The 288,358-nt window shown below is 47.8% G+C and overlaps 2 protein-coding genes and 1 non-coding gene across 11 annotated transcripts; 2 read left to right on the forward strand and 1 right to left on the reverse strand.

The window, feature by feature from the left end:
- The first annotated feature begins 250 nt into the window (after positions 1 to 250).
- ZRANB1 (zinc finger RANBP2-type containing 1) lies at positions 251 to 75,316 on the forward strand. Of its 3 annotated transcripts, XM_032607323.1 has the most exons (11): positions 251 to 533; positions 27,186 to 27,360; positions 28,673 to 29,523; positions 49,622 to 49,809; positions 56,272 to 56,425; positions 58,602 to 58,673; positions 60,955 to 61,153; positions 68,729 to 68,849; positions 70,360 to 70,489; positions 70,594 to 70,823; positions 71,990 to 75,316. In XM_032607323.1, the coding sequence occupies exons 2-11, from the start codon at positions 27,320 to 27,322 to the stop codon at positions 72,206 to 72,208; spliced, it is 2,205 nt and encodes a 734-aa protein (XP_032463214.1). In that variant the 5' UTR covers positions 251 to 533; positions 27,186 to 27,319; the 3' UTR covers positions 72,209 to 75,316. The 3 variants fall into 3 exon arrangements, with proteins under 3 accessions (XP_032463214.1, XP_032463215.1, XP_032463216.1); XM_032607324.1 differs by lacking the exon at positions 27,186 to 27,360 and having other exon boundaries at positions 71,990 to 72,805; XM_032607325.1 differs by lacking the exons at positions 251 to 533; positions 27,186 to 27,360 and adding an exon at positions 44,917 to 45,038 and having other exon boundaries at positions 29,386 to 29,523.
- Positions 75,317 to 75,614: 298 nt separating this feature from the next.
- On the reverse strand, positions 75,615 to 240,765 carry CTBP2 (C-terminal binding protein 2). Of its 7 annotated transcripts, XM_032607315.1 has the most exons (12): positions 240,515 to 240,765; positions 239,323 to 239,533; positions 190,947 to 191,050; positions 127,247 to 127,406; positions 90,220 to 90,374; positions 89,714 to 89,858; positions 84,560 to 84,766; positions 80,820 to 81,034; positions 80,209 to 80,339; positions 79,553 to 79,680; positions 79,006 to 79,123; positions 75,615 to 76,999 (listed from the first exon to the last, which is right to left on the reverse strand). In XM_032607315.1, the coding sequence occupies exons 4-12, from the start codon at positions 127,302 to 127,304 to the stop codon at positions 76,819 to 76,821; spliced, it is 1,338 nt and encodes a 445-aa protein (XP_032463206.1). In that variant the 5' UTR covers positions 127,305 to 127,406; positions 190,947 to 191,050; positions 239,323 to 239,533; positions 240,515 to 240,765; the 3' UTR covers positions 75,615 to 76,818. The 7 variants fall into 7 exon arrangements, with proteins under 7 accessions (XP_032463206.1, XP_032463213.1, XP_032463207.1 ...); XM_032607322.1 differs by lacking the exon at positions 239,323 to 239,533; XM_032607316.1 differs by lacking the exon at positions 240,515 to 240,765 and having other exon boundaries at positions 239,323 to 239,578.
- LOC116742088 lies at positions 141,765 to 141,871 on the forward strand. The gene has a single exon (XR_004346359.1). It is a non-coding gene; the product is annotated as a U6 spliceosomal RNA (small nuclear RNA).
- Positions 240,766 to 288,358: the final 47,593 nt, after the last annotated feature.

Consider the following 288,358-nt stretch of genomic DNA (forward strand, 5'->3'; position numbering starts at 1 on the left):
AATCGGGGCCCGGCGCCGGCGTGACGTCTCCCTTCCGCGGCCCACCTTCTGCGCCCGGAAAGAGGCGGCCGACCATTGGCTGCGCCGCTGGCGGCCTCGGGGCCAATGACACGGCGACGAGCGGCGGGGTCTGGCCTTGACGTTGTGCTGCTTGCCGTGGGTTTTTTTTGGCTCCGGGGCCCCTCACCGCCGCCATTAGGAGCCCGCTGCTCCCGAGGCCACCCCCCCCTCCTCTCTCCCCCCTCCCCCCCTGTGTCCCCCCGCCTCCGTGCCTGCTCTCCGCCCCTCTGCCCCCGCCTCCGGCAGCGGGAGTCGCGCGCGGGCCCGCGGTGACCATGTCCTGACTGAGGGGAGAGGGCGGAGGCGGCAGCAGCGGGGCGGGCGGCGGCGCGGAGGGAGGCGGAGAGGGGCCGGGCTCGGCTCGTCGCCGCGGGCTGCTCGGGGAGTCGCTGCCGCCGCCGCTGCCGCCGGGCGCCGACCGTCGGACGGGGAGGAGGAGCAGGAGCTGGAGGAAGAGCCACCGCCGCCGCCAGGTAACCGGGCCCCGGGAGGACGCCCCGCTGCAGGCCCCTCGCGGCTCTGCCGCGGCCTGCCCGGGCCCCTCGCTCCCTGATGGCGCCCAGGCCGCTGGGTCTCCCGGGCCGTCCGCCAGCGACCCCCGGGTAGGCGTCGCAGGCGAGGAGAGGGGAGGCGGCAAGGTCTGGCCCCTCCACGCTTCCATCTTGGGCTTTCCCGATGCGGGGACAGGCCCGGGGCTGTGGGAGGGTGGGTCCGCTCGGCTTGTTTACCGACCATGGATCAGCCGCGGCTGGACGCGCCGCCTGCCTTGCCACCTCTCTTCCGCCAGATGACCCCCCTTCCCCCCGACTTCTTTTCCTGCCACCTCCGGGCTGGGGAGTGGGGTTGCGCTCGCGCTCTGCGGTAGGCCCTAAATACTTGGGTCCATCGCCACAAGTTGGTACTGGGCCCCAAACTTCGGTCCCTTGGCCGCTTCCTCTTCGCCTCCCGCGGTGGCCTTCCGTTGTTGCCTTTTCTGTCCTAGAAAGATGGGGGGCGATGGGGGTGGGCTGGGGAGGAGGAGCTGGAACTCGTGGCAAGATCGTCTGGCTCTTTCGCTCGCGATAACGATGGTTCCGTGCAACTCTCTCTTATTTTCTCCGCTGTGGTTTGGTGTGGGTCGTTTCACAGACAAAAGGACTGTAATGAATACTTGGGTTAAGCACAAGGGACCAGCAGTTTAGGTTCAGCCTGGAAGTTTGAACCGGCCCATTATCTTTGAGATAACACTGGTGTTTTGAAACTCTGGCTGAGAATTTGGTATTTCAGTCAATTGATTCCATAACTCCGTAGGCTATGAGGTTAAACGCCGTCCCCTCTATCCAATATTTTGGTCTGTTTGCTCACCGTATGATCTGTTATGTTGTCAATAAATTTAATGTACAGTTGAAGAGAAATCTTTACCTCGTGGAAACGTTATATGAGTGTTTTTTCTAAAGTCTCTTTTTTTAGTTGACTTCTTTATCACTTGTGCGACCTCAAGGGTACCCATGTTTTGATCAAACGTGGATGACTCAGTATTCAAAGTATAAGCCAGGGGAAACCATAAGGAATATTGATCTTGGCTTGTGCCAGGGGTCTTAGGAAAGTCATTAAACTAGGTTTGTGAAAAATTAAGCTGGATCTCTCCTCCTGGTTATTAACATTATTAATTAAATGAGGAAGTTGTAAAGAAATCTAGAATCCTGATTCCCCCTTGATTTCTGGATCTTATGATATGCAGTCACCTGCTTATACTAAAGTTTCATAACATTGTTTTTATAGGCTGTCAGGGGGACTGAGAGGACAGTAATGGCACATTTTAATCTTTGGGGAGGATATTATTTGAATGTCATGAGGGATTTTTATTTCTGTTGATGTTTCAACACCTTTTGTTAATGCTTCAGAACATTGAGACACCCATTTATTTACTCTTGAAATGTGCTTGGGTTAGTATGATGAGCTCATTCATGGTAGCTTATGGCTTTGATCCAGCTCTGTATGCTGATGAGGGTTTGGCATATTGCATTTAAAGTCAGAGGATTAGCATAGTTTTGGAACTCATGATCCAGATGTAGGATATTTGAGGTAAATTGCCTCCTGTGTGTAACTGATACAGTGAGAGCTCTTCAATGTGCTTTATACTTATATCGCTTTTATAGTAGATGGAGGCTTTAAATAAATGGGAGCTGCAAAAGTAGACCACTGTAGCTTTTTATTTAACTTGGTTCAGTGTTATTATTTGAGCATTGCTGCTCACTTCCCTCCTTCCCCAATAATAAGCTTTTGCACCTGGGCTTTGAATACGTTTTCTCCCAGTGATGTGTTTCACCTGGACTATTTGTGCTCCGCTAATGCCTTGGGTAAATAATACCTTGCACATTTTAACACTCACCTTCTCACATCACAACATAAAAAGTTCCGGAACTCTCCTTGTTACATGCAAAGTAAGGTTTAAGCTCCTTGGTGTGGTTTTCAGGTTTCTCTGTAATCTGGCCCTGATCCATTCTTCAGTCTTAACACATTTCTTCCCTTTGTGAATCTTTAGTTCCAGCCAAACTAACTTGTTTGTTGTTCCTGTGAAGTCCCTCCTCTTGGCCTTTCTTTGTGCCTTTCTTTCTGTTTGAAACTCTTTTCTGCTTGTATTCACGGATACTCCCTTTACTCTGGGCCCAGTCTCTTGAGAAGCCTTTTTGACTAGTTCAACCCCAAGGGATCTATTCATACCTCTCCTGTGTGGGACTGTTTTCTTCTTTTTTTTTTTTCTTAGCATATGCTAGCCTGGATTTCAGTTTATCTTTTAATGTCTTTATTCGGCTTCCCAGTTAGATTTTTAAGACCTTTGAGGAGTGGGTATGAATCCTAAACCATGTATCTGTGGAGACCGTATATTAAGTACTGAAAATATGAATACGTTGACAAAGTATTTTGGTTATAGAGTTGTTCTAGAATATGAAGTTTGTACTCCTCTGAGTATTGGAGTTGCTGATTTCAAAGTTGGACTTTGATGGGTTTTTTAAAAAAATTTTATTTTATTTATTTATTTTTGGCTGCGTTGGGTCTTCGTTGCTGCGCCCAGGCTTTCTAGTTGTGGCGAGCGGGGTCTACTCTTTGTTGCGGTGCATGGGCTTCTCATTGTGGTGGCTTCTCTTGTTGCGGAGCACGGGCTATAGGCGTGTGGGCTTCCGTAGTTGTGGCACGCGGGCTTAGTAGTTGCGGCTCGCGGGCTCTAGAGCGCAGGCTCAGTAGTTGTGGCACACGGGCTTAGTTGCTCCGTGGCGTGTGGGATCTTCCCGGACCAGGGCTCGAACGCGTGTCCCCTGCATTGGCAGGCGGATTCTTAACCACTGCACCACCAGGGAAGCCCGGGCTTTGATGATTTAATGAGACAAAATATTTGAAACCATGGCTGTCTCTAAAAAGTTTTTTTTGGCCAGTATGTTTATATCTATTATCAGCATGGTTCTCTTTCTGTAGAGGATGCTCAACATTTTGATAATGGTATAAGTGGTACAGATCTGTAGTTTACTTCAGATTTGAGTTTGGGGCGGTTACTTTGGTTTGAGTTTGGCACCAGTGGCACTGTTGTCGTTCCATATTTGTACATAGGTAACATTTAGCATCATGGGCAGGAGACAGTAATCTGCAGTCTCAGTTTGCATCCTTAACCTCAGATGTTGGCGGCATGTGTCATTGATCATGAGGCAGATGAGACTCAGGAGAATGTGTGATTCACTGCTACCTGTCAACACTGTTGGAAGAAACACAAACAAGCCCATCCATAGTATTTTTGTATCCCAAGGATAATTACGTGTAATTATGTAGCACATGGGTGGTTGCTGATGTAGTTGGAAAACAGGTGTGTACGTTCCTCTTGTGTTGTATGTGTGAGTGAGAGGCCTGATGTTTTATGGATACAGAGTCTCCTAGCAGTAAATCATCTAGATTTATCCACTGCATCTTTGTGGAAACTTGTGTTCTTCCTCCAGTTCATCAAAATATTTTTTTCCCCCTGAAATTGACTGGTTTTTAGAAACTAGTTTACATAAAAACTTTTTTTTAAGCTTCAGAAACCTTTTTAGTATAATTGAAGCTAAAATTAATCTGTTAACTTTCCAGAAATACTAAGCATTTTTACTTAGGCTACTTGCATTTGTAAAAGGGACTTTCACAGAATTACATCAGTAATTTCACCACTTGAGAAATCTGGATCAGTAAGCATTCATTCTTTGCTCTCTGGGAGGGTGGTATTTTGGTTAAGATTAAATTTTTGAAAAGAGTCATTAGTTTGAATTTTAAAGTGGAGGTTGGTCAGGAACATAAAATTTATTTTTCAGGTGCTTAATGAATTGAACTTTTTAGTAATGAAAAAACTAATTTCCTTTATTTATTATTTTTTTTTTGCGGAACGCGGGCCTCTCACTGTTGTGGCCTCACCCCTTGTGGAGCACAGGCTCCGGATGCGCAGGCTCGGGCCCAGCCGCTCTGCGGCATGTGGGATCTTCCCGGACCGGGGCACGAACCCGTGTCCCCTGCATCGGCAGGCGGACTCTCAACCACTGCGCCACCAGGGAAGCCCAATTTCCTTTATTTTTATAGTTTATTTATTGAGGGAAAATTGCCCTACCCCCTCTCAGCCAGCACAACACACTTTTGGCTTTTTTTTTTTTTTTTTTTTTTTTTTGCGGTACACGGCCCTCTCACTGTTGTGGCCTCTCCCCTTGCGGAGCACAGGCTCCGGACGCGCAGGCTCAGTGGCCATGGCTCATGGGCCCAGCCGCTCTGCGGCATGTGGGATCCTCCCAGACCGGGGCACGAACCCATGTCCCCTGCATCGGCAGGCAGACTCTCAACCACTGCGCCACCAGGGAAGCCCCTCACACTTTTGGCTTTTTATTTTGTACAGTTTGGCAAGTCAGATTTTTATGTGGATTGAATTTACATAAATAAAAAATATTCGAGCGGATGAGGCATTGTTGGAAATCAGTTGCATATATCTCCGTCTTTTAAAATTTTTTAAACAATAACAGCTTAATTGAGGTTTAGTTCATCAAACAAAAAATTCACCCTTTTAAAGTATGGAATTCATTGGTTTTTAGTGTATTGATAAAGTTATGTAACCATCACCACTATTCAGAACATGTTCATCACCCCCAAAATAGACCTTGTACCCATTAGCAGTCATTCCCTCTTTGCCCCAGTTCCTGGCAACAAGTAATCTGCTTCTGGCTTTATGGATTTACCTGTTTTGTACATTTCATATAAATGGAATCAAACAATACAGTTGTCCTTTGGTATCTGTGGGGGATTGGTTCCAGGATCCCTCTTGGATCCCCAAATCCAGGGATACTCAATTCCCTCATACAAAATGGCAAAATATTTGCATATAACCTACACACAACCTCCTGTATACTTTAAATCATATCTATATTACTTATAATACCTAATGCAATATAAATGCTATGTAAATAGTTGTCAGTGCGTGAAAATTCAAGTTTTGCTTTTTGGAACTTTCTCTATATGACCTTTGGTATCTGGCTTTGTTCACTTCACTTATCGTTTTCAAGGTTTATCCATCTTGTAGCATGTATCAGTACTTCATTCCTTTTTATGGCTGAATAATATTCCATGTATGGGTACATACCACATTTTGTTTGTATTTTATTCATTGATTGATGGGCATTTGAGTAGTTTCCACTTTTTGGCTTTTTATGAAATATGCTGCTGTGAGCATTTGTGTACAAACTTGTGTGTGGACATAAGTTTTCATTTTTGGGGGGGTATATATTGATACCTAGGATGGAATTGCCGGTTCATATGGTAACTCTGTGTTTAACCTTTGAGCAACTTTGTGACTGTTTTCTAAAGTGGTTGTACCATTTTTGCATTTATACCAGCAATGTATGAGGGTTCCATTTCTCTACATCCTCATCAACACTTGTTATTGTCTGTCTTTTTTATTATAGCTGTCTTAGTGAAGTGGAATATCCTAGTTTTTATTTGCATTCCCTAATGGCTGGTGGTATCGAGCATCTTTTCATGTGCTTACTGGTCATTTGTGTATCTTTAGAGAATGTCTACTCCAATCCTTTGCCCATTTTTCAGTTGGGTTATTTGTCTTTTTATTGTTGAGTTGTGAGAGTTTTTTATATATTCTGGATACAAGTCAGATGACTTGCAAATACTTTCTCCTGTTCTGTAGGTTATCTCTTTATTGATGGTGTACTTTGAAACGCAAAAGATTTTAATTTTGATGTCCAATTTATCTGTTTTCTTTTGTCACTTGTGCTTTTGGTGTCATCTCTAAGAAGCCATTGTGTAATCCAAGGTCAAGAAGATTTGCATTTCTTCTAAGAATTTTACAGTTCTTAGCTCTTACATTTAGGTCTTTGATAATTTTGAGTTAAGTTTTGTATTTAGTATGAGATAGGGATGCAAATTTATTCTTTTGCAGAGGGCTGTCAAGTTGTCCCAGCATCATTGGCTGAAATTCAGTTAGCTTTAGTAACATAATTATTCTCAGCCATCAATTGATTATTGCAAGACAGCATTCCCTGGATGTATGAAGAAATTATCCTTACTTTGCAGATGGAGAAAAGGATTTCTACTGAGTGTTGCTCATTAAGTTGCAGCAGTACGCTTGTGATTGGAATTCTGAAGGCAAGACATCATTTCTGTAATGGTTTTTTTTTTTTTTTTTTTTTTGGCCTCGCCGTGAGGCCTATCATTTCTGTAATTTTTAACAAACCACTTTTAAATCCTTTTCTGGTTGGGGTGGGTAATTAACTTCATTTTTTGGTATTTAATGAAGTTAAAGTTTGTTTTTAAACGGGAACGACAGGAATTTGTAGAACTTTAGACTAATCTTTGTTTGGAATACTATCCTTTGATACCAGGAGAATATTGAATTGCTTTTTATTGTCTAAATGATTAGTGAGCAACTGTTTTACAGCAAACACTGTTTATAGAGACGTAAAAGTGAATTTTTCAGTTGATCATTAGAAAGAAACCTTATTCCACAAAACTAAGTACTATGAAGTGGTAAAGAAGTGACTAAATTAGCACAAGATTAGGTTTGGGTCAAGAAGGGTTTTACAGAAGTGTGAACATTTGAGCTAGTCTTTGAAGAAGGAGTGACAAGTTTCTAGGTATATATAGAACCAGGTAAGAATGGGAGGTGGGAGTGGGAGAACATCGTGTGCAGAAGCAATTGTAAGTGAAGGCATGGAGATATGAAAATTACATGCCACATATAAGGACCAGCAGAGGGTACAGTATGGCTAAAGCATGTGGATGAGGTTGGAATGGTGCTCATAGCGCCTGGATATGAATGCCTTATTCCTTCTCCAGTCCCTGATCCTCTTTTTCCCCTTGAGCTAGTATTGTCAAGGAGCTGGGAAATAGAAAGGAGAAGTGATCCTCTTCAGTGTGGATCATCTTTACAGGTGGGAAGAAGGAAGGGTTCTCTGTCTCCGTGTGTGTGTGTGTGTGTGTGTGTGTGTGTGTGTGTGTGTGTGTGTGTGTGTAGGGGGATTTGTTTGAGGATATTTGTTGTATTAAGCTTAAAATCTGAAGGCCTTGTTTTTATAGAAATTCATTCAAATTAAGTTAATAATTGTTGGGCACCTGCTGTGTGATCTGAGATTGTTGAGGATTTTCAAAAAAGTAGATTACATGAAATACTGTTACAAAGACTACCGAGTTAAAACATTTAGTAACGACTTGTTCAGTGTTAAGCATTTTAGGAAGTAATTGTACTGGATGTTCAGATAACTCTACAAACAAGACAAAGTCTCTGTTACTTGTATTTACATTCTAGTATAGAGAGAGAGCAAACAAGGAAAAACAAAAATAAAAACAAAAAAACAAAAAAACCGAAACCAAACCCAAGTAGTGATAAGTGCTCTGCAGATAATATAATGAAAGTAGGGTAATGTGGTGGAGAATGACATCAGTCTGGTGAGGGAAAATCTTTCTGAGGTGTTATTTAAACCTGGCTTTCGATGACAAGAGCTGACCATGTGAAAATATGGGGAAAGAGAATTCTAGGCAGAGAGATTTCTAATACAAAACTCCTATGGTGAGAATGAGCTTGCTTGTAAAAGGAACAGAACAAAATCCGCTTTTATGTAAAGATTTGCAAGAAAGACTGGGGAATTTTAATTTTATTCTGAGTGGGTTGGGAAGCCATTAGAGGATTTTAAGTCCTTGTGTTGTGACCTGGTTTATGTTTCTAAAGGATCCACCTGGCTTCCATGCGAGGATGATGGATAGAATAGAAGCAGCAAGATTAGTGGGGAGGTTATGTAGTAATCGTGAGAGTTGATGGTGGCTTGGACTAGGGGTATGGTAGGGTAATCTGGAGAAAAATTCAGATTTTGGGATTTGTTTTGGAGGTAGTGTCAGTGTCTTGTTGTAGATAGAGACAGTAACTATATACAGTCAGTCCATCTTGTAACCTAATATTCACATTTCGTTCTAGGGAAATAAGTTTTTGTAACTCTGGAAGGCTGTGGTGCATTTGTCAGAGAAAACAGGAGTCAGAATCTGGGCTTTACTTCCTAAAGCTTTGTAAGTGTGGACAAGTCATTTCACCTTTCCTGAAGCCACAGATTCCTTGTCATTAAAATGAAGATACTTGTACCTCAGAAGGATCCTGGGGTACCTTACAGGAAATTACCTGAGGGTTCCGAAGATGAAGTGAAATAATAGAAGTTTTCTGTGACCTGAAGCTTCATATAAAATTTAAGGTGGTGTTATTTCACGCTGACATTTGTTCATAATATTAATTATTGGATGTGGATCTTGACATTGGTGTTAGCCCTCGTGTAAGGACAGGTAAGGCATTACCATAATTTTTTCAGATGAAGAGGCTTGGATCTTAAGGGTTTGGCTAATATCCCTGACTTAGAGGTGGAGAGGGACATGAACTCACATCTAAAAAGTGCAGTACATTTTTCTCTATATAAAATAACAAGAGATGGAACTGATCTTCCCACAGTAAAATAAAGTAGATTTCCCCTTAATAATGCTTTGGTGAAAGGCAGTAAATCGCTGAAGGGAAATATTGTAGGATATTCTTGACACACACGTGTGTTTGTGTTTGGAAGGTTCTTTTATGTCCTGTTTAGGATTTTTCACCTTAGTGTTAGGGTGTTGAAATTTTTAAAGCTGCTGAATAACAACACCAGACTTTTTTTTTTGGGGGGGGGACAGATTACTCTGGCAGAGATGTGGAGTATGAAGGTTGGAAGACCAGTTAGAATAATAAATAAAATATTTGAGAGAAATGATGAACTAGGGCTTGGTTGTAGGGGTAGAAAAAACAGACAATTCTTTAGAAATTTTTAGATATAGGAGGCCACATTTACTCTCATATAAAAGGACTGTTGTGTACCTATTTCTTGGTTTTTGTCAGAATAACAATGATGTATGTGAAAGTATTTTGTAAATTATAAGGTTTATTGTGTGATGTGGACATATATAAGTACAAATGTATTTTTCTCCCAGAACTGTTTGAAAGTAAATTGCAGACTTGATACCCCTTAATCTCTAAATATTTCAGTGTGTATTTCCTAAAAACAAGGTCTTTCTCTTATGTAACCACAATAGAGTTATCAAACTCTGGAAATTAACATTGCATGATTAATTCTTATAAGAATAAGATTCTATAAATCTTATTTAAATTTTGTCAGTTCCATTAATATTCTTTATAAAGACAAAAGAAAATCTCAGATCATGAGTTGCAGTCTATTGCCATGTTTTTTATAGGTTCCTCTAACTGGAACAAAAAAGTCCTTGTTTTTCATGATATTGATGTTTTTGAAGAATATAGGACTAGTAATTTTGTAGAAGGTCTCTTAATATTGGCATTTCTGATATTTTTGCATAATCAGAGTCAGAGTATGTACTTTTTAGCAAGAATGCCACAGAGGTGATGTTTTGTTCTTAGTACAACATATCAAGAGGCAAACGATGTCATTACTGGTGTGGTTAACTTTGATTACTTGGTTAAGGTGTCTACCAGGTTTTGTAACATACCAGTTATTGTTGGGAGATACTTGGAGACTATTTAAATATCCTGTTAATTCTCAAATTTTCACCCACGAGTTTTAACATTCAGTGATGATTTTCTGAATCTGTTGTAGAGATTGCCTAATGGTGAATTTCTAATCCAGTTATTCATTTTGCATTTATTAGTTTGATTTCTGTTGTAAGGAAGAACTTTCTCCTCCATTATTTATCTGTTAGTTTGTGTGTAGAGTTTTGTATATTTGTCTTAGTCAGTGCTTTAAAAATCCTTTACTGTTGTTATTTATGTGGATGCTTGAGTTGATCCAGATTTGGCCAGTGTGAGCCCTTCATGCTAATTTCTCTCTCTTTTTTTTTTTGCCGTACGCCGGCCTCTCACTGTTGCGGCCTCTCCCGTTGCGGAGCACAGGCTCCGGACGCGCAGGCTCAGCGGCCATGGCTCACGGGCCCAGCTGCTCCGTGGCATGTGGGATCCTCCCGGACCAGGGCATGAACCCGTTTCCCCTGCATCGGCAGGCAGACTCTCAACCACTGTGCCACCAGCGAAGCCCTCTATGTCTTTTTTTAATTAAAAATTTTAGGTGTGAACATATTTCAGATTTTATTTTAATTTTTTAGAGCAGTTTTAGGTTCACACCAAAAGTTCTTGTGTCCTTTTTTTAAAACTTCCCATCATTCTTTGAGAACTGATTTTTTCAAAAAAATGTTTCCTGGATATAGTGACTAAAAACATTGTTAAGAAGTAGATTTTTAAAAATAATCTTTAGTTTTTAGAGCAGTTTAGGTTCACAGCAAAATTGAGCAGAAAGTACAGAGAGTTCTTATACCCCCCCTCCCCCCACACACATGCATAACGTCTCCCACTGTCAGCATCCTGCAACTGAGTGGTACATTTGTTACGTTGATGAATCTACCATGACACATAATTATCAACCAGAGTCCATAGTTTACATTAAGGTTCGCTCTTGGTATGTACACTTTATGGGTTTTGACAAATGTAGGATGACACGTATCTACCATTATAGTATCATACAGAATAGTTTCACTGCCCTAAAAATCCTCTGTGTTCTGTTTATTCATCCCTCCCCCTCGCCATCCCCTGGCAACCACTGATCTTTGTCTCCATAGTTTTGCCTTTTCCAGAATGTTATATAGTTGGAATCAAACAGTATATAGCCATTTCAGATGGGCTTCTTTCACTTAGTAATATGCATTTAAGGTTCCTCCATGTCTCTTCATGGCTTGCTGGCTCGTTTCTCTTTAGTGCTGAATAATATTTCCTTGTCTGGATGTACCACAGTTTATTTATCCATTCACTTATACTGAACTTTGGTTGCTTGCAAGTTTTGGTAGTTGTGAATGAAGCTGCATCCATGTGCAGGTTTTTGTGTGGACATAAAGTTTCAACTCCTTTGAGTAAATACAAGATGCACAATTGCTAGGACATATGGTAAGAGTATGTTTAGTTTTGTAAGAAACTGCCAAACTCTCTTCCTAACTTGGCTATACCACTTTGCATTCCTATCAGCAATGAATGAGAGGTCTTGTTGATCTATATCGTCAGCATTTGGTGTTGTCAGTGTTCTGGATTTCGGCCTATCTAATTGGTGTAAAGTGGTATCTCATTGCTGTTTTAATTTGCAGTTCTCTAATGAGGTATTGTTTGCCATCTGTATACCTTCCCGTGAAGTGTCTGTTCAGGTCTCTGCCCATGTTTTAATTAGGTTGTTTATTTTTTTTTTATTGAGTTTCAAGAGTTCTTTGTATAGTTTGGATAACAGTCCTTTATCAGATATGTGTTTTGCAAATATTTTCTCCTATTTTTTTGGCTTATCTTGTCATTCTCTTGACAATGTCTTTTGTAGAACAGAATTTTCAAATTTTAACAAATCTAGTTTCTCAAGTATATTTTTCATGGATTGTGTCTTTGGTGTTTTATCTAAAAAGTCATTGACATAGTCAAGGTCATCTAGATTTCCTCTTAGGTTACCTTCATAACAGGAATTTTATAATTCTGCATTTTACATTTAGGTCTGTGATCCATTTTGAGTTAATTTTTGTGAAGGGTATGAGGTCTGTGTCTAAGTCTTTTTTTTTTTTTTTGCGTGTGGATGTCCAGTGCTTTCAGCACCATTTTTTGAAAAGACTTTCTTTTTTCCATTGTATTGCCTTTACTTCTTTGTCAAATATCAGTTGACTCTATATATGTGGGTGTATTTCTGAGCTCTCTGTTCTATTCCATTGATCTGTTTGTCCATTCTTTCACCAGTGTTTTGATTACTGTAGTTGTATAGTAAGTGTAGAAGTCAGGGTAGTTAGTCCCCTGACTTTTTTTTTTCCTTCGGTACTGTGTTGGTTATTCTTACTGTTTGGTTATTCTGGATATTATGCTTCTCCATATAAACTTGAGAATCAATTTGTCAGTACCCACAAACTTGCTGGAATTTTGATTGGGGTCGCATTGAATCTTTTGATCAAGCTGGGGAGAACTGAGATTTTGACAATATTGAGTCTTCTTATCCATGAACGTGAAGTATCTCTCCATTTATTTAGTTCTCGGATTTCTTTCATCAGAGTTTTGTAGTTTTCCTGATATAGATCTTGTACATATTTTGTTAGATTTATACTTACGTAATTCAGTTTTGGGAGTGCTAATGTAAATGGCGATGTGTTTTAAATTTCAAATTCCATTTGTTCATTGCTGGTATATAGGAAAGCAATTTACTTATTTAACCTGTATCCTGCAATCTTGTTATAATTCTGTATTAGCTGCAGGAGTTTTGTCGATTCTTTTGGATTTTCTTCACAGACAGTCACGTCATCTGCAAATAAAAACAATTTTATTTCTTACTTTCCAATCTGTATTTTTATTTCCTTTTCTTGTTTTACAGTATTAGCAGGAATTTCCAGTTTAACACTGAAAAGGAGTAGTGAGAGGGGACGTCCTTGCCTTATTACTGATATCAGCTGGAAAGTTTCTAGTTTCTCACCATTAAGTTAGGTGTAGGTTTTTTTTTTTTTTTCCTTTCTCTTGGTACGCGGGCCTCTCACTGTTGTGGCCCCTCCCGCTGCGGAGCACAGGCTCCGGACGGGCAGGCTCAGTGGCCATGGCCCACAGGCCCAGCCGCTCCGCGGCACGCCGGATCCTCCCGGACCGGGGCACGAACCCGCGTCCCCTGCATCGGCAGGCGGACTCTCAACCACTGCGCCACCAGGGAAGCCCTAGTCCTTTTCTTGTACATTGTTCTGTATCCACATTCTCTGCAACGGATTGGATCCCTTGATTTTATTTCATTTTCTTTGTGACATTTTCCACAGATATATATCATTGGCTGCTGCTTTGGGTGTTGAACGTCCTTCTGGGTGTCCATTGTTTCCACGTAACACAGAGAAACTTGCCTGCTTTTCCGAACAGGTTCCGCCTCGCCGCTGTAGTTTCAGCAGTCATAAAATTATTCTGTAAAATTGCTATAAAAGTTTGTAAATGCTTACTCTCAGTTTCTCTACAGACTAGTAAACAGTTTGTACAATATCGCAGGGCCCTGGACCAAGTTTTGAGTAGCACTGTTAACAATATACAGCATACTGCTTCTTGCTCCTTTTCTAATCTTAGCAATCTAAGCCTTAATTCTTAGTCTATAATAGCATTTGTTACCTTCTTGATAGATTTTTAAAACTTTTCATTATGAAAAATTCCAAACATATATACATATAGAGAGACTAGGAGAATGAATTCTCATGTATCCATCACCCAGTTAATAACATATGGCCAGTCTTGTTTCATTTATATTCTTCTTGCTTCTTCCCAGTGGATTATTTTAAAGCAAATTCAAGCCATTTTATAACATTGTAAATAATTCAGTATGTGTCTCTTAAGGGAAAAGTACTCTTTTAGAAAAATAGGTACCATACTGTTAATCACACTTTAACATTTAAACAACTTCTTAATATCAAATCAGTGTTCAAATTAATTTTTTTTTTTTTTTTAAACATCTTTATTGGGGTATAATTGCTTTACAATGGTGTGTTAGTTTCTGCTTTACAACAAAGTGAATCAGCTATACATATACATATGTTCCCATATGTCTTCCCTCTTGCGTCTCCCTCCCTCCCACTCTCCCCATCCCACCCTTCCAGGCTGTCACAAAGCACCGAGCTAATATCCCTGTGCCTTGCGGCTGCTTCCCCCCAGCTATCTACCTTACTACGTTTGTTAGTGTGTATATGTCCATGACTCTCTCTCGCCCTGTCAAAACTCACCCTTCCCCCTCCCCATATGCTTAAGTCCGTTCTCCAGTAGGTCTGCCTCTTTATTCCTATCTTACCCCTAGGTTCTTCATGACATTTTTTTCCCTTAAATTCCATATATATGTGTTAGCATACGGTATTTGTCTTTTTCTTTCTGACTTACTTCACTCTGTATGACAGATTCTAGGTCTATCCATCTCATTACAAATAGCTCAATTTCATTTCTTTTTAAGGCTGAGTAATATTCCATTGTGTATATGTGCCACATCTTCTTTATCCATTCATCCGATGATGGGCGCTTAGGTTGTTTCCATGTCCTGGCTATTGTAAATAGAGCTGCAATGAACATTTTGGTACATGACTCTCTTTGAATTTTGGTTTTCTCAGGGTATATGCCAAGTAGTGGGATTGCTGGGTCATATGGTAATTCTATTTGTAGTTTTTTAAGGAACCTCCATACTGTTCTCCACAGTGGCTGAACCAATTCACATTCCCACCAGCAGTGCAAGAGTGTCCCCTTTTCTCCACACCCTCTCCAGCATTTATTGTTTCTTGATTTTTTGATGATGGCCATTCTGACTGGTGTGAGATGATATCTCATTGTAGTTTTGATTTGCATTTCTCTAATGATTAATGATGTTGAGCATTCTTTCATGTGTTTGTTGGCATTCTGTATATCTTCTTTGGAGAAATGTCTATTTAGGTCTTCTGCCCATTTTTGGATGGGGTTGTTTGTTTTTTTGTTATTGAGCTGCATGAGCTGCTTGTAAATTTTGGAGATTAATCCTTTGTCAGTTGCTTCATTTGCAAATGTTTTCTCCCATTCTGAGGGTTGTCTTTTGGTCTTGGTTATGGTTTCCTTTGCTGTGCAAAAGCTTTGAAGTTTCATTAGGTCCCATTTGTTTATTTTTGTTTTTATTTCCATTACTCTAGGAGGTGGGTCAGAAAGGATCTTGCTGTGATTTATGTCATAGAGTGTTCTTCCTATGTTTTCTTCTAAGAGTTTGATAGTTTCTGGCCTTACATTTAGGTCTTTAATCCATTTTGAGCTTATTTTTGTGTATGGTGTTAGGGAGTGATCTAATCTCATACTTTTACATGTACCTGTCCAGTTTTCCCAGCACCATTTATTGAAGAGGCTGTCCTTTCTCCACTGTACATTCCTGCCTCCTTTATCAAAGATAAGGTGTCCATATGTGCGTGGGTTTATCTCTGGGCTTTCTATCCTGTTCCACTGATCTGTCTTTCTGTTTTTGTGCCAGTACCATACTGTCTTGATTACTGTTGCTTTGTAATATAGTCTGAAGTCAGGGAGCCTTATTCCTCCAGCTCCTTTTTTCGTTCTAAAGATTGCTTTGGCTATTCGGGGTCTTTTGTGTTTCCATACAAATTGCGAAATTTTTTGTTCTAGTTCTGTGAAAAATGCCAGTGGTAGTTTGATAGGGATTGCATTGAATCTGTAGATTGCTTTGGGTAGTAGAGTCATTTTCACAATGTTGATTCTTCCCATCCAAGAACATGGTATATCTCTCCATCTATTTGTATCATCTTTAATTTCTTTCATCAGTGTCTTATAATTTTCTGCATACAGGTCTTTCGTATCCTTAGGTATGTTTATTCCTAGATATTTTATTCTTTTTGTTGCAATGGTAAATGGGAGTGTTTTCTTGATTTCACTTTCAGATTTTTCATCATTAGTATATAGGAATGCCAGAGATTTCTGTGCATTAATTTTGTATCCTGCTACTTTACCAAATTCATTGATTAGCTCTAGTAGTTTTCTGGTAGCATCTTTAGGATTCTCTATGTATAGTATCATGTCATCTGCAAACAGTGACAGCTTTACTTCTTCTTTTCCGATTTGGATTCCTTTTATTTCCTTTTCTTCTCTGATTGCTGTGGCTAAAACTTCCAAAACTATGTTGAATAAGAGTGGTGAGAGTGGGCAACCTTGTCTTGTTCCTGATCTTAGTGGAAATGCTTTCAGTTTTTCACCATTGAGGATGATGTTTGCTGTGGGCTTGTCATATATGGCTTTTATTATGTTTAGGAAAGTTCCCTCTATGCCTACTTTCTGGAGGGTTTTTATCATAAATGGGTGTTGAATTTTGTCGAAAGCTTTCTCTGCATCTATTGAGATGATCATATGGTTTTTCTCCTTCAATTTGTTAATATAGTTTATCACATTGATAGATTTGCGTATATTGAAGAATCCTTGCATTCCTGGAATAAACCCCACTTGATCATGGTGTATGATCCTTTTAATGTGCTGTTGGATTCTGTTTGCTAGTATTTTGTTGAGGATTTTTGCATCTATGTTCATCAGTGATATTGGCCTGTAGTTTTCTTTCTTTGTGACATCCTTGTCTGGTTTTGGTATCAAGGTGATGGTGGCTTCGTAGAAGGAATTTGGGAGTGTTCCTCCCTCTGCTATATTTTGGAAGAGTTTGAGAAGGATAGGTGTTAGCTCTTCTCTAAACGTTTGATAGAATTCACCTGTGAAGCCATCTGGTCCTGGGCTTTTGTTTGTTGGAAGGTTTTTAATCACAGTTTCAATTTCAGTGCTTGTGATTGGTCTGTTCATATTTTCTATTTCTTCCTGATTCAGTCTTGGCAGGTTGTGCATTTCTAAGAATTTGTCCATTTCTTCCAGATTGTCCATTTTATTGGCATAGAGTTGCTTGTAGTAATCTCTCATGGTTTTTTTTATTTCTGCAGTGTCAGTTGTTACTTCTCCTTTTTCATTTCTAATTCTATTGATTTGAGTCTTCTCCCTTTTTTTCTTGATGAGTCTGGCTAGTGGTTTATCTATTTTGTTTATCTTCTCAAAGAACCAGCTTTTAGTTTTATTGATCTTTGCTATTGTTTCCTTCATTTCTTTTTCATTTATTTCTGATCTGATTTTTATGTTTTCTTTCCTTCTGCTAGCTTTGGGGTTTTTTTGTTCTTCTTTCTCTAATTGCTTGAGGTGCAAGGTTAGGTTGTTTATTCGAGATGTTTCCTGCTTCTTAAGGTGGGCTTGTATTGCTATAAACTTCCCCCTTAGAACTGCTTTTGCTGCATCCCATAGGTTTTGGGTCGTTGTGTCTCCATTGTCATTTGTTTCTAGGTATTTTTTTATTTCCTCTTTGATTTCTTCAGTGATCACTTCATTATTAAGTAGTGTATTGTTTAGCCTCCATGTGTTTGTATTTTTTACAGATCTTTTCCTGTAATTGATATCTAGTCTCATGGCGTTGTGGTCGGAAAAGATACTTGATACAATTTCAGTTTTCTTAAATTTACCAAGGCTTGATTTGTGACCCAAGATATGATCTATCCTGGAGAATGTTCCATGAGCACTTGAGAAAAATGTGTATTCTGTTGTTTTTGGATGGAGTGTCCTATAAACATCAACTAAGTCCATCTTGTTTAATGTATCATTTAAAGCTTGTGTTTCCTTATTTATTTTCATTTTGGATGATCTGTCCATGGGTGAAAGTGGGGTGTTAAAGTCCCCTACTATGAATGTGTTACTGTTGATCTCCCCTTTTATGGTTGTTAGTATTTGCCTTATGTATTGAGGTGCTCCTATGTTGGGTGCATAAATATTTACAATTGTTATATCTTCTTCTTGGATCGATCCCTTGATCATTATGTAGTGTCCTTCTTTGTCCCTTTTAATAGTCCTTATTTTAAAGTCTATTTTGTCTGATATGAGAATTGCTACTCCAGCTTTCTTTTGGTTTCCATTTGCATGGAATATCTTTTTCCATCCCCTTACTTTCAGTCTGTATGTGTCTCTAGTTCTGAAGTGGGTCTCTTGTAGACAGCATATATAAGGGTCTTGTTTTTGTATCCATTCAGCCAATCTGTGTCTTTTGGTGGGAGCATTTAGTCCATTTACATTTAAGGTAATTATTGATATGTATGTTCCTATTTCCATTTTATATATTGCTTTGGGTTCGCTACTATAGGTCATTTCCTTCTCTTGTGTTTCGTGTCTAGAGAAGTTCCTTTAGCATTTGTTGTAAGGCTGGTTTGGTGGTGCTGAACTCTCTCAGCTTTTGCTTGTCTGTAAAGGTTTTAATTTCTCCATCAAATGTGAATGAGATCCTTGCTGGGTAGAGTAGTCTTGGTTTCAGGCTATTCTCCTTCATCACTTTCAGTATGTCCTGCCACTCCCTTCTGGCTTGTAGGGTTTCTGCTGAGAGATCAGCTGTTAACCTTATGGGGATTCCCTTGTGTGTTATTTGTTGTTTTTCCCTTGCTGCTTTTAATATGCTTTCTTTGTATTTAATTTTTGACAGTTTGATTAATATGTGTCTTGGCGTGTTTCTCCTTGTATTTATCCTGTATGGGACCCTCTGTGCTTCCTGGACTTGATTAACTATTTCCTTTCCCATATTAGGGAAGTTTTCAACTATAATCTCTTCAAATATTTTCTCAGTCCCTTTCTTTCTTTCTTCTTCTTCTGGAACCCCTATAATTCGAATGTTGGTGCGTTTCATGTTGTCCCAGAGGTCTCTGAGACTGTCCTCAGTTCTTTTCATTCTTTTTTCTTTATTCTGCTCTGCAGTAGTTATTTCCACTACTTTATCTTCCAGGTCACTTATCCGTTCTTCTGCCTCAGTTATTCTGCTATTGATCCTATCTAGAGTGATTTTAATTTCATTTATTGCATTGTTCATCGTTGCTTGTTTCATCTTTAGTTCTTGTAGGTCCTTGTTAACTGTTTCTTGCATTTTGTCCATTCTACTTCCAAGATTTCGGATCATCCTTACTATCATTATTCTGAATTCTTTTTCAGGTAGATTGCCTATTTCCTCTTCATTTGTTAGGTCTGGTGGGTTTTTATCTTGCTCCTTCATCTGCTGTGTGTTTTTCTGTCTTCTCATTTTGCTTATCTTACTGTGTTTGGGGTCTCCTTTTTGCAGGCTGCAGGTTCGTAGTTCCCGTTGTTTTTGATGTCTGTCTCCAGTGGCTAAGGTTGTTTCAGTGGGTTGTGTAGGCTTCCTGGTGGAGGGGACTAGTGCCTGTGTTGTGCTGGATGAGGCTGGATCTTGTCTCTCTAGTGGGCAGGTTCACGTCTGTGTCCTTTCGCCAGGATTCAGTTGCCTTAAGATCCTTAAGATACAGTACCAAGTCTCTTTGTGCCTGTAGCTGGATAAGGTTGAAGAAGGCACCTTGAGTCCTCCAGAAGTGAGGAGTCACAACAGGAAGTCCTGTGAGTGATGTAGGCAGAAGGCTTGCCAGGGCGGTTGCGGGGCCCTCAGGAGCTCAGAGTAATCCACATTAAAACGATGGTTTCCAGAAAACCTCCTTCAGAGAGAGGGTAGAACCTCCCAGAGCTGCCCCGCCCACCTCAAATTAATTTTTAACATGTATATAAGTTTTAATATACACACACCCATAGGAATTTGCTGATTGCATCTCCACGGAAATCAGTTTGTTCCTCTATCCCCTGTGATCCTGTAAACTGGTAGTTAGATCTAGAAGCTTGATCACATTCAGGTTTGATAACTCTTACTGTTATTTGGCACAGATAATTCATAGGTGGTATGATGTATGGATGTATGATATAACTTTGTTTTAGAAATAGGATTTTGTTACTGCTTAGATACATTAAGTGATCATTAATATTAAGTATATATTTTAAAATTTGAGCTTGTCACTTGTCACAGATGGAGCAGGGAAAAGTTAAAAACTTTTAATTAACTTTGGAAATAGAGTATTTGCAAAATAAATTGAATAAGCAAGATTTTAAAGTGAGTCTTTTTAAAAAAATTTTTATTGGAGTATAGTTGATTTGCAATGTTGTGTTAGTTTCAGGTGTACAGCAAAGTGAATCAATTATACATATATCCACTCTCTTTTAGATTCTTTTCCCATATATGCCATTGAAGAGTATTGAGTAGAGTTCCCTGTGCTATACAGTAGGTTCTTATTATCTATTTTATATATAAATCCCAACCTTCCAATTTATCATCCCCCCTAAAGTGAGTCCTTACATAGAAGAATGTGAGACTTTGGAGATTCTGGAGATCATCTTGTTTAACTCATTTATTTTTTCACAGATGGGAAAATGGAAGCTCTTAGAGATAAAAATAATTTATTAACTATCTCACAGATAGTCATTCTTTGCTTTTCTTTAACACAAGGTCATGTATAGGTAGTGTGATTAATACACACCTGTCATTTGGGGAGACTTTTCCCTTTTTCAGTTGTCTCAATGCAAATGGAGGGCTTTATTATTTTAATTGACATACAGTGGTTTCTTTAGTAATCTGGATTAGTGTATTGGTTTAAGAGAAGTCAGGCTGACTTTTATTAATAATATTTTCTTCCCCAGGGATTGCCTCCAAAATTAAAAATACTTAAGGCATTTTATAGTCTAAAGTCGTGATAAATACCTCAGATTGGTGGTTTTTTCTTCCACTCAATTTTACATGGAAAATTTAGTATATCTTGTTTTATAAATAACTTTTTAGGTCCTGCTTACTTAACTTTTTAGGCATTTTGCAGTAGTTCTCAATCTAGATAAGCTTTGGGAAGATTCTCTGTAATTTTGAAAAGCTAAAATGTGAGCAAAATGGGTGTTAACAAGTTTTTTTATTTTTTTAAGTTTGCTTGTTTAGATATTGTATGTTATTGGTTATCTAGGATAGACTGTTTAGTGAGGCACTACATGCAGTTTATTAATTGTCCAAATTCTGGACAGTGGGAATAAGTGACTCTGGGCTGCAGTATAAATGTATTTTCATTACATTGTCTGTCTGCTACAGACTTTGGAGCCAGAATGCCCAGGTTCAAATCCTGGCTCTGCCACTTAGTAGCTTTGTGACTTTGGGCAAGTTACTCAACTTCTCCTTTCCTGTCTCCAGTCTTTAAAATTGGAGATAATAGTAGTACCTGTTTCATAGGGTTCTGAAGATTAGATTACCTGATGTATAGGTACAGTGCTAAGAACAGTGTCTGGCACACAGTACACGCTTAAGTGTTAGCTATTTTCTTTTCTTAGTTGGATGAGGCTGACCCTGGCAAAGTTGTGAAGTAGACAGTTGGCCTGGACATACATCCATCTCTAATGGTTGGGTAAGCAGTCCTTTCAACCTGCTGCTGTCTTTGGCATTCCTTCCCAGGTTGCCCTTTGCTAAACTTTTGCCTACTTATTCTCCCTGTCTCTGCAATGAAAATCCAACTCACAAAATCCCCACCCTACTTTCCTGTTATTCATTACAGTAGGAATTGTGAAAAAAGTAATCTAATTGAATGACTTCATACTATTAATAAGTAACACTTGTAAATAATTTGCCTTTATAAAATAAGTGTTTTAATTCATCTAACTTTAGGGGATTAGATGTTAGGGAAAATGACAAAGAAATTTGAACAGGGTCGAGGCGTTGGGGACAAGATGTTTTTGGACAAGAGAGTAGCTCTGAATTGGTTTTGCCTTGGAATATTTCATTCATTTGTGCCTGCTTTTCAAATCGTTTTCTTTCTTTCTTTTGTATTAGAACTCACTGATTAGTTAAAAATTTCTACCCCTCCTTTCTCTGTCACATAGATAACATAGTGTCTGGTTAAAAAGGTAGCCTTTAGTTGGACTAGGTTTAGTAGTGACTGTTGATTGGTTCCTGTGGATATTGTTAATTGGGACTAATTTGTTCAGTGTGAACAGAGAATAGATACGATGATAAAAGAAACCAAATTCTGAATGAAGTAGTATGTTCACAGCTTTTGCGAAAGTTGTTTTATTGTATTTTAAATGCTGGCTTTATATGCAGTCTTGGAGATAATCTCTCCATTTCCATGTACGTTTAAGAAAGCCGTAGTCATCTTTCATCTATTTAAATTGCAGGTGTCCTGAGTACAAGGACAGTATTTTATCTACGTGGTTATATCTCTCCACGTTTCTGAGTGCGTAGTAGACCTTCAGTAACTTGTCATAGGTTGTTAACATTAAATTAGTTTTGTTTGGGATTATAATTTGGGGTACGTGATTGACCTGTGATGTCTCTGAAACTGTGTAAAGAAATCATGCTAAGATGGGTTCTACAGTAGCTCAAGATGGATCTATCTATCTATGTATCTATCTGTTACTCCTCCTTCCTTTCTAGTTACTGTCTAGGAACTGGAGAGTACAGGGGAAGTTGATGAAATTACAGATAAAGCCCTAGTATATAAAGAGGTAGAATTCCTCCAGAAATGACTAGAAGATAGATTTTTAAAAAGGAGCATTACTATTGTTTTGTGTAAGACTTGACACACTGTAAGTTAATTTTGTGTCCATATATCTTCTTCCATTCTAATCAGTGGATTACTAATTATCCAGCGGTTTAAAGAAAAACCATTAGCATTGTAGCTGTTATTAGTTTTCCTAATTAACACCATGTTGACTTATTGAAATGTAAACTTTGTATTTCTTGTTATATTTTAAGGACTTAGGTTTGGTGGAATGAAGTTAGATGTACTGGTTGTACTGGTAATTGACTTAGTTAATTAAGGCATAGTGCCAGTAAGGCCAAGGTCACCATGACAGGTGTTATTTAACTGTTATTATTTTAACCAGATTAATTTTGTCTAGTTTGTCCACACATTCCTTGGAAGGGGCCTTCTTAGCAAATCTCATTAGATGCAGATGACATAGATAACAGTGATCTGTATGGGAGGAAGGTCAGCATATTTTTGGGTCTCACTGATTCTTAATCATGTATACATAATTTCACAAAGATTTAGGACTTTTAATGATCACAAAGGTTTGTGCACTTGTGCCCTTAACACCACAGGACTTGAATAGTTAACCAGCTCATGCATGCCTTGCCTTGGTACCTAGGTGTTAGAGGCAGACACTTTGTACTGAGGTCTTACCACAGGAGTGGATCCCATCCTCTAGAATTTCTCCTTTTTCTTGAAATTGCTCAAAAGCTCCACTCCTTTCTTTGTTCAGGTCACTCAACATGGTCTCTTCTCTGGATTTTACTGAACATAGGGCTGGTCCACATTCCATGCCACTAGAATCCCTGAGCCTATGTATGTATGTATGTATGTGTGTGTGTATTTATTTATTTATGGCTGTTGGGTCTTTGTTGCTGCACACGAACTTTCTTTTGTTGTGGCGAGTGGGGGCTACTCTTCGTTGCGGTGTGCAGGCTTCTCATTGCGGTAGCTTCTCTTGTTGTGGAGCACGGGCTGTAGGCGCGCGGCCTGTAGGCGCGCGGCCTTCAGTCGTTGTGGTGTGTTGGGCTCAGTAGTTGTGGCTCGTGGGCTCTAGAGCGCAGGCTCAGTAGTTGTGGCGCATGGGCTTAGTTGCTCCGCGGCACGTGGAATCTTCCCGGACCAGGGCTCGAACCTGTTTTCCCCTGCATTGGCAGGCTGATTCTCAACCACTGTGCCACCAGTGAAATCCCTGAGCCATAGTTTTTGAAAGCTTGGCTACCTGATTGAAAATTGAGGGGAGGAAATGATATGGGGAAGACACACAAGTCAGTGTTCCAGAAACTAGCCCCAAGAAGACATACAGTAGGTGCCAAATGTCGATAGAAGTGTGGTTGCTTGGAGTGTACTTGAAATGATTTGAAAAAACTTTACGAGAGAGATGAGATTAGAACTGAACCTTAAAGGATGGGTAGGATTCGCCAGAACTGAGTGTGTGTCTGTTGTGCTTGTTTTTCTAAGGTAGTGCCTTCATGTGTGTATTGTGGAGGGATGGTGGTACCTGAATGAGTCTGGGGTGTGTGTGGTGTGTTTGTATGCTGGTAAGGAGTTGAGAGTTTATACTGTTACAGAAGAGCTTCAGAAAGAGGGACTTGTTATTAGGAGGATTATTTTGGTAACGGTGAGCTGGATGGATTTAGAGAGGGAAGGCGCTTAGGAGGCTATTATAGTAGTTCTGACCTGAACTGCAAAAGGGTTGATGGCAGCTGAAATGGAAAGAAAAGGACTGTTTGGACAGAAACCACTAGAAAGAATCTATGGGGAGAAGGCAGAATTCAAGGTAAGTCTGAGTTTCTATGCTGGGTGCAGTAGTATTAGTGGTGTCCTTAACGGAAACTGGAGAGAGAAGTCAGGCTAGGGGTTTGTTGTGAGAAGAGGATAAGAGGATTTTAACATAGGATGTGACAAGATATTGGAGCCCGGAAATGAGGTGAGATTTGTAGATGGAGGGTTCACCAGTGCTTCTAGTTTTAGCTCTTTTTAAAATAAATAAATTTATTTATTTTATTTATTTATTTTTGGCTGCATTGGGTCTTTGTTGCTGCACGTGGGCCTTCTCTAGTTGCGGCCAGCGGGGGCTACTCTTCGTCGCAGTGCCCAGGCTTCTCATTGCGGTGGCTTCTCTACTTGCGGAGCACGGGCTCTAGGCATGTGGGCTTCAGTAGTTGTGGCACGTGGGCTCAGTAGTCATGGCTCACGGGCTCTAGAGCACAGGCTCAGTAGTTGTTGCGCATGGGCTTAGTTGCTCCGCAGCATGTGGGATCTTCCCGGACCAGGGCTCGAACCCATGTCCCCTGCATTGGCAGGCGGATTCTTAACCACTGCGCCACCAGGAAAGCCCCACTTCTAGTTTTAGCTTTCATCTTTAGTCCCCTAAAATGCTTTCTGAGCATTTTTAAATCTTCACAGATTTATGCTAATTAATATTTATATCAACAATTTATATTAATTAATATTTATATTACTAAATATAGACTTAATAAAGCTAATATAAAATCGAAAGACTGTCAGTCCTTCCTTTGGATAACTGCTCATCATTTGACACTAACTGACAACTGAACTTCTCTCAGTTTGTTTCTCAAGGAGTCTGTGCTTGGTGAGGATCATTCCACTTCTCTAGTTCTTTCTCATAGGGTTTTTAGTAGGTGGTTGGGGGAATTTGTAGTGTAGCTACAATTTTGAGTAATTGACTTCAAAATAGGTATATTTATTCTACATTGTTTAGTAATGCTTCACAAATATGGTCTAATTAATTCACTACTAAGCATGACAGTATAAAAAATGTTCAGTTATGAGCCCCTCCCTTTCCCTAGCCATTGACCCATACATCGTAATGCTCATGCTTTTATTATTGTTTGAACTGGGAAGTATATAATCAAAAGCAGTTATGAATTTAATACTAGAAAATGGTTGCTATACTTGGAGACATTATTCAATCTGTCTACAGGTAGAGGTTGATGTATAAATAGATTCATGGACTCTTTGGTCCACAAGATGGGAACTGCTGATACTGCATTTGAACCAAGGAATATTTGTTTTAAGAGTAGCACTTGTGTCTAGATCTGCTTAAAGAAAATCCATATTATACAGATTTTATTGTTGCTTTGTGTACCGATTAATTGAAGTATGATTCACTGGCTAGAATTTGGAAATCTGTATTTTATGCAGAAGTAGACTTGTAAATTAAATTTACTTGGGTATATGAATATATGTTAACTTGAAAGATATTTAGTAATTGTTTTATTTCAATGCACAGTATTGACTCTCAGAGCTGTTTGCTATTAAAAATTATTTCATGTTCTTTTTGACATCTGGTAGAAAAAGTGTACTCAGTGTTAATTTCACCTCAATAATGCAAAATCACATAGTTGAACTGATGTTACCTTTACTCTTCCATTCCATTTACTGTTACCACAGGTACAGGTGACTCTCTCAGATAATCCTCTCCAATGAATTTTAGCTTTTGGTTATGAAAAAACAATGATCCTAAGACAACGTCTTAATTCCCTATAGAGTTGGTACCGTGTACATCGTTATCTAATATAATGCACTTACTTAAAACTCTTTTTTAATTTTTTGGCCACACCACGCAGCATGTGTGATCTTAGTTTCCCCACCAGGAATCGAACCCGTGTTCCCTGCATTGGAAGCGCATGATCTTAACCAGTGGACCACCAGGGAAGTCCCAAAACTCTTGAGCTTGGTTTTGGTATTGCTTAGTCACCTGAATTTTTGGGAGGGGTAGCCTGTTTACCAGGCATATATGACAATGATTCTGTATTTTTTGTTTGTTTTTTGTCAGACATGGACATTTAAGTATGTTATGCTGGCACATTAATTCCATGAAGATTAGTTAATGTAAGGCCACAAACTATTTAGTTGAGCCTACATCAAAGTAAGACTTAACAAAGCAAGCATGAATTTTTGAATGTGAATATTTTAACTGAAATACTGAAATTACTTGTAGCCTTGGATATGTTCATTATGTCATTTGTTTTTGTCATAAGTTTCTGCTTGCCCAGTTTAGTTTACAATAGCATGAGCAAGTAATTTATTTATATTTAATTCCTGAGAAACCAAAGGAAGAAACTGCCTAATGAATATGAAAGTTGCCGTTAAATCTCAGTTGTCCATTTTATGGATGCTTTTATGATTATAGTCTTTGCCCTTCAACACACTTTCAGATTGCTGTCAAATGGTGTTTAATCAGTATGTACAAACTAAAGTGAAAAATCTATATTACCTGGGTTAGAGGAAAATAAAGTTGCTGAAGGAGAAAAAGACTTCAACGTTAAATATAAGCTATATATTTTTGCTTTTTCTGTTTACTTGGTTTATGCCCCCTTTCCCCCTTCAATAATAACAAGTAATTCAGTAGGAATTAATTTATTAGGACTACCAATTTAAGATTAATGATAACAATAGTTCACACACACATATGTTTAAGGTTTTAGGGGAAAATATCTTTCCTATGTCTGATTTGACTCACCAGCCCAATCAGCTGATTTTATTGCTGTGTTAAATTAAAATTCTGAATATAGTAGTCCATTATTAAAATAAATGAGTAGGATTAAAATAGAGAATTTATTAAAATAAAGCCTTTTAAAAAAAATAAATACTTTTGGATGAAGTAACAGGCTTCAAGTGAAATTCAGTTTTGGTCTCCTTTACAGGAATAGCTATTCACAGTCATACAGAACCACTTATCACGTTTTGCAGTATCTCCTGAGGAAGTCAGAATCTGAGCCACCATGACGACTGAATCTTGTCTTTGGTCTGATTTATAAGCTGTATTTTTATTCTGACCATGTGCAAGGTGGAGGCTATAGCATGGAAACTAAAATCTTAGTAAGTGTGATTTTTATTTTAGCTATTAAATAGTAGCCTCTCTTAACAGTGAATTTGTCCTCTTAACAAAGTTTACACTATAAAAGGGGTGAGGACTTGGCAAGCAGGGACATAATACTAATAAAGTGAAAGATTTTGCTTTTCAGGTTCAGGAAAAATCCCTGAGAATGAGAAGGAGAAGCTTCTATTACTCTGCCTAGAATTTCTTTCACTTTTCTGGTTACAAATAGGTGGCAGGATGATACTAATTTAGTTGAGAAGGGATTTAAGAAAATGGAGAGGCTGGCTTTAGTGGCCAGTGTCTAAATTCAAGCTATTTAAAAAAAATTATTATTACATTTGCTGTGCAAGTTGCTTCATTTATAAATGATTGTCATTAAATTATAGTCTTCATTGTATTGCAGTGTTAGGAAGCCCAGTGTAGAATCCTAGGAGCCTCTTAAATAGTTAATATGTTTTTAATATGAATTGAATTTTGAGTATATTTTAAATATTGAATATTTTGAGTATAAATATTCAAAATTATATTGGAGCGATTATGCTAGTTGTTATGTCAGGGATGTTTCATCAGTTGATTGTCCCAAGTATAGGTGATGTGCAGTTTTTATGTTCTGCACTCTAGACAGAACAAGATTTTGAGGATATAGGCTATCAAGGAACTTTATCTCTGTTTCACAGTGTTACTTTGTTAATTGTAAGGATTACTACTTAACATCTTTCTTTCCTACCTGTGCTTATTAAGAGCAGTGGATAATTAGCACGTTTAGGCTGCTTTTCTCCCTTAGCAAGGATGATAGAATTGACTGTTTGATTTTCTGAATTCTTTAGTGAATCAAACATTGTGGTACTATACCTAGATAGCATAATAATCTATGTTGCTCATAATTTGAGAATGGTTATGTGTTTAAGATACTTGGTTTGTGTTCTGTCCCTTCCCTTTGAATCTTTTAACTATTGGTTGTTTTTCTAAATTGATGGTGATGACCTGGCTGAGATTAAACATTTCTGTTAGAGGATTCCTGATTTAACCTCATTCCCTCTTAGAATAAACCTCCCTTTATCTTCTGCGTTTTCTCTTGCATTCCAAAGTACAGTTTCATTAAATCCCCAGGTCTAAGATATTTCTTTGGGAACTTATGTCCAGTATCTCTCTGGAAATTTTAAGAAAAGGTAGTTGAGTGTGAAATGTTACATGCATCTTTTGAGAAATTGAGGTTTTATAAGTTGAAGGGTACTTTTATATTTTGGGCATGTTTTCAGGGGTGGGATTATGTAGTTATTGTTTTAATAACCATGTCCTAATTATTTATAGCTTCCTGCCTGACATAACTCACTTCAAGAAGTGCACAATGTCAGAACGTGGAATTAAGTGGGCTTGTGAATACTGTACGTATGAAAACTGGCCATCTGCAATCAAGTGTACTATGTGTCGTGCCCAAAGACCTAGTGGAACAATAATTACAGAAGATCCGTTTAAAAGTGGTTCAAGTGATGTCGGTAGAGATTGGGATCCTTCTGGCACCGAAGGAGGAAGTAGTCCTTTGATATGTCCAGACTCCAGTGCAAGACCAAGGGTTAAGTCTTCGTACAGCATGGAAAATGCGAATAAATGGTCATGCCACATGTGCACATATTTGAACTGGCCACGAGCAATCAGATGCACTCAGTGTTTATCCCAGCGTAGGACCAGGAGTCCCACAGAATCTCCTCAATCCTCAGGATCTGGCTCAAGACCAGTTGCTTTTTCTGTTGACCCTTGCGAGGAATACAATGATAGAAATAAACTGAACACAAGGACCCAGCATTGGACTTGTTCTATTTGCACATATGAAAACTGGGCCAAAGCTAAAAAATGTGTTGTTTGCGATCATCCCAGACCTAATAATATTGAAGCAATCGAGTTGGCAGAGACGGAAGAGGCTTCTTCAATAATAAATGAGCAAGACAGAGCTCGATGGAGAGGAAGCTGTAGCAGTGGCAACAGCCAAAGAAGATCACCGCCGACTACGAAACGGGACTCTGAGATGAAAATGGATTTTCAGAGGATTGAGTTGGCTGGTGCTGTTGGCAGCAAGGAGGAACTTGAAGTGGACTTCAAGAAACTAAAGCAAATTAAAAACAGGATGAAAAAGACCGATTGGCTATTCCTCAATGCTTGTGTGGGTAAGTTTCTTCATTTTTTGAATGGGATGGGAAAAGATATTAAAAATGACATGAAAGATATAAGGAAGGTCAGTATTATTTAGTTCATTCAGCATGATAGCTATAATCCCAGTATGCATGCATAAGAATCTCTGTATTTGTGATCTTGTCATAACGTTGTCTTAAATTGCCTCCCATTTCATTGTGCATGTGTCTTTCCGTCATTAGAAAAACTTTTAAGTTATAGCAAAGATTTTTACATATCAGTAGTAAACCGTATACCTGGAGTTTAAAACTGCTACTCTATTTATTGTAACAAGATGTGACTGAGGAACACCAGCTGCTGCTTCAGAGTGTTTGTAAACTGTGAGCATCTTGTGATGATAGAAGCTTTAGTCAGATGTTAAAAATATCACAAAAATGTGTGACTCCAAGAAGTTGAACAAACATAATATTGACCTTGAAAATACTGATGTTAATTTAACATGAATGTCATGTAGTGAATATTTGCAAACTTTATGGAACTGATTTCACGTGGCCAGCTGATTCCATAGTTCAAATTATGAATTGTGTGTTTTGTGTTTTAGTGCTTTCCTAAGGAAATTCTGGATATTGGTCTCAGTCTCTGGCTCAGAGCTGTTCAGGGACAGAGACGTGTTGAGAGAGTAAGGTTTCCTCCAGTTATTGACCTTGTGAGTTAGTTATTCGTCATGTACTTCATAGAAGCAGTTGCTTGACTCCTGTGTATTTTTTTCCCTCCCCCTCTCTTTTTTTTGAATAGGTTAGCTATTTGAATTATGTGATTTAAATTATTTGGATGGGGTGCTTACTTTGACATTAAGTTTTGTAAAGAAAATTTTGAGTAACTACTAAAGTTAAATCTGTGTGGAACAATAGCTAAGCCTTCACCATGGCTTAGCTGTATATATATATTTTTTCAGTACTAATTTCTTTTGTTTATCACCCTGAATATAGCCCCAAGAATATGGAATACATAACTATATGAACCTGCAAGTCCTAAGAGTAGATTTCAAGAAATCTCAGTTTTTTAATTTTAGTTTTGTCCTGGCCAAAAAAAAAAAAAGTCCCAGCTGATGAGCCCTTCTGAACACCAGACACAGCAGGCACTTAGTAACTGTTAGCTCCAGTGTCCTCCTGTCCTGAGGAGGAGGGATGAAAGCACACTGAGCTGTCTTCAGCCATCTGTGCTGTTCCATTACATCGCATTGATTTTTTTTCTCTCCCCAAATTGAGGTACCACAGATGGTGTGAATGTCTTTTTTTTTTTTAAACCAGGAGCTACAAAAGGGTTTTATTTATTATGAATTTTAAAAAATTGAGGTCAAATTCACATAACATAAAATTCATCGTTTTGAAAATGAACAATTCAGTGGCATTTAGTGTATCCACAGTGTTGTACTACCACCACCTCTGTCTAGTTCTGAAACATTTTCATCACCCCAAAGGAAACTCTATACCCCTTTAAACAGTACTCCACGTTTTCTCCTCCCCCAAGTCCCTGGTTATCACCAGTCTGCTTTCTGTTTCAGTGGATATACCTATTCTGAATGTTCCACATAAATGGAATCTTACATTATGTGATCTTTTGTATCTAGGTGTGATTGTCCTTTAATTACCTGTATGCCTTTTGGAACACTCTTAAAATTATTTTTGCAGGCAGTAGCATACTATGTAAATGCTAACTACAAGGTGGTGTTATAGTACATGTAAATTTATAGATGGTAATGAACTACACTGCAGTGATTTTTAACCTCTTTTGGGGTCACTTTCTTCAAGTTAGTGTATCGTATGTTAAGAACTCTTGCTTTGAATTATTTTCTCCCCTTGACACACACGTTAGACCAATCAATATATCTTTGTCTTTATGGCTATTATTTCTTGTCTTTGTGACTATTGTGTCTTCTTGGTGCTGCCTTTATTTCTTTACCTATATCTACTTCTTTTGGATAACCATCCTTGTACCTCTTTGCATTCTTACAGCTGAACAAAAACTTCTCCCAGTAGGACCGATATTAAATTTGGTCTTATTTCATTTATAAAACAGTTTCTTTGTCATTAAATCCGCATTCCCACATACTCCAGAGTTTCTAGGTTCTTAGGGCCAAGGATTGATTGTAATTGGTTCTTGGTAATGTGGATTCTGTCTTTCCTATCAGCAAATATTTTTGACTATTTCACTGCATAATATGGTTCTCAACTGTTGTAGAAAGATTATGGCTCTGTCTTTATTGGGTAGTCATATCCTGATTTGTAAATATCCTTGAAATATGTTAAAAACTTTTAGTTGTTTACATTGTATTGGGTTAACGGAAGTCCACAAGTATTGAAAATTAATCATTTTTTTTTTTGTTTTTTTGGCCACACTGTGCGGCATGTGGGATCTTAGTTCCCCGATCAGGGATCGAACCCGCGCCCCCTGCAGTGGAAGGCGGAGTCTTAACCACTGGACCGCTGGGGAAGTCTCCGAAAAGTATTCTTTACTTCTCCCTTTCTACCTGTCTTTTGCTCTCCAGATTTCATTAAATATGGTATTTTATGGTTTATCGATGTTAGGCATTTAAGAAAACTGTCTTAGTGTTTGCTCTGGCAGCACATATACTTAAAAAATCATCTCCAAAGTACATACACTAAGTATAAAATGTATAATGTGCATAAAATTTATACTAAGTATAAAATGTGAGACTTTCCCGTTTGAAATTGAAATAAAAAAATCAACCTCAGCCTTGTACCTGGTAAAATGGGAATGAGGAAGATTCAGTATTGAGAAGGGTAAAGCTAAAGCTTCCACGGTATTAAGTAAGTATCTTTTACATGACTGTTGGGTATAAGTTTCACATAGGTCACATTATCTTACGTGATGAGAGGAAGTTGGGGACGTCCAACGTCCAACATTTTACTGGTGCCAAAACCTGACACCAGTAAAAATGGAATCTGGGAGTGGGAGTGAAATGGTAATGGCAGAGGTGTGAATTTAAATGTGCTGTTGTCTCTGGAGTGTCAGCAGTGTGGTGCCAGGTTATTTTCTGGGAGGTCATGTCAGTGCTAATCATGGTCTAACTTTCCCACTGGACAGATGATAATGTCTCTAGAGATAAAGTAGCACTACCTAACATACCGTTTTAGTTCTGCTGTTGTATTGAATCAGTTGCCCTTTAGAAGAACATTTAAATTTGTGATCCCAAGTTGATCCCTTGAAAAGTTACAGGGTCAGATAAGAATCTCAAATTAAATCTGTGTAATAACTTTTGTATGCCTGAGCCCTGGACTCTCATATCCAGCGGCCGCCTATACAACATCTTCTCTTGAATATGTAATATTTCAAACTCAGTGAGGCTAAAAAACTGAACTGGTCTCTCAAATCTGTTTTCTCACTCCCCCCATTTCAGTTGATGGCAAGTTCATCGTTTTATTTGCTGCGTCCAGAGCCTTGGTCATCCTTGGTTTTCTTCTTTTTCTCTTATACTCCATTCTCACTGGCTTTGTCTTCAAAATATACCCAGAATCTGGCCACCTCTCAGTACACTGGTCCAAGCCATGATCCCCTCTATGTCTGTGTCCTCCTTTACAAACTGTTCTCTGAATAGGAGCTACTCTTCTAAAACTTTGCTTAGAACCCTCCAGTGATTCTCGCTGTGTTGCTCAGAGTAAAAGCCAATTTTATAGGCTCTCTCTGCTTTCTATCCCACTTTTATACAAACAGACGTTTTATAGGCTCTCTCTGCTTTTTCCCCACTTTTATACAAACAGACGTTTCCCTCTAACCTTATCTATTACTCTCAACCTCGCTCATTCACTCCTGCCCTCTAGCCACCTTTCTTGTCTGCAAATGAGCCTCAAGTTTTGTACTTGCTCTTTCTACTGCCCGGATTGCTTTCTCTAGATTGCAGGATTAGCTAATTTACTTCTTTCAGGTGTTTTCTCACATGTCACCTTCTCTGTGAGGCCTCAAATTTCAGCCCTGTCCTGTCCTCTCTTCCCCCAACTTTAATTTTCTTCACAACACTTGTTACCTCCTAATACACTTATTAGAAGTCACCTCATTTGTCTCTCTCTTGCTTAGAACTTAAGCTTTCTGAAGGCCAGGAATTTTGTCTGTTTTGTTCACAGCTGTTTGCTAGTACCTAAAACATTGCCTTATATATAGCAGGCATTGAAATTTTTGTTAATGAGTGAATAAACATTTGTGGAAACTGGAATTTGGACAAATAGACCTTCCAAAGACAAATAAACCTTTTTGCTTTTCTCCTAAATTTCTTAATTCTTTGCCTTCTTCCTAGCTTTCTGTACTTTTCACCTTACAGACTACCTGGAGCTCAACCCACTGGGAGCCAACTTGGCTTCTTCCTGTCAGGTGAAGACAGAGCAAGTAGGTCCCATAGGGTTTTATTGGAAAGAGTAGAGAGGCCTCAGTTTATCACTAGGCAGTCTGTGGATATGAAGAGTCTAAAGTCAGATTTCTTTATATTTAATTTCTCCGTCTTCCTGATGAATATTTGATAACTTGATGAATATATAAGGAAAAAAATCGTAGTGTTTTCTATACCTAGAGTCCTAAATCAAAGTTTTTACTTGAAAAGTTTTTATTCAGTTGTCATTGGACGTGTTGCTTCCTGTTTGGCATTTCGCCTTAAATAGCTGCATCTTTCTTCCATTTAGCTTGTCTAGTGATCCTGCTAACAAAGATGGGAAGGGTTTGAGATTGGGGGGCAGCGGGAGGGAGTGCTGTTGAAGGCGTAGGGGGAAAAGAATCATGCTCATATAACAAGTACATATTGAAACTGGAATTTTTATGCTGAAATGTTCAGTTTGCCCCATGGCAATGGCATTATAGAGAACATATGAATTAGTAACATCTCCATTGCTCCCAAGCTTTGGGGGGGCCTGCAGTATGTACTGGTATACCCTGTTGAGAATCACTGACTTACGAGCTTAACCAGAATCTCATTATCAAGGAGCATGTTGAAATGAAGTCATGAGGATTGTAGTCGTATTACTGAGCAAGATTTTGATGGTCTAAAAATATATATGATTCTTAAAACGTAGGCAGTACATTAGAATTAACTTTTTCTTGCACGTGGTCTACAAAAATATTGTTATATTTGATCTTATGTTTCCCCCTTCTCATAACTGTTGAAAATTAATATTTGTGGCAGTTGTTTATTGATGCCAATTGTATTTTGGCCCCCTTACTGGAAAGCTGTATACAGTGTTAAGTATAGGTGTCCACTCCAGAGTGTCAGATATAACTGTAGAAATATCTAAAACTTGCATGGTGTTAAACATGTCAGAATGTATTGATATTTGTTTATTTGGTTTCATTAACACGTTTTTCATTTTAACCAAAATTAGCAATGTATAGGCTTATTATATTTTAAAATGTTCTTTTCAATTTACTTTGGTATTGGTATTAAAAATCATGTATATGGGGCTTCCCTGGTGTCACAGTGGTTGAGAGTCCACCTGCCGATGCAGGGGACACGGGTTCGTGCCCCGGTCCAGGAAGATCCCACATGCCGCGGAGCGGCTGGGCCTGTGAGCCATGGCCGCTGAGCCTGCGCGTCCGGAGCCTGTGCTCCGCGATGGGAGAGGACACAACAGTGAGAGGCCCGCGTACCGCAAAAAAAAAAAAAAGATCATGTATATGGATGGTTTTTCTCAAGGAAGTAAGTTTTTAAGGTTGTATTAGTGTTACTTTTCTTCCTTTGGTGAAAAGGGTTCCCAGGCCCAGTTCCAGCATATGTGTATGTGTGTGTGTGTGTCTCTGTGCCTGTATCTGTGTGTGTGTCTGTGTGGTGGGGAGCTTCCTCATACCAACAGGCAATTCTCAGGCACCAGCAGGGTGACCGAGAATTCAGCTCAATTCTGACACTGTCTACCCAGAGGGAGAATCAGATTCCACATGTGAAGGGCTTAGCCCCACAAGACCTCCCTCCACTTCAGATGCCAGTCACAAGCCCAGGTTGTTAACCTGTACTTGTGACCAATTGGCTCTAAATCAGAGGTTCCCACGACCCCCCGCCTTGGGTTTGATTAGTTTGCTGGAACGCCCCATGAAACTCAGAGAAACAGTTTACTTACTAGGTTACTGGTTTATTATAAAAGGCTATGATAAAGGATACAGATGAACATCTAGATGGAAGGGATGTATAGAGGGCAAGGTTTGGAGAAAGGGCATGGAACTTCCATGATGCTCTTTCCAAGTGTGCCACTCTCCTCAAATCTCTGTGTGTTCACCAGCCTGAAAGCTCTCCAGACCCTGTCCTTTTGGGGTTTATGGAGGCCTCATTACATAGGCATTGTTGATTAAATCATTGGTCACTGGCGATCTCTGGCCTCTCTCCCCTCTCTGGAGGTCAGGGTGGCATAGTGGGTGGGACTGAAAGTCCCAACCCTCTAATCCCCTGGCAACCAGCTCCCACCCTGGGGGTGGGATCCAAAAGTCACCTTCCCTGAAGTGTTTTCAGGAGCTGAGGACCAGAAACCAGATACTATCCCATTACTTTTATCACTCAGGAGATTCTAAGGGTTTTGGGAAGCTGTGAGCCAGGAATTGTTCATGAAGATCAAACATATATATTTGGTCATCTGAATGACAATTTTTCCTATATCACAATATTGCATCTAGAAAAATCTGTTGCAGTGTGTAATCGTCTACGCTGACTTTTTAAATTCCTAGTTTTGAGATATAGTGTCTGGTCAAATGAAAGGAGTGTTGTGCACTAACCCGAACAGAATCAAATTAGCTTCAATGGAAGAAAAAGTCGTAGAAGGTTAGTTTTTGAGAGGTAGTAGTACTATGTACTGGAATGATAATAAGTTGATTTATACCAAGAAAACTACCACATCAAAACAAAACAAAAGGAAATTCTTGACATAAGACACAATGGTGATTTTATACATTTATTCAGATATCTTTGTGGCTGACGTTTTAACTCTAAAGGTAACTCAGGGCATATAAGTTATTGTAAAGAAAAAATTAGAAGAAACTTGTTTTCTAGTTCAGTAAGTACTCCTTTAGCCTTAAAAATTATTAATTTGCTCCACAGAGGTATTTTATTGATGACTTGTCAAAAAACACAAAACATTAGGTATCTTGAAAAATACAATATTAATGGTGAGGTAGTGTCCAAATTTGTATTTTTTACTTGCCCAGTACTTGACTTCCTTGTAGGCGCTTCTCCCCACCCCCTTTGGGTTTTCTCTGATTTACATGACTGATTTAAGTAGTGTGGCAGGTAGAATATTGCACTCTGGCCCCACAAAATGTCTAAATCCTAATCCCCAGAACCTATGAATTTGTTACTTTACTTGGCAAAAGGGATTTTGCAGATGTAATTAAGGGCCTTGAAATGGAGGGATTATCCCAGATTATCCGGGTGGGCCCAGTGTAATATGGGTCCTTAATCAGCAAAGGAGAGAGATGGGAGACTGAGATGTGACGGTGAAAAGCAGAGGTTTTAGTGATGCGGGGGGCCCTTAGCTGAGGAATGTGGGCAACCTCTAGAAGCTGGAAAAGGCAAAACTACCTTAGAGCCTCCCTGTGGAGTGCACCTTGATTTTAGCCCAGTGAGACCCATGTGGAACTTCTGACCTCTCCCAAATTTTAAGATAAAAAATTTGTATTGCTTTAAGTCACTAAATTTGTAGTAATTTGTTTGAAGCAGCAATAGGAAATTAATACAAATAACATTAAAAAAATTACAAATAGCATCTTAATTTGACAATTTCAGAAAAATTTAACTTAACCTTCACTGGTTCTGTGACAAAACAAGAGTTGTCGTTTTGTTATTTTATACAATGGAGAAGCTGAGGCGCAGAGAGGCTTACTGACTCAGTGTGATGTAAGCCATGTTATCCTTTTCTAGACAAGGTGGTATATAGGTGTGTTTGTAAGTAAAAACTCACTTCTTGTGTCTCTAGCCTTACACTACATTCATAGCAGCAATGGCCACAAATGTATGTATGTGTATCGGGGGTGGGGGGGAAGGTGGGGGCAGATTCCCAAACCAAGCTATTCTCAGATTCTCCAGACACCAGGGCATTTTACAATTTAACTCAATTCTGACTCTACCTGGAAGTAGCATCAGATCCCACAGGTAAAGGGCTCAGTCCCACAGTACTGCCTCCCTTCCTCCCTACCCCCTTCACGTGCCAGTTGCTAGTCCAGGTTGTCAGCTGTGTTTCTGATTGTAGGCTATAAATCGTAGGTTCCCACAGTCACCTCCTTGGGTTCAAATAATTTGGTGGAACAGCTTTCAGAACCTGGGAAAACATTTTACTTACTAGATTACTGGTTTATTATAAAAGGATATGACCCAGGAACAGCCAGGTGGAAGAGGTGCATAGGGCAAGCTTTCCGTGTCCTCTCTTGGCCACTACTCTTGCAGCACCTCCACATGTTCACCAACCTGGAAGCTCTCCAAACCCCATATTGGAGATTTTTATAGGAGCAAGATGGATTTAAATCATTGGACATTGGTGATTGTTTGAAACCTCAAGCCCCTCTCCTCTCCCAGGAGGTGAGGGTGGTGTGGGGCTGAAAGATACAACCTTCTAATCACTGGGTTTGTTCCCCTGGTAACCAGCCTCCATCCTTAGAGGCCTTCCAGAAGTTAACCTCATTAACATAAACTCAGAGGTGCTTGAAGGGGCTTGCTATATGAGCAACAAAAGGCTCCTATTTATTTCATCTTTATCATTCTGGAGCTATTTAGGGACTGAGAACAAAACTAAATATTACAACAAAAGACACCCTTATGGCTCTTATATAGGAAATTCCAAGGGTTTTAGGAGGTATGTGCCAGGAACAGTAGATGAAGACCATATATTCTTATTCACAGTGGTTTTTTCTTGCTTGATATGGTTGAAAGGAATACTGTTACTGGAACTTTGAATGATGTTTGATGCCTATGAATATTAATGTTTCAGTCCTTTTTTCCAAGTCAACTAAATAAGCTATGCCTATGTGAAGTTGATTGCTGTGTCCCAAGGTAATCATCACTTGCTAATTATTTCTTATCATGTCATAGCAAAAGCCCACTATTTGGGCTTGATTTTTAGTATGGCATTTCTCTAGTATTTGGTTCTGTTTGCTTTACTGTGTTTGGCTTATACTTGGTATACCTTAGCTTTGTTTGGACAATATTTTCCATCTTCAGAATTTTTCCTGCCCTGTAGAATTGCTTCATTTTAAGTTATGGTTGTATGCTGGGCCATTTTGTTTGATTATAAATTTGATTTTATATTGATACCAGACTGTTCTACTAAAAGATACTCCTATTTAGTGTCCCTTTTCCCTTCATATATTGTTTTACATATGAATGAATGTGGAGCCTGAAAGAAGTCTTCTTAGACTTTGACATTTAAAACCATCGCACTTTTTTAAAACATTAAAAAAAAAATGGTTTGAGTTAAAATATTCTATTAAAAGCTTTTAATAGAATCCAAAATATATGTGGACTCCTGCAGCAAATCTTTGGCACTGCATCCATAAAAGGAAAGTAAGCTGCTAGAATGCTGGCAATGCCTTGTATGTCCTTGGTTAACTTTGTGTGATACTCTTACATGGGATGTGTGCGTTTAGCTATAAAAACTGCGGTGACTTTTCACTCCATACACATTCTTGGTTGTGAATCTCCTTCCTGTCCCAGGTAGTTGATATTACAGGTAATAGAATTATTTTTAGCACTGTGAAAGGAGTATTACCTTCAGCTAGTTCTGTCTTGTTTTCAAGTTTCAAAGGATTTCCTCTTGTGCTTTTGGAACTCTGGATTTAAAATAACATTTTATGTCATGATTTTTAAGTGAATTGTGGGAATTCTCAGCAGTGTAAGATTCTAATCTGTAGAGAATACACACACATTTTATTCCCCCTGGCCAGTTTAGTCTGGCTTTTCAAAGTGCTTCCTGACATCTGGGATATGAAAGAAGCTTCCAGGAATGACTGTGTCAAGGCAAATGGATAGCAGTGGCAGAAATAGAGCCCCTGCAGTATCCTTCTGGTTGCCTTTAGTCTGCCTGAGACATAATTCCTGGCTTTTAGAAATGATTGATTATACAGGCCTGCCAACTAATAATGTGCCTCCTAATGCTGAGAAAAGGAATATGTGTGGTGAGCCTCGATTGTATGACAGTGACATTTGAATATGCATCATTGAGTAAAGGCTTTCATTTTTTTAAAAGCACTATATTAAATGAACACATTGAATTATGGAATCCAAAAGTATCGTTTAAATATTAAGTATAAAAAGATGTATTTAGACTCCAGAGACCTTTACTGTTTACCATAAAGTAACTTTAACTTTAAACATTAATTAAACTATGCACAGGGTTATAAAAATCAAGCAGTTATAGAAGGAGTTTATAAAGAAAAGCAAGTTTCTTTTTCTTCCCTCCACCTTCAGTCCTTATCTGTGGAGGTAACCACTGCTGTTCCCCATCAGCCTTTCATTCTGAGAAATTTCAAAACCAGTAGAGAAGTTACAAATATAATACATTGAACACCGAATGCTTTTGACCTAGGTTTTCTGATTGTTAGTACTTCGCCACATTTGCGAGCTCTATTTGTCTTTCTGTATGAGTTTTTCCTGAACTATTTGAGAGTTAGCTACAGATGTCATGACATTTTGCCCCTAAGTATTTCAGCCTTGTATTTTTATTTATTTATTTTTTTTTGTGGTACGTGGGCCTCTCACTATTGTGGCCTCTCCCGTTGCGGAGCACAGGCTCTGGACGCGCAGGCTCAGCGGCCATGGCTCACGGGCCCAGCCCCAGCCGCTCCGCGGCATGTGGGATCTTCCCGGACCTGGGCACGAACCCGTGTCCCTTGCATCGGCAGGCGGACTCTCAACCACTGCGCCGCCACCAAGGAAGCCCGTAGCCTTGTATGTTTTAAAAACACATTTTCCCTACATATTCACACAATATAATTATCCAGAAACTCTAATATTGGAAGTCCATATTCAATTTCACCAATAGTTTCACTAATAGCTATTGCTCCAACCCCATTCCATCAAGGATAATCCGTTTTATTTAGTTGTTTTATCTGTTTAATCTCTTCTAATCTAAATAGTGCCTCAGGTGGGGTTTTTTTTTTCCTGTTTACTCTTCATGTCATTAACATTTTCAGAGGCTAGGCCATTCGTTTTACAGAATAAGTCTCAATTTGGATGTGATTAGATGAAATTTAAACATTTACTTTTTCGTGGGAGGGAGGATATTACATAGGTGACGTTTGAAGCAGGACCTCTAATATCTCTGAGTAATGTCCTTTTATCCTTTTTTCCTTTTAAAAATTGTGGTAAAGCATACGTAACAAAATATGGCATCATAACTGCTTTTAAATGTACAGTTCAGTGGCTTTGGTACATTCACATTGTTGTGTAACCATCAATAACAACCATCTGTGTGCAGAACTTTTTCCACCTTGCAAAACTGAAACTGTATACAGTAACAGTAACACCCCAGTCCCCCTTTCCCAGCTCCTGGCCACCACCATTCTTTTTTCTGTCTCTGTGAATTTGACTACTCTGGGTACCTCATATAAGTGGAGTCATACGGTGGTGTTTGTCCTTTTGTGACCGGCTTATTTATTTCATTTAGTGTAATGTCTTCAAGGTTTATCCATGTTGCAACTGTCAGAATTTCCTTCCTTTTTTTAAGTGTGAATAATGTTCCATTTTATTTATATGCCACATTTTGTTTATCCATTCATCTGTTGATGGACATAGCAGTATTTCTTGTTTTATCAAATTTGGCATTATATACTGACTTCCTATAACAGTATATAAGGGTTTAATTTATTTTTAAATAATAAAAAGCAGAGCATACTCATTGCAGAGTATGTCAGAGGTGAGAAGAGCTATGAAAAAATATAGTTTATAATATTACTATCTAGAGGAAATCTCATATTTGTATTTTCAGTTTTTTAATATTTATTTTTATGTAACGGAAATAATGTACATTCTTTTTTGTTGTTGAATTTTACATTTTGAAGTAATTAAAATATTTTCATCTTTAAAAAAATGAATGTGTAATATGACTTCGAGTTGCTGTACTTTAAGTTAACATAGCCCTTATTATTGGCCTTTGGGTTATTTGAAAATTTTTTATTCTGATAGTGTTTTGATGAACAAAATCGTCAGCATTTCTAATGATTTTCTTAGGTTCCCAGAAATGGGGTAACAGGATCAAATGATGGAAACGTGTCAGAGGTATTTTGTGCATGTTGGTAAATTGCTGCGTGGAAGGACTGTACTGATTATATTCTCATCATCAGTGTAAGAGAGTACCTGTATAGCTGTATCTTTGCTGATGTTTGTTATTAATGGAGGCAAGCTATCTCATTTAATTAGTCATTTGTATTTTTTTCTGTGAATTGTTGATTTATGTCTTTTGTCCATTTTCCTTTGTGATTTTATCAAGTTGTATCAAGTCTATATGAATATAAATAATGTATATATTAAAGATATATACCAGACATATTTGCACATTTTCTTTACCTTTTTTTTGTGGGGAGAGTTATAACATTTTATCTTTGTTTTTCACAGTTTTTTGGATTGAACTAAGGATTAAAATATTTTTTACAGATAATTTCCGTTAATATGATTTATTAAATTCTTTCCCCATTGATTTGGGTGGTTCTGTCATATATAAAATGATTCTGCTTCATTTGTTTCAAGGCTCTTTAGTTAGTTTTTTTTTTTTTTTACATCAGTATCACACTTTTGCTTAAACAATTATGGCTTTATTAGATATCTTAAAATCTCAAAAGACAAATGTCCAACCTGCTCCACCCTCCACTTGCTTTTCAGAATTGTCTTCATTTTCACCTTTTATTTGTTTGTTCGTCCATTCATTTATGCATTCAGACGATCATTGAGTGTGCTTCCAAGCACCGGGAAAGAAGTCAGGGCTCTCAGTGAGCTTGTGGTCCAGTGAAGAAATAATTTAACAGGTCAATAATAGTGTGATAAGTTCAGGAGAGGAAGTATAGGGTGTTAGAGGAGGAGTATGTACCCTAATCTCATTTGGACATTTGGAGAGGGCTTTCAGGAAGAAATGACATCTAAGCCAAAACCTTAGAAGAGGGAAAAGAGTGCTTCTGTCGGAGGGAATTGCATTTGTTAAGACTCCAGAGGCAAGAGAGCATGGCCCATCCATTCAACTGAAAGAAGTCTATAGGGCTGGAGTATAGAATGGGAGCTGTGAGAAATAGCTGCAGGATAATGCTGGACCTTTCAAGGCCTGTTCATCTGGTTGAAGATTTTCGCTCTTAATGTAAGGGCAATGGTAAACATTTGGAAGGAGACTGCCTTAATCTGATTTGTGGTTTGGGAAGCTCACTCTGGTCATAGCCTAGAGACTAGATTGGGAGGGGGCAGCAGTGGAGGCAAGCAGACCTTTTAAGGAGGAAATTATAGCAATCCAGGTGAGAAAGAGTACGGCCTTACCTAAGGTGGAGGCAGTGGAAAATGGGGTAAGGGGGATGTATTTGAGAGAGACTTTAAAAAGGTAGGATGGATAAAACCTGGAAGAATTGATATTGGGGCTGAGGGGAGAGTTAAGAAAGATGCCCAGGTTTTTTGTTTGGACACTTGGGTTGGATAGCAGTATCATTTTTTCCTAAATGTAGAAAACATGAAAATCAGTTTTAGACATGCCATAGTGAGGATTCTGATGGGTTGTTGGTATGGGCCTGAAACTCTTTGGGGAAACATCTACCATTCGGTGGTAGATCCATAGTTTTATGTGGATAGTTGTGGGGCCATGAGCATTGACGGAAGCTGTGGAACCTTCTCTTGCAGTAGCGCATTATAGGGACTTTCTTGGTTTGTGCTTCTACTTGGGGACCACGTCAAGATGCACTGACTTTTAAATATCTCTTCCAATTTGATGATTCTCTGTCTTAATTCTATCAGTATTTTTGGCTAGAAGAAGAGTTATATGGACATAATCTGAATAGTATAAAGTTATGTTGTGAGAGGTTTTCTTCTTTATCCGTCCGTCCCTTTTAAAAAGCTTATTTATCCTCTAATTTTCTCACTGGTAAAAGAGAGTGGCTAGACTATTCCGTTCCTCTTAGAAGGCCAATCTAAAATAGAATAATTCTAAAAGTCTAATATTTGGTTTCAAATTTGGCCAGGATAACTTGACAGATGAAATTTTTACCTGAAGTCAAAAACTTTTGGACTTGGTTTCAGTGCAGAATGTGGTTTTGACGTATACTATTTTATTTGACCAGAACCTCAGATTTTAAGAACTTTAATATCCCTTCAGTTGACTTTTTGGCAATATTTTAAGTAACCTTTCTGATTGTAACTCACATTCATCTTTAACCCATTAACACTGATCCTCATCTCTGATCACCTTCCCAAAGATAACTTTGTGACATGTTCCTTTATATCCTTCCATTGTGCTTTTAGCAGTAATTCTTCCTGCATGGCAAGATCTTCTTTCTTATGAATGTACTCTATCAATTCAGGTATTTTTTTTCATGACTTTGGGGATTTATATTTTCACAGCAGTTTGGTTGTTAACAATCTGATCAAAGATTTAAGGAGGTAAGAGCACCAAAGTATAAGCTGCATTTGGCATAGTTTGTCATGGTTAATAATAGAACATTTAAAGGCCTTATTTAGAGATTATTTTGACTTCCCTATAATTTGAGTTTTTAATTTTTCTGAAGAGGATATTTTCAGGAGTTCCCTGGTGGCCTGGTGGTTAGGATTCTGGGCTTTCACTGCTTTCAATCCCTGGTTGGGGAACTGAGATCCTGCAAGCCGCACGGTGTGGCAATCAATCAGTCAATCAATAAATGTTTTCATAATGGAGTAAGTTTATTGAATGAATTGAATAGAAACCCATCGTGATAAAGCATAGATTAGATTAAGAATTTATTTCCAATTTGTGGTTTTCATCTCTTGGTTTTTTTGAAAAGATTGTTATTCAGTAGCACTATTCTAGGAATAGAAATGGTAGATTTTAACTTGTTGCCTTTGGTTATTATGTAAAAAATGCATCTGGGAAGTGATTTGTTTGGTCTGCTCAAACTATTTTTGGGATTGCCATAGCTTGTGTCTACTTAAGATACATTTAAAAATATTGAGGTCATTTTATTTAAAAAGAAGGTCATGTTTGAGTATTGAAAGAGATTGCTGTGTCTGTCTAAGCCAAGTTTGTCTTTGAACTATAGCCAAATGGTTAGGAGTATGAAGAAAAAGTATAACTGGGTGGTATAGTTTCCTTTTTAATATGCAAAGACAGTTAAGTGAATTAAACTCTGAATAGAGGAAAACTACCCAGACCTCGTAGCCACCACATCTGCATCTTTCTACTGACCATGGTAAAGGACATTCTGAACATTACCACTTAAAACTAACTTTTCTCTTTAAGGGCTCCTGAAATTGTGCCAGCTGACTCCAAGTCCACCCTGACCCCACAGCATAAACCATGCTGTGATGTCACAGCTACCATAGAACTCCAGGGTAGTGTTGAGCTGGCCCATGTGGGCTCAGGTAAGTCCTGGCTTTTTTTTTACCATTTGGCATTCTTTTCAAAGTTAGTTACCATTATGGTTTTATGTCAAAAGAAACAAGGCAAAACTTTGAAAACGGTGCCATATATGGGGGAAAAAATAAGTCTGTTTTCTAAACATCTATGAGCCAGCTCCATATTCTAACCAACGGAGTTCCATAGTAGCTGTGAAGTGTCCCCAGTGAGTTGTGACCCGTGACTTCAAAATATGTTAAATTCTACTCCTGGCCCAGCTTACAGAACAAGATGAGCTTTTTTTTTTTTTTTTTAATAATTTCACTTACTCTCAGGTCTTTATGCTTTTAAAGTATATTAACTTTCCTTTATCTGTAATTATGCACCACCACTTAGCTAGCTGTGTAGTTCACTCAATTTTGAATGTATATTGATACAGCAGGTTAGTTTTATAAAGTTAATCTTCTTAAGAGTGCCTTCAGCTGTCTTTTTTTTTTTAAGCAGGGGGCACTTGGTTTATTTATCTTCTTGAGAATCTATTTTGAATCTCAAATAACATCCTACAGCTTGGCTTGGGTTGTTATTTTTAAATTTATTTATTGTTTATGGCTGTGTTGGGTCTTCGTTTCTGTGCGAGGGCTTTCTCTAGTTGTGGCAAGCGGGGGCCACTCTTCATCGTGGTGCGTGGGCCTCTCACTATCGCGGCCTCTCTTGTTAAGGAGCACAGGCTCCAGACGCGCAGGCTCAGTAGTTGTGGCTCACGGGCCTAGTTGCTCCGCGGCATGTGGGATCTTCCCAGACCAGGGCTCGAACCCATGTCCCCTGCATTAGCAGGCAGATTCTCAACCACTGCGCCACCAGGGAAGCCCTCAACTGTCTTTTTAATTTGCCTTCATAACATGGAAGAGGAAGGGACAGAACATGTAATATTTAACGTTTGTTAAATTTTCAAAACAACATATTAAGATGCTTTAGTTACTCTTGGAGATAGTGTGATATGTCAGTGACCTAGAAATCATGTGTACATCACCTCTTTCTCTTCTGCTGGAACTTTCCTGCTTTTTCCTGATCTTTGTTACTTTAAGTGAGGTTTTACCACTTAGATTTATTTACTGTATTTTCCTACCTACCAACTCTTTTACTTTTTTCGGCTTTCCGTTTTATTCCGTAATCTTAAAAGGTGGTAAAAACGTAATGTTATGTGAAGAACTCAAAGACATTTTCTAAGTTGTTTTGCATATAATCTGATGCTTCCCCACCCCCCCCCCCCCCAAGTAGAAAACATGTGGTAGCTAAAACTTAAATTATCTCAGTATAGGCCACATTCTTTAGACACCATGTTTACAGTGAAAACCCATCTGTGAAGAAACTTTAATCACTGGCTCCTCTTGAGCAGTGTGTAATAGAGATACAACAAAAATTAGGACAGTTCATTGACATTCTCATGAAATTTGATTTGTAATAAATTTACTCATCTTTGTAGCCAAAAACTCACCAGTAACTGAAACTGTGAGCTCTAAATTATGGTTAGTGGAAAGAATGGAATTATATATTCCCAAACATTAGACAATAAAATAGTTTTCTTTTAAATATTATTTTGTCCCTATACTTAAATTTGTGTTTTTCATGTTCTGGAAAGTTTGGAGGTTTTTTATGCTGTGATGAATAGAGAACAGAATCTATTCTGTTCTCTATTCTGTTCACCCTCCTGTGTATGTTCCATGCTAGTCGGGGCAGGATTCCCTATTTGCAGTTTAGTGCAGAGCTTGTGGTCAGGGGAAATAATTGTTTTTTATGTCTTGGATTAGGCCAAATAGAAGTCCAGTTTGTGTGTGTATATGTCAGCTTTATTGAGATACAATTCACATACCATGCAGTTCATCATTTGAAGTTCTGTTTTTATTAAAAACGTTTAGTTTGAAGGCAGACTGTAAATGATAATTCCAAAGCACAGTTGCTGACTTTGTTGTGCTGTTTGGTCTGTAATCCTCCCCACCTTCGGCTAGCTAATTAGTTTCTAATTACAGAAATCCTTCAGAAACATTAGAGAGGAAATGAATTCTTAAGCAAGTATTTCTAAGATGAGATTCTTTAAGACATCAGCTATTTGATGAGTTAGCTAAAAATAGTGAAGACAGTGATTTAAAAGATCTCCCCTTCCTCCAACCAAAAGAACAAAGTTAGTTGACGTTTACCTTTAGACTACTTCATCTTTGTCTTTGGGAAACAAAAAAATATATGTGTGTATTTACACACACACGCATATACATGTACTGTGCAGGTCTTCCTCTTTATCTTTTCAGGTAAATCAGACCTTTTGGTCCTTGTGTTGCTTTTGGAAGTGCCTAGAACATTTCTTACATCATACAAAGAAATTTTATAAATACATATTTTTAGGTTGAAGCTAAGAACTGTAAAAGGTGTGGTGATACTGCACACACCTAGAAATAGTTATTAATAGCTTTGATAGAACTGAAGTGAACAATAGTTGCCTTCATAAGGAAATATATACACACAAAAGGAAATGGAGTAGGGCATGTTCAGTTTGAAAAAAATATACAGCATTAAACTATTCAAAAAGTTATGAGCTCTACTAGATTATTCTCATCTGTTCATTAAAACAAGTTAAGCAGATTTTAGATTTGTGTGTCTGTTCTTCAGGTTTGCCCTTTTGAGAAGGTTCACCTACCCTTGTCTCATGCCAACTATATTACATTTTAGCCTTGGTGATTTCTCCAGGGCACTAAGCCTTGTAAGGGTGTGTTGAAGTCCTTTATGTATTGCAGTGGGGGCTATAGCTGTCCTTAGGTGTTTATATTGAGGAATGTATTAACCTACGTTGCTGTGAAAATAAAAATTTCTATAAGGTATTCTCATTTGAAATCATGGATTGTTAACCTGAAAAATATATGTTTCAGGGGGAGGGGGTCATTTTTCTGGCGAGAGGATCTAGTTTTGCAGAAGGGATCTTTCATCCCAGAGTTGGAAAACTTGGAAGCTGGCTTTTTGTGGCTCACAAATGTGATGAAGGACTGTTTTGAGTATAGGAATCATGTTTTTACTGTGTTTATGTTTCTCACAGTGCCCAGCATATTGCTTTATGTGTCATGGGCATTCGGTGAATGTGGAAATTATCATTTTAAAGCTTTGTTATTTTTAATAACAGGGGAACTTGTTGCATTGTACCGATCTGTAATAATCTAAGGAATAGGTCTCATTTATCTAATTCCTAAGTCAAGATAGCAGTTGAAAATGCTTTTTTTAAAGTACCCTAAGAATATTTCTAGCTAGTAGTAGCATTTTATGTAACAAATTTTTCTTGATGTAATTTAGAAAACAAACTTATTTAGTCCTACAGTCTTGTATGTGTGTGTGTGTGTGTGTGTGTGTTTAATACTATTTGTGGTAAATTTGAAGCTAACCTACACCTTCATTTTTTGCCAAGGCTCTTTATTATCCATAGATGTACTGTACTGCTTAGTGAATAGGATTTTTGTCATTACCTAGCATTAATTTGTGTTAAGAATAATAGCATGGTTCAGTGGGAATGGAAAGTTCTTTATAGATTTGGAAAAATTGATACTTGTTTTGTATCTCTACTCCCCAACTGGTTTATAGTGTTTTATTTTAGCCTGTTTCTGTTCAGAATCATCTAGCTCAAGTTTTACTATATTAATAATTCTTAATGGGTGTAAGGAAGACTTGGCTAAGAGAAATTCTGAAATCAAAATATTGCTAACTTTTACTTACATTAAAAATAGTTTTGACTGCTCTAAGTCGTCTCCAAGCTAACAAAACAGTAGTGTGGAAGGCTCAGCATTTGTTTTGATCCAGCTTTAAAAGTGCAGCATAGGGAATTCCCTGGCAGTCCAGTGGTTAGGACTTGGTGCTTTCACTGCTGTGGGCCTGGGTTTGACCCCTGGTCCAGGAACTAAGATACCGCAAAGCTGCCCAGTGCGCCAAAAAAAAAAAAAGGCAAAATAAAGGGCAAAAGCAGCCCAACACCAACAAGAAGCACATCCCTGTCTCCTTGGTTTCTGCAGAGCCAGGACCAGAACAGGAACTTAGTGTCTTTTGTGAAGTCTAGTTATTCACACTAGATTGTTGATCTTTGATCCAATTAATATATTCTAATAATTTCTCTAAACATTACCAGAGCATGGAACCAGCACTAATGTGATGGTAAGTGCCTAACTAGGCAGTTCTAATTCTGGAAGGAAATTAAAGGGAAAGGAATACACTATAATTTTCCTTATATATATATATTTTTTTCTTTTTTTTTTTTGCGGTACACGTACCTCTCACTGTTGTGGCCTCTCCCCTTGTGGAGTGCAGGCTCAGTGGCCATGGCTCACGGGCCCAGCCGCTCCCCGGCATGTGGGATCCTCCCGGACCGGGGCACAAACCCGTGTCCCCTGCATCGGCAGGCGGACTCTCAACCACTGCGCCACCAGGGAAGCCCAATTTTCCTTATATTCTATAGGACATTTAAATGATGCCCCGGGATCCAGGAAGCACAGAGAATCAGAGTTTAGAGTGAATGCTACAGGTTTATGCTTTTTGAAGAAAAATAAAATTGAACTTTTTTCTGTCTTGATGTTTGTTTTAGGGGTTGTAGAAGGTGATTTAGCTGCTATAGAAGCATACAAATCATCAGGAGGGGACATTGCCCGTCAGCTCACTGCAGATGAAGTACGCTTGCTGAACCGTCCTTCGGCTTTCGATGTTGGCTATACTCTGGTACATCTGGCTATACGTTTTCAGAGGCAGGATATGCTAGCAATATTGCTTACAGAGGTGAGTGTGACATTTTGATTAAACATTATTTTTTTTTTTTTTTTTTTTTTTGACTTTTTTTTTTTTTTTTTGCGGGACGCGGGCTTCTCACTGTTGTGGCCTCTCCCGTTGCGGAGCACAGGCTCTGGACGCGCAGGCTCAGCGGCCGTGTCTCATGGGCCCAGCCGCTCCGCGGCATGTGGGATCTTCCCAGACCGGGGCACGAACCCATGTCCCCTGCATCGGCAGGCGGACTCTCAACGACTGCGCCACCAGGGAAGCCCTAAACATTCTTTTATATGAAGGAAATGTGTTCTTTAGTTTTCATTTTTGATGTTATAATGTTTCTCAGTTCTTAAATGTTGTAGATTCAATCTTCTCTCTTCTTTTAAAAATGACATTAAACTTAGACTTTGACAGAAGTAAATAATTTTTAAGGATATGTGTTTTTAAAACAGGACATTTTGCTACAATATTTGAGTCATATGTTTGATTTAAAAAAAACTGGGATGTATCTGTCATTCATTCAACTAACATTTATTGAGTACCTACTACGTGCCAGGCACTGTGCGTAAAAGGGCTATAATTGTGAAGACATTGGCTCTTCCTTCAATGAATCTCCAGGTATAGTTACTCTATAGAGAGTGCAGGGTTTTTTTTTTTTTTTTCAAAAAAAATCTTTCTTTCTCTCTTTCTCTCCCTTTTTCTTTCTCCCCCCTCCCCCTCTCCCCCCTCCCCCTCTCCCCCCTCCCCCTCTCCCCCTCTCCCCCTCTCCCCCTCTCCCCCTCTCCCCCTCTCCCCCTCTCCCCCTCTCCCCTCTCCCCCCTCTCCCCCCTCCCCCCTCCCCCTCTCCCCCCCTCCCCCCTCCCCCCCCCCCCCCCTCCCCCTCTCCCCCTCTCCCCCTCTCCCCCTCTCCCCCTCTCCCTCGGGTCTTCGTTGCTGTGAGCGGGCTTTCTCTAGTTGTGAGCGGGGACTACTCTTCGTTGTGGTGTGCGGGCTTCTCATTGCGGTGGCTTCTCTTGTTGCAGAGCACGGACTCTAGGCATGCGGGCTTCAGTAGTTGTGGCACACAGGCTCAGTAGCTGTGGCTCACGGGCTCTAGAGCGTAGGCTCAGTAGTTGTGGCGCCTGGGCTTAGTTGCTCTGCGGCATGTAGGATCTTCCCGGACCAGGGCTTGAACCTGTATCCCCTGGATTGGAAGGCAGATTCTTAACCACTGCACCACCAGGGAAATCCCCAGAGTGCAGTTTCAGAGATGTAAATGCCAGGTGCTGTGGAGAGTGCTTGAGAAAGTGTTTTGAGGTATCTTACCTTGTTACCTGTAGCAGGTAACATTTTAGCTGAGAGTAAAATGAAGGAAGGAGTAGGAGGAATTAGCCTCAAACAGTAGGTGGAGAGAAGGGAGTTGAGGAAACATTTTATTCAGAGGCAAGGGCGGTGGTATTTGTGGCGAATTTGGAACTTGCAGGTAGCTCAGCAGGGTTGTGATGGTGAAGGGGAAGTGAGAGAAGCAAGTAAGGGACGCAGTGTGAAGGATCTTCTAGGCCAAAGAATTTGAAAATTATTCTGAGGGCAGAATAAGGCTTTAAAAAGGGTTAGGTAGAGTGGCAGGGGAGTGACAAGATCAGACTGTGTTTTGGCAGCTCACTTTATTTTTTTTTATTTTATTTTTTGCAGTATGCGGGCCTCTCACTGTTGTGGCCTCTCCCGTTGCGGAGCACAGGCTCCGGACGCGCAGGCTCAGTGGCCATGGCTCATGGGCCCAGCTGCTCCGCAGCATGTGGGATCTTCCTGGACTGGGGCATGAACCCGTGTCCCCTCCATCGGCAGGCGGACTCTCAACCACTGCGCCACCAGGGACGCCGGGCTGCTCACTTTAGAGAGGGGCAAGCGTGGTTAGCAGGACACTGCAGTGATGCTGGCAGGAACTCTGCTGGGACAGTAGTGGCAACAGCAAAGGAAAGAAGTGGGCTGGTTTGAGAGAGATGCTGGTGATGTAGGCAGAACTAAGTGGATAGATTGGCCATGGGGAGTAATGGTGAGTTAGGGGTCAGAGTTGATTCTGGGGTTTCTGGATTAGATAACGAGGTACATGTTACAAATGACAGAGGTTGCAAATGAATTAGGATGTGACTATATTATCCAGGTAATTAAAAAAAATATTCATTTATTTATTTATGCGGCTACACATCTTATTTGCGGCATGCGGGATCTTTAGTTGTGGCATGCGGGATCTTAGTTGCAGCATGTGGACTTTTTAGTTGTGGCATGCAGACTCTTAGTTGCGGCACGCGGACTGTTAGTTGCAGCATGCATGTGGGATATAGTTCCCTGACCAGGGATCAAACCCAGGCCCCCTGCCTTGAGAGTGTGGAGTCTCACCCATTGGACCACCAGGGAAGTCTCCAGGTAATTTTTTTTTTAATGATAAGAGAAATAGGGTAAAAGTGCAGAGAGTTAGATCAGTTGTGGATTCAAATCCAATTTGGTCAGTATACGCCTGTGTATGCTTACTTGCACATTTAAGTTTGCCAATATCTGGGAACATTTATGTACAAAGCATGGGGTGAGGGGATTAATAAATATGAACGTTAGATGAAAGCATGATTGAGATGGCTAGCCATGTGTTTAGTTTGGTAAGAGTCCAGTGTAACCAGGGGCACCTGATAGAGCAAAGGAGGGCTTGAGAGACAGCCATGCTGAAAACAAAGGGCAGGCTTATTGAGGATAAGGGAGAAGGGGACTGTTTGAAAAGCAGCTGTGTGATTAGAGAGACCAGAGTTCTGGAACATGGGATGGAACAGTAAGAAGTAGTTCCTGTAGTATCTGAGGTCTGGCTACATTTCTGTTGTGATGCCCAGTTGTGTACTGGAAGGGCTGGCATGTGGAGTTATAGTTGCTGGTGGTGGCTGGAGACAGGAGAGAGAAGGCAGCTGTGAACCAAGGCTCAAGTCTTTAGGGGATACATAGGTTTCTCTCAGGCTGGTAGAGGACTATGAGAAGGTTCTGGAGGGACTGGTGTAAGTCGCTGGCCTCCTAAGAGCATTCTGGGGACTAACAGCAGGAAGACGGTAGAACCCCAGTGTGTTTATTATTTACTGCTGTGTAACAAATCCCCGCAAAACTTAGCAGCTTAAGACAGCAAACACTTGTTATCACAGTTTCTGAGAGTAAGGAGTCCAGGAGCAGCTTAGCTGAATGATTTTGGCTCAAGGTCTCATGAGGTTACAAACTGCTGGGGGCTCCACAGGGACTAGAGGATCTGGTTCCAAGTACACTCACCTGGTTGTTGGCAGGAGGCTTCAAATCCTTGTTACCTGGGCCCCTCAGTAGGGCTGCTTGTGATGTGGTAGCTGGTTTCACCTAGAGCAAGTGATCCAAGAGAGGGAGAGAGCATGAGAGAATGATTCAAGTAGAAACTGTAGTGTCTTTTCTGTATAACCTAATGTAGGAAGTGATATACTATAATTTCTGCTATATTCTGTGGTACACAGAGACCACCCTGGTACAAGATGGGGGAGGTGGAAAGGAGGCTTGTTCTAGGGGAAGAACAAAATCAGTGATGGAATTTAGTCTCAATGGAGTAGGCACTCTACAGGACAGAACTGAAGGGGCCAGTAGGGAGACTGGAAGGGGGAGAGTATGAGTCTGGACTAAGGGATGTGTCTGCAAACAGGGCACAGAGCCAAGTACTTTTGAGATGGGAACAGGAGAACATTATATTTTGGAAATATGTGTCTGGGCCAGGGGGTTTAATTGGATTTTAGATAATGGATACTGTTTGTAGTCTGGTGGAACCTATGGACTTCTTCTCAAAATACTGTTTTTAAATGTATAAAATAAAAAATAGGATTACAAAGGAAATCAGTTATATTGAAATAGTTATCAGAATATTAAATACATGTGATGTAAAGAAAATGAATTTTAGGGCTTCCCTGGTGGCGCAGTGGTTGAGAGTGTGCCTGCCGATGCAGGGAACACGGGTTCGTGCCCCGGTCCGGGAAGATCCCACATGCCGTGGAGTGGCTAGGCCTGTGAGCCATGGCCACTGAGCCTGCGCGTCCGGAGCAACGGGAGAGGCCACAACAGTGAGAGGCCCGCATACAGCAAAAAAAAAAAAGAAAAGAAAATGCATTTTAAATGTAGGCAAGAGGTTAGTGAAAATGAAGGATTTAAATTTGATTGAAATTCCTATTCTAATTCATGGTCCCTTCCCAAGTTCATGGACCCTAGGTTAACCAGTAGCCTAAGGAGATGGTTGAGACTCATGAGGTTAAAGAGGCTAGAACAGCGGTCCCCAACCTTTTTGGCACCAGGGACCGGTTTCATTGAAGACAGTTTTTCCACAGACGGTGGGGAGGGGAGGCGGGAGTGGGGGATGGTTCAGGCGGTAATGAGAGCGATGGAGGCAACAGGTGAAGCATGGCTCGCTCGCTGCTCACCTCCTGCTGTACGGCCCGGTTCCTAACAGGCCGCAGACCGGTACCGGTCCATGGCCCGGGGGTTGGGGACCCCTGGGCTAGAAGATGAGAGGCAGGCCTCAGGGACATATGCTTAAGGATGGTGGCGGGAGAAGGAAGCTTAGAGGCCAATCACCAGCTGTAAGGTTTCTCTTGGGGTGTTTGCAATATTCAGGTTTCAGTCCAAGTTGTTTTTGAAAAAAATCTTCCCAGGATTTTGGAAAGGGGCCGGGGGTTAGCACATTGGGATAAGCTATTTTTGAATTTACTTTTGAGATGCATTTTAATGCTTTGACTTGAGAAATAGTCTGTTATATTCTGAAAATATTTAATATTTCGTTTCCCACAGTTTTAGTGTTGCTTAGATTGGGCTCATGGAGATAAGATGTGGTGACAATTTCATTGTTACTGGTAATCCTGGCTAGTAAAGTTTAGAATTGAATTTTTGTGTAGTTTTCAGAATAGGATGTCTAATGGTTGCATTGGGTATGCAGGGTTTTTGAAATACTGTTTACTTACCTTAATAGTAATTACAATTAAGCTGTCCACATGTGTTATGTAGATGACATTATCAGTAAAACTTATTCTTTGTGTGGCTTGTTGGAAGATCTGCTGCTCCAAGCCCCACTTGTGACTGGAAGTCTGCATTCAGGAAGGTCGTCCAGGTTAGTGGCTGCATCTGTAGTGACAGCAGAGAACAGAGCTAACTGGCTCGCTCAGGATCACACCAGACTCATTTCCTCTTTAGCAGATACTCACCTTGGATTTCAGAATTCTCTGTATATAGATTTCTTGAGCTCCACAAAAGGAGTACAAGTTAAGTGTAAGATAATGTCTTTTCATCGTTTGTTGTTATTCATCATTTAAAAAGGACAGGAAAGTTCTAGCCACCTCCTTGTTTAGAGGTTCTCTGTGGTAGTGCTCACTACACCGGTGCTCAGATTTCATTCCCCTTGAATTGTACTACTGCAGAGATTTGTTGTCTGTTTTACACTCGGAGAAGCCAGATGCTTTTTTAAAAAATTAAGAATTATAGGGACTTCCCTGGTGGTCCAGTGGTTAAGATGCCATGCTTCCACAGCAGGGGGTGCGGGTTTGATCCCTGGTCGGGGAACTAAGATCCCGCATGCTGTGTGGTGTGGCCAAAAAACACAAAAAAAAAAAAAAAAAAAAAAAAACAGAATTGTAACAAGTGGGGAGGGATTTGAAGTCATTGGGAACTAACCCTTTAAAGGTTGGGAATCCGCCTGCCAGTGCAGGGGACATGGATTTGACCCCTGGTCCAGGGAGATCCCACATGCCGTGGAGCAACTAAGCCCGTGCGCCACAACTGCTGAACCTGTGCTCTAGATCCCGCGCTACTGAAGCCCGCGTGCCTAGAGCCCGTGCTCTGCAACAAGAGAAGCCACTGCAGTGAGAAGCCCGCGCACTGCAATGAAGGGTAGCCCCCGTTCGCCGCAACTAGAGAAAGCCCGCGCATAGCAATGAAGACCCAACACAGCCAAAAATAACTAAAAATAAATAAATTTATTTAAAAAAACCATGCTTTTCTTTACTCTAAGTCAAAGTACTTGAAATATTCTTAACAGAGCAGAAGAGTGTTTGTACTTTCCTCTTTCTCTGTGAGCTAGAATTCCCTGTTTTTTAATAAGAATGTTTTTATTAGGGGTATGATGGTTATTACTTTTTTTTTGTCCTCCCTCCCCCTCCTATGATGAACGTTTGTGAACAACTCCATTTTACATAAATTTTTATATGCATCTTTGTGTATTTCCTTGGGATAAACTCCACTAGAAAGTAGAACTACTGAGTTGAGAGGGTAAAACATTTTTATCACTTTTCCAGGGAAGTTGGACTGGTATATACTTATACTATTGAGGAAATAACACCCAGTACCTCATATATTTAAAACAAAAACACCTTGAGTTACTGGGACATTTTGGTAATTTCTTTTATACACTATTGTTTTCTGCTTCCACTGATGATAAATGAGATGTAGAGGAAAGTTTCTTTTGTATTTAAGGTGTCTCAACAAGCTGCAAAGTGTATTCCAGCAATGGTGTGTCCTGAACTGACAGAGCAAATCCGGCGTGAGATAGCTGCCTCTCTTCATCAGAGAAAGGGGGATTTTGCTTGCTATTTCCTAACTGACCTTGTAACATTTACGTTGCCAGCAGGTAACTCCAAATCTCTGTGTGAAAATAAATTTCAACTTTATTATAATTTTTTAATGTCTGAATGAAAATGTTTCTGTTAGAAAACAGATAACTTAGCTACTATATGTGGATCTTAAATTACTTGATTACCCTGTTTTACTGGAAGTGACCAGTACAAGGGCCATTTATAAACTAATGCCTTAGAGCTGATAGGAAGACAGCAGCTGATAATAAGTGACTTCTTTGTGGGCCTCAGATATTTTAAAAAGTCTGTTTTATCCATTTATTTTTCTCTTTGTTTTTATTTTAGAATATTATCAGTCTGCTTTTTTTCTTTTTCTTTTCATAGATAACTATTGGTTACCTGATATTAGGAGATAAGATCAGAACATGGGGTTTTGATGGGTAGAGTCAAGTTATTTGAGTCAAAGATACTGGCATTCTTTTGAAAGTGTCATTACTTTCTTCACTTTCTACGTTAATTTCTACTATATTTGTGAAGCAACTTTTTATTTTTCAGTTCCATGACAAGTGGAAATGTCTTCCAGGCTGTTTTTTGTCAGTTGGCATTGAATAAATGCAGTAAACACCAAAAGGTTCTAAATAAAACTTATATTTTGGTTTGGAGCGTTTTGAGCTTTTTTAATATTGAGATATGAACAGAGGTATTTACAAAATGGTAGAAAATAACAACTAAGCTTTTAAAAATCAGATAAATTTCATTTGAAATGCACTCTGTATATTTAAACTTAGTACTTCAAGTGATGATTAGATTTTAAGTTGAAAATAGTTCTAAGGTTAAAACATTTTTGTAAGGGTAATGCTTCTTACTCTAGACTACTCAGTTAGTAAACTGAACAGAGAGCATAGAGAATTTGAGAAGGTGAGGAGAACAGAAATCTGCATGCCAAAGTGAATGGCTCAGTAACTTGTATAAGGAGATTCTAAAGTCTGAAAATCACAGTTCTGAGCAGAGGTTGAGAGTGTGGGGGAAAGAGAACAGACAAAAATGTGTTTGTTTGTTGTTGTTGTTTTAACTTGAATATTAGATAGCTCTGTTCTTTTTTCTTTTATTTCAACTTTATTAAATTATCATTGACATAGAAAATTGTAAAATATTTAAAGTGTACTTTGTGGTGATTTGATTTATACATTGTGAAAGTTAACTGTTAATTAACTAGATTCCCCCCATCTAGTTAATTAACACATTCATCGCCTCACATTTATTTATTTATTTATTTATATTTTGGGTGAGAACATTAAGTTTTGTTCTCTTAGTGAATTTCAATTGTACAATACAGCGTTACTGACTATTGTTACTATGTTTTGCATATAATCCTAGCTGTCTTCATTTTATGGTTTATCGTTTGTACTCTTTTAGCAATTTCTCCCTAATCCCTTCCTGCCTTGCCCCTGGCAGCTGCTTTGCTACTCTCTGTTTCTATGAATTTGACTTTTTTTTTTTAAGATCCCATATGTAAGTAATACCATACAATATTGGTCTTTCTGTTGAGCTTATTTCACTTAGCATAATGTCTCCAAGGTCCTTCTGTATGTTGCAAATGGCATGATTTTCTTCTTTCTCATGGCTTAATAATACTGCATTGTATAGATATATCACATCTACTTTATTTATTCACCCATTGATAGACACTTAGGTTGTTTTCATATATTGGCTATTGCGAGTAATGCTGCAACCAACATGGGTACAAATACCTTTTCGATACCCTGTTGTCATATCCTTTGGCTGTGTACCCAGAAGTGAGATTGCTGGATCATGTGATAGTTTTTGAGGATACTTCATACTGTTTTCCATAGTGACTGCACCAGTTTACATTCCCACCACTGGTGCACAAGGGTTCCCTTTTCTCCACATTCTTGTCAACATTTGTTATCTCTTGTTGTTTTAATAATAGCTGTATATAATTACTGGTCCAAATGATTTTATTGTTTGTAGATAGATCACAGTTTTGATAATGAAGTACAGAAAGGAAAATTTTACACCTCATACACACACACACACACACATGAGATACATGCATGTTTTTTAAAAGAAGCTATTCAACAGCCTTCGGTGGAAAGGGAGTTATTTTAGAGGAAGTTACTGTTAGATGCTGGCATCAAATTTTTTCAGTTATGAGACATATAAAGATTTTTTTTTTTTTAAAGATTTTTTAAATCTGGTTTTTCTTTGTAGATATTGAAGACTTGCCTCCAACAGTCCAAGAAAAATTATTTGATGAGGTGCTTGATAGAGATGTTCAAAAAGGTAAGCATGGAATTAATGAGTATAATTTATCTTTTATTGATTTCAATAAACTTTTTGCTTTGTAAGGTTTGGAATAGTTTGGTGTATGGTCAACATAGTTTATTTCTACTTTAAATTGAAAATGTAAAGTCCTTAAGAACAGTGTTGTATTGTGCTGTTAGAAGTGCTCATTCATAGCTCTTAACTGTGGTAGAGTGAATAAAGGCATAAACATTTTTAAACCCTGGTTATCTGTTTCCTATTCTAGAATGAGTATATTTTCATATTAAAAATTTTTAGAAAATAAATCATGAAGAATTTAAAAATGGAGTAAATTATTCTAGAGCCTTAATATGATTATTCTAGAGCCTTAAGGTGTTTCAACTACTCAAAGGTTTATATTTCAATTGATCAGAATTTAGATGTTTATTAGTAAATTACATATTAAATCTATTAACTTCTAGAGAATAGGTTCTTTCTTCCACTATTTCTTAATTGCAGAAGCATGAAAATGAACATTTTATTTATTTACTTATTTATATTGAAGTATAGTTGATTTACAATATTGTGTTAATTTCTGCTGTACAACAAAGTGATTCAGTTATACATACATTCTTTTTTATGTTCTTTTCCATTATGGTTTATCACAGGATATTGAATATAGTTCCCTGTGCTATACAGTAGGACCTTGTTATCTATCCATCCTGTATATACTAGTTTGCATCTGCTTACCCCAAACTCCCACCCCCCTTCCCCATTAGCAACCACAAGTCTGTTCTCTATGTCTGTGAGTCTGTTTCTGTTTCGTAGATAAGTTCATTTGTGTCGTATTTTAGATTCCACATATAAGTGATATCATATGGTATTTGTATTTCTCTTTCTGACTTACTTCACTTAGTATGATAATCTCTAGGCCCATCCATGTTGCTGCAAATGACATTATTTCATTCTTTTTTATGGCTGAGTTGTATTCCATTGTACCACATCTTTTTATCCATTCATCTGTTGATGGACATTTAGGTTGTTTCCATGTCTTGGCTGTTGTGAGTAGTGCTGCTTTGAACATAGGGGAGCATTTATCTTTTTGAATTATAGTTTTGTCCGGATATGTGTCCAGGAGTGGGATTGCTGGATCATATGGCAACTCTATTTTTAGTTTTTTGAGGAATCTCCATACTGTTTTCCATAATGGCTGTACCAGCTTACATTTCCACCAACAGTATAGGAGGGTTCCCTTTTCTCCACACCCTCTCCAGCATTTGTTATTTGTAGACTTTTTAATAATGGCCACTCTGACCAGTGTGAGGTGGTATCTCATTCTAGTTTTGATTTGCATTTCTCCAGTAATTAGTGATGTTGAGCACCTTTTCATGTGCCTGTTGGCCATGTGTATGTCTTTGGTGAAATGTCTGTTTAGGTCTTCTACCCATTTATCAATTGGGTTGTTTGTTTTTCTGTTGTTGAGTTGTATGAGCTGTTTGTATATTTTGGAAATTAAGCCCTTGTCAGTCAAATCGTTTGCAAATATTTTCTCCCATTCCATAGGTTGTTTTTTTGTTTTGTTTATGGTTTCCTTTGCTGTGTAAAAGCTTGTAAATTTGATTAGGTCCCATTTGTTTATTTTTGTTTTTATTTCTATTGCTTTGGGAGACTGACCTAAGGAAAAAAATGGTACGATTTATATCAGAGAGTGTTTTGCCTGTGTCCTTTCCTAGAAGTTTTATGGTGTGATGGCTTGTATTTGAGTCTTTTAAGTCATTTTGAGTTTATTTTTGTGTGGTGTGAGAGTGTGTTCTAACTTTATTACATGCATCTGTCCAACTTTCCCAACACTACTTGCTGAAGAGACTTTTTCCCGTTGTATGTTCTTGCCTCCTTTGTTGAAGATTAATTGACCATAGGTGTGTGGGTTTATTTCTGGACTTTCTGTCTGTTCCATTGATCCATATGTCTGTTTTTGTGCCAATACCATGCTGTTTTGATTACTGTAGTAATTGTCCGAAGTTTGGGAAGGTTAGACCTTCTGCCTTATTCTTTTTCCTCCGGATTACTTTGGCAATCCTGGGTCTTTTATGGTTCCATGTAAATTTTAGGATTATTTGTTTTAGTTTTGTGGAAAATGTCATGGGTAATTTGATAGGGATTGTGTTAAATCTGTAGATTGCTTTGGGTAGTGTGGCCATTTTAACAATATTAATTCTTCCGATCCAAGAGCATGGGATATCTTCCCATTTCTTTGAATCATCTTCAATTTCCTTTATTAATGTTTTATATGAACATGTTATTTAAATTCTTCATATAGAATTAGAAGAAGAATCTCCAATTATAAACTGGTCCTTGGAATTGGCTACACGTTTGGACAGTCGACTGTATGCACTTTGGAACCGGACTGCAGGAGACTGCTTACTTGATTCAGTACTGCAAGCTACCTGGGGCATTTATGACAAGGACTCGGTGCTTCGGAAAGCCCTGCATGACAGCCTACACGACTGTTCACATTGGTGAGCTGACATCCTTCCCTTTTTGAATCCAGGAGTGCACTGGCTGAATCATTTCCTTACAGTGGTGGGATCCTTTTTGTCTGTTATATTTTCTGTGGAAGCTAGGGGGGAAAACCTTTGGTTTTCGGCACTGAGACACTTTGAACATCTCAGTGGTTTTTATATCTTTTTGCTAAGCTTTAAAATAGAAACATTGGAAGCTGTAGGGGTGTCTTAAATATAGAAAGGTCTTTGCTCATCTTTTAGTTTTCTGGTTTCACCTGTTTATTTATTTTTAGTGTGGCTAGTGGAAAATTTTAAACTACACGTACGCTGTATTTTGTGTCTTGGTCAGCTCCGGTGCTCATATTTTAAAGTAGCTTTGATTTCGTATTTGTTCAACTTTAAGAGATTATATTGATTGTGTATTATGAGTTTTTCTTCCTGAGACAGGTAGTCTTAAGACCATGTTTTATTTTGCAAATTTTCAAATCCACAGAAAAGTTAAAAAAAAAAAAATCAGTGCAAGGGACCCCAACATCTCCTTCATTGGATTGGCCAGTTGTTAATTGTTAACATTTTGCCACAGGTGCTCCATCTCTGTGTACCTAAACACTCCCCTTTGCCAGTTAGTTTTAGGCATCCTGGTGCTTTACCCTTCAGTATTTCAGCATGCATCTTTTAAGAACAAGGATATTCTCCTACCCAGCCACATCCTCATTACCACATCTAAGAAAATCAACATCGAGTCAGTTATCTAGCATACAGTCCAAATCACACTTTTAACTTGTCTCAAAAATATCCTTTTTTTAAAAAACATCCAATAGTCAATCAAGTATATGACTAGTCTTGAACTGTAAATTCAGATGGGAACCTGATTGGATAGCTAAAGAAAGAATGTGTCATTCAGAACTGATGGTTTAGACATTCGGCCCTTGTCCAGGGGAGAGGACTTTGTGCCTTTAGTGGAGGGTGATTGCTCCGGATGGATCTGGGGGGTGGGCAGTGCCATTCCTTGTGTGATGCGGATTCATCAGGCCTGGGAAGCCTGATGTCATTACATGTTCAGTCTGTCTGACCTCCAGATTGGATTACGTGCTCATCAGACAACATCCTAATGATGATTTGGCTGTTTGTGTGGGCCTGCCCGCACCGAGAGGATGAGAGTCGTTTTGGATATTGTGGTTTTACAGGTTTGCCTTGTAGGTTTAGTTACTGTGACTCTGCCCTTGGAAAGATAGATCTGTCCTCTGGGTGTGGATGAGGTCTGGCTGCTCAGCCTGGAAACTAGATCTGGACCTTGGTAAGTCTACCATTTTACAAGTCCTTTTTAAAAGGCAGCTCTAGCCTTTCCTCTGACAGTAATATTCTGACCCTGTTGTAAGGTTGAAAGTGTACTGTAAATTTCAGTAGGTGATATGTACTTTTCCTAGCTGTGAGGGCTTTAAAAAGAAAAAGACATTGGTGGCTATTAATAGTTTGGGAACTTTATGCTACCTGTTTCTCAAAGCTGGCAGTGGGTAATCTTCTGGATTGGAGTTGTCACTTATATTTGTATTAGGACTGAAATTCTAGTTTTGAGTCATTTGAAGTCTCAAAAGTCTAATGTGAAAGTAGGGAGAAAAAGAAAAAGATTGCCATAAACTGAGGTGGAAAATGGGCTAGATGAGAGTGAGAAGGACCTAGGTTGTAGGTTCTGAGTGCAGCCACTGGTAAGTGCTGTTGTGGCAGATCGTTTGGTAGTGGAGGCCTTGGTTCTAAAAGGGTGCTTCGCTGGCATATGAACAGGCTTTCCACAATAAAGAGTGCCTTGGTGCCACCTCCTCCAGTCCCTGCCATACAGGGTCTTCACCTGATGTTTTACAGTTAAGGCGTAGGAAGCTGCAAGGATTGTAGTGATCACATAGACATCCTTTTCACTATCTTGGGGTGGAGAGGGGATGAAGATTATCAAATGAGGAGAGAGGAAGCATTGTTGCCGTAGATTCAAGGCATCAGTGATGTGGGTCAAATATATTAGCCTTACTGAATAACGATTAAATTGTTGACTATTTTGAGTTGTGACAAGTTTGTTGACTGGGCTGTTATATGACTATTAGAAGGTAGAATGAGAGGGCCCTGTCCTAGGTCAGGAGAGGAGCAGCCAGTATATCACTTGTGCAGTCTCCTTTTAAATCAGCTTTTTGCTAGGGTTTCCTTTGCTCATAATCCAAATCAGGTGGGATGAGACTTTTTTTAAGTCATAAAATATCTAAATGAGAACTGAGAAAGTAATTTTCTTTTATTTAAGCCCTTCCTCCTATCACTTAAAGATAGGACATTTTTTTTTGTGGTGGTAGCTGTGCTCTTCTGTTGGGTGCCTATGATTTGATCCGGCTCAAGTGCTCAAGATGGAATATTGTACTTGCCTTCGATTGACATGTCAATCCAAATAGAGAGCCAAATGGGAGTAATTAATATAAATAGGGGGAAAAATCAGTGAAAAATCAATTCTTTTAGAAATATCATCTTTGGATAACTCATTATTGTGCCTCTCTATATACATTTTTAGACCTTAATTTGTTGAGAGCAGTTTTAGTTCACAGCACAATGGAAAGGAAGGCACCGTTGTTTGCCATGTCCCCCCACGCATAACTGCCCATTACGAACATCCCCCACAAAGTGGTATGTTTGTGACAAGTGATGAACCGACACTGACAATATTCTTATCATCGAAAGTCCATAGTTCACATTAGGGTTCATCTTAGTATACATTCTGCGATTTTGGACAAATGTGTAATGACATGTGTCCACCATTATATTGATAGTATTGAACAGAGGATTACAATTATAGTGTCAGAGAGAGTATTTTCAATGCCCCAAAATCCTCTGTGCTCTGCCACTGCATCCTTTCCTCCTGCCTAACCCTGGCAGCCACTGGTCTTTTTACTGTCTCTGTTGTTTTTGCCTTTTCCACACTGTCATGTGGTTGGAGTCATATAATATGTAGCCATTTCAGATCAGCTGCTTTCACTTCGTAATGTGCATTTAGGGTTCCTCTGTTTTTTCATGGCTTACATAGCTCATTTCTCTGTAATGCTGACAAGTACTTCGTTGTCTGGATGTACCCATTTTATCCATTCTGAAGGACACTTTGCTTGCAAGTTTTGGCAGTTATGAATAAAGCTGCTGTAAACTTCCATATGCAGGGTTTTGTGTGTTCATAGATTTTTAGTTCCTTTGGGTAAACACCAAAGTTCATAATAGCTGGATTATCTAATAAGAGTATGTGTTTAGTTTTGTGAGAAACTGCCAATCGATCTTCCAAGGTAGCAGTACTGTTATGCATTCCCACCAGCAATGAATGAGAATTCCTGTTGCTCCATATCCTTGCCAGCATTTGATGTTGTCAGCATTATTACATTTAGATCATTGACATTCAAAGTGATTATTGATATAGTTGGATTCATAACTTCCATGTTTGTAACTGTTTTCTATTTGTTGCCCTGTTCTTTGTTCCTGTTTTTGTCTTTCACTCTTTTTCTTTCTTTTTTTTTTTTTTTTTTTTTTTTTTTTGCGGTACTTGGGCTTCTCACTGTTGTGGCCTGTCCCGTTGCGGAGCACAGACTCAGCGGCCATGGCTCACGGGCCCAGCCGCTCCGCGGCATGTGGGATCCTCCCGGACCCGGGGCACGAACCCGTGTCCCTTGCATTGGCAGGCGGACTTTCAACCACTGTGCCACCAGGGAAGCCCCTGTCTTTCATGTTTTTAGTTGAGCATTTTATGATTCTATTTTCTCTACTTTCTTAGCATATCAGTTATACTTATTTTTTTAACTTTTATTAGTGGTTGCCCTAGAGTTTGCAGTATATTTTTACAGTTAATCCAAGTCCGCTTTCAAATAAAACTGTACCACTTCATGGGTTGTGTCATTACTTCATAATAACAAAATAATCCTAATTCCTCCTTTCTGTCCCTTGTATCTTTATTGTCATTCATTTCACTTATATGTAAGCATACATAAGCGCATACCTGCACACACGCTCGCACGTTCATACACACACACTATATATATATACATAAGTATGCATAATCAAATATATTATTATTTTGAATAAACTATTATCTGTTAGATCAATTAAGAATAAAAAGTAAAAGTTTTAATTTTATCTTCAATTTATTTCTTAATGCTCTTCCTTTTTTTATGTAGATCAAAATTTTTGATCTATGTTATTTTCCTTCTTTCTAAAGAACTTCTTTTAACATTTCTTGTGAACCGGGTCTCTGGCAACAAATTCCCTCCATTTTTGTTTGTTTGAGAAAGACTTTACTTCTCTTTTACTTTTGAAGGATCATTTTCACGGGATATAGAATTCTAGGTTGGTGTTTTTTGTGTGTCAACTTTTAAAATATTTCACTTCATTCTCTTCTTGCGTGGTTTCTGAGAAGTCGGATATAATTCTTATCTTTTGTTTCTGCATAGGCAGGTGTTTTTTGGGTTTTTAAAAATAAATTTATTTATTTACTTTTGGCTGCGTTGCTGTGCGTGGGCTTTCTCTAGTTGTGGCGAGCGGGAGCTACTCTTCATTGCATTGTGCAGGTTTCTCATTGCAGTGGCTTTTCTTGTTGTGGAGCACGAACTCTAGGCACACGGGCTTCAGTAGTTGTAGCACACGCGCTCAGTGGTTGTGACTCATGGGCTCTAGAGCTTAGGCTCAGTAGTTGTGGCGCACAGGCTTAGTTGCTCTGTGGCATGTGGGATCTTCCTGGATCAGGGCTTGAACCTGTGTTCCCTGCATTGCCAGGAAGATTCTTAATCACTGTACCACCAGGGAAGTCCCAGGTAGGTGTTTTTTATATTCTGTCTTCTTTCAGGACCTTTTTCTTTAATTTTCTGTTGTTTGAATATGATATGCCTAGGTGTAGTTTTTCTGGCATTTTTCCTTCTTGGTGTTCTCTGAGCTTCCTGGATCTGTGGTATGGTGTCTGACATTAATTTGGTGAGATTCTCAGTCATTGTTTCAAATATTTCTTCCGTTACTTTCTTTTTTCTCCCTCTATTATTGACATTTGTATGTTATACCTTTTGTAGTTGTCCCATGGTTATTTGAAATTCACTTTTTTTTTTCTATATGTGTTATATTTGCTTTTTAGATTTGGAGGTTTGTATTGATGTATCTTCATGAGGTTCTTTGCTTAGCTGTATCCAGTCCACTATAAGCCTATCAAAAATGTTCTTCATTTATGTTGTGTTTTTGATCTCTAGCATTTCATTTTGGCTCTTTCTTAGGATTTCCATCTCTCTTCTTACATTGCCCATCTGTTCTTGCATGCTCTCTTTTTCCATTAGATCCCTTAGCATACTTATTACAGTTGTTTACAGTTTTTAAAGTTTTATTCCTGTGTTTTCACCTAGGAATTCCATAGTTTTAGCTTTTACATTTAAAGTCTGTGACCCATTTTGAGCTAATTTTTATTGAAGGTGTGAGGTAAAGATCTAAAATCATCTGTTTTGCATGGATATCCAGTTGTCCCAGTACTGTTTATTTTTTTTTCCCATTCAAATGCCTTGGTACTTTTGTCAAAAAGTATTTTACCTTAAAAGTAAAAGTTTATTTCTGGACTCTCAGTTTTTTCCTGTTGATATGTATGTCTGTCCTTATGCTGACATTAGACTTTCTTGATGATTGTAGCTTTGTGGTAGGTTTTGAAATCTGGAGTATAAGTCTTCCAACTTTGTACTACTTTTTTCAAGATTCTTTTTGCTCTTCTGAATTCTTTGGATTTCTAGATAAATTTTAGGTTCTAGCTTCTGCAGAAAAGTCCTCTGAGATGTTGATAGAGATTGCACTGAATGTAGAATTCATCCATGAATGTGGAATTGACTTTTTTTAAAAATAAATTTATTTATTTTTGGCTGCATTGGGTCTTTGTTGCTGCTCGCGGACATTCTCTAGTTGTGGCGAGCGGGGGCTATGGGCTTCATTAGTTGTGGCACGCGGGCTCTAGAGCACAGGCTCAGTAGTTGTGGTGCACGGGCTTAGTTGCTCTGTGGCATGTGGGATCTTCCTGGATCAGGGCTCAAACCCGTGTCTCCTGCATTGGCAGGCAGATTCTTAATCACTGCACCACCAGGGAAGCCCCGAATTGACTTCTCAATGTTAAAGCCAAACCTGCTGTCCCGCTTGGCCTCGTATTCCTGGATTTGGTTTGCTTGTCTGTTCTCAGTGAGCCAGGTAGCTTGAGTGTTTAGGTCTTTGTGTGGTGGGTGTGATTATTTGAACATGCTTATTTATAAAGTATATTTTTGAACAGCCTTTTTCTGCAGTCTTCTTGAGTTTTGAGTGAAGTCATCATTTGATTTCTGGCAAATTTAGGTATCTCATTCATAAAGTGATCCTAGGCAGCAACCAAGAAATTTCTTAACTGCAGCAGCTTTTCTGTGTTTCATGATATTTTTCCTCGAATTTATTAAAACAATGTATTTTGTCATTGGTGCATTGAAATATATTTCTTTGTATCTTAGGTATTTTAAAAGAGGAATATCCGTATTTTATTTTTAAACATTTGGCATTGAAACTTACATTCCTGATTTAAAAAGAGAAAACCTATGGTTATCTGGCATAGAAAAGTTTTTTTTCTAATCAAACAAGAGTTAAGCCTCCGTAACATTCTTTTTTAAATCTAAAATATATTAATTTACTTTTTACGGAGCCCTGCACTAAGTTACTCTAAAGAAACGTGTGACGCTAAGACATTTAATACCTTAACATTTCAACAACAGCAAAAGAATGTTTTCTGATCTTTTGATTCTTTTACATAGAATTGAAATACATAAAAGTATTGGGGATTTCTGATAGTTCACTACATGTGAGAGGAATGTAACGTTATAAACAGGTTAAATGTCTTCAGAGGTCTTTGCTGGTTTGTTTTGTAAGACAGTGGATCACAGTTTTGAGCATAATTATATCCGGCTTTATTTAATTGTATACTTGCTTTAAAGAAAAAGAATGTTTTGCGTTTAGTAATTCAGTCTACCAGTGGCCTAGTTTGATTTTTAGTCTTCATAATTTATTAGGCCGAAGTATTTAAACAGGTATGAAGGGATTGTTCTTCTAGTTAGTGATGTTTTTATTTCAATTGTCATGTGATAATCAAATAATTTTATTTAATGAATGAAATCTCAAGAAAGTGATTTTGATATTCTTGTAAACACATGGGCTATTTCTAGTCTGTGACCAAGTAGTGGATAAGTATTCATTAATGGAGAAATGTAGTGTCTTTGATTTTTATCCAACCTCTCAGATGATTTTGAGTGTTTTTAGTTTTTATTTGTAAACCAATAGTAGACAATTGAAATCAACCGTTCTCATCACTAGTGTTCGTAGTTTTGATGAAAATTTGGTGGGTGGTGAATCAAATTATTCTGAGGATATGTTAAAAGATGTCTGCTAGCAGAAAGGAGGCATTTTTAATTGGAAAAATATACTGCAAGCCAGGTAAAATTAATTATTAATCTCTGCATTTGAATTGCTTAAAGACTACATTAAATAAATGATCGGAACATTAAATGAACTGTTTATAGAAAGGCTTCTTTTTTACTCTGTTGCTTTTAGGTTTTATACACGTTGGAAAGATTGGGAGTCCTGGTATTCTCAGAGCTTTGGTTTACATTTCTCCTTGAGAGAAGAACAGTGGCAAGAAGACTGGGCATTTATACTCTCTCTTGCTAGTCAGGTAAGAATGCTTCAGGGCATGTTGCTCCTATGAGAAGAGTGAGGCAGCTGGTCTAAATGCCTTGGTTTACACGAAGACCATGTTGGAGGCAGTGTGGCATGAAGGGAAGAGCGCTTGACTTGGCAGCAGGTGACTTGGGTTCTAGTGACTGCTGTTTATCAGCTCTGGGACCATAGGCAAGTCCTCGCTGCAGCACAGGGAGGGCAACATGTTTCTTACATTAAGTGATTAAAAAACTGTCCAAATAAAAGTTGTACTTGGTGATTCTAACCTCTTAAATATTTCCTCAGATTACTCTTCAGTTATATTGTCCTCTCAGGTGACTTTTTGGGATTGACATATACACGCTATTATATATAAAATAGATAGCTAATAAGGACCTACTGTGTAGCACGGGGAACTCTACTCAATACTCTGTAATGACCTATATGGGAAAAGAATCTAAACAAGAGTGGATATAGGTATATGTATAACAATTCACTTTGCTGTACAGCAGAAACTAACACAACATTGTAAATCAACTATACTCCAATAAAAATTTTAAAAAATAATAAATTAAAAATTTTAAGAAGTGGTGGCTTTATGCCTGTTTTACCTACCTACGGGTTAGCTCCCATTCTGTGTCCGAGGGGACACTTCCGCAAGATCTGTGTACTAGTGGTGGGTGCTGATGCTGAGCTGTCAGGCCCCTGAGGATCAAGTTGTGATCTTCACAAGGCTCCCCAGGTGAGGAGCCTCCGTCCACGTGACGTAGGCCAAGGAGAAGGTGCCGTGGACGGGAATGATTAACTAACTTGGGAATAAACTTTTATAGGTGTATTGTGTAGGGCTGTCCCTCACACTCATGCTAGTTTTATTTTATGAAGCATATGAATATACTTATCTATAAACTTCAGATATATGCACAACAAACCACTTCTTCTCTTTGCAGAAGCGTCATAATTCGTTAGTGCCCTCTGAGGGAAGCACCTTCTGCCTTTGGGTCATTTGGGCAGGGTTCACAGTGGCTGTTCCACATCTGAGACATGTGCCTCCTGTGAAGGTGCTGTCAGAGTCAGCATGGGGGAGGGAGACCTGTTGTATGTTCTTGCCTCAGGTGATGCAGCCATTTATGTTTGTGTGAAGCAACGAAGTTCTTTTTACTTCGGGTGGACCTTGCTGTAGGTAGTACTTTCACAAGTAACTTAACCAGAAGGCAGTTGTATAAATCAAGCTTCCTTTGCTGTCTGAATCTCTTGTTTCTGAAATCAGTATTTAAACAAATCTGTTCAGTTCTTGAGTTTGGATAATGAAGGATACCTGTACATAAACTTTGCAGATTTCTTTTATTGGACTTTGCTATTTGAGGAATCAAACTCTTTAGTTGGACAGTAGTACTACTATATTTTTTAAATGAATTGAGATAGTGTAATAATGAAGGAGGGTAGCATTGTGTTATACACATCAGTTTTCCGGGGTGGTAATAAATGTTTGAAAGAAAATTTGCTTTCTTTTATTTTGTTCTGTACAGCCTGGAGCAAGTTTGGAACAGACCCACATTTTTGTACTTGCACATATTCTTAGACGACCAATTATAGTTTATGGAGTAAAATATTATAAAAGTTTCCGGGGAGAAACTTTGGGATATACTCGGTTTCAAGGTAAGCCATTATCATGAGTGTTTGGAGCTTTCTTGTTTATTATCTTAATGCACATTGCAGTCACATCCTGAAAATCTCATTGTGACTTGCTTCCCTCTTTCCAGGTGTGTATTTGCCTTTGTTGTGGGAACAGAGTTTTTGTTGGAAAAGTCCGATTGCTCTGGGCTATACAAGGGGCCACTTCTCTGCTTTGGTTGCCATGGAAAATGATGGCTATGGTAACCGAGGCGCTGGTGCTAACCTGAACACCGATGACGACGTCACCATTACATTTCTGCCTCTGGTTGACAGTGAAAGGAAGTTACTCCATGTGCACTTCCTTTCTGCTCAGGAGGTAAGAAGCCTGTTTCTTGGATTAATTACTTCAAGTGGCAGCACTGTACCAGAGCCCAGACTAGTGGGTCCTTCAGGCGTGGTGTTCTCTGCGCCACCACTTACAGCTTTGAACTCGGTCGTAGCAACTGTCACTTCCTGTAAATCCTGGTCAGACAGACTTTGAAATTTATCTTTTCAGAATTGCTGTGTAGGATGTGTTCTGCAGAGATAAAGCAGTGAAGACCAAAGTCCTAGCCCTCAGGTAGTGCTGAGTGCTGAGGAGATACAGAGATGGGGTGAGGGGGAGGGGGGGATGAGGGGGCCACCGGGGGCCCAAGGTAAGGCATCACGGAGGAGGTGACACCTGAATTGAGACCTGGAAGAGGAAGGAGTCTCGCAGAACCTGGGGGAAGAGAGTTGTAGGTAGAGGGAAGTTCACGCCAGTGTGGTTTGTGGGGATTGGGCAAGCGGGGAGAGATGAGGCTGAGAGGTTAAGGGGTGGCATGGGGTCATCAACGGTCTTTTAAATCTTTGGCTTTATTCTGGGTAAGCTGGGGAGCCAACAACCAGTTTGCCCAGAAGAGGAATACTGGCAACTCGGTTGAGACTCGATACCTGGGCAGTGGTGGGAACAGGAGCAGGTGGGAGGTCACTGGAGCTGCGGGGGAGCAGGTGGTGCACGCCAGGCAGGGGGGTGGCGAGAATGTGTAAAAGAGCGCTCCAGCCCGAATTCTTATAAAATCATTGGTCTTTCATTTCACATACTAGTAATAATTATAAACTTCATAACCATGATATTAAGAAAAAAGTTCAGATAATTTTTGTACCTTGAGCCTATATACATAACTTTCTGAGTAAACTTACCTTGTTCTGTTTGAAGCTGCAAGGATCAGCTTATTAGATAACATTTGCTTTTTGCTATTATATCAAACAAATTAACTTATTACTAGGCTATTCTTCCCTCTAGGTTTTTCTGTGAATTTTCCCATAGATGTTTTTTTCTATTTAACCACAGGAAACTGGGTTTTAAACATAAAATTGATGAGAGGTGGAAACCATGTTGAAACACTTCGTTGCTCTGGCCTTTTTCGTTAATCATACCAGCTGTAGGTTTCTGTTAAATTTTTCCTGTCAAGTCTCTGACCTGTTGTGTTATTTTCCCTCTTCTTCACATTCCTCTAAAAGCTAGGTAATGAGGAACAGCAAGAAAAGCTGCTCAGGGAGTGGCTGGACTGCTGTGTGACTGAGGGAGGAGTTCTCGTGGCCATGCAGAAGAGCTCTCGGCGGCGAAATCACCCTCTGGTCACGCAAATGGTAGAAAAATGGCTTGACCGCTACCGACAGATCCGGCCTTGTACATCCCTGTCTGATGGGGAGGAAGACGAAGATGATGAAGATGAATGAAAATAATCAAAGAGCAGAAGAGCAAGGTACCAGCTCTGTAGTGACCTCCACGCTGCTGCGGTGCTCCAGGCAGAGTGCACGGCATGGAATGAAGCAGATCTGGCAGGATCTGCTTGGAAGGGTTTTTCTGACCCACACCCAGTGGAGACGATGCATCTGCTGTGAGGAGACAGAACTTTGGACTACAGTTTGTAAAAAATGAATTTTATTAAGACAGAACTTTTTTCCTTTCAAATTGTAAATCTGTCTATAAATGTAACGCATGTGGTTGTGTAAGAAGTTGTGTAATAGACAAAGTTGTACCAGCATCTTCATATTATTGAGAAGTTTTTTCCAGCATGGGCACCTCCAAAAGCACGTGGCAGATCACTCTTTGTTCCTTTGAGATAATTCTTTTTTAAGTAGAACCTGGCATTCTACTTGCATCTTCAAAGATCCGTTTTACATTGTATCTCACTAGAGCTCGTTAGAGATTTGGAAACTTTTTGTACAAATTACCCACAGCGAAACATAAAAACAAGCTTTTATTTTTATTAATAATTTAGTTCCTGTTGTGCCCAATAAAATAAAATAAAATCTTTAAGGAACAAACTGTAAGAAAAGTAAGGATTTTTTATTGAGTGAACTTTGCATAGACATCGTTCCCTTGTTTTGGAAAGGGTTTTGGTTTCTATTGTCTTTTTAAAAGTTTCTGATGTGCCCCTTTTCAGTGTTTAGGTATTTATTTGTTTGGAAGAGTGCCCTTAAGATGGGGCTTCTTCTACCAGACTCTGGGCAGCAGTCTCTGTGAATTCGGTGGATGTAAGTGAGGGGAGTGCTGGCGGGGGAGTGCTCGGGGGAGCTGGCCCACTTGTATGTAACTGAATGAATTGTGTGAAGTTCGCCCACTTGACTCTTGACAATGTTATACTCTCCCAGGTTGCCATGCATAGAGTCGGTGGATTCTTAACTGTCTTTTATCAACCCTGCTTTAAGCAAATTGTGTTAGAAAGGCATGCCTTTGCTTGGGCTAATTGGGAATATCAGTTCAGTATAGAATAAAGATTTAAGAACGCAGTAAGGCGGTAAATGCATTGTATAATGAATTTCTCAGTGAGTAGTCTGAGAATTTTTGCATGTTGGTTAATTGTGGCCATTCTTATTTAAAGTTAAGACTATAATCTTAGGTAGGAAAACTTTCTACAAAAAGTATTATTTGACCACTTCAGGTATACATTCAAAACTGGGTAAAAATTTCAGACCTATCTCAGGAACACAAAAAGACTTAGTGTCCTGGTAAGCACTTTGTAGACTATTGATGTGGCAAGGAATTTGGCAAGAAGCCCCACACACACACACACACACACACACACACACACACACACACACACACACACACACACACACACACTTTCCTTCCCTTGGATGAAAAGGCTGTGAAAACCTTGAAATATTTACTTCTTGTTTTCTTCTAAGTTCTGTTTAGATGCTGTTGAAATGTGCACCACCTCAGATTTGATGCTGGAATACTAAAAATAGAAAATTACCTATGAGATGTCATCTCTCTAGTTCTTTCTTCCCTCTCTGAACACTCCTTGAAACGTGTTCCCAGGATGATCGCTTTTGCTGCATGCTACAACTTGCAGGAAAAATATTTGCAGTTTGATTCCATATGAATGAATTTTGATGTAATGTGTGTGTTACTGTTTCAAATGGTTAATGTTTTCTTACAAATTGACTCTATGGTTTGCTTTCATTTTGGACAGAATTAAGTTTTTAGAAGGCTGCCATTCTAATTACATAGCACAGCATCCCTATAAACTTTTCTCCCTATACAGGGAGAGAATTCTTTAGTGGCCAGACATCCTGTTCTAGTTGCTGTTAAGCAAAACTGCTCTCCCAGTTGAAGAATCCGAAGAGAAATGTTTGAGGGAAAAGCATCTAGTTGCTACGGTCTACATTACAGCCAGTGCTGTTTAGAAAACTGCAGGCTCAGTCTTTAGCCTTAGCCTCCGTGTGTTGTGTTTGCTGCGTGGTGTGTCCCCTGAGGTGCCTCTTTATTTATTTATTTATAGATCAGTGACCCTGACCACATCTAGTTTAACAGGTACAGCATTCTTCCCTGTGGGAAAGAATTATATATATATATATATATATATATATATATATATGACTCCATTTCTTAGGCTCCAGACAGGGATGGGGCTTTAAATGGTTTTCACAGCAGATTGGCTGGTAAAGGCCAACATTTTGGTGAATCAATGCTACGTTAAGCTCTTGAACTATCAAACAGCCATAACTGTTGTCCCAAGATAGAGTTTGCAGTCCTTTCTCAGATTATATATGGCAGGGTGACAGATATTGTATGTCTTTTGGTTGACTCCGGACAGTAATACCTTTAACTGTATGGACTTTATGGTTCTTTTTCTAGGGAGAATACAGTGTGGTGTTTTCTGTCAAAACCCAAGTACACCATGGATTTGGACCTTTTTATGTTTTTGGTTTTTAGGCTCATCGTGTCACAGACTTAGTCTGTGTTAAGGGACTATTGCTGTGCATAGTCGGTTGGGGTCTCCTTTTTGTGCATACGTCACCCCCTCACTGATTGCCTGTTTGACAAGTGGTCGTGAAGATGATCTTGAGCTGCCACTTTGCTCCCCGGAGTGATAGGTCAGTAACCATTTGCTGTATCTCTGTCCAGGATCTCTCTATCCGTGTCAGGTGGTTTCAGTGTAATTTTTCATGGGAGAGTTGGGATGGGACCACCACCTTAAAATGAGTGAGGGAGGAGGTTGATGCTTTAAGTTGCCATGACTTCTTTTTTTAAATGGGAAAGGGTGGGGGGAGGCGGCTGAAAAGGAGTGCGGTACCTGGAATTGTTGGACGTGACTGACGTTTGCAGATACCGCTAGTAGTAAGGGGTTTAATGCTATTTGAGAAGGAAGACCCATAAAATCAACGGAAAGTTCCTAACCTATGGAAATGGCTGATGTTAATTATTTTGCAACATTTCTTTGTAAATATCATTAAAAAAATTTTTTTTTGAGATTCACCTCCCTTCCTGCATTAATGCTTGAGCCAGATAATTTTGCTTTTGGGTAAATTAAAAATCAAAATTCTAAAACTTGACCAATTTTGTTTCTTGAACTGACTTAGTTCTAACCCACTATTTCATCTTAAGGATGGCATGATTTGATGAGGATGGACTTATGTGAAGTTTTGATTTTTTCGATTAAACTGTCACATGAAGTAATTATCAGCATTCTTGCGTCTGGTTATGGAATAGGTAGATGACGGAAAAGTACTGTAAATCTCTGACCCTCGGAATAACAAGAGTTGGGAAACTGGCTAATTGAAAATGCAGTTGCCTTTAAACATCTCAAGGAGAGAACTTTTACACTGGTGAGTTGTACTTGAATTTCAGAGCTTAACAGAAATTTTTATTACTTTTTATTGAAAACTGCACTGAACGCTAAATGTCCACCTTTACAATAAACAAATACAGTAACGGTAACTCACACTAAAACAAAACATTTTTCTGATAGCCATTATTTTTCTGTTTGGGACAGTTTTAAAGGTTTTTTGTCACAAAAACAGGAATGTACCTATACAAAGGCTCAAAAGAGGCCATCTTTTAAACAAAAAGGCGATGATTCACAAAAGACTATGAATATAACATGTAACTAGTTGATACAAATCTAATAGGATTTGTTAAAATCAGTCACATCTAATAACACACCTGAAGTGTTCTTGTATAAAATATCACGTGAAGAAAAGAAGACTTTATCAATGTCTAAAAAAGTGGGTTTGTTCATAGACAATCTGACAAGTTACCATAAAAAGTGTTTCCTGAGACATAAGGAAATGCAACATTATTCTTCTTGAACCCTTTCAGTTCAAGACTTTCCACTCAATAAAATAGCTGAGGATCTGAAACTGAGAAAATATATTTGAGTACAAACAGCTTGTGAAACTTAATACTTTTTTTTTTTTTTTTTGCATCATCAGAGGGTTTTTACTGAACTCACAACCAACTTGCCCGCTCAGTATGCAGTTCAGATGGGAGAGACTTCTCTGTACAGGAGCCTGTACTGTCTTCAATCCTATGCTCGCGGTTGTCTAACACAGGCAAACAGTTTTCTCCCCATTTTGTAGTAATTTAATCTTCCTATTAGCAAAAGAGGTAACCAGCCCCCGTGGACCGAAGGGACTAGAGTCATAGGATGGGGATTTCCTCTTAATATTTTTTATTTTGATGTTTGGAACTCCTGATGCAACATTCTAGAGCAAGGTGTTCAGGACCTGCTGTGTCCAAGGGACTGATAAAGGAAAAAGATCTATTTATTCTTTGATTTGATGCACAGATGAAAAACTTAACACACAATAACAGAAGTTGGTCGTTAATAAATCACGTCCTAGTCTTTTTCAGCGCTTCCACAAGCAGACGACATCTTCAGTTTTCCCACGTCTCGGCTTCGAGCTCCTTTGTAGTTTTAACACTGCAACGTCAATGATGCGTATGTCCAGAATCAGTTAAAAAGACTGTCAGATTCCTTTTCTCTTAGTTCATCTATTTTTCACTGTCTCTTGGTCCCAGGTGTATCTGAATGGTTACCTTCCGTCACTCTCTGCTATTGCTCGTTGGGGTGCTCTCGACTGTCCCCGTGTTTTGTGGGCTGGTTGGGAGAGGGAGCTTGGGAAGGGTGTGCCACCGTGGGGAGGTTGTGGGTTACCGGGATGCCTCCGGGGATGATCCCTTCCATGGCTGCAGGAAGTCCTCCCGGAGCCACGCCCACGATGCCTGGCGGGTATCTAGGGAGGGCGGGCACAAGAGAAAGGGCCGGTTAAGTTCAGGCCCCAGAAGCTGCCAAGCTCTTGCTCTGCCTGTTTTATGGAATGAGTTGTCATACTTCCTACCTCCAAAGCAAGGAGAAATCTACATGGAAAAGTTAAACATGGACATCTAATTCATAAACAACAAAGCCTATTTAGTCCAATCGAAGCACTAATTTTGTAGCTAATTAACTGTGCGTGGGGAACCGTGTCACATTTGGAAAACGTCTGGACAAAATAAATTCCAAGTTTTCCGGCTGCGTTAGAAAGTATTCATCAGTTTTAAGGATTTCATCAGCTTTAAGGATTTCCTAACAGAGGGCATGAAGTAACGCTTGCGAAGTGTGACTTCCTAGGCTGGTTAGTTACCGGCTCCCGTAACCTGAGATGTGGGTGGGGACAGGGCAGCAGCAGGGGAGATGGTGAGCTGGTGATGGGCAGGATGCCTGCCCTCTGAGGGTACCGGGAGGGCACCTGAACGTGGCCTCATCTTACCCTGCAGGCACAGGAATGGCTGCGTGTGCGCGCACGCCCGAGCACACGGACGTTATGCACAGGTGTGACTCGTGTATTTAAACACTGAGGACAAAACGTACTTATGAAGCAGGGGCTTTAGAATCAGTCTTCCTCTCCAAGTTATTGAACCCTTCACGCTTGCGGTAAAGGGGACGGGGTCTCGGCCTGTTACAGTGACGCTGGTCAGGGACTGTCCAGGAGGACTCTGATGAACAGGACCCTGTGAGCTGCAACCCTCCAGCACAAGCAGTTTTCCAAGGGGCCAAGGAGCCTTGCTCTTGGGACAGAGCCGAGAATTGGAATTCCAGTTTTAAAGGGGGTGCGGGGTACGGGTGGGTTGTGCATTCCCCAGGGGATCTGAATCGCTGTTCATTCCGGAATAATTAGGAATAATTAGGACGTGGCCCTTAAAGGGTAGGCCACCAACACGGACAAACAGGGGAATCCAATCTGGTGCTGGGCTGGGCTCAAGTGATGCTTGAAAATGCTTACGAGGGTAAAACACAAGTAGGACTTTAACAGAACGTGCTGCATGTAAATAAAGCCATGTGACTTAGGAAGAAACCGCTTAGCTTCCTTGCCCAGAGGAGGAGCTTTCATGTATGGGTCCTTTTACACAGACTATCTTTAATCACCCCCCTAGAGCAGTGGTTCAAAACCAGGAATCCCGGGCAGTGTCTGGGGGGCGTTTTTAGTTGTCACCGTTGGGAGTGGGAGGTGCTGTCGGCATCTAGCGGGTGGGGGCCAGGGCTGCCACTATACATCCTATAATGCACGGGACATCTGGCCCAGTACTGCCAAGGTGGGGCAGTCCTGGGTCAGAGTAAGCAGAACAAAAGGTCCCTTCTGGCATTCCACGCTGCAGCTTCTCTCCTTTATGGGGGAGGAGCTATTTCCCTGCAACCGGCCATGCTGGGGGAAGAGAACCATGGAAAACTACCACAGACAAAACCCCTGGTCCCTTCCAAGGGTCCTGGCTTGTGTCCCCAGTGCAGGCTCTCTTGCCTCAGTCCCACCCAAACTCTGTCACTGTCACCTGCCCCTGGGGTCAAACTTCCTGCTTCACAGAGAAACAAAGACACCCCCCCGCCCCCGCCCGTCAAATGGACTGGGCTTTGGCCAGAATGCTCTCCTTGGACCGAAAGTTCAAGCTAGAAAACAAAATCAGGCCCTCTTCCTTGATGACCTTTTCTGTACCTTTTCACCTAGAAACCCTCTGGTTTTCAAGTGGCTTCAGAATGAACAGTGATTCAGACCCGCTGGGGAATGCACAACCCACCCGCACCCCGCACCCCCTTTAAAATAGGAATTCCAATTCTCGGCTCTGTCCCCAAACTATGTTCCATGGAAGAACTGAGAGGAGGGGACAGTGTGTCATTTCTACTAGCGCTCAGGTTGGCTTAAGGTCCCCAAGTCCCCTGTCTCCGCCCTCCCCCAGGGAGCAGGGCTCGGCCCATTCCTCTCCTCACCTGTATGTGGCACCATTGAGCTCTGGATGAATTGCCTGCTGATCTATTACTGACCAGGGAGCTGTTGTGACAAAGAATTCCTTGTTCACACAGTTTCTTAAGCTCTCTGGGATGCGACCTGGAATAAGATGATTAAAAGTAATCATAGGTATTTTTCAAGGTCACAATGACTTAAATGTTATACTTCTCTGTTATGCGGGGACAAGCTACAATGCAAGTCTCTTACTCTTTGATAGGAAGGGCTGGCCCTTGTATTTCCACAACATATGACTTGTTGTTCCAGGGCCTGAACCACACTGGGCTTCAGCCAAACAGAAGGGAGCTGCCCACGGCTCCCCCTGGGGCTCCCTCCCCTTCCAGGTCTGCGAGACTTGCACTGGCTAATACAAAAGGGAATTGGTTTCCGCTGAAAGAAACGGGGCCCAACTCATTGCGAATTTCTTCAACTTGACGCCTAGAGACCACCTCTGCCAGCAGCAAAGCCCCACGCCCCCTTCCGCGTGTCCGTCACTGGGATCGGAGGCGGCCAGCGTGGTGGAGGGCTCACCTGTGATGGCCCGGCGGATCTCGGTGGCGGCCGCCTCCCTCATCTCCAGTGAGGCTTGCTCACTGTACCAGGCCGTGTGGGGTGTACAAATGAGATTCGGTGCGTCTTTCAGGGGACCCTGAGCAAAGCTAGATGAGTATACAAAAAACAGTAGATGAGGAAAACAACGCACGTCACTCTCACTCCCTGCCCTGTTCGTCAAAAGGGAGCCCTTGGCCGTGTGGAATGCTAGCCACACAGATAAAATGGGGGGTGGGGTGGGTGGGGGGATTCTGCAGTCTGTTTCCTAAGGGTTGGGACTGTAAGACCATACTCATAAAACTGTAATTAGCGTCAGGCATCACGAGGGACTCGGAAAGAAGGGACAATTCTAGGGAGGGCCGACTAGCCTGCCTCCAACCAGAGCAATCCAGAGTACGGGGAAAGCCTGCTCTTCACCGCCATTTGTCTTCCTGCCTCTCCCCTTTCTGATCATCTTTGGGGGAACTTCTGGCCCTTTTATACTTGGTGAGAATACAGCACAGACCTTAGAAGAGCAGAGGCTGTAAACCTGGTTGGTCTCCAGGTGCCCACCCAGGACCCGTCTGGTAAGCTGCCCCGAGTTCACAGTGGGGCTCCTGCAAGTTCCTGTGCGAGCCCTGAGCTACCAAACCTGCCTGAAAGGCTCCGATTCGTGCACGTCGAGGGCGGCCCCTCGTATCCTGCCTTCCTTGAGGGCTTGGGCTAAGGCTTTCTCATCCACCAGTCCGCCGCGGGCCGCGTTCACTAGGAATGCTCCTTGCCTCATCTGCGAGGGGGGGGGGGGGAGGGAAAAGCTGGTCAACGGGTGCCGCCGCTGCCGCCTTGGGAGGAGCCTGCACCCAGGTTTGAAGAAGGGAGCCGCGGCAGTGGACGGTAGTGGGTCTGGGTGTTTGATGCGCGCGCAGCGGCTGCGGGGGCAGGGAGCGCGGAGCCTCGGTGACAGCGAGGGGCCGGGGGGCCGCTCCCGCTGACCCCGATGGAGGGCTGCGAGCTGGGGCGGCGGGAGCCGTGACCTGTCAGCTGGCTGTCTTGGAGGCCAGGCCTGGTCAGAGCTGGGTCCTGGGCCGGGTCCTGCCCCTCCCCGCTCACCACGGCCCATCTCATGGAGGGGGCCCCGCCCAGCTCCTTGCCGATGCCTCGGGGGACTTCCTTCTCCGCTCACTGGTGTGTCCACTGGACCGTTTCCCATTCCCCCTTTGGTTTTGACAGCCGTTTCCAGGGTCTGAGACCATTTCTTTCGATTTACCTGCTTTATGGTAAAGTCATTGATGAGGTGGTGGTTATGTTCGTTGAGGTTACAGTGCAAGGAGACGCAGTCGCTCTGATACAGTAAGTCCTGCAGGGTGTAGACCCTCTGCACGCCCAGGGACCGCTCTATCCCATCCTGCAAGTAGGGGTCATAAAATATGACGCTGAATCCAAAGGCCTTGGCTCGAACAGCAACCGCCTGCCCCGTGCGACCTGTGCAGAAAGAGAGCGTCCAGGTGAGCGAGGCCCCCGCGCCTCCTGCCGACGCTCGTCCCGAGGCCGGGACCTTGCATGGTGCCCAGCCGCAGCTCTGCTGCCTCCAGCACTTCTGGCAGTTGGACCCAATCTGTGGTGGTGCTGGGAGAACCGAACGCCCAGGGCTTGGTGCCACCTGAGGCCAGCCCTTCTCCCCAGGTCACTGGGGCCGGGGCCGGGCCAACGCTTCTGGGTGAGCAGGGCAGCGCTTATCACCTGTACTTGCTACCAGAGTAGTTGTTTTTTTTTTTCAGGTTCCTATTAGGCACATTTTCAAACACAGACATAACTAGAGAGAACAATCTAGTGAACTCCACGTGCCAGCTCCCAACCATCACCGATCTCATCTCCTTCGTATTTCTCTTTCCCCTACTTGTTTGCTGATACAGTGGGCTTCTTAACCTGAGCTTCATCTCTTTATTGCTCTCAGTGTCGAACAGGGACTGTTCTCTTGTGTCACTGCCACCAGGTTTGCTCATGAACAGTGATCGAAACTGACCACTGCAGTCTGGTCTGAGCACCGATGGATGTGGGGAAGTGCTCTGGTTGAGAGGTGGGGCTCTGAGCACACGTGGAGCGTGGGTCAGGCCTCCAGCAAGTTAGCGACGTCGCCTAACAGGACGCGAAGGCTTCCCCGACTCCTGAGTGGCCGTCATTTGCGCAAACCCGCTGACCCCCATGGACGGCGCCTCTTGCTTCCCAGAGCAGTTTTCAGCTTGAACACAAAATGGTGTGAATGATACCCGGAGGGGCTGATTTGGGGAGAGCGCAGAATAAATCTGGCTCGAAAACCATTACTCAAATGTGCAGGAGGAAGAAGGGAAGAAGGGAAGCCCGCGGGAGGGCGGTGGGGTGGCGGACCGCCACCGCCTCCTGCTGAAACTGCAATCCAAATGGGCGGCACTTCCACCACCGCCACGGTCTGGAGGCAAAGCTCTGATAAGCCGTTCTGATCAGGAGGGACAGCTGCGGGGTCGCCCGCGGCCACACCCCTCGTGCCATCCCTCTTCAGTGTCACCACTTGGACACGGTGAGCCAGGAAGTACAGCCACACTGCAGAGGAGCCAGCACGACGGCAGGGGCGCGAAGGGCAGCAGTGACCCGAAGACCCCCCTCTGACGTACCCGAGGTTCGGAACCAAGCGCCCCCACCACGCGGCAGCTGGGGCTCACGGCCAACGCCAGCACACCCGCCACCCCCCGCTTTGCCGGCCTTTAGCTGCCCTCCTTCTCCCCTGCGTCCTAACACACTTTCACAGGAGATGGGGTCCCGGCAGCAGTGCCCGGGGCGGAGTCACGGCCAGTCACCAGAGCCTTCCCCATGGCTCTGCTTTTCATAAATTCACGAACCCTCATCTTTCCACTGGCTCTACTTCAGCCATGGGGTTTTCCTGACTAAATTTTGCAAGACCTGATGATAAATTCTCTTACTGACTTGATCAAAACCCAGCCTCAGAGAGGAGAACCTAATTGCCTTGGCCTTAAAAAGACAAAATAGGGCTTCCCTGGTGGCGCAGTGGTTGAGAGTCCGCCTGCCGATGCAGGGGACACGGGTTGGTGCCCCGGTCCGGGAGGATCCCACATGCCGGGGAGCGGCTGGGCCCTTGAGTCATGGCTGCTGAGCCTGTGCGTCTGGAGTCTGTGCTCTGCAACGGGAGAGGCCCACGTACCGCAAAATAAACCAAAAAACAAAAACATAAAAATACTGTCACGCTTTCCCTTCAGATTTTTCATGCTTATTCCCAACTCGGAGGCTGGCCTTGAGCAGTACCCACCACCAGCCCGGGCTGGGGTCAAGCTCGCGACAGTGCCCCGTCCAGGCCCCTGCGCGGCGGCATGAACTGGGTTTGGAGGAACTTGCTCCACACTCCAGGCTCTGCTGCTGCTTCTCGGCCGACTCTTAGGCAAGCGGAGGCTTTCAGCCCCAAACAGTCAGGGCGGCAGCAGAGGCGTGAGGCCGCGTATGACCATGCCGCCTCCTGCCTCAGCTCTGCCTACAGTTCTGGGAGGCTCCAGAGGGACCAGGAAAGGTAGCAAGGAAAAACCTAGTGTGCAGGGGGGCTCCGGGACTGTGGCAGTGCTTGGCTTACAGTCTTGAGTAAACAGGGCTGGAATTCACGGGACCGGCCTTCAAAAGATGGATGGCAAAGGGTACAGCCGAAGAAACGTCCCCCATAAGAACTTGCTGTGATGGCTGCGGTCAGACGCCCTGGAAACAAGTGTTCTACCACGTGGCTGGGCCACTCGCAAGGTGAGGCTCTGCACCCTGGCCGGAGCCCACCTGAGGCCGGTGCATCGGCGTAAGAATGCACGTTGTTCTAAGAACCATCTCCAAGACCCACTTCCTAGAGCGGTGGGAAGCCCCGCGGGCACCAGCAGAGGGCGCTGCGGCCCACAGAGCACCAGCATTTGAGTCATATTGTCCCTTCCACTCCAGAAAAATGAAGACAGACTCCTTGGCGAAGAAAGGATTAGCTCCCTGAGTGTGATCATCCCTGAAACCTGGGCTCTTAGCACCCAGACCCGGGTGCTGGAAAGATGTGCGCTCCTGGAAGAAGCCCAGCTCCTTCTACTTGTTCCAGCCGGTACCCGGGCCTCCTGGACAGGAACTTGCGGCACAAGGAGGCACTGTGGCCGGCCCAGAGGTCCTGCCCTCAGTTATTCGGAAACACAGAGCTCCAAGCTGACGGCTGACCTGCAGCTTGGGGGGCCTTCCGGAAGCCAAGCCCTGCAGTCACAACGCACCCGTGTGCTTCCAGGCAGCAACCGTGTAACACTCGTTCCCAACTGACAGATCGGAAACTGACGCACAGAGGTCGAGCTCTGTCCTCAAGGTCGCAGAGCCGGTGAGCGGTGGGACTGAGGCTCAGCCACGAGCAAGCCCACCCGGCCGGCTCCCGTTTGCCGAGTCGGCGCTCGACTCGGGGCCCAGTGCTGCCAACAGCCGTGGCAGCCAGGCTGCTTTCCACCGCGGCGCACCTCCTCCTGAGGAACCTGCCCCAGGCGCTCCCAGGGCCGCCCGCCGTGTCACCGCGGAGGGAGGCCTTACCATGCCCCCTCTCTTGGGGGAGCTTTCCAAGCTGCTGACCTGACCCCGCCACCTTCTGGCGCAAAAATCCTTCAGCGACTCCACTGCCACCCCCGCCTGGCGCCTGCAGGTGGGCCTTGCCCACTGCCTGGGTCTCCACTCAGCCACCAGCCCCTCACCCTCTACCTGGGGCAGTTAGGGAGTACGGCGCCTTCCTGGGGGCGCCCTCCCGCCGACGTCAGACCCATTCTTCCAGAAGCAGCCCAGATCTGACCTCTGGGCGAGTTCCCTGGTCAGTCTTGACCTCTGACCTCCCACCCCAGGCAGCTTGGCGAAGGGCCAGGGCCTTCCTCCGGCCCAAGCGAGCTCCTCCCACAGGCATAGCTGCAGCGCACCCCGACTTCCAGGGCCAGGCCCGCCTCCCCCAGGTGGTCCCTGCGGAGCAGGCGCACATACCGAAGCCAATGAGGCCCAGCGTCTCCCCGCGGATGCGGGCGGCCCCCGAGGCCACCTCCCGGATCTGCTCCACGCTCTGCACCCGCGTGCCTTCCCGCAGCGCCTGGTATAGCCACGTGTTCCGCCGGTACAGGTTCAGAATGTGGCAGATGGTGGAGTCAGCCGTCTCTTCCACTGCCGCGGACGGGATGTTGCATACGGCGATCCCTGGAAACGACAAGAGCCAGGCGCTGGGATGAGAACCCCAAGTTCTGTGGGGAAGCGCCAGGGCTCCCAGTCCACCCAGCTGAGGGGCAGGGGTGGCAAAGGTGGCCCATTCAGCCACGGACTATGTGTGTGGCCCCAGGCAGGTGTGGGTCTCTGAGGCCTGCTTGTCACCTAGAGTACACAGACCGTCTGGCTCTGAGGCCCAGGGACCTCCAGCCCCGTAGCCGTCCCAGGAGGACTTCTGTCCGGGGCTTGGCTCACCCCCCAGCCCCCTGCTGACCCCATGTCCGGCCCACCCAGTGCTTCCAGGCCCCATGTCCGTGGGAAGCGAGTGGTGGTCCAGCTCCATCCACCATCCCCGTCCAGCGCCAGGAAGCTAGCGTGTAGGGCCCCCTCCTGATGGTCTCTGGGATCCAGGAGACCAGAGGCTCTTTGCAATGCAACCTCCTGGATCCTCCCCCCAGGCCGGGGCTGGGGTAATGGAGAGCGGCCTTTTGTTTTATGGTATTTTAAGAGTCTAATGCAATGAACATGTTATTACTTCTTTTTTTTTTTTTAAAGGCAAGACAGAAGAATTAGCAAGTTAACACCTTCCAGGCCCGTGGGCTGGGACAGGATGGAGCTGATGTCTGAATCCAGCCCCACATTTGCTCAGTGGACCCTAGTCACCCTCCCGCTCTGACAGAAAGACAACAGAGCAGACAGGTGCCCGTGCTGCTTTCTGAAAGAGCTTTCAGGGCTGAGAGCAGCTGGTGAAGATGATCCCTCAGACCCTGTGTGAGGAATAGAGATGAAGGGCTAGCGTTTCCCAGCACCAGGAGGCCGGCAGCTGACGACTGCAGGGAGAACTGCCCCAAGTCTCAGGCAGGAAGGGCCCTGGCACTGACCTTCCTCAGTGGGAGGGTGTTTTGGGGAAGAATGTTTGCCAGATGTGGGAGGGGCAGGCACACAGAGGGCCGGCGGGCCTAGATCCAGCCCCGTTCCCCTGGCGAGGCCCGGGGTCTGCCAGTCCAGCCGCTTTCCAAGGAGGGATGTAGGTGTCCAGGGAGCATATGCTGGGCCAGCTCAAAACGTCCCTTTTGGGACCCCCGGAGTCACAGCCAGGGATGTAGGGCCAGGCCACCTGTAAGGCGCCCGCATTCCTCTATCTTCTCGGGTCAGGAGCCTGGGCAGAGAGCACCTGCAGCTCCACCGGACAGAAAACAGGACCAAATGCGTGGAGCACCCCTTCCTAGCAGCTGTGTCGCCACCCCACGAGGGCTGCCCTGGGGTCCAGGGTCTCAGTGACCCCTTCAGGAGGACACACAGCCCCCAGGGTGAAAGCATCCATGTGCTGCCCCGCCTGCCAGGGGATGAGGTTTTGAGATCCAGGCTGACAAACCTTCCACGAGCTGCAAGTCAGTCGTCTTGCAGCACCCACTTCATTTGAAATGACCAAGCACAGGATCTGGGGCTAGACCAGAAGTCAGGATTACTGCAGCCTGGAGAGATGGAGGCAGATGCCAGTGGTACAAGAAAATCTTCTGGCAGCTGGGACAATTTCCATTCCTCGTGGGGCTTGATCTGTTCTGCCTGAAGCCCCGGGGGAAGGTCCAGCAGCAGAACAGCCCAGTGTGGACCTTCTGCTGCAGACGCAGCCACTGCCCAGGCCTAGGGGCCCCCCTGCGCCCTGGGAGGTGGGACGAGATGTGATGAGGCTGGAGGAGAGAATCTGTGCGTCCACGAGAGAGAAAGCACCGCACCAGCCCGCCCAGGGGACGAGGGACTGCAGTGGGGCCACGTCTCCGCCTTCACACTAGAACTTTGAAATTTAGCTCCTTGGCTCTTGTGCCTGTGTGGAGAGCCCAAGACCAAGGCCTGGGAAAGCGGATACATGGGCGTGGGGTGCCCCAAGGCCTGGGAAAGCGGATACATGGGCTTGGGGTGCCCCAAGGCCTGGGAAAGAGGATACATGGGCTTGGGGTGCCCCAAGGCCTAGGAGGAGGTGAGGCTGGCATCCCCTGAGACCTCCTGCCCTGATGGCTGAAACTCTATAGCCCTGACCACCCTCTTGAGGGGAAACTCCTAATCTGTTCTTCATACCTTAAGGGTGATTCTCCAAATGCCATGAGGACAAGCTGCTGGCACCCACAGAGCAAGGCTGCAGCCCCCATGGACCCGAAGTCCGAGCCCAAGAGCTGAGCTGCTTTGCCCCTCAGCTGACGCTTCTGCTCTTTGCTCTAACGCCTTCTGAACTGGACCAGGCTGGATGCCAGACTAACGAGCTTGGCCAGAAAGGCTCACGGAGTGACAGTGCACGGCGCTCAGTCTGGGCCCTGGCTCCCTCCAGCGACCTTCCAACCTCCCGCTGCTTCCTCCTGGATCTTGGGGTGACACTACAGATGGGGAGGACCCCTCTACTTGCCCAGGTGCTGTCCTCGCCTGCGGCGGGCGGCCCACAGCCCCTCCCTGCTCTGAACAGGAAGCACCTCGCCCATCGTGTCAGGGCCGGAGGTGAGGTGCCCTGGGCCCCGAAGCCTTCAGGACGGGGCTCCAGGGAACGCTGGAGGGGAGCTGCCCTCCCGGGAACACACGCCGTGGGCCCGGACGTCATCAGGAGGGGCAGAGACCTGAGCCACCTGCTTTTCTGTCCTCATTACAGGTCAGCTGACCGAATGAGCTGTGAAGTCCATTTGGAGACAAAGGACGGCTGGACAGGGGCCCACTTTCCTTCTGCAGAGTCCACATTTGAAAACTGCCTTCAAAACGGCCCAGCAGATGTCCCCGACGCAGCTCCCTTATCAGATTGGACCAGGATCAACGAAAAGGCCACCGCGGACATGCCGTTTACATCTTTCAACATCGCAGGCCCCCGGCGGGCCTCTGTGGGGGGACTCTGGGGACACGGCCGCCCCACCCGGGTCCCGAGTCTGCCCGCGAGGCAGCTTCTACAACTGCGGAGAAGGGACGTTCCCTCGCGGGCACCTCCGATCCCATCTCCCCCCCCCCCCCCCGCCCGTTCCCCCTTCCCTGCCCCGCCGAGAGAGGTGCCCGGGTCCTGGCAAGGAAGCCCAAAGTCGCACACGTTGCAGTGGCGGTGTCACGAGGGGCAGATGCTGCAGAGACGGGAGGAGGCGGCGGGAAAGGGTCGCGGCCACCCGGGGTGCTGAGCCACATTCTCTGTCGCCGCTTGAACTCGGGATTTCAGCTCTATCAAGAGCGCGAAAACATTTGTTTTCAAACAAAAACATTCGTCTCAGTGCCAGGGAAAACTGGAGAATTTTACTTTACAGTAGACACGCTTCTGAAGACTCGCATCCTCCCAAGGTTCTCCGTGGCGACAAAGAGGGGCTCAGAGTGGTGCTGAGGCTGGAAGCAAAGGCTTGGGGTGCACGTGGGAAGCCACCGCTGTCATAACCCCTCCTCCTCTTGTACAGGATCAAGCGACCCCCCCGCCCAAGGAAGGGGGTGAGACGATGGAGACCAGCCAGGGGTGACCCAGAAAAACCAGGATCAATCTTCTGAACCACCACTGCACAGCACCCCACTCGGGACAGGGGGGGGTTAGAACAGCACCTGCAGGGCAATGACCACCTCCTGCCTTATCCGTGGGCTTCACCTGGGAGGCGAGCCCAACCTGCTGTAGCCACGACTCCCAGGCCACCCGCCGCTCTGCAGAGCAGCCCGGCACCATCACGAAGAATCAGACCAGACCCAGCGCCACTCAGAACAGGCCCCCCGAGGCCTGCCCCCCACCCCGCCCGCCGCCACGCGCACCCACAAGACTTACCCCGTGGTTCAGGAACTGGGTGCAGCCCCGATGCAAGCAGGGGAACTAACTGCTAAAGCAAATCCGCAGCCCTCACTCAGGCCCCCAGGCTGGGACCTCAAGGGGTGGGGGGAAGGCTGCAGCCCACTGGGGTGCCCTGGGCTGAAGCAGCAGCGGGCGGGTGGGTGTCTGTGGGCTGCGGCCGGAACCGTCACACCACATGCTTGTGGGTGTTCACACCCAGGTATGGTGCTGAGGCGACCAGGCAGGGCACTGCATACACTGGGCCTTTGGAGCACTGGCTCCGTGGGGCAGAGAGGCTGGCTTGGGGCGGGAGCAGGCAGGGGCATAAAGGCCTGGGTTCCTGACCATTTTGAGGTACACCTTCTCAGCCTCATGGCTGCCGGGCACCAGGCAGATCACAGCCCCACACACTGGCTGCAGGGCCGGCATGTTTCAAAAACAGCAGGACAGTCACCAGAGAGGGGCTAGTCTAGAAGGACCCTTCTGGCCCCTCCAAAGACAGCAGGGCAGCCTGGGGACTCCTGCTGTCAAAGCCTCTGCAAACGCTCCACGCACTCAGAGCCCACGCCAGGTGCCGGGACAGGGAGGCCACCACGCCAAGCTCCCCCGCCTCAGGGCGCCTGCGGCCCGCGGTCTGGAAAGCGGCCGGGAGCCCCACCTTTGGGTGTCCATCTGCTGCCTCTGCTCTTCTCTGGAAACCCCTAATGGCAAGGGATGGGCAGGAGGGGCTGTGCAGTGGTCCACCTGCACTGGCCCTGACCTAGGAAGGTTCCTGTGTGGACAGCAGCCCTTGGGGAGACAGCGCCACCCCAGGATTGGAGGAGACCCAGAAACCGTGAGCTGTGCACCCAGCACAAGTTCATTTCAGGCTGATGGGTCCTGGCCGGTCGACACAGAGGTGTGGCGGCTCACCATGCCCTCTGCAGGGAAGGGCCTGTGGCTTGTCTGGCTCAGCATCCTTCCCAAGTGACACAGCCCGGCCCAGCCCCCCAGGTCCCCAGGTGAGGCCTCTGAACCCAGCAAGACGCTTCTACCTGTGTATTCGGAGGTGTGCCTGGCTAGGTTCCCTTCGAAACCAACCCCCTTCCTCCAGCCAGCAGCAGGCACTGTGTGCTCTCTGTTCCGGCTTGCCTCTGCCCCCGCAGGCACTCACCGGGCACCCGCCGGGCACTTACCGAGCTCGCCTGCAGCCTTGATGTCGACGTTGTCGTAGCCGCTGCCTATCCGCACGATCACCCTCAGGGCCTTGAACTTCTCCAGGTCCTCCCTGGTGAGGGTGATGGTGTGGTACATCATGGCGCCGACAGCCTCATTTAAAACCTGTGACGGGGCGAGCAGAGCACAGGTTGGAGGCCCCCATTGCCCTCGAACACGCAAGAGAGGAGTCCAGCGGGAAAACAGCCAGCTACGGCGCGGCCTGGGTGTTGACGGCTTCCCGCAGCCGAGGGCACCCCGGCTGTGCTCGGGGGCCTGCTCGGTGACGCCAGGGGAATGGGGGGAGCGGAGGCGTGGTCAGGGAGGCCCACGGAGGTGAGAGGGACTGGCCAGCGGGGGCCTGAGGGTGGAAAGGCGGGGGGCCATCAGGGCAGCAGCGGCACCAAGCCCTTGCTCGCAGAACGCCAGCTGCGGCCACCCGACCTGGGGGGACCAGACCGGCGGGCGGGCTGAGGAGGGGACCCACCTTCTCGTGGATCTCCTGAGTGGACTGTGCGTCACAGAAGGCCACGGTGGCCAGGTCCTTCAGGATGGGCATCTCCACGGTGCAGTCTCTGCCGTCGAGCAGCGCCACCAGGGGGCGCGGGTGCAGGGGGCCGTTCATGATCTGGGGGCGGATACCTGGGAGGTGGGGACAGGACGGGAGGGGTGGGTTAGGGAGGTGGCCGTCCCACACTCCGCGGGGCAGCACAGCGCAGCCAGGGGCCGGGCCTCCCGCACCGGCCGTGCTTTCCAGTGAGGTGCCGCACCCCACCGTCCACGCGCCTCCCCGTCCGGGGAGGATGCTGGGACAAGCCAAGGAGACTGAGCGGCAACATCTGTGCGGCTCCCTTGCCGCGGGAGCTGAGATGCCTCCATCCGCGAGCACACGTGTAGCTAACAGGCAGAGCTGCGGCGCAAGCTCTACCGCCACATGGAACTCGGGCCCAGGGACCCGGTCAGGCCCACACCTGCCTCTGCCACCACGGACAGCGCCACCTGTATTCCCCTAGACCACCAAGGCCCAGAGGCCTTTGGGACACAGGCGGGGCCTGGCCCACGGCTCCCCAAGCTGGAGCAGGCTCCACCTCTCGGCCCCTCCCTCCGCTGTGCCTCCCTGTTCCCACTGCCCTTCCGCACAGGCACCAGAGGGTCCAAAATGAAACGGAACAACTGAGGCACCAGCATCCCATGGGAGCTTCCTGGAGGAAACCCCTGGGGGGACAGGCACCCTGGGCACGGTTCGGGGGCCCTCTCACCTGGACTAGGTGAGGAGAGGAAGCCAGTCCAAGATGCTGGAGAAAGTGTGCGTGTAAGGCCAAGCGGCTTGCCGGGAACTCAAAAGACCAAACGGAATTTCTCAAAGGACCACAGAGTAAGCATGGTTTGTCGGCAGCCTGGACCAGCCAGAGCCGTCTCACGTGTTGGTGCTTCTGATAGAGACAAAGGATGCTTGACCCCATAGCTTGGTGGGGAAAGGCCGGGGGTGGGCCTCCCTACACGCTGCCTAAGTGCTGGCTCTCCAGCCCAGCGCAGCTGCAGCGCCTCCAACCCACACGAGGGAAGAGTGTCCGCCCTCCTCCATGGGGACCCGTCACAAGGGGCACACGAGCGGCACACGCACCAGCCCAGGGCAATTCCTCCTCCACTAAACCATTCCTTTCAAGTTCACACGGGAAGGTCTTGGATTTTGGCCCCAATGTTGAATCACCATGACCCCCCTGCCCTGGGCATGGGAGAAACACCCCTGGGCTTCGGGAGAAACTGCAGCACTGAGGTGGCCAAGACAGGGCACCTCCTGTTTTCTCATCAAATCACAAGTGTTTGATGTCACAGAGCACAAGTCACAAGAAGACAGCTTTCCATGCATGGGAGGTTTTCAGATGTTCAGATAAAGTCTGATCGTGGCCACTGCACCAGTCCCGGCTCAGCCCGTCTTGTCTCCTTCCCCACACATGGAATCTACTTATCCTCTCCTCTGGGGGCCACCTTGGCCACTGGGCTTGAGCGCGCTCCTGCAGGCCAAAGCGGGAGCCGCTGGCACGCCCACCTGCGGGACCTCTGCCTCCCGGCTCAGAACGGCTGGCAAGGAGGGCTCCCCCCGTGGCAGCCCTGAGACTGGGTGGGGCACCTCCTTAGCCACCAGGGCTCGGGACCCAGTCAGCCACACGCTTGGGCTAGATGCTGAAAGAGGAGCCCCCCGGTCTGGTGCTGTGGCCACAGTGCCACTGGAGCTGCACAGGGCGGGGGGTGGGCATCCCGCATGCCCGCACGACTGCCGCCCCAGACGGCGCTCCCCCGCCACAGCTGCAGCATCGGGGGACAGGCACCTCTTTGAACGCGGAGCAGAGAAGAGGCTTTTGTCCTGGCTTCAGTAGAACAGGCTGGGGCAGCCGGGGGCGGGCAGGCCACCTCTGGGCGGCCCCGGGCTGGGCCACGCAAGTGCTCACGGGCCCTCCCAGCCCGCGAGTGACAGCCAGAGCCCCACTGCCGCCTCAGGACCTGGATCCCCAAGTGAAGCTGAGCCTCAACATTCTCTGTTCTGAGTGGGAACAGGGATCCCCTACCCCCCTTCCTCACCAGCCCTCAACTCACACAGCAGGCGGGCTGCTGGGGGGCTGGCGAGCGCCCTGCTAGCATCCTGCTTGGCCCGACAGGTCCACAAGAGCTGAGGTGCTGTGTGCACAGGAGGAGAAGGTTCCCCCAAAGACCAAGGCTGACAGCCTCAGACAGGAGCCCCGGAGACCCCACGGAGGGAGAAGCGGGGAGCAGTGATTTTGCACGGGTCCCACCTTCTCACTTCACCCTTGAGACAGCACCACCGTCCCCCTCAGAGAAGAGGAAATGGAGGCACAAGGTGGGAAGTACGTCACCGGAGGAAGGTGGGGCGGCTGCTGCCGACTCGGGGTCGACGCACTAAAGCTCCTACGCCTACCCTCTCGGTCAAGTGAGGTGACCCCACCCCAAGGACCCTTTCTCCCCCTCCGGATTCTGCCTCCGCCCCACACACCTCCTACGGAGCCCAAGGTGGGGCCCCTGCAGGACACCGTGGGCAGATGTGCTCACTTGCCCCGGGCCGCCCCTCCCACAGGGTGACGAACACCCCGACTTCACTCTGGGGGTTGCTGGCAGGAGGGTTAATCAGACAACGTTTCTAAAGTTCATGATCACGACTGGAAATCTGAGTTGTTAATTAAAAAGCAACCACATGGGAAAACGACAGTGGGCACAAGGCAGTCGTCTGGAGAGGCTGAGGGGCCGTCACCACAACATGTCCATCCACAGCATCAATGCATGCATCCCGTTACCTGGGAAACAAACTCCGGGTTGCCTAGCGATCGCCTCCCTCCCCGACTTGGGTCGCCTTTCTCTTTGGCGAAACCCACCCTTTGCCCTTGTTCAGGCTGGGCATGCAGAATGCAGCTGAGGCTGGTCCACAAGACGCCAAGGTTCCCGAGGCCTGAGGCTTGGATACCAGCTGCAAGCTCTTTATGGTAAGGCAGGAGATGGAGATACAGCGGGGATCACGCTGCTCAGAGGTGCTCAGGCTGGGGAAGGATGCTGAGTGGGGACAGCTTGGTGGGTGGTGGGAGTGGGCGAAATTCACAGGTGTTTTGCATGAGGTGCAGGGACTATAGCGTGGGGCTGCTGAGGATCAGGCTTTACGGGGACCACGTGAGACCCCCAGCCCTGAGGATGAGACAGCTTAGCCAGGTCACTGCCAAGGTCTACTTCTACAAAGAAAGAGGCCATACCGTATACACATGCTCCTTCAGTTCCAGGAGGGACTCAGCCACCTGCACACCTTGGAATCCAATTACTTTCAAGCCACCGTGCCCAGCACCCTCTGTCCCTACAGTCTTGCTGGAGTCGGGGACAGAGGTACCCAGAAGACCCCAGGAAAGGCTGGGAAGATGGAGTTGCAATTCGACTTTTTATCTCACCTCACGTTAATCAACATCCTTCAGTGCTTCTAACAATTTGAAAAAATTTTAGTGTGTTGGAACAGAATTGACACATTATGGATTAAGAGCTGTAGGTATTAAGATGGCAAATGACCCTTTCAGAGACTATGGAAAATGGGGTACCAACTCAGGGGCTGGCTCTCAGGCTGGAGGGAGAAGCCCTATTTCCTCTACGGTCAAGGGAATTTAGGGGAGAAAAGCAAGGCACAACGTTTAATGAGAAGTCATGAAAAAACGAGTCTGTGATCAAAAGCAAGGCTGCCAACTACTAGACACTGCTAGGACCCCAAGAAACAAGCCCCACAAACTCCAAGGCTGGTAAGAATCACACAACGCCGATGGATCTTATTCCCATTTTACAGTCAAGGAGACAAGCTAAGGGAACAAAGAGAACTGCCTCAAACAGCACCAGGGACCCCGCAGAGTCCGAGGAAACACCTGCCAATGAGGGCCAGAGGGTCCTGGTGGCCCTGTAGTCAAAATGACTGTTCCCTTTCTACAGTCCCCTTTCTGTTGATGAACTCGGTCTATCCATTTCAGAATAGTTCCAGCTGCAGCTAGACACACCTAGGAAAGTGCGCCAGTGCACTGCTTTCAACAACTTGTCCAGCATTCACTTTGCAGGGCAGAGAGCTCAGCCGAGTCCTCCCCTGGTGTCAATTACTTGCTGGTTTCAGGCTCCCTTTGGCACAAGCAGGGCCGCAGAGCCCCAGCTCCAGGCCAGCTCTGACGTCTGCCCTGGACCTGGTATTGCTTAGAGCTGCAGCTGCACACAGATAATTGTGCAATGAGACACACTCAGCGGAAAACAAAGACGACGCCGGGCTGAGATGCCGGAGCTTTAAGAGTGGCCAGCGGTCCAGTGAATGCCAAGGGCAAAGGCCTCATGAATTCCAAGGTGGAAAGGGGTGGGCCCCAGGGAGGACTTCGGTAACTTTTTGGCCGCCCAGCCTCGATGCCACCTTATCTGGATAACAGCACCAGATTTCTTCTTGGAACTGCTCCTTCCCTAGGCGACACAGGCTGAAAGGGCTGCCGTTGGCTAAAAGGGATGACGTACTCCTGCCACGCAAAGCTGCCCTGTGGTGTTTCTGAGATCCATTTTCTGGCCTTTCTGGACACCGTGTGAGTTCAGTTGACATCCTTCCTACAGAACCACGCGCCACTTTCTAAGGTCTGAGTCGCCTTCTGTTGCTTGCAACTCAAGAACCGAACTGTCTCCGGGCCATGATTTTGCTGCTTTCAGATGTCAGTTATTGAGCAGTTTTACCCCAAAGGACAGTGGCTGCAATAACTGTCTGACCCACAGCAGGCAGAAAGGCCTCTTTGGTTTTTTGTGGGTTTTTGTTTTTAAGATTTTTTTTTGATGTGGACCATTTTTGAAGTCTTTATTGAATGCGTTACAATATTGCTTCTGTTTTTATGTTTTGGGTTTTTGGCCACGAGACATGTGGGATCTTAGCTCACTGACCAGGGATCGAACCGGCACCCCCTGCACATTGGAAGGCAAAGTCTTAACTACTGGACCGCCAGGGAAGTCCCCAGAGAGCCCTCTTTTAACAATGGACCAGATTTTATGAAGCATCCCAACACCACGGCAGCCTCAAAACCCCCATGCTAGGCTGGCTACGATAACGGGATGACGGTCACACCTGTGCAGGGTCACCTCCTTGCTCACCTGACTGGGGTTGGCCAAGTACAGCGGGACTACCCCTTGAGGCCCCGAAAGGACACACATGTGGGGCTGAGACCACTGAGGGAAAAGGACCTCCCACCACACAGCCCAAGTCCACCCAAAGATCTTCACTGCTGCCCAAAGGCAGCTGCCAGGATCCTCTGGGCGGCACCAGTCGTCTGGACAGCTGACGCCAGAACAAGTACCTGGAAAGGTCCACAGATGGGAGACCCGTGCAGGCCTTAGGAAGACCTGAGACAAACGGCGAACTAACTGCCCTGCACACTTAGCACGAGGCTCTGGATGCAATCAATCAAACGGATTCTCAGTTCCCAGGACCGGCGCGGTGGCCTGGAAGGCAGCGTGCACAGCTCCCATCCTCACGTGCAGGCGGCCACGCGGGGAGTAGGAGACGCAGCCACACAAGGCCCGGCGTGGTCCGGAGTGGGCAGGGAAGGACACACCAGGCCCGCAGCGGCAGCCCTCTAGCCTGAACCACTCCCCAAGGGTCTGATCGTGTCTCCTGCCACCCAAAGAACAGCTTCCCCTCGAATGCAGCTGTTCCCCCAACTAAAAGGCCGCTTCCTGCAAAGCAGCACAGCTCAACCCTTACTGGCCGGGCTCAGCAAGCAGTCTGATCCACAGAAGGCCAGACACAGAACCAGATCTAGGGTCCGATAAGCGGCATATTTCGCAGGCTTGCATTTCCATGACCTAGAGCTGCAACTCGTGACTGGGGCCGAACCGCGAACCAGATGCTGACCGTGGGACATAAATGAGCCCCTGTCTGAGACTCGGCTTTCAACTCCGAAGCGTGGCTGTGTTGAGGGGTCTACCCAACCACCCAGGGCCTGCGCTGGCAGAATCCTGCCCGGGAAAGGAGGCTGCGGAGCCTCACGTTGGGGCGAGACATCGCCCTTGCTTTGTAAACATGTTTATCCGTGTTATAAAAACTGCTCTAAACTGTCAACAACAAATGTTCTGCAGTTGGCTGGAGTTGATTCAGAAAGCAGTTCTGCAAAGTGAGGGAAGGCAATGACTGTCCCAAACACCCCGGGGAGGTGCCCACCCCACAGCAGCTCCCCTCGCCTTTCACAGGAGGGATGATGTGAGCAGGTGAAGGGGAATGGGTGGTCTAGAGAGCGGCTTGCAAGGCAGTGATTCGCACTAAGACGTGTGTTGCTCACACACATGTGGAATCTTAAAAAAACAGTACCGGTGAACCTAGTGGCAGGGCAGGAATAAAGAGGTAGATGTAGAGAACGGACGTGAGGACACGGGGTGCGGGGGCGGGGGGAAGAGGAAACTGGGGCGAAGTGACAGAGTGGCATGGACATACATACACTACCAAATGTAAAATAGATAGCTAGTGGGAAGCAGCCGCATGGCACAGGGAGATCAGCTCGGTGCTCTGTGACCACCTAGAGGGGTGGGATAGGGAGGGTGGGAGGGAGACGCAAGAGGGAAGGGATATGGGGATGTATGTATATGTATGGCTGATTGGCTCTGTTATACAGCAGAAACTAACACGCCATTGTAAAGCAATTAAACTCCAATAAAGATGTTTAAAACAAAATGTGTGCTAAGTGTGGCACTATTTTAAGGTTAAAAAAAAAAATGCAGTTACCGTTGGAAATCTCATCTTTGTTCCCACACTGCTATCTGCCTTTTCATTTGACAAACTCTCTCCTCTCTGCGGTGTCCCTGGGCAGCTCTCCCAGGCCGAGAGAGCTGCGTCCACTTCCCTCCCACACCTCCGGGCCAATCTGGGATGTGGCCAGGCCGCAGTTTGGTTTTGAAAACTCGGTCAAGTGCAGATATGCTCTCCCCGCACAGCAGAGAACCCGATTTTTCTCAGGTTGCCTCGCTTTTCACGTCTTGTTTTGCACCCAATAGCTCCCCGCTCCAGGAGGTGTCCTCCTGCCTGTGCCCTGCCTGGCCCGAGGGGGACTGAGCCTTTTCTTGCTGGCCCAGGATCTTGGGCAGAAACGTCTCGGGATGGAGGTGATGACCAAGGAACAGTGTACCTCCAGCCCGGAGGCTGAGGACCCAGAGCGGTTTCTGGCTTTAGGACCTGATAGAATCACAGCGTGCTTCCTGGCCAGGGCGGAAGTAAAGGGCGGTCACTGAAGCGGACGTCGGCCCACGGGCTTCCAGCTGCTCGTCAGCTTTGTAGGCCGAGGCTGCCCTCTCCAAGTGGACCCTGAGACCCCATCCCATCCTCATTCCTTCCCAATTCCTTACCTCCAAGCTCTGACATGTGAGAGCCCAGCCTGGTTCTAGGGACCCAAAGAGGAAGCAGACGTGGACGCTCCCTCAGGGACCTCTAAACACACAGGGAATCTGGCTTATGGAAGAAACAGCTCTCCTCAAAAGGGAATACCCCGGCGGTCCAGTGGTTAGGACTCCGCACTTCCACTGTGGGGGGCCCAGGTTCAATCCCTGGTCAGGGAACTAAGATCTCACAAACCACGCGGCACAGCCAAAAAATAAAATTAAATTAAAATTAAAACAGAATCAGCGTGGTGTCCGTTTCAATCAGGGCCGAGATGTGGAAGTCAACTTGTCTAATACAGTCCAAGTGAAATCGGAACATCCTGAAATTCAATGCAGGCTGGAGCTGAACGGCCATGATGAACCTTGGTGTGTTCAGGGCTGAGGAAGAGGAGGAAGTAAAGCAAACCTGGACGACGGATGCAGATACACAACCACTCTTCTTCTGTGCTCATGGCAGGCATCACTAATTGATCCCAGCACTCTTGGCCTCAGAGTCCCTGTTGACCACAATGCCCTGAGGGCTGCCCTGCAAGGCTAGCTGACATCTGCTGGCCAAGCTTAATTAAGTGCGCTCAGCCTCCTCTTGGAATGGGTAAAGGAAGGTGAAAGTCAATGTTCCACACATTCCACCAATACTGTGAGCATGGGAAGAAGCGGGGAGACGTAGGGAGGCCCCCGGGGAAGGATGCAAGGTCCCCGCAGCCAGGAGCAGACCGCAGACCTCCTCAGTCACTCCGGGACAGCCCTCTGTTCTGCTGAGAAGGGTGGGCTTCTGCAGAGGAAGGGGAGAGGGACCCCAGAGTGGGGCTCGGCTCTGTGGCAGGTGCCTGGGTTTGCACCCACCCCCTCACAGCAAGGACCTCACCTGTACCTGGCACTGTTCCCGATGGCCTGTGACACCTGCCCCCTTCCCAATGTGACTCTTCTGCTCCCCCCGCCAAGAGGGGGGTCCACCTCCCCAGCCCCGGGCAATGTGCTGGCCTCATACTTCAGTCTGACTACACAGAGTGACAGAGGTGCTGCGGTACCTCTTCCAAGGCTGGGCCTCCGGGGTCAGCGTCACACCATCCAAATTCACACAGGAGCCTGAGACTAGCTGGGAGCTGGGAGGCACTGGGAGGAAGGACCCTGGGGCTGGGGCCCAGCCGTCCCAGCTGAGCTCAGCTGCCCAGAAGCCAGGAAGTTCCAGAGCGAGCGGCCACACAGCAATACCTAGCTGACGTGCCCAGCAAGGCAAGGCCAAGGCGGTGAGCCCACCTGTCCTCCACCAGCAGGGACCCATCGCCAGTGCTGCAGAACCCCCCCGAGGCCTGTCCCCAGGCCTTGCCAGGCCAGATCAAGGTGAGAGATCCCAGAGGGGATGGACTTCTGCAGGGTAGGTGCCCCAAGCAGGGGTCAAGCTGTGGACAGTTCAGTAATGATGAATTCACTGTCACAGGCATCCTTATGTCAGGGCTGGAGCCCCTCTCTCCTTCCCCCAGTGATGGGTTAGGCTGCTTCTTCCCCACGGCACTCGCAAGGGCCCTTCTCCAAGGCCTGGCCAACTGTGGTTTCAGGATTCTGGTGTGGCCTTTTGAAACAGCTCTCTCCTCACTTTCCTGAATGAACCCCCAGCTCTTCTCCCCTGGAACATCCTAGAAGCCCTATCTGATGCTGAATCATACGGCCTGGGCACTGGGAGTTTCGTGTCAGTCTCTCCCTCTCTGGAAGGAAGTTTTCTATTCTTCGCTCCGCACGTAGGGCACCAAGGCCTGGGAAGGTGACAGGGTTCCTGAGGCGCCCGAGGGGTGGGCACAGGCCACCCACCTGGCCACAGCTAACCTGAGCTCTGCAGTGCCAACACACCCAGCCACCTAGAACCTTGTCCAGCAGGAAACTTTCACTCGACCCTGACTGAGCGTTAGCCCCAAGTCAAGTACTAGAAAAACAGCGGGATTAAAGGTTGAAGACAGGACAACCTGGCTTAAAACTAGCACTGGGGAATAAAAAGGAGTGAAATATTTTTTTAACGGAAGTGCAGATGGCCGTGCCATCACTGTGTGTATCAGCAACTACTGGCACATCTCGTTTCATTGCACTTTGCAGGTACCACGTTGTTGTTGTTGTTTTTTTTTTAAAAACAAACTGAAGGTTTGTGGTAACCCCGTGTTGAGTAAGTCTACTGTCACCATCTCCTGCATATTTTTAAATTAAGGTGCGAACACTGTTTTTAAAGACAACACTGTTGCACACTTTACAGACTACAGTGTGAACATAACTTGTATACGCACCGGGAAACCAAGAAGTTCGTATAACTTGCTTTATTTGCGACATTTGCTGTATCGTGGTGGTCTGGAGCAGAACCCAAGTTATCTCTTAAGTATTCCTGTGCGGGCACTGCCCACAGGCCCCCGTGATGAGTGTTACAGCCAGGTAGGAAGGAGGCCCAGCGGTCACTGCACACGCAGCCCTCTCCTCACTACGACTATCGCAACTTGAATGCTACTTGGTCTTCGGAAGCCGGGCTCCTCTACTCAGCTGTGAATATACTAATCACCACCACACTGGCACGTTGAGTGAATGGTATAGGCGTTTGAGTTATACGTCTCAACAAAGCTATTAAGAAAGAACACAAGTGTGGGGAAATGTGGCCTCACCAGGCCCTCTGAGCACCCAGGGGCTGGGCTGTTGGGGGTGACCCAGGCTAAGGGGGCTCCCGGAAGGCTGGGTGTGCTCCATGGGGGCAAGGGCCGGGGGGCAGCTGGTTTGAAGCCACTCCTCAGCCCTGATTTTAGTGTTCTCTGCAAAAGCAGCTGGAGGCTCGGTCCACAGATGGCTACAGAGTGCCCTGACAAGTAGATTAGTTTCTTAAATACAACATGGATCTTAATGAGTCACGGCCTCCAAGTGAGATGCTCTCAGGCCATGTAGCTCAGGTAAGAGCTGGGCAGAGAGCCGGCCGAGCAGGCAGCTGGCTCCCGGGCTCCCAAGAACCCAGGCCGCTGCCCCCTCCCCACTCAAGGCTTGCTGGGTGAACACTGCTAACCCGGTGTGCACGCATGAGGTGTCTCCTTTAAGCAGAGGTCTAGACTTGTGGGACGCACATCATCTAGTTAAAAAAAAAAAAAAAAGTACAACTTCTGTACCTCCAGAAAGACAAGCATTTGTTGTACTTTAACTGACTCCTTAGAGCTGCCCAGGGAAACTGTCCCGGCAGCCTGAACGGTGCAGGGTCCGTACCATACCGGGGAACCGGAACAGAGAAAAGTGAGCGATACTTCTCCTTTGCCCAGCAGAGCTTAAAAACAAAACCAGAACCCTTTATCACTTGATTAAACCCATTCTCTTAGACACTCGCACGCTGGCCGGGCGGGCTTGCCTGGAGCCCACATGCCCCCCGTGCTGCGCTGGATGCGCCCTTTCCAGGGTGGCTCCTGGTCGTCAGTGTTTGGGCTCCTTCACCCTCCCGAGTCCCAAGGGAGCCTCTTGTGTTCCTGGTGAACCCCTCTGCCCTGAAGAAGCGCCTGATGTTGTCTGGAAAGCTGGTGCTTCCCACTGGGGGCAGGGCAAACAGCACCCACTCAGACCAGGTTCTTTCCCTCCCAATTGACCGAGACAGAAAGAACCATGCAGGGCGTCACCGAAAAGCAAATACGCCGCCAAGGAACACATTTCAAAGCAGCTGAGGACGCTCGGCCCTGCTTCTACTTTGGGGGAAATGTGATATGTGGTCTGCTTTCCCTCAAAGGCCCAGCCTCACATGGGTGGCCCTGCAGAACCGGAAGAGGGATAAAGGGACGTGGCCTGGGTGCAAGGGCTGGAGGCTCTGGGCTTGGGGAACAGCAGATCCCCAGGTGCGAGGACCCACTGGCTTCCCGTCCAGGTGAGGCCACACCTCTGCATGCTTCTCAACACAGGGGGACAGTCCCTGGAGGGGCAAGTGACCGCTAGCTTATGCCTGGGGCGGGGGACAACCTTGGCTGCCCCTTCTGGCCGGGAGCACACATGCTCTGCACCTCCTTTCCAACAAACAGCTCCGATGGAATCCCCTGGCGCTCATTCTCTTACGGGACTGCCCTGTCTCCACCGGGACTGCCAGGAGTCAGAAGGCACCCCAGTGGCCTGTGCCTTCCCCAGGCCCTCCTTCCTTATGGCAGCTCCTCCGAGCCTGTCCAAGAGAGGAGCCTCAGGACCTCGCCCTAGACCACAGCTAATAGGCCATGAACCTCTCAAGGGCAAAAGGGGAGCGGGGGGGGGGCTCCCAGGCCACTCGCTGACAGGATCCTCAACGTTGTGTGTCTCCGTGTTCCTCAAGGGCACTGACCCGAAGATAGGGCTCAGCCAGCCAAGCTCACCCACTGCTCCTTGGTCAGGGCCCACCTTTACCCCCAGCCACTGGCCACCAGCGCCACAGCAGGAGGCGGAGACTGGCTGTGAGGTGGGCATCCAGGGTCTGCCCTTCCCCCGTGGTGGCGGCTCCACTCTGGTTCCAGCTTACGAGCCAGGAACCCTGAGATTCTGAACTCTAGGGCGGCTTTCCAAGTCCTGAGCTGCTCTGGAGCTCGCTGGAGAGACCCCCTCCCCCGCACCGTGGCTCAGCGTCACCTACAGATTAAAACAGGTCTCTGCAGCCCAGGGGTCCCTCCACCACAGTAATCAGACCAGAATGAACAGGGACGTGCCTGGGAGCTGGGAAACACCTGAGACCAGCCTCAAGTTGTAAAGTAGTAAGTCACGCAGCCGGCACCGCTGCCCTCAGACATTTTTCCTTAATTGACTTGCAATCTTTCATTGCATCAATAAAATCACCTACACACCCCCAAACCCGCCCACGCAGGCAACCCAAGGTTTGGGTAGCTGGGAGACGGCAAGCAGGTATGAGGACACTGTCCACGGGGCACCAGGGAAGAGACAAAGCCCCTCCACCCTCCACTCATTCCTCCCAAGCTGAGACGTGCCCAGGGCCCACCCCAAGTCCCTCTGGTCTGCTGCTTGCCCCTGGAGCCCTCAGAACCATGGAGACGGGAAGGCTACATCCAGGCAAGTCAAAGCCCCCACAGGGGGAAAGTGACCCATGAGCACACGGCCCCTCCCCCAGCCACTCTCGGGGACACATACTCACTTTGTAAAGTCCTAAGACCCAGCTACACCCAGCGGCCCGGCTGATAAGAAACCTGGTCCAGAAGATGTCAGCTTGGCCCTTGACGTCTGCTCTGCCCCTAAAGGGATTAAGCCAGGACTCCATGTGCCTTCCAGGACCGTCCTTACGAGGAGCAACCCGGAGGTGGCCTCTGGCCAGGCAGGGCTTGCTGAGGCCCTGGAGCCTCAGGGCCTCGGGGCTGGATGAGCTCGGAGGACTGAGCTTTGACCAGCTCTGGGCCATGTGGACAAGACAGGGCCGGGGCCCAGGTGACCCACAGCTGTTCGGTGTCGTGGGCCTCTCAAACCCAGTCACCACCTTAGATGGAGGGAGGACACGGTCTGTCCCTTCTAAACAGTAACTGCAGAGACGGTCGGGCCATCAGGCCTCGTCGGAGGACAGACCTCCTCACAGCAGCATCTTGCTAGAAAACACCCGCAGTGTGTAGCGAGTTACCATGTTTGTTTCCTTGAGGTTTCAATCAGCCTGGGGAAAAACCCGGTCCACGCCCTTCGCCACAAGTGCTGGGCAATCTCGCTAGGCCTGCGCGCAGAGCCCTGCCCAGACAGCCTCCTCCGCCACCTTCTTCCGTTACTGAGCAGAGATTCATTTAACAATTAGCTCATTAACGGTGCCGGATGCCAGGGCATCGCGGTGGGAGACCATCCTCGTGAGTGTGTGGCCAACACCAAAGGAAAAGCCACCCATGCTGGCACCGCTGGGTCGCTGTCTCCTCTCGGAAGAGGAGACGGTGCTTTGCCGCCCTGAGAGCATCGTCCCGGATGGGGGAGCAATCGCTGGTTCTCTTATCAACGCCAAACTCAGCAGCAACTCCAAGGGCCACACGCGAGGCACACAAAGTCTGTTCTCCACCCATAGCCTCCCCCAAGCGGGAGGTGTTCAGAAATCCGCGCCCTGCCTGGAGCCCCGACACTGGCTGGGGAAGCCGAGCAGCCCAGACCGGTGTCTCCCCCTGGCCGGGGGCTGAGAAGGGGATGGGCTGAGCCTCTGAGCCTCGGGGACTTCCAGGAAGGCCTTGCCCACGGCATAGGGACCGCCAGCGGAGGCCACTGGGTATTTCACTTGAGTTATTTCTCAAGTTCTAAAAATGTGTCCATGGCAACAACAGAAGGGGACGTTTAAGACAAATAAAGTGAAATAAAGATGAGAAAAGAACAAACGGATGCCAGGAGTCTGGCAGGCGCAGGTGCTGCAGCCCACACGCCGGCCTGGGTGCCACCAGCTTGCCTGTGATGGGCTCACGCCGGGCTGGTGGGACCAGTGGAGGCTGCAGTCAACCCACTAACAGCATAAGTCACCTGCCCCAACCCCTCTCCAGGTGAGCATTTGGAGGGGCCTGGCACCCAGCAGGTGGGCTTCAGCACTGTCGGGACAGACTGGGGCCAGGGAACCCCTTGGAGGGGGTCCCAACCAAGCCGAGGACACCCCACTCTTCTTGGTGCCTGGAAGGGCCCTTCCTTCCAAAGCACAGGAAGCAGCAGTGGACAACGCTGGCCCTCCAGGCTCGCCGGGCCCACAGCACACGCGTCACTAGGAGAGCAGGTAGGCCTACGCGTGCTCCACGCCCCGAGCCCTCCTGGGCTGCTGCCTCTCTGATTGGCTAGCCACCTGGAATCAGATGGACCGACTCCACCAGGGCCCCTAAGGAACAGACAAGATGCCCTTCTCCCTAAAGGCCACTGGAAGAGCCTAGCAGACTCAGGCTTATTTTTCTAACTGTACTGCCTGGACCAAGGGCCCATAAGAACAAAATACCGCCCTGCTTCTTAGCTATGGCAGCCACCAAGGCCGGGATGGAGACGGAAGAAGCGCAAGGCTTTCAGATAACTTAGTTTTTCCTGTGGCTCTAAAACCCAAAAGGAAAGTGACTCTTAAGGACCCTTTAACAGGCTTGCTGTCCGGCAGGCCAGAGGCCAAGCGTGCTGCCCTTAGGCCCCAGAGCAGCCAGGAAGCTAATTCTCCCAAGTGCAACAGCTGGTTGGACGTCCCCGCCCTGCTCTTTTCCTCTATAACTTTATGTCTAAAGCGATCCAGGCTCAAAGCCCAGTACATAGGAAAACACTAGAACCCATCACGAAGTCATATTTATTCCTTCAAATATAAAGCATTTAATAGACAACTCCCCAGCAGAAAAGCCGGTTAGGTTGAGAGGTGAGCTTTAAGCACCGTAGATGGAGGGGGAAGGGACCGGCTCAGGCTGGGCTGCTGGCGAGAGCATTCAGCTCCCCAGGCAGAGCCCCCTCAACTGAGAAGAATCGCCACTTCCCTGTGGACTTGGCAATGCCCACCGAGGGCTGGGCCAAGGAAGCAACAGACACCCTGGAAAGGCAGTCAGCTGTCTGCTGCAGGAGAAGCCCAGCCAGGCCCCAAGCCTGCACCCGTGAGCTTATCAACTTCGACTGGATAAGGCCCTGGTAAAAAAATTTAACAAAATTTTTAGATGAGATGCAGGAAGTTGTCACAAGGTAGTAGAGCCTGCGAATGGGAGGGTGTAGGTTGAGGCATGATGGGGAGGGAACACTGCACATCTATAGCGGATGCTGAATCTTTGGACATGTTGTTGAGGGCGGGAGAAATTCAGCTCGTGATTGCTCAGAAAAAGGATTTTTTTGAGCAAAGGGCTCATTGGTCCCATCTTAGGAGCAATGTGAATCTTTCAAGAGATCTCATTTCCCTCTTTACTTTGATTGCTAGGAAGCTCAGAGTGAAATTCTCACCTGTCCTTGTGCACAGGACTGCAGAGAGTGCTGAGCTCTGGCCTTACCACCCAGCTTCATCTTTTTCTGTTCTTATTTTTCCATCCACTCAGTTTTACCCTTGTGTGTGTTAGAGCTCTTCCTGATAGCCAGGCTTAAATCCTCTTAGGACCAAAGAACATTTTACATTCCATTTAATCACACAGAAGAATTAATTTCCTTGACTCTCCCAGAGGGCAGCACAGTACAGAGGAAAGGGGCTTGGCTCTGCAACAGAACAGCGTGGATCCAAGTGCAGTCCTGCAGGGCACCAGCTAGGGACAGGCAAGCACCAGCAGGTGCCCCTGGGGCCACACAAGCACTGAGCTTACCCATGTGCAAAGCCTGGGCCAGCCCATGGGATGTGGTCCTCAGAGCTCTCTGGGGGGGTAAGTAGGTCCATCTTCCCAATGTCACACTTGGGGAAGTGAGCCTCAGAGCACCTTGGGACTCCTACTCTGGAATCACCCTCTTCACTTCCTCTTGCTGACATGGACCCTGGTTTCCAGCATGGGCTGGTGTCCCCCGCCCTTCCCTGACTTCATACCACTGCTGAATTTCCCATGCTGTCCTAACGTGCTGTGCTTAGTGGTTCATCATGACACAGCGACCAAGCACAAGTTTGGAGTCAGACAGGCTGGCCCCAAATCCCTGTCCTGCTGTGTGACCTGGGGAAGAGTGCTAACCTCTCTGAGCCTCAGAATTTTCATCTTGAAAGGGGAAATGCCTACAGTCTTCCTGGGAATTCAGATGAGATAACTGTGGTCAAATGCTGCAGAATGGTGACATTTACTCTTATTTATTGGGCTGGTTAAGCCCTAGATGCACTCAAGGCTGGCTTCTCCAGCCCCAGTCCTGGTAGAGAGCAAGAGGCGTATCAGGGGCAACTTGGGGCCAGGGGCTCCCTCTGAGCCCTGCGGGGGGCGACCTTTTCCTACCAAGCCAGTATCGGGAGGACTCGCTCCCCGTCGACCTCACCAGCACTGCACACAGCTGCGCTGGGAACACAGGCATCAGAGTGAGTTCGGGCTCTCCTCCCGTCCCCGGGAGCACAGCCCAGAGACCTCATTTACTAGTACAAACTCTGCACCAGAGTTTTCTCACCCAGCTCTCCCACGTTTAAACAAGAAGCTGTTCCGCTCACATTTGCAAACTCTTCCTGGGATCAGTTCTCAACCGCACTCAGATCGCATCCCCAGGAACCGCCCACCCTCTCAGTGGGGACGAGTGTTTACAGGTTTGATTTTATGCTCTCCTAACAATTTGGCAAAGGGTGTTTTATTCATACGCTGAGCACCACTGTTTGGCTAAATTTAACTGCCATGTACCTTCCTGTTCCTTGAGCAGGAGGGAGCAAGTAAAAGTCCACAGTCTTGGGTTTTTTCCCCCCTTTCCATGAAAAACAACTAAAAAAGTCCTTTGTGGAAGCCAGCCTCAGAACAGAGGTGGGTAAAACGCACCCAGCAGTACATTAACTTAAGTGCCTTTAGCTTCTATATTGCTAACAAGGGCTAACCAGTTACGGATTAAAGCATTATTTACCTTTCCTAAACTTAAAAAAACCCACGTACTAACTAGCAAAGAGCCGATCAAATAGCTTCAGAATTCTTGCCTTGTGTAATCTTAGGGACAAGAAATAGCTTCCAAACACCTGAGAATCTTCCATGTTAGCACATGTTGGTTTTTCTCTTTTAAAAACGGTGTTGGGACCACTGAGTATCCATGGGCAGCAGAACGCGGTGGGACCCCGACCTTACTCCAGATTAAAGTCGACTCAGGATGGTTCAAAAGGACCTAAATGTAAGAGCTAACACTACACAAAACTCTTAGCAAGAAAACTGAGGCACAAATCTTCATGATCGTGGATGACGACACCAAAACCACAGCAACCAGCGGGGAAAAAAAACTAAACTGGACTTCACGATAATGAAAACTTCTGTGCTTCAAGGACAATATCAAGAAAGTAGAAAGACAACTGCAGAATGGGAGAAAATATTTGCCAATCAGGTGTCTGATACCAAAAGCCAGTGAGGACTCCGGATTTTGCTTCCTGGGCCCCATGGCCCACCCAGGTCCACCCAGTAGAATGTAAGTTAGAGAAGCCCAGTGTCCAGTGGACACTGGACACTCAAGGGCAAGGGTCATGTGAAGAAGTAATGTGGCGAAGGGGTCTGTTGCCTTTGCCTTTTCTTGGGCAGATAAATGCACCGAGGCTCGCCCCACCTCGCCCCACACAAGGGCCCAGGCACTTGTGTCCCCTGGAAAATCTAACTGGCACCGTGGACGAGACTGCCCCCTCTCCTAAGCATTTCAGAGAGGCAATCATCCCCGGAGGGGTTTGGGGTTGGAAAGAGATACTAATACACAGAACTGTTACCTAGAGACCAATGTCACATCCGACAGTCCACTTCCTGAAGGCGGAGGCCAGTGCGGCCCCGCTCTCTATTACTCAGAGCCACTCTGTAAAACTGGGAGACCAAACGCCCATCTAGAGATGAGAGGGCATGGCTGGCCTGTGCCGGGCAACTTGTGCTGCTCAGGCCACACGAAGAGGGTCTGGTGACAGGAGCTTGGGCAGAGCTGGCCGGTGTCCAGCAACAGTCTTAGCCCCATCTTCCTCTGAGAGAACACAGATCAGTTCCTGTAAACTAACTCGCAGGAAAGCACAGCAAGGAATAGCTTCATTAACCACCTCCTCTGCGTCTCACATCACATTAGGCAGAAAACCTACGAAGACCTCAGAGCCTCCGAGTGGCCGGGAGCCCATTTCACCCGTAAGGGGCGGGGTATTCCCAGATTATTAGGCAGAGAACTGGGGTCCAAACCCAAGTCCCCACAGATCACACTCCTTGTACGATCACTGATACACACCCCTGCCGAGGGGGTCTGAGCCATCAGGGTTAGGGGTGGGGTGCCACAGAAGAGGCGAATTGACAGAAGGGGCCAGATACCCAGTTCTGTGAAAGGCCCGTTAAGCTTTTCTGTGACTCAGGCCTGGCAGTGTGGCCCTCTGCCCTGGCACAGATAGCAGCTGGGACGCCTCCAGGCCACCAGGCCACAGCTTACCTAGACGCTGTCCTCCACGGACAGGACCAAGTCCACACCCAAAAGGTCAGAGCAGGCTACTTTGAGGGACAGATCGCTGTGGGATAAGCCCAGAGTCTCTGAGCCGAGTGCGCCAAAGCCAGAGTCCTGCCTCCCGGCCTGAGAAGTAACCAAGGAACAATGACAGTGATAAAAGCACCACTTTCAAAGCTGGCCCAGCAAAGGGGGGCACCCTGAGTGAGGAAGGGAAGAAGCGTGAACCAAGCAAAGGGCGACCTTGGACTCTAAACCCGCACCCAGAGGCCAGCCCGAAAGACCCTCCAAGTGCAAAAGCAAACCAGAAGCCTGTCGATTTTATCGACCTTGGACTTATTTCAGGTGTTTTACTTGGAATGGCCTAGCTGTCAGCACCTTGGAAGTACGTGGCTCCTTCCCGGGCTCCATCTGGAAGGGAGACTGCTGCGGAGAGGGGCCCCGGCCAGAGGAGGCGGCGAGTCCTGCTGGGTGACCCTGGATGAGTCCCCTGCCAGCTCCACGTGGCTAGGATTTCCTGACCGTGGAGGTACATCACTCTTCAAGAAAGCCCGTTCCAGGGAGTCATTGGGCAACAGCCAGGACCGCGACAGCCTTCTCGGGCTACACCTACACGTACAACCACCCTCGGGCTGGTTTGGGCAGCGTCCTCTCCCTTAGCCCCACCACAACGCTTGCAGTTTGACGGTCATTCTGGAGTTTGAGCTCTGCCCTCAGCCTCCCCTGCCAGTGCACTCACGCTCCTCGGGGATGCTTCCCCGAGTGCTGCAGGCTCCCCACGTGTGTCCCTATCCTGGCCCTTGTTTCACACTGCAGTAACTGTTCTTTTATGTATTAACTGGGCGGAGGGTGGGGGGATGCACCTGAAGCCCAGGCTGGGGTGCATCCACTTGTGAGCACCAAACATCTGACCCCAAGCCCAGAACACGGCAGGGGCTGGAGCAGTGCTGAGGGGACCGGCCCCCAGGGGTCTGTGCTCAGGAACCCTGCCCTGGACCGCAGCCCGGGAGAGGTCTACTTCCTTTACACATCTCCCTGGGCAGGCTGCAGGATCCTGACAACGAAGAGCTGGTGTCACCATCCCGTTGCTCTGCAGGGCCAGCTCAGGGGCACGGTCCCCACATACTGACAGGCAGGGGGGTTTGGCTGAGCCCACCCTTCTTGGGCGGGCTCTGCTTTGGGGGTGGGGAATGGGTGTGATCAGGTGGCTTGGCGGGAGGGTGTCTTTGGGGCCTCATGGTGGCCTCCTCCAGGCTGATGGTTTGAGGGTCATGACCCTCAGAACCAGTGAATCCTCTGGACCCCATTCCCCAGCACAGATCTTCATTGCAGAGGGACCTTCAAAACCAAAGGCAAGGACACAGGCGGAATCACCAGGCGTGTGTGGGCCTGACAGGAACAATCTTCCATTCTGATTCTGATGGGACTTCCTACCCAGGAGACCCGGCATGCACTCCCACGGTGCTGGAAACCAGTGCCAAGATATCAGTATCACATCCAACACTGCCACGCAAGTGACCAGCTCTGGTGACAGATAACACTGTGACACCACCAGCCTCTCTCCCACACCCCCAGTATAAATGGGCTGCAGACACCCCTGTCCTGTCCTGTCCTGAAGGGTCTTTGGGCAGTGCCCCCGGCAACTAGATGGGGGTCACGGATGCACTTAATCGAGAAAAATGCCTGGAGGGAAACTGAAAAGGGCCAGAAAGAGAGCGGGCTGGGGCTGCATCTCTCACGTTGGAAGCTCTGAGGCCCCTGCAGCCCGTGTGTGGCGCTGTATTCGTGGAGGACAAAACCGTGAAGATGGCTGCAGCACTGCTGTTCACGCCATGCACCCGGCTGCACCCGGCATAGGGGGGACTCGGGCGACGGCAAATCCTTGGCCGAGGTCGACACCATGTGACATGGGGGGGAGGGGCATCGCTGGGTTAGAGCCGCTGCCAGAAGGTTCCGCAGCTTGTGCCCCAGTCGAGCAGGTCAGTGTGTAAACGACAGCAGGTCCACTGGGTACCGATACTCCCGTGGGTCTGACATGCGGCCCCACTCATCCCGCATCACGGGGGCTGGGGGCTGCCCTGGGGCCCGTCCTCACCTGGTCACCCTCCACTGCCCGGTCCATGGACTAGCAAACAGGAGCCTGGTATTTACAGCAACAAAGCCAACCAAGATGAAGCAGGTAGTTCATGGACCGAGAAAAGCAAATATAAATTAAAATATCTACTCCAGGATGTGTTGTACAACACAGGGAATATAGCCAATATTTTGTAATAACTGTAAACGGAAAGTCACTTTTAAAAATGTACAAAAGATGAAAAAAATTAAAATACCCAAAGCATATAAAAATAAAACCAAGCACTTAAAAACAAACAACCCACCCACTGCAAACACTCAGCTCACCACTCCACAGGGAGAGAGGAGATAAGCCCAACTCCTGGCATCCCCTGCCCCTCCAGATCAGAGGGAAACACGTGAGTTAAGCGTAAACCAGAATGAAGATTTATTCATGCTGGTTGTGCCGCAAATGTCCAAGGCGGCTCGATCTGGATTTAAAGATCGCAGTCTCCCGTTTCAGCTCAGCAGCCGCAGCGGTAGGGCTGCCCCTGTGAGCTTCAGGTTTCTAGACCCGAGGTCTGCAGTGGTTTCCTTAACCGTGAATGTTATGGACTGTAGGTTCCGACAGATCCCAATCTGGCTATTGACTTCATGAAATCTGCCACACAAAATGCCATGTATCCAGGCTCAAAGCTCCCGGGGAAGCCAAGCTCCTACCCCGGTCACTGACACACTGTTTTCGGGGGAGGGCTATGATGACACACTGAACGTTCGAGAAGGAATGAGAGGAACCACTGCTACGGGACACATCATCTGACAGAGAAATTTTTTTGCTGGCAGACTTCCGACTGCAGACTTCTTGGCACTGGCTTGCTGCCATGCAAATGAAACAAAAATCAATATCCCTCGGTCTGCAAAACCGTGTGTTAACAATCACAGTCCAAACAACTTAAATAAGGCCCCTCACCCCCGTACCCAAATAACAGCGACTGTTTTTGTTAGAAGGCAGTGCAAAATAAACAGAAAAAGAGAAGAAAGAAGGCAATTTAACAGGTCCTCCTTAAGCAAAACCTTTCCGGGACTTCAGTGTGGAGATAATCTTTCTGTGATTATGACCAAACCCTCCCGTTGCTTAGCAACACATAATTAAGGAATATGTTTTCAGATCCGCTTTGCAAGCCCAGCCATTATCAGATGAAATTACTGAAGCAACAAATGTCATCGCCATGCAAATTAGTTGGTTGCAAAGAAAGAATGTTTGACTGTGAAGGGGAAGACACAGGGCCTGGGAAATACTGTCTGACTTTCCTCCTGTCACACACTGATTAAAAAAAAAAAAAAGTCAAATAAATTTTATGGTAAGATTTAAAAAGAAAATCCACACATGAGACAAAACCACAATCTACAGGGAGAGACAACAGAAAAATCCAACCAGCGTCCCTTTGGAAATAAGAAAGAAACGTGTGCGGAGGTCGGCATGTAAAGCAACAGCCATTTCGGTCTGTGAGTCGCCAAATCATCAGCGGCTTCACCAATGTAACAGATAACCCTAATGCAGTATCTCAGAGCTGCAGGAGCGGGCTCCCAGCCCCCACCCATGGCTATTTTCAAAGGGGTATTTTCAAAAAGGTACATCTCATTTTTACCACGATTTTCGTCCCACCATCTCCACCCTATAATACTAGTTATTCAGGAAAAAAAAAAATTCATTTAAAAAAGATTCAGTTTTCTAAACTATGTTGGGGAGGACGGGGGAAAGAAAGGAAGAAAGCTGATTTACAGCTTAAATGGCCAGGAAGGATTCCAGAGTCGAAATAAAAATTCTTAAGTGTTGCTCAGAGGATGCCCACCTGGAACTTTATCCAGACGCCCAGGGAAACACATGCATTCAATCACACTCGACTCATGTTTTGAAGAGAACAGCTAGGATCCTTCTCTCTTTCCTCAACTTGGAAATATATTCTTCCCTACAAGTCAGCAGAATTCCCAACCGCGTTTTCCAATATGTGAGGCTAAGTCTGTTTCTGAAACAGGGAGTTCTAAGGGATTTCAACATCTTGCTCTGTTTAACACACAGTTCTGGAAGCACACCCGTTTTTAGCTCTGCAGCCATTAACTCTACCTCTGATACCGTGTAGACCCTTCAGAGGTGCATTTCCATGCTATAATGCACTTCTAACGGCAAGTGAACGATGAACGATTTATGGGAGGTGGTGGACAAATATCCCACCTTCTCCAAAGCCACTGAATGTGAACTGGAGAAACTGCCCCCGCTCGTGAGCTGAGGGTTTCATCCTGGTCTGAACGATTTCTGGGTTTCTCCCATAAACACAGTTGTGTTTCCTTTACTGTAAAGGGAAATGCACAAATCAGCTCGAGCTCAACTAGAGAAAAGGGGAGGCAATGCCATCCCAGTGGGTCAGCCTGAACCACAAATCTCTTTCACCCAAGAGAACGCTCGCCGCCTGGCGAGCTGGCCGTGGCGCCCGGTTCGGCGGAGTGTGTGTGTAAGCGAGAGCAAGTCCAAGGGAGGGGTGGTCTCTCCGGGCTTGGCCAGAGAGCCACAGGAACACGAGGACCTACTGTCCCGTGCTCAAATCTCTGCCCCCACTGTCCCCTCCATGACCCAAATGAGGAAAGGCAGGCAGGGGGTGCATTACTTGGTTCTGGTGCAAGCATGGTGGACACGATGATGGGGGCCCCCGTCCGCCGGGCCACCTTCTGGTAGGGTGAGTGGGGCGTGTGGAGGCTCTGGCTGGCCGGCAGCAGGGTGGAGGGCTCCGGGGGGAGGTTGGGCTTCCGCAGGAGCTGGGGGCTGCTGTGGGAGCTAGGCAGGGGAGACGCCACCGCCCCACGCTCCCGCTTCAGCAGCTCCATGGGCACCGTGTACGCTGTGGAGTAGGCAGTTCTGGGGCCCGGGTTAGTCAAGGCCACCCCGGCCTGCGGGGGGTACGTAGGGCCCAGCCGCGCTGTCAGGGCGCAAGGGGTGGGAGAGCTGTACCCAGAGTTGGAGGGAAGGTGGGGGACTTGGGCGCCCACGCCCGGGGCAGAGTAGGTAGCCGCGGTCTCCAGGAGATGCTGGGATGGCGCGCTGGAGGGGCGGCGAGTGGGATCTGCAGCTTGCGGGGAGGTCGCCTGCAGGGGCCCCGCCGGCTGGGGCCGCAGGGCCGAGGCGTCCAGACCAGACAAGTCACCGTGGAGCTCGCTTCGGTGGCTCAAGCTGCTGGAGCGCATCCGGGGCAGGGAGCCTCCCCGGCCCTGCCTGCGCAGCTGCATCTCCGTCCTGCAGCTGCTGGCCAGACGGCTCAGGACGCGGGCCTGGCCCAGGTTGGGCGCCACACACTTGATGTCTGCATCCTCCATCGTGGACAGGACGGCTGGGGAGTCGAAGCCCTGCTGCAGCAGGGCCACCAGCGTGGCCTCGGCCACGCCCTCCGCCCTCAGGAAGGCCAGGAACTCGGGCATCACACTCCTCTTGCTGCCACCGGGCCCCCGGTAGGCGGACAGGTCGGCCTCGCAATTCTCGTAAGGCGTCCTGTGGTAGACGCTTTCCCGGGCAGGTCCGTAGCCTCGGTTCAGGGCGCCCGGGGCTGTTCCCAGGCTGGCATCGGAAGCAGCAGCCGCTCCAGGGTCCACGACCAGGCACGTGGGGGCCGCCTGCCTGGCAGCGGTGGCGGAATCCATAGGCCTCTCGCCCACATCGCTGTAGACCTGGCTGGCAGGGTAGGCGGGCGCCTCCGCCCCAAACCTGCTGTCGGCCAGCTCCCCCGAGTACCGCGCAGGCAATGGGGCCTCGCTCTGCGATCGCTGTCCCTGAGGGATCATTTTACCTCCGGGATCCCGGTACAGGTGACCGGTGTCCTGCAGGACAGGGGCCCGGCCTTGCACTGGCTCCCATGTCATCCTGCTGCCCAGCGCTCCATAACCGGGCAGCAGCTGGCCAGCTCCCGGGTCGTGATGGTGCTGAGGCTCTCTGGGGGCCCGGGCGGCTCCGGCCGGGTCGCTGTAGTAATCCCGCGGCAGCAGGGCCCTGCGAGCTGACATCACCGCCCGCCTGCTGTCGTAAAAGGCAAAGTCGGGAACAGAGCTCTTCCTTCCGGCCACCGAGTTGTAGAAGGCCTCCCGGTAGCGGCAGGGCTCGGTGGCCCCGGGCATGGTGACATCCTGCAGCCCAGGGTTCGGCCGCTCGTACCAAGGTCCCTCTCCGCCTCTGTCCGTCAGGGAGCTTCTCCTCCCCAGAGCCTCAGCGATCTCCCAGGGGCCCTCGTACCACCCGGCAGCATCCCAGCTCTGAGATCGACCGATATTTATATGCCTGCTGGGAACCGGCATTGGAAAAAAAAAAATGACTACGGCCAAGGCAGAGGAGGAAGCCTTTCTTTACGAATCTTCAATTACATACATCAAACCCAGACCCGGCTGTATTCTATCCCTTCCAAGACAGCAGGAACAACCAACTGTGGGTTTTCTATTTCAAAGTACGGCCTAAATTATTAATCCTCCGAAACCTTAGTAGACAAAACACAACACTCACGGTAACTCTGCCTCACTCTCCAATGGTAGCGCCAGAGGTCTTTTCTTTACGGCTCAGTCCCAGAAAGGAGGCTGCATCCAGCCCGCCGGGCCCCCCTCCCGGCTGGTGCGCTCACATGGACCTCGGCTCTCTCAGCGTGCGGATTAGGAGCTAAATAAAACCCCGAAAGCTTTTGTTCCATGTGACATCTCGTTAGACTGATGAAACCGGCTGTGGGCTCCAACCAGGCCTCTCGACCCGCAACTGGGACTTATTTTCACACTGAAGCTCCGGCTTATCTCCCCCGTCCTCACCAGGGCACTTTTTGGACGAGTACTCCCTCCCCCTCCCGAAGGTGCCCCCACCGCCGCCTCTGATCGCCTAACAGTGACAGGAGGAAAATAGAAAAAGACTGCTTTAATGTCGATTCACTCTTAATCTACCCTGATGAAATGTTAATCCATTGCACACGGCTGAGAACAAATTAAATGTGAGCAGGCAGGCGGGGTAAAAGGAAAATGTCTTGCACAGTTCTAGAGCATGAGATTCCCCAAGAGGTGGGTCAGGTCTGCAGCCCGATGCTTTGCCAATATTGAAATCTGGCTCTGAGATGACTCTGGTTACGAATCAAACGAGTTATTACATTGCTCAAGTCCAAATGGATTCTTTACCGTATTATCATAAAACACGGATCCTTTCATACTGCCCAGAAAAACAACAACGGTGACAGAAAAACAACCCATGCGTGTAATCTAGAATTTATCATTGTAAGACTGCAACAGAGGTCAACAACTAGACCCCAACATTATGAAGCAAAGCTGGGAGGGAGGAGTGTCTTCGTTTAAATCTGTCTGCAAGGAAAGCAGAATTCTAGCAAGCTTGGCCTGGCTCAGATCTCGGGGATCATTTTCCATGTTCCCATAGATTAAGATTTTACATGGTCCTCCGGGGACTTTAGGTGCAATAATGCAAAGAACAGCAGTTATTTAGATAAAGGAAAGCTCCACACAGGAGCATTAAAATATTTTCTTAAACATACAGGCAGGTTCCCGAGAAGCACCACCACAGACTGGACCGGGATCTTCCAACTGCAGGTTCCACGACAAAGAATTCACGACGAAAACAAAAGCTGGGAATCGTGAGGCCACAAGGGCTGTGTGTGGTTAGAACGTTAAAAAATGGGACAATTTGCATATTTGCAGCCATTAAACTTGAGTGTTTCGTCTTCACCCATACGTCCCTCAACCTAAGATGCAACTAGAATCTTTAGCTAAAGAGAATTAACTGTTTAAAAAAGAAAAAAATTTTTTTGAATGAGCAATACTGAAAATTTACTGTGAAGAGGAAAGTGGGTAGAAATCCATTTCTGGGAACTAGAGGCACACGGTAACACAAGACAGTTTAAAAGGGCAGTGCCCCCTCATCCTGAGCAGTACACATATTAAACTTTGGGACAAGCTCTGTTTAAACCAATGTTACTCCCCAAAGAGCACTGGTCCCCAAAAGCCAGAGCTCTGTGACCCCCAACTGACTACTGAGGAAATGGCCCAGGCGCTGCCTGGGGACACAGCACAGGGACCCCAGTCTGCTGCTTGAACACAAACCATGGCCTCTATTTCTGACCCAAAAATGCCAATAGGGCCTCAAGTGAACTGGGAAAAAGCCCTGGCAGATGGCAAAGAGACTCAAATCCTCCCCCAGTCCCCTCCGTCTCCTAGGATGCATGACAGGAAAAAAAGAGAAAAATGAACGAGCCACACTGCAAAACGTTGGGTTTCCACGTATGAAAGCAGCCTGCTGGTGCCAATTTCTCTAATTCCTCTGCTGGCACATTTGCCATCATGGGCTGAAAGGCCCGGGCAGAGGAGACAGAGGCAACGGCCCTGGCCACAAACAAGACAATGTTTACACGTCTCACCAAGAGCCTGAGGATGTGTCCACTTAGAAGAGCCCCGAACTCAATGGAAACAGCACTATCTGGTTACAGCAGATCCCTTCCAGGCTCTGCTGGGCAGACGGGTTTTCTCTTTGGGGCACTGTTCAGAGCCGGGCGCAGCTTCCTCCCCTCTGGAAAGGAGAGGGTGGAGAAAGATGGGGCAGTCTCGGCGGTAACCCTTCTAAGAAGGACAAGGACGACAAGCAGACAAGACTGTGTGAAAACAAGCCTGGTGTACGCGTCCGGCGGGACACACCTTCGCCCCAGAAAGGACACTAACCTGATGACCCCTCCGGCAGCTCCAGCCCACGCTGCCTTGTCACCCCCTCTCCCGGTCTTGGCTCTTTTGGCCAAGAGGGGCCTTTGAGGCCTCCTAGTGGAAGTTCCATCCCATTGTCGCTTTCCCTGCCACCTCCCTCCTTCCACCACTGGTCAGAGAACACGGCTAGCTGGGCAGGAAGGGCTGCAGCGGTCCTGCATGACCCTTCGAGGTGACCAGAAAACGGCATCTTTGACATCGTCTTTTCCTTACAGGATCCTCATTAGAGGGCTTCAACATTTGTTCAGTCTGTACCCAGCCTTGTGCTGGGTGTTTTGCCCATAAACGATTCTACAGGCAGGAGTGATTATGTCACATCCCAGGTGCTGGGATGCAGAGCTTGGGTACCTGGCCCAGGGCCACGGTGCACAGCACCCAGCTCAAACTCCAAAAGCCAACGCTCTGCTTTCTGGAATTCCCTGCACCGACCTGGGGTAACAATCCTGCTGGTGCTGGACAAGGGGAACCTCTTTAACAAAGTAATTCTGTTATTTTCCTAAGGTTCCCCAAAACCCCAAATATAAATGCCACTTATAAAATTAACCACTTGAGTATCAGAAAGTAACTCCTAAACAGACAACTGCCTCAACTTCTCGAAACGAGGCGCAGTGGGCCCTTGCCAGAGTCAGGGCCCCCAGACTTGAGCCAACAGATGGCACCAGCCTAAGGCGTCAACAGTATTATACCATCTAGATGCTTCCTTCTTCTTCCTTCCTGTCATAAAGAAACACAACATGGGGTGGCGTTAATGCTACAAAACGCCACTTGTGGTGCAGACATGTCCCTTCAGAAGTTATCTGTGCCGAATCTTTTTGCAGCGGGGTAGCTGTTGGTAACTCACCCAGATTACGGATGACCTGAAGCAGTTCGAGCCCTCCACTTCAGCAGGACTACCTAAGAGCATGCATACCCCATGGCCCCTAAGAAACAAGGAGCAGGTTTTTGAGAAGGTGCAAAGGTGTAATGCCAGGGGCAGAACAGCAGTGAGCAGAAGAAGCTTCAGGGAGGCGTCACCCTCCACCCCAGAGCGAGGAGGCCCAGGTTCGTTTCCATCAATTTCCGACCCATTCTGCTTGGAAGCCACCCAAGCTCACACAGCCTCGGCTTTGCAATCCGCCAAATATTATGACGGATGTTTTCCTGTGTTAGGTAAAGACACCTGTAACTGGACTTGCACTTTTCTAAACACTCTGGCAGATTTTTTTTTTTTTTTTAAAGCTCATGCACAGTCTTTAGGAAAGGGCTGATTTTCTGAAAAATCTCATTTGCCCAAATAAAGCGAGATGGGACCAATATCTGAAAGATTAATGAGTCTCTCAGACTTAGCTTTTTAATCCTGCAAAGAGTCTCACTACAGAAAATTGCATAAAGGAAAGAGCCATCTTCTGAAAACTGAGGAACAGGCAATCCAAATTCTCTTGCAGACAAAGTAAACCCAACGTAAAGCTGATCCTATAGAATCATCTGAACAGGAACCTCAAGGTTATAAGCAACAGCCCCCAAAGCCGATTGTTGAATTCCCCGGGCAACATGAGGCATCAGTTCACGACCGTAGAGACCTGAAAACTCTGAGATGACCTAGACAGTTCCAGAAAAGCAGGGAAGGAAATCCAGGAGGCGGACGACCATCCATCCCTTCCGCCGAGCAGTCCTCGGGCAGACTGCCCACAAGCATTTCATGTTCTGATCAAGACGATGACCTGGGAAATTGCTTGAAAAGAATGGGAAATAGAAGGACTGTTCTGGGGTCTAGTCCTCACTTCTTTCTTTAAAACAAAGAAAATAACAACAATCAGGCATATGGTGGACTCAGCGAATCTCAAGGCCAGACTCACAGGAAGGTCACTGGGTCTAACTGCCTGTCCCCTGACAGCTGTGCTGTTTCCGCCGGCCTGGCGGCAAGGGATGCTTACCCCTTCTTAGGAGGAGACTCTGGAGCATTACTTGGCCGGCCTTCCCCGTGCCGGACCAACACGAGCCTGAGGCTTTCCATCCCCTGGCTCTCCAGTCCTTGGGGCCAGGAGCCCAAGGCAGCTCTGAAAGCAAGGGCGGAAATAAGAAAGCCCCCGAGATGCCTCCCTGCGCCTGCTGTTTGCCAGGACGAGGCCGCTGCAGCGCGCTCGCCCTCTGCCCCCCCACGGGGCAGCATCTCCTGGGGGACACTGCTGAGGTTAGTGGGTTACACTCTGCTTTCCGGCAGAGACGGCCAAAAATAGGCCCGTGACATCCCACTTCCTACTTTTAAATATGTACAGGCTGTGTTGGGTTTTTGTTTCTGTCAAGTGCTTTAGAATTTATGTTTAAAAACAGCTTTCTGCCTTTAAAAAAGTTTTCTTTCCTTCTGTCCCCACAGTGTCCCCTACCAAAGCAACTTACTTGGCTAGTCTGAATCAGAGAGGGGGACACAAACCCCAAGTACACTAGTAAAACAGCAAATAGGGTCTGGCAGGGCTTTAAGACAGCCTCCGTCTAAGTGACGTGAGTACAGAGACAACATTAGCGGAACCGACCAGACATTTCAGGCATCCCAGGATCGACGCGGCACCACAGGCTCTTGGATGCAGGCTTTGGGCTCCTAATTTCCAACCTGGAGCGGGAGGCTTTACATGATCAGCACAGCCCTCCAGAGAAAACCCAAGCCGCGAGGTGGGGCCTTGCAACCAAATGAGCTGCCCTCTGAACAGCCCCAGGCCTCCCGTAACTCACGATTTAGCCATTTTCAGTGAAAACAAAGGCTTGCGCATCGCTCCTGACTTGATTTCTTGACTGGATGATAAAACTTAGTGAGAGCCGCGTTATGAAAATCAGGCTTGATTCCCACATGCTATGGGATTAAAAAGTCTCTTTTATGGCATGTTTTGAATGTGCCGGTGAAGCAGAAAGTGTGGGCTGAGACCCCAGGTCGGACGCAGGGCCTGGCAAAGCACAGGGCAGAATCTCCCTGCAAAGGCTTTCCTGGATCCTTGACAGCACCTGGCGCAAAGTCCGCCTCAGGCTGGTGCTCAGTGACCTCTGCTTCCCTCCAATAACAGCTCTTCCTGCAAAGTCTCAGCACCTCAGGTGACCCGACTCCCCTTGACGTTGCCACTCTCACCCCAACACGCTCCTGTGTTATGACTCCTCATCTCTGTTGGGTTCTGAGTATCAGGAATGGCTTCCTCTCACCTTGGTTGATGCCCCAGTCATTTCCACCCGCCAGGGCCCAGCTCAAATAACCCACCTCCAGAAAGCTTCCTCAGTCCCCCGCTGTCACTCTGTCCCCAGTCCAAAGAAATCTGCCACCTATCAAAGGTGAGAGTACCAAATAATCCAGGGAATGAATCCACCTGCAGAGACATCCCATGGTTTTCTCACTAAGGTGGCAGAGCCCTGTCCCCTCCTGACATGTCCTTCTTGCATTCACCATGAGCTCATTTGTTTGACTCACGGGTTGTAAAAACTGACCTGTTGAACAGGACTCCGTACGAGGAACAGGACTTGGTGGCAACAGCCAGTCTTCGCCCTCAAGGAGAGTATGTTGTGATGGAGAAAAGGACAGAGAGGTGCACACGATCACCAGGGAGCCCTGACCCACGGCCGCCCCAGCCTCTGAGCCCAGGTCCAGGCTGAAGCAAGCACAGCCCCTCACTTGCAAGGACTTGGGCACAGTGGGCACTGAGCAGAGACAGCAGAGGAAGACGACAGCCCCCAACGTCCGACACTACCTGGCAGGGACCCACACCGTCCCGGCCCGCAGCGCTGTTTCTCACCCGGGCCCTGATCGTACAGTAAGAAGACAGGCTTTAAAGACCTTCTGAGGACAAGAAAGGACTGATCGTCCACACTGTCTGTTTCACCCATTCCAGAGTGCGAACAGGAAGGGAGGACCCTCTTGTTTCCCAGGAGTGGGGAAACAAGCTGATGGGTGTTCCAGCCCCTCTGATGGCCACGCAAGAAGGACGCGAAGTGTGGAGACGGCGGCGAGCAGGTGCACAGCGATGTCCAGAACATGCTCCTCCGGCTACTGCACAGCCCCACTGCTGGTACCCAGGAGGCTATTCCCCGGACCTGGAAGGGGAGCCCGCATTTCAAAAGGGCCACCCGAGGCCTCTCTGGAGACGGAGGGCGCGCCTGAGCTCTAGAGCAAGGGAGTTCATCAATGTTCTGGATGCTCAGCAAATAACGGTTTGGTAAGCTGAGTATAAGTCAGTCAGGACAGGAGGCTCACTCCACGCCCGTCATTTGTAAGGTTCTGGAAAAGGGATCAGAGGGTGGGAAGCTGGCAGCAAAGCGCATCTTGGAGTTCTGGCATCACGGTCACCCCAAACACTTGTGATTAGGTTGAGCTATGTGGGACAGCCTCTGAATTCCCGTGGGGCACCATTTGCGGGCCTCCAGCTCTGCAAAGCCAGGTCACTTTGCTGTCCTCAGACCTACTCTGACAAAGGAGGCTTGGCCTGGAGGCGCTGGAACCCTGTGAGGCGTTCGTTAGGCCTGGAGCAGACCTCTTTCCTCCAAGTTGCAAATGACCAAAATGAAACACACCCTGAGCAAAGCAGACGAGGCAGGCAGCTCACACTGCCTTGGGAGGCGTGATCCCAAAGGGCACAGAGACAGGTGTCGCCCACCTGGGGGAGAGCGTGACCCTCCCCGGTGGGCCTGAGAGCCAGAGCAACAGCTGCAAAACAAAACCCAGACACTGACAAACGCCCACACCCGGCCATGGACTAAAGTCACCACACCCCAAACCCCAAAGTGGAAACACAGCAGCTTTAACAGGCTGCTTTTAAAAATGTGGGGAGTTTAAAAAAATCCACCAACCGAGGTGAGAGCCCATCAGCAAGTCAACAAGTGCAAAGAGTAGCTTAAATCTGCATTTCACAGATGAGGAACGATGGAGAAATAATACAACATGGAACCTGGCTCTCATCTGCAGAAAGCTGAGGGCCGGGTGTGGGTGCTCGATGGGCCCAGTCCCGAGGCGACAGCGGGAACCCCAGGGGAGGGGCCGCTCTCCAAATTTATCTTAAAACCAGGGCCTGATCTTTATCCCTCACGAACAATGTCTACGAAGTTTCAACTTGGCCATTCCCCCTGCCTTTTCCGATCCTTTACCTGAGCACGACGTGGCTTCATTATATCCATTTATACTACAGAGTTTTAAGTCATGTCTGGTTGACTACTGTATATTTACATAGCTAATGTAATTATCACTGATCACGTGATTACTGGAAATGTACATAATTGCCTCATCCAAACATATAATTATAATGTATAGCAACACCATGAATCCCGTTTTTAAGATCTACATTTTGGGGCTATTTAAAGACATTTATTAGAAATAATTGTGGACTGCCTATAGATGGTCTCGACGCTGTTTCGTGGTAAGGTGCTTCGAGTGCTTTAAAAAACAAAACAAGTAGTGATTCTATAATGCATTTTTTTTAAGACAGGTGAAACAAAAAGCACACAAATAAAAGACAAAATGATCCTGGCCTGAGTCTATAGATTATGCTCTTCCCGTGGGGAAGTACAGGTCAGTCCTGCCCTGTGGGCTCTGATGGGTGTGAGCCAGGCAATGAGATCCGCCCCCCACCCCGGTCCTCCCTGCAGGGAGCACACAGCTGGGCCTGGACACCCTCACCACTTCCACCACCTCGACGACCTAGAAGCTCTTAGACAACATCTTTGCTTCTTGAATATTCTGGGACCGTGAATGAACTTTCTCGGGGGAACGGTCCACTGAGACGTACTTTCACAACGGCGAGCTCATCCCACTAAGAAGAGCACAGTGACACTGGGGAAAAAGTCTTCTTCCACCTCACCCCTGCAGCATTTTCTGACTTTTCTCGTCCTCTTGGGGACAAAGATTCCCAGGATTTATAACTACGTGTTTAATAGACACCGGTTTATTAGACAATTTAATAGACAATAGAGGCTGGCCTCTATTTCTCCCACATCCATCCAACCAACCCGCCCATCTTCCTCACCGCCTTTTATTCTCTGTTCTCATAAGAACATCCCAAAGGTAAGGAATGTTCAATTCGACTGTTTATTTAAAAGGAGGTTCATATCATTTCTTTTTTTCCTGCAGAGGAAAGAAGTCCTCTCCTGAATTATGTGATGAAGGGGACTGATCACAGCTCAGCTGATATAATCCTCAGGACCATTTTTCCACACATATAAGACATTCAAGCAAAATGAAGATGAAATATCTACTTTTTTTTCCAAATTACGTTTTCAAAAGCAACAGGAAAGAATGGTGTTTAGTGATTTATTGTACCGTAACACACAATAAGGTGTTGTAACAAAAAGTCATCAGCAAGCCCACTGTGGTGTATTACCGTTCTACAAACCTAGGCGCCAGAAAATGCTTTTCTGGGTTACTTTCGCAGTGATGAGGGATAGCAAGCCCTCTTCTCTGGCCAACAAATACTTGGGGCTAATCAAACCAGCTCTGCCATGATGCAGTTACGTATTAAAACTCTCTGACTGGTGCAATTCATAAATGCAATATTTCAATTATGCCAGCAAACTAAACACAGGGGAAAACCAAGACCTACATTGTACAACAAAGAGGAGAGACTGCAATTTGGTCTGACCAGTCTATCAGCAGACTCTGCTCCACAAAACCGTCACACAACAGCACTCTAGGATTATTTGATATCAGACATCAGGAAAGAGCACAGAACAAATTACAAATATCAAAACAGAAGGATTGCTTTAAGAAAACAATCTGGCTTTTAAGTCAGCTTGAAAGACCATTATTCTAACGGAGTTGGATGGAGTCCCGAAGACTTTGGGTGGCGAGAAGCGAAGCTATCCTCTATACTTTGCTTAATCTCGAGCAGAAACATCCCCTTAGAGGCGCAAAGGTGCAGATAGATTCTGGGCACATGAAGACTGATGGACCGGGTCACAAGGGGACTGCAGTTCAGAAGGAAGAGACCCCAAGGGCTGCTGTGAAAGGTTTCAGGGAGGAAGGGACTGGGCCTTGGGAGGCAGGTAGGGATTCTGGAAGCAGTACTGGCACAGGGGTGATGCTCAGATCCCACCAGACTGGCTCAGCTGGAGAAAAACGGTTCATCCAAGGGGTGGGGGTGGGGGGTAGACCCTGGAGGGCATCAGAAGCCTTGTCTGGCTTGGGACCCAAAGCCAGGGATTTGCATTGGGGTTGGCAGCAGGCGGGAGGGAAGAATTTGAAGGAATGTGTGTTTCTACAGACCCAAGAGTATGAAGAAAAATCTCCTACAAGCCTGGAGCAGAGCAGGGCAGCTTCATGGCTTTAATCGTAAAACAAAAAACAGAGAGAGAGACAGAGAGAGACAGAGAGAGAGAGAGAGAGAGAGAGAGAGAGAGAGAGAGAGAGAGGAGAGAGAGAGAGAGAGGTGGGGGGGTGGATACAGGAAGTCCCTGGGGTGTGGGCGGCGGGAAGGAGAGAATTGTTTGCTGAGCCTGCTGGACTTCCAAGGAGAACATTCAAGAACAGTTAGTTCAGGTTTACAGAACAGAGAGTGCTGAGCATCCAAAGTCAGGGACGGAGGTGTGTGAGGCTTTCAGGAGGAAGAAATAACGGAATCCACGTGCCGATTCAAGGGCAAAAGCCCAAATACAGAACAGCAGACTGCCTGGGCGCAAATCACCAACTGCTCTGTACCTCGCTGGTAGGACCTGGGAAACGGATGTCCTGACCACCTGTCCTGACCATTAACGGCACTAAACCAGCTTATAAATACAAGGAGCACCAATGAAGCATCTTGGAACAGCTGTTATACTTCATGGGACACCAAGTGACTGTTTGGGATCATGGATTGTAAATTACACTTGAGTAACTTTGGATTGTAAATTACACTTGAGTAACTTCATGTCATGCGTGTATCTTGATAGTGGCTATTGAGAAATTAAAGATAAAACAAACCACTGCAACTGTCTCAGGAACACCGTTCATGGATAAAGGAGATGCTGGAATTTGTTATAAAAAATACGCTGGGGACTGGTAAACCATGCCTGGGAGAGAGGGTGCGAAAGAACCGCCAATGGTTTTGCTGTCACCGACCACCCTGGCCAAGGAGAGGAAAGGCCCCTGGTGCTTCAATCCCATTCTTGTCTCAGATGTGCTACCTCTAGATAAATACTGGGGTTGGGGTTGGGGGTGGGGGGTAGAATTGGCCCCATAGACATTCCTGATACTAACCTTGGAAAGTTGATCCACTAGGGCTTTCTGGACTGGGGACTCAGTACCAAAAATGAAGCACCTTTCCAGAGGAGGGCAGAAGTACAATTTAAAAACCCCCAAACAATCAGGGGAACCCAGATTGTGGGACATTGTACAAACCTATTGGCTTGGGCTCTTCAATGATGTCAATGCTTCTGAAAGTCAAAAGGACCAGGGAATTATTTTAGACTAAGGAGACCAAAGAGACATGACAACTAAATGCCACCTATGTCCCTTGATAGGTTGCTGCACACAGGCAAACAAACCAGCTAAAACAGACGTGTGGGGGAGATGTGCATGTACCATCTATGTTAGATAATGCTGTGATGAGGTCCAGTTTCCTGGGGGTGATGATGGTGGTGTGTTTATGCAGGAAAGGAGCCTCTAATACATGCCATAGGTACTTAGGGATAAACTGCTGCACTACACATTTCTCTCAGATGGTTCTGGGAAAGTCCATCCATCCATCCTCCATCCATTCATACACACGTATCTCTATAAGAAGAAAGCAAGCGATAACAAATGTTATCAACTGGTAAATACAGCTGATGGGTATACCAGTGTCCGTTGTACTATTCTATCAGTCTTTCTGTAGGTTTGAAAATTTTTTTAATATTTAAAAAAAAACAAAATCCTTGAATCCCAAACCCCTTACACTGCAGCAGAATCCCAGGGATGTATGTGGAGGGACAGTCAGTGCTCCTAAATTCTTTTAGGTCGGAGCTGTTGCAGGGCAGACAGTCACACAGTAGAACACGCCTTTAATGCCTCCACACCGCTAGCTTGAGCCACATCTACAAACAGTTCCATATGGACGGCTCCTGGGAGATGCTTTCCTGGGCCTGAGTGAACTGGCCAACTGGTGTGCCAGCATTTATTCGGGGGTCGGGCTGCTGAGCCCACCCCGCCCAGCAGCTCCCCTCCTGAGAGAAACCCTGCAGTGAGGTCACGGGAAACCACGCCAAGCCAAACCCAGCCGACAGCACGGACACCAGCCGGCTAGGAGCACTTCACGCCAAGCCCAGGTCCACTGGCGCTGGATTTCTAACCACTCCCTAACGAGGAGAGGACGGTGCTCAATCCACATCTCAGAGTTTTGTCCCCGGGTTTCCACTAGATTTTAATCCTGTTTATTTTTCCTTTCATGAATAAAAAACGTTCAGACATTTTTCAAAGATACCAGGGATGTGAACAGATCATGAGGGGCTATGCTGGGCTTCTATGGAATATCTCAGAATTTGTGCTGGTAAATCTTTTAATTCAAAACAGATAAAGTCCAGAAACTTCGGCAAGTTAAAAAAAAAAAAAAAAAAAAAAAAAGATGGTCCTAATATGCAGTGTCTTTCTTGTGCAAAATGATCTTGGGACAAAATGGACCTCAGGGCCTGCTTCTCCCAACTTCTGTTCTAGCCCCACCCCTGCCCTGGAAGCGGGCCTCAGCCTACTTGAAGGTCAGGCCTACTGACCACGCCAAGGACACCACCAAGGACACTGGCAGAGCGTGTGGGACGGTGGGAAGTGCTGGGGGTGGGGTGTGGGTCGCAGCCTGGCTAGGAGACCAGCTGCAGGATTCCAGGGCGGGTCTACGCGTCTTTGGTGAAAAACCGCCAATCACGCTGGCTCTTACCTTCACAAATTCTGTCCAATCGCTGTCGCTTGACTTTGTGCTTATCCACAAGGGCCATTCTTTATCGAACTTTGCACCTCTCTGATTCAAAAGGCAAAGCGGTCCTCTAAGAACTTAGGGGCCCTCGCAGGAGTCTGCGGGCATTACGCCACTACGCGCCCTGAAACAAGGAGAAAAGAAGCCTTACTCTCTGGACACCCTGGGGGCAAGGATGACAGGTCATTCGGGCGTGGCTGCCACTTGCTACAAGGGGACCTGCCCTTGGGCGCTTGCTGTCCTCCTCAAATGCTGGAGATGGATTTGCTCCAAGTCCATGGGACAGTCTCCCACCTCTGGGGGAAGCACACGAACACGCACAACTGTCTTTGGTTCCTGAACGTGGTAAATGGCAGCATCTGGATCTCTTGCTTTTGACTTCGGGGCTGTAAACACCAATTACTGACCAGCCTGCGTCATAATACTTTGTACTCGAATGCCAGAGACCAAGCTATAGCCAGTGGGGTTGGTCCTGTACTTCTGTGAACCGCAGAGGGGCGGAGTCACAGATCAACCCACACCACCTAGGAACACATCCCAGGGGCCTCTGGACCGAGATGCAGACACCCAGCTGCCACTACTCTCTCAAGGCCTTCTGCCAGGAGGTTCACAAAACCTTTCAAAACTGCCCTTTGGCCACCGCTCAGCACCACACAAGCCCCTTGCCCCACCGCCTGAGAACAGGGCAGGAAGGCATGCACCACCTAACCAAGGTTTGACCAGTGCCACCTTCCGGAGCCTTCCTTGCATCCAGAGGGAGCCACAGCTGGCATCGGCTGCCCCACACCCGTGGTGTCTCAGGCAGAGGAGGAAGGGTCTCCCATTGGGGCTGGGGTATTTGGGCCTCTCTAGAGGGAAATCCACATGCCACGCCGCCTGAGGAATGGGGAGCCCAATTCGCAGAGAAAGTCGGGGCTGCGCGTTTGGGAGACCCTGACCTTCATTTCCCGCTCAGCCAATGTACCAGTTGAGGCCACAAATCATCACCTGTAACCCCCAAAAGTCCCACAGCTTTTGACTCATTACTGCAGTTATTCTGACAACAACTACTACCACACACACACACACACACACACACACAGTTGTCCTCAGTTACCCAGCAAATGAGGAGGAGGTTAGGAGACAAACGAGAGGCTCCAGGGTTAATAATGAGGATTATTATGTATGATCATCAGTTACGCAAAACGCTGGGAGTTACTTTCTCAAAGGTCGGAATGCAGGTCTCACTATGAAAAGGCAGGCGACTTCCCGGAAGTTAAAGACTAATTTCTCAGCAATGAGGCTGAAAAGATTTATGGCAATAATTATGTGATTTTTAAAAAAAGAGCTAGGGAAAAAGAAAAAGCACAATTTCTACTCACAGAAATAATTAATGCGACATCCAAGAGACACCAAACCCTTTCCAAACCTGGGACGTTCCCCACACCTGGAATGACCCTCTTAGACAAGCGAGGAGATGAAGCCGTCCTGAAGCAAGCCAGAGCGGCACCGGGTTGATGGGGCAGGCAGATTTCTAAAATTCTGGTTTCACTTTTGCTGGGCTGTATGAAAGGTAATCATGCAAAGGGGGGAAGGTGGTTTCTCACTGGTCAACTTGAGACAGACAGACAGAGGAGCAGGACCTCTGATCCAAGGGTTTCTGTCCAAGAGAGACCCTCAGAGGCTGGCTGGCAAATTTGATTTGCTCGGGTCCCGGGCTCTGATCGGCGGACGGCCCCTCCTTGGCTCTGGTGTGGAGACACACCCCGTGTTAGCCGCCACATCCAGGGTGAGAGAATTGATTAGTTAATATTTGTGAAGTGCCTTGGAGACGAGAAATGACAGCATTATCATCTGAGGGGAGACGGGCTTCACACCCTCCTCCTCCAGTTCCCCGAGCGAGGAGGCATAATCATTCTTTTTGCTTTCCTTTGAATTTTAATTTGTATAATTAGATGGCTTCCTGAAAAATTGATAAGTAGAATCTCGATTATGCAATCAAAGGAAAGATCAGGCATCAGCTTACACAAATTGTCTGCGTCCTTTTAAAAAAAAAAAAGGCAACTGACTTGTGTGGCTTTGGGGGGTGGGGTGGGGGTCTCTCTGTGGCTGGCCCTTCCACGGGGTCCCCTCCAGCTGCGGCACCCACCCCTGTCTCAGACTGGACATGCTGACAGCATCCAGAGTCGTGAGGCCACCGGGCGAGTCTGGTCTGGACTTTACAGCAGTGACCACGGACTAATTCACGTAGTCTCAAACCCCTCCCCTCAATCGATCCCTCCCCCCTCCAATATTTCTTTTTAAGCAAGAATGTATGACATTCTTGCTTAAAAAGAAAGCAAGAATGTGTCAATGTATGTGACGTTTTCCTCCTTGGTCCTCTGAAGGAGCGAGCTATTTACCAGGACTTTAATTAACATGACCCTCTTCCTTAAGGACAGGGACAGGCCCTCCTCAGAGCCGAGCTGTGAGCAGCGTCCCTAGCTGGTGTCCACGCCGAGAATGCCAGCACCCTGCTAGCCACGCTGGCCCTGGGAGCCCTCGGCGGGGCCCCCCAACGGAAGCCCACCTCTGCCTTTACTTTACACCAGTCTCCACTCATAAATCACGAACTTTTGCCACTGCAGTTATCACTACTATCATCCACTGACACTATCTGGTCAATGTTCAACCACAATAGATAAAGGTCCACATAGGGAAGAAAGACCAGAGGGGGACGTATTACACGGTCTCACTTTGACTGAAATTGTAAACCTCCACACCGTATTTGTGGGTGACAAGAGAGTTCTAGAACCTGCTTGCAGAACGACCGTGCCTTGGCAGGCTCCATGTCTGTACGATGCAGACGACGTTGCTTTACGTTCCAAAGCGGCTGTGAGGCTCAGGTCAGAACACGCAGGAGAACATCTGGTGCCCAACAGCAGGCCTCTAAGCACCCCTCGTGCCTTCCTCCGGCGAGAGGCCCCCCGGATGCGGGCGCCAGTCAGAGAGGAGCATCCCTCCTGCTGAGGCTGGAGGTAAACCTCGGGGGAAATTCAGGAAAGGTCAAAAGGCAATTCAGGACAGGTACATGTAAAAGTATGAGATTAGATCACTCCCTAACACCATACACAAAAATAAGCTCAAAATGGATTAAAGACCTAAATGTAAGGCCAGAAACTATCAAACTCTTAGAAGAAAACATAGGAAGAACACTCTATGACATAAATCACAGCAAGATCCTTTCTGACCCACCTCCTAGAGTAATGGAAATAAAAACAAAAATAAACAAATGGGACCTAATGAAACTTCAAAGCTTTTGCACAGCAAAGGAAACCATAACCAAGACCAAAAGACAACCCTCAGAATGGGAGAAAACATTTGCAAATGAAGCAACTGACAAAGGATTAATCTCCAAAATATACAAGCAGCTCATGCAGCTCAATAACAAAAAAACAAACAACCCCATCCAAAAATGGGCAGAAGACCTAAATAGACATTTCTCCAAAGAAGATATACAGAATGCCAACAAACACATGAAAGAATGCTCAACATCATTAATCATTAGAGAAATGCAAATCAAAACTACAATGAGATATCATCTCACACCAGTCAGAATGGCCATCATCAAAAAATCTAGAAACAATAAATGCTGGAGAGGTGTGGAGAAAAGGGGACACTCTTGCACTGCTGGTGGGAATGTGAATTGGTTCAGCCACTGTGGAGAACAGTATGGAGGTTCCTTAAAAACTACAAATAGAATTACCATATGACCCAGCATCCCACTACTTGGCATATACCCTGAGAAAACCAAAATTCAAAAAGAGTCATGTACCAAAATGTTCATTGCAGCTCTATTTACAATAGCCAGGACATGGAAACAACCTAAGCGCCCATCATCGGATGAATGGATAAAGAAGATGTGGCACATATACACAATGGAATATTACTCAGCCTTAAAAAGAAATGAAATTGAGCTATTTGTAATGAGATGGATAGACCTAGAGTCTGTCATACAGAGTGAAGTAAGTCAGAAAGAAAAGGACAAATACCGTATGCTAACACATATATATGGAATTTAAGGGAAAAAAATGTCGTGAAGAACCTAGGGGGTAAGATAGGAATAAAGACGCAGACCTACTGTGAGAACGGACTTGAGGATATGGGGAGGGGGAAGGGTGAGTTTTGACAGGGCGAGAGAGAGTCATGGACATATACACACTAACAAACGTAGTAAGGTAGATAGCTGGGGGGAAGCAGCCGCAAGGCACAGGGATATTAGCTCGGTGCTTTGTGACAGCCTGGAAGGTGGGATGGGGAGAGTGGAAGGGAGGGAGACGCAAGAGGGAAGACATATGGGAAACATATGTATATGTATGGCTGATTCACTTTGTTATAGAGCGGAAAACTAACACACCATTGTAAAGCAATTATACCCCAATAAAGATGTTAAAAAAAAAAAAAAAAAAAAAAAAAAAAAAGCCAATTCAGGTCTTTTCACAAGTAGGAAGGGTGTACCGCTGACAAACCTGACAAGAAAAAAACACTACCTTCTCTCCCAAAAGACAGATACTAAAATCACAGGGCAAACCACAGAAAGGTCTACCTAAAGTTTTGTTAGCTTGAAATGAGGGGTGTGATCTAGGGCTGAAAGATCTGGTGTCAGGGAATTCAAGTTACTTCAGAAGGGGAAAGATGCTTGCATAAGAAAGCTACTTAGAGATTCTTGATTACTAGAAAGAAGATACAGGTATGGAAGATTTGTCCACTTGTGGGCTTCAAAAAGAAGCATGAGAGTTAAGAAAAGGGAGAACAAAAAGGAAGACTTCATTTTACAAACAAATGCAAAACATCCAAAGTGAGGTCGTGAAAAACAAAAGGCTACCCCTCATCAATCACGGTCTAAAATCTGGGCAGGTTATCTTTACTGAATGACCGTTAGCAGCCCTGCCTGCCAGGACCAAAGCACTACAGTACACAGAAACTCAGTCATCACTAATTTACATTCTTAACATCTCAGATAAGTTTTTAAGACCCCCTCAGTTTCTTTATTCTGGTTCCTAGTCTTTGTAAAGATTAGGCAGACGAAGGAATTTACACAAAGTAAATGATGTCTTCAATGGTGTCTTTCAAAATGAAAATTCCCCTGAAACCAGTTAAACGTGAGGAGAGCCTTCAGTTCTTTTAAGGAAATCTACTTAAACACTATGTCAATAGAGAAACCAAGTTTTATGATATGATAATAAATTAATATTATTGTAGTTAAGCCAGTATTGCCGAAGTTCTCCGAGTCAACCCCGGGAAGTCTTTAGAATACGTTCCATTGTTAAACCTGCAAGTGGGGGTCAGGGGGAGATTTAAAGTCTGAGAGGTTGCCCCGTGACCCAAGGCAAGTAGAAGAAGCTCCTGCAGCCCCAGTAGCATTGGTGCATGAGGTATCCCAACTTTCCAAGCCTGGGATCCCTAAAGGAATGACATAACTCCTTGGGTCTCCTCTACCACGGCCTACAAGGCTCTCCTGATGTGGCAACAGGGCCATTTACCAACTTCTGAATGACCCAGCAGGGAGGCACCATCCAGGTTAAGGCAACACCAAGCACTTGTTGCCACAGGCAAGGACCCTGCAGGTGGGATGTCATCCAGCGGATCCACAGGGTTAGTGCGTTTTCATAGTGCCTTGAGAACGCTGGCCCACCAATGACCAAAAAACCCTCTTGATTCTTCATCTCGTCCCAAATAAAGCCACAGGGCTTCAGGCTACCTGAAAAAGAACTTATTCCAGAATCTTCAGAAGCCAACAAAGGTGAACAACAGATGACAAGCTGGGTAGAATCCTCTGAACAGATGGATGTGGGTTTTGTTTTGTCAACCATACCTGAAGGACCAATTAAAATCCAGATGGAACAAAAGAAACGTTCTACAGGGGGGAGGCATCAGTGGGAAAAACAGGGGCTTAGCCTTCGGTTAAATGGTTGACATAATACCCTAGTTAATAACAAAATAGTTAAAACTACACTTTAAGGAAGAAAAGAAGCTTTGGGGGAAGATCTGTTACCGGAAATGAATTTACTGAAGTCAATTTTGTCGATGTCCCAAAACAACTGCTGCTCCCTAATTATAGCTCAGTAGCTTTGGGGCATATTTAGGTTTTGGGGGGAGGAGGAGAAACATATGGTTCAGGCATCTAGTGGCATTAAAAAGGGCACAGGGACAGCTCCCCTCCCCCACCCCAGGGGTTACCAGCAAGACCCTTCAACACACACCGGAGCTTCACTCTGGTTCCTGGAGCCTCCCCCATTGGGCAAGGCGGCTCATATTTCCCCAGGGAATGCCCAGCAGCCCAACCCTAGGGTGACAAGGTCACACCCTGGTCACATGCCCTCCATGTGATCCATGGGCCCCACCCTCTGATCCCCTGGGGCTGATGCAACACCAATGTCCCAGTGAAAAGTGCAGATAGCTCAAGAGCTATTAGCACCAGGCCACCGCCCCTTCCAACAGCAGAGGTCAGGCAGGCTTCACGACTCAGATGGAATTTGAAAAGGGCAAGCCAGTGTTTACACTATGTTATGATGGACCCCGAAACCAAGCAATGACATTTCTATACTAGGACATATGAACATGCTTACCCAACTGGATTAATATACAGAAGATTAAAAATAATTATACACACACACACACACACACACACACACAAATATACAATTCAACAATTCAGGCCAGGTCAAAATCTGCCACCAATCTGAAGGAGACAGAGAAATGAAAAATGAAGACTCTGTAATCTATATTGAGCTTGTGACAGCCATGAAACACAGAAAGCAAGTCTTTTAGCAGGTGGAATCGCAGTGCTGGGGTGAGGCTGGAGGCTGCCTATGTGAAAACCACGCTTCCTGGGACGACCTCCTCAGCCAGCAAACAATTTCTGAGTGAATCCTTCTGCCCGGTTTAGATTTAGAAAATACATCTCCTGGTGTTAAATGCAAAACTCAAGAATTCTAAATATTTTCGCTTGCTAAAAGCTTTCATCAAGAACAGAGGGCTTGGGCAGAAACAATTCATGATTTTCCTAACGGGCTGTTTTATTTGTGTCATGCTTAAAATTAAGTGTTGGTGAAGAAAGTAAGATGCTTCTGTGGTAAGGATTTTCACACATTTTTAAAGCACCTGACTTACAAATATGCTTTAAAAATAAATATATTCGTTCTAACACTAAAGCGTTCTTTAAAAATAAAAGCAAAACAAAATGAAACAAAGAGGTAAAAGGCAAATAAGCAAACCCTCATCCCGATTAAGAGGTGTTACGTGACCCCTTTATTTCCATTGTGCTGAGACTGAGGAATCCCAGAAACACGGATGAATTTCTCCTTTCCCAATTTTCTGACCCTTTCCTCCTCTGGCACTTTTGATCTGTAGCTAAGTCTGGTTGAACAGGGCGAAGGGATGAGTATCCTCAGTTTCTGTGCGGACAGAGGAAGTTCCATCCTGACCAGATGACTCATCCTTTTTTACATATTACATGCAAGAAATTATTATAACAAGTTTATATCTGAGCAAGTAAAAGTGAACACCATACAGAGGAAGAATCCAGAACGTCGGAAAGTCTGGGAACGTCTCATAAAACGCCTGCAGAGGAGCGCTGGCCGTGGTGAGGATTTTGGGGTGGCCACTCTGTGCCCCAAAGGTCACCTGAAGGTGATGTCTGCAGGCTGTGAAACGCCTGTGCACCCACATCCATTTGCTGTGGTCCAGTGCAGAATAAGAGCTTGGATAACTGGTGGCCACTAGGGGCTTGGACCTGGGGGCCACCAAGGCAGGAGGAGCCACCAGGAGACAGCTAACTGGAGGTTATATGTTAAACTTGTGCTAAACTTTAAAACAGTCTATGGAATGGAGGTGGAGGTGCCAGGTGGGGAGTAAAGAAGATTTCACATTTTAAAGGCAACTTTGGATTATTTGGCTTATTCTAACATATATGAATTGCACTTGTATTTAAAGGAATTAGTTGGTTATCAAACAAATAGCAATGATGAGATCCTAAATGTTTAAAAACCTTGATGTGAGATTTTTAAAAATTAATTAATTAATTTATTTATTTTTGGCTGCATTGGGTCTTCATTGCTGCATGTGGGCTTTCTCCAGTTGCGGGGAGCGGGAGCTACTCTTCGTTGTGGTGCGCAGGCTTCTCACTGCGGTGGCTTCTCTTGTTTTGGAGCACGGGCTCTAGGCATGCGGGCTTCAGTAGTTGTGGCACACAGGCTTCAGTAGTTGCAGCACATGGGCTCAGTAGTTGTGGTTCACAGGCTTTAGAGCGCAGGCTCAGTAGTTGTGGCGCACGGGCTTAGCTGCTCCGCAGCATGTGGGATCTTGCTGGACCAGGGCTCGAACCCGTGTCCCCTGCATTGGCAGGCGGATTCTTAACCAATGCGCCACCAGGGAAACCCCTGAGATTTTTGAAGACGTCTGCCTCTTGATTTCTTGCTACTGGGTGGCCCTAAATCCTAGACTGGCTACTCGGAGTATCCCCTTTCCTTAGGGGACACAACTGCTTTGCTGTCCTTGTGAGATCCCAGCCCATGTGTCTCTTGACACTGTGCAGTCTGGAAACATTCAACAGCGTGAGCTCTGCAGTCTCGACTCACTCCCAAAGCCAGCTGGAAACCACCGGTGAGGGCCCACCTTCTGTTCAAGCCCTTCCCTGGAGCAGGTCCACCCAGCGGCGGCCTGGTGCCCAGCGATGGGGCCCTTTGGCCAGCAGAGGGCACTGCACACCCTGCACGGCCTTCCCGAGGCTGCAGAGACCTGAGCCGCTTTGCCAAGGCTCGCCTTGCTCATCTCAATCCCAACCTGGACTCTGCAAGAACCTGGAGAAAGTGAGACCAGATACCCCCAAAAGGAAAGGTCTGAGATGGCTTCAGGATGACACACTGCATGTCCCCTCAATCTCAGGATGCAAAAGGGACAGAAGAGACCTCCAATCTCCCTTAAAGCAACAGGTGTTTAGCCTTCAGCAACACGACCAGCCAAGGGAGGGGAACACGGCGGCTGCCCTCCTGCTGTCTATCTCCTAGGCTGGCAACTGAGGTTTGCCCTTTCAGAGCTGAAGTTCAGGCGCTGGCGAGGCGGGTCACGGAGAAGGGAGGCTCTCAGCCATGGGCTTGGGGTCCTGATCCAGGAAAGGCCAGGGCCACCTGAAGGATGATTTTCCATTATATCCATGCTTCCTGTGTAAAGATACATCAACGAGGAAGGAGCCACAGTGATGAAAGATGAAAACAACTTGGCAGAGATGTAACTTATAAAGAGAGCAAAGGCTTGAGGTGGGCCTGGGCAAAGGGCGTCAGGGTTTCCATTACAAACCACAGCTCCCGGGGCACCACACACACCTGCTTAACTGGTGATTGCTCAGTTCTCCTCAACCCGGGATCCGTTTGTTGTGAAACGTGTATGACCTCAGGATACACAGCCTTTTCAGTAGACATTAATTTGGAGAAGAAGGTGGAAAAAAACAGATTTTTTCCAACCTTATTCAGGAACTGATTCTGGCCAGTGGCACCGGCTGGGAGGTGGGGCCTTGTCTCTGGGCCCCTGAACCTGACAGTCGCAACCTTTATGGATGCTGGCTTCTACCTGCCAGGCTGACCACCGCAGAGGGACAGCTGACCTGTCTAGTCTTTTCTGATCACCAAGTTCTAAGAAGCCGACACACTGATGCAGTAAAATCAGCTCTCTTCTCCACACCTGCAGGGCACCCAAATGGTTCAGGTTGGAGAAGGAAAGGAGGGGCTGGTGCAGTCCATCAGTGCTGAAGTAGGGGACACACACCCCATCCAACCCCCACGCCTCCACAGGACCAGCATCCTTTCTCACTACCATTTCAAAGCCAAGGGTGCCATAGCAACAGATGCCGCTGGACCACACGGCTTAGTCTTGACCTGACGCAGCAGGAGATACCTTTGGAAGGACCCCACACAGAGATCCTGGGGTGGGATTCTGCCTTCTCCAGGAAGCCTTCTGGATGAGCCTCTCTGCCCTTCTTGCTTTGCGGCTGACACCACAAGCCCCTCCCCATCTTGTTCCAAACCCCGTTAAGTGGGATTCGCTTTGACCTCCTGGGGGGGAGGGTACTCTGTACAGCCCACTTCACGGTGGACAACCCAGTGAGGCACATGGGCTACCTGGTGGCCTAGGTGAGGCTAAGAGAGGCCAGCAGGTAAGGCCCAGGTCAGGCTGACAGGAGAGGGGGTTCAAACTTGTCCAGTAGAGATAAAGTTATCATCAATGCGAAGGACGGACTGCTGGGACTCTTTGTCTCTTTCCAGAAACCAAGTATCCGGAAAGATTATCTCAAACACAAGCAGAAGAGCTCACTCCAAACCTGACCATGTGCCCGAGGGAGTAGGGACCCAGCCTCCCGAGTTCAGTACCGGACAGGTCACACAGTCACCAGTCAAGAACCAAACCCAATAAAGGCTTCTGAGCAACCCTGCCCCGAACCTGCAGCCTAGCCTGAGGTGCGCAGGCCGGCCGGGAAGAGACAGCTTCCCAGGACCCGGGCACAACTCTCGTGCAGCTCAGCTCATCCGCGCCCATGTCCCAGGGCATCACTCCAGGGCATGGTAAGGGACAGGAGTGCTCCACGAGGGGGGGTGGGGTGGGTGGCCCATCCTTTATTTCAAGGAGGTGCCGCTGGCACAAAAGCAGACACGCAGGAAAGCCACCCCAGGCCTTGGGAACAGAGCCATAACTTTGTTTCATGACAACAGATATTCTGCGTCTGGGTCTTTATACAAATATCCAAATTCCGTCGTAATGTTTCTGTACAAGGAAAGCCACTGGGCTGTAGCCATGGAGGCATTCAGAAGCCCACAGTTCTCACACAAGAGTTTTCTGGAAACGTGAGGCGGGAATCAGACATCCCAAGCTCCAGAAAGTCTTTCGATGGAAGAGCGGTTCTTCCCAAACCTTATCTTTTTAACCTGAGTCATAGAAAGGAAAATCTTAATTTTCTATGTAGCTATTTAACAATACGAAGTACAACCTGCGGCCATTCATCTCGCTTAACACGGTCTTAATGTGGAGGATGAGGAATATAACGGAACCCAGGGGGAGGCAGGCTTTGTTCGCATCCACGCCGGCCACCGAGGGGAGGGGGTGGCTGGAGGCCGGGCTGGGGGTTGGGGAGGAGAAGCGGGTGACACTCGTACGTCACACGATTTCAGCTTTGCTGATCAAATTCGAGAAATAAAGAAGGGAGCCGCTAACTAGCTCCTTTTGTTTTTGTTAATTTCAGGGTATTCCTGAGGTTAAACAGTCCTCTTGAATTATTTCACCTGTTTTACTGTGGACCCCTGGCTGGCCTCCAAGGCTTTGGTGGGTAAATGATGCCATTTTTGCATTGATTGCAGCCCTGAATGTCCTGTGCTATGGCTAAAATCTCACTTGGTGCAGAGGGGTTGCTGGAACAGGGGAGAGGAGGCAGCAAAGCTCCCCGCGAGAATTTTCTAGATGTGACTCCTGTCATGATCAACCGGATTCTTCAACAACAGGGCAAACACTGGGATGGTTAGGGAGGATGGGGCGCTTGTGAGTACAGTCGCCTGTACAGACAATTACAGCTGACTGTCATTTCACATGAAATCCTATTAAAGAACTCTTGACAAGGTGATGGGTATTTAAAAATCTGCTCTGAGCTGACTTACGGGGGCCATACCAGACCAAGAAGAGATATGGACCAAGAACAGACAGGGGAAGGAGGCTCCAGGGAGTCAGACGTCCGGACACTATGTTCATGTCCCCAGACCAGACAGCGCATGGAAATGACACAAGATGACCTTCTGGGGAAAGGCAGGCTCCTGACTGCCCCCCTCCCTGCAGCACTGTGCCTCCTGCCTTAGGAGTCCAAGCTGCTCATCGGTGGGCTCAGGGTCAGTATACGGACCCCCAAAGGCCTAACACACATTTTCTACTAGCTGCCCACAGCCATACTGCCTTGTTATGGATTGAATTATGCCCCCCTCCACCGCCCATCATGTTGAAGTCCTAAGCCCCAGTACCTCAGTGACCTTATTGAGACAGTCTTTATAGAGGTAATCAAGTTAAACTAAGGCCCTCATCCAATGTGAGTGGGGGTCCTTCTAAAAAGGGGAAATTTAGACAGAGATGTGGATAGAAGACTGCATGAAGGCACAGGGAGAAGACGGCCATCTACAAACCAAGAAGAGAAACCTGGAATAGAGCCTTCCCTCCCAGCTCTCAAAAGAAACCAAGCCTGACACCTTGGTCTCAAGACTTCTGCCCTCCAGAACTGTGTGACAGTATATTTCTGTGGTTTAAACCACCCAGTTGGTGGTGCTTTGTTATGAAGCCCTAGCAAACCACGTCACGCCTACTGACGATATTGGGGTGGCCGCTCCCAGAAACCCCTCTGGGATCTTGCACCAGTGATGCCTAGGGAAGCTCAGGACCACCTTGCAGGGAAGCCTGGTTGTGGAGAAGAGGCGGCCTCTGCGGGGTGTGATTTGTCATGGGTCCTGGCTTTATTACGGAGCGCCAACTCAAACCACACCCAGCCACGTGCCCCAAAACACAACAAATACGGACATGCCCATGGCTGTACCCCAGGGGCTGCTCTGCCAGGCACTTGGGCCTGGCTGCAGGGGGGAAGGAAGGGGCTACGGGCCCAACACCAACCCCCTTAACTCTTGAGGAGTGGCCTCCCGTGAGACAGAGAGACCTGTGTTTTCAAAGGAGAGACACAAAGAAAACTGTCCCAACCGTACTTTGCTTTAAACTGTGTTCTGTTCCCCAAACCCAAAGATTGTTCTGGACACACTGCCACTGTGTCCTCTGTTAGCCAAGGGTAGATGTCTCCATCCTGATGCCAGGGGTGGGAAGAAGGGTGGTCCCACACTGCCCTGTCCCTTCTCCTTAGTCAGGCAATGGCAGACCATGCTTCCAAGGAGGCGGGAATCTGCCCAGGAATCCGCACGGCCCCTCGGGATGCCAGCAAGAAGCTGACTAGGCTGTGCCTTGAACGCCAGGGTCTGAGGGATAACAGTCTAGCGTGAAGCTCCATTAGGGATCTGAATTCTATCCACAGTGACAAGATGTGTTTCTCCTTCAGAGTCAGAGATCCTGGACTCAGGCTGGACATGACTCTAATGGCCTCTGTTAAAACTGTGTTGGGGCAGCCTGTACCTCTCCACGCTTCCTAAGGTCCTGGGAAATTCTGAACAGAAGTCGTTTCTGGCTATATGAACACACACAACCCAGCATGCAATCGAGAGGATTCTCTGTCCGTGGGGCAGGGGCGCTGGCCAGGGATGCCCATCATGCCTAGGCAGCTCAGCAGCACGAGGAACTCAGGACCCAGCACAGGACACGATGCTGCACAGGACTCCCACGAAGGAGGCACGGACATGCCTCTGTGACCCATCCAGCTCCCGCAGGGGGGTACCCAGACCCAGAACCCCGGTGACATGTCAGTTCTGCACAGCACCCCACTGTTGGCATGGGGCACCCAGGTAACAGTGGGGAGGGGGTATGAGTTGTCAGGGGTCCATGGAGGATTTCAGAGCCACGACTGTTCCTAAGAGGCCTATGACTGGCCCCCTCTCTGCTTGGGGCAGATTCCATCCTTGCTATGGAAGCCAGGAAAAGAATCAACACACATGGCCCCCAGCAATCCCCACCTCCTTGTATCTGTGTCCTGTGTACTCTCCGTTTCTAACAAACAGACTTGATAATAACAACAGGCAGGTGGGGTGGGGGGGGCATTGCTGCGACACTGCCATCTTGGGCATCTCCCCCCACCCCGGGATCCAGCTGCCATCTTGTGGGCTGCTTCGTGGATGGACCCAAAGAACTGAGGAACCAAATCCCACCAACAACCAGCTACGTGGCCTCCTCCAGTTGTGCCCTCAGGGTAGGTGTCAACTCAGGCTGACAACCTGATGGCAATATGAGAGACCCTGGCCACGGCACCGAGCTGAGCTGTGTTGGGTTCCTGACCCTAGGAAACTCTGAGGTATGGTTTTGCTGTCCTAAGACTCTAAGTTTTGAGGTAGTTTGTCACACAGTAATAGACAACCCAGTCTAATAAATTTACCGTGGTCACAGATACGGTCAGTTCAACAGGAAAGACAAAAACGGTGATACATTTGTACTGCAATGGTGCCAAGTTTCTATTACCTACAGGACAGAGAATGCTAACAAAAAGCCATCTAAATGCTGTAAATCCTCAGCTGCCCATGCTAACACGAGGTGTGTCTGTGATGTACCCAGCTCTGCAAACACTGGGGCAAACTCCATTCTCCGCAGCTCAACCGTGCCCACTGGAGACCGGAAAGTCTGCCGTGATCTTCACTTACCCCAGATGCTTCAATAAATACCAGGGCTGCGCTCCGTGCGCACAGAGTTAACCAGGGCACCTTGGGGTCTCCACTCCAACTCGTGAACACCCATAAATACGGGACATTAACAAGCTCTATCCAAGACAGGGCCCCACATTAAGAACGTAGCCTTCGTGTTCACTTCGGCAGCACATATACTAAAATTGGAATGATACAGAGAAGATTAGCATGGCCCCTGTGCGAGGATGACACACAAATTCGTGAAGCGTTCTATATATATATATATATTTTTTTTTTTTTTTTTTTTTTTTTTTTTTCGGTACGCGAGCCTCTCACTGCCGTGGCCTCTCCCGTTGCGGAGCACAGGCTCCGGACGCGCAGGCTCAGCGGCCATGGCTCACGGGCCCAGCCGCTCCGTGGCATGTGGGATCTTCCCGGACCGGGGCACGAACCCGCGTCCCCTGCATCGGCAGGCGGACTCTCAACCACTGCGCCACCAGGGAAGCCTGTGTTCCATATTTTTAAAAATAAAACTATTTCTCTGGATCAAGTCAAATAATAAAGAGAAAAAAAAGAAAAAAGAGGAATGCAGCCTTCAAGGCCACCCTCTGCATGGGAATGCACTGGATAAACAGGCCCTCTTGCTTTCTTGTTCTTAAAAGTCCTTGAACTGCAACTACTATTTAAGTTGAGCTATCCAAATCAGAGGAAAAAGGAGGCAGGTAACATGAAAGGCAGTCGGCAAAGAGGTTCAGAGTTTCCTGCCATGTGAAAGGGCAGAGGGGAGCTTAGATACCAGCAAGCCTGCCCGGAATCCAAGGGGCAGAAAAGGCATGGAGTGTAACACAAGCGCGCACGCGGGCACAGACACACGTCCACATAGGCTCGTGTGGCCCGTGGTGGTTTCTTGGAACCATGGCATTTCTGGAACATTCTGCCTCCCTCACAGATAGACAGCCCGAGACTCAACTCCTAGCTTGTATTTCTGCTCACCCCCTATAACTCCCAGGTCACCCCAGCTGCTCTATAGAGGCATTATTGGTGCAAAATTCCGGAAGCCCAGCAGCCGGCTCCAGGCACGCCAGCCAGGTAGAAAGCCGGCCTGCGTCGTGTTTAGCCACACCCCCAGTCCTGAAGCACATCTAACACGCCCTGCCCCTTCCCGGGGGAGCCCCCAGACCTGAAAGAGGAAGCAGCCCCATAAGGAAGCCAAGACACAGATGAGCCAAACAGAGAAAGGAAAGCTGGTCGGTAAACTTGCCAAAGTCCAGAGGGAAAGGGACCCAGCCCCTCAGCAGGGCTCCTCGGAGAAGTGGGGCTGGGACCACGCGGGGGGGGGGGGGGGGCCTCCCACTGTATCATTTTCACTGTCACGTGTTAGTTTAACAGCAGCTACACTCGCAGAGCGCCTGATGCGTGGCAGGTACGGCTCCAAGTGCTCACGCAACATGCACACCAACAGCCCGAAAACACGGTCTGCTGCAATGAATTCAACAACTAAGGCATCTACACCGTGGAGAACACGCCCCGCACAATTACTCATCTCGGTGACCACACCTGCTCTGGGCGAGGCTTCCAGCAAGTCCCCAACCTCCCAGGTGCTCACAGGACAAAGGTGCAACCCTCACCCCGGGGCACTTTCACAAGAGTGAGCCCAGAGGAAGCCCAAACCCTTTCAGACAAAGTCACAACCCAGGGCTGCAAGAAGTCAGGGACCATGGCCTCAAAACTCCTTCTCTCCCGGGTCTACTCTCTCTTGTCAGTTTTGTTTAAAGGCCAAAATACCGACACCGCCTTCCTGCCTCCAGAACAGATCCAGCCTCCGGTCAGATGGTGGTCTGCTATCTTGGACGAGGGGTGTCAGCTACAGAAACCTCCATGGGCCTGGGTCCCCCAGCTTGATCCCTGCCAACCCCGCCACAGGGAATGGCTTGTCCAGGTCACACAGGTGAGGTGTACCTACTGGGGACCTGCCTCCCAGTCACATTGTGGCCCCTGAAGTTTGATGAGCTGTGATCATGGCACAGACCCTGATGCAAAGCCTGAAGACTCTGGAAGCCTCCCTCACAGGGACGTTTTGGGTCCTTCACTGCAGTTTTGGTTGGTGAGTCTCCATTACACCCTTCGGTGGAAGCCATTGCTGCCCTCTGTGGATCCGCCAGGCTCTGTGGGATCCAGGGTGGGCTCAGCTCCCCCCAGCAGGCCGGGGACAGAAGAGAGAGGGGCTGAAACAGGAGGCGGAGCGCTCTTATTCTCAGAGGGGAACTCACCAAGGGTTAAATGGATTTTTAGAAACAAAACTTATGAAAATGGCCTCAATACAATTTGATGAGGTCAGCGAGTAGAGAGGCCTAATGACACTTGTAAGAAAAAACATCTGTCGGTGTCGAAAGGTCGGCCGGAAGTGAGTGGGACTGACGTGGCTCTGATTGGCCAGACCAACACTCCTAGAAAGAGAGGCACATGGCTTAACTTAGCCCAGAGGAACAAAAAGGCCCTTTCAATTGTCCTCTGACCAGCCCCGCCCCCCTCTAAACAAGAGGCCAACCCCCGAGCTCTGAAATCCATCCAGGACCCTGGCTGGCAATTAGCTCTTTGTTCACTCGCTGATCAGCCACCGAGGCCAAAATATTCCTGAAGAAGCAGTAATCTTTAGAGGACGATGCTCTTACAAAATCCCCAGTTTTACTTTTCGGTTAGAAAACAACGTGGGTCAGCTGAATGGCAAATGTTTCAATAAATCCGTCATTGCAAAAACAAAAACAAGAGGTTTCTTTGGAAAAACAGGAAGTCTTGGTACATAACATGGCTTAAAATAGGGCCAAGCTCATTTGTTGACAAAAACCCCAGCCTCCAAAGCCTCTTGGTCTGATCTGTCCAGATCCAACATACCCCCAATTCCTCCTCAGGACCCCGTCCTGTTCCCTCGGGTGACAGGCTGGCCTGGCCTTTGTTGCTCTGACACAGGGCACACAGGGCCGCCGGCCGGCCCGCTTCCTGTCCCCAAGCTCCGAGGAGGGTCTCGGGAGGAGCCGGTCACCGGCCAGGCCGCTTGCAGGAACCAGGCCTGGTGCTTTTCATGAATTGAGGGCCCGTTTCAGGCTTCTTCATCGGAATCACATAAAACGTGGAGGCTTTCTGGAATTAGCGTTCTGTTCATCCTTTATAGTCAGTTACAGAGCTGGGTTCCACAGAAGCCCTGACTGTTGGGCAGAAACTCCCGGGTTATTACCCGAACTTAACCCCTGGGCAGCGGGCAGAGAGGCAAAGAGGGTGCCTGGCTTCATCCACGTCTGAAAGATAGAGCCTCTTTCTTCTTCCAACCAGGCAGAAAAGGAGCCAGGAATTTACCGTTTCCATTCTTCCCAAAGACACCCACTTTAAAGAGTACAGGCACAAGAAAACTTTCAAAGAAACGTACTGAAAGCTTTGCGATTGACAGATACAGCTATCCCCATGCGTAAAATAAAACCCACATTTATACACATACTGCAGTGTCTAGAAGGCCCCTCCCATATGCCAGGCCTTTCCCACTACAGCCAACGCCATTCCTTTCCCACTAATTTCTGCCTCTTCTTTACTAACCACCAAGCACCAGGACTGTATGAACACACAGCACGGTGTGAGCACGTACCATAGTTACACCCTTGCTGAAACGCGAAAACACACAAGGCATACAGAGAGATCACAGAATCAAGTCAGCCAGATTCTTAGAGACGTCACCACCACCGCCACCCTCCGTGTCCCAAGGTCTGCTGATCTTCTACAACCTTCAAAAATGTTTCTTTGCTGCTAGGGAAAGCAGAAGGTTTCGGCATGTTACAGTTATATAAAACTGTCCGGTACACTGCTTTAAGTAACTTTTCTACATAGTTGCTAACCCAAAGATGATTTTTTTTTTTTTTTAAGTCCAGGCTTAAGCAGAAAATGCTAGTTGTTTTGGGATTCTGGTGGATTCTGTTGGTTTATGGAGAGGAAAATCGCTGCTGCTCCATGAAGATTAGGAGGCATGCAATCTCATATGAGAACTTAAAATTCAGTCTCGGGGCTTCCCTGGTGGCGCAGTGGTTAAGAATCTGCCTGCCAGTGCAGGGGACACGGGTTCAAGCCCTGGTCCAGGAAGATCCCACATGCCGCGGAGTAACTGAGCCCCTGTGCCACAACTACTGAGCCTGTGCTCTAGAGCCCGCGAGCCACAACTACTGAGCCCACGTGCCACAACTACTGAAGGCCACACGCCTAAAGCTCGTGCTCTGCAACGAGAAGCCACCACTATGAGAAGCCCGCGCACCGCAACGAAGAGTAGCCCCCACTCACTGCAACTAGAGAAAGCCCGCGCACAGCAACGAACACCCAGCGCAGCAAAAAAAAAAAAAAAAAAAAAATTCAGTCTCAGGTATGTGGCCAACCGTAGTGAAAAATGAGGGGAAACAGAATACATAACTTCGAAAAGATAATGTGATTTACATAAAATTTAGTTTGGACCCAAGACTTGCCACCATGGATCCATCCCGATTCACAGAATCCTGGACCCTAAGACAGTGCCAGCCAACCGTCCTGAGGGCACCGATGCTGGAGGGAACCCTGCGACGGAGGGCACCTCCTCTCTGATGTCCTGCCCTGCCAGCTGGGGAGAGGTTTCCAGGGGTCAGAGAATTTGCCAGCCTCTGGGCCCATCGGCAGCCTGAGAGCTGCAGAACCAGGAAAGGATGCATTTGGGAGCCTGTGTGGGGTCTGACTTTGCTGCACTCCTGGGGGAGACACGTAGGATGAAATGGGGTTCCGGATCCAAACAGGCTTGCCCAGGCCTCACAGGTGAACCACAAGGCTGTCACCCCCCTGAACACGCTCTACTGCCTGGGCTCCACCGACCCTTGGGTCCTTGGGTCCCTTGGGTCCTTCCTCACCAGGGGCCAAAGGCAGGGAGGCCTCTTCCTCATAACTGAAGAGCTGCTGTACGGCGGCCACCGCGAACCACTTACCCAAGTCACTCTTTTGCGGAGTGAACAGTATGGAGAATTTGAACATATGTGACAGCATGCAGCTGATGCACACAAGCTTTCCACGCAGCCATTTATTTTAGGGCCTCGTGTGCTATTTTTACACTCCACCGAAACACGGCCAAAGGAATCCACAAAGGAAACCGAGTACGCTGGAGCTGCGCTGCCTACTCCGGCTTCTGGCTACTCCTTTTACAAAATGAACCAGCAACGCATGCTATCTGCTGCCTCTCGGAGACAAAGGTCATAAAATAAGTCTTTGGAAATTATTTGAGTTCAAGTACTTTTTTTTTTTTTTTTTTTAAAGAAAAGGTCACAAGTGGCCTTTAAATGGAAATGCAATTTTCTTACTCAGCACCACTGGCTGTGATATTCCATATGTGTGTGTCACAGCCCACCTGCAATACTGGTTCTGAGCAAGTGACCAACTTGAAACTCCCCTGTGGAAAGAAGTGGCCATGTTTAGGGAAAAGGAAAAGCTCTGGAGCCGTGATCTCCGCCTGCAATTATGTGCAGGGCAGTCACGCAGAAGGACTGAATGTATCCTGTGTGGGCAGAACGGTGACCAAGAGGGTGAGGAAGCCAGAAGAGATTTCAGATGGATAAAGAAGTTTCTCACAGTTAAGGAAGGGCTGCCCCTGGATGTGAACCACGCTCCCCTCCCCCAACCCAGGGGGCAGAGTCTAGTCCTAGGACTGTGGCGCCCAGTCAGGAGACCCCCTTGAGCAATGCGGGCAGGGGTGCGCAAAGGTGAAAGGGGAGGACATTCTGCCTCACACCTGTAGATGTGTCTTCCCTGTTCTAGAACCTTCCGGCCTGCCCCAAAGGTGTGCCCAAGGGCACCCCACGGCCAGCCCCCTACTGGATCCAAGTTCCCCGAGGCCCTCGTAATTCTGAACTCTCATGGGATTCCTGTGGAAGCAAACAGCCCTGGTATGTGCCATTTTATTTTCACTCAAAACATCCTTCCTGGGACCATCCCAATAAACTGAGCATACTATTTTCAACTAAGGCCTTGGCATTGTCTAGGAATGTTTTCAGGACTAAGTAAATTGCTAAAGCAAACATCTTATTTTTGTCTCCTAGGACAGCCAAGCAGGGTAAAAATATTTCCTGCCGGGACTTCCAGTGGAACGGCCCCCTCTGGTGGAACCGTCTGACCAGACACTCCATTCAGGGAAAATGCTCTCACTCTGGACGCGGGGTGCAGCGCACCCACTCGTTCCTTGGGGGTGGTTCCTGCTTCCGGTGCCGCCCCCAGCAGCCCGGCGAAGGATCCCTCTCCTGCTGGCTCCCAGACCCAAGGCACAGCCAGTGTTTGAAACCGAACACCAACTCTCTTTATGTCTGCGGGAGAAGATACACCCCAGTCCTTGCCGGAGTGGCCTGGAACTCAGCCACCTGGTGGCAGGGGCGTGGGAGAGGAGAAGACGGTCCACAAAAGCAGAGCAGTGAGGCCCGACACCCCCCAGCCAGTAGCAGTGGTGAGCTGAGGCTGGCGCACCTGGGCTCCACGCACACCGCAGCGGGTCCTGGGCCCCTCGTGGCCACTGCAACTGTTAGAAGCGTCACCAGGAGCAGAGCTGGACCAGCCTCCACAAGTTCCTGGTGCTGTTCTCGGCGCTCTGCATGCATTAACTCCTTCTTCCCGACAGTCTCAGGAGATACGTTATGAGCACCATCTAAAATGACAAAGTTGAGGCCCAGAGCAGAGAACAGCTTTGCTCAAGAGCCACAGCTAGTGGGAACGGTGGACCCTGGGCCCAGTCAGGCTCTAGCCACACACACAGGCCTCCGTAGCCCGATATGGGCTGAACCCAGACAGAACAATGAGCAGATTATCCCATCATTCTCCTCCTTGGGAAGAGATCAGGAAAGCTGATCACGTGTCACTCCGAGCACATCTTTACTTCTGACGTGGAACTAGGGTGGAAGATTGCTCGAGTGGGTAGAAACATGGTGCCTAAGAAATTCACGTGACTTGCCAGTCAGTAAGCCACGTGCATGGGCGTCACACACGCGTCACACGGCCCACCACGCCCCAATGAGGAGCGAACTTTTGCGCGCAGCCTGGCTCTGGCCACACAAGGAACTAGTAAGAGGCAGTGAGCGCACCCAACACAGCAGCTCCCTGGGCAGCCCTCAAAAGGAATCCTTCCTCATGGAGGCGACCCTGTTAAGTCCCTCTCAACACACACAAAACTGGAGTAAAAATCTAGGCCCTTAGCTCCCCACCAGTAGTAAAAATTAACTGCCGCATAAAATTGCTGATTCCTACCAAATGAAGCTCTACGATTTATCAACTCCTGGATGGCACAAACTCAATAGTGCTTTAACTACATCACCTGAGTTACTGCTGTGTTTTGTATCAGTGACAGCTTTACTGGGAATGAAAGTTTTACAAATTCATTCACGTAGGACAAACTTCCAAAGTAAACAAAGGCACTAAGCAGACACAGCCCCCCTGCAGCTGTGTCACACAGATTCTCGAAGCCAAAGGGTGTCTGGAAGGACAGTTTTCCCAGCACAGGCCTGGGGTGGGAACCCAGGGTGTGCGCCTGCACCAGGACCACGCCCCACCACCCCCTCCCAGGGGTGCTGCCCTCTGGCACCCTGAACCCTCAGCACCCTGACGTTGAGAACCCAGCGTAATATTTCATTACCCAACTCCACCTAACTGTAGGAACCCAGGTATTTAAAATGCATGGAAATAAACCATTGCCGATTGCTTTTTTATTTTCAGCAGGGGCAATAAATCTATAAATAGCTTATATGGTGCAGCAGACCATTAGATGCAAACCAATGCTGCGAAAACCAAATGGTAGCAACACCGGGCTCCTCCTTGTTCCAGGTTCAGTTACTTCCTGGCGGTCCAGGTATACCCACTACTTTGTGGGTTATTATTACTGCCTTTCCCGCCTAATCCCACACTTGTTGGACCACAATGGGTTGGTCTAATTTGAATCGGGCCAGACACAAACAGGTAAATTACTTTCCAGTTTCCACAATCAGTGGAACATGCAAGCACTTCTTCCAAACTCCTCAAAGTGAGGCCTTTGGAGGAAAAACAACTTTGGGGTCATGCTTGGGGGAATAGGGTTCTCCAGGAGAACACTGTAAGAGTCACTGATCCTTCTTCAAAGAGCTTGAAAGCTCTCACTCTCAAGAGAGAAGCACCCCAAATTAAATTCAAAAATTTAAGTTACATTAAAAAACACCAGTGTCGGGACTTCCCTGGTGGCGCAGTGGTTAAGAATCCGCCTGCCAATGCAGGGGATACGGGTTCGAGCTCTGGTCCGGGAAGATCCCACATGCCGTGGAGCAACTAAGCCCACGAGCCACAACTACTGAGCCCAACACGCTGCAACGACTGAAGCCCGCGCGCCTAGAGCCCGTGCTCCGCAACAAGAGAAGCCACCGCAATGAAAAGCCCACGCACCGCAGCGAAGAGTAGCCCCCCCGCTCACCGCAACTAGAGAAAGCCCGTGTGCAGCAACAAAGGTCCAATGCAGCCAAAACTAACTAACTAACTAACAAAAAAACCCACCAGTGTCACAACCCACTGAATAAGCAGGCTTTGTTTAATCTCTGTCTATATTCACAATGCAGGCTCTGAATCCATTTTTAGAATCTTATCCTTAAGGAGACCGTGAAACAAAAAAGCAGAGGCTGGGGGCTTCCCTGGTGGCGCAGTGGTTAAGAATCCACCTGCCAATGCAGGGGACACGGTTCAAGGCCTGGTCGGGAAGCTCCCACATGCCGCAGAGCATCTAAGCCCATGCGCCACAACTACTGAGCCTGCGTTCTAGAGCCCGCGAGCCACAACTATTGAGCCTGCGTTCTAGAGCCCGCGAGCCACAACTACTGAAGCCCGTGCGCCTAGAGCCCGTGCTCCGCAACAAGAGAAGCCACCGCAATGAGGAGCCCGCGCACCTCAGCAAAGAGTAGCCCCCACTCGCCGCAACTAGAGAAAGCCCACGTGCAGCAACGAAGACCCAACACAGCAAAAAATAATAAATAAAGTTATTTATTTAAAAAAAAAAAAAAAAGCAGAGGCTGGTTTCCCCAAAAATCAGAGAAGTTACTAGTATCCAAGCTGTTGATTTTTCCCTTTTCTGGCGGCTCCAATTTGTCCCTTTGCCACTCTCAACCCCTCCTTGCCCATGTAGTGAGGAAGCTGGGATGCAGCCCGGGTTTGCGGTCAAGGTCACAGGAAGAAGAAAAGAATGAAAACTTTCTGGTTCAGTCACTTGGCTCAAAGCTGGTTTTGTTCTTTTCTTCTTTCTTGGCCAAGTTTTGCGTATTTAGAGTATACTTTCACAAGCTTCCCTACCTCACTGGTTTTACCACTGAGCAGAAGATATTCTCTAGCGATTATCCTCCAGTCCAACACCCCCCAAAGGTAACCACAACTGCTTCATGTGCAACAGGAAATGCTCCGAGGATGTGAAGGCACCTCGGAGCGGTGACGGAATGTTCGCCACCAGAAATACATTGAGCTGTCCCCGGTGTCATGGGCGGGGAGCCGCTCGCTACATAAACTGTGGATCAATCAGGAGGCGGCTTCACAGAACACCCAGGGATCTCACCGATTCAGCAGCTGGCAGGGGAAACCGGGTCTCACGTTAACACAAACAAAATGCACATGAAAAGCCACTCTCCCTGCCAGGAGCTACAATCTGGAATGTTCTTTGACCCTGGTGTCTGATCCTTCTAGGAAGGCCAAACCATCATCAGAACCCACATGGGAACCCTGCAGCTGTGGGACTCTGCTGAGCTCCCAACTCCACAGGGCCTGCTGCCCCGGGGATGATTCACTGGGGGGGGCAGTTCAGATTTTCACACTTCTCTGTGGGCATAACCACACTTTTTTTAAAAGTTAAAAACGATCCAAGGGAGAGTCCACATTTTAATTCAACTCATACCTGGCTGTCAAGTAACTTCAGCAAAAATACAAGAAGGAACCACTGCCACGAGGCTACTGGTCTCACCGCTGTTTCCCGGAAGCCCCCAGGGGGAGATTCAGGCCAGAGGAGCTGAACAACGGAGGTGGCTTGGATCCGGTTAAAGGATGCCACATCCACGCCCCTGGGCAACCAGCTGCTGGGGTTTTAATTCTGTGGGTCCTGAGCTGTGAACTAAGTGGGGGCCCAGAGAAAACGGGGAGCAAAGGTAGACGAGGCTCGCACGGCAGTAGCGCCTGCTGGCTCCGTGGGCAGCCCCAGCGGAGGTGAAATCCTCTGAGGCTTAGGACTCATGGTAACATTCATTCGGCCTCCATGTGAAGAAGGGGAGGTCCTTTTCCTCCTCTAGATATTTGGTCCTGCCGGTCTTGCTGAGTAAGGCTGTCAGAAAAGGCTCATCCGCCACCTGACTCCGAGCTCCCTCTAACATCCAGGCTGACAGAGGCACGGCCGAGCCCCGAGCCTGCACTGCAGCCGGCATTAACACGCAGCGGCCGGGCACAGCTGGCCGCCCCTCTACCAAGCGACGGGCCAAGACCCCACCCGAGTAGAGCACCACCAGGGCCAGCACGACAGTCTGCAGAACCTCACGTCAGAATGTTCTCTGCCCTGTCAGTTGCTACCAGGTGCACACATGGTGCTGGGTGGTGTCGGGCAGACAGGATGAGGAAGCAGGGCACCCTGCCCTTGGGGTGCAGTTCAAGGGGGAGGGAGATACGGGAAAGGGCCCTAGAAAGTGTGGGATGCTGCTGTGCATGGGGGTGTGGGGGACGGAGGGGCTGGAGAGGCGGTCTGGGGACGGGCAAGAAACGTGGACGACCTCCGGGTGGCACCTCTTCTGTCCACGACTGGAGGTCTGAACGGTGGAGGAGGGTGAGTCCTGAGCACAGGGAGGAGAGAAGCCTGACTCTCGCCACTTACTGGCGAGCTGTGTGACCCCGTCTCCTGAGCCAACCACTCCGTGGTTCCTTATGCATCACAGGAACAGCCTCTCCGGGATTTCAACAACATGACGAGGGAGGGTCTGATATACCGCAGTGGCCTGCAGTAACACCTCACTCAGGCCTCAGGGTGACCTGAGGGGATTCCAGAAGCTTCCAGAAGAGACCACTCTGCGCCTGTGAACAACGCCCATGGTCAGTAAGCAGTGACTGGCCTCTACCTCCCTGGACAGTCTTTCGGACTCCGTGGAAAGTCAGTGGTGAGCAAACATCAGCAAGGCCATTAAACTCCTGGAAGTCCTCGCACCCAGGCGGCGGCGAGGTCAGACCCAGTCCACGCCGAGGTCTGAGGGACAGCATTTTGTACCCAAGTACACCAACTCCATGGGGCAGCTCATCACCTGCTGGCAAAGTTTTACCTTTAAAGCATTCTTCATTTAAAAAGTACACAAGAGGGCTTCCCTGGTGGCGCAGTGGTTGAGAGTCCGCCTGCCGATGCAGGGGACACGGGTTGGTGCCCCGGTCCGGGAAGATCCCACATGCCGCGGAGCGGCTGGGCCCGTGAGCCATGGCCGTTGAGCCTGCGCGTCCGGAGCCTGTGCTCCGCGACGGGAGAGGCCACAACAGTGAGAGGCCCGCGTACCGCAAAAAAAAAAAAAAAAAAAAAAAAAAAAAAAGTACACAAGAAATGGTTCCCACATAACCCAGTCTACTCCTGAGAAAACCATCAGACAAACCACAACAGAGGGACAACTCCGCAAAATACACAACCACACGCCTCAAAACTGCCACGGTCATCAAGAATAAGCAAGGTCTGAGACACGGTCACAGCCAAGAGGGGCTGAAGGAGCCACGATGACTAAATGCCAGGTGGTGTCCTGGATGGGGCCCTGGGACAGAAGAAAGACGTCAGGTAATCTGGATAAAGGTCGGACCTCAGTGAATAACATATCAGTATTGGCTCATTAATTGCAACAAATGTACCATACTAACGTGAAGTGTTAGGAATAGGGAAATGGTGTGGGGTAAGTGGGAACTCTATGCCATCCCCCAACTTTTCTGTAAATCTAAAAGCGTTCTAAAAAACAATGTTCGTTTAAAAAGGAAAAAAACTGCTTCCATATGTGTCTCAAATTTCTCACCATCTCAACACTTGCCCCGTGTTGTAGCCACCAAAATACGATGCATGTGTCCTAAAACACGGAGCAGACCTTGGGCAGGGGCACCGCTTGCCTTCCCTGTCCCGGGTCACCTTGGCCTCACCTCGGAAGCCACCAAGTGCAGGGTCAGCCCCCAGGAGCCAGCGAGCTACAGGCCCCATCAGCGTCCGACAGGTGTCTGGTCAGGCCTTACACCGCCCACTCGCTCAGGACCCACACATCAGCGACACTGCTACCCTAGCAGGGGGACGCCTGCTACCCCTGACGACCAGGTGCGTCTCACCTCAGCAAAGCAGCAGAAAAGAAAGTGCGGGTAACAGCTGCCGTCATCCACAAGGTTGCCCCACCAACCCGACAGCAGGTGATCTGGGCCGCTTTATGGCAGAACCAGGGCCCTGCCCCAGTGACCTTCCTGGTGCGTGGAGCACATTTCTGTCTGTCCTGTCCACCAGTGTTCCCTGGGCCCCTGCTGGGCAGAGGGCAAGCACCACAGAATGACTATCCCCAAATTCAGGCATGTGAACTTTCACCTGCATTTACAAAAAACGAAACAACAACAAGAAAAACCTATGCACAGAGGGAGTAATAGAAACCAAAGGAAACAGTTAATTTGCACATATAACCGTCCATCCTCCTTCTCTCAAAACAATAAGGTGCTTTAAGGGTGCGAAGAAAATGTTACGTACATTTTAAATAACTAAGGTTTAGTGATCAATGAAAATGAGAACTTTCCTCCTAAAACATAGGCTATAAGCTTCAATGGCGCATGAAGCGCAGTAAGAAGTAAGCGTCAGAGGGTCCCACGCTCATCTCTAGATGGTGCCGAGAATGCCCAGCGTCCTGGACCAAGGAGGGCGGGCTCCCATGGCTCAAGGGCCCTGGCCCCATAGCTATCCTGGCTCCTCAGATTGGCTGGAGGAGCTGTACTGGGTGCCACCAGCCACCACCCTCCCCCCGCACGCGCACACACACAAAGAAGGGGACCTGAGCCATCGCTCTCGGGCCCCGAGGGCCCAGGCCCTGCAGGAGGAGGAAGTCTGGGCCTATCCAGGTTTCGGGGAGGTGTTCACATCACCAAGTCCCTCGCCACTTGGAGGCCAGGCTCCCTTGGCCCACAAGGGAGCCCCCGGGCCTGCACCTCTCTGTGACCCCAGTTCCCCCTCAGCAAACACACCAGGCCCGTCTCTTTCTGCACGAGGCTCGGGTTTCCTCTGGACTCCACTGCTTGACACTGGATGAAGCATTTCATCTCTCTGCTCCCCAAGAATGAAATGGAGCGATGCCCATGAAGGGCCTGGGCAGGGCGGGTGCCCACCAGCCTCCCCGCAAACAGATGCAAGGGCGGTCCCTTCCACTCAACTGTCCCATGACCGAGGCTCCCTGGTCCCCTGCTCTGTCACCGAGTGGTGGCCTCCCCTGAGAGTTGGGGCCTTTCTGCTGGCAACACCAGCACCGCAGACCAACGACATCACAGTTTTGTAAGGTTTTAAATTCCAAAATCAGAATAAGTTTCATCTACAAAACATCAGCAACAATGAGTTTCACCCAGCACGTACTTGCTCAAAGTTTCCGTGTAGGCAATTCTATTTTCCAGTATTAAATTCCTAAGCTACGACATGGTCACTTCTGTTTGTTTTGCTATTTAATGAGGAAATGATGACTTTTGCTGACTAAACCTCCTTTTAAACACAGATTTTTCACAGAGAATATTTTGGTTGCCTGCTCCCCTGATACCCACACACCCCCCTCCAGAAGTTGAACAGAAACCAAAGATGTGTAATTATTTCCTTTACTGCATTATTAAAAATAGACAAAAACAAAATAAAACACAAAACACCCTGAGGAATTGAGTGCTATAGAAAGATAAAAAATTACCCTCTCTAAATGGACTATGGACTTTTACTTAAGAATAATGTATCAATATTGGTCCATTAATTGTAACAAACATAGCACACCAAAAACTGGGTGCAGGGCATATGGGAATCTTTGTATTAGCTTCTCAATTTTTCTGTAAATCTAAAACTTTAAAAAATATCAAGGTAAAATAGACTTAAAAACATTTCAATCAAAGGAAAAAAAAGTTACCCGCTCTTCCTGACACTGCATTCCTGTGAAGAGGAATCCTACATTGGCAGTGATTACCTGCTTCCACCCCTCCTGAGCACACTCACTCTGTGTGTTAAAGCAATGTTCCATCAGCATCCAGATGCTTCTGTGGGCTGTGCCAGGGCAGCACCCTCCCCTGTGTGTGTGTGTGTGTGTGTGTGTGTGTGTGTGTGTGTGTTGGGGGTTGGCAGGGGGATAAGGCAGCAACAGGGCGACAGCAGGCAGGCTGGCAGAGCCCAGGTGAGGGGGAAGGGGTGTCCGCAAACCTGAGAGCTTGCAGGAGGCTGACAGACAGTCCTTGGCGCTGGACTAGAGGGGCCAACTAGGGATTCAGGGGAATGAAGGGGAAAACTAGGAAATAAATGCAGAACGCCACCGATGGAGGAAGTGGCAAAGCCCACTAACAAATGGGTCATTTGTGTAGTAAGCATATGAGCCAATGTGGAGCAGGAAATTAATCCAACATGCTGAAGACTTGCATTGCAATTCTTGGAACAAGGGACCCGCCCACCCCAAAAGTGAAGTAAGACCAGAAAGATGGCAGTAAAAACTTACAAGACGCAAATTAAAACAGAGCTAATGGAGATGACAGCCGGCCAAGGAGCCAGAGAAAGGGCTGGTCGGCCAGGTTTTTAAAGAGTCTTTCAGAGAAGCCAGGCTGACTAGAGCCATGAGGAAAATAACGGCAAAATAAAATCCTTAGCAGATCAGACAATAAATCTCTGAAACCAGAGTGAACAGTCCAATATTTTTCCAATAATTTTTCCTTTAACGATAAAACGATCAGCAAAAATCAACTTCCCAGATACCCAGAAATGGACACTGCACTGCCAAACGCTTCCCAAAACAGATCCCACACCTTTGCAACGATGTCCACCCAATGCTGCGACTTCGGAATGAAAGCGGGAAATGGAATCTGGCAACATTTACTGGGGAGAATGAGCCAGAACAGTTGGCTGCGTACAGATGCAGAAGTTGGAGAACTTGGGGCAAGACAGGAGGTCGGGACAGGCGCCTCCTCTCCAAGCTCTGAGGGCGGCTGGACCGGGACCATTACGCACAACCGCGCTGGGGCCTGGGCACGGGCTTTACGGCCAGGTGCTGAACACGAGGACAGAGCCCATGTCCGGCAAGGAAAGGCACCTGGAGAAGAGTTCAAGAAGAAAAGTAACAGATGCCAGTTCCTGGGTCCGTCCCCCACCAGCCTTCCACTCTTCATGGTACGTGGGCAGAGCAGGCCCCCCAATACCACCACCCACCACCCCCTGCCAGGTGGAGCTGCTCATGCCAAGTGACCACCTGGAAGTCTCCAAAGGGACACACAGAGCAGGCACAGAGTGACAGGCCTCTCCCACCTGGCCTCGAAGGGCCTGAAAGCTCAAATCAATAAAAAGCCGGTCTCAGAGATTTGGTATATTCCCCCTTGACAGATGCCTCATGACCACTTACTTTATAAGCAAAGGCCCCCAAACGTGAACAGAAACGTTGCCTGCAGTTCTGGCAATCATTGCTAAAGCTATTACTTAAACTGTTGGATGCAATAAATAGAGTCAGGACAGAAGGGCGAGCAGCTGAGATCCACCTCCGGAGCCCGAGAACACTGTCAGAAAAAGAACACAGCTCCACATGGGCTTGCCTGGCCTTCAGTCAAACCCTGCCTGAAAAATTACCCTGAAGCCTCCATCCCGTTTCTGCACTTACAGGGGCCACTGCATTAAGTTTCAACATCGTTTTTTCCCTTAATCTCAAGTTGGTGATACCCACTTAGAAGCTCAAAAGCACTGCATTTCTCCAATGGCTTCCGCATCTCTTTCATATCGGCACTTTTACATCAAGTGAACGTATTAATGGAATTGGAAACCAATTTTTACACGGCAAACAATTTTTATGTGGCAAGTCAAATGCCTTGACTCCTACAGGGGTAACCTAATATTATGGCTACAACAGTTTTATTTTTTTTCAAAAGATAAGATTACATTTCTTTTAGAATACAGGTTCAGTATGACTTGACATCTGCAACGGGCTTACTGGCACGGTGTATGGGTCCACACTCCTCGGTGACACATGAGTGACCCGAGACGGAACACTCACCCCAGCCAGGGCCGAGTGCCGGGCTGGGAGGCTGTGAAATGCCCTCTCTCTCAGGACACGGGACAGGTCACAGGACAGTCTGTTCTCGACTACAGTCCACTCATGGAAACAGCTCCAGAGAGTTCTCAGGGACTTGCCTAAGTCCGACCTCCAGCCTGAGTCTCCTGGACGCTAATCCTCAAAGCTGTCCCACACCACAGGAGATGCAGAAGTGATCTACCATCAGTTCACCTTCCGTCTTTCCCAACCCTGGCACTGTTCACATATGGCGGGGGAATTCTTTCCGGAGGGGCGGGGGGGACGGACGGACGGACACGCCGGTCTGTGCATCACGGTATGTTGAGCTGCATTCCTGACTCCACCCACTAGACGCCAGTGGCACCCCTACCCCCACATAACAACCAAAAATGTCTCCAGGCATCGCATCAGTACCCTGCGGGGCTAAAGTGTCCGGGCTGAGAACCAATGGGTGATCGTGGGACCAGCCTCTCTCACCAGGGCAGGTGACTGCAGCCGGCAGGCAACGCCCAACGTGCAGGGTCACTTGTGGCTCCTCCATGGGACCAGGAGGATGATAACAGAAGCCCAGTCTAGTCCTTCCATCCAGGACCCTTCAAGACAGAGTGGGACAACCCCTCGCCCCCATTCTGAGATCCTCTCGGCACCGTGGCTCAGCAGGGCTCCGACAGTCACCAGGCCACTGGGACGGGCGCGGTGATGATGATGTGCCTCACAGGGCACCTGGCTGGAGATGGGAGACAGCTCCTCCTTAGCGCTGTCATTAAACTAAAGAAAATGCTGGCCCAATTTGATGATCATTTGTTCTTAGAAAGGCACGACATAAAAAACCCGCACATGTATTTTTATTTACGTATTTATTTATTCTTGGCTGCGTTGGGTCTTCGTTGCTGCACGCGGGCTTTCTCTAGTTGTGGCGAGCGAGGGCTACTCTTCGCTGCGGTGCGTGGGCTTCTCATTGCGGTGGCTTCTCTTGCTGCGGAGCACGGGCTCTAGGCACGCTCAGTAGCTGGGGCACGTGGGCTCAGTAGTTGTGGCTCACGGGTTCTAGAGCGCAGACTCAGTAGTTGTGGCACACGGGCTTAGTTGCTCTGCGGCATGTGGGATCTTCCCGGACCAGGGCTCGAACCCGTGTCCCCTTCACTGGCAGGCGGATTCTTAACCACTGCACCACCAGGGAAGTCCCCCGCACATGTATTTTTAATGCCAAGAGTCTAGAGATATCTTCTACCCTGTGGAACTTTTTGGCAAGACGATGATCTTTTCTTCCAACAGAATTTCCTTCTAAAACAACTTCAACACTGTTTGTGGGACTAAGGGTTCAATCTACAAAACACCACCTTGGCCCAGGCTGAGGAAAACAAAGTCCCCTACTGATGATTCCCAGGGACTGCAGCATCATCTAAGCAACATGCGGGTCAGCCTAGGTCACTCGCTGCCATGGTGACAGTGGGGAGGAGCTGGGGCTGGATGTCAGGGTGCGGTCTTGAGGACGGTTGACCATTTGGGAGAATTAGCCTCCAATACACCATGGACTCACCCCTTTCCACACGTAACTCCCCCAAAAGGAAACTTGGAAGGTAACTGTTCTCCCCAAAATACCCCTCCCAATGACTCACTGAGAATCTTAATGAAAAGAGCCATCGAGTAAGCAATGTAAAGCCACATGACTCAAAGAGTTCAGATACTCTTGCATCCCTAGAAATAAGCCACATTTCGGGTCTCAGTCTTCTCATCTGGAAAACAAAGAGGGCGACACAGTGGCCTCCAGAAGGTTCCTTGCAGCCCTCGCAGGTTGTAACTTTCTTAAAGGCTGTGAGCCACTTTGTAATTCTGAATGAGATGGAATACAGCAAGAATCGCTAATATTCTGTATAACTCAGACCCTGCCCAGCCAAGAGTTTTAGGACAGATAGATAAATAAATACGGGGGAAACGTTTTTAGGCTATAATAGCCACGAGCCAAAGTAACTGACAGCACACACCAGCAGTGCTGGGGAGGTTTCATTAGGAAAACAGTGGTCATAGGGAGGAATATAATGGAAGAGTTCAGGGAGATGAGGGATTCCCTACAATCAGCCAGAGGGATGATTTGGGGTCTTGCTAGCATGACATAAAGACCATGGCGAGCATTGCCCTTTGGATGCTGAAGTAAGGGTGACCCGGGGGTACATTCTGAAACACAGCAATCTGTTCATCCTCATTCTCCAGTGGTTTTTCTGTCCCTCGTAGCACACCTGTGCAGTACTTCCTATTGCCCTGGCCCTTTCTACATATTAACTGGCTCCACCCCCATCACCTGGGGCAGTTCCTCCTCATGGCTACAGGTTCACAGTGGTGGCAGCGAGGGCTAACTAGGTGAGATGTTACAGCTGCTCGAACCCGAGGCGCCTCTCACTCCAGGGATGGCCCGAGGCTACGACGTTCCAAATGCCCAGCAGCAATAGGATGGATATAGAAATTGAAGTATATTCGTACAACGGAATACTACACCGCAGGGGGAAAAAATGAACTACCGTTCACACAAAACACGGATGAATCTCACAGACACAATGCAAAAGACACAAAGAGTACAAACGGATTCCATTTTAAGTAAAAAACAAAGCTAATCTAAGGTAAGTCGGAAAGAGTAGCTTTGGGAAGAGGGAGCTACGACAGAGGGTCTTTACAGGAGGGTGAAGGGTCTTCACAGGAGACCTCGGAGGGGGCTGGTAACACTAGAACGTGCCCTCGGGGTGGGGGTTAAATAGTATAATTGGCGTGTAAATTCATCAGGTGCACACTTAAGATTTGTACACCGTTTGTACATTCTATGTTCGCTAACATTTTAAAAGATGTACAGAAAGAGCCGCTTATAAAAAGAGTCTCACCACTTATGCTGGACCCTCCTCCCCTCCCCTCCCACGAAAGGCCGCCTTCTTTCTTTTCCCCAAGCTCCAAATCCCCATTTACCAGATGCCATCCCCAACACGTGGCAGCAACCACCTCTGGGCCACTTCCCACCGCCCCAGCCCAGAGGATGACCCCGAGCCAGCGTGTCTAGGACTCGGCCATGCCGCGTCCACTCAGGGGACTGGAGTCCTGGGGTGCTCCCGGGAGGATGGTATGGGCAGGACTCATGGGTGCCAGCCCCACCTCCATGGCTCCCTGGTGTGTCCTCAGCAGAGCCATCCCTCCCTGGTCAGCTCACACACCACGGGCAGCTCAACATGGAGGAAGAGTGAACCTCTCTTCCAGGTCTAGAAGCTTCTGCCCTGCCCACTATCGCCATCATGATGTTGCCCCTTTCCCAGAGCCTCTGCTACCCTCCTTTCGTCACTCACCCACATCCTTCCAGCTCCCCTCCAGTCCGCAAGGAGAGAAACACAAGGATTTGAGAGGCAGAGCCTCTCCACAAAGCACCAACTCACTTTTACGAGCCCTCCTGCCAATGACTGCACGTAAAAGGCACATTTAGCACAAATGAACCTCACAAAACCAAATGCCAGCCAGGTCAGCACGGCTTCGAGACGGAAGAGAAAAGAGAAATTGAGTTGTAGCAGGGGTTAAGAATCTTACATCCCTGCTGGCCAGAAACAGCTTATTTCTCAGGACTGTCTGCGGATTTCCAGATTTCTTCCCAGGAGAGTTTGAACATCAGAAAGGTTTCTTCCTTCCCAGACCCTCTTCTCATCCTTCCCCCTTTAAATGATCATTTCTGCCAAGAATCATCTGTCTCTCTACTTCCTGCTGCTCCACTAATTACAATAACAAGAAATAACACTGCAGTGATGTCATCCAAACTTTTACTTCCTGGGGTGAACCAACAGGTCAGCTTGGAGGCCAGCTGCATCACGCTTCCATTTTGGAAACAGCAAAGTCATGGCTCCCGCTCTCCATGAAAGCTTTTATATGTTTACAGAGGCACTCGCCCCAAAGGCTTTATAAGTTAAATAAAAATAAAATGGGTGTCAGGCACTGCTACCACCAAAATGTAGCTATTGTAAAGGGACAACAAGCAATTGATTGTGTAAAGCTGTGAATGTAGGTTTATATACATAAAGAAAAGCCACATTTTCAAGACACGTGGAATGAGATGGAGGGTACAAAGTTCGTTCAGTGTTTCTAGCATGTGTGAGCTGACAGCAAGTGGAGTTTATAGTTTTCTGGCATCTGCCGGGATAGGAAGGCACCTGCGGTGAGTGGACACATGTGGGAAAGGGAACGCCTCCCTGATTGGTATGACTAGAGCGACAGGACAGAACCGGAGCCCGGCAAGGAAAACCACCCTGCCGTTGGCTCCAAGCTCCATGGGCTCAGAGAACAAAGTGATTCGCCTCCTTCACGAGGCCTGGCAGCCAATGCTGACAGGTGTTTTTTTATTTTCTGAAGGGATCAAAGAATAAAGCTGTGCCCAACGGCACGTTGTGGAAAGTTCTGTGCTTGGGATTTCCAACAAAAAGGGCTCTCTGGGCCAGACAAGTGGGAGCCTCACTGGAAGAAAGGGAACCCAGGTTAGTGGCAGAAATCACCCATGAAACAGCTGTGCCCAAGTCAACTGTATTCCAGTCTTAACATTGCTTTGTACCCTGCATCCACACTGGGTCACTTCTACGGCAACTTGTCTAAACGAGGCCACCATCTGGAGTCTCTCCTGTGAATTCCGTGGTTTCAACACTTGGTTACCTTGGGTTACTGCTTAAAGGGCCAAGTCTGAATCCAGACGCAGGTGACAGCCCTGGATGTGTGGCTGGGGGCAGGGGTGGCCACTCTGATGCTGTATATCCCCCAGCCCAAGGGAGGAAACCTGCTTGACCTCATCATCACAGCGCCTGCAAGAACCAAAGCAGAGCCTTTCTTGTGGAAGGTCACCCGTGGGCACTAAGGTCAACAATCAAGGGAACACCTAGGACTCATTTTCTACTGCAAGGACAGAGCTTGAGTATCGCCTGAGAAGAGTTTTTTTGTCCCTAGCCTGCCGGAAGTAAGGTCTTATTATCAAATATATAAATTATTTGCGGCCGAGCCTGCTGTGTTCACGAGGACACTCCATCACCCCAAACTAGATATTCTGTAGCCAACCCAGGAGTCTTCTGATTTCCGCAGCAGCTGTTTTAATCCAGAGTGCCTTGGCGAAGTCCTGATCACTTCCACCAGGGTCAGTTCCAGGAGTAAGGGAAAGGGCACAGGCAGGCCAGGCTGTAGTGGTGACTACCTGGGCAGGAGGGAGGCAGGGGGAGCACATCTTTACTGGGGGCAATTCTGCAGTTGCAGTCAGCATTAGTTCATGCGGGAGAAGCCACATACCTTGGGAGCGGGCCCCATAACTTAATTTGACCTCTACCACTGATAACATTCTTTCTTGAATTCTGTTTTCCTACTATGGGTCACGGCCAGAAAATCTCTTCTAGACCAATCAAAAAATTGCGGAAGAAGCTCAGGCCGAGGTGGGTCAATTTTCCCCACCCTCCACCAAGAGTCCAAAAGCTGTGAGTGGGGCTCCTGGTTTGTCGGGTCACCTGGTCCCTAGTAGGTGGAAAACTAGAGAGGCCGCACCTTCCACAGTGGCTGCTGAGTGACATCAGCCGGCATCCTCCACAGTGCCAGGCACCCCTCCAGAGGAGCGCAGAAAGGGAGTGCCCAGCCTGAACTGATCCAAACCTGGGATACAGCCCTTCAGTCTCGTGGACGCCACACCCTTCGGGCTTTCCTCCCAAAACAAATAGTGGACCGGTTTCAATAAGATATTAAGAAACAATGAGGAAAGACCATTTTGAAACAGCCTATCTATTATATACAGAAAATTAAGTCAGCCCTGGCTCCAAACAGAAGGGTGGGCCGTGCACTTGCATGCCATTAATTATTACTTCTCTGCAAAGTCCCAGTATGAACCAAATGGCTTGTTCCCAGAGGAAAACTTATTCTCATTGACAAAAGAGGGCCAAAATATCGATAACAGTTGTTAATTTGAATGGAATCAGTTCCAAAATAAGGACGAGTGACTCTTTCGATGGTGATTTTATTTACAAGGCATTTTCTCAGATGAACCTAGGGAGACCGATTTAGAAACCACAACCTTTCTCCTGCGACAAAAAACACTTCCTGTATCGAGCGCCCTGTGAAGAAGGACTTCCTTACACTCTTTCCCTTTGCTTTTGAACGTTTTACGCAGAATTTTAAAGTCCCAGTAACTGTGCTAAAAGGTTTCAATACCGCACCTGAGCATTTGAGTGATCTTGTCAAATAAAATGTTCTTCCGAGTTAACTGTGCTGTATATTTATGCATTTAATATCACAGCTTACTGCAAAGTGCGCAAATCATTTTAACAGAGTGTAAATTTAACCACCACGAAGGCATTTTTTCCTTTGCTTAACTGCTCTGAGGGGCCCATATTTTTTGGAGCAGATAAATCAAGCTTCCATATAACTCTACTTAAGGGAACAGCAGTCAAAACTTCTAAAGAGAAATACACCCCACAAGGCTCCTTGGCTTCGGGGTAAACAAACACACATACATCTACACCCTCAACCAATTCGTCTACCTCGGGCACCTGCTTTCTTTTCTTACCAAGGATGAGTAGCCAGCAGCACACCTGGACCAGGGCAGGTGCGAGTTAGTGACAGGCTGGCTTGTCAGAGTGCATACCCCCTACCTCTGGTCACTGCCCCCTGACCATTCTGGAAGGACAGGGGTTGACCACTGATGACTCCGGAATACCCCTAACAGCATGGGGGCTGACATCTGTGCCATGTCGACTGTCGTCATGAGAAACACGATCTCCTTTGGATCGTTTCTCAAATGAACTCCACGCTCCAACGCCATAAAGGTCTCCAGATGCACACAAGAAATTAGAAAGTGGTAAAAAGAAGAAATCCATGCCTATAGCAGCTGAAGTCATAAATTATTTACTAAACTGAGGGAACCCTAGCCATGGTCCATCTGGAAGAGCCAGACTTGGGTCTCAAGCTGGACCCCAAAGGTCGACACTGGGAGACTCGGCCGGCCCGAGAGAAGCCCAAGACAGCAGCCTCTGAATTCACGGGTACAGGAGCACACCTCTATGTTCCGAGCATGCAATCACACATGTGTCCTACCCACAAATTAGAAATACTCGACACTGCCTACCCCTCCAGTTCATACCCACACGTGGTATACAGGAGAAAGACACACAAAATCATGTACAGGATGACTTGGGGGAGAAAAAGGAGGTTGAATCAGAAAGTAAGGAAATGTTCAAAGAAAGAAAGACATTTCAAAAACACAAGATAATATTGTAGCCAGCCGGCCACCCGCTGGCTGAACATGAAGCCATTTGAACATCAATATAAATGATGATTGTAACCCACTAAATGAAATAAGAACCTGAGTCATTATATATACATAGAGAGATAAAGTACTTTATCTTATTATATGTAAGGAAAACAAAGATGCTTCTTGTAAAGAGTGGAAAGTAAACAAATAAGTGTATGTAGAAGAAATGATGGCGTTGGAAAATTACCATTTGGCAAGTCATAATAATTGACTTGGATGAGAATTATCAATGGACGTTGAGACCAGTGGATGAAAAAGTGTGAAGTTCAACAGCATATCTTACATAGTCTCAAAACACCTCCCCACAACATGCTTATTAATTACAAAGGGAAAGAGGCTAGCTTTACAGCGGAGAAAACAGAAATAGCACAGTAACCAAGTGATTGAAGTTAGCCGCACCAGTAATGAGATAAACTGACATCACGTGCCTTCTGAGAAGATGCACGGAGAACAAGAAGCCACTTCTAAAGTATTCCTGCCAAAAGTGCATAAATTGACTCTAATTAGGAGAAAACCCGAGACAAACCCAAATGGAGGGACAGTCTACAAAATGACAGGTCTCGGGCTCCCCTGGTGGCGCAGTGGTTGGGAGTCCGCCTGCCGATGCAGGGGACATGGGTTCGTGCCCAGGTCCGGGAGGATCCCACATGCCGCGGAGCGGCTGGGCCCGTGAGCCATGGCCGCTGAGCCTGCGCGTCCGGAGCCTGTGCTTTGCAGCGGGAGAGGCCACGGCAGTGAGAGGCCCGCGTACCACACACACACAAAAAATGACAGGTCTGTTCTTGAAAACTACATCCATGTTATGGACCAAAGACAGGTGAGGGACTTCTCTGTATTAAAGATGACCAAGGAGGCATGGCAACTAAACTTTCTTTTGCCATAAAGGACATTATTGTGATAACTGGCAAAATCTATGAAAGGTCTAAAGATTAGATAATATCATCGGTTTTAACTTCCTGATTTTGGTACTTGTGTTGTAAGAGAATGTACTTAGGAAAAATTAACTTCTTTATCCCTAAACACTTATTTAACATGTGTGCAAATAATTCTCAGAGAGTTCAGGGGGGAAAAAAGAACCCCCAAAACAAAAAAACAGTGCTTCTGTGTTTGTGTGGGTGAGAGAAGAACTGAGCAAATATGGTAAAACGTCATTTGGGGGTGTCTTGGGGACAGGTAATTAGAAATTCTGTGTCCCATTCTTACAACTCTTCTGTAAGCCTGAAATTATATAAAATTAAAGAGGAAAAAAAAAGCAGAAATGGGCATAAATACCCACAGCAATTGTGATTAACTTTTAGGGTTAGGTGATATTCCCCCATAGGACCCAAGTTATTGCAATGTGATTTTACTAGTCTTAAAGATAAAAAACGATCCAAAATAAAGTTTCACAGCATGTCAGGGGCTTTAGGTGGAAAGACAGGTAGATTCAGAGGGAATGAGGGTCCCAGGATCCCGTTCTCCACCTGCCCCACCGCGGGCTGTCATCACGGAGGTGATGACAACATTTTTACTAACAGCATCATTCGATCAGAGAAAACTCCCTCGTCTAAGATTCCTACAGGCCCCGACAGCAAGACAAAGGCAGAAGAGGCCTCCTCACTCTGCCATCTGCAGTCTGGGGTTGAGTGGCCTCAAGTGAACCGCAGTGCTCAGAGAAAGCCTGGAGAGATGGAGCAGAAAGGGCACTCCGTCTCCTCACTGCCTGTCTTCTGTCCCAACTGAGGCTGCTCCGAGGAACCTACCCCCCAGTAACCGGACTGCGAAACATCCAAACCCCAGGCCTGCACTGCCCCTCAGGTGGTCTCTGGCTTCAGCTCGAGGTGGTGTGTGGGGCCCTTGGCATGAGAAGGCTCAAGAATTCACCGACGCTCCCTCCCGCTCAAACTCCGCTGGGCAGGGATGATTCCACATGGCCACAGTGAAAGCCAGCACCAGCCCAGTGGCAAGGCTGAGGCTCACGGCAGGATGTGAGGGTCCCAGAGCTTAACATGTCCTCCCTGGTGGCCCAGGGGCAAGGCCTGGCCAGGCTCCCAGCTACCGCTGGGTGGGCTGACCCTAGACAGCAGTTCACAGGCCCCGGGCAACACCGCCTCTTAAAAATCCCACATTCCTCACAGCTAAATGACATCCTCCCCAGGTAAATTCTGCCCAACTGGTCTCTCTCTGGAGAGGACAGAAAACAGTCGGTAGCTTCCACAGAGAAAACTTTTCCTGTAACTAACCTTGACTTTCCAACATTCAATCAATCCTTATAAAAACTTAATATACCTCTTGCCTCAGGTAACATCTTCAGCTAATTTTGCCTCTCCCCCGAGACTTGATCGCAGTGGCCAGGCAAAGTGTCCATGATAATCTTCCTTCGGCCGGTTTTCAAAGGACAAGGCCAGCCGGCTTCAGCATTACCTTCTACTTTTCATGTTCTTGCTGCTAGAAAATTCAGCTCAGAAGCTGTTTCTCTGGGAGAGGGCTTCCCAGAGCCCAGAAAACAGGATTTGTGTGTTCACTCCTCTGAACCGCATGGTGGGTAGTGCCTGCCCGGGACCCAGGGCAGAGAACGTCTCCCTGGGTGGCCATCCCCACCATTCTGTAAGGATGTGATCCAGGACGGCAGGGATACCCCGTCATCCCTGCATCCCGGGGGATGATGCTGAACACCATTTAATAAAGAAAATTAGCTAAAACTAGCACCAGTAAAGTGAGACTAGTATTTCACCTTAGAATTAAAGGTTTCCATCTGACACCAAAAACACAGATGTAAGACCACTGGGGCCAGCACACAATACACCCAATCGCTCAGAAAAAAGCTCTGGATTTGACTCTGGATCAAAAGGAGTCTCCAGACATGTGGGACGAGATGGGAGAGACTCTTGGGGAAACATCAGAGGCCCATCGCAGGCTCCTCCAAGAAGCCTCCATCTTGGAAAGATGATTAATGAATAAGAGCCTGGCCTGAGGGTGTGTTCCTGCAGCCCTATTGGCCCAGCCCTGCCCCACCCCAGGCTCTGCCCCTCCCCTCTCCCCTCCCTTCCCCTCCCCTCCCCTCCCGGAAGGGAGGGCACTACTGGGAGTGGTTGGTACCCTGAAGCCACTTCCCCAACCCAAGGTCCACACAACCTCTGTCTTGGGGGCCCGTGATGGTGGCCCCACTCTGGCAGGATTTCCCAGGCCACTGGGGTTCTCAGAAGCACCCACAACCCTCTCCCCGTTTCCATCCTTTGTTCACTGGCAGAGGGTGGGAGGCCACAGGGCAGGTCCTGACCTGCCCCCCTACCACCCCCAGGAAGCAACGCCCTCATGCCTGCCCCTCCCTGTCGCCTTCCCTCCTTCATTCAGCCTTGCCTTACTGACCCTAAGGGCTCCTTCTCGCCAAGGCACCTCGTGATCCCCAAAACACTGCCCCACTGCTGCCCCCAATCTACCCCCAGAGGTGCCGGTTTCTCCAACTGTTACTGCCACCTGTTACTGCCGGTGCTGGACACACATGCCCAGAGAGAGCTCTGACTTCGCCACGTCAGCAAATCTGCAAATCTTCGCCAAAGTGCACTTGCCCTTGAACATTCCCCAGGCTTCACGCAAACAAAGCCCTCTCCTTAGCAACAGCTTGCGAGGCAAAACCCAAAGGTGACCGATGCGGAGCTGCTCCGGAATCCCGGGGCTCCTGGCCACCAGGACCAGGACAGAAGTCACCTTCCAACCCCCAGCCAGGACGCCAATACGTAAGGAGGAAACATGAGGCAGACTGCAAACAGCTGCCCAGATGAAGTTTTAAAAGATAAAGTTTTGGGGCTTCCCTGGTGGCGCAGTGGTTGGGAGTCCGCCTGCCGATGCAGGGGACACGGGTTCGTGCCCCGGTCCGGGAGGATCCCACATGCCGCGGAGCGGCTGGGCCCGTGAGCCATGGCCGCTGAGCCTGCGCGTCCGGAGCCTGTGCTCTGCAATGGGAGAGGCCACAGCGGTGAGAGGCCTGCGTGCCACAAAAAATAAATAAATAAATAAAAAAATAAAAGATAAAGTTTTATTTCAGTGGCTAAGAGAGAAAGTGGAGAAAAGGCGTCAACATTTTTACTAACAGCATAATTCGATCAGAGAAAACTCCCTCGTCTAAGATTCCTACAGGCCCCGACGGCAATTTAAGCAGCTGAGAAAAGACGGGGAAGATGAAGTCATTACAGCAGCCTCCCACCTCTCCCCATGCGCAAGGCTGACGTTCTTTAATGACAATGAAAGAAAGCTCTGAGGACCTATGGCAGGGGGAGCTACCCCGTGTGTACCAGCAGCTACAGAAAGTGTTCAAGTGGGGATTCTGCTGTTTTAAAGATCCCATTAACCAGAGACAATTCCATCTCACACTCCAGGCAGAGCTGGTAGCTTTACTCCTGAAATCAGGGCCCAAAAACCTCAAAAGTTATTCCGGGGACACGTTATCCTCCAGTGGGAAACCTTAGGGAAATCTACTCCTCCAAGTTAACTCAGACATTCTTGGCTAAAATGAGTAATCTTAATGACTATTTGGACCCACAACCATATGGGCCCACTTACATGGTCTCCTTGTATCTATTCTTGCCTCTTTCCAAACCATTTTCCAGAGACACTTAGTGGTCTTTCTTTTTTGGGGTGGGGAGTGGATCTTTTTTCGGAACTTAAATCTGACCATATCACACTGTCCTTGAAGCCACTGCTCCCACTGCCTCGAAGGTCAAGAGCAGGACTCTGTATGATGGCCAACGCGCTCATGGCCCCTGCTGTCCCCTCGCTGCACCCGCAGCCACTGCCACACTGCTTGTTGCCCCAGGGGCTCTGCCCAGAGGCCCTGCCCAGAGGCCCTTCGAGCAGATCTTCGTGAGGCCGCTGTCTCCCACCAACCCACTCTCAGCTCCCTCCTTGGAGGCCGCTCTCAACAGCCCCACCAGAGGGGCTACTCTGTCCAAGACAGGGCGTATTCCCAGCCTGACGTACACACCTTGCAAGAAGACAGTCATCAAGGGTGTACTGTCCTCCAGAACATAAGTTCGGTGACAGCTTGTGATCGGTACACACGAAGCCTAGAACACGCACACGTGTGTGCATACACATACACACATGTTTAAAGTATGAAGAGAGACACACGATTTTTGAACGGATGTGCGACAGAGTCTGTAGGGAACACATATTAATTTTGTAGCCTATCAAATGTGCCTTTTACTCTAGCCGGGGTTCATCAATTTGGGTCCTGAGATATAAAATTGGTGTTAGAGACCCGAAGGCTGCACTCTAATTTCTTCCCCCCAGATATGCAACAGAATATGAATAACGGCTCTCACAAAACACATTTATCATGTGTGTCCCCAAAGAAGCCGAGCCCTACACAGAATATTTCTGAGCCTGAAAATGTGCTGCAAAACATTCTCTTTTTAACTTTGAGATATTTGCCCTTGACAACACATTTTAGACTAGAATAAGAATTGTTTTCCTTCCCAATATTCTTGTGAAAAAGCAAACACGACTAACGAGATTTTGTTTTTAAACAACCAGAGATTCCGACCTATCAGAAAGTTGAAGCAAAAAATTTTTTTTAATCAGGGCAACAAAAATGCCTGATGGAATCAGTGAAATTATTCTCAAAAAATCTGACCAAATGTGGTGAACTTGTAAAGCAACAGCCTGACCAGGGAAAGCCTGACTCTAGCGGGGAGGAGTCAACCCAGGGTTATTAAATGACAATTTCGTCAACCTAGAGCCCCAAGTCACCCACCCCGAAGGTCTCGCTAGAACTGTCCCAGTCACCATTTCTGTTGCTTCCCATTCCTGAATCTACGCAAAGTGTGTGGACCAGGCACAGCTCCCGGCGGGCCCACCATGCCCAAAGGAATAGAGAGAAACTGTACACCTTCAGGGAACAGGAGAACAGAAGGAAACCAGTGGTTTGAACCAGGCTGAAGCCAGGCTGCCTCCTAAATGGATCTACACATCATTTCCTGCCGTCCTAGCTCCATCCCACACATACAGCAGGCACTTAATAAATGCCTTCTCAATAAAAGAAATCACGACTTGCAATCAGCTGCTCAGAGGAACCGCATTATGGGTGGGATCGAGTCGTAGGAGGATTCTCACCTTGGCCTCTGCTGGTTCAGTTTTCACAAGACCCTCACCCTCACCCCCATATAAGTCGGTGCTCATTTTGTCCCCGGGAACACTTCTGGCCGGGTCCACTTCTGCGTTTCTCCACTGCTGGGACACCTGGTTCCAGGGGCCAGTTCCAATGCCACAGTCCTTGAAGATGACAACCAAAGCTGTGGTTGCTACAGACGGGAGCATCTGCTTGTGTGGGCGGGGTGCAGTGAGGTGGGGCAGGGAAGGAACAGGTGCAACAGAAAGGGGATTCTTCTTTAAAGAGAGAATCTGTGAAAGGCTCTGAGGAGAGGGATAGGGTTTGGCTGATGTTATTAGGGCCGTTAAATTCAAAGAATATGTACTATGAACTGAATCCTATGCTTTTAAAGCGTTATATGTGTGCGTGTGTGATTACAAACATGGGGAGAATGTGGACTGATACCAGTTGTTGAAAACACTGGGAAGACGAAAGTGACACCACCAACAAAGCCAGCAGGCTGGTACTGTGATCAATCACTAGGCGTCCAGGCGCTGGGTCACCCAATGTACAAGCGTTAACTCACTGAGTCCTTACAAGCCTATCGATAGGCACTACTGCCCCTGTTTTTAAGGGGAAAACCGAGGCACAGAGAGGCTCAACTATTTTCCCAAAGGCACACAGCAACCAAAGGGCAGCTGGACGCTAGCGTACACTGTGCTGCCAAGAGACACAAAAATGGCGCCAGGGGTGGGGGGTGTTTACAAAAATCTAAAAGCAAAGCAAGTGCACAGACCCACTGACATACAGTCCTGTGTCCACACATGTGCCCAGAGACAATCACAGGGAAATACTGGATTTGTCTGTGCAAACAGGAATACAGGGATAGCAGGATTCTTTTTGGTAAGCCAACAGAAAAACCCCTGTGTGTTCACACACACGTGCATATTTTTAGGAAAAGCAAGGAGAAAGGACAATGACGTTATCTTGAGTTAGAACAATTAGCCTTGCTTTTATAAATCTTGTACTGCATTTCTTCCCCCTTCATTAAGCATTTGACCCTTCTGGAAACATCAAGATGACCGGCGATTTTTTCCCTATTTAAAAAAAAAAAAAAAAAATTCAACATATATGCATTACAGAACACTGATTGGAGTGATGGGAGAATGGGGAAAAAAAAAAAACCCAAATTCTAACTAAAGATAAGCACTATAAAATATTCATTATCGGATTCCCCCATGAGTATTTCTCTGGCTTTATTCATAAATGTACATTCAATACTGGATCTTTCCGCTTTAAGACAAGCCTTCTACTTATGTTATTTCAAACTGTGAAAGCATCATTTTACAAAGAATGAGCTATTTTCCCACTGTTGGGTGCTAAAGGCATCTGTCTTTTTGCCATCAAATAACACCACGACGGCGGAACATCTTGGTGTATTAAAGCTTTTCTGGCACTGGGTGGGGAAGGGAGATTAGTAGGTCAAGGGGCACGCATTCAATTTTTGGAAGGCGACACTGGTTTCCACATCTGAAGACTCTAATCACTTCATACTCACAATATCTGATGGTGTCTTATTACCATTTCTCCCATGGACACAACGGACATGGACACGCCCACCTGCCTGGACACACACACACACACACACACACACACACACGACAGAGTCTTGTCCCACTGGGCTTAATTGTGAAGTAGAGTCAGGCCCCTGGGTGGCCTTGGAGGAGAGCAGAGGTGGTAACACCACCGGCAGGTGCCAGCCTCCGGACAAGTCCACACTGGAACAGACTGGAGCAGACCGGTTTCTCCCATCATGCGCCAGATGAGGGTGCTGGCCTATGTTTAGGAGCCAGGATGCTTGAAATACACCCACGTTCACACACTAGACTGACACTCAGTGAGATGCTCACCAAACCAGCGGCGGAGACAACAGGAACACGGACCAGCCCCCGCAGAGGTACGGCGGCAGCCCCTGCTCCTGAGGTTTAAGGGCGGCCCACGGCCTACCCCAGCTCAGCTCGGACCTCTGGGTGGGGCATGACCGGTGCCCAGAGCTTGGCGACGCTGCATGAACCCTGCACCCAGGGACTGCTGGACCCGAGCTGGCCAGCTCTTACCTGCCTTGGTGTCCCCGCTCCTGCCTTTTCCTGGAAAAACCTACAAGTCAGAGCCATCACCACCTGGCCTGCTTTCTCAGCAAGCACCTGACACCCCTAGTACTGGGTTAAAAACACCCTAAGATCTGGGAGAAACAAATCTTCACTGTGTCCTGTGCTCTGAGGTGACATCCACAGGGACCCTGGGGCCCACGAGCAAAACAGAAGACAAGCTCAGGAACAGAGTTCTCACCAAAACCACGCAGGCCCCAGTGTCCTCCGTCACCCACGTGCTGCTCTGGTCCGAGCATGTTTGACCCATCCTCTGTCTATGGACAACCACAGCAGCGGGTCTTATTTTAGGCAGATTTTCCACATTAGAAAGCAAATTGGTTAAAATGATTGCACGATACACCTCCCACTCGTGACGCTTTAATTCAAACTCAAATAGCAAAGCAGGACAGTGGCCTGTTTGGCCCATTTATAGATTTATAAATGTCCTTCCTGACCGGCACCCAGGCTGCCCCGCCCCCTCCCTGCTTCCAGACACACAGCTGGGTAGGAATTCACTGACCTAATATTACTGGACAGATAATTCTTCGCCTCGGGGAAAGACTGGCAAAGCCCATGGCATCTGCCATTTCCAATCTTTGTTTTGAAATGGTAAACAGGGGCTCACGCCAAGCAGCTCAGGGGCAAGCAGGGAAGGCGCTCTCCTCTCTAAATGAAACCTTTAAAATCCACCTACAGCATGGGTGGAGGCCCCGCTTTGCATCGGAAAACCAGGCGTCTGATTCAACTAAATCATCTCAAAGCCGGCGACGGAGAAAAGAATTGAATTAAAGAGTTGCCGTAACTCATTCAAGTGAGATAACAACCATCCAGTGGGAAGCAAAGACAGTGCTGTTCAAACCCGCCGTCTTCCAGAGATAGTGAGGAAAGCCGTCTTCCAGAGATAGTGAGGAAAAGGCGATATAACGTGGTTCAAAGGACAGATGGGACTTTCCTAATTGTCCCCAGATTCCTAGCAGCAGGGGTGGTAACTAAATGGTTTCAATTAAAAGTTAAAGAAACAGGGAAAAGCAGGCGGTAAGTTACGCCTGGTGCCAGTAAGGCTCCTTCAGTTCAGTCTGAGGGATGCTTTGGCCCAATTTCAGATGGCCCGGTGTCAATGGCACATGAGCAGGGAGGCCATCACGAGATGTCACCGTGACAAGGTGACAAATCTGTCTGTCGGATGCACGCGTGAACACCCGCGTGAGTCTGAGGGGGTTAGCGGGAGGCAGGACTGCATCCCAGCTCAGGGTCCCCAGGTGTGCAGGCAGCACAGGTGTGCAGGCCGTGTGTTTCCCAGAAGGTGTAGAACTGGCTATAAGGTGATTTCCAGGCTGCTCCAGGCGCCGCATCCACATGACTCAAGTGCAGTGTGACGACAGGCACGGAGGAGACAGGCACCCCCAAAGCCAGTGATCCCAAGTGGGGACACTCACACCTAAGGCACATCAGGCGACACACCGGACGCGCTTTGGCTGCTGCACTGGGGCGGGGAGGAAGGGTGCTTACTGGCACTTGATGGGTGGAGGCCAGGGGTGCTACAGTTATCCCCCAACACACAACACCCCCCAACAAGGAACTGACAGGTCCCCAATGTCAACAGCGCCAAAAGCTGAGTGACTCCCTTAAAGGAACCCTAAACTGAAGTTTCTGAGATTGCGAAGGAAGAGGGATGCTGAGGAATGGCTGGGGTCGATGGTACACAAGTTAACTTTCCACCATGTGGGACAGAAGAGACATACATCGCTGACGTGAAGGTGGCTGATGAAAGGGACAGAGTGGGGATAAAAGAAGGGAATCGACCAAGTGCATCCAGTGAGCAGAGCAGAGAAGGACAAGTGTGAGCTCCCGGCCACACGAGAAGGAGCCAAGGTGCGCAGGGCCGGGGGATGCCGTCCTGAAAAAAATGCGTTCAAAGGAGAGGATCTGACCGTGTGCCTGACCCACAGCTCAGCGCAGTGAAGCAGACGCTGAGAAAGCAAAGGGCTTTGGTGACCGCAGGATGAGAGCAGCCTCCCAGGGCGAGCCTCTCAACACGTTCCAAGTTCACGTTACGTTTCCCAGCCGTGCCACTAACGGCTCCGTGAGCGAAAGTTGGGACACACACCTACAAACAGATCTCAGGAAAAAAGACCAAATCCCCAAATGTCAGAAGGTCCCTAACTGACAAAGGCACAGAGAGGGGTGGAGGGTCTCAGAAAGCCAAGTTCAACAGACAAGAACCTAAAAACCAGCATCTACCAGCCCACTCTCAGGATGTAGCCTCTTCTGGGCCCAGCGGTCTAACTGGGTGGGGGGGGGGGGTGGGGGGGCAGGGGTCCTTGCATCCCCCCTGGGAGTTAAGTCAGTCTTGCCAGGTCTTCACTTGCTCAGCCCTAAAGGAGTCCTTTCTAGGAAGCCCTTCAAACACCACATCCAGAGGCAAACTGGAAAAATGGAGAACCGGGCTGGAGTCATCTTTTCCCGCCCTTTTAAATACTCGTGGGTTTTCTGTCCTCACTGTAAAACAAACAGATCAAAAACCGAACGAAACCAAAACCAAAACAAAAAACCCATAGAGATATACACGTAGGAAATCTGGGAAGGAACTTGAATATTCCATAGTTACTCAGCACCACTACTACTTAACTTTTTGTTGTTACAGTTAATATTTCCTGCGCATCTTTTTTCTGAGAGTAGGTTAAAGTGGAAGAGAAGACACTGAACTCAGTTTTGAACCAGCTCTATGGAAAAAAAAAAAAAAAGCCCAGCATTACGAAAAGTGTAAAAGAAAACAAAAATGCAGAAGAATATGGTGATGATGAAAAGTTCCTGCATGATTTGGGACAGAAGCCTCAGGAATCTAACACTGATTGATCAAGATTTCTTGTTTCCCAGCTCAAGACCAGGGACAACAGATCTACCCAGCCAAACCCACAGCCAAACAAAAGCAAAGAAAACAAAAGTTATTAGTCACTAGAATATGGATGAAATCTTGCGCTTGGTTACGAATCTCCACGTGGGGGAACCTCTACTGGGTCAAGTTGTGTAGACACAGCTCTGCCCAACAAATCCTCTCATTTAAGACAGTCACGTACATCATGGCTTAGAGAAAGACAGCTAACTCAGGTAAGAAGTACAAAAGTCTACGTAGCATGAAGTAACTCCAGGAGACCTGTTTAGTGAAATTAACTAGTGGTTTAATAGGGGGGAAAGCCTGATACACAAGGGTGCCCCAATTTCTTCAGAGAAATTAACATTTCAATCCTGTTTTTATCTAGAAGTCATTAAACTGTGCAATATGAATTACTGGAACTGTAGCAGAGAATTAACTCTATTCATCAACTAAGTCCAAACACTTTCAAGTGCATCTGTAATGAAAAAATAGCTCTACATTTCTATCTCTTCTCATTAAAGTAAACCGGTTTTCCCCCTCTCAGTATATAAAACTGTCTTCTCTTTATACAATTTATATTACCATAAGCTGGCTCACATTCTAAACTATTACATGCCTCCAATTAATTTTTGCAGCTTTTGCCTGAAAATTTAATGAGATAGTAGTGTATGAACCTGCTGACTCTAGATTACGTGTGCACCCAATACTAATGTCGGCGTCATAAAATCATCTGATCCATACTCGATGAGAGGCTCCTGTCACCACAGTGGAAAAGGTAATGTGTGTGCCAGGTTCACACATTTTCCTCTTTTAAATCCAATTATAAAATTTACTGGTCTCAAATTAAACTGTCCCTACTTGTCCACCTGGGAAAAACAGAGAAAGAAGCAGCACCGTCTGTCTAATTATCTCCCAACTCCATTTCTTTTTTTTTTTTTTTTTTTTTTGCGGTACGCGGGCCTCTCCCTGTTGTGGCCTCTCCCGTTGCGGAGCACAGGCTCCGGACGCGCAGGCTCAGCGGCCATGGCTCATGGGCCCAGCCGCTCCGCGGCATGTGGGATCTTCCCGGACCGGGGCACGAAACCGTGTCCCCTGCATCGGCAGGCGGACTCTCAACCACTGCGCCACCAGGGAAGCCCCCCAACTCCATTTCTATAAACATTTCAGCCAACAGCTAAGACGGGTGACTGTTTGTCTAAGCCCTCCGCTCTCCACCGTGGGAGCTAAGAGTCTGCACTCATCCGAGCCAGTCCCGAGAGGCAGCCAAGGCGAGCACCCAGGAGGATGAGGTCCGAGAAACCCCTCACCCGGTCCAGACGCAGGCGCCCCCAGGGCACACATGCCACAAGAGGTCCACACCCCGCGCCCCCCCCCCCCCGCATGCGTATGCAGGAGTGTGTGTGTGTGTGTTTGTGCACATGTAGGAGTGTGTGCATTTGTGTGTACATCTAAGTGTGCCTGAGTGTACCAGTTCAGCCAGAGATGAATAGGTCACGGGTGCTGGTAACTCAGCGACAGACTCAATGACTACTCCTCTGCAGTGATTACCTTTGGCCAAAGGGTCTAGGTTCAAACAAAAGGGAAGAGAGGCCAACAGTAAAAGCAGTACTGGCAACAGTCACTAACCACCACTCACGAAGGACTTACTATGCACTGTGACTTCTCAGCTGCCCGTCACTGGGCAGGTGTGAGGCGGGATGTGTTCAGCCCAGGGAATGGTCTGTGGGACCTTGGGAAGATCACCTCAGAATGCACAGCCCGTTCCCTACCTGTGTTTGTAATGATGACACCTACATACACACCATCACTGGAGGCTGAGAATTAGTGATAACAGGAGGATAACAGCACTGAGCAGTGTCCAGGTAATGGCTGGCCCTTAATACATCACTTGGCTGGAGTCTCTGTGGTCAGCAGCCTGCAGGAAGGCCAGGACCTGGGGAATCAGAGGGCCAGGCTTCCGAGGAGGGGAGGTGAGAAGACCCTGCTGTTCATTCCTCTCCCCTGACTTGCCCAGACCCCAGCCTCGTCCTCACAGTGCCAGTGAGCCAGCGTGGAGGCTGCTTCTGCTGAACGGAGAGACAAAAACAGGACAGACAGACACTCTGGGGTTTGAGTTCCCCTCCCTGCAGTGGTCCAGCCCGGGGGCTTGGCTACTGCAAAGTCCAAGCAAGAGGCTTGTACTGGTCTGGGGCCAACCCCTGCTGGGGCCTTGGGGAATGGAGCTCTGGACCCCACACACAGAACGCAACAAGCTCACCTGCCTGGGAGCACCTGGGTCGGGAAGCCTTCTCTTAGATGTTTGTTTGTAAACAGACTTAGGAGTCTACAGTGAGAGGACAGCCATCAAATCAGCCGGTCAGGTACACTCAACAGCAAGCCACATTTATACCCAACGTCCAAACAGTCTTGGGAGATGGGGATGGTGCACGACAGGCTGGGTGTGCAGGTCGAACCCAGACCTGCGTTCAAACCCCACCTCTGCTCCTGCCAGGAGCCAAGAGAAGGCAATTAACCTCCATTATCCATTAAAATAATAAGGATAAATAAAGATTCCCCCCCTCCGACTTTGCAGGACTGGCCACACATATGAGACCGAATGAGGCCGTGTGCCCAAGAGGGATGGGAAAGCTCAGAACACTCGGCTCACCTGGCTTCCTTCTGAGGGCAAGCGCTGGACCACTCTGGGCTTTTCAACTCTGTGTTCCATGGCCAAGGAAGGCCTGTGACGCAAGCCCCAACACCCAGGCACACTGAAGGGACCTCCTCCTGCCCGCCCCCAAGTCAACCTGGAGCATTTCCCACCAACTGCTGGGGAAACTCTCCTTTGCCAAGAGTCAGCATTTAAAGGGAACCCTCACGCCCAACAGGAAAAGACAGGACACTTCCTGGCTACAGGTTTGCAAGAAAAAAAGCTCTCGAGTTGCCAAAATCACTGCCTAAGGGAAAACACAAAGGTGCCCAGCTACCAGAGCAGGTGGCATCGCCAAGGAAGACAGAAGGGTTCTGAGGACGGCCCGAGCCCAGAGTCACTTGCTCTGAACCCCTCACTCCAGCCAGTCTGGTCTAGGCTGGGGTGGGGACGGGGGCACAAGACTACAGCTGGCCATCCTCTACATGGCCTCAGGTCCCGAGGAAAGGACCCCAAATGGCACACGGCCAAGCCCTGGGGAGGACACAGCAGGTCTCCGCAAGGTCACACACAGTGAAAACATTTTCTTATGTTGAAGATCGGAAGCTATTAACTGTGTTACTGGCAAGCACAGATGTTGTCTATATCTAAAAATTCCCAAATAGATCAATTAGCATATTATAAAGAATTTACTTTCATTTTCCCTTGACAGATCATAAAAGCCAAAACACAGCTCTCAGTTTGAAACTGACAAGTGCGTATAGCAAGAGATGCTCTATTAAATGGAGACAACAGCAAAAGAAAATGGTATTTATAATGATTAGCCACCTAATTAATTCTAGGAGTAGAATGTCAAAAGCTATAAATCCATTTCTTTGGTAACTGAAGCTCCACATCAAACTAGTCACTTCTGCGCTCAGAAAGGAAAAGCCCTAAAAATTCCTGACATCTGTGCCCTGCAATATGGCTGTTCCATTAGTTTTCCAGGTAAGGTACTTGAAATGCATGTGGAGAAGCAATGGAAGGATAGAATTCAGGGGGAATAAATACACATGCACAAACACAGAATTAGCAGCAATAAATTCTAAAAGGAAAATAGTTTAACTAACACAAACGTGTATTCTTGGATATGGGTTCATTTCCTGTGAATTAGCTCAATTTAAAGAGAAATTCTCAGGACTTCCCTGGCGGTCCAGTGGTTAAGACTCCGTGCTTCCACTGCAGGGGGGTGCGGGTTTGATCCCTGGTCGGGGAACTAAGATCCCACATGTCACGAAGCAACTAAGCCTGCGCACCACAACGAAGATCCTGCCTGCTGCAACTGAGGCCTGACGGAGCTAGCTAAATAAATACATACGTGACAGACATACATACATACTGGGGGAAAAAGAGAGAGAGAGAGAGAGAGAGAGAGAGAAATTCTCAAGCTTCTGCCCTATGAGGAAATCTGGAGCCCTTAGTGTTTCTTCAGCCTGAGGTGGCGGGATGTGTGCGGAGGAAAATTCTAAGACAGACAAGGCTATAACAATACTATTATCCTCTGAAACGTTATGCATTTTCCTAAACCTGTATGTTTAGAGATTACCCTTTGGGGGAGGAGAAGGTGGGGACGAGAAAGACAGGCAGAATAAGAAACCATGAAACCAAAATTGATTTAAAAGATGCAGCTGTCCTTCTTCCTATACTTCTCTTCCTAGATTGCAAATCAAAATCTGCATTTAAATAGAATATTTTTTAAGTACAAAAAAAAAACGGGAAGCCCTAGGGTACAGAGGTGTTGCGTTCAACATCTATGGGCGCAGCACTGCATTTTAAACGAGATGTGGCATCTTGAAATTTACTGGATAGATTACACATTCCAAATTGTCTTGTTATTACTACTATTTCTACTAAATTCTCCTATCCTAGTGTGTTTCTTTTCTCGCCAGGCTTGTTAATGAAAGTAACGTGATATTACATCATGCTATCTATCAATTGAGTCCTGAGAAAAGATTGCACCGATCCAAGGATCTCCTAAGCCCCTGGCTCTGATAACTCCAGCCGTTATTCAGTGTGAAATTCAAACAGTCTGAATTCACTCACATTGGTTGTTACAAATCTGCATTTTTAGACTTTGCCATAAAATGCAGGAGTCCAAACCCGGTGACCTGAGTCTAACAGCCTTTCATGTGAAGTAGCCGTGCTAACTGGCCTCTCCCAGCGCTGCTCTCAGGACAAAGCCCCATGTGCTTGCCCCTCTCCAGGGCTGACCCGGTCACCGCTGGGGAGGGTCAGGCCAAGTCGGCCTCAGCCCTGCTGGTCACACTCAACGTTCAGGCAAATTGCAGAGACCTGAGCCACTGACAGGAGAACGGGGACCCTCTCCCAGAGAAGGACACACATCATCAGACAGGTATCCAGGTAGCCAGTCACACCTGGGCACAGTACCCTGCCACCAGCACCTCGGCGCCGCCGGGGCTCGGATCAGCTCACCCGCATGAAATGAAGAGCTCAAACTCAACATGTGCAACATGTGCAAAAGGCCTCAGGGAACCCTAAACCTTCATTCCTTGACAAAGAAACATCATTACCAGGTTGGTGGGAAAGGAGATGGGTTCCACTTCCAACATCCCAGGAGGAAAACATTACAGAAGTGCCATGAACCAGGAAGTCTAGAGTCCTATGCATCTTCCATCTCAATGTTCATATCAGCCAGACTACAGGTGCCTCCTTGGAGAGATACACTCTGTGCTCCAAGCTCCTCCAGCCGTCGGCAGGTCACCAGGGCTCCCCTCCAAGCTAAGTGAAGTGAATGACTATCTCACTTACGGATGCTGTTAATAATGATGATGATGGTGGTGGTCATTCTCTATTAAGCCCTTACAATGTACCAGGAACTTGCCAAGTCCTCCTCAATGACTGTTTCGTTGAACTCCCGCTGCTCTGAGATTCAGTACTACTTACTATTCACCCCCATTTGACAGAGAGGGACTCAGAGGTGCTAAGTGCAGAGGGGTTTAGTTTGCCCAAGGTTGGCGCCATCCGAGGTGGCCCAGGGCACACCCCGCAAGCATTTCCTGGCACTGCCTTCAGTACCTTTCCCTCCACCCACCACCAAGCCGACGGCCAAGTCTTCGCCTTGGCAACTGGAATCTTTACCTTCGCTGTGCAAAAACAAGACGGAGGTGGGCTTCCCTGGTGGTGCAGTGGTTAAGAATCCGCCTGACAATGCAGGGGACACAGGTTCGAACCCTGGTCCGGGAAGATCCCACATGCTGCGGAGCAACTAAGCCCGTGTACCACAACTACTGAGCCTGCGCTCTAGAGCCCGCAAGTCACAGCTACTGAGCCCGTGTGCTACAACTACTGAAGCCCACGTGCCTAGAGCCCGTGCTCCGCAACAAGAGAAGCCACCACTATGAGAAGCCCACACATCGCAACGAAGAGTAGCCCCCGCTCGCCGCAACTAGAGAAAGCCCGTGTGCAGCAACGAAGACCCAATGCAGCCAAAAATAAATAAATAAAATAAATAAACTTATTAAAAAAAAAAAAAAACAAGAAGGCGGTGCCGAAGCCATGGGGCTCTGGAGGGATGCCTGTTATGATGCAATCCCAGACTAAAGAGCTGGGCGGTTTCCCAGCCAAGTCTAAGGCCGCCATCACTCTGCTCTATTTAAACACGCAAGCAGAAGGCTTTCCAGCCTTCAACAGGCCTCTGCAGTGCTGCCACTGAAGCCTGTGGGAGATCAGAGTACAAATCAGTAAGAACCCTCTTTTCTAGAGGAAGCTGCAACCCTATGTCGTGGTTTAGAGTCATCTTCTGCTGTAATTAGGAAGTGGAAGTGAGTCTGAATTATGAAAGGCCAGGAGTCCTGTACTCTCAAAGTTAGGGTTTTTAACAAACATGGGACTGGGGTCATCAGATACGCATACACAAAGTACCAGTTTCCAAATCTCCAAAGGCAGGCAAAGCATGCAGCCACCGTGATGGGTCCACGAAGGAATCTGATACACCCTCCATCTGTCCTTCAGTCCCAAGGGACCTGGGACTACAGGTCCTTGTAATCGCAGCTCAGATTCAATCAAGGCGGCAGAATCACAACTCCCCCTCACCCAGGAAGCCACCACAAGCACAGCACCCCAGAGCACAGGAGAGTACAGCTGGGTCCCCAAGCTACACAGAATTCAAACTCCCCGCCCCACCTGTGTCCCACCTGCAAGTAGGGGAGGCAGGGACATGCTCCCCTGCCGCGGAAAGCTCGGGAACATGGACATATTATTTCAGAGCACGTACACCTCCTCCAAACAGGTAGTGCACCATGCTGGTTTGCCTTCCGTCAGCAGAAGACACTCCCAGCTGACGCAGAATCAACCCTTCCTTCCAGACAGATGCTGGGACGGTTCCTGCACAGGTCCAGCCATCCCACACCTCCCTGGTCCCTCTGCAGCCTGGGATTCATTCATTCGAAAGAGTCCTGTGGCATCTGTAACGTGTGAACCATGTACAGAAAATCAAGGAGACCATGAGGGCATCGGACGTGACCTCTGCCTCACAGAGCTTGTGAAAATCACTCTGGAAGATTCCATGTTAACAGAGTACTAATCCTGAATCCGAGTCCATTCACAAAACCTTTGTCTACTTCCACCTGATAGAGTCAGAAGCCTCAGCGTCATCAGAGAGTCTGAAGTCCTGGGTTTCTGTGTTATAATGACTGGGCAACCCTCCTGCACCAGCGAACATGAGTGAGGACCCAAATGTGCTAGGGGGGTGATGGGCACCCAGCAAAGACAAGCCCAGTAGGTTATCAATATTGACTAAGAGATGCAGATGAGGCCAAGGGCGTCCTGAGTCAGTATCTTGCAGGACTGCGCACCCACCCTCCCACAGTACTTCTTCCACATTTCCATTCCTGGGTTGTGGACACCTGTCTTCAGTCTGCAGAAGGGGTGGGACGCAAGTGGCCGTGACCGGATGAACCGAGGGGCACCCAGTAAACCTGCATTGCCCCAAAGCTCCTCCTGAGTGGGGGGAAGGCCTGTTTTGAGGCTCTGGTATCCAGAACGAAAGCACCGCCCAGCGAACAGCACCCCCGCCCCGGACCTGACGAAATGGATCGCTGCCCTGCCGCTGCTTCGGCTGAGTTTTTCAAGGAGTTGCAGGTTACACCCTGCCCAGGCCAACAAAGGTTTCCTTTGAGTTAAACAATGTATAGCTGAACCAGAAGAAGGGAGGCGACCACAGACCAGGTATTGAGTTACAAGACACAGGAACCAGATATCTTTGCCACGAACTCATTTTCTGCAAATTTCCTATATTAAAAGACAGCACAATACTGTCCAATAAATCAAGGCTGCTCTAAGCGGATCCAACTGGAAGCTCACGAGGACATCTGATCCACCAGCCTCGAGAAAAGACGGAATGGGGGGTCCCGGGTGGGAGCCACTGGAGTTGATCAGTAGACACATATGAAGAAATGGAAATTAAGTACCGGCATCAGACGTTCCGAACTGCTACTCATCCGTGGCTTGTGTTTTTCACCCCCACACATCTGCATTTTTCCCCTAACGTTCTATCTTCTTGCCGAATATAATTAATCTTTAACAGCTTCTGTAACTTACCCCACAGGTTGTTGCTGTTTCCTTTACACAGTATACTGCTGAGAAATTGATTTGTTTGCTCCCTCTGTCTAAAGGAACCACGTTATGAAATATGTATAAATGTCACTGCTCGGGCTGCTGCCGAAGAGAAGGACAGAAAAAATGTCCCATTTCACTCCTTGCACAGGGGTCCACTCACGGCAGACCTTCTCGTCTGTTACCAGTCTGCCTGCTCACGCACAAACCAATGAATTACGAAGCACTTTCTTTTTAAACCTCCTATTTATCTTTAGCTGGTAGGAGTCTAAGAGAATTATCTCTTTTTTTTTTTAAAGGGAATTATCTTAATTGCTACGTAGAAAGAGTGAATTGCAAACGTGTTCAGTTAACCAGGAAGACTTTGTTTTTAACAGCACGGGTCCAGGTGGGAGTTGCCAAGGTTGCCAAAAATAAAGGAATCAATCACTCAATAAAGCAAATGTGTTGAGCTGCTTGTTAGGTGGACGCCAGGGAAGGGGGAAGCCGCAGGCAACGGTCCTGGGGACAACCTCCGCCGGGGACCGCTGAATCCTCAGACATTTCCTAAAGCCTTACTTTGGAAAATGCACCAAATCAGGATCCAGAAATTAAATGATGAAGAACTCTGTAAGTACCCCGGTTCTTTCCGCATCACGTGTGGGCTATTTCTTGAGCGGTGGAGTATTTCCTTAGCATTTGCAGCTGAGGAATTTGAGGCTAAGTTGAAAGTAATGCCAGATTTACACTTGAACCTGGAGAGATGCTGTGTTCCTCCACAAAAATCTAAATGGAATGATCACCAAAATGACCTAAAAGTAAGATTATATTTTAAAAAGATGTTATTGGCCCAGTGCATTCTAGAAATAGTAGTTACATTGGCAGTGGTAACATACAAGTGCTAAACAAAAATATTTATACAAAGAAATAAGCTCTTCCTCTCCCATTAATGACACCCAGAGCGCTGGACTGAGACCCAAACATTTTTAAATGAGAAAGCTCATTTCCCCACCCACTCACACAGTGACATGAACATCCTCAGTCCGAAGCTTATAGCAAACATGAACTATCATTTCCTTCAACACGCCTGGCCCTTACCCCACGCAGGCTCGCGCCTCCATCCACTCCTCCCAATCTCCCTCCCTCTCACACATACATGCTCCACGTCCCAGGGAAATGGTAAGGAGCAGACCAGTGACAATGGCCTCTAGTTGTCCCATAACCTGGGGCTGCTGTTCCTCTGTCGACTGGGAGGCCAGGGGCAGAAATGCTTCTGTGTGGGGTCTGTTCAGGTTCCCATCGTGGCTGGCCTTAGAGGTGCTTTCCCTGCACACAGCCACACCCCTGGGGACAAGGGGCAGCCCATGGTCAGCCCCCCTTCCCACGGACCAAGTGCTTGAGGCAGGGATGGACTCCACCATGCACACGAGAACGTGAACTTCCCAGAAAGCTGAGGACCCCAGAAGTCATCACGACGAAGTCATCACTACAGAGGGATCCTGCATACTGGCAAAGCAAGTCACAGGACTGCGGTGTTTCCGCAGGGACCAAGGGAACCCTGAGCCTGGGGTTACACCATCAGTGTCCAAGCCGCAGGTCTACTCATGGGCCCCGTGTGCTGGCATATGATCTCAGCATCAAGTGCTTCGCTAATAAAACAGGGATCTTGGGGCTTCCCTGGTGGCGCAGTGGTTGAGAGTCCGCCTGCCGATGCAGCGGACACGGGTTCGTGTCCTGGTCTGGGAAGATTCTACATGCCACGGAGCGGCTGGGCCCGTGAGCCATGGCCTCTGAGCCTGGGCGTCCAGAGCTGTGCTCCGCAACGGGAGAGGCCACAACAGTGGGAGGCCCGCGTACCGCAAAAAAAAAAAAATAAAAATAAAACAGGGATCTTAGCCAAGGTTATAGGATCTTGGGAAGATAGGGCCACATACCTAGTGTGTCCGCACGCAACGCTGTATGGCATGCTCAGTATTGACCCAAGCCCTGCTCCACCAGGAGAGGGCCGTGGCCCCGCTGCTCTCCTATGGCCGCAAGGAGCCATCCCTCCCAGGCACAGACCTCCAGCAGGAACACAGCTTGGTAGAGACCCTCCCTGGCCGGGAACCCCAGGAAGTACAGGCAGGCTAGCTTACTGCGGACACATGGATGACAGAGTTCCGGGCCTCCCTGGCCTCGCTGGTCGATTAGAACCAGTCCTGAGGGCTGGGAGGTGGGGACAGCACCAGCAGAGCAGAAAATGACCCACCAGAAGGTAGGGGCTAGGGGCCTGACCCCCATGTGACCGGGACAAGGACAGACTTTGAAAACAGAACAAAGGGACTAGGTGGATGATCTCTCTGGTCCTCCTACCCAGGAGCCTTGCTGGGATCTGGAAATTCCCTGGAGGAAAGGACAAGGGCTGAATCAACACCTCCCAGAGAAGGGCTCCTACGGGAACGTGGATCTGCAGCTCATGAATAAAACACAAGCAAGAACCAAGACCCCAGAGCTCCAGCTGAGACCCCACCCCTCCCCCCTCTCCGCAGACAGCCCGGGCCGAAGCTCCACCAACATCTTCCCTGTCGCCCCCGTCTCGGCCTCCTGGCTGTTTCTCATCTAGACAGTCCCCTGGAGATGAAAGGCCCAGCGTATGTTGCTCTGGTTTGTGTTTTCCGATGTTGGCAGTTGTGCCTCTAGTCTAAAAACCGGAGCAGGATCACACGTCCCTAGTGCAGGCTGCATGGAAAGAGTGGACGGGTGACGGCCAGGGCAGGCCAAGAACTCAAGGGGACCCTGGAGGCCACAACACGAGGCCCAGCGTGACCACAGCCAGCTCCCTCCAGTGCTCAAGCAGCGAGAGTCAGACTCACTGCAAGGTGTAGGCATTTATTTCTGGAGTAAAGCAATACTTTCCCTTCTGTTTTGCGGGGAAGAAAGCTGTGTTGGCAGAAACAGGGCAGAGGCCCTAATGGGGCCCACTGGCCCACTAAAGCCACACTCAGATCAGAGCAGCCTGGACCCTACAACAGACCTTGCAAGGCCCTCCCCTCTGAGTCACCAGCACCAGGGGAACCCCAGATCACCTTTCCCTGGTGCTTTGTGGGGCAGGTCAAGCTTCCACATCATCATTGCAATCTGTCAACATAAAGCAGTGCACAAGCCTCTCTGGGTGCGGCAGCCGGATACGCTGTCACGTCTTTGACAAACCGCAGCCACTGCTACGCCACCATCATTTTACAGAATAAAAGCTAAGGGCTGTGATTTGCATTTCCACTTAGCTGTAGACATTTGACAAAAAGCACTTATTTTTCCCTGACGCTTTTGTTAAAATTACAAGGTAACTTGGTACCGCTACAAATATTAATGCTTAATAACAAAATGGCACAAGGAAAAACAACGGCCCATCTGAACCACTGGAGAACTAAGTCTGGTTCCAGAAGTCAGCGAACCACGGAGCACGTCGGGGTTTCACCGTAGCAAGCGATGACGTACAGAATGGACGGTAAAAGCAGAGCAAAATGCAACAGATCTCAATGTAGCGTGTTGTCGTTCATTAGTGATGACCAAATGAGCCTCTTTGCACGGGGGGAGGAGGCTGACATGTCTGATTTGAAGTTATGAAAAGAAAAAAGCCACAAACCAGACTATCAGGTCTAGAATAACAGAAATAGAATGCTTTTAAGTGAGGGCACGCACACATATACTAAGAGGACAAAAACGACGTATAAATGGTTCTAGCACCACACAGGTTTGCCATTCCAAGACTGTGACTTTTCATGAATTTTGTGGCTTTTGTCTATTTCCTTCTCTTCTGCCTACATTAAAAAGGATTTGTCTAGGAGATCTCAACAGGTAAGCTACCAGGTTGAAATCAACATGTGGTCCCTTGCTCTGGCTGCAATTCAAGATACCCCTCTTGTGCTGCTAGGTATTGACTGCAGTTGGGGCTGAATGAGTAGCCATCCAACGAGTGGGGTACAATGTACTGGGCACAGTGACAAGCCACAAAGAAAAGAGCCAAGAACTAACACATGCTTCTGGGACACGCGAGAACCACACCCTGTTGAGTGTACAGGGGGGTGGTCAGGGACGAAGGTTAAACCACTGGCAGGGTGCCCAGTGCTGGGGAGCAGCCAGGCCATCGGGGTCACAGTCAATGTGGGTGAGGTCACAGACACCACGAGGCATCCTCCAGGCATGGTGGCCGTGCTCTAATGACGGCCAACGCCAACGTTACACCGAGCTTCTCAAGCTCTTCCAGACTGCTATCAAAAACTGTTACCCCAAATTATGCCCAAAACACATTAAGTGCTGAGAACCATTGTACAAGGCCAAATGTGTGCGCGTGCTAGGTGCTAGGGGAGAATTTGCTATCGGGAATGGCGTTGCAATTTCATTCTGATGTTGGATGCATTTATGCAATGTCAATGTTCCTCTCTCTGAGACAGAGATCGCTGATAAACAGGATCCCGCAGTGGTTCAATTATTAGGTTGAGTCAAATGAAAATGCTGTTATGTAACCATTTCTTGATATTTAAAAAGCCCATTTCATCCTTATACTGTGGATTTCCACATTCTTATCTTTAGAGAAGTAGTTTTCCAACCCCGTGGTGTCTACAAAACGTACCAAGCATCACTCTCAAGTCTTGGCACCCAGCTGAGACGCTCCCTCAGGTGAACCTCGGGTGACTTTCTGTGAAGGACTCAAGGATCGGGCACTGGCAGTGCTTGGACATGGAACTGGACAACCGTGGGGGTCTGACGGATTTCCATCACTGTGACCCACTGAAAACATCCTCAGTGCCATTACCCAGTCCTGGAATTAACACCCCACCAACCCCAGGTCCACAAAGAATGTGTACAACAACATCCCGGCCTGAGAACCCCGGGCAGATTCCAGCACACAGGGTCTTTTAAAAAAGGTTTCTTTCAGAAGAATGAGCGAGAGCCAGAAAAGAAATAAATGTTGGCCTTAAAAGGCAAAGTTGAGTGTATACGGTTGAGAGTGGCCATCATGACTAATAGATACACCCGTGTCCCACCCCCAAAAGAAGGTTCACTGATATTTCTAGTTTCTCATCTCCCCAGTACAAAGATTCTTAGAATTGTTCAAAGATTACGGAGTCGTCTCTGATAAGTAACCCTCTGTGAACTTTATGCTCTGCCGTGGCCTTTGGCGGGGCAGCCTTCTCAGATCACTCTTGGGAAAGGTTTCCGGGTTTCCACAAGGCGGGGGCTCATGGGGACCACCCCAGTACAACTACTCACGTCACAAATAAGGCCTCCCAGAGGGACCTGCTGGGGAGTGGGCTCCGTGAGCCCAGGTCCGGAGCAGCAGCCCTGCTGTTGGCAACTGACCCTCCTCCATGGGAAAAGGCAGTGAGACCCTTCCCCGGGCCACACCCACTGGTTGGGTTGAGACTGAGGGTCAGTTCGGGCCCCCTGGCGGTCACCGGCTAAAGCCATGCCTAAGGCTGCATTTTAAGGCCAACATTTCTTTGTTATTATTTATTCCAGACCGTGTGTGCTGGAATCTGCCCAGGATTCTCAGGCAGGGAATCTGTTGTACAAATTCCTTGTGGGCCTTTGACCTTTCTCCAAACCTGAGGGTCTGTCCTACTCAATACTGCAGGGAACAAGCCTGGGGGTTGACAGAAAGAACGGTGAGAAACGGCTCACACGCTTTTTTCTGGCTTTAAGATGACATTGTCAGCTCAAGGAGAAAACATTTTTTTCAACGGGATAAAAATCAATCATTTCTGAGAAGTTGCCACTTTGAGAGTCTAAGATCTAGGTTTTGTGGAAAATGGCTAAAGGCATGTTGAAATTAACTCAGGACCCCCAAAAGTCCTTGCTACGGAGGGAAGACTGAACTCCATTCATTGGTATTTTCTCAACCATACTCCAAATAAGCAGACAGTTGAAGGCTCTCCTCAGCCCACATCCCACACCCCTAATCCATTCCACCAGAAGAAAACCATTCTATGTTCAAGACATCCTAGAGGTCGGCAAGTCTAAAAATCTTAGCTCATTTAAAGATGTGCCATCCTCAGCAAGCTGTTGTCTCCCTAAAGACGTCCATCTACCATTTTGCCCAAGCCACTCAAGGTGGCGTGGACTGTTTCCCCAATTCATTTTTATTCTTTGTAATTAATATGTCGAGAAGTCCTAACACGGCTCCATCCTGACTCGAGTTTCCTGGTGTAATCTCCATTGACTTATCTCTACAGCAGCAGCGGCAGCAGCAACGATCACTTTTACACTGAACTATACTGCTTCAGAGTTAATTACATGTATCTTGCTTTTGATAAATGAAAATACCAGATGCAATTAATTGAAAGACAATCAATATAATCCCGCTATTAGACGTCCCGGTGAAACATCCCGCGGCTGCCAGAGATCCAGAGTCATCAACAAATTGAAAACACATTCCAGAGGGGGTTTTGAAAAACCTGAACTTTTACCTGGAGATATTTTACAATAACTCACCAATATAAATGTGTCCACAAACTCTATAGTTCACACGATGGGCTCTCCGTCTTTTTCAGAGAATCCAGCTTCATTGGTTCAAAACCATTTAAGGCGATGAAACCCTGAAAGCAAAATGAATCGGATCAGTGAAGCTGAAGCAGTGATTTTTTCCTTGTTTACATCTAGCCATCCTTTAATTGCATTTTTCCAATGCCTTCGATTCTAAGCTACCAGAGGTTATTAAATGGTTTCATTAAAAATACTATTTGTCTTGCTTTAGTCACACACCAGATCAAATTAAACAGTAGAGCACCAGAACAAATGAACTCTTTCCATCTATTTTGACACGAAGCCAAGTGTGCAAAACCAGGTGATATTGTGTCATCGCCGTGAAAATGTCATTTAACTTCTTTGCATCTCCAAGTAGCAAGCAAAGGGACAAAACAATCACATTATCTTCCAGCAAGAAGTCTTACCAACTGTTTGAGAAATATGGAATTCAGAAGCCCACGGTTTATAAGTGCTATTAGCATAAATGCTGACAACTCTTAATCCGCTGTAACTGATGAACGGTTGCAGTTGTCATTAAGAGAAGGTGCTTTAACTTACTACTGAAATTGATTACTCAGTTAGGAATTCAATCCTAATGTTCGATAAAATTGCACTTTCTTGGCAAAGGCAATATGAAATGAGGTGATGCATTAAACAGCACTCACACTTATTTTAGTATACATGGAATGAAGAGGAAATACATGGGACCATCCACATTATCTGAACCACTTCCTTTGCACACAAAGCAGTAAGAGGGGGCAGGCGAGGAAGTTACTCCTCCCCGGGGCTGACAGAAAAGGCAAACACCTGGGCAGTAGGCGTGTCCAGGTATCTTTTCTGTGCCTTTCCCATGAAGGACAGATGCAATTTCAATATTGGAGCTGCTATGGCGCCAGGGGCGTCCGTGTTTTAAGGTAGTCCTTTCTCAAGTCCCGTGAGAATGAACTGTTGCAGCCATCCCTGACCATCTCCAAGCTCACCTTACAATCAGTCAGGATACAAACAGTTGATTAATATTTTTTAAATGTATGAAATTACTGTAACCAGTCTCCCAGCTGCACTCTACTTTTCAAACCATTCAGAAGAAAACCATACTCCTGTGTTCTAATGTAAGGAAGGGTCCAAGTCCTGACACCAGCCAGCTCCTACTTCGCAATTACAAGAGTTCACAGCAGGAAGAGAGTGGTCCCCATGGTCAGGGTTACCATAATACCCAAGGTCAAGAAGTAATTCACTCCCACTGTGCCTCCACACCACCTTACACCCCAAACTTTCCAATTCAAGGGAGATGGGTGCAGAGAACAGAGACATCCCAGCCTCTGAAATGCTAGGAAGGAGGGACGGGCGTGGGCTCTCAGTAGTTCCAAGCCTCTAATGACACAGTAGTTTCATGTTGACTAAGCATCTATTATTGCCAAGGAACCAGCCTTTGGAGGCAGCGAGAGCTTGCCTAGCAAACTCTCGTCCACCCTTCAAAACCCATACCCTAGACATCTGTGACACCTTCACTCCTGACTGCCAGGCTGTGACATACTCTACCCATCGCCAAGTCTCTGAATGTTTAAATGCCTTGATCACGCATTATTCATCTCCAAAGTCTTCCACGTCTGGGATACAGCAGGAAATCAAATATTTAACTAACTGCATATATACATATACCTGTCTGTAACATTCTTTTCAACTAAGGTCTGAAGACAACGGCAACATGTTAACACCTACCTAATCTTACTGGTGGGCACAGGTTCTTTCCTTGAGATACTTCATAGTCAAAGTAATTAAACAAGGAACAGACAACTCGGCCGGTGACATTTCACGGAATTTTAAGCCAAAAATTCAGAAGAGCCTGCAGACTGCCCGAGCGAACGGTGACGGCTTATTTAGTGGATTAAGAACGTTAAAAAGCTTGGAAGACTGTCAGAATCTTTAAAGCAAGTGCCCATTGTTACGTGAAGGTGGAAAGAAGTACTTAAAAAGAATGCAGCTACAGAAAGGCTAAAAAGGCTAAAAATTCAAAAACACTTGTTTCCGTAGATACTTGATGACAGTGCAACAGGGAGTAGTGCCCCGCAGATGTGCCAGGGGAAATGTTCTTGGCAGGATTCCTCCAAGAACTTCTAGGAGTATACAAGACACAGAAACGACTTAGCTAATTAAAATCACCACCGCTCCTACACGAGCAGCCCCAGGAAGCTAAGCGGGCTGTTCCACCAAGTAACTCGGCCTCGGCCAGTAAATGCCAGGCAGCTCCAAGTTCACTTGCTGCTTCTGGCCAAGGAAAAGGGCATCTATTTTTGGCCCGTATGATCAACCTCGGTGAATCTACTAAACGTCACTTGGCAAACGTGTTCCACCCATAGTTGATGACGATGAGGGGGTCGCGCACGCGCACGCGCGCGCACACACACACACACACACACACACACACACACACACACACACACACACAGGGAGGGAACAGCAGTACCCAGAGCCTGGTGGAGTCCAAGCCAGCGCTGGGGCTTTCATATAGGAAACTTATAAATTCACGACACATCGCCTAGAAGGGTCCCCACCACCTGGATTTTTAGTTTCTTCTTACACTGAGTCGGGCATATGAAAATTACCTTGTAGGTCTATAGTTAATAAGTCTACTTTGCTGAAACTGAATGAGATGCGCTCTAAAAAGGTCTGGAAGGGGGGGTCCTGAGAGACTCTGCCCCGGCTCATTCCAGGAGGACCGGCCTGGCCCCCACTTGAATTTCGCCCTCTTTCAGAACGGCTCCTGCACTCTGCTCTGTGCCCTGCATCATCCAAACTCCAGAGAGAGAAGAGGGGCACACAGGCTCAGCGTGGGCGCCCCGGCATTCCCCCTCAGCACCAAGTGCCCACCTACTTGCACTTACTCTGCGTGAACTTATTCCTAACGCCTCTAACGCTTTGATGTGTCAGCTCCTGTTACTACTCGGGGCCTGCCTGAGCCCCACTTGAATTCTTTGCTCTGCCTGACTCGTATTTGGGTCATCTAGGCTTTAAGACGCCCGTCCTCTGTCCTGCTATGGCAGGTGGGGGCCCCTTCACCCACTGCTTCCCCTCCTCCCGGCTGGCCAGTGAGCAAAAGTGAGGCCTGGCTTGGACATTTATTAGCCGGAGAGAGATCCTCGTGTGGTAACTGGACAGAAGCAGGAGGCCCAGGCTTGAGGAGAGCACTGGCCTTATCTGGAACCTGCCCTCCTTCACGCCAGGCTCATCTCAGATCTAGGGGGCCCCATGCACGCTTACTACTTAAACAAAGAACCAGAAAGTAGTCTGCGGAATCATCCCTTGGCCCCCACAGATTTACTGCAATAGAGGGGCTAGTGGGAAAGGACAAAGGAGAGAGCACGGAGTTAACAGGACACTGCAGAGAAGCAGCCCAGGATCCACGGGTCAAGGTGACCAACGCCCTGGGACTCTGTCCTGTCTGAGACAGAGAAGGCAGCATCTGCCTCACAGGTGATCAGGTCCTTTCACAGTGGTAATGCCCGGGGAGCTCGGCGCTCAGCCTGTGCACAGCCAGTACTCAGTAAATCCAGTCCTCAGCAGGCTTGGCACGCGGCTCCAGGACACAGGACAAGCTTGTCACCATCAGAGTCTGCTAAGAACCAAACCAGTCTCTGCTCACATCACGAGATAAATGGTTCCTGTTTGGCCTAAGAGTCCAATACTCCTCACCACATCTCTGAGGGACCTACACGCTCCCCCCCACCCCGGGGGGCCTCGCCCTCCCCTTGGTGACAGTCCGGCGGGCATGGCTGTGCTCAGAAAAGGAACAAAGGACCGGGGGAAGAACCATCCAGAAACCCCGGCCTTCTCTCTCATCAATGTTCTCTTGGCTCGGACGCTGCTGGCTGGCCCTCTCAAGAGGGCACCTGTTGTTATCGAATGTAAGACTGAGCCCTGCTGAAGTGATGATGTATCACCTTCCAGGAAATGCTGGTCCGCCCACAGCTGCAGGGCCCACAGCTACCTCGGGGCAACCTGCTGCCCACCAGTGCCTCAGGGCAGAAGGAGCCACTTGCCCGTGGGCTGCTGCAAGAGGGACCCACAGACGCGGAACTTGAGCCCCAGCTCAAGGGAGCCGTGGTGACCTGCAGGTCCGCGTGCAAGCCCTGTGTCAACCTATTCACCCCTCCTGCTGCACACGCTAGCCACGCAGCACCATTTCAGGGTGTCCATCTGTGTAAAAGGGGAGTGACCCTCCACGGTGGAATCACGATGAGGATGTGAGGACATGGGACGCGGGTGCCAGGGGCTTGCCCACGTGTCCACAGCAGGGCCTCACAACTATCTCAAGTTCAAGGGTGGCAGGCGGGGAAAAGTCCCGAGTAGATGTGGAACCCAGAAATCCACAGAGAAACCAAATGTCCACCCCCTAAAACCGACCCGCCCCTATCAGCAAGAAAGAAGTCCTTCTGGCCAAAGCGGGACGTGCCCAGACAGAGGTGCCAGAAGCCAAGTCAAGGCCGGGGGCCGCGGCTCCTGGGATACATTCCACGGGACCCCTGAGCAGCCCGGGCCCCTCCCCACCCCCTCCAGCTCCCGGCTCACACCTGACCGCCCTCAGCAGGTCTGCCACACATCCAGGGATGCAGAAGGACCCACAAAGGGATGGCTTCTGGCTGCCCTCAGCTGACTGGGCGGGGTAACCAGAGCTGCGTGCTTGGGGGGCTGCTGGGGGCACAGACAGGCATCTCTGAGCAACATGGGGAGTGGGAGGGGCCTGCAGCTGCTAGGATGTGGCCTCTCCCCGCACTCAGAACTCGGGGCCACAGGTGTGTGATCTGCCCCTAACCAGGACCTCAGGCTGACACAGTGAAGGCACAAGCCCAAGTCACCTGGGAAGGGCCCCCCTCCCCTCCCCACGTGTATTTATGCACCTGCCCAGCCTCTCAGTATTAACGCACCCCCAGAAAGGCCTAGCCCATCAGGCACGAAGCACTGTGGAATTCTGGTGTGCTTGGCACACTGGGAAAACCAAGGAAAAGACTACGCCCTCTGAAGAGGGAAACGCTGGACATGACGGAATTAACACGCTGTGACCTGACATACTTTCCCCTTAGCTCAGCTGCATCATTCCTTCCCAGGATCCAATTCCACGTACTACTGCCTAATAGTGAATAAACCGTATTAATTAGCTTGGAAACAATTTTCCTTTATTGAGGCAGGAGGACCCTGAAAGCTAATTCTTTCCATGTCCCTATACAGCCACACTGGTGTCAAGACACCCGAGGTCAAATCAACACTTCATTATTACTGCCCACCCCGCCATGTGCGAGAGTTTCAACGTCAATAAGAAAAATGCCCTCCGGGCAAAAACTTTACATACAGTCTTTGTAGGGAGAATGCTTACGGAAATTCTGTAATATTAAATATGTTGAAAAGGCCCAACAGTCAAGATTTCAGAACTCTTGTCTTCAGATATAAGGAGAGGCCGTGGAAAACTGTAAGGGAAGTCTTGGAACTCTGCCACTTTCTTAAGGAAAACAAAATAGGATATTTTCTCAGTGTTGTCTCAGGTGTAGTCAATTAATGTGTCCGTTCCTCCGCTGCCTCTCAGCTTTCTGCTTTTGCACCCACCCTACAGAGCCGGCAGATCTGAGCCCAGCCAGGGGACCAGGAACTGCCTAGCCTCGCAGCATTAGCTGGGCTTCAATCCTCTGGGGAAAGGCTCTGTTCTCAGTGGCTCCGGCAATGGAGAAATAAACAAGGGCATGAGGCTGTCAGACTGGCGGGGCAGGGGGGAATTGGAAACAACTGGAAAAATGGACACGGAAAGCAAATCGATAAACGGGTGCTGCAAATTCGGCACAACAGGAGCCAAGTTTTGAAAGAAAAAAAAAGTGGTTCAGTGAGCAGCAACCACACACACAACGACGTCATCCTGTGAATTCAAGCTGCGTTCCCACACCCCAAACTGCCCAGCTGGCCTTGAACGTGCAGGCAGCGGGTCTGGGCAGTCTGACTCCCGGTTCCCAGAAGCCTGGCTGGGCCCCCACGAGTCTTTCCCAATGTCAGACAAGCTGGGAAGCCGCCCTGTTAACTGTGAAGTGCCCAGAGGAGTGGGGGAGTCCTCGCTGCGGGAGGACCCTCTTCCAATCAGCCTGGCTCAAAGGGAAGCCTGGCCCCTGAGGTCTCAGCCCAAAGTATCAGGCAGAGGAGATGTAAACCCACAAGTCAAATCAGAGACACCTGTACGTGGCCTTTTGTGGTTTCAAATAGTAACTGAACAAGAAAGCTATCAGCCCAGGCACACACGCCTCTAGGAGAGGTTCCGGAACCTGCTGGGAGTGGAAGAGAGATGATATGGCCCAAGAACAGAGCCCAGCTAGTAGCAACCACGAACCAGTAGGGCATCTCGAAATGAATGCCCTGGCCTCGGTTTTCTCCCAGGTAGAGAGGAGGGCGCAGAAGAGGTGCTGAGTTCCTTTTCTTTTTTAGACTTTTTTTTTTTGATGTGGACCATTTTCAAAGTCTCTATTGAATTTGCTACAATATTGCCTCTGCTTTACGCCTTGGTTTTTTGGCCCTGAGGCATGGGGAATACTAGCTCCCAGACCAGGGATCAAACCTGCATCGGAAGGCGAAATCCCAGGGAAGTCCCCCGAATTCCTTTTCATTAGGTACCCCATTGACACTCTTGACTGACAAGGGGCACAGGGTCAGACAGTAAGCAGAGGGTCTCTCTAGGCTCAGCACAGCAACACAAAACTTATTAAGCTGACAATCTGTAACATAAAATCCAGGGATGACAAGAGCAAAATGTTGAAGAGTTGGTGAGACAAACAGCCCCCCACGCTTCAGTGGGAGTGTGAAAGGGCACCCTTTCTGAAAAGTTAGATTTCATCCCCACCCCCACCCCGTTCTACCCCTAGGGAGTAATTAGAGGAGGAGTAAAGATTCACATAAAAATAAACCATCTAAGATGCTTCCCTGAAACAGAAAATAGTTGGATAACTATCTTTCCTGATAACTCTATAGAGAAAAACAAATAGCTATCGTGTTATACCTACATACATTATGATACCTGTATCTCAACAAATTATTTAGTTTAAAAAATTCAAAAATATTTCACAACTTAGGAAAAACATTTACAGGTTAAATGGAAAAACAAATATAAGACTCCAAATGGTATACGTAAATTTTAAAATATTCTTTAAACGGTGAATGTCATTTGCTAGTGTATGCATACCATGGAGGAGACAGAAAAAACACCCAAGGTGTTAAAAGAAGTTATTTCTCCATATGCTAAGGTGATTTTTAAAATATAAGTCTTTCAGATCATAAAAATGGTACGTTAATCTTCATGTTTTCCTCTATTTCTCCATTTTCTGCAAAGAGCAGATTTCCTACAGTCTGGAAAATGTACAGTGAATTTATGTGGGCTTCTACATCAGGAGAGGGAGCTGAAGCTGGGGATGCAGAGAGACAGCTGCTGCCTTGGTTCCGGGCCATAGCATCACTGCAGAGTGGCTCTATTGAGGATCTAAGTCTAAGTAATAGCCGCACTGCCAAGGTGGGTTTAAAAGGAAGAAAGGTCTATCCCCTCCAACCTCATGCAAATTTAATCTAGAAACACGGTGTCCCTCTTAGGAATGCCAACGCATAGATCTGAATTCCAGTGGCCAAGCAACCTGGGAGAATCCCTGAGGGGCAGCGGTGAGGGCACCCATGCAGTGGGGATCCCTTGGCTCACCCAGGGCCTGCAGGAGAGGACAGACACTGCAGCAAGGCAGACTTAGCAGGCTCCAGCCAAGTTCTCAGCCACAGGTTAGACTGCAGACGAATGAGTAGAGAGAAGCAGAAAATATATATGTGTGTGGGGTGTGTGTGTGTGTATGTGTATATATATATAAATATATATATATATACATGACTTGAGAATCAAATGGCCGAGTCCACAAGCTCTGAAAACTTACTCACAAGAAGAGTGACCGGATTTAGATACCAAGGCTAAGGATCAATGGACTAAATGCAGAATATTGAGCAGGGAGGAAGCTGGGGCAAGTTAATTCAGCCGAGTAACAACAGCCCCTCCAACCCTAGCTCTCCCTAACTGTACCTCCATCCCCACCCCTTTATATGTGTAGAAGGCGTTGCATCGGCTGCTTCGTCAGGTTTGTCACTGGTTTAGTGGGTCATGTGGGCTCCATGTGGGCAGGGACAGAGTATGATTTTTATCTTAGAGAACTTGGAGACCAAACAATAGTGAAGAGCATTAGAATGAGACCACAAGTGGCGCTAGAAAAGCTCCCTCACCTCTAGCTGGGGAGGCTGAGCCCAGGATGTGACCATTCTCCCCTCGAATGTGGGGTTGCACGTGGTGCCGCAGGTAAAGAGCTCAGCACTAAGGCACTCAAATGTCTAACAGATACTTGTTAACTAAACGCTTTCCTAACAAGACCAGGGGAATTCAAGAACCCAGAGTCCTGGGAAGAAAAAAAAGGCCTAGAGGAAATTAGGTTCAGTTTTATTTCAAACCAAATTTACTCAAACCCGAACCTACAGGTTCAGGGGAGGTTTAAGTTTAAAGTGAAGGGCGTCACTGCCATCAAATGGACCAGCTGCTGTACGTGCAACCAAAGGAATGACTTGACTTTTGAAAATCCACTTACAGCGCTAGGCACGTCACAGAGAACAATACACAGAGAACCTCCGCAAACACAAATGTGAGTGAAGACCCCAAAGGTGTGATGGAAAGTAAACTCATGGGTCCAAAATATTTTTCCCCTTAGAGGCAACAAATTCTAGTCTTAAGAATAAATCCCAGAGCCACATGGGACCTCAGAGAGCATCACATCCACAAATGGGGAACCTCCCCACACAAACAGCCTGATACCCACATCAGGATAGCCCCTTCACCTCCGACCAGAGTTCAGACCACCAGGATGTGATGGTCCCTGACACACATGCTGCCCCCTTGTACCCAAAGGAATCCAGGACAAGAAGAGAAATAGCCAAAGGCCAGACCTGCCTACAGCCCATCCCAGCTGCACGAGCCCATCCTGAGCTCCGGGTGGAGTTTTCAGGGCTTAACAGGCTTGATCTAGAAAAAAAAGAACCGCAGAGTTTCTGAAGAAAACGCAAATACTACCTACTGATGCACATGTTATCAAGTAAATAACGCTGGGAATCCTGAACTAACTTCCTCGCTGCCTAATTACTCAGTTGCATTTCATTAACTTTGAAAGTACAGACAACCTTTCAGCACAGATGTTCATGGGAGTAATACTTCATAAATGCTGTCCCCACTGATACGATGCATGTGTAAATACACACGCATATATGTTTAAAACACAGTGCAAATAAATGTGCTTTCTGAAGGAGCAACGGCTCAAAATTCTCACTGTGAAATTAGATTCTCGGGGTATGTCATTTTAACAGTTCTCATAAAGGCAGGCCAAAGCCACCTAGGTGCCTAGGGCTTCCTCTAAAGAAATCATGCTCACACAGCCTTTACTTCCCTTGTGCACCAGCCCAGAACCCCCTGTGTTATTGTTATGAGTGCTAATAAAACATCAAAATCCAATAACCTTTATCCCAAGTTTTGTTTCAATCCATGCGCACTGTGCAAAGACACACAACACAGATGAACAAAGCTCAAAAGGTGAAGGGGGGCCCCTTCTGCTGGCTTCCCAAAGCAGCCAAGCCATCAGGGCACAAGCTTCTTCAAACATCACCCCATGGACACCTGCTGAGAACCAGGGCAGGCTAGCAGAGGCCGGAGACGCCTTGTTCCTCCCGACATCGAGAAAGAGTCTATGTGAAGGAAGAGTTGTTTTGCAACTCCCAGGTCTCCATGATGGGTTTCCTCTTACCCAGTGCTCCAGTCAGTCTAAGACTGAATCAAAAATCTTTGGGGTGGGGACTTCGCTGGTGGAGCAGTGGTTAAGAATCCTCCTGCCAATGCAGGGAAGATGGATTCAAGCCCTGGTCCAGGAAGATCCCACATGCCACGGAGCAACTACGTCCGTGCGCCACAACTACTGAGCCTGTGCTCTAGAGCCTGCGAGCCACAACTACTGCGCCCACAAGCCACAACTGCTGAAGCCGGCGCGCCCAGAGCCCATGCTCCGCAACAAGAGAAGCCACCGCAATGAGAAGCCCGCGCACCGCAACCAAAAGTAGCCCCTGCTCGCTTCAACTAGAGAAAGCTCGCGTGCATCAACGAACATCCAATGCAGCCACCAAAAAAAAAAAAAATCTCTGGGGTGGAATATTCCTCATCAATAAAAGGGAACAGACCAGTGATACAACAACCTGAATGAATTTCAAAGGGAACTGTGCTGAGTGAAAACACTCCATCCCAAAAGGCGACCTACTATTTGATTCCATTTCTGTAACATTCTTACGGGACAAAATTACAGAGATGGAGAACAGACTAGTGGTTGTCAGTGTTTACAGACAGGGAAGGAGCCAGGACACTCCAATTCTAGAATTTTCTGAGTAAGCTGGGTCTTGGAAGTCAGCCAGCCCCGTTTACCACCATGTATGTTGGCCATGAACTGTCTGGGCCACCTAAAGTGGGTGTGGCCATAAAAGGGGAACGGTGGGGTGCGGGGATCCTTGGGGTAATGAAACTTGTGTGTCTTGCCTGTGGTGGGGCACGCTGGAATCCACACAAACAACACCACTGCACAGGAGGGAACACACCCAAATGAATGTGTGTGACACTGGGGAAATCTGAATAGTACCTGTGGACTGTATCAGTATCAACTTCCTGGTCATGCTACTGTCACTATCATTTTGCAAGATGTTACCAATTGGGGATAAAGGAGGTAAAGGGTCTTATTTCTCTTACAACCACAAGTTTAATTACAAAAATAACAAGTAGCTTTGTCCTGTTTTTTTTTTTTTTTCTTTTGGTCTGTCTGTTGAGTTTGGTGCATGTTGACCAATAAATAGGGCAACTCCTCTCTTTGGTGGATTGTTGTTTACCAGGAGCCTAGCCCGCTGACAGGATTCACACTCTGAACTGGGATCAGCTTCCTCCGGCTGCCAGGGCACACGGCTCCTGAACCCCTGACCTTCTCTGTTGGAGCTGGCAAAGATGCTTACTACGTAAGTTCTTTCCTGGGAACAGGCACAACTGACTGGTTTCTCTCGCCCAGCTGCTGCCAGACGCCCAGAGCTCCCCAGGTCACATGTGATAGAACAGCCCTGGAGAGGACAAGAGAAAACCAGCCTCCGGGGCTGGTCTGTATAGGCGAGTGGGCACACTGGTGGGGAACCCAGGACTCCCTGATCCCGCATGGCTAAATCGAAACCCCAGGCAGCAGGCTGGAACAGGCCAAGACCGTCCCTGGCTGACACACACAGCTGTACACTGGGCTGGCCACCTTCCAACACCCAGCTCGCTCAGAGAAAGTTCTGGAGCTGGAGTGTCCTAGCAGATTACCAGAGCCAGCGAGCCACCTGTCTGAGAGAACCCACAGCTACATGCCTGCTTTTCCAGCAGCCTGGGGACCTTGTGGCTGCCCTCGAACTCCACATCAGCCTTTTGTGATAAAACTTAATCACACTGTATCAACCTCAAGGTCTTTTGTGGCGTTCTGTGTCTGTCCTCCAAGATCCCCTGGTGCCTCCCTTCTAAGGAGCGCTGGCACAGTCAGTCCTAACACTCCCCGGCACCTCTCTGCTGATTCAAAGAATCCAGGGGGAGAAAATTACAGGAGGAGTATCTTTGCTGTTTTGCCTTTATTGTCTTCAGGGTCACACTTCTTTCCATCCATTCAACAGGAGTTTATCCTTAATGTCTCCCACTGACAATAACGAAAGTACCTCCCTCTCCCCAGAATGTGCCATTAGGTACAAGTGTACAGATGAAGAATATTTCAATCACAATACTGTTTTTTTCAGATTCCATAAACCCTTAAATAGCCATTTACTCAACTAGCTGAGCGCTTTCAAACACTGCCCAGCTTCAAAGCTGATAAAGAAATAACCAGCGACTCTTCCACGGGAATAAAAATTACATTCTACATAAATTAAATATATAATTTGATTAAACATGTTTATGTCTTTGCGATGACATTTAAAATAGAAGTAATCATTTTCTTTCTTAAAAGAAAAACTCTTTCAAATATAATTCGAAGCTGTCAAACCTATCTCCTGCTACAGATCTGTTAAATGTCACGTACCTTCAAAGGGGGACGGCAGCTTCCTTTTAAATATGCAGTTCCAAACAGTGCGTTCTGAATCAAGCATGTATTAAAATACACCACTGGCATTTATCCTGATTAAGTAGAACCTTCTTCCCTTGCTCCTGACGGATCTGCTCGGGGTGGGGGGTTGGGGGGAGGCAGCACCCAGCCCGTCTCTTCCCCATACAACTCCAGAGGGGCTAATGCCTGCACGCTGGCTGCCAAGCACGGGGCTACCGGGCCCAACACCAAGTCACACCCCTGAATGCCTGAAGGGGGCAAAGGTACCCTCTTATGAGCCCTACCGTTTCCCTCCCAGATATCTCGTTGAACTCTTTGTAACCCAATTTTGGCCCAACTGTAAGACAGCGTTAATCAGATGCAAAGAAAACTCCGAACTCATTCTCCTAAGTCAATGACCTACATATTCAACTGCTTCTTCTCCAACTCAGTAGCAAACACCACGCTATATTTAAACACAGAGCACAGATATATCTTTCTTCTGAAATGCTTAGAGATACGGAATAGGCTTACACTCTAGCCCTCCTTCTCAACTTAAGGAATGCAAACCTTGTCAGCACCAACTTTTTGGGGAACTTAAGAGAACGGTATGGCCCGTGTCTCCACTGTTTTCCTAAGAAGGTACCAAGGGTCATTTTTGAAAAAAGTAAAGGTAAGCAGCATCTTCACTGGAACGCAAGCGAGTGACGCCTGCCTCCCCAGCCCCTGGCAAAATGCAAGTGCTCACAAAGAAAACAGACCAAAGGACTTAAAGTCACTTAAGGGTGGGTAACAAGCATGTCGCATACCAAGTGTCCAAAGGAGACGCAAACGTTCCGGGACCAACACCAAATAATCCTGGAGCCAGCAGAGGAGACAGACAGCAAAAGGAACAGAGAGCTCTCAGAGTCTTAAGACCGGGGGAGGGGGACTTTTCACTGCCAATCTCTTTGTATCTAACTCAAATTTGATGAAATGTGGGCAAGTCAGCCCCCCCACCCCACCCTGCCCCCAGCCACTGATGGAGGAGGATCCTAAGAACATCTGAAGAAGCATCAAGGCAGAGGCTGGAAAGACCAAACAGAAGATGCCCAATCCAGCCCAACTCTGCACCAGCTGCCTTCCTTCTGGGAAAGGGAAGCTGCCCTTGGAGGAAGGAAGGTAAGGAGAGGCCAGGCCCACGCCTGCACAACTCGGGGGAGCCTCGTAGACAGACAGTGCAGTGGGCAGCCTCGGAGAGGACCAGGGCGGGTGGGATACACTTCACAACCAAAGCCCAGATCCAAGCCGGAGCTGGGAAGCCTCAGCTGTAGACACCTTCCTGCCTCGTCCTACCGTGTGACCTTAGGCAAGTCACTTTGCCCCTGGGAAACCAACTTCTCAAGGGGACAGGAGAGGAATGCTACCCAGACACCATGATTCTGTAACTCAAGCTCTAATTCCATTTAAAACAGGCACTCATGAGACTTGGAGCCAATTTTCTAGTCACTGGGGCTTGAAAGAAAACGAGAGTGTGGAAAAAGAAGAGTTATAACAGGAACTTCTCTTTTTCTTTGGATTAATGTACATTCCCTTCCTTGGTGACAAACTCCACGCCACTGTATGGATTAGAAGGGCCAGTAATCACCACGCGTGAGGCTAGATCCTGCAAACTGACCTGTGGCAACAACAGTGAAGGCAGGAAGCGCGGGTGAACCAAAACGTGTAGTGGGGGACCTTCGGCTTGGTTCCTGCACCCCCAGCCTCCTACTAAGAGGGGAGCCTTCCCAGTTAATGCCGCATGTGCTCCCATCTCCCCACGCCGGAGGCCCACAGAAGTCATCAGCCTGGCCGCCTCCCCCGCTGCACAGTGGACTCTCCTGGCTGCAGTGCTGCTTCTTGAGCCTTGGTATCAAGGTGATTGAACCCAATATATACACACATAGCTATAGCTCTCTATACACACATATCCAACACATCCAAAAAAACTCTGGTGTGGACTCCTGATGGTCAAAGCCAACAAGCCCTTTCTCCTCTGCCATCTACCTTCCCAGCTGTACCACACACCCGACCCACACCACCCTATCCATTCTGATACTGCACCAACAGAGAGGCAGGTACTGCTGAGAGGGAGATTTTGGAGATAAAGGAAACATAACCTTGTCTTCACGGAGTTCCAACAAGGAACAAAGAACAGAACGCCAAGTGCTAGAGAAGCAGACGTGAAAGGAGGAGACAGTGCAACCCTGCCTCAGCTCCCACTCACATGCTCCCAAGTCAGCTTCTTCGACGGTCCCTCCAAGGAACTCCAGATGCCCCTCACCAGCCGCCTTCTAGACACCTCCCCTCTGACTGCCCATCCACCCAGCCCTCAAACTTGGCTCATCCACAGGCATGGACATCACTGCTTTACGCCCTTGGAGTCCGTGACTCCAACCAAAGCAAACCCAGGCCCTGCCCTGACTTAAGTTCCTGATCCTGGAACCAGCCAGGCCTGCCCCCTACTTCTGTCCACCTCCACACCTGAGAGGCCGGCAAGGAAGGCCAACGCACACCAATTCCTGGGCAAGAAGTGAAACTCCAACCAGCATCTCTAAAAACACCTAGCAAAAGCCCCGCTGAGACAAATACCTTTTTGGAAGAATGACCCAGTCCAATACAACTGGCCTAGCCCTTGAAGTATTTTAAATGCCATTCTAAATTAAATGACACCCTTAGAATGGCTTCCCCTAAACTGTCCCCTTAACACTGTGCTTCTGACTTTCCCGGTGGACCGAGGCCCAAGCAAACAGGTCTTGTGTTACCAGACCTTGGTTGGTGGCAGAACCCTCTATCCCCTGTTAACTCCCTCTAAGGAAGCATTTCTCTTTAGGAAGAGCTCAACAACACGTCTCTCTAAACTCACAGGAAGAGAGCTGTTCACAGCCAACTGTCCTGAAATTTGCAGTTGCTCTATGTCCATTTTTTAATGAACTCTGGTCCTTCCCCAATCTCATCCCCTTACAGCATCCTGGGTTGTTTTTGTTTGTTGTTTCTTTCTTTTTTTTTTTTTTTTTTTGAGTCCAAAGAGACAGGATATAAATAAAATAGAATCCATTCATGAGAACACATTACAAGTCCCATAAACCACATCCCTGGAAGCACTGACCCTGAAGAGACTTGGAAACGCTGGCAGCAGCCTCCCCAAGGCCAGCGAGGCCGGCACACCCTGACCACTGAGCTCTTGGGTGGCCGATCTTCCGGTGGCCAGGTAGCTGCACAGAACTGCTTAGCCCCTTTCCCCACGCTGAAAGAAACTAGAAATGCATGTGCTGCCATGTGGTTATCAGCGGGCTCCAAAAATGAACTTCTGTCAGTTACGAATGCAAAAACATGGGCACAGGTGTTACGAAGGACCAGGAAATCACCAGGAACCAAAGGCCCTGACCCTCACGCCTCACTAGAGGGCGCAGTATTTGGGGGGTGGGGGAGGGGACAGGAAGACAGCTCGGGGTTGGAGCAGGTAGAGGCGTGCCCAGGAAAAATCAACAATTGTTCTGAACATCCAGGGAAAGCCAAGAGAAGCAGGCCCCTCTAAACAAAACAAAACGGTTACTTCTTCCGGAGCAGGTAAGCCTTATAGCCCAACCCACAGCACAGCAAATGGTGCAGACGCTGCATCTGTCCTGTTAGCGGAGGGAGCGGGGAAGAGGAAGGTGCCCCCCCGCCCCAACCCCTCAAGCAAAGCCAACATTCTGCTAAGTGGTTTAAAAAATAGCTCCACCTTCCATACATGATTGGTAGCAGTGTAAAATGTCATTACAACTGCTTTATAAAACTAAACACACACCTATTTTATGGCCCAGCAATTCCACTTCTAGGAATTTACCCAAGAGAAACGAAAACATACGTCCATAAAAAGACATGTACAAGAATGGTTCACTTCAGCTTTATTCAGAATAGCCAAAAGCTGGGAACAGCCCACGTGTCCATCAACGGGTACTTGGGTAAACTCACTTGGTGGATTCCTGCACTGGAATACTACACAGCAAGTAAAAAGGAACCGGCGATTGATCCCGGCTAAAACCCCAAAAAATCTCAAACACATTTAAAAAGGTGAATTTAAAAAGCTTTCCCGAAAAGGTATATGTGGTATAATACACATGTATGTATAACGTGTGAATATGTATATCACACAGTATATTAAATGCTAGAACACGAAAAACTAATCATGTGGGGGTGGGGCGTGGTTGCCTGAGATGATCAGGGAGATAGGAATGGGGACTACCATGAGGGAACTTTCTGGAATGATGGTTATGTTCTATATCTTTGATAGAGTTGGGGTACCCAGGTATATGGATCTGCCAAAACAAATGGATTGGTATGCCTAGGGTCTACGCTTTTCATTTTACCTCACGCCCCCGCTCCCACCCCCTGAATACCTCTCCCAAGTCCTACCTCCAAGGAAAGATAAACTGAAGGAACCACAGAAAGTCCACTTCAGTAATGAGATGCTTGCTCAAGGACTCTGGGCTGGAGCTCAGTGAGGTCTGAAGGCCACTGAGAAACGCTGAGGAAACGAAGATGGACCGATGGGCAGGGAGATGGAGATAGCATGGAGGTAACAGCCCGGCCTGGGGGGCGGGGCGGGGGTACTCACTGCACAAAGGTACCCACTCAGGGCATCTTTGACTCTGCTCCATCTGCAGGATGAGGACCCCAGAAACACCTGCAAGACCAGTGCCATTTCCCTACCAAGAGCTGAAACCCCAGCGGCCCAGGTGGGTCATCACTCCAAATCAGAGTGTGGGAGCAGCGTGCGTCCAGGTGACACCCACTCTTCTCCATGAACAGACCTGTGAATTCAAGGAGGCTAAGGATCCTGTGTATCAACGCAGGCTGATAAAACAGGAGGTCCCTGCCCGGTCAGAATAAACCCCCAGGGCAGTCACGTCTGCATCCTGCAGGTTCTAGTGCTTTGAGGCAGAACTCCCAAGAGCAGCTCTCAAAGAGCAAACCGATTACACGGGCCCATTTGGAAACACACTGCTAAATGCCATGTGACTTTTAACACGGCTGTCGTTAGATGCTGTCAGCCTAAAGCTGCATTCCCAGTGCAGGTCACACACAGACTGCACCTACTAGCATCTCATATCACCCAAGAGGCTTTTAAAGTATTAAGTACAGAAAGTACATGTAACTTCCCAGTTAAAATCTAGTGCGTGGACACTCTCAAAGGTCAGCGCGGCATCCACTCTAGTTTCATTACTGATGCTTCACCCAGATGGCGGGGAAGCTACATTAAAAAGCACATTTAAGAGTCACTGCTAAAAAAAAAAAAAAAAAAAGAGTCACTGCTACAGGACTTCCCTGACGGCCCAGTGGTTAAGAATCCCTGCTTCCACTGCAGGGGGCACGGGTTCGATCCCTGGTCGGGGAAGTGAGATCCCGCATGCTGCACCGCATGCCCCCCCCCCAAAAAAGTCACTGTTATGATGCAAAAGTAGCAGAACTAAACCCTCAGATCTGGGTAAGTCCTGGAAATCACCAAGCACAGACCTCACACTGTAGAGACAGGCAAACTGCAACCGGGCAGAGGAAATATGGCTTGCTTCCCAAACTGGAAGAAATTCCTGGGCACTGACCCTTTGACCCACTTTATTTTCCATTCAACATGCGTTAGTTCAGTTCCTCCAGAAACAGATGCCAAGACAAGATTAGTAAGAGACTGTACGAGAGACTTCTTGGGGGGACACGAAACAGGAGCCAGAGGGAGAGGCGGGCCTGACCCCTTCAGTGGAGTCAGGGAAGGAGAGATCTTTGCCTGCCATGCGGTTCAAGGCCACAGGGGAATCTTCGGGCCAAGCGGACACGGGCTGTTGGGAGGAGTCCCAAGCCTCGCAGGGACAGCCTGGCAGCCCCGCTGTGCTCAGGCCCTGGCTGGGAGCGGCCTGTGGGAGCGCGGGCTCTGTGAATGCGGGGCTGGATTCCACGTGTGGAACGTCGTTGGCACCAGCAGTCCATTACCTTCCCAGAAGGAAAAGACCAGAGAGGTGCCTTTGCACGGCTGCCACACCATGCCAGGCGGCTGCTCCACTTTTACGACCCAAGACTTGACTGAGCTTTTCCAAAGACTGACAATCAGGGCCACCTGGCTGCACCCAAAACGCGTAGGTGGCTGTCATTTGGCTGGTGTGAGGCAGGGAAGCCCTGCAGAGATGCTCATCTTCAGGGAGGCCCCCCCAACAAGAGCAGGGAGGGAAACGGGATCTCCAGGACTTAGTGAATAAATGGACACGGCGGATGGAGAAGTGAAAGCCACGCTGCCGAGGCTGGGGGCCGGGAGGAGGGTCCTGCTCACTGAAGGAGAGTGTGAGGCACGGGCTGCTCAGGTTGACGATCAAGGTAATCAGCTCTCCAGACGCACTGTGTTAGTTAACACTGCCTGCTTTAACACGAGCCCCAGACCGAGTGTCAGCTCCGCACAGTACAAGCTCATTCTCGTATCACAAAAAGACCAGTGTTCCTGATGGGTGAGCAGCTCTTCACACGGCGATTCAGGCGCCCAGGATCCTCGCTTTCTCTGCTGGACTTGCCACACCCAGTTGACAATCCAGGCAAGAAAAACTGGGTAAAGCACACTCGCTTCTTCACCATTCCTGCCAGGAAGTGACACGTATTCCCACCAGTGTTCCACTGGCAACACCTATCCTGGGGCCTCCGGTAGCTGCCTGGCTGGTGGCAGGGCAACCACCGCAGCATTAAGCCCCCACCAGTGCAGGAGGGAAGCACAGATCTGTGGTGGACCTCTGGTCATCTCCACCACACTTACCTTCCAACTCAGTCTCAGACAGGCTTATTTTGGAAGCAATACAGGCCTCTGGGTCTCTCTGAACACCATAATCCAAGGTTATCTGACCACTGAACCAAACCTGAAAAGAGATGCTGACAACTCTGGAAATGCATCTATTAAATTCTCTTGTCGCCACACAGCCGTGGCATTCAAGTGGAAATCTGGTCACAACTGGGCTCTCACTGACCAACTTAAAAAGTTGAGCAGCTGTCCTTTTATTGCAAAGCGCTCAACTCTAAAACTTTAAAGTCTGCAAAATGCTTTCATGGCCATCAACTCTAAGATACCATCAAACCTGAGACCCAGCAATGTTTTATAAGCCGCTAAGAAAAAAAGGGGAAAAAAATACCCTCAGTTAAACTACGCCATATGATCAATTTTATGACAGAACCCAATCCCAGAGATGTTAAAATGTTGAAAACCAATGAAATAACAGTGCTCCTGTCGAAGTCTTCAAACAGCCTTGTAAAAAAACCACAGCAATTGCAATTTCACAGAGCCCAGCCCAGGGCTGGGTGACTTGCCAGAGGTCACCCAGCTAGTGAGGGACAGAGTTGGGAGAGGGGGGTTTCCAACCAGTTTGACTCAGCACCTGGATCTGGGTCAAGATCCCAGCACATCCGAAAACTCTCCAAGGCCAAGCCAAGCTCCAACCTCCTCACATCCACACAGATTCTGCTTCCAATGGCAAATCGAGCACCTCGGATATAATATTCTTATAAATGCACTCACAATTTTTTTTAAAACTCCACTAAAATTTGAGCTTTTATCTGCATAACACTTTACCAACGAATTCCACGACATTCACGTGAGAACAGATGATGCATTGAAATATCAAGAACAAGAATCCGATTTGGTAAACAGTTGAGCGCTATTTTCACATCACCCTCATGAATCTAGTTTCAATGAACACAGGTCAGCAAACACTCTGAAAATGTTAACGGTATGGTGCAAAACGATGCTTTGAATGACAGCCCCAGAAAACAAACTCTTCTCAGCAAGTGACAGATACCATGAGAAGAGAAAACTCAGAATAGATGAGTTAATTCGAAGGGTCCACTCATGGTCCATGGATCTGTACTTGGCCTTGGACTGGCTTCCCATACGGAGCTCCTTGGGCTACTAGTGAAGCAGCAAGGAGGGGAGCTCTGGCTCCTGCTCAAGCTGCCAGGCACAAGCTGCCACCAGGTGCCTGGCGCATTCCAATATGTGTACAGCAGGTGGGTCAATACCCACAGAAGACGGCACCCGGATTTCTGGTCAAATTCTTCTCGCCCAGGGCAGGCTCCTGCCTCTGTACATCTCATTATGGCCCTCAGTGTCAGGGAAGACTGCTGGAAAATACCTGGATGCTTGGGCAGTGTCTGGGATGGCAGGGTACAGGCCAAGATGGGCCCAGACTCCTCCAGACCCCTGCTCGCATGCACATCCATCCTCTCATCTGCGTCTCCATCCTGCCATCACTGTCTTAAGTGGTACGCAAGTAAAATCTCAGCAGTGAGTTTACTCCCACTTTGTTTTTCTTAAAACAAAAAAAAGCATGCAAGGACCAAGAGACAGGGAAACACACCGACACCCCCAGAGACTGCAGGCAGAGCCATCTCTCCCGAGGGGCATCTGGGGAGGCGCTTCACCTGAGCCCTGCATTTTCTCCATCTGTAAACCAAGGCTGTTGTTTGGAGGCTGTAATTAGAACATATTGGAACACAACTGTAAACTATAAATCACTATAAGAAGACTGGACTGGTCTTTTGAAATGATGTTTTTGCCTTGGAAATAATAAACCAAAATTAACACATTCAGAGCTGTTTTTAAAAAGAATCCCATTGTTATAAAGCTTTACCATGGTAAAGCAATTATACTCCAATAAAGATGTTAAAAAAAAAAAAGAATCCCAAAGCCTAGTACCTTCCTTCAAACCCAAGTGAACCCATCTCTCCAGACTGCAAGCTACGTGGGGACAAGGAAGCACCTCCCTCCTACCGTATTCCTCCCTGAGCCTGACCTGTGGGAACCAAGCATGCTTAACCGAATTCTGAGTGTCCAACAGGCACTTCCTGGACACGGCCCCAGGACTGAAGCAGCTTGCTTTTTCCCATGGGCAATGAAGTTTGCTTTCAAAAAGAAAGGCACACAAAGGCATTTAAGACGACACCTGTATGATGTGAAAGAAACAAAAGACTACAGATGAGATTTTAAAAGCATTATGATCAGAAGGAAGGAAGGTGAGCATTCAAAAGCCACGCCCTGGGGCTCCCACTCGCTGTGCGTGCAAAGGCTAAAGGGGCCTCCGAAGACCAGCCCTACACAGCCGAACTCCTAAACCCATTACCTCTTTTCATTCCAACAGCCACTCCATCAAGGAACTATTATTACTCCCAACTCATGGGTGGGGGGACTGAGGCTCTGGGCCTCACGCCAGGCTGCACAGCAGTAAAAGCAGAGATTCAGCTCAAGTGCGCCAGCGGAAGGCCACCTCTAACCTACTCTGCAGAAGCCAACAAGGCAGGAGGAGGAATTCAGCAAAATGGGACGAAGCTTCAAGACAGTCTCCCTGGGGCATTCAGGACCCTCTGCTTCCTGACACCCCCTTCACCCATGTGGACAGAGGGGGCATCACAACACGGTTCTAGCTCTGAGCTCGGGGACCATCCAGGCAACCCAGGCAGGGCCTGGGGAATCCGCTTGGCCCCATGACCCTACTGGTCCCAACCCCTGCTGGGGGCTCCTCAATGAGGGAGGACATCCCTGCTCCCGAGGGAGAGGAGAGTTGACGAAAGACCTGGCTGGAAAACCGTGCCGCCTGCCACAGCAGGTCCAGATGCCTGGTTCCGTAGAGCAAGGAGCACCTACGGGGAATGAAGGCGAAGCACCCCTCAGATGCCACCTCTGCAGGTGCTCAAGGAAGGGACTCAGCCAACAGAACCAGGGGAGGGCTTTCTTCAACCTGAACTTGCCCAACCCGGAATCCAAGGCGCGCACAGCCTCCGTGGCCTGCTTCTCCTCCCGTCCCGCTCCCCGCACAGCTGCGGCCTCTCAGCCCAGCCCTCTGGTCTGCTCAGTTCCCTCCCCACCTGCAAAGTAACTCCCCCCCAATGGATTCATCCCAACGTTTAGTCAGCCGGGACCTTATTTATGACTTTTAGACTCTCAAACCCATTCCCATTCATAATTAGGAGAGAGCAGCTGGATGGCAACGCACACAAAGGGCCCCGGGGCACCCCCAGCCCACCTGGCCCAGCCAAACAGACCCTTTCCTGGGTACAGATAGCGCGCGTGTGTTCGCTTCCTCCTACCTGGGGGCACCAACCGCCCTCCCCCAGGGCCTGCCACAAAAACCCGACGACTGTAAGCAAGGCAATTCCCCCCGCAGCAGCACCCCTCCCCGCACCCTAGAGCCCCTGGTCCCTTCCCTCCCTCCTGTCCCCGTGAACTCACGGAACACGTCCCCCGCCCAGCCTTGGCGGGCCAAGAAATCCCACGCAAGGGCTCTGAGCAGCGTTAGATCCTAGACTCACATGAGACACTGCTGAGCGCTGGATTCTTTCCCTATGAAAATGCACACAGGACCCTCCCCACGCCAGCCCCCTCGACTTGTGCCATTCCCGGGGCTCACACCCCCTCCCAGGCACCGAGCCCAAAGAGGTCCACAGGCCTGAGGCAGGCCCGCCAGCTTTGTTTCCTCGGCAACACCCACTCTCTCCCTGCAGAGGCACACCAACCGAGGCAGAGCTCCTGGAGTTTCTTCTCAAGGGGCGGGCGACACCAGCTTTCCTTATGTTTGGGCGGGGGGCGGGGCCTGAGGTGGATGGGACCCCAGCAGCTAGCTGTCCCCCACCTCCGCCTCCTCCCGCCGCACTCTCCCCCATGCTCACGGGCACCTGTCCTGCAAAACTGATTGCACTTTCGGTCCAGAAGAGCCTGGCAAAAGAGATGACGCAGCCCCACAGACCCTCACCTGCTGATGGGAAACCAGGCCCCACGGGCCTCCCGCTCTTGACACTTCTCGGTGAGCAGCTCTGGTCACCTAGCACCTGGCCCTTGGTGGCGGCCGAGGCTCATCTGTCACGTCGGACATGTGTGAGGAGCTGGCCCTCCCAGGAAGCCTCCCTCTGCCCCTGCCCCCAGCCTGTGAGGCAGGAAGTTAGGATTTGCCTGATTCACTGGGCCTGTGTCTTCTAGCCCACGGGCAGAAAGGGGCAAGTGGCCTCAGCTGAGGGCTGCTGGGTTGAGCAGTGCTTCTCTACCCGGTTACCCATTTGAATCACCTGAGAGCTTTTAAAATTACCAGGCAGGTTCCACCCCAAGACCAGTAACTCAGAACAACCTCTGAGGGTGAGGCTCTGCTTAGATCTTGTTTCAAGGCTTCCCCAGGTGATCCCAGGTCCAGAAGGGGATGAGAAGCATATGGGGCTGGAGGGATCCCAGCAAGAGGGCGTGACAGCCTCCAAGGGAGGAAGAGCTGGAGGGCGCCCCCGACCCCTGCAGCCCGAAGCCCACAGCCCACCTCCTTCAAGAGGACTTCCCAGACGTCTGGGTGTACGGATGGGACCCCAGCTCCCAGTGCTGGGACCACCGCGCCCCTCCCCCTGCTGCCTCACCTGGGTGCCCAGTGTCCTCTGGTTGCGTGGTCTGCTCCTTGCAGGCTGGACCTAGTCAGGCTTGTTCAGGCCACCACCCCAGGGCCCGCACAGTGCTGACCACAGTGTTCTGCCATCCCCCCAAAGCTCAGTAGCCCCGAGATGACAGAAGGTCCATCAGAGACAGGAGGTACCGTGCAGGAAGTGCGCAAGAAGGAAGACGAACCCCACGGAGCCCATTTTGCAGGATTTACGCCCTGGGCATCTTCCAAACCTCCCTGCTTAGGTCCGATCACTCCCGACCCCAGCGACCCCACCCCCCCGAACTAATCCACTGAACCCGTGGCATACACCTCCCACATGCCAGGGGCTGAAGGGCTCGGACCACGCAGTCTGTCAACAAGACACCATCCAAAACGCTGACCATCCGTCCCCCCAAAATAGCATCACTAGGCCACAGACATCTAGGGACAGACGCATAAAACACATTCTCCCAGGGCTTCCCTGGTGGGGCAGTGGTTAAGAATCCGCCTGCCAATGCAAGGGACACGGGTTCGAGCCCTGGTCCAGGAGGATACCGCATGCCGCGGAGCAACTCAGCCCGCGTGCCACAACTACTGAGCCTGCGCTCTAGAGCCTGAGGGCCACAACTACTGAGCCCGTGTGCCACAACTACTGAAGCCCGTGTGCCTGGAGCCCATGCTCTGCAACAAGAGAAGGCGCTGCAATGAGAAGCCCGCGAACCTCAACGGAAGAGTAGCCCCCGCTCGCCACAACTAGAGAAAGCCCGCGCACAGCTACGAAGACCCAACGTAGCCAAAAGTAAATAAATAAAATTAAAAAAAAAAAAAAAGGTTTAAAACACATTCTCCCAAAATGATAATAGGGTGTCTCCCCGGTGGTGCTGTCTGCAGCCTGGAAGGAGCCAGGACTTCAAATGGGCTCTTGGTGGGGAAGGGTGGGGGAACTGGAGGGGAGGGGAGGGACAGGTCACCAAATGTTTCCCATCCAAATCTTCAGCACTGATATCACCACCAGGAAATGAGATGTTTATCTTGTTACAAGGTCTCATGTTCCTGCTTCTTCTTTATCTAGAAATAAAAAGTTCCCATCTGGGTCTTCACACAGACCGATGTCACCAAAATCGGAATTCACCAAAATATCAAAAGTGCCCACAATTTCAGAGGAGGAGATTAAAAAGGGAAAGTGAGGGGGAAATTAAGACAATAGGAAGAAAGGTCTTGGAGGAAAAGTTCAGTTTGACCAGATGGGTTTTGCTCTTTACAAAGGGCTACATCACAGGCCTACAGAGACAGTGTCCCTCCTGGGTGCCACAGTGGTGCCCGAACTCAGAGCAGGTCTTGGGAACCCCTCGGCCTGGTTTCCCAAGGGGCCCGTGAGGCCTTGCTGGCTGTGGTGGGCTTAACACCGGGCCACACGCGCCCCCCACCAACCGTCTGCCAGACCGCAGTCAGCTCTCTTCAAGGATGGGGACCGACACACACGATATCAAGGGTCAGCCTTTATCTTTTAAACGCACAATGTGCTCAAGCCAAAAACAAAACAAAACGCCTTTCCAAGACGCTTTCCAAATTCCAACAACACACGGGGCTGGAAAAAATGGAGCCCCGTTTCCTCTTATTTTTAATCTCACATTGGCTAGGTTTATAATAAAAGAGAATAACCTATTTATTTGCTTACCTTACTTGGAAAGACAATAAATTGGAAAGGCTTCATAAATCTCACAGGGAATTCCTTTAAACAAGGACTGTCAGCAAAAATCCGTAAATAACCCTCTACCAGTCTCCAGCAATCACCTCCACCACACATTCTCTTTCCTTCCTGCTTTTGTACTAATCTTCTAGCAAACAAATCAAATCAAGCACTAAAACGTTTTATTCTTATCGAGGTGAGGCTCAGAAAACATCCGGGAGTCCACCGGGGCTACTGGCTGACTTACGTGGCCTCTGAGAAGAATCAGACGCAGAGAAGACCCCTGGGACTGGATGAGGGAGATCTCTGCACCCCCAAACCCTGCCACACTGCTCTCACCGATCTACAAAAACCCAGGCTGGCAATCGGCTTTGCAAACAGAGCCAGGGATGCGGCATCCATTCTATCTGGAGCAAAGCATAAGCCTTATGAAACAGGGTCCTATCCAGGTGGCAGACAGGCTCTTGGGTTTCCTCCCACCTGGGCTAGCGTGGCATCAATGACAGTGCCTGGAGCCCTTGTAACTCCAGCGTCGTGGAGCTTCCGGATCCAGGCGGCTACTGGTCAAGTTCACTCATCCCCATGCTGACCAAGTTGAAGGAAGGCAGCTCGGAACTTGGAGATGTCCAGAGCAAACACACACCTCATCCAGCAGGCCAGGACTTGTTCCCACCATGTTAACTTGACTTGTGAGGCAACTGATTAAAACGACACTCTAGGGCTTCCCTGGTGGCGCAGTGGTTGAGAGTCCACCTGCCGATGCAGGGGACACGGGTTCGCGCCCCGGTCCGGGAAGATCCCACATGCCGCGGAGCGGCTGGGCCTGTGAGCCATGGCCGCTGAGCCTGCGCGTCCGGAGCCTGTGCTCCGCAATGGGAGAGGCCACAACAGTAAGAGGCCCGCGTACCGCAAAAAAAAAAAAAAAACCTGACATTCAGATACAGCAGAAGATGGACAGTCTCACGCTGAGGTTTCAAGGACGGTGCTAAAAGTAAGTTTAAATAAGAGGCAGAAGGAGCCTCGTGGCTAATCAAATGTGTAATCAACTTACATATCAGGAAAGGATCATTACCACAACCAAAAAGAAAATTTCTCCAAGCCAAAAGGGTAAAAAAAAAAAATTTAAACCAGCAAACCACTATCCACATAGAAACAAAAATGTATGTTTTCAGAAAGGACAAGACTCTTGCAGACCCGGCAGCTTCAGGAGCCTTGAAACTTTCCCCCAGGACCTTGATTCTTGGATGTGACATGCAAGACTTAGCGAAACCCAAACAGACTTTGCACGACCAGAGATGCACTCAGTCTGTTAGCTGTGCAAAGGAATGGGCTTTTGATTCAAGTCCCACCCAGGTTCCCGTGCAGCAGCCATTACCAAAGAGCTGCGTCCCTGCAGGTGACTGAGCTGCCCGGAGCCTCGTGCGCTGAACGTCACTCTCCAGCCCAAGGAACCTTGGCCGTTTCTATTATGGATGCAGCAAATTCATTTGTTTTTATCTTCTCCCCTCCTGGTACATTCCTGGTACTCAAAAAAAAGTAGCTATATTATTATTATATACCCAGCAAATTAATGTATTTCTAATATTCCCGAATGAAGGCAAAGGCCTTTCTTAACCGGCTCCCTGTGAAATAGTCATTTGACAATTTGCACACCTCAAGCATGTTTGTCCAGCGAGGCCAGCTGGGCCCGGGCACACATCAGCAAGCTGCTCGCCCCACGGGCACAGCAGTGGCTTGCCCACTCCCTTCCCTCCAAGTCCGCTGCAACTTCAGGATCCACCCAAGGGAAGCGGCTTCCCACCTGTTACCTGTGTCAACCTGTGGAGTTACCCTGCGCAGACAGGAGTGGAGCCCCAGGAGGGCGCTGGGGAGGCATCCCGAGGGCGGGACGCCTGCAGGCCCTGGGGCTGCCTAGAAGCACAGCCCTACTGTGCTCACAGCTGCGGCTCCACGGGGCTCAGACTGGGTGAAAAGGTCCATGGGGGCTTTACTGCTGCGGACGGCACTACTGAAGATGCTTGCAGGGCCCTTCAGGACATAAACCACTCCCCTCTCTGATGTTTAAATAAAATCCAGCATTCAACTTTTTCTGTAATAATTCCAGTGTTTGGGCAACCTTTCTTCCCTGGGCAAGGATTGGGAGGGAAACGCGGTCTCAGGGTAGTCAGAGCAGTGTCTGGGCCCCAGAACTGCACGGCAGCTGGGTCCTGCAGCCTGTCCAGGCCAGGAGGACTCGGGTCTTCCCACTGGCTGGCGGTGTTCCCCACCCCACCAAGTAAGAACTGCCAAGGAGCGGAAGACACACATACAAGCAGCTCAAAACGCTGGTTCAAACAGCCCTTGTCCCACTGGGGTGCCAACACTGGGTGCTACTAACCCTGGGCTCCAATCTCTTTGCATCTGGAAGCCCCCCAAGTCCTCTAAGCATGTGCCCACGTCTCCACCGCACTCCCGGCATGCATGGCAGTTCACAGACGACCACCCCAAAGAGGCCAAAGGATGCTTAGACAGGAATTTCAGGTCAGGAATCAAGGTCAGGGTTAGTCTGCGCTCTCGCAGGCATCAAAGGGTTTCCTCACAGTGAACGCAGGCAAAATGCACCAGGAGCCACTCAGCACGGTGAGCGCTCTCCCTGCCCTGAGTGCTGGGGCAATGGGGGGAGGGGGGCAAATCCTGAGCACTGAGGAGACATCTCCAGCAACAATCAGGACACTAATAAATGCGGTGAATCCCGAGTTAACAATTTAAAACATTCCAAGATTCATTTCCTAAAATTCCCCACAACTGAACGAAAATAAAGAGAATACTTTAAAACCAGGAAGAGAGTGAGTCGATGCTGACTTCCTTCCCAAAGTGCAACAGGGACCACTCACAAGCACGTGCTCTGGGCGGAGAGCAGCAGCAGCCTCATCACGCAGCCCCTGCTCCGAGAGAAACCAGGATCCTCTGCGACACGCAGGAGCTGGCAAGCGTAGGAGTGGAGGCCAGGACTCTGGCTCTAGGGTGGGACGCTGACCCAGGTGACCCACTGCTGGCCTTGGCAGTCACTGACCTTCCCACAGGAAAGCACACGGGTCCCTCTGGCTTTTGGCAAACCACCCCTCTTGACCACAGAACGGTGGCTGCCCTCTACCTGCAGGAAGCCCAGCGGGGACCTGCGGGCTGCCCTGCGCCCCAGGAGGCACAGGGACCCGGATCAGCGTGGGGCGCAGGATTGCTGCGAGCAAACACACTGCCTGGCCCTCTCCTAAGCCACTTCCCCACGGAGGAAAGAGGGAGTAGCCAGCGGCCCGGCGGTCACTTCCAGTCCCCCTGGACCTGGAGCCAGTGGCCGTGGTGACAGAGGAGGTACCCACTCCCGGGCGGGCACCTACCACGAGGGGCTGCAGGAACACGGTGGAGGAGGGCGAGCAGCTACAGTGTGTGTGTCCCCAGAAAGCCCAGGGACAACGGCCCGAGATGCACCAAGGCCCAAGGTGTGGACGTGGAACTGCGCACTCCTGGGGGGAGGGGGGCCCCTTTGGGGGCCCGTGGATTCACGGGGCAGGTAAGATTCCAGCCACAGTGACTGGCCTTTGAGCCAACCTGCCCAGCCTGGGCCAACGTCCTTAAGTCTCGGGCATCCCTGGGATGACATGGGTGGTGCCACTCGGGCAAGTCTGTCTGCTGTGGCCTGGAGTGTCCTCCCGGGCCAGGCGAAACCCTTGCATGTGATAGACGTCCTAGAAAATCCTGGCACCTCACACGAACATCTACGTACCTTTTTCTCCATACTTCCCGGGCTGGCCTTTCTACTTATCAAAAGGGGGCAAACTGCATCAGTGGTGGGCAGGATGGAGGCATAATCACAAAGGGCTCCGGGAACCTTCCTTGGTGACGGAGTTGTTCTGCAACCACGTGGTTTTTACACAGCGTTGGTCAAAACGTGCAGAATTGCATGCTGAAAGGGTGAATTTTACTGTACATAAATTATATCTATACAACATTCTTAAAAAGTTGATCCCCTCAAAAGCCCAAAACAAATAATAAAAACAAATGACAGGCCCTGTGCAGTAAACTGCAATCCCACTGCAGCCAGAGCAGTCTTTCCAAAAACAGGGCGGCTGTCACCTGCCGCCACCTGCCCCACCTCTCCAGCTTTCCCCAGGAAGCCACCTGGAAGGGTCTGCACATCGACAGGAAGGATCCTGTTAAACACACGCTGGCGCAGACGCCCTGAAATTGAGCGGCACTTCAGTTTTGTCAGGAAGGTCATTTCGGGACCTCTAGCAGTTTAGCGGCCAGGAAATGAGAAATGAGATTCTGCTCATTACTATGCCATAACTGCTCTTAACTGTTCCACCTATCATGTTAGCATCATCACACTCCAACCTCCTGGTCAGCAAGCGGGGAGTGGACAGGCTCCCACCAGCCGGTGGCGTTGCGTCTGCCCTCGCTGCCATGGGCATCCCGCGGCCTGCAGCATGCAAGGGGCGAGTCCCTGAGCCCCCCCCAGGGGCCACACACATCCTTGTCCTCATGTGGTGGTGCTGAGACCCCAGGGGTGTGTGTCTCGATCCAGAAAATCCAGGGACCGACGCTGAAGGGGAAACAGAGGCAACACTGGAGTTCACCCAAGGTCACGAGGCAAGCTAAGGGCAGAGCTGGGATGAGCTCTCCCCCGCTGGTCCCTTCTATCAGTGAGACTGCCACCACGCACGCCCCTGCAGATGACCTATGTGAGGCCAGAGGGTAAGGCGACAAAACAGCCTTCGGCCCTACCTTGCGCCTGCCCTTCTCCGTGGAGGGACACGGAGGGATCACGCCCAGGGGCTCCACAGTGAGATGGAAACTCATACTCTGGAGTAAGACAGGCTGGGTTGAAACTGACTAACCCAGCCATGTACCCCCAAGTACGAGAGCAGGCCCCGGCCTCCTCTCTGCCCCACAGCCCGTCGGGCACCCGGCCCTGTCAGAGTCCCAGCCACTCCTCCGACAGCCGGCACCCTCACTGTCTCCGTCACCTACCCGGTGAGTCCACCGCTGGTTGGGTCTCCGAGGCACCACGACCACTGCTCTAAAATGCCACGTCTGGCGGCAGTAGATCTCAACTAAGGATGCCCTGTGACCCTCTGGCCCTCTCTCAGCCTCTCTGGTCCCAGCCCCTCCCACTCTTTACTCCTACAAAGAAAGAATAACGATAGTGCCCACACAGGAAAGAACTCACTAGCAGTGCGTGTTGAGGGTGTGTCATGAATTAACACACTGGCCCCTCACACACACCAGAGGTGGATACAAAGAATGCCCACCGGGCTTCCCTGGTGGCGCAGTGGTTGAGAATCTGCCTGCCGATGCAGGGGACACGGGTTTGAGCCCTAGTCTGGGAGGATCCCACATGCCGCGGAGCAACTAGGCCCGTGAGCCACAACTACTGAGCCTGCGCGTCTGGAGCCTGTGCTCCGCAACAAGAGAGGCTGCGATAGCGAGAGGCCCGCGCACCGCGATGAAGAGTGGCCCCCGCTTGCCGGCAACTAGAGAAAGCCCTCGCACAGAAACGAAGACCCAACACAGCAAAAATAAATTAATTAATAAACTCCTACCCCAAACATCTAAAAAAATAATAATAATAAAAAACACAACAAGCTTCTCATTATAAAAAAAAAAAAAAAAGAATGCCCACCACGCTGCTGTGAGGACCCAGGACACAAGGAGGTGGGGACCTTCCCCAGGCCTTCAGCCAATCCCCTGATTAGCTCTGGGACCAGAAGTGGACTTCTAGGGTTCTGTTCTTAGGTGCTACGCGGTACTTCTTCAGGCCAGGGAGAGCACCAAGAACACCCGTCAGTCCTTCCCTGACCCCTCAGCCTGGAGACAACCCACCCTCCACCCCGGCACTTGGGAAGCACCCTACCCCCATCCCAGCTCTCCGTATTTCAGGATAATCCTCCTTTGCTCTGGCTTGCAGTCCTGGCATCGGGCACACAGTAGGAGCTCTATCTGCTGAAGAAGCAGATCTTTGTTCAACAGACAATTTTCAGAAGAAGCAAATGCATCTCAATGTCACTGCATACATTTCCACAAATCAATCCCAACTGAGCTACCTTAGCATATACTGTAAAAATTTAAAACCCTATGCATAAAATATTATATATCTATTTTTATTTGATCTACTAAGTTATAAAGCTTTCCTCAATCTCTTAAAGGTGGTTTTTCCAGTAGTGCATAACTGCTTAATTACACTGCCTAACACTACAACATTGCTTTTGGGAATATCTCTGTTCATGCATTCTGCTTTATTTTGTATTTAATCTCTACTAAGATGTCTATATGAAAATAGATAGGTATGCTAGTCTTCATAAACACCATAAATCATAAAGTCATTTCTTTGCTAACCCAAGTCCAAAAGCAGCCCCAAAAGAAACCGCTAGGGCCCCAAAGGTTCCCACTTCTCATATTCAAGCACAGTTGGAAACCTTTTAACATGTGGCCCCAAACACTTAGCTCTGTGCCACTCTGCCAGGTAAAGGTTAAGTAATGGCTATTTCTCTCACAATAAATGGCTTGGCACGCAACTCAAAAAGCACCTCCAAACTGCCCCCAGAAAGCAGTTACCCAAACCAGAAAGGGCAAATCCTTTCTGCCCAAGACCACAATTGCCAACCTCACATCAAGGGGCAGATGGAGACCCCTTAAATCCTCATCTGAGGACACCGCGCGTGGCCTTTCAAGTTCACCCTTCAACCAGCACAGGAAATGTGCCAAAGGCTCCCAACTCTAAAATGGATGTACTAGGGCTTCCCTGGTGGCTCCATGGTTGGGAATCCGCCTGCCAACGCAGGGGACACGGGTTTGAGCCCTGGTCCGGGAAGATCCCACATGCCGCGGAGCAGCTAAGCCCATGCGCCACAGCTACTAGGCCTGCGCTCTAGAGCCCAAGAGCCACAACTCAGAAGCCCGCGTGCCTAGAGCCCGTGCTCTGCAACAAGAGGAGCCACCACAACGAGAAGCCCACACACTGCAATGACGAGTAGCCCCCGTTCGCCACATCTAGAGAAAGGCCGCGCACAGGAACGAAGACCCAATGCAGCCAAAAATTAAAAAAAAAAAAAGATGCATCACCCTGCACGCCTCCCCGCTTTTAAATGTGTACACACACCCCCATCCCTAGAATTGGGTTACTGAATAACACAGCCTTTCTTTAAGCAGCTTGGTGTCGGTGAAAAAGAACCTGTTCAGATCCTGTGCCATCATTTATTAACTGTCAGCCCATCCATGTGGCTTGAGACCCGACTGCCGATTCCAACCACTGGGAAGTATCCACACTGCCTCACTCTCTCCCGTAGAGGTTGTCACTAAAAAAATAAGCACGTGTATGACAAGGTGTTTCTACAAACAGAATAAAGGTAAGCTGTCCTCTAAATGGCAACATAAGCTACCAGCCTCACTGAAGCCTACTAGTTAATAAATTCACCAATCAAGATAAAAAGGATTTGCCACCAGACGTGTTCACTTGCGTTTCTAAAACAGAAGGTGTCGTCCCCAAATCTGTTTGGCAACACGGATGAAATAATGCACAAGTGAGCTCCCGGGCGTAGATTCCATCCACCTACACAGAGAGGTGGATGTGCCTTGCGCCGGTCTCTGCGCTCAAGGAGAAAGTCATCAACTCCACTGCACCCATCTTCGACTTTGATACACAAACCTTCCAAGTGTGCTTCACTGCGTGCGGCTCACAGTGTACTAAAGTATGATCTGTAAAAACAATCTCTCTCTTTGCCACTACGCTGTGACACAGCCCAGCCTCCTCTCAATGAGCACTGCTGACTGGGGTCAAGAGAAAAAGCTAAATGTCAAGTGCATCCGAATACAGAATCAGCTCCAGTTTTAACTGGCACACACGAAATTTCCCTCAAGTCCCTAGGAATGTCGGGTGCTGGTTGAGGGGACAGAACCCCCGCCTTAAACCAAATAATGAGACCAGGTCAGGCAGAAATCCAGATTTCCACTTTCAAATCTACTCATTCACATGGGGGAAGAGGATTCAAGTATAAAATCTTGCAATCAGGGACTTCCCTGGTGGCGCAGTGGTTGAGGGTCCGCCTGCCGCTGCAGGGGACGCGGGTTCGTGCCCCGGTCCGGGAGGATCCCACAGGCCGCGGAGCGGCTGGGCCCGTGAGCCGTGGCCGCTGGGCCTGCGCGTCCGGAGCCTGTGCTCCGCGGCGGGAGAGGCCGCGGCATTGAGAGGCCCGCGTAACGCAAAAAAAAAAAAAAAAAAAAAAAAAAAAAAAAAAATCTTGCAATCACTGATCGTGCCAAACGCTCGATAACGAGACTCAAGTGTGTGGGTGTGTGGCGGGGAGTGGTTTGTTTTTAGAGAAAGACAGTCTGCGTGCTGTTGGCAGGCTCTGGGCTGGCTGCGCTGAGAACCACCCGGAGGAGCTTGCAAAAAATACAGGTGTTCTGGCCCCACCTGGAGCTTCTGCAATGGAACTTTGGGTGGAGCCCAGGAGACTGACTCCTGGCCAGGGGTGCCCTGGGGCTCCACCTGCTCCACAGGCCACCCTGTCAAAGCACCTGGGCAGCCAGCCGGCCCTCCCTGGGAACTGTGTGAGTCACTCATGTGAAAACCACCAAGCCCACAGCCAGCTTCTTGCCACTAAATGCACTAAGTATGTGTGCCCAACTCAGGGGTGAGCTGAAGGGTGCTAGCACTCACCTGCTCCCTTCTGATACAACAGGGCACTAAGGACCTCTCTCCCTGCTCCTGGGAAGACCCTAATTCCAACTGTCTGTTCTCGAGGGAAGTCGCAAGACACAGCGTGCACAGCTCGAGCAGGGCAGGGGCAGAGGGCACTTATTCTGGTACAACAGCACCACCGTAGCTCCTGATGCTGCCAATGACAGTAACCACCAGCTGACATTTGAACACTTCCCGCCTGCATCAGCTCTTCTTTACCGTGCGCATTTGCAAATGTGCAAATAGGACGTTCTGGCCCTTGACCTCGGAAATGCCCTTGCATTCCACCACTAGCTGCCTCCCAAGGGCATTTTCAAGAATCATCTCGCTTTCCAAGTGAGATTTTTTAATGGTATGAATTAAACCCAAAGAAACTGCTGGTCCATGAAATGACCAGCCGCCCGGAAGGTGACAATCGGGTCCCTTCCACAGACTTCGGAAGGACACCTTCCCCAACACGGCCCCCAGCCCCACCTCACCATTTCATGCTCACCTGACCCCACGACTCGCATCTGGAGCCCACAGGCAGCAGGGAGCCGTGACATTGCTGGGGCGCGGGGGTGGGGGTGGGTTGCGGTGTCACGTCCACACCTATGTGGTTGCCCAGGCCGTCCCTGGAAGTGAGTGAATGCCCCGGGAGGGGAAGATTTCCCAGGCCCAGATCGGGACATACAAACACCCATAGCACATCGGCCACCCAGCTGGACCCGGGCCAGTCACCAAAGCTGCTGCTAAGTGCCCACCACGTGCCAGGAAGACAAACCCAACACACTGTTCTCTGGGAAGCAAGTTCACTGCCACAGCACTCCAGAGGCCTCCACGGGTTAAGGGTGCTGGCTGTCCTCAGGCAAAGGAGGGCAGCACCCAACCCCTCGCTTTTTCTTCCTTCTCTGGGAAGGGAAAGTAGGTCTTAAATAGAAAGTAAATATTTTACTGGGCATTTCTCAGAGTGACCTAATACCGAGTCACATTCCACAGTCTAAAAACAACCTCCTGAACGGTTTTCAGTTCATCACTTTGGCCCCAGGAATGGAGGAGAAGACGGGATGGGATGCTCCCTAACGGAGCCAGCCTCCACCCGCCCTTCCCAGTCCCTTCTCGGTGCCTTCCCGGTCCTGTGTGAGGCAGACTCAGGTCGTTTTTAAGAGCACCAGGATCTGGATCTCCCACCACAAACACTTCTCCCTGGGCCCCACCCTCTTCACCTGGCACTTCCCCTGACTCCGTAAGACTCATCCATTGTTTAAGTGCAAAGGATAAAACCCCCCTTCCCTGGTGGACGCATTCGCCTAGGACAGGGCCCACTCACCATCTCTGTGACCAGCAAGTCCCATTTCCCACCCTGCACAACCAAGGCAGTCAAGGCCCAGGGAGCACAAGGAAATCTGCTCCAGCTGGCACACGGCATCTCCCGGCAGGAGCAACTGATTTACTTATTTATTTTGTATTTTTATAAAGTTAACAAACACGTACAATGTGTCAGGCCTGCTCTAAACTCTTTATAAATATTACGTCGTCGAATCCTTGTAGCCCACCCCATACTTACCCTTGCTTCCGATTCAGAAACGGAAGCCCTTTGCGAGGGCTCGTGAAATCCCGAATGCAATCGTGTGTCTCATTCCATCCTTCCTTTTTCCCACACTTTCTAGAACAGTCTGTCACATCTGATGCCTCTTCCTCTGCTGGTGGGGACGTGTGTTATCTTGGGGGCAGGGCCGTCCCTCCTCGGGCCCAGGCTCAGCCCTGGCAAAGGAGGCAGACATTCACTGCCTTGGTGGGACCTCTCCCTCACCGTCAGAGTGAGTCCCCAGGTAACACTGAGGTCAGCCCAGTGCTCCAGGGTGGCCCAGAGAAAAGCTTTTGGATCTAAGCAGGAGCCTGACATGCCAAGTAATCACCAAGTTGCAAAACTCCCAGATACAAGCACGGCCAAAAAGTGGTCCCTGCGCTGACCCTGCCCTCCTCCCCGCTAACGACAAGGCACCCAGACCCAGCTCCCACCAGTCGCTCCCCCTCCAAGACCCCAGCTTGCCCACTGCAGCTACAGAAGATGAAATAAATTAGGAAAAAACCCGTTAATCTCCCTTGCAGAGAAACCTTTTTGAGAACCAGAGTTATACTTGCAATGTGCATTTCCAGCGGTTCTGCTGAGCTCTGAGGGGCGTCTAAGCTCTTGGGTCGTCTGAGACACACATCAAGAGCACAACCCAAACAACTGTTAGTCACAGCCCCTCGCCCTTCCTGCCCCTGGGACACAGGAGACTCGAGTAAGGCAAGCTCACAGTTACCGCAAAGAAAACTCAAACCACTCTGAGCTGCTTTTCTCTGCCCACTACTTGGAGCGCATCTGGCCAGTTTAGGGAAGGAGAAAATTACGCGCTGTTCAAAGCCCTCCTTAAATACTCAGGAAGACATCACTACAGATAGAATTCCAACGTTAATTCTGAAATCTCCTGGCTTTTGTCAGATGAAGACACATTCTTAATCCCAGGCTTAGCTGAGAAATGAGAAGAAAGGATGTTTGCGTGTGGGGGAAAAAAAAAATCCTCAGCCCTGAGCGAAAAGCAGCAAACACCTTGGAGGAACAGGGAGAATAAACAGAACTCTGCACAAGGCCAAGGCCGAGAAAACTAGGGTCTCAGGAAACCTGGTGTACTCACCGTGGCACCAACAGGGCATGTGGGGGAAACCTATCAGATTTCCCTCGTGTCCTTCCGGAGGAACTCGGGATGCCAAGCCCAGGGGCGTTTCTGCAGAGCCAGGGATCCCTAAACGCGGAAGAGGCCAGAGATACACACCTGCAGACCCAAAAAAGGTTCTGGGACCACCCACAAATCCTGGCTCTCGGCTGGCCAAGGCTAACAAAACTATAAGGGCCATGAGAACATTCCTGTGCTTAAATGCCTTCAGACCCGGCCACATCCACCCTCCAGGCAGAAGGGCCCCCATGGAAGCAGCTGCTTCTCCTTCTCGGGTCCCACCGAGCACCGCTGAGGCCTGAGAGGCACGAGCTGGCTAATCCTGGCGTGCCTTCACCTACCATGCACCACCCTTTCCCATGGGAAGTGAAGCAGAATGGAGACCCTGTTTGAAAACTGCAGGGGGGACTTCAAATAGGCAGAATATATTCATGACCTAAGCTGGACCGGACTAATTGGTCAAAAGCCCCCGACGCCGCACCCCGCACCCCGCGCTGCCCTCAACCTCCAGGAAACAGGGCAGAACCCGAAGCCTGAGACAGGGAGTCTGCAGTGTCCCCACCACCACCCAGGCCCACTGGAGCCTTGGAGCACCAGCTAGAACTTCAGGGATTTATTTCCCAAGCACACACGTGTCTGCAAGCACACACGTGTTCACGAAAGGAAGAGAAGCATGGTAAGGCAGAAGGATAATCTTGTCATTAAAGGAAAGCCTGTTTTTCAGGAAAATCTCCACCTTGCGGGGACCTTACCCTAAAGGAAGCCAAGGTCAGTCGGAGAGCTCCCACATCGCCTGCTCCGGGTGCCTTTCAGGTGAGTTAATCACCCAGGCAGGGCTGGTCTCCAGATTTCAGGACACACCCAACTTTGTGCCATTCCCTTTCAATTCTCTGATAGCCTCTTTGAAAAGAAAGCTGTTCCTTTTGTTAGGGAGTATTAATTCAAATTCCTTTCCAAGGCCAACACAAATGCAGGGCCGCAACCCAAAGGAGGTTTACCCAGCAGAATCAAGTTTCTCGCCAGTTTTTACAGGAGTGGTGCAAACAGACTATTCCAATTAGGTGAAATCCTCACCATCTTCCCTGTCTCTTTTCCCAAATTCCCCCATGTTGAACACAGGAACCAACTCCCACTGTAAGATGTGCATAATGGATCCAGCTGGAAAGTGAGAAGCAGCCTGAGTGAGGGAGGGGAGCGCCCCACCCACCTCCAGCCCCTCCCCCCAGTGAGGGGCACATGCTAGGACGGAGGGGGCTCACTTGAGAAGACTCCCACTGAGATCACTCATCCAGACCACAGACTTGTCGAGTACCTGGCTACTAAACCCAATTTTACCAGAAAAAAAACAAAAACAAAACAAAAAAACCTGAACACTGTGAAAGCTAGCCACACGATCTCAGGGCATGTGTGTGTATGTGCGTGCTCATACACACACGTGTGTTTGCTGGGTGGGGTGGGGGGGGAGGTGCACATCAGAGACACCCAGATAGAGGCAAGGGAGGAAATGAGATCAGGAGGACAGAGGGGTCTCATTTGGCGAGCATAGCAAAGCCATCCCCAAATGTACTCAAGTCCCAATCAAAAGCCAAAAGCCTCAATCAATTACAGAGAAACCAGAGCCAGGTGGAATTGACTGCTGGCTCCCTTAGTTGCTGAACTCCACCCCCTCCCACTGCCTCCCCCCTCCCCCGACGCTGTTTCTTGATTGGTGAAACAGTGACTATCACTTCTACCTCAAAGAGCCCGATCGATAGCACTGTGCCTAGCCCTTGAGGTCCTTCCGGTGTCTGGTCTTTGCCGGGACAGCGAGTCTGTGGTCCAGAGGCAGAATTCTCCCTGTGCACCCAATGGGGCCCCCCATCTCCTGAGCCTGCCTCAGGCTTCAGATCAGGAGCCATGCTGTTCATTAACTCAGAAAGTGTAGTGAATTTAAAACAGGCCTGGTCCAGGAAACTATCTAGAAATCCTTCCTTAGCATTAGATTGTGAGATCCCAACAAAAGACCACTAATCAAAGAAGGAAATTAAAACAAGCCTGACTTCTCACAGTCCCATGTGATCCAGAAGCAACTCTGGGCCTGAGAAAGATACTTGTTTCTGAGAAGCCATCTGAATCCTGGGGAGAACATGCCAGATTCAGGGCAAGCCTGAACCCTCACCTCCCCTCTGCTCTCAGGGCGGCAGGGAGAGCGGCTCCTTCACCAGGGAATCCTGCCCGGTCCTCACTTCCAAGAGCTTGTTCAAATCCCAGCTCTACCACTTGGAGGGCAGGGAGGGCGATGAACAAGTCAGCCAAGTGTCCCCTGTGCCTGACACCCCACCCACCTTGTTGTAAAGGTCAAATGCAACACAGGCCAAGCGTCCAGTGAGAGTGACAACGACTCTAAGTAAAGGATCAGTCAAGGGTAGTTACAGTGTTACTTTCACAAAAATAAAAGAACTACTTAAGTGGTCTGCGTGGACTTCTTGAGAATCAAATTTAAGTTTGCAAGGACAGAAAGAGCGCAACACACAGAAATTCCTCCACCAAGGATAAGAGGGGTGCAGGGTGGAAAAGCCCGTTTCATCCTGGCTCTGCACTTACTGCCCCTGCAACCTCTAGTCACATGGCTCATCAAGCCCCACGCCCGAAGAAGTGCTGCAATGCAAGAAGGACGCAGATTCTGAGGGAGGACGGGGTAGCCCTCGGAACCACCACCGCGCTATTGGTACTACGAGTAAAAGAGCCAGATTGGAAGACTGCGGCAGAAACCGCGGCCTCAACGCCGCCCCTGGGACGGGATGCCAAGCCGACCAAGTCACAGCGATGGGGCCGTTTACCGCTTGTCGAACCTCTGCCACCATCGAACCTCCCTGTCCACTGGGGAGTGGGTTGTAGAGACAGGGACAACACGACTCAGGTTTAAGATCCCCGGAGTCCGCAATCGCTGGGGTGGCTCGGGCACGGTCCAGCCAGGTACCTGGTTCTGCTCCGAGCCTCGCCGCGGGTTCGGGACCCACCTCGGTGTCCTGCGTCCTCTCGGGGCTCCTTCCACGTCCCGGCCGGGGGGACTGGGAGTGGCGCGGGCGAGCCCGCGGGTGGGCGGCGGCGAGGGGCGGGACCCCGCACAATGGGCTGCGGGAGGAAGGAGGAAGTGGGCACTGGTGGGGGTAAAGGCCATTTCTATCACCTCTCGACAAACTCCCAGCGGCGGGAAGCAGCTCCCTATTTACAAGTGAAAGGGCAAAGCGCGAGGGGAGGGGCGCTTCCGGCGGAGTCCGGTACAGCGCGGGGGATGGGGTGGGGGGGGATAAGTACGCGAGCCTGCGGGGTCCAGCCGGGGGGCAGGGGAAGGAAAAGGCGGGCGGGGCCGCCACGTAGGCGGCCTTCGGGGGCGGAGCCTCCAGGTGAGCCAGCCTGGAGGGGAGGAGCGGAGCCGCCAGGTTCGCGGGGCCCAGAGGTCAGGGGGACCTCACCTTCGGGCCTGGGGTCCTAGAATCCCGGAACCCCAGACGCCAGGAGACCCGTCCTTATAGCAAGGCCCAGCACCCCGGCTGACGGGGCGCGTTCGGGGTAGTGCAGCCACAGACCACGCCCCCTCAGGTAGAGGGCAGCCAGGTAGGGCGGTTGGCCTTCACCCAGGCCCAACTTTGCCCTCCCCGCAGCAGAAGGTCGTGCAGGAGCCCGGAAGTCGCCCTGCAGTCAGTCTGGGCGGAACGTTGGGGTTCCCGGCGCCCGAGGCCCCCAAACTCGAGCTACAGAAACAGGAGGCGGGGCGGAGACCAGCCTCTTTATGACTCGGGGGAGGCAATTCAATATTTCATCCTCGCATAAAATAGGAATTGCTCTATTTACCTAGCCAGCAGGAGCACCGTGAAGATTAACGACTGTGAAATGTTTTTAAGATCAAAAACATTGAGACTTTACTTATAGGCACTTACATGTGCATACTGATAACCGTACAGCAAAATATACTCTTTATTGATTGCCCTCCTGGAGCGACTTCTAGCCCATAAGCAGAAAGCACTGAGAAAAAAGATTCAGGTACATCTCTGTGTCCTCCTGAGATACTAAGGAATATGGGTAGAAACCGTGGCAGCCACGCTGGACCTCCCGCTCCATCCAGGCCTGCAGTGGCAGCTGGAGGAATCAGCCAGCAATGCAGTCCACAGTTGAACGTCTGAAGAAGAGCCGGAAAGAAATTTAAAATATTTGTCACAGCCCCCGGGAAGAAAACGCAGTGTTCCCACCCCTCAGCTCAGCGGGCAGGTGCCCCCACGTGTGGGCCACCATCGGGTCTCTGCTGTTCGGAAAGCTCTGCCCAGTGGTCAGTCAAACTCAGCCAGTGCTAGGAGCCCAGGCAGCCCATCTGGCCTGGCAGCTCCAACAGCAAGGCCTCCGTGGTGTCACCAGCACCCTGTCCCTCCCAGCAAAGCAAGCCCACATGACCGGGCAAGGCTGCTCCACTCCAGTCCCCGCAACCATTCTTGGACAGGGTTTTCAGAGCCCCTGAGAGCCCTCCCAGCTCGCTGCGGCTGCAGTCCAGGTGGGCAGGCCCGGAAGCTGCAACACCCTATGGGCTCCCCACCATCCAAAAGGATGTGCAGGCATGACCCCTACCCATTCCCCAGACCCACCTGGGCCTGATCAAGCAGAAACTTTTTTTTTTTTTTTTTTTTTTTGCGGTACGCAGGCCTCTCACTGTTGTGGCCTCTCCCGTTGCGGAGCACAGGCTCAGCGGCCATGGCTCACGGGCCCAGCCGCTCCGTGGCATGTGGGATCTTCCCGGACCGGGGCGTGAACCCGTGTCCCCTGCATCGGCAAGCGGACTCTCAACCACTGCGCCACCAGGGAAGCCCTCAAGCAGAAACTTTACTTGCACTTCTAGACCCACCCCACTAAAGACATCCATCAGCAAAAGAATAAAGTCCCAGCCAGAGTTCATTCAGCAGGAAGGGTGCACAAACCGTTTCCCGGCCTCCACCCCGTACAGCAAAGGAACTTCACCTGCTGCTCCTCCAACCCCACACATACACACACACCTGGTCAGCTACAATACTATCACTTCCAGGTTGGATTCAGGTCATTTTCACCTAACAAGTGATTCTTTGCTAGCCTCAACAGCTAGGCTTTAGGCTTTTTAAATTGCCATATACCTGGGGCAGGGGCGGGGGGAACAATCCCATCAGGCCAGAGGAGCTGACCTCTACGATCTCGGTCTACAGTTCCTTCCAAAGAAACTTCCTGGGATTCCATGACTCCATAATGAAGTTTTTGTTTGTCCTGTGCTGGAAGCCAGATTTCAGGCATGGCTGGAGCGCAGCAGTGAGTTTACAACCTCTTGGCCAGCCCCAGCGCTGCAGAAAAAGACCCACACATCATCCATGTGACGAATTCCTTAAAAAGGCCCTTCCAAGTTTCTGCCACAACCTGGGCTGGGATGAGACACAGAAACGTTGCCACTACTTCCAACCAAGCTTCAAGCCAGTTAATAGTGTCTTTCAAGTCATAATTAAATATTTATTTTAATGTAAAAAGCAGGTTTCTGAGCACTTTTGAGAGGGAGAAAATCAACAATGTAAAGGAAGGTTTTCTTTGTGTTTTCATCTCACAAGCGGGATGAATTTTAAGAACCACGCCGTTTTGTTGAAAAGCACTGCCTTCCCGCCTACCCCGGGACATTTCTGGACTCTCAGTGAACACCAACCAAAGGTGAGGCTGCCCACCAAGTTCAGGAAACAACAGCTATTCGGGATTAACATCCCCTAAACACCACCCGACCTTGGGGAGAATGCAGGCTCTGTTATTACCCAGGATAGAAGTCACAATTCTCCATAAAAGCAAAAGCATCATTTGCTCCAGGAATAAGAAAGAACCCAACCATTTTATCACAATTTTTGTGAATATTAAGCCACCCCTAGGCAACCATCTGTTAAATTTCGTTACAGAAACAGTTAAAGCAGATCATTTCTAAAACATTCACTCAAGGAGGAACTAGGCTAGATACAGATGGAAACATCAACTGGCCCCCAAAGTTCCAGGCAGAAGGGGCATCAGCCCCCAACAATGGGCCAGGGCTACACTGATCCCACCTCCTGGAGAGGCAAAACAGAAAGTTAACACGAGCGCCTGGCACTTTAGCAATAGAGTTTTGGCTCCACTTTGGAACCTCAGCTCCCCTGTGGAAGCAGGAAGCTTTGTGAATGGAGGAGGGAGATGCAATACAGAGGAGTTTTCAGAAATGGCAGCACCTGTGCAACCAAATACGACAATCCAACACTCATTTTAGCCGCACTTTCCCTCACACCACAAACAGACTGAAAACGACTTTAATGTGAGGGGAATAATAAAAATAAACGCAACTGCTTCCTATGACTCCAGATGCCTCAGTTCCTGGTAAGTGTTGAATGTGATTTCTGAAAATTGCATTTCAGGGGTGGGGGGAAAAGTCTGCTTCGTTTACACTTTCTTAGAAGAACCCTACTATCTGCTTTTAGAATCTTTCCTCCAAAAAGCAGATCACTGAGAAGAAGAAGAACACAGAGTTCCCCAGCAGTCCAGAAAAGACCACCTTCTAAGAAAAAGTCTGGAAAGGGAGCAGGCCGGTGGCCCCAATTTCCATGCCAGGCAAAGACAGATGATTGTGACTCTGGTTCCCATCCTGTCTGCAGCTCCTGAAGTTTCTGTGTTCTCCAGCAGTTAGAAGAATGAAGGCGAAACTGCCCCTTGGCTCCCATAGTCAACATTCCACACAAACAATGGCCAGGCTTGCTCCCTATTGTACATTCTGTATTCATTTGTGAATCCCATTTTTTTTTTTTTTTGCACAATGTGCAAAGCCCTTCTTTTCACTGGTGCGGTCCTGAAGGTCCAAGTGCAGCCATAATTTAGGCTTGAAATACTAATAATGATGATGGCTAAAAGCAAACGACAGATGAAGCCCAAACGTTAATTTGTGAAGATCATCAGAGTCACACTGACGGCTTTTGGATACTATCCATTAAATCATGATCACAAGAAACACTGAACACCTTAAAAACGGTTCTGAAGTTTTTAGCAATTATTAAATGTAATTTTCCAAACCCAGAGATAGGTGTGTTTAAAAAAAAAAAAAGAAAAAAATACCCTTTCATAAGTCTTTGATACATATTCCATCAAACACAGACTTGAATAAAAATTAACTTCAAAAGATTGATTGGGGGGGAAGATTTGCATTTTTCCTTCTTTCCCAGGATGCTGTAACTTTAACCGCAGGAGTGTAAATTAGGACATGCTTACCAGCTGTAAGGGAGAAAACTGATACTGCCCAGGCAGTATAGCCTCTGAGAGCAGATCCATTCCAGCATTTTCATGTGCCTACTAAAAGCCTGCAGTAGTGGAAGTCCACACAAGCATTCCTTAGGTAGTGAAACGCAGGAACATTCTTGGGGAATAAGACACCCCGATATTTCAATACATGGTGTTAAGTACAAGAACTTCTATTTGAAGGGTCAAGCAAACTGCACTCCCATTTTTAAATTACTACAGAAATGTGTTCCACCCTCTGTAACTGAACTATCAGCCAGGTGGTGGAAATATTACAGGAGCTGTGCCCTGCTGAAAAGATCAATTTCCTTTCCCAATCACGTACTATATGAATATATATTTGTGGCCTGTATCAGGGACATGAGACACTTGGGCTGCTGCTTTTCACTGATAGAAAGATCAGTAACAGAGGGACCCAGGCTTGTACTCACATATGTTATGATGACAGCCCTTCTATATTAAAATGACAGTGGTAAAAAATGACAACTGGGGTGGCCATTCTGCTGTTGCTGTAAACTCTTTAAATTTTTTCCATTTAGGGAAAGTGTTAAGTGCAAAGGGGATAACTTTGCCTTCAAAAATGATTCATGATGGAAGAGAATTGTTGGCAAATGGCGTTCTGGTGCTAGACCTCAGCGGGGCCGCCCTTTTGGTTTTGAGTCTCAAGGATTTCAAACGGTGCGAGTTATCCTGAACTCTCTTTGCTTTGGCATTTTAACAGTTGCCAGCAATAATATCCTTTCCCAATCCAGCGATGTGCTTGCTCGGTACCTATGTTACATACTCATCCTTCATTTACCTTGTCGCTAGCTACTCAGAACACTGAAAAAGTTGCAGGTTGATTTTGCAGCTTTGTTTGTTGTTGTTGTGGCTGTTTGTTTCACTTCGTCTCTCATTAAAACACTTTCAGGGCTTATGAATAGGATTTCTTGAGTTTTACAAGTCAAGAGTAAAGTTATTGATTATTCCCTGAAAGGGTAACTGATGGCTAGTTAATAATTATACGAATAGCAAGTTTTCCTGTTTCGTCTTGTGTACACGACCAGATTAACAATGCCAGGGAAAGCAAACTCGACTCCACAGGAACAGGTGTGCCCTGAGTCTTAAAAGGCCAAAATATCTCACAAAGTATGTCACTGGTGTATTTTTACAATGCTAGTAGTGTTTGTTTTTAAGTAGCCAAACTTTTTTACTTTTTTAACTTTAAAGAGACACACTTTGCAAATATTTCTTCACCCAGTCAATGACTAACTGCCAGGCGTAAGTTGCAATTCAAGCCTGGCAAACAAATACATTTTAGGCACAAAGAGATTTTTTTGCTGCTGTTGTTATTGTTTAAATCACAGTTAAGAAAACGCAATTTGCCCTGCCCCTCCCCCAGGAGAACACCCAGTTCAGGATGTTCAAAGATCCCAAGTGAAATCCTAAATAACAGGGCTCTGAGCTCCAATCTGCAGAGCTACGCAGAGCACCCTCCACCTATAGCTTTATTAATGTACAGTCAGGAAGGAGGGAGAAAACATACCCCTTCGCTTTATCTTCCCAAACAGGAAAAAGAATTAAACCAAAAGGCACCATGTCAGGTCCAAAACAAGCTCCAAGCCCAAGATTTGTAAATTCCCTCTAATAACTGCTTTCTACAGGGACAAACTGGGGTCCCCTACTCCTCAGGCACAGAAAACCAATCAGTGTCATAAATTCCCTTTGCCTTCAACCCTCACTCCCTTGAACAGGGGACAGAGTGGGGGGAGGGGGCGACCCAACATCAACACTTAACACTAAATCCCTCAGTGCTCTACAGAAATATGCTGGCTTCTTTCCTTTATTTGGTCCTGTTATACTTGATCAAGTGTGAACGATTAAACTGGTTTCATTAAAGGCAAGTGCATTCACAGCTAGCATCCAACTTCAATGGCAACTGGAAGCATATTTTGCAAGGAGGAGGGCCTGCTTTTTTGCTTGAAATCTACCATCTCATTAACTTTTCTTTGGGGGGGGCAGTAGAAAGGGCACTAGGGGTTTTTACCAGAGAGTGTCAGAGCAGCCCAGAGATCTGATGCTAGACAAAAGGATATTTAGTGTTTCAACTCTGGGATACAGTCCCTCTTACTCAAAAAAGAGAAAAGAAATCCTGTTTCAATATTATATTAAAGCTGCTCTGAAAGTCTTTAATTAGCATTTTGACTACTGACTTATAATTGCCCTAAGAAGTATGCTTTGAAATCAAATGATTATGAAGACAAGACGCTTTAAAGCCCCATTACTTCAAAATGTAGAAAATTTATTTTAAAAAATCAAAACAGTGGAATTCTCCTAAGCACATGAAAACTAAAGTTCTACTTTGAGAACCCCAGAGGCAGAACAGCAGTCTCAGGTACTGCACACGGGGTAAATTTTAAACTGCCTTTGAGCCCAAGCACCTAGCTAGCAGAGAAGAGTGTCTTCTCTGAAAGAGTAGTACCAGAGTTTGATATATTTCGCCAAAGTCGGGAGGCAGAATCACTTAGTAAACTAACCAAAATAAACGTCCCCTCCAAATTATCCATGTCAGATAAAAATATACCAGTCTCTACAATATCCAACAGAATTGCAAATAAGGCACTTAGCATTTTAAATTCCCAATGCATATTTATAGAATAGAATTCTCTTGTCTACCCTTCAAGCCACTCACGTCTGACTCTCTAAGAACTTAACCCGATCTCCAGTCTTTAAAAAAGAAAAAAGGGGGAAAAATCCAGAAAGATCTGTTTACCCCGGATAGGGCAAGTGAGCCCGGCATGACGACGCAGGCCACTGCCAGCAGACTCCACCGCAAGGACGCAGACCAAGCGGGAATTTCTACGAAAAATTTCTCCTTTCCCTTGTAAAATACTAAACCCGGGTGCCCTTGGAGCCAACTGCCGCTTGGGCCGCCTCCGGAAAAAGTATTTGAGGGCTGGGCGCACCACACACACTCGCGCGCACACGCAGACTCAGTGTCCGTGACCATCCGCGGCGGCGGAAAGCGAGCCACCGAAGGGAGTATGTGCGCGTGTGTGTCTCGCCGTGGCCGGCGGTGACCGCGCAGAGCTCCCCGGCCCGCGGCCTCCCGGCACCGGGGCGCTGCGTGGGCTGCGGACGACCGGCCACGCCGCGGACCTCCGGCTGGTGAAAGACCCTGCGCGCCCCGGCGCCCGCGCGCCTCTGCCCAACTTGCCCCGGGTCGTTGGGAAGAGCGCGAGGTAGAGAAAGAAAGGCGCTTCCCCTCGGCCGCGCGGGTCCGTCCGGCGCCGCGGAGGACAAGGAGGAAGAGGCGATCGCGGCCGCCCGGCTGCCTCTGCGCCGCGCCGAGTCCCCGCCGCCCGGGTCGCGCCCTCGCCAGACCCTCCTGCGAAACTTTTTCTTTTTGGTTCGCCCCACCCGAAAAGTGCGGCCAGGGCTGGGGAGGCGGGCGGGCCGGGTTCGCGGCGGCGGCGCGTGAGGAGGAAGTGGTGCCGGCGGGAGCGCGGCCGGGCAGAGGAAATGCCCAGCCAGCTCGGCCCCCGCCCGCGCCCGCCGCCCGGCTCGCCCCAGGCCCCCGCCCCGCTGCGACTTTGGCGGGCCGAGCCCGCCGCGGCAGTGGTGGCGGCGGCGGCAGATGTGGCCCGGCTGCCCGGAGGAGCCAACAATGCGGGGCCGGGAAAACAAAAGGGTTCCACTTCGCCTCCTTTCCCGTCTTTCACTTGCGCTCCCAGGGCGCCGCGCGGGATCCCCTGCCAGCAGGGGCCGCTCCCCTGGGGACCCGGAGCCGCGCGCGCCCCGGTTTCCCAGCGGACCCCCCGCTCCCCTCCCCCGCCCCGCAGGCGCAAGGCCCCGCGCGCTCGGACTCCCGGTTCCGGGGGATCCGGCCGTATTGTCCCCGCGGCACGCCGCGCGCTCGGCCTGGGTCGCGGGCGGCCCCCGCGCGCGCACCCACCGGCCTCCGGGAACAGGAGCCGGGGGCGCCTAGGAAACCGTCGCCGAGACGCCGCCGCCGCAGCCGCTGCCCTCCGGACGCCGCCGTGCTCGGGGTTTCTTTTTTTTTGCCAATCCTGATGGGAAGGAAGGTGACCGCCTACTTCGCATTCATCAACTCTCATCACAACAACAAAAATCCTGGCGCTAACGGCGGCCAGCGGGCACGATCGGCGGCGGGGGGCGGCAGGCAGGGACCCCAGGCCGGCGCCCACTCCCGAGCGCCGAGCGGGGACACCGGGCCGGGGACGCAGACCAAAGATGTCCTCGGATGCCGGCTTGGTGTCCTTCGCCCTCCTTCTCCTCCCCCCCAGTGGCGCAGTGAGGCGCGGGCGCGGCGCCCCCGGCCCGCGGCCGCAGGTGAGGCGGGGGCGGCGGCGGTCCCAGCCCTCCCCCGGGGCCCCCCTTACCTCGTCCCGGGCCGCCGGCGTCCACGGCGAAGGGCGCCCACCCGGGAGGCGGCGGCAGCAGCGGCGGCGGCTCCCGCCCCTCCCACCCCACCCGGCGGCGGTGGCGGCGGTGGCGGCGGCTGTGCGGCCCCCCCTCAGCGCGGCATGGCTCCCGGCTCCGTCCCTCGCTCCTCCGGCCGCTGCCAGTTCCTCTGGGCCGCTCCCGGGCCACCTTAAAATGACACACGCACACAAGGACACACACACACAAAAACTTAATCTCTCCCCCTCGCCTCCCCTCCCCTCCCCTCCCCTCCCTCCCCTCCCTCCTCTCCCTCCCCTCCCCTCCCTCCCCTCCCTCCTCTCCCTCCCCTCCCCTCCCTCCTCTCCCTCCCCTCCCCTCCCCTCCCTCCTCTCCCTCCCCTCCCTCCCTCCCCTCCCCTCCCCTCCTCCCCTCCCTCCTCTCCCTCCTCTCCCTCCCCTCCCCTCCCTCCCCTCCCTCCTCTCCCCTCCCTCCCTCGCCCTCTCCCTCCCCTCCCCCTCTCCTCCCTCCCTCCCTCCTCCCCCTCCCTCCCTCCTCCCCCCTCCCTCCCTCCTCCCTCCCCTCCTCCCTCCCTCCTCCCTCCCCTCCTCCCTCCCTCCTCACCCCTCCCTCCTCCCCCCTCCCCTCTCCCTCCCTCCTCCCCTCCCTCCCCTCTGCCCTTCCTCCCTCCCCACTACCCTCCTCCCCTCACCACTACCCTCCCTCCCTCCCCTCTCCCCTCCCTCCCCTCCCCTCTCCCCTCCCTCCCCTCCCCTCTCCCCTCCCTCCCCTCCCCTCTCCCCTCCCCTACCCTCCCTCCCCTCTCCCTCCCCTTTCCCTCTCCTCCCCTCCCCTCCCCTCCCCTCTCCTCCCTCCCCTCTCCCTCCCCTCCCCTCCCCTCTCCTCCCTCCCCTCCCCTCTCCTCCCCTCCCTCCCCTCTCTCCTTTCCTTCCCCTCCTCCCCTCCCGTCCCGTCCCCTCCCCTTATCTCCGCTCCCCACCCTACCTCCCCTTCCCTTCCTCCTCCTCCCCCTGCCGCCGAGCCTCTTCCTACTTCCCCACCCACCCCACCCCCTTCCTCCGCCCACCCGGCTCCCGACCGTCTCCAGCCCGGTCCCGGCCCCGCGCCCGGCCGCAGGGAGGGGGCTGCGCTGGGGGTACCCGGCCCGCACACGCCCCGCGCCGCGCTCACCCCCAAGAGGATGCTAATTCCAACTTGGATCGGGGGAGGGAGCGTCCTGGAAGCCGAGCGCCTCCCGGCTATTTGCTCTTCTTTATTTGTTTTCTCCTCCGGGGAAGGAGGAGGAAAACGGAGAGAAAAGGAAAGGGAAAGAAGCGGCGCGGCCGCGTCTCCCGGTGGCCGCCGGCTGCGCAGGAGCGAGGCGGGAGGCGAGGTGAGGGTCGCCGCTCGCTCACTCCTCGCTCCTTTTTTTTTTTTTTTTTTTTTTTTTTTTTTTTGGGCAAAGGCGGGGTCTCTCTTTACAAACCAATGACACAACCCCACATGGGCCGGCCTCGCCCCCTACAGATACTCTTCACTACAAATCGCCTCTCTCGGGGGATTAGTGGCTCCGCGAAAGTGCACACAGGCGCGGCGGGCGGGCGAGTGGGCCGGGCGCGGCGGGCACTCCCCGGCCTGGCCCCGCCTGGGAGGCCCTAGCGAAGCGCTGGGGCCTCGCGGGCAGGGCTGGGGGTCCAGCTGCAGCGGCTGCGAATCCGGCCCTCCCTTCGCCCTCCTTCCTCCTCCGCCCCTTCCACGTGGGGCCCTGGGCGGCCGGCCACGTGGGGGGACGCGAGTCCGCGCGGGCCTCGGCACGGCGCCCCGGGGTGGCCCTGGCTCAGTGGGGCCCCCGCCAGGCCCGCGGCGCCGACCTGCCCCCTTCCTGGCCCCGCGGCTCCAACTTCCTCCCGGGCCCCTACGCCGGCCGCTTCTGTCTTCTCAGGCCCGTGGGGTCAGGCGCGGGCCGACCACAGGGGGCACTTGCGCTCCCCAAATCCGGATCCGGGAGACAGTGCCCGCGCCTGGCCCGAGGGGCGGAGATGGCCGTGGGTGCGCGCGGAGGGAGCCCTATGTGCTGGAACTTGCAGCGGTAGTGTTCCCTACCAGAAGCAAAACATTTTTTACACATTAAAAAAAAAAAATGTTCCCTCCTCTTGCCTGAATCTCGTCGGGGCTATTTTTAAAGCCTTGCCTTGGGTGGGAGCTCCGGGCCTCGCGGGACGGAGGCGATCTGCGGCCGGGGGGCCCCCAGAGTCGGGGACCCCCAGAGTCGGGGACCTGGACTTGCGCACAGCTCCGACGCCCCAAGGTTAGTGTCTGGACACCAAACCTGGAATCCAGGCGGAGCGCCGGCCGCAGCTAGACTAACTTCCATGCCCGTGACCCGCGGCGTTGGAACTCGGTCTGCAGAAGGGAGCCAGCGGCTGCGGGCTGGGAGGGCTCTTCTCCCTGCTCCCCAGAAGCCCCCAAACTCTCATCTCACATCCCTGAGATCGGCCGCGCGTCCTCCGAGGGCCCCTGTGTGGGCTGAACCGAGCCCTTAGCCTCGATCTGCTTAAAAACCATATTGAGATGTTACGAACTGGACTGAGGTGTTGAGCAGGAAAGGCGTGGGGAGGGGTGTGAGGTCCGGCCTTTGCAGGCCGCAGGGACTGCCATTCCCAGAGCCGAATCGCTGGGTTTGGCCTCCCACGTACCCGGAGTGCACCACACCCTGTGAATCAGAGGAAACAGGCTGGAGCCTGGGGGCCAGAGAAAGGACCACCACATCTTTGAACCCTTTTCTGCATCCCAAGGAGCGCTGCTCTAGGCCTCTCGCTCTGTTAACATTTTAAAAACTCCTACGCCGGCTCACAGCAGGAAGGAATGCGCACTGCTCGTTTGCTGAAGCGCGCCCAGGTCAGCCTGCGGGACCAGCTTTGCGGGGGCCCTGACTCCGGATGATCGCTTTATCATCCAACAGATTTTAAACCCCTACTGAAGACCTCCTAGAAGTGATGGCAGCACGGGACTAGGCATTTAACACTCGCTAGTTCACAAAATTCGGTTGCTAAAATGTCCGAAGCTGGTTTTCTACTTGGCACTAATAGGCCCCGGCCAGGCCGGCTGAGTGGCTCTTGAGTGGTTCATGCGGTTCAGTTGAAAAACTGCCAGACCCGCACTCTCAGTGACCCCCGTCTTCTGGCGACCCCGCATCTCCAGCTCTCTCCTCTCCCCAGCAGTTTTGCCTCAAAGTCATGGCGCCCGAAACACTTCTCGGTTATACCCTGACCCCGCCCACCCCCAGGCTACTGAGGTACTATTATATGCTTTTCTCTGTTTCTTAGGCATTATGGTAACCATAAAGATTTTCTGCTTCCTTATTTCACAGATGATCTTTGGTTCTGAGTGGTCCTCTTTTCACCCAGAACACACTGAAAGTCAGCTGGCTTTTCCTATCACTTGTTCAACTTTCACGTCTACTATGAATTTGACCTTAGAAAATACTGTGTTCTTTGTTTTGAGAATGTTATTAAAAAAAAACAAAAAGTCATCCTCGGAGCCAAAAATTATTTCTCATTTCAACTTGATACCCTATATATTGCCCCCAACATGTGAGTTATTTCAAACTCCATTTTAAAGTGAGCAAAGACTTGAATAGACATTTCTCAAAGGAAGATATACAAATGACCAACAAGCACAGGAGAAGATTTCCCTAATTATTAGGGAGATGTAAATCAATGCCACAGAAAGATACCACATCATGTCCATCGGGATGGCTATTATCAAAAAACAAAACAAAACAAAACCCCAAAAAACAGAAAAGAATAAGTGTTGGTAAGGATGTCAGAAATCAGAAAGCGTGTGCGTTGCTGGTGTAAATATAAATTGGTGCAGCCACTGTGGAAAACAGTTTGGTAGTTCCTCAAAAAGTAATGTAGAATTTACTATATGATCCAGCAATTCCAATTCTAGGTATATACACAGAATAATGGAAAGCAGAGTCTCAAGCAAGTATTTGTACACCAGTGTTCATAACAACAGCCAAAAGGTGGAAATAACCCAAATATCCATCAAAGGATGAGTGGGTAAACAAAATGTGGTCTATACACACAATGGAATATTACTCAGCCTTTAAAAAGGAGAAATCCCAACACATGCTAAACATGGACAAACCTTGAGGACATTATGCTAAGTGAAAGAAAAACAGAACCAAAAGGATAAATATAAGTTTCCACTCATATGAGGTATCTAAAATAAGCAAATTCATGGAGACAAATGAAAGAGATGACTAAGGGCAGGGAGGAGGGGAAAAAGGGAAGTTGTTTAATGGGCACAGAGTTTCTGTTTGGAGTGATGAAAAAGTTCTGGAAATGGATGATGGTGATGGATTGCACAACAATTGTGAATGTGCTTAATGCCTCAGAACCATACACCTAAAAAGGGTAAATCTTATGCATATTTTACTGCAATATAAAAGAAATGGGGACTTCCCTGGTGGTCCAGTGCGCTCCCAATGCAGGGGGCCCAGGTTCGATCCCTGGTCAGGGAACTAGATCCCACATGCCACAACTAAAAGAGCCCGCATGCTGCAACTAAAGATCCCGAGTGCCGCAACTAAGACCCGGCACAGCCAAATAAATAAGTAAATGAATATTTTTAAAAAATGTTGCAAAGTAGCTTTCGTCTCACAAACCTCTTAGTTTATACTTTCTACTATATATAAAGGTGGGGTTTTTGTTTGTTGGTTGTTTTGTTTGTTTGTTGGTTGGTTTTGGGGGTTTTTTTTGGCCGAGTCGCGCAGCATCTGGGATGTTAGTTCCCTGACCAGAGCACGGAGTCTTAACCACTGAACAGCCAGGGAAGTCCCTAAAGGTATTTTTCAGTAAGGAAAAAAACATTAAGATAAAGACAAAACATTTTGTTTTAAATTATATTTCAGATAATTTATAGAATAAATACCTTTTACTAATTTTTATCTCTGCCAGTTACCTTTATAGAATATAGTAGTGAAATGCTAATTTTTCAGTACTCTCCATGCTTCCTCCCATCTAATCCTATTTAACTGGTCAGGTTCAATTTCTGGTGTCCCAACATGGATTTGGAAAGACACAAAAAAGAAGAGTCACAAAAATAATAATAGCAGCAACAAATATTGGTCCATGACTCACTAGGGTGCCTGGCACTGGGCTAAGCCCTTGACATGCATCTTTAATCCTCATAGCAGCCGCTTAAGAGAGATGCTAGTATTATCCCCATTTTACAAATGAGAGAAAGTGAGGTTCAAAGACTTCATGTGACTTCCCCAAGGTCACACTACTGGTGAGTGAGGAGCTGGGGTTGGACCCCTATCTGCCTGATTCTGTTTACATACACATATCTTCATTAGTATAGATTCAGAAAAAGCGAAATTAGTTATTTTTAAAATGTATTTTTAGCTTCTCCTTATTTGAACGTTTTTTCTTTCTTCGTTTGTTTAATAATAAGCCTTCAATCTAATCTTTAAAGGAAAAAAGTAAGGAAAGCCCCCCAAATAAATGTGCTGTCAGACACTGGTTAAAAAAATAACAACAAAGATGGGTCTATGGCATGGTGGATTTTAAGGCTCTGAGGATCAATTTCAGAACAACAATCAAAAGCTGTGATGACGAAAGTAGAAAATAAATGGTTGCTGGGAATACGGGTTCCACATACTACTTTCATATCAAGGAAGAAGAAGTAATATAAAGAGTTCAAAAATGTTGCATCTAACACTGCTTTTGGGGGGGTTTTGTTTTTGTTTTTGCCTTGTAAAAGATCTGTAGTCACTTTTTCCCTGATAATCTTGGTTAAATAGAAAAATCCAATCACCCAGAATACTTCATTTGTTCAGGTAATCTTGTTAATCAAGCTTCTGAAGTGGGAGGAGTTTGAAGTGTACACACTGCCCTGGGATGTACTGTAGAAGAGGCTTTTCCTTGATTCTGGGAACTCAGCTTACTTGCCTGGGAGCCTCCAGTCCGGCTTGACGTTGCCAATGAAAGGCAACTTTGTGTCTTCGGGCTTGATTCTGTTTCTTCTGGGTTAACAGGTCTCCTTTGGCACCTAAAGTTCAAACTCTTTAGCAGAGTGATTTCTCCCCTTGTTCAAGGAGTCTCTCTCCTTTCTGGGTACCTGAATTTGGGATTCGGATAAGGGGCATTTTCCCCCAACGCTGTGGGGGGAGGGGTCCTCTCTCCAGTGGCGGGGCCTGGCCCAGAGGAGCCCCATTACTGCAGTATGGGAGCAAGTGTATAGCTCTCAGCACAGACAGGGCAGAGGCATTTTTCCTGTGGACTCAGCTGTTCCCTGCTGACCAAGCCTGGCGCAGCTGACCCTTTGAGATGCTGCCTTGTCCTCCATAGCACACACGACCCGCCCCAGCCCCTCCCACAGGGCCACCTTCCCCCATGGATGCAGTGTACTTCTTAGCTTTCAGGTACTTTCCGTGTCCACCAAGAAGCCACGGGTTCCACCCAGGTCACACAGTGCGGCAGGAGCACCCCTCCCACAGGCCTTCAGTCCAGTCACTTGCCTCAGCACCACCTCCTCCCTCTACACACATGAGGGGAGGGGACAGGCAACAAGAGCTGGTCCAGATTCTTCCTCAGGGCGTGGGAATTTCTGTCATTTCTGCTCTGTTCTGTTTATAAATACACACATACGTACATGGCATCTTTCCTGAGGATCTGAGGGTTTGCTTTTTAACAGATAATTAAAAAGTGTAAACCACCATGATTCCTTGTCGCCTGGCTCATAGGAAGCTCAAAGTCAAATGTTAAGTCCAAGGATGCCAACCAGCCTATTGTCGTGTTCCAGGAAGCAACTTTTTCCTTCCTCCGTGAAAAGTGATTGTGAACTTGCTCCGAGAGAGGACTGGTTTGTGTTGTTTGAGAAGGCATATTAAATATTTTCAAACAATTTTATATCTGGACAGCAAAATACCAGTTGTTTGATAGTATTTTCCATGATAGATATGATGGAAAATGGAGCTCAATAAAATTTTTTTTGCTTGATGATGATGTGCTGATGACACAGGATCGCTTCCTGGATTTGGAGAAACCGGTCTGAGAAACTGTTGGAAGAAGTTTCTGATTCCCATGTTGACTTTTTGATTAACTGTAGGGTTGTATATATGTTTTTACTATAACCACCTAAAATATTTTTTTGGAAGTTGGTGGGAAATTATTAATAAATACCACAAAAGCCCCAACGATATCAACGTCCCTGACTTGGGGCAAGGGACTTTTTCTTTGGTGAGAATTGCACGAATTGCCCTCAATAGCAGTTATCACATTTTGTAACACGAAATTACCTGACGGTTTGATCCATTTTGTAGGCCCTGGACTGTAAGAGGTGCTTGGTTAAATACTTCTTGGATGAATGAATGAATCACTCCATGAATATATTTCAAGAGATCTGAGCTGGGGCTTCCCTGGTGGCGCAGTGGTTAAGAATCCGCCTGCCAATGCAGGGGAGAGGGGTTCAAGCCCTGGTCGGGGAAGATCCCACATGCTTTGGAGCAACTAAGCCCATGCACCACAACTCCTGAGCCTGCGTGCCACAAGTACTGAAGCCCGCGCTCTAGAGCCCGTGCTCTGCAACAAGAGAAGCCACTTGCAATGAGAAGTCCGAGCACCACGACGAAGAGTAGCCCCCGCTCGCCACAACTAGAGAAAGCCCGCGCGCAGCAACAAAGACCCAACGCAGCCAAAAATAAATTAATTAATTAATTTTAAAAAAAAGAGAGAGAGATCCGAGCTGTGCAAAAGTCATATATGTAAACTGGCAAAGAGAATAAAGTAATTTTAAATTGAACATAGTATTAGTATAAGGGAGGTAGGATTGGGGGTTATCTTCAAAGGTTTTTTATCTTCATTCTGTTATATGATTTTTATAACTTAAAAAAGTAAAGGGGAGTGGGGGGGAGGCTCAAGAGGGAGGGGATATATGTATACATATAGCTGATTCACTTGGTTGTACAGCTGAAACGAACACAACATTGTAAACCAATTATACTCCAATAAAGATGTAAAAAAAAAAAAAAAAAGGAAAGGGGCAAAAGGAAATGATATATGCAACAAATAGTTCAGAAAAAATAATATGTAGGTAAAGCAAATGTGCCAAATGTTAAAAACTGGTGAATCAGGGCAATGGTTGTATGCACTTATCTGTGCATTTAAGAATTATTTCAAAATAAAAAGTTTTTTAAAAAGAAGTGGAAAAAATGGAATCCATAGCTGCAGTGTGAAGTGCTGAGTCTGAAAGGCACTTATTTTCTCCCGTTTAGCAGCCTTTCAACAGGAAGGCATAACTCCTTCCCTGCTTCGTACCTCCCTGAGAGCAGCTTTGATGTCTCTGGAACCCGGGGCCTATAAAAGGCCCCCAGGACTGACCCACTGCTGGAGGGCGGCAGCTTCCGCCCTGCCTTAATCAAAGACTTCTAACTAAGGGCCTTACTTCTCCCCTCCCTATCTCTCTCCTGTTTCATTTCTAGGAACCCAGGAACCAACGGTTGTAGAAAAAAAGATAGTGGCCCTAGATGATAGTGGGTTCTTTTATTGTAACTGTTTTGTGCAATAACATGGACTAGTCGTGTGCACGTGTTTCAGGGTCTGTGCAGCGAGTTGCTGGGAGTTGCACTTGACTGCATTGTCACTCGCCTGTCTCTGTCGCTCAGAGCTCAGCTCGCTTCAGAACCACATTATCTGAAGCTCTCAGTCGCTGTCCTGAATGGAGGTGCGAATTTTGCCGTGCTATTTGGTGGAAGAGCTGTGCTCGTTGTGGCTATAATATAATCATGATGTGATTCGTAATTAATTCTGATCAGCAAGTACACTTTTGCCTTTGCAGATGCTGTGGCTTTTTTCAAACACGTGTTAAAACTCCTATGCTCACGCCCTGTGCAGTGAGGGGTACCAATCGAAGTGGTTGAAGCTCTCAGTTTCAGGATTTAATTGGCATTTGGGTTTAAGCCCATCACTTTTATTTTTTAGTTAAACACACACACACACACACACACTGCCTGAATCCTTTGAAAAACAGTGACGCCAGTCCTAGGAAAACAAAAACAAGCGTGCTGATCATGCAAGTGAGTGAATCTGTAGTGTAACATACGGAGGAAATAAACAAACATACTGAGGTACTACTACTCAACAAACATTGAAGGACGGCCTGCTCTGTGCCTGGTCTGGGCTGAACCCTTGGTACGAGATTAGCCTGAGCTGGTTGCTACCTCCCAGGAGAGAGGATCACAGGGAAACTGCACTGGCACATGTATTAGGTCATTCAATCCTCACCATAATTCAAGGTAGGGAGTAAACCCCCCAGTTGTCTGTGAGACAATGAAGGGGGATTAGGTGCAGAGCCAGCTCCACAGGCTGCAAGCCCTGTAGTCACACAGGTCCCACAACCAGAAGGGCCCCATGCTTGGTTTCATGCTCTGCAGTTGCTGTCTTGAAATTCTGAACAATTTGAACAAGGACCTTGCATCTTCATTTTGCACTGGGCCTGACAGATTAGCAGCTGGCCCTATTTAAGAGTCGCTCAGCCAGCAAGTGGCAGACCTAGAATGCAGGGCAGTTCTTCAAACCTCCAAGTTCACCGTACTTCAGTTACTTTGGGAAAATGATTAAAATACTAGATAAAACATGCCCAATCCTGTGTAGTGGAACACAGAATGGGGAAGCCTAGAATTCTCTATTAGTGGTCCATGGAGTCAAACTGAGTCAACATGAGTCTAAAAAGTCCCCTGGCCTCTTGTGAGGACACCTCCTCACATGTCCAGCCCGGGGACCTACCCTTGGAATGTTAATTTTAATGTTAGTTTTCCTGTAGCAGGGCAGGCCTGTGACCTGCGGTCCTCCAGATGTGTTAGCAATCATGACCAACACCAGAGTCATACAGGCCACTGACGTTACTCAGCCCACAGTCCACAGTGGGGCACGGTGAAGCAGCTGCTGAGAGTGGCCAAGAGGGGATGGAGACTGGGGGTGGCCAGCCCCCTGGAGTTGTTGCACGCAGGGAAAGGAGTGCCATCATCAAAGGGTGCATTACTCAGCTCCAACTAGGGCTGGGTTTACGGTCTAAAGCTTGTCATGCAGCCTGCAGTTCCATCACCTGCAAAATACCCTAAAAATGGAACTGATTTCAGTGAGTTCCTCCTTCCTGGGGAACTCTGTACTTACAAAAAAAAAAAATCATGCATCCCTGAAAATCTACAAATAAGGCCCATATTCATCAGGTCAGCCGGCCAGGGGAGCCCAGGTTTGCCAGTACTCACCATTCATGGCGCACTCACTTGTCCCAGGAAAGCATCATTATTTCACATTAGCTAGGGCGGCCCTTGCATTTCAGACGAGGATGCTGAGGCTGCAAATTAGGGTCACTTGCCAAAGACTTTCAGCAGACAGGCCGGGGAGCCCAGGATGAAACTGCAGGTCTGAGGGCCTCCCAGGCTCTCCCTAGCTCTGCTGTCTGCCCGCCCAGTGCTCACCAGGATGTGGACAGGTGAGTGCATCTGGCCCCCAGGTCTGTGCATCTCTGGAGACTCGCCCTCACATTTAATTTGTGCCAGGAAGAAACAAAGCAGTGGTCTGCTAGTTTTTCTCCCCAGCTCCAACTTTTCATTTCAAGATTGTTCAAATCTATAGAAAAGTTGATTTAATAGTACAATGAAGGGGACTTCCCTGGTGGTCCAGTGGTAGAGAATCTGCCTTCCAATGCAGGTGATGTGGGTTCGATCCCTCGTCAGGGAAATAAGATCCCACATGCCACAGGGCAACTAAGCCTGTGCGCCACAACTACTGAGCTCGTGCACCTCAACTGGAGAGCCTGCGTGCCACAACTACAGAGCCCACGTGCCACATGTACAGAGCCCACGCGCCCTGGGGGCCCACACACCGCAACTAGAGAGAAGCCCGTGCACCGCAACAAAAGACCCAATGTAGCCAAAAAAATAATAATAAAAAATAAATAAATAAAACAAAATAGTACAGTGAGGGACTTCCCTGGCGGTCCAGTGGTTAAGACTTCGCACTTCCAGTGCAAGGGGTGTGGGTTTGATCCCTGGTCAGGGAGCTAAGATCTCACATGCCTCGCAGCGTGGCCAAGAAAAAAAAAACTTAGTACAATGAATATACACAGGCCCACCACCTGTAATATTAGTACAATTTGTTCACATTTTGTCACATTTGCTTTCGCTCTCTTCTTCTATCGTAGATACTTTTTTTTCTTGAACCATTTGAGAGTCAGCTGCAGACATCCTGATGTTTCCTCCCTAAATACTTCAGCATGTGTCTCCCTAGAAGAAAGATCTTCTACTACAAAACCCTAATATCTTATCACACCTATGAATATTAACCATATCTCAATACAAGGGCTGCCAGTTCAGTGCTGTTCAGTGTGTGGTCAGTCCACTGGGGTCAACCTGCAGACTATTTGTTATAGGTCAGGAACAAGCTACATACCAAAAGTGAGAGCAAGCTTTTAGAAACTTTCATAGTAATGTGACAGGGTCATTTTAGATCTCTTAAGTTGAATAATCAAAAACCTGGGCTTACATTTTTGTATATTTTAATTTTATTTTGCAAGAAATTCACTTTTAGGGCTCCCCTGGTGGCGCAGTGGTTAAGAATCCGCCTGCCAATGCAGGGGACACGGGTTTGTGCACTGGTCCGGGAAGATCCCACATGCCGCGGAGCAACTGGGCCCGTGCTCCGCAACAAGAGAAGCCACCACAATGAGAAGCCCGCACACCACAAGGAAGAGTAGCCCCTGCTCACCGCAACTAGAGAAAGCCACGCGCAGCAACGAAGACCCAAAGCAGCCAAAAATAATAAATAAATAAATTTTAAAATATATTTTAAAAAAAGAAACTCACTTTTATTATACTTTACAAAAGCATCTGTGGTACACCGAAAAAACAAACAAACAACTGGTTCTTCACCACAGGTGGTTTGAGAAGCACTGTTTAATTCCCAGATCGTTTTCAAATTTCCCCAATTGTTCAAAGAGGCTTTTAGTAGATTTTTTGAGGGGGATCCTGGACCCTCCTGAGGCTCCCCGTCTCCATCCGGCTGCTGTGGGCTCTGCCGGCCTCTCTGAGCAGACATTAAGCCATCGTCCTGCTCTTCTTTGGAACTTGAAGCCTGCTCAGTTAGAGTAACTTCAGTATTTGGGGGGGCCTGGATCAGGCAGGTCTGCAGCTCTCTGAGGCCCCCAGAAATTACTGTTCATAAAGCTATGAAAGGGTAAGCCCAGTGACCTGATAAATCATTTTCAAATTTCCTATGAATGTCTTCGTGATGACAGGCAAAAAATTCTAACATATTTGTGACATTCTGGCAGAGTTACACTGGGTAAGGCAGAAAAAGCTGTGTTTGTGTTAAATATCAGCTAAACAAGAAATCTGTGATGTTCTGATGTCGGAGGTGGTCATCAGGAAACCCGTAACAGCATGTATCCGCAGCGCCCAGGCTTCGGCTAAACTCCTTTGCACGTGAGTTGGAAGTTGTCAGGTTTGGGTTCAAGGCTGTCAGCTAGCAGGTGGTAGACCTAGTGGGCTTAGGGACTCCTCGGCTGGGAAGGGATGTGCATTTGTCTCAATTGATTTCCACTGAAGAGAAATATTTAGCGTGATTGATATAAGGCACGATACAAATAAACGCCGCTTACTGCATCTGCGAAGCAGTCCACATGGTGCCTGGGACGTAGTAGATCTTAGAGCAAATGCTGCTGGGCTCTCCACCACCCTCTCCACCACTGGCCAGCATCATGGCTGCAAAATGGGCAGTTACACAGGTCCTGGGCTTAGAAGGGCCCTGTGCTTGGTTTAATGCTCTGTGGCAGCTCTCTGCAAATTCTTAATAATTTTTAACAAGACACCCTGTATTTTCATTTTGCGCTGGGTCCTGCAAATTATGTAGCTGGTCCCACCCCCCCCTCCCCCCCGCCCAAATCTAGCTGACCCGCCTCTGATTTCTTTTCTTTTCTTTCTTTTTTTTGGCCACACGGCTTGCAGGATCTCAGTTCCCCGACCCAGGGGAACTTGAACCCAGGATCCCAGCAGTGAAAGCATGGAGTCCTAACCACCGGACCGCCAGGGAATTCCCCCACCTCTGATTTCAATAGCAGATGAGCTGAATGGATGGTTGAGTGCAAGCGTGGCTCCCCTACGCTGACAGTAAACACACACACACACACACACACACACACACACACACACAAACACACACACACACATACACACACACACACGGCACAACTTTCCGTGTTCTGCCCTGAGCCTTCTCCAACACCAAGAATTGCCTTCACCTGCACTGTGGTACAGCCTGGAAGGTCAGGAGAAATAAAGTGTGTGTGGGGTGAGGGTGGATTTCCACGAGTGACGGTCATAGGTGGGGGCCGGAGCAGGGGGCAAATGCTCCGAACTCCAGCTCCTTGGAGAGAGTTCTGCAGCGAGCTCTGTATACTCCTCAGGGCTCCCAGGCTGACTGAGTTCCTGCTGCCCTATTCCCACTCCCTACATGCTCCCTCCTGCTTCCTGGGATCACCTCCCAAATAAACCTCCTGCACCCAAGACCTTGTTTGAGGTTCTGCTTCTGGGGAAACTCATGCTAAGACAGTCTCAGTAGTAGGTGTTCTATAAACATGTGTTGAACAAATAAGTGAGCACTTAGCTCATAGGGTTAGTGACAGGAGTCAATGAGAAAAATTGTGGAAGCATCTGGTTCAGAGCCTGGCTCATAACAGGAGGTCACTAAGTGGTGGCTGTTAGTATAACTTCCTCTCTTACCCATCCAGAGCTTCCCATTCAGTAGAAATAGACAGGAAATGTAAGAGCAAGTGTGACAGGGATGGTCCACAAACCAGGTGGCTTAAAACATCAGGGAAATACCCTCTCACAGTTCTGGAGGCCAGAGATCTGAAATCAAGGTATTGGCAGGGCCATGCCCTTTCGGAGGGTTCTAGGGGAGGATCCTTCCTTGCCTCTTCCAGCTTCTAGTGGTTGCTGGCAATCCTTGGCTTGTAGATACATCACTCCAATCTCTGCCTCAGTCTCCCTATGTGTCTGTATCTGTATCTCTGTTTTCTTATAAGGATATCAGTCATGGGGTCAGGGCCCACCCTAATCCAATATGACCTTATCTTAACTTGGCTACATATGCAAACACCCCATTTCCACGCAAAGTCACATTCATTGGTACCAGGGGTTAGAATTTAACGTATCACTTGGACATATACAACGCTACCCACTAGAGATGGAGAGATGCATTTTATTTAAAATAAATGCATAACACTTTGGCCTGGGGGCTTGGTTTTTTTTCCTTGGATCAACTGGCAGAATGAGTAAGCTCAGGCCAGAGGATAGTTTGTACCTGTGGGGTCGGTTCACGTGTCACCTTAAATGGCATTTTCACTTTTATGTCGTTATGAGGAAGCCAGTCTTCCTGGGTGGACTGCAGCCGTGTTTTGACATGGCTCTTTGTAAGTGGGCTGAGAAAATTTAACCTCTGATACAGGCCATAATCCCAACTGGGCTTTTCCCACATAACTGTTTATAAATAGTCTCAGATGTTAATAATTAATACATGTAAAATATTTATTAAGCACTTAATTTATGCCAGACTCCTATGTCAGGTTCCACGGAGACAAGGAAGGTTTGGGCACAGACCCTGCCCTCAAAGAGTTCATAGGAGCATTTACTACACGCACAGCACAACCTGGGTTCTGAGGTTTTTGCTTTCTCTAGTCCAAATGGGCTGCCCAGAGACTGTTCCCAGCAAAATACAAACACAGGAGCCACTGCTGTGAATGCCCGTGGCGCGGGGAGATAGGAAGCTGGGTTCTTTTTCTGACTTTGTCTTTTTTCTGATCATGTGATTTTGGATAGATCATGTCCCTCTGGGCCTCCTTTTCCTTTTCTATGAAAATAAGCAAATGAGATAGTGGTGCAGGGCTTGTCAACTCATATCATCCTTAGAGTCAAGAGTCAACCTAGACATGTATTAAGCCCTTACTGTGTGTCATGCGAGGTTTCATTTACTTTTTACAACAACCCTATGCAGTGTGGATTTTAATTATTCCCATTTTAGAGGCTAAGAAACTAAGGCATAGGGTGATTAAGTCCATTTCTACAGGTCATAGAGTATTAACTGTTAGAACAGGGGTTTATACTCAAGTGGTCTGACCCCAGGACCGAGCCCAGGACAGTGCACTGGACCGTCTTCTAGTGCAGCATGGCATTCTGTGATTTTGTGGCGTTGAGAAGACTTCTAAAGGGAGCAGCAACTGACCAGCTGAGTGTAGGGAGGGAAGTCTTTATGACTCTTGAGCTGGAAAAGAAGAGCAGCAAATTCTTTGCCCACTTCCCTTTGGCATCTTCCCCACACTGTCACAGCAACCTAGTAAACAGAGAGCATACATGGTGCCCATCCTTCAGTGGAATGTCTTCCTCTTGAGCTTCTTTTTACCTGATAATGGACACCCCACATCTCCTTTCTGGTAGATTTCCCCTTCTGTGCTAGCTGCTGGGAAACTCATACCCCAGGTCTGTACTAACTCTAGCAATGAGGGAGTATCTTACAGGACATATTTTATATACTCTCATTAGTCCTAGCCTCATTTCATTTACAGATTCTTATTTTCCTCTTACTCTGGTGTTCCAGAGGACTCCCATTTGCCCTCCAGATCCACCCTGCATCCTTTCCCCCACAGCTGTCTGTCTTGGAGGCTGACCACTATGGACTACGCCAATATTTGCTCACTCACTGACTTCTAGTTGGGTTTGGCCAGTGGGGAGCCATAGTCAACCAGAGGCAGGGAGGAAAGGGGGGTCAGTGTATTTGTCCCCTTGTCTCCCTTCCCTCCCCTCCTTCCTCCCTTCACCCTTACTCAGTTGCCTTAGGCTGACTGCCTTTCACCTAAGGCCACACTCCTGCCCTGCTTTTAAATATTTATTGAGACATAATTCACATACCATAAATGTCACCATCTGTAAAAAGTACCATTTCAGTGGCTTATGGCATATTTGTAAGGTTGTGCAATGATCATCCCTATCTAATTGCAGGACACTTTCATCACCCCAAAAAAGAAACCTGGAACCCATTAGCAGTCACTCTTTATTCCTCCCTTCCAGCCCTAGGCAGCCATTAATCTACTTTTTGTGTCTATGGATTTGCCTGTTCTGGACATTTCCTATAAATGGAGTAATATAACAAGTGGCCTTTGGTCTGGCTTCTTTCACTTGGCATAAGGTTTTCAAGGTTCCTCCTTGTAGTAGCATGTATCAGTACTTCATTCCTTTCAAGGTTCCCTGTGACACTCCACACATCTTTCTTTCTGTGTTCTAGTAACTTCTTCCTTTCCCCACCCTTTGGGCCTAGAGGTGATAACAGCTCTGCTTCTGCTAGCCCCAGGTTGCTGCACTAGCTGGTGGGGCTTCCCTGCACCCACATTTTAAAAAATTAACCCTCCTCAGATGATCCCATTTGGAGTGTGCCTTTGCCTTCTGGTGGGACTCTGATACCCACAGTCCTTGTGCAGTGTTTATATTTTGTATGAATTTCCATAATATGACTCACGTATTTTTTCATGATGAGCTGGGACAAATAAATACATGATAGGTTTGCTGATAACATGGAAACTGGTGATTGGCTTTTCCTTACAGCCCTTGCCTGTTACCAAGTCACTGAGTGATTTTAAGAACTCTTGGGGGGGTCTTACACCCTCCAACCCTGCCATTTCTGGAAATACCCATCAGGGAAAGCCTGGTACTTGGCCACATTCTGGAAGTAGCTTCGCTCACTTGGCTCAAGTGGGTATGGACAGAGCTCCTAGTGAATGGCCAGACTGAAAAGTGGTCGTAACTTCTACGTTCACATGAAGATGCACTTGGGAAATGTGCAAAAGTCTAATTTGCAAAAGAGGGTTCCTTGGGAGGAACAGTAGTAACCAACGGAGAGCCATTTTCTTTTTCATCTTGTCACCACTGGTGGCTGGGAACAGACTCTCCAGCCTCTGCTACTCATGAGGATGCTCTAAAGAGTTTTCAATAAATTTCATTTATTAACAAGGAACCGCTCTACTTAAAAAAAAAAAAAAAAAGACTACTATTTGTAAATAACCTCCTATTACTTAAGGCTTTGATTTTTACTGTATTATGGAGGAGTTGGCAGGAATAAGAGAGAGAGACAATGGGCCCTGGGGTGGAGGACCAAGAATAACAAGGCAAAATTTGCTTAAGCTTGTCACTCAAACCTGAGGGCCTCTTTCTGGAGCAATCTTTGGTGTGAATGCTCAAAATGCCCCAAATCCAAGGGCCATTTAAATCTTAATGATAAAACTCAGGAGCAATGCAACTGTTTAGAACAAGAAAACGATTCTGAAAAAGCCCTACAAAACAAAGACGGATCCCAGTGTTACTGGTAGCAGAAAATTGAGGTCAGCATTGCCCAGATCAAGGAAATTTTATCTTCAAAGATAGCATTTGGTTGCTACCATCACAAGGCAAATGCGAACGGCTTGCTTAGCATTTCACCTACATCATTTGGGGAATGTTTAAAACCTGAGGGGCACAGAACGTTATCTAGAAGCAAGGAAAATTGCTCTCACGTTGCTGGTGGGAGTTTCAACTGGCCTCACTTTCTGGAGGAAGTTTTAGTAATATGTATTAAAAGTCTCAAAAAATGACCAACCAGCATACGAAAAGATTCTCAGCAACTCAACGTTAGAAAAATGCAAATCAAAACCACAATGACCTACTGCCTGATGCTCGTTAGGATGGGCACTTCTGAAAGAACAGAAAACAAGTATTGGTGAGGATGTCAGGAAATTGGAACCCCTGTGCTTCGCTTTGTTGGTGGGAATGTAAATGATGCAGCCACTATGGAACACGGTATGGAGGTTCCTCAAAAAAATTTAAAAATTATGATCCAGCAATTCCACTTCTTGGTATTTAACACAAAAGAATTGAAAGCAGGTGTATAAAATTGATGACTAATAAGAACCTGCTGTATAAAAATAAAATAAGATAAAATTTAAAAATTAGAAAGAAAAGAATTGAAAGCAGGACCTTGAGGATATATTTGTACACCCATGTTCATAGCAGCATTGCTCACAGTAGCCAAGAGGTGGAAACAACCCAAGTGTCCACTGATGGATGATGGATGAATGGATAAACAAAATGTGGTATATACTCACAATGGAATATTATTCAGCCTTAAAAAGGAAGGAAATTTTGACACACGCTGCAACATGGATGAACATTATGCTTGAGGACATTATGCTCTGTGAGACAAACTAGTCATGAAAGGACAAATGTCGTATGGTTCCACTCATTTGAAATCTCTAAGGTAGTCAAAATCATAAAACACTAAGTCAAAAGAGGGTTGCCAAGGGCTGGGGGGCAGGGGGAGGGGAAGGAGGAAATAGTGTTTAGTGGATACAGAGTTTTCAGTTCTGCCAGATGAAAATGTTCTAGAGATTTGTTGCACAACAATGTGAATATACGTTCCTGAACTGGACACAAAAATGTTTGAGATGGTTAATTTAAACCATGTAAATTAAATGTTATGTGTTTGGGACTTCCCTGGTGGTGCAGTGGATAAGAATCTGCCTGCCAATGCAGGCGACGCGACTTTGATCCCTGGTCCAGGAAGATCCCACATGCCACGGAGCAACTAAGCCCGTGCGCCACAACTACTGAGCCTGCGCTCTAGAGCCCATGAGCCACAACTACTGAGCCCTCGTGCCACAACTACTGAAGCCTGTGCGCCTAGACCCCATGCTCTGCAAGAAGAGAAGCCACCGCAAAGAGAAGCCCCTGCTCACTGCAAATAGAGAAAGCCCACATGCAGCAACGAAGACCCAGCGCAACCAAAAAACAAACAAACAAACAAAAGAAATCAATGTTATGTGTTTGTAAGTACAAGAAGAAATAAAATAAAACAGATTTAAAAGTCTCCAAAATGTTTCTAGCCTCCTCCAAAGAATTCCACTTCTGGAAATGTATCCTGAGAAGCTCCCGAGGACTTTTGCACACATAGTTTGTCACAGTGTGATGTACAACATGAAAAAATAGAAGCAATTTAAATATTCCGCGATAGGGGACTGGATGAACAAATGATCATAAATCACCCAATGGAATACTCTGTAGCCAACAAGAATTTTGTCAAAAAAGAATAGTTAGTGGCATCGGACAGTGGTCATGACATATTAAGTTAAAAATTCGCCTTAGAACTATAGTGTGATCCCAATTTTGCAATAATTTAGGCATATATACATAGAATAAAGACTAGAAGATACATATCAAAATGTGAACAGGGGTCATCTTTGGGGCATCAAGATTTGAGTTGACTTTTACGTATTTCTGTGTGTTTCTCTCTATTCCCTGAGGTGGACATGCACCACTTTTTTTTTTTTTTTGCGGTACGTGGGCCTCTCACCGCTGTGGCCTCTCCCACTGCGGAGCACAGGCTCCGGACGCGCAGTCCCAGTGGCCGTGGCCCACGGGCCCAGCCGCTCCGCGGCACACGGGACCCTCCCGGACCGGGCACAAACCTGCGTCCCCTGCATCGTCAGGCGGACTCCCAACCACTGCGCCACCAGGGGGAAGCCCCATGCACCACTTTTATAATCAGAAATAAGCAATTTTTATAAAGAAGAGTAAGAATGAATTCCCAAAAGGATTATGTCACACTCTGGAGCTGAGACTGGGCGGGTGGAGAAGTGGCTTTCATTGTCTACTCACGGGCCCAGACGCTCCGTGGCATGTGGGATCTTCCCGGACCGGGGAACCAACCCGCGTCCCCTGCATCGGCAGGTGGACTCTCAACCACTGTGCCACCAGGGAAGGCCCTACTTTATGTACTTTTTATACTTTCTATATAAAAAATGTACACATTAGTTTCATAATTAAAAAGAAGAATGAGGCAAAGCAGAGCGTAGTCCAGTATCTTCTTCTTTTCCAATCCAAACCCTCCAGATGTCTTTTCAGAGTCATAGCTTCAAAGAGAGTAAATATAAGAAGCAACGGCCGGGACCTCCCTGGCGGTCCAGGGGTTAAGACTTCACCTTCCACTGCAGGGGACGTGGGTTCGATCCCTGGTGGGGGAACTAAGATCCCGCATGCCGAGGGGCAACTAACTAAGTCTGCGCACCACAGCTACTGAGCTCGCACGCCTCAACGAGAGAGCCCGCATGCCGCACACTACAGAGTCCACGCGCCCTGGAGCCTGTGCGCCACAACTAGAGAGAGAAGGCCACGCGTCGCAACGAAAAATCCCCCATACCTCAACTAAGACCCGATGCAGCCAAAAATAAATTAAATGAATAAATAGTAAATAAATCTTAAAAAAAAAAAAAGCCACTGCCAACAGTGCAGGTTTAGAAACTCCCATGGCTGGCACTGTCCGTTCTGTAAGCGCCAGCATGTGCGGTGGTGCCTCCCACGCACAGAGGCATGGAAGTGAGGTGACAGCCCAAGTGGGCAGGGATTGGACAGTGGCACCTCCTCAAGGGCCTGTCCTCAGAGGAGTGGGGACCAGAGGGAAGGACCTGACCCCCCGAGTGAATTAAGCTGCAAGTCTCCCACTGAAGAGGGCACCCAGTGGGAGCATTCTCCTATGATTGGGTGCAACTGTCCATTTCCAGAATCTAGACTTTGTTCAGCAGCAAAAAACTCAGGGTGATGTTTCTGTTTTGACAAAGAAGGCGTTGGGGTTTGGAGTGCTGCCCAAGTGCACAGAGAAGCGTTTTGTACTGTTCACTAACAACGGCATTGTCAGCACGCTGAGAGACCGCTCACTGTACCAACACAGGGTCCCCCGGCTTTACCTGTAAAGGAGCAATCACGAGCCCATTAAAGACATCACAAGAATCTCAGGCTCTGGCAACATTTGTTGTGATCATTTTGAAGGAAATCTGAGACAGGCAGGGGTCTGTTTTCAACTTGTCTAGGGATTTAATTTGCTTTATCAAGTTGATTTTGCATTTTTCTAAATGGTTCTTCATTCTTAGGGCAAATTTGGTTATCTTCATCTTGCTTTTCACTTACTATTATGACATAAGCATATTTCTCATGTTAATACAAAGTCCTCAAAAATCTCCAAAATTGTATAAAAACATCCCATTCTGTGACTGTGCCATAAATTATTCCCTTGGTTGCCGTTGAGATTGTTGGCAATTCTACTAATATTAATACTGCTGCAGTTAATATTTCTGCGCCATTCAGCTTTGTGTGCGCTTCAGATTATTTCCTTAGGACTGATTCCAAAAGTGAAACCACTGGGTCAAAGGCATGCACATTCTTCAGCTTTTTGGAGGGGGGCGGTCAAATTTTATTTCATGTTGTTTGTATATTTTTCCTTTCTTTTTTCAAGATAAAACGGCTTTTTCATAATCATAAAAGATATACTCACTCAATGTAAATGATTTAGTTTAAAAAAAGATATAAAGAAATGAAAATTACCAGGGACATTCATCACAAATAACTACTGTTAACATTCCTTCCAGATCTTTCCTTATGTGCATATATATGAGTATATATGTAATAACTATACATGTTCATCTCTAACTTATTTTCCCTTAACATAGCATGAACATCTTTCTAATAATTTAATAGAGGACTATATAATTTTTTTTGGCTGCACGGCATGCCACTGTACAGAGATATACTTTATCAAACCAAGTTTAGACATTTTTAAGGCTCGGACTCCTATTACCAAAACACTTTCCAAATGGCTTATACCAATAATACCCACTCCCGCTGTCAGTGTGTGGCAATCCGTCTCATGACCAATGAAAACCATTTGCAATGTCCTACTTTTTTTCACTGAGCCGTTTCTAGCCAGGAGTAGTGCCAAGAATCTTGATGGACATGTTTGGTGGTTTGGGCTATTTTCTGAGAAAGAACGCGAAGGAATCTCCGTGGCTTACCTGCCACGGCAGCTGCTGATTTCTGAAGAGAGTGGACAGGGTGCTGGAGAAGGAAGTCAAGAGGACCCTGGCTTTCCGTAAACATAATTAGGTATTTATCAAACCTCCGGTCACGTCTCTGAATTCACATGGGAAGTTTATTTACTGTCATGTAAAGTATCTTGGGGGAATACTGCATACAGATATTAGCAATTAATTCAATCTAAGAATCACAATTTTTGCAGTTAACAGAGTGCCACGTCAATACTCTAATTGCGAATTCTGCCCAAAAGGCCAGTATCACAGGAAGCAGGAAGCGTCGTAATGAGGCAGGACTTCCAACAGAGACTAAAAACTGAGATGCTGAGGGTCAGACAGGGAGAGGCATGGATCTGAGCTGTGTCACGCAGGCTAGGGCTTTGCCACACACAAGTGGCGTCCACCCGTGACAGGGAGGCCTCCTTTGCTCTGCCCATGTGAACAATGGGCCATCTGGGCTCCTGGGCTCACACCTCTGCAGGGCCCCCTTCATTGGGCTGGACGGGGCCTCTGATAACCTGCTGTCACTGGCCCTCGGGGCCAGGTGTGACTTACCCTCTTAAGTGCAACCTCTGTCCATGTAACCCTGGTACACTGAGCTGTCCCAGAAGGGGAGCTGGGGGTGCACTGGGAGGGATGGTGGGGGGCTTGGGAGCTCTGGAGGAGCCTTCCCACAGTCTCACTTGAAGGCCTAGGAGGCTGGGTTTGATTTGTGAACTGTTCTGATCCGACTCCCTTTCCAAGGTGTGTGCACAGAAGCAAACCTTGTCTTGCAGACAGAGTGCTCTGGGCCTTGGGTTTGTTCTTAATCCTCCCAGTTAAGGTCCTGGTGGCAACACGGGGAGTTAGAAGCATCAGCAAATTGTGGTTTTCTCTTATTCATGGACCAAAGGTTTCTTGTGGGCTCTCCTTTACTCTGTTTTGTGGGAAAGCAGACAGCAACTGAGGAAAGAACGTTCTACAGACCGGCAGCCAACCATGGTGCTGTTGGCAAAGAGAAGGAGGGTCGGCAAAACCACTGATTCCTGTTTTGATTCATGAGCTCAGACCTCTCTCTGACTCTCTGTCTCTGTCTCTGACACACACACACACACACGCGCACACACACACACACACCACTGTGTCTCATCTCATGGAACCCGTTTCAGAGAGCATCTCCCCCGAGAAGCTTGCCTGCCTCCTTGGGCAGAAGTGGGTGCTTCCTGCCTGGAGCTTCCCGGCCTCCCAACAGCACTGCTCCCATTGCTTTGGAATTCTCCCCTCAAGCCTGGAAGCCTCTGGGGAGAGATTCTGTCTTACCCGCCTCTGTATCTAGAGCATTCTGTCCAGGGCCTGCCATCTCAAAGGTGTGTCCTGTGTGTCTGGTGAATGGCAGGACATCACAGAACATCAGGCTTTTGTAAGTGGCTGACCCCGTTTTGCACTTGAACCCATACCCAGGATTCATTAAGCCTTCCCAGCGCCCTGAAACTGCAAACAAGAAACACGGCAGATGGTTCCCTCAGTGGCTAGTTTCCAGGGGCTTCTAGATGATCGGCAGCCCTCGGGACCCCACAGTAGCCCTGGAAGACAATGGTGCAGCATACTGAGGGATTGTAAGAAGGAAATCTAATAAAGGAATGTAAATCTCTTTAACCAGAGACCCCGGGCACAAAATGTTTGTGCCCTCAAAGGGGGTTCATTTTCCAGAAATAATATGCAAATAGCCTGGATAAAGCATTCGACTTTGTAAAACTTGTTCTGCCCTTGCAGCTGGGCTGCAGGCAGTGAGAGGAATGCCACCCTCCTTGACTGCACTCTTTTCCACATTTGCTATCAGAAATGTCTGAGCCTCACCAAGCACTGGTTGGCCCGGGGGATAGAAAGTGAGGAAGGGATTCCTTCCTCCCAAGGAGCCAGCGTCTGGAGGCGAAAACACAGGAGAGCAGTGCGATAATCCAAAGGCTCTGAGCCACTCCTAGAGGGGCACTCCCTCGTCCTGGAAGGGCAAAAGGCTTCTCAGGGGCTGTGGCATCTGAGCGGAATTTGGAAGGACTGATAGGGTTTCAAGGTGGAATACAGCACAAACAGAATGCCAAGCGTCCGCTTATCCCTAACTATCAAAGTCAGTCCAAATTCCTCTGCTAGCATTGAAGCCCTCCAGCGCGGGTTGCTCTCTTCCTCTGGATTCTTCAGTGACTTCCCCAGTTCAGTACCACCAAGCTCAGTACAAGTTCCTCACACACATTCCAGGCCATGTACAGTGTACCAACTTCTGGCCTCACCGGTCATCTCTTCCCTCCTCCAAGCCTGTGCCCCTGCCTTCTGTCTGGATGCTGTCCTCCTCCATCTACACCTTCTGAGGTTCTTCCTGCTTCCTCTCCCCCAGGAGACTGTGGGTCCATCCTAGCCGCCATGGCAGCCCCTTTAGCACCCAGCACAGTGGGAGCTCAGGGAAGTTTGGATTGCTTGCAGAAATCTCTCCTGCGGGGATGAGCGCCCCCCAGGGGTGAGGGCACTGCCTTCCCCTTTGCTGGGGAAACAAAGAGCACCCCCTGGACCCCACACTGGAGGAAGGAACTTGTGGCTCTCTGACTGCTCTTTCCTCCTACTCGTCGGAACAACCCCTGGCAGTGACTCCTGCTTCTGTGTCCCCACAGGTGTGTTCTAAGGGAGATTTGCAGATGGACTCTCATGCAAGTGCGAGGACCCAAACTCCTTCCTTGCTCATCTTGTCATTCATCTGTTCATGCCCCAAACACGGATGGAATGTGTGCCATGTGTCAGGGGTGCAGAAAGGACTGTCACCAGCCCTGTTTCTGAGGGGGTTCCAGCCCAGGCGGGCAGTCAGAGCTGGTCACAGGCAGAGAGTCCAAGGAGGCAAGAGCTTGGCTCGGGGAGGAAGGAAGGGGCCACAAAGGCAAAGCAGCCAGGGTGGCACCAGAGCCGAGGCTAGGAAACGGGTAAAGGGAGGGCATGTGGCCGTCTGTGTGCGTGGCTGTGCACGTGCCTGCATGTGTGCCTTTTCTGGTGAATGTGCATGTGTGTGTCTAAGGGTGTACACGTGTGTATGTGTATACATGTGTGAGTGTATCCAAGTGTGTATATGTGTATGAGCAGGGCATGTGTGTGTTTATATACATCTGTGTATATATACGTGTGCATGTGTGTATGTGTGAGTGCGTATATAGGTGTGTGTGCTTTGTGTATGTACATGGATGTGTGTACAGGTGTTTACATGTGTATGAGCATATCAGCATGCATGAGTGTATTCGTCTTGTGTATGTGTGCACGTATGCATGTGTGTGCGTGTAAACTGAAGGGCATATTAGGCAAAGGGGGTGGCACTGGGTGAGGGGCCATAAGGATGGGAATGAGTCGCTGTGAGCTGGTCATTTTCGGGGGGTCCTGTGTTAGGGAATAGTGTGAGGTTTGGGAGAAGATGCCGGGCAGTCTCTGCGTTCCTTTGTTCCTTGGAAATCACCTGAGGAGCCAGGACTGAACCTCCGGGCCCTGGGGAGTCACTGAAGCTGTAATTAGGAGAGTGACATGGCCAGAGCAGGTCTGACACCAACTCCAAGCCCCGCATTTGAGGGCTGCTCCGAGAGCTGGCCACGGGGCGAGACCCAGAAGACCGGTAATCTCCTCCAGTTAGGGACGACTTTGACTGAGAAGTTGGAAGGAGACAAAGGAGGCAGGCTTGTTGTGCCTGAAGTCTTGGTTCATTCTTCCTGCTCTTCCATGCCCATGACTCTGTACTACATAGTGAACTATCTGAGTCACTAGCCAATGCCCTGCTCTGTGGAGTGGTGCCTGGGGGTTCCCACAGCAGTGGAGCCTCTGAGCTGGGGTGACTCTCGTGTGGCGGGAAAGACGGCCTCCCACGGAGACCTTGGCACATCTGGATCGCACTAGGGAGCCCACGACAGGGCTCTTTAAAAAATAAGGGCCTGGATTTTGAACAAACTCTTTTTGTGGGCATAACTTTTACGTTCCCGAGTATTTGTGGGTTCAGTTTTGCACACTGTTAGCTGTACTTACAAATGCCTCCTTGAGGGCACAATTAGTCACTGGCAACTCATTCTAAAGGTGCCAGAGGCTAATTGTACCCCCAAGTGAGAAGTTTCAGGTGTAATTAATTATTCTTTAATTATTAAATGTATTATTCCCTGGTTGGATGCACAGAGTTGTGCTCGGGTGAACTTGCTGGCACGAGGACGGCTGGAATGAAGGGGTCTGTGCCACCCTCTGTGCCAGCCTCTGCCAATAAAGGAGCTGTGGGAAAGAAAGACAGGCCTTTCTGGCTGCCTGGCTCAGCGTGGGAAATTCCTCAAGTGACAGTCAAGAGCCTGCTGTGTTGGGCGGATAGCGGGAGGGCCGGCCAGAAAGCCCGTGGCCTTGGGCCCCCTTGGTCAGGCAGAGGAAAGGGCCGGGGTCTGAAGTCGTCCAAGCTGGCCCTGCAGCCATGTGACCTGGCAGATGACAACTCCTCTCTGAGCCTCGCCTGCAGAGCAGGCTGACAGTGCTGACCAGTGTGCCCTGCTGTGCAGAGGGAGGAGCTGGGGCCACACGCAGGGATGCTCAGCAGCTTCCCTGGGGGGCGTCGGGACTGTGGGGTGATCACAGGAAGGTCCTCAGGAGCCTGATTTTCCAGTTTTGAAACCCGGATATAACATTAGCCTTGTAACCTGGGACAGGCTGTGTCATCCCCCTGAGCCTCACTTTTCTCATCTGTAAAATGGGAATTCATAATAGCAACCTACTTCTTGGGATTGGGAGGACTGAGTGAGTTAGCATATGTAAAGCATTTAGAACATTGCCCCTCTGAACGTAAATTGGTTCAGCCACTATGGAAAACAATACGGAGGTTCTTCAAAAAACCAAAAACAGAGTTGCCATATGATCCAGCAATCACACTCCTGGGCGTATACCCGGACAAAACTATAACTCAAAAAGATACATGCACCCCTATGTTCATAGCGGCACTATTCACAATAGCCAAGATCTGGAAATAACCTAAGTGTCCTTCGACAGAGGAACGGATAAAGAAGATGTGGTACATAGATACGATGGAGTACTTCTTGGCCATAAAAAAGAATGAAATAATGCCATTTGCAGCAACATGGATGGGCCTAGAGATTATTGTACTAAGTGAAGTAAGTCAGAAAGAGAAAGACAAATACCATATGATATCACTTATATGTGGAATCTAAAATATGACACAAATGAACTTATCTATGAAACAGAAACAGACTCCCAGACAGAGAGAACAGACTTGTGGTTGCGGGGGGTGAGGGGTGGGGGAGGGATGGACTGCGAGTTTGGGATTAGCAGATGCAAACTAGTGTATACAGGATGGATAGACAACAAGGTCCTACTTCATAGCACAGGGAACTATATTCAGTATCCTGTGATAAACCGTAATGGAAAAGAATATGGGCAAGAATATATATGTATAACTGAGTCACTTTGCTGTACAGCAGAAATTAAACACAACATTGTTAGAAAAAAAAGAACAGTGCCCCTCCATCGTAAATATTCTGATTATTTACTACTGTCCCCTCCATGGCCATAAACCAGTTTCCAAGGGAAAAGCCACTGCACAAATGGTGACCCGCGAACTTTGCTTAAAATGCTATTTATGCTACGTCCTGACTCAGGGACAAAATCCATCTTTTTGTAGCCAAGACAGCAGGAGTCTCATTAAAATGTTCAAAGTGGTTATTTATGTCTGTGTGATGAGATTATGGGTGGTCATTTTCTTCTTTGTCTTTTTCACATATTTTAGTTTTCCTTGGTTTTACTTTAAAAAATTCAATGTTAAAACAAAGACAAGAGAATAATGTGTATTCTTCTGAGTATTTATGTGTATTCTTCTGCAAACCGATCTGCACGTCCAGACCTTAGGTGTCCTTCTGACTGTGATCCTGCTGTCCAGGGGACTTGTCCTAGCCCCTTCCCTTAACTCACTGTTCCCACCCTCCGGTGATGAATGGTCACCTCTCCCCGGCTCCGCCACGTTCTCTGCCCTCCTGGATGACACGCACACACCCTGTCTCTTGGTTTGCTCTGGCCTGACTGTCAGTGCCTGTGCTGTGAACTGCCAGGGACCAGGGTCTCCCTCTGCATCCACCAGGCTCCCCTCAACAGGGCCCAGCCAGGATCTCAGCCCACCACTCCCTGCACCTGAGAGCTGGGAGGCCCTTCGTTTAATTTTATATTTCATTAGGACACAGATTCGGAGAAGCAGCTCCCCAGTACCTTTCCCTCTCTTCCCCTCCCCAGAGGTAACCATGGACATGAATTTGGCATGCATCTTTCCCATTCCGTTTTAGTGATTTTACTACATATGTATGCATTTGTAAACAATTTACAGTGTTTTGTGTGTTTTGAAACTGTACATCAATGATATCATGCTGCAACATGGTTTTTTCAATCAGCTGTCTGTCTTTCAGCTCTGCCCACAGTGATGCCTGCGGATCCAGGGCTGCAGATGGACCAGGTGACTAAGGCCCTGGGGTCCCTGCAGCCTGAGACGGCAGTGAAAGAGCCCTGGGGCCAAGGGACTGTCCTCACTGACCGCCTCTATGTTATACCAGGCAGCTCTAGTTGCAAACAACAGAAGCCGACACCCAGCTAACTTAAGTAGAAAATGAACTTATTGACAGGCTCTCAGGTAGCATAAATTATTGAAGGGAGGCTAGAGAACCAGGTTTAAGAACAGACACAAACAGACAGTAATGGCAGTTCCAGGAATCTGGGGAGCAGGCAGAAACTAACCCGTAACCTTGTCATGAAGCCACTGGAATGAAAGCCCTCTAGCTGACCTTTTTTGTTCTCTGTCATTTCACTCAAGATTCAAGGTCCCTGAGAGAAAACTTCACTCAAACTGGCTTAAGCAAAGACCGACTATACGGCTCACGTAACTAAAGAGTCCCGTGTTCAGAAGTAGGGCTGGCCTCAGGTATGGCTTGATTCAGGGCCCTAATTGATATCACCAGGACTCTGTCTCTCCCATCTCTCACTTGGGCATTCCCCGTGGTTCTTGGTTGTTCTCCCTTGTGCTGGCTTGAGGGCTCCCACAGCTCCAGCCTTTCACTCTCTCAACCTTCACGATGATGGAGAGGAAAAGTGTCAGCTTCTGTACCTGCCTTTTGAGGAAAAGACTCACGCCGTGGCCCTGGCCCTGAGGAGGTCATGTGTCCATTCTGAGGCAATCACCGTGGCCAGAGGAATGCAGTTGTCTCGTTGGCTAACACCTGGTCACACGCTCGCCCCAAGGAGTCCCAACTGAGGCTCAGAGCCCACAGCTTCTCAAAGGGAAATTGGCCATCTTACCCAACTTAGGGGAAATAGATGCCCAGTTGGCAAAACAAAACAAAACAAAAACAATAAATGCCCACTCTGACAAGCAAACATAAATAAACAAGAGAAGAGATATGAATAAAATAAAACAGGGCAGCAGGCTGGCCACCAGAGGACTCACCGAAACCCCTGCTGGGTACAGGGAGGACCCGAGAAGCAAGTCTTGATAGACTATGTGTGGGCTGAATGAACAGCTCTCTGAACACCCAGGTGACAGTTCCCACAGTTTGCTGGCACCCCAGCAACGCAGGGGGTCAGGCGGTGAAGTGCTGTCACGTGCTTCCCTCCATCTCCCTTCCCTCCGATTACTTCAAATGATGAACTTCAACCACATGCCACATTTTCTTGGGATCATCCCCTCAAATGAATTATATGAATAATAAAGTTTCGATATTTTTCATTCAGCAATTAATCTTGGTGAGCACGAAACTTCACTTAAAGTGCTGGTACCGTGGCTGCTGGAATGCATTCATCAGAGTGGTGGAGGAGCCAGCCAGGCGCAGGATCAGCCTGGGCGATGAAATATAGGCATTTCTCAAAAACCGGGGGGTCCTCGCCAGTTGTGCGTCACATTTGAGGCACAGCTGTCCCCAGACAGTGGAGCCTGCCCCGCCTGCAGGGCCTTTCATTTCCAATCCTACATGGGAAAACCTCCGATTGGACTTAACATTTACGAGTGGTGGTCATGAGAGGGAAAAGATGATCAAAAAAATAGTTCATAAACCCAAACCAGTCATTATTAGAGTAGCAAAAACACATTGCTTACGCACAGAACAGTTTACGTTAAATTAAAAACCATAACTTATCTCCGAGACACTCCATTTAGTACATCTGAGGTTAAATATGGTTCATAGCAGCTCTTTCAATTAAATTGTTCTTCCTTTGCTCTAGTAAAGTATATTAAACATAATTTCCTGAAAAGTAACAGAGATCATTACTCTGTTTGCAAATTGATACCATGTTATTAAAAATAGGAAATATTTGCAGGGATATTTCAGATCACTGTGTTTGTACAGAGAATCCAATACTGGCAGTGAGGATACATCTGAAATCCAGAATTCTAGTTTCCTGATCAAGGAGAGGGGGAGGCCGGTGTTGGGGGATGGGAGGGGCTGTGGAAACATCAGGACAAGTGGGCTGGGCACAATGGGAGTCCCCGGGCTAGTCCTGGGGACCCAGGAGAGAAGTTTCCCAGAGCCCTGCGTCTTTCCATTCTGTACCCCAATGTCCTCATAACTGGAGAGCTTCAGCCTGTTAAGCTTCAGGTTGATTCTGAGTTGTTTATTCATGTTTGACTTTATGGGTTGCCACTCCCCTCACATAAATGGACTTGACGGCCTTAGCTGGCCTTTATCTTCGCCCAGCCTACTGGGAAGGCCTGTAACACTTACAGGCAGTAATGCTTCTACCTCTGCTCCCTGAGTCACTGTCACAGAATGACCTTAAGTTCATAAATGAAGCCCCTAAACAGCTTTTCTAAGGTTTGATGTGGCTCAAGGGGAGCACTGGGTTTGTAAGACTGTCGCATGGGCCCCAGGCTGGACTGCCATCCTCCAGTGCCTTGGCAAGGGGAGGACCGGAAGCGAATTATCTGGTAGCAAAGCCCAGGCTCAAGTCCTCTGCAAGAGGACAGAGTCTCTGGGAGCCTGGTGGGGCGTTAAGTCAAAGCCATCTGTCCATGGAGGTAGGGTGTGATGTCAGGCCTGTCACGGGAATGCATCACGCCACCCCCCAGTAGACTGCCCGGGGACTGCGAGAGGATCGCACACATGGAGGAGCCGGGAGCCCTGCTCTGTCTGGGGTGTAGACGTACTACTCGCTGCTCTGGCCACAGTCCAGCCGTTTGTGCAGGACCACAGCGTTCCAGGTCCAGCCGAGAACGCACAAGAAAGATCATCGTGTGTGAGGGCTCTTCGGAGCCTAACCCACCCCTAGGAAACGTCTCTCCCGTCCCCTCACGTCACTGCCCCTGCTTTTGCTCAAAGGTCTAGGGACTGCAGTGCAGGGACGGTGGAGGAGCCCTGGAGTCACGGTCACCCGCCTGTCCCACCAAGCACGCAGCTCCTGCCAGCTCTGTTCCAGGCCCTTCCAGGCCTGACTTTGACCTGGGCGGCCGGCTTGTGTGTGTGCAACTAGGACAAACCAGCAAAAGCTGCCAACACTCTTGTTCTGTACGGTAAACTCAAGAAGGGAAGTCACGGGACTGGTGGGCAGGCACATTTGAAAGTGTAAAAGGGACTTCCCTGGTGGCACAGTGGTTAAAAATCCGCCTGCCAATGCAGGGGACATGGGTTCGATCCCTGGTTCGGAAAGATCCCACGTGCCGCGGAGCAACTAACCCCATACGCCACAATGACTGAAGCCCCTGCGCCTAGAGCCTGTGCTCCGCAACAAGAGAAGCCACCGCAATGAGAAGGCTGCATACCACAACAAAGAGTAGCCCCCGCTCACCACAACTAGGGAAAGCCCGCGCGCAGCAACGAAAACCCAATGCAGCCAAAAAGAAAAAAAAAAAGAAAAAGAAAAGGAAAGTGTAAAAGATGCCTCTAAACCATCCTCCAAAAGGACAGGCTCAATCTGCACCCTGGCAGCATGTGATGGTACCATCTCCCCAAACTCTTGCCAATGACTGACGTTACTCAACTGAAAATTCGGGCTAATCTGGTGAGTGAAAAGGTGTTTTATGGTTGCTTTAACGTGCTGTTTCCCGATTACCAGTGAGGTACGCAACTTTCCTTAATGCATGCTGGCTGTTTGCATTTCTTCTACAAATTGCCTCTTTGTATCCTTTGCCCATTTTCTATTGGGTTGTTTGTCTTTTTATTATTAAGCTGAAGCATTTCTTCATATAATCTGATTATTAATACTTTTCTGTATATGTTGCAAATATTTTCTCCCCATTGACTTGTCTTTTAACTTATTTTATGGTTTCTTTTTTTCTACAGAAATACTCTCTTTTTTTCTCCAGAGAAATACTCATTTGAGTGTAAGAAGCCGAGACAGAATGCCCATTGCAGCACTGTTTTTAATAGTGAGATGTTGGAAAAAACCCGTATGTCCATCAATAAGGGACTAGTTAAACCACAACGCATCCATACTAAGTACTGGACAACCAAGCTGCAGAAAAAAGACAAATGAGGCCAATATGTGCATACTGATTTAGAACATTCTGTAAAGCAAGTTGCAGAAGAATGTGTATGGGGCATGACACCATTTAAATTAATTAAATCCTAGCAGATAAAAAACCCTCAACTACATATTTCTTTATATAACGTTTTTATATGCATATATCCATAAATGTATACAAATAGATCTGGAAGGATCCACACTACACAAATGCCAGTAGTAACTTTGGGCAGGAGGCTTTGGAACTGAAGGCAATGTCCTCAGGGGACTTGATTTGAATTTTTTGTATTATTTATTATTCTGATGATTTGTATTATTTTGTCCATATTATTTGAATGTGTCATAATGAGACCACGTTATGGAGTGAATGTGTGCATCTCTCCAAAATTCATATATTGAAACCCAACCCCCAATGCGATGATGGTATTAGAAGGTAGAGACTTTGGGAGGTGATTAAGTCATGAGGGTGGAGCCCTCATGAATGGCATTAGTGCCCTTATAAGAAGAGAGCTCAGGACTTCCCTGGTGGCACAGTGTTTAAGAATCCACCTGCCAATGCAGGGGACATGGGTTCGATCCCTGGTCCAGGAAGATCCCACATGCCATGGAGCAACTAAGCCCGTGCACCGCAACTACTGAGCCTGTGCTCTAGAGCCCTCGAGCCACAACTACTGAGCCCACGCACCACAACTACTGAGCCCGTGTGCTGCAACTATGGAAGCCTGTGTGCCTAGAGCCCGTGCACCGCAACAAAGAGTAGCCCCCGCTGCAACTAGAGAAAGCCTGCGTGCAGCAACAAGGCCCAACACAGCCAAAGATAAATAAAATTTAAAAAAATAATAAAAAATAAAAAAAGAAGAGAGCTTGTTTTTGCTCTGTTTTTTCCACCATGTGAGAATACAACAAGAAGTTGGCATCTGAGACCCGGAAGAGGGCTCTCAGGGGAACTGGACCATAAGGGCACCTTGGTATTGGACTGCTAGCCTCTGGATTTGTGAGCAATACATTTCTGTTGTTTATAGGCCACCCAGTCTATGGTACTTTGTTATAGCCCGAGCTGATGGAGACAGACTGTATTCCTATTTTATATGGGTTATTGAAAAAGAAAAGCTGTGAGACTGGCGAGGAGGCTGGACACAGCCTCATTCATCTTCCTGAGTCCATAGAGGCAACCCAGAGCCGTGGGAAGGCGGATGAGAGGAAGCGGGAAGAGGTGGTATGTGTGGGGTGTCTCCTGTGTGTCAGACTCCATGTTAGGATCTGTCTTCGTGTGGGCATTTCACTCAGAATCCTCAGCGCTGACTTCACGTGCTGACTGTCTCATTTATTCCCTGTGTGACTCTGGGTGAGACATGTAACCACTTGGCCTGTTTGGGCCTCAGGTTCTTCATCTGTAAAATGGGAATGCCATCACCTGCACTAACTGTGCTAGGCAGGGTGCAAGGTGCGAACAGACCAGAACAGCCTCAAGGAAGAGAGAATGCTTGAAAGGGCTACAGGAATCAAGGAGGCTACAAGTGTTCTCTGACCATGTGCACGCAGAGGAAGTGTTCAATGACTATGTCTTGCAGACACTTGTCTTCAATAAGTTGTTGGTTATTCTCAGTGGAGGACTGAGCCTCCCCTGGCAAAGGCCTGGAGGTTTCCCAGGGCTTCCACCTGAGCCTTTGAACCTTCGATCCATAAGAAGCCTTGGGACAAGAGGAATAGAGTTGGTGGCATCCCTGGCATGGCATTTGTAGAGTTAAATCCACAAAGGGTAACAAGGAAGACTCCAAAAAGAGAAGACCCTGGTGGACGGAGGGGTGGAAATTAAGATGAGACGAGCCGTCTATTAGGGGCACATCTTCCTTTCTGAGACCACCTCTGAGGTGATTCGTCATTGTCAAGGCCGATGAGAAAGACCTGCAAAGATCAATTCCTCCGTGCAAGATAAATAGTTTTAAGTAATTGTATATATGTAAGAGGTCTGCCCTCTTATAATTGAAGAGAACAGAGGGAGTCAAGAACATTCCGGGGAGAATGTCTCTGCTCCATGGCATGGTCTGTGGCATCGTACAGACTGGTTAACAGTTGGCAAAAAGCCAAGGAGCTTAATCAATCTCCTAAGTTTATTATGAATATCCCCTGGAGCTAACGGATCGTTCTTAGCAAGAACATCATCCTGGTTATTTCCTCAGTTTTATCAGTTGATCTATAACTTTGAATCCTGGTCCTAGAGAGAGCGGCAAGGGATATTAGAAACCAGCAAATCCAGCAGAATTCTGTTATTTCCATAAAGATCAAGTAAGACTGTTTTTGTTAGCTTGGGAGCAGGATTCCACCTGCTCAGACCCCACCTCCCTGACCCCATAGTGGACACACAGTGGCCCCTAAGGCACCTCCTTGACACCCAAGAGCTCTTGAGAATACAGAAACTACTGGTCTCACCAAACTCCCCCATTTTTCAGATGAGGAAACTGAGGCCCAGAGAGAGGAAGTGACTTGACCACAGTCACACTCCAGGTAAATGTGGTGGACATGGCTGGTTGCTCACTCCGTAGCCATTGCCCAACTCTCTTTTTTCTGCTTGATGAGGCCATTTCATATTGTAAGGGTTAAAAATGCTGGATTACTCACTTTTCTAATCTCTCCTCCAGCTAGAGTATTGGCATTGACTCAATTCTGCCCAATTCTGGGAAGGGTTTACCTCCCTGGCAAAAAGCAAGCAAGGAGAAATTGTCTTTCTTCTTGACTTTGAATTTCAGTGTGGTTGTAGTGAGGACATAATGACTGGAGCTGCAGCAGCTATTTTGTAACCATGCAAGTAAAGCTTGAGGAAGACCATTGTGTTAGCTGGGATCCAGCCAGGAAACATGAGTCACTCTAAGTTATTAAAAGAGAGGAAACCAATGCAAGTATTGTTTACATAGATGATGGAAGAGCTGACAAGCCAAAGGGAATGATGTGGCACCCGGCCCTCACCCCCCTGCTCCAGAAGTTAGCAATCATGGGACACTGTTAACACTCCTAGGACTGGAGGGACAGAGGAGTAAGGAGTGTTATGAGAGCCCAGAAGTGATCTAGAATCATGGCAAGAGCGTCTTGGAAGGAGTTGGGGGTGAGAAGGCAGAGAGGGACGTTGTCTGGTGGGAGCTTAAGCCACAACAGAGACTCAATCAGTGTCAGGGGCGCCCTGGGACACATACACACACACACAGAAATGCCCAACTCTCTCCCTCCACCTGCCCTCCAGTGCTCCATCAGTGCCTCCCATTGCCCAAGCTGCCCCAGAATCCTGGGAACTGTAGTTCCCCGAAATGCAAGCAGTGCAGGTAATGGGAGCAAATGGCAGTGACCCTGTCACCACTGAGGACGGCAGGCCAGAAGATGGTGCCTTTGATGACCTCGTTGAGCCATGGATCCATCTGCACTTCACCTGCTGCTGAATTTCTTATCCTTAAGGTCACCTGGACTTGGACAGATCTGATTTTCGCAACTGAAGCAGCCTCACTGTTGCGGCTGAGCCTGAGCCTGAAGCCGCGTCTTCCAACTCGCAGTCCGAAGTTCAGACTCTGCCCTCGGAAGACAACAGCAGAGGCCAGAGCCCTGAATCTGCTGTTCACGTGTAGGTGGAGGTGTCCACAGCTCTGGCAGAGCAGAGAAAGTGGGAATGTCACAGCAGAACTCTGGTCTTGATTCAGCAGCAGGGCCACACGCCCCTGTTCTTGAAGAGAAACCTGCTCTGAGTAACCCACAGCAGAGAGGAAAAGGAAGGGGAAGGGAGCTTAGTGGCCCCAAATAGAACCACTGATGGAAGGTGCCCATGGGGCTAAATCTCAGGTTTTTCTTGGGGTCAATTTGTGAAAACAGGAAGGATATCAACTGGATGATCTGGGGCCGGTAGTTTTCATCGTTTGTTGCGATGCAGTATCAAACTAGACTTTGTCTGGAAGCTCAAAGTGGGGTTGGGAGCCCCAAGTACCCCCTCTCCATCCTACACTACAGCCCTGCTGGTCTTCCCAGCGCTCTGGGGACAGTTTGAAAACAACTAATCTAGTCCACCCTGGTCCACTTACAGCCAAGGACACTGAGGCATAGCTGCTTCTTAGCTGGCTGCAGGGACAGCAAGCCTACTCAGCCCCCAGCAGCCTACATGGTGGGGGACTGGTTTATTGGGTCACCTTATAAACCTGGCACGGGCAGGACAGAGTGGGTCTCAGGGGTGTCTGGATCAGGGCATCCTTGGGTTGCCACCAGGCCTCTCTTTCTTTCTCTCTTCCCCACAGCCCACCTGTATCTGTTGGCCTGCCTGGTGGCTCCATCAAATCTTATCGTATTCTCTCTCATGGTCAAGAATGTGGCTGCGGTTTTCTCCGGGCTGGCCTCTCCAGCTTAGTCAAAGGTCAGAATTCCAAATGCTTCTTTCTCAGTTTCAGAATGGAGTCTCTTGGGGTCACCCTTGGATCCTATGCCCATGGCTGGTACCACTCGAAGCATCAGGGGACTGGATCTGATGGCCCAGCCTTAGTCACAAACTCAGTTCAGGTCCCGGGGGCTTGATACCAGAACATTTGCAGGCAGCACAGTGATGACCCTGGGAAAGCATGAAGAATGGGACAGTACCCCAGTCCCCCTGTCCTAGGGTCTGTGATGCAGGGAGAGGAGTCAGCTTCAGAAGCCCTGGCCGGGGCCCCCACTGGACCATGTGCTGCCCTTTGATCTTGGCAGTCCTGTAATCTCTCCGCCTCTTGGTGTCCCCAGCTACAAAACAAGGAGACTACTTCCCATCACACAGACTTCCTGTGATCATCAAGCAAGATAAGAAGTTAAGAAATGCTGAATAACTAAACCAGGGAATTCCCTGGCGGTCCAGTGATTAAGGCTCCGAGCTTCCATTGCAGGGGGCACAGGTTTGATCCCTGGTAGGGGAACTAAAGATCCTGCATGGGGACTTCCCTGGTGGTGCAGTGGTTAAGAATCCGTCTGCTAATGCCGGGGAACGTGTTGGATCCCTGGTCCGGGAAGATCCCACATGCCGCGGAGCAACTAAGCCCATGCACCACAACTACTGAGCCTGCACTTTAGAGCCTGTGAGCCACAACTACTCAGCACACGTGCCACAAGTACTGAAGCCCACTCGCCTAGAGCCTGTGCTCCGCAACAAGAGAAGCCACTGCAATGAGAAGCCCATGCACCGCAACGAAGAGCAGTCCCCACTTGCCGCAACTAGAGAAAGCCCACGCACAGCAATGAAGACACAACGCGGCCAAAGAAAAAATGATTCTGCATCCCACACGCCACTTGGTGCGGCCAAACACACACACACACACACACACACACACACACACACACACACACACACAAACCCTAAACCACAATGAGGAGCATATACAGCTATTGGTTGGGTTTTGGAACGGAGCCCCCTGACACCCAGTTTCATGACCTGGCCTTTCTACCAGGTCCCTGGATTCCCTTGCTGGTTCCTTCCAGAGCTCCTTAGGGCATGGGTTGGGGAAGAGTGCCCAGCTCAGCCTGGTCCCCTCTAGGTGAGCCTCTGACTCAGGACCCCAATTGACAGGCCTCCTGGAAGCACCTCTTCCCTGGGACTCGAGTGCTGGTTCCAAGCATCTTTATTTCTGGGGGCTGTGATTCTTATTTGGTTAAATAACACATTTTAAAAAATTGTTGTGATTCCATACTGAAGCTTCCCATATGGTTAATTGGAAGTGTTCTCACTAATATTGCAGGCTGTAAAAACTAATGAGGTAAATGGAAAATTTATCAAGTGCCACAGTTAGAAATTAACTTATTGCTTGATGCCACGCTCATGACTAATGAAGTGAGAGGAGCTCTTCATTTAAAGTGAGAATGGAGCCCTTGATGTTGGGGAAAATCCTTCTATTTGCCCCTCTCCATCTCTCTCTCCACCTCTCCTATGTCATATATCAGATGAATATAACAAATGACCAGGCTAAGTCTAGATCATTTGAACACAGTATATGCCTTCAATTATGTACTATATCACCAATAATAACAATCGTTAGCATTTATTGATGCTCGGTGCCTGGTACTTTGTAAACATTATCTCATGCGCTTCTCACATCAGGGCTGTAAGGGAGGTACTAGTATTATCCATAATTCACAGACGAGGAAACTGAGGCTCAGAGACATGAGGTCGCACAGTCTTAAGTGGTGAAGCTTCAAAACCAGGTCTGATTCCAATATCCATGTGCATGCCAGTCAGTGATTCATTCATTCATTCATCCATTCAATCAGTCAAAATGACAAAGGGGCACGGAGAGCCTATGAAGTGCCAGATACCACACTTTCTTGGAGATGCTAGGATTGAACAGGACAGGGATGAAGGATCCTGATGTAAATCTGGACCCCTCTGCCACTTGCTAGCTGTGGGAGGGCACTGGACCTCCCAGCTGGCTCTCCAGATTTACTCCATCCTTCTGCACTCAGCTCCGTGCCCTCGGAGCACACATTCATGGGCTCCCTTGCCCTCGGGCTTCTGATGGACTTTAGCTTATGGGAGGCACTGACCAGAGGTGACATGGGAGGAGAGTCAGGGGGGTGGGTGTTTCTTCAGCTCCCTCCTCACTGGTTGCCAGGGGCTGGCTTTGCATCTTCCCGCACCTCCTCCCCGCTCTGAAGATCAAAGTTCCTTTCCAGAGGCTCCTGAATATACATACTCTCTGTGGGTCCCCATGGCCCTCACCCCTTGCTCCTTCAGGCCCAGTGGTGTCAGGGCTCCCTGCTGTCACTAGCCTGAGAGACAGTTTCCTTAAATCTTGCCTCCACTTGGGTGAATTGCTCCTTTAATAAACTCCCCTGAAATGACCACTTTTTTGTTTTTGGCTGCACCACACGGCTCATGAGATCTTATTTCCCCGACCATGGATTGAACCTGGGCCCTTGGCAATGAAAGCAAGGAGTCCTAACCACTGGACTGCCAGGGAATTCCCTTAAATGACCACTTTAAGTGGTATCTCTTCCCAGCCACAATGTGACACAATGATTTCACTCAAGCTATTGGCTTGAGCCTCAGTTCCCTCCCCTGTAGATTGGGGTAATAAAACGCAGGAACTAATATGTGGAAAGTGCTCAGCACGGTGCTCAGGAGATAGTAGATACTCAATAGATGCCAGCTTTTCTTATTGTTAAGACAGGATCCTGCCTTTAAGGGAAAACTGCACTGATTCCCAAACTTCAGCTTCCTATGAAATCAGCTGAGTAGCTGGTTAAAGGTGTAGAGTCTGGACGCAGCCCATGGGCCCAGGATGAGCTTTGCAGGTGACTGGTGAGACCCTTGTGGATGGACTGCTCCGGTGGGAGGGCCGCACTCAGGGAAGAAGCACGGAGCAGGGTCTTCATCGGACTGAAGGCTGGTCTGGGAGGCTTTCTGGAGGAGCTGCGCTGAACTGAGACCTACACGGAAGCTGGTGGAGCAGGGCTGCTCCAGGTCTAGGACATGCCCGGGAGGTGACAGGCAGGGGTGGCAGGAGGTGGTGAGAGATGGAGCTGTGGCTGGCCGTCCACTGCGGCTCAGACATCATCTCTCAGTGAGTGGAGTCCCTGTGGGGTTTCCTCTGGAGAAGTGACCCAATGCGGGAGACCAGGAAGGTGCTACTCTGAGTGTATGTCACCTGCCTTATTAAAAAGGGCAGACTCCTGACTGCGGTCAGTGGCAGGCAGCAATCGGAACTTTGCCCAGAATTGAGGTCATTCTGGCCCATATTAGAATTCCACGTCCCCAGCACATCCCATGTCCCTCCTGAACCTGAATCCACTGGAGAACTGCTTGCTCCTCTTCCCTTTTCTTCTCTGCAGCTCATCCCCTCTCCCACCTTCTCTTTCTCCTTCTGCGTCAGCCTTCCTCCATTCTGCTTGCTGCCATCACCCCCGCTGTTCAGGGCCCTTTGCATGACCACCTGCATCTAGGACAGTTAGTGGACCCCTTTGGCCACTAAATACCAAACTACACCCTCTGCTCTCAAATCTCCATGAGTCACAGCCTTTCTCTGACCTTGGCTCTGTCCCAGAGAAAGAACGTATCAAGGGCTGATGACCAGAGTCACCATTAAAAGGGTCCCGCCAGTCAAATCACGCCCCAACTCTCTGCTCTTCCCCGTGCCTGTCGTGAGCTCATGGTAGAAAGAGTGAGAAGCAGACTTACAGGACTTGCGATGCCATCTCCCCTGCAGGCTCCTGGGGCACAGGCTTTGTCTGTGTCCTCAGATGTCCGGGTACGGTGTCTGGCTCGTTTGGTGTTTCTTCCGTGTCCGCTGAGTAAATGAAAGCAGACGGAGTGATCATTTTCACTTCGGTGAGGATGTGCTGCATCCTGCACGTGAGCTAGGAACTCTGTAAAAGAGAGTGAGACCTGGTCCCTGACCTTAGGGAGCTAACAGCTTTGTGGTGGAGAGAAAACATCACACATGGATCCACCACTGTGTCGGCATGCACAGACACTAAGGCTCCCGGTCCTTGTCCATCCCTGCAGGCTTGGTTGTCATCACCTCCTCCCTGGACCACTCAGAACGGGTCTCCGTGCTGTTGGCTCCTCTCCTCCCCGGTCCCCCAGCACTTATGGCCAGATGAGAGTTCTGGATGAAGTGCAGTTCACAGCATGACCCCTCAAGTTTCGTGTTGCCCATTATTTGTGATAAACTGCAAATTGCCCACTTAAACTGGCATTCGAGGTCCTTTTTGGGGGGGAGCTGTGCCTCGTGGCTTGTGGGATCTTTGTTCCCCTACCAGGGATCGAACCCGGGCAGTGAAAGCGTGCAGTCCTAACCATTGGACTGCCAGGGAAGTCCTTCAAGGCCCTTCTTACTTGTCCAGCTTTTCTTTCCAGTCCATCCTGCATCCCTTCCTCAACACAGCCAAACACAACTGCTCACCATTCTTGGAATTCTGATGCTCATTCCCACTCTCGACACTTTGCTCAGTGTTTCTTCTGCCGGGAGCATCATTCCTCCATTCTCTCCTCCACCAGGATTTCCTCCCCACTCTTTAGGCCCCACTGCACATCCTACATTCTCCAGAAAAACTCCTGATTAAGCATATTAGGAAGGACCTCTTCTACTTTAAAAGTTTTAGGACTTCCCTGGTGGCGCAATGGTTAAGAATCCACCTGTTAATACAGGGGCCATGGGTTCGATCCCTGGTCTGGGAAGATCCCACATGCTGCAGAGCAACTAAGCCCATGTGCCACAACTACTGAGCCCGCGAGCTGCAACTACTGAGCCCACGTGCCACAACAACTGAAGCCCGTGTGCCTAGAGCCCATGCTGTGCAACAAGAGAAGCCACCACAATGAGAAGCCCGTGCACCACAACAAAGAGTAGCCCCTGCTCGCCACAACTAGAGAAAGCCCGTGTGCAGCTACAAAGACCCAGCAGAAGAAGCAAGAAGAACTACAATTCTGTAGCCTGTGGAACAAAAACCACATTCACAGAAAGATAGACAAGATGAAAAGGCAGAGGGCTATGTACCAGATGAAGAAACAAGATAAAACCACAGGAAAACAACAAAATGAAAGGGAGATAGGCAATCTTCCAGAAAGAGAATTCAGAATAATGATAGTGAAGATGATCCAGGACCTTGGAAAAAGAATGGAGGCAAAGATTGAGAAGATGCAAGAAATGTGTAAAAAAGATCTAGAAAGAACAAACAAACAGAGATGAACAATACAATAAATGAAATGAAAAATACACTAGAAGGAATGAATAACAGAATAAGTGAGGCAGAAGAATGGATAAGTGACCTGGAAGACAGAATGGCGGAATTCACTGCTGCAGAACAGCATAAAGAATGAAAAGAAATGAAGACAGCCTAAGAGACCTATGAGGCAACATTAAACCCAACAACATTAGCATTATAGGGGTCCCAGAAGGAGAAGAGAGAGAGAAAGGACCTGAGAAAATATTTGAAGAGAGTCGAAAACTTCCCTAACATGGGAAAGGAAATAGCCACCCAAGTCCAGGAAGCGCAGAGAGTCCCATACAGGATAAACCCAAGGAGAAATACGCCGAGACATATAGCAATCAAATTGGCAAAAATTAAAGACAAAGAAAAATTATTGAAAGCACCAAGGGAAAAACAACAAATAACATACAAGGGAACTCCCATAAGGTTAACAGCTGATTTCTCAGCAGAAAGTCTACAAACCAGAAGGGAGTGGCATGATATACTTAAAGTGATGAAAGGGAAAAACCTACAACCAAGATTACTCTACCCAGAAAGGATCTCATTCAGATTCAATGGAGAAATCAAAAGCTTTACAGACAAGCAAAAGCTAAGAGAATTCAGCACCACCAAACCAGCTCTACAACAAATGCTAAAGGAACTTCTCTAAGTGGGAAACACAAGAGAAGAAAAGGACCTACAAAAACAAACCCAAAACAATTAAGAAAACGGTCATAGGAACATACATATTGATAATTACCTTAAATGTGAATGGATTAAATGCTGCAACCAAAAGACACAGGCTTGCTGAATAGATACAAAAACAAGACCCATATATATACTGTCTACAAGAGACCCAATTCAGACCTAGGGACACATACAGACTGAAAGTGAGGGGATGGAAAAAGATATTCCATGCAAATGGAAATCAAAAGAAAGCTGGAGTAGCAATACTCATATCAGATAAAATAGACTTTAGGGGGCTTCCCTGGTGGCGCAGGGGTTGAGAGTCTGCCTGCTGATGCAGGGGACATGGGTTCGTGTCCCGGTCTGGGAGGATCCCACGTGCCATGGAGCGACTGGGCCCGTGACCAATGGCCACTGGGCCTCTGCGTCCGGAGCCTGTGCTCTGCAACGGGAGAGGCTGCAGCAGTGAGAGGCCCATGTACTGCAAAAAAAAAAAAAAAAAAAAAAGAGACTTTAAAATAAAGAATGTTACAAGAGACAAGGAAGGAAACTACATAATGATCAAGGGATCAATCCAAGAAGAAGATAAAACAATTATAAATATATATGCACCCAACATAGGAGCACCTCGATACATAAGGCAACTGCTAACAGCTCTAAAATAGGAAATCAACAGTAACACAATAACACTGGGAGACTTGAACACCTCACTTAAACCAATGGACAGATCATCCAAACAGAAAATTAATAAGGAAACACAAGCTTTCAATGACACAATAGACCAAATAGATTTAATTGATATTTATACGAAATTCCATCCAAAAACAGCAGATTATACTTTCTTCTCAAGTGTACATGAACATTCTCCAGGATAGATCACATCTTTGGTCACAAATCAAGCCTCAGTAAATTTAAGAAAACTGAAATCGTATCAAGCATCTTTTCTGACCACAATGCTGTGAGATTAGAAATCAGTAACAGGGGAAAAAAACCGTAAAAAACACAAACACATGGAGGCTAAACAATACATTACTAAATAACCAAGAGATCACTGAAGAAATCAAAGAGGAAATCAAAAAATACCTAAAGACAAATGACAATGAAAACACGACGATCCAAAACCTATGGGATGCAGCAAAAGCAGTTCTAAGAGGGAAGTTTATAGCTATACAAGCCTACCTCAAGAAACAAGAAAAATCTCAAATAAACAATCTAACCTTACACTTAAAGGAACTAGAGAAAGAAGAACAAACAAAACTCAAAGTTAGCAGAAGGAAAGAAATCATAAGGATCAGAGCAGAAATAAATGAAATAGAAACAAAGAAGACAATAGCAAAGATCAATAAAACTAAAAGCTGGTTCTTTGAGAAGATAAACAAAATTGATAAAACATTAGCCAGATTCATCAAGAAAATGAGGGAGAGGACTCAAATCAATAGAATTAGAAGTGAAAAAGGAGAAGTTACAACAGACACCGCAGAAATACAAAGCATCCTAAGAGACTACTTCAAGGAACTCTATGCCAATAAAATGGACAACCTGGAAGAAATGGACAAATTCTTAGAAAGGTATAACCTTCTAAGACTGAACCAGGAAGAAACAGAAAATATAAACAGACCAATCACAAGTAATGAAATTGAAACTGTGATTAAAAATCTTCCAACAAAAAAAAGCTCAGGACCAGATGGCTTCACAGGTGAATTCTTTCAAGCATTTAGAGAAGAGCTAACACTCATCCTTCTAAAGCTCTTCCAAAAAATTGCAGAGGAAGGAACACTGCCAAACTCATTCTATGAGGCCACCATCACCCTGATACCAAAACCAGACAAAGAGACTACAAAAAAAGAAAATTACTGACCAATATCACTGATGAATATAGATGCAAAAATCCTCAACAAAATACTAGCAAACAGAATCCAACAACACATTGAAAGGATCATACACCATGATCAAGTGGGATTTATCCCAGGGATGCAAGGATTCTTCAATATATGCAAATCAATCAATGTGATATGCCATATTAACAAACTGAAGAATAAAAACCATATGATCATCTCAGTAGATGCAGAAAAAACTTTTGACAAAATTCAACACCCATTTATGATAAAAACTCTCCAGAAAGTGGGCATAGAGGGAACCTACTTCAACATAATAAAGGCCATATATGACAAACCCACAGCAAACATCATTCTCAACAGTGAAAAACTGAAAGCATTTCCTCTAAGACCAGGAACAAGACAAGGATGTCCACTCTCATCACTATTATTCAACATAGTTTTGGAAGTCCTAGCCACGGCAATCAGAGAAGAAAAAGAAATAAAAGGAATACAAATTGGAAAAGAAGAAGTAAAACTGTCACTGTTTGCAGATGACATGATACTATACATAGAGAATCCTAAATATGCCACCAGAACACTACTAGAGCTAATCAATGAATTTGGAAAAGTTGCAGGATACAAAATTAGTGCACAGAAATCTCTTGCATTCCTATACAATAATGATGAAAAATCTGAAAGCGAAATTAAAGAAATGTACCCATTTACCACTGCAACAAAAAGAATAAAATACCTAGGAATAAACCTACCTAGGGAGACAAAAGACCTGTATGCAGAAAACTATAAGACACTGATGAAAGAAACCAAAGATGATACCAACAGATGGAGAGATATACAATGTTCTTGGATTGGTAGAATCAATATTGTGAAAATGACTACACTACCCAAAGCGATCTACAGATTCAATGCAATCCCTATCAAGTTACCAATGGGACTTTTTACAAAACTAGAACAAAAAAATCTTAAAATTTGTATGGAGACACAAAAGATCCCAAATAGCCAAAGCAGTCTTGAGGGAAAAAAACAGAGCTGGAGAAATCAGCCTCCCTGACTTCAGACTATACTACAAAGCTACAGTAATCAAGACAATATGCTACTGGCACAAAAACAGAAATATAGATCAATGGAACAGGATAGAAAGCCCAGAGATAAACCCACACACCTATGGTCAACTAATCTCTGACAAAGGAGGCAAGGATATACAATGGAGAAAAGACAGTCTCTTCAATAAGTGGTGCTGGGAAAACTGGACAGCTACATGTAAAAGAATGAAATTAGAACACTCCCTAACACCATACACAAAAATAAACTCAAAGTGGATTAGAGACCTAAATGTAAGACCAGGCACTGTAAAACTCTCAGAGGAAAATATAGGAAGAACACTCTTTGACATAAATCACAGCAAGATATTTTTTGACCCACCTCCAAAGTAATGCAAATAAAAACAAAAATAAACAAATGGGACCTAATGAAACTTCAAAGCTTTTGTGCAGCAAAGGAAACCATAAACAAGAGGAAAGGACAACCCTCAGAATGGGAGAAAATATTTGTAAATGAATCATTGGACAAAGGATTAATCTCCAAAATATATAAACAGCTCATGCAGCTCAATATTAAAGAAACAAACAACCCAATCCAAAAATGGGCAGAAGACCTAAATAGACATTTCTCCAAAGGAGACAAACAGATGGCCAAGAAGCACATGAAAAGCTGCTCGATAACATCACTAATTATTAGAGAAATGCAAATCAAAAGTACAATAAGGGATCACCTCACACCAGTTAGAATGGGCATCATCAGAAAATCTACAAACAACAAATGCTGAAGAGGGTGTGGAGAGAAGGGAACCCTCTTGCACTGTCGGTGGGAATGTAAATGATACAGCCACTATGGAGAACAGTATGGAGGTTCCTTAAAGAACTAAGAATAGAATTACCATATGATCCAGCAATCCCAATACTGGGCATATACCCAGAGAAAACCATAATTCAAAAAGACACACGCACCCCATTGTTCACTGCAGCACTATTTACAATAGCCAGGTCATGGAAGCAACCTAAATGCCCGTCGACAGACGAATGGATGAAGAAGATGTGGTACATATATACAATGGACTATTACTCAGCCATAAAAAGGAATGAAATCGGGTCATTTGTAGAGACGTGGATGCATCTAGAGACTGTCATACATAGTGAAGTAAATCAGAAAGAGAAAAACAAATATCATATATTAATGCATATATGTGGAACCCAGAAAATGGTACAGATGAACCGGTTTGCAGGGCAGAAATTGAGACACAGAAGTAGAGAACAAACGTATGGCCACCAAGTGGGGAAAGAGGTGGGGTGGTGGTGGTGTGATGAATTGTGAGATTGGGATTGACATGTATACACTGATGTTTATAAAATGCATGACTAATAAGAAAAAAAAAAGAAATTAAAAAAAAACATAAAAAACACCCAGTACAGCCCAAAATAAATAAATGAATAAAAAATTAAAAAATTTTTATAGTATAGGATTTGTAAAAAATTGGCCACTCCAAGTTGGCCAGCAGTCAGGAAGCAGACAATCTCTTACATTGCCTGTTGAGTCTAACTTGATACAATCATTCAGAAATCCAATTTGGCATATGTATCAGAAGATTTTAGAATTCTCTCCTTAAACCCAGTAAGTCCAGTTGTAAGAATCTATATTATGGAACAAATCAGAAATGCTATCAGAGGTTCCTCTATAAGGAGATTTTCTGCAATATTACTTACACGTTCCCTAGAATCTAGACTTTAGAAGCTAGTGGAGTCATGGCTCCAGCACAGCCACGTGGTGAAATATGCATCGCTTACAAACTGCATTTTCCAAGAGTGTCCATTGGCACGGGAAACTGCTTGTGATATAATATCTGAATAATGTAGGCAATTTATAAAACATAAATATTTTATGTATGTACAAAGTCTGGAAGGAGACAGTTCAAAAGGTGGACGGTGATTATCTCTAGTTGGTGGTTTATAGATTTAAAATTTCTTCTTCATGTTCTTCTGTATTTTCCTAGCTTTCTATTTCTATTGCCTATATGATGGAAGATAAACTCCTTTCTCTTCCAAAAAAAGCAGAGCTTTGTATATCTCTTATGGAGGAATTCTCCTGCTGTGATTTACAATTTGGGGAGCACTTGTCCCCACTTTCTTACTAGATAATAAACCCCCAAAGTACATGCACTGGCTTAGTTAGCTTACTTTTGGGGCCTCTGAAAGCTGAGTTCATGTTTGGACATGGTAGGACTTTGCTAACTAGGTGAAAGAACGCGGTTGACTTTGTTTGAAATCAGCCCAGTGCCCTGGGGTGCCTGTGTCTTTCGGGAGGACATAGGCAGGATGGCTTGGTCTCGAGGAGGCGCTGACTGAGCCCAAGTGTCCAGGGAAGGGGCCAGCAGCCCTCGGCGGCACCTCAATTCTGGCCATTCCATTTACTCGTCTAGAAACGGTAACACAAATTGAGTAGATGCTTGCTGTAAAAAATCTTCTTGTTCTTTAAGAACTTACTCTTGTTTTTGCTATTTTTATGTCTTGCTGATCTTTGGGGTCCATTTATAGACTGCTCTGGAGATTAAACTTCTGCCTTTTTGCCTTTTTTTTGGTTAAAACCCTCAAACTATGTCCCTCTTCCCTTTCTCTTTCATTTTTGTATTTTTGCTAACCTGATGGATCTGGTTGTATCGCCTCAGAATCTGGTGAAGTCGGAAATGGAACATGCATAGGCAAGCCTCACTTTATGGTGAAGCATTTTAAATAGATTTGCTACAAAGAAAATGAAGATTCCCCATGGACTTGAGTAGTTCTCTGCCCTCTGCTCTCTTGGCGTTCCACTCACGAGACGGAGTCGTTGCTTCTAGCCACTCACTGTTCTGGATCCCAGGAGCAACCAAGTGTGTGTTTTTATTTTGTTCATTCTTTGAAATTCTGAAGGAAACGAGCCTCCCACCCTCACCCCCGCACCCCCCCCCCACCATTTCCCACCTCTCCCCGGCAATAGGCCTTACAGCTCATGCATTCACAGAGGCTGGGAAAACACAGAGATCACTGATTTCTGGATATGTGGTCCTCCCCCCAGTGGGAGAAGCAAGCCTTACCCTGCCTTTTTGGGGAGGTAGAAGGAAATTGGATCCTGAGTGTTCTGGTTGGGGCCACTTGTGAGATTTCTGTCCTGTGAGTCAGTTCCTCACTGTAACCACACCATGGCAGTTGCTCAATTAGACCATTTGTGCCTGTGTGCGTGCATTCACTCATTCATTCAATAAATGTTTACTGAGCGCTTACGAGGTGCCAGGTGCTGCCATGGGTTACTGGGAGAAGTGACACATGAAGGTAAACTGGCTTCTGGCCTCATGGAATGGGACATGGGGACATGCACAGTCCCTCGG

This window comes from Phocoena sinus, chromosome 16 (assembly GCF_008692025.1).
Source record: "Phocoena sinus isolate mPhoSin1 chromosome 16, mPhoSin1.pri, whole genome shotgun sequence".
NCBI classification, from domain to species: Eukaryota; Metazoa; Chordata; class Mammalia; order Artiodactyla; family Phocoenidae; genus Phocoena; species Phocoena sinus.

What these genes read in the sequence shown, in the direction of transcription:
- ZRANB1 (XM_032607323.1), top strand. Translation starts at nt 27,320, where the DNA reads ATGTGCAAGGTGGAGGCTATAGCATGGAAACTAAAATCTTA. An exon ending in ATTCCTCAATGCTTGTGTGG is followed by an intron (nt 29,524 to 49,621) that starts GTAAGTTTCTTC and finishes TGTTTGTTTTAG; the next exon opens with GGGTTGTAGAAGGTGATTTA. An exon ending in CTACACGACTGTTCACATTG is followed by an intron (nt 61,154 to 68,728) that starts GTGAGCTGACAT and finishes TGTTGCTTTTAG; the next exon opens with GTTTTATACACGTTGGAAAG.
- CTBP2 (XM_032607314.1), bottom strand. Translation starts at nt 114,989, where the DNA reads ATGCCGGTTCCCAGCAGGCATATAAATATCGGTCGATCTCAGAGCTGG. An exon ending in GATCCGCCGGGCCATCACAG is followed by an intron (nt 79,124 to 79,552) that starts GTGAGCCCTCCA and finishes ATCTTATTCCAG; the next exon opens with GTCGCATCCCAGAGAGCTTA. An exon ending in CTCAATGGTGCCACATACAG is followed by an intron (nt 77,000 to 79,005) that starts GTGAGGAGAGGA and finishes CGCCCTCCCTAG; the next exon opens with ATACCCGCCAGGCATCGTGG.